General features: G+C 46.9%; 1 protein-coding gene across 1 annotated transcript; it reads left to right on the top strand.

The window, feature by feature from the left end:
* Positions 1-90,258: 90,258 nt before the first annotated feature.
* Positions 90,259-227,468, top strand: TALDO1 (transaldolase 1). The gene is made up of 8 exons (XM_086957766.1): positions 90,259-90,535; positions 106,268-106,391; positions 132,864-132,971; positions 148,958-149,089; positions 149,528-149,703; positions 173,485-173,682; positions 196,154-196,299; positions 227,197-227,468. The coding sequence occupies exons 1-8, from the start codon at positions 90,442-90,444 to the stop codon at positions 227,233-227,235; spliced, it is 1,017 nt and encodes a 338-aa protein (XP_086813892.1). The 5' UTR covers positions 90,259-90,441; the 3' UTR covers positions 227,236-227,468.
* The last annotated feature ends 60,890 nt before the right edge of the window (positions 227,469-288,358 follow it).

The following is a 288,358-nucleotide window of genomic DNA, read 5'->3' as shown; positions in this document are numbered from 1 at the left end:
CTATTCTAGAATGATTTAACTGCACTAAAGTATAAAATGAGTAATCCCTTCAATATGGAAATTTTAAGGGCCAAATGTCACCTAGGCACCATCCCTCCAACCAAGTTCAGCAAGGCTGGGGACCAGAGCCGAGTGAATTTTGTAACATTTGTGTGGGGAATTCACTGCTCTGACATTCCATGCCACCAACTTATACTAAATTGCAAATGATGCGGTGTCAAGCCTGATAGCTTTAGGGTGGTCTTCCCCCCCAAAGTGTTTGCCTTCCTTCTTCCATTTCTGCTAATCTCGTTTTACTGCGTTTAGGACTCTGTACACTTTACCACTGCTAACTAGTGCTAAAGTGCTTGTGCTCAGCGACAGTACAGCACTGGGGTGGGGCGAGACAGGAGAGGGGGAAGTCGACAGACGACGGAATAGGGAAAATAAAATAAATAAATCCTATTCCGTCATCTGTTGACATCCCCCCGCCCGCCCCACCGCCCCATGGCGCTTACCTGCACAGACCGCTGCTGCTTGCGCTCTCTCCTTTAAACATGATAAATTGGCTATCACCCAATTGGCACATTTAATTTACCTGTAAGTCCCTGGTAAAGTGATAATACATGTATCCAGGGCCTGCAAATTAAATGCTACTAGTGGGCCTGCAACAATGGCTGTGCCCCCACTTAAGTAGCCCTTTGAACCTGCCTCAGGCATGCCATTGCAGCCTTTGTGTGCAGTTTTAAAACTCCCATTTCGACCTGGAAATATAAACATTTTGCCAGGCCTAAACCTTCCTTTTTAGTATATATAAGTCGACATAGGGTAAGCCCTAAACCACCCATATGGCAGGAGGCAGTGTATTTAAAAAGTAGGACATGTGCTTTTAGGTTTTACATGTCCTAGTAGTGACAAACTCTTAACTACTGCAAGGCACAGCTCTCCCTTAGGATAACATTCAGCTAACATGTTACATGTAATAAGTGATGAATTTCAATTGGAAGCAGGTCTGAATATCAAGTTTGGTCTCTAAAGAATCAGAAGTATAAGCCCTCTTTAATGGTCAAATCAGATTTTAAGAAACAATTCTGAAAATGCCACTTTTGGAAAGTTGGCATTTTTTTGTCCTAACCATTTGGTGCCTTCAACCTGTTTCTGGGTCACAAGAATAGATTTAGTTGGCAGTCTGTCTTTGTGTATTGCTCCCAGAAGGTGAGACAAAGGTAAGCTAGGAGTTGGAAGGATTTTTGGAAGTTGGAAGGATGTTGAAAAAACCTCTAAAAGTTTCCTCCACTTCAAATTGGACACCAAGTATAAATATTGGACCCCTAGACCCAACTCTTCAGTATAATTCTGGTTGTGTGGACTCTGACAGGAAAAAGGCTGATGTGTTGCTGAAAGGACTGCATTCTACTGGATTGCTGCCCTGAAAGACTGATGCTCTGCTGTGCTGACCTGCTGCTCTGCCGCCCTTTTGCATGGGTGAGAAGGACTGGGCCTGCATCTGCATTTCTAAGCCCAAGACTCCAGAGCGACTCTAAGGGCTAGTTGGCTGGCCTCCTTATCAGAAGCCTCAGGGGCAGAACAGGCTTCCAACAAACTTGAACCCAGCCCCTGGATTCTGCCATCGGTGATACCTGACTTCCCAAGCTGTGCCATTCCAGTCCTGGACCCTTGGAGGTGGGCCTGAATATGCTCTGCCACCCCATCTGTGGATTCAGCTGAACTGGTGAAACTCGTCCGCGGTGCATCTCATGCAGACCTGCTGCTCACCACATCGCCCTTGGAACTGAAGCATTGCCTCTGCTGTGCGAACTCCCTGATGCAAGCACTTTGCATTGCACATCGCCATCTCAGCCCATCAGAACTGCTGCTGTGCGACACAACTCCACGCAAGGACATTTCCTTGCCCAAAGCAATTCATCACGGCTGCTGCTGCCCGGTACATCCCCACGCAAGGACATTGCATCGCACTTCGAGCTCCCAGGAACCAGTTCTACACATTGTATCTCTTCTCCCAGACCTCACATCTCATCTGCTGTGCAATGCCTCCTCAATACAGATCTCCACATCCCTCCAAAACCAGGATTAGGGTACTGTAATCCTCAGACCTAGGTGGGTTCCTGTAGCTGGCCAATGCTCCATTGTAGTCAGCCTGAACTTGTGACTTTGTCCTTTTTTGAGCTATTTTCATTGACTATCTCCAGTTCTTATGGTTGGATTTTTTTGTTTTCTTCTTGATTTATTTATTTAAATTCACTTTCTTTTTCTACATTTCTAACTTGGTGTGGGGGTTTTCATGTGTTGTGTTTTCACGTTATTACTGTTTCAAGTGTTGCACAAATACTTTACACATTGCCTCTAAGTTAAGCTTAACTGCTCTGTGCCCAGCTACCAGATGGTTGATCACAGGCTAATTTGGGGGATGCTTGTGACTTCACCCTGGCAAGGATGTGGGGTTGTTGCTTGAGTAGGGTTTCACCTCCCCCCCTCCCCCCAACCAGTAACCCAGTTTCTTACAGTAACCTAATACACAAGGAAAGTGTGTAACAGCATAGAATTACCTTGCCACCCATTGCCTTTCTGCCAGTGACAGTGGCTTGGCAATAAACTGGTGCACTCTGCTAGTGATGTATGTCAGTACCTGGTACAAGCTACGATATTGTCTGTGTGATACCTACATTGTCAGACATTATCTTCTGCAAAGGCCCAGCTGCCATGCAAAAGAGTGGAGCCATTAGTTTGACATGAGCAGGGATAGCCTGGGAATGCTCTATACAATAATCTAGGTTCTGCTCTCAACCAGCAACCATGTCACGGATCACTCAGGGGAGAAGCAGTATCTTGCAATGGCTCCTTACCTGGACATACAAGAAATGTTGGTCCATTACCTGAAAGCCTCTCTTTCCTCCTCAAAAAGTTTGTTCCTCAAAATGATAGGCAATGATAATAAGATGTTCACCAACATAGTGAATCCCAAAAACTTCTTTGGTGGTGGATCTCATTTTTTATTTAGCCATCCTGAATGTGATTGGTTGGTGTTCTAATGAGTTTCACTTGCAGATTGGTGGTGAAGGAATGAGTTATTAGTCTATCGCGGTGGTGGAGTCCTGAGTTATTAGTCAATCCCACCTTTGCGTTAAAGGTACACATTGTGATAAAGATTCTTTGGTGAAATAAAGGATATTTAGCATATTATTTGAAAAAATTGGTAAAGCTGTAAACATATTTTACTTTATTTTTTTAAGTTGTCCTTTGCATTATTTGCTGCCTTTTTTTGTCTTCAATGAGATTGTGCTCTAGTATCATTGATTGCCCATGTGTGGGGCTTGACTTACTCCAAGGTTTGGCTGGAGTACACTTGAGCCTCTTTGCCTCTATTAGTGCAGTTGGTTTGGATGTGTTTTTATTATTGGCATGTCTCCAGGGCCGGACTGGCCGTAGCGGGCTGGACATTTCCCCGGTGGGCCGCGAACATTGGGGACTGGTTTTGGGACACTGGGGATTCACTTTTGTTACCGGGGCCAGTTTTCCAGCATTGCAGCAATATCGGCCGGGGTAACAAAAGCTACAGCGGTGAGACAGGAGTGGTGCTTTCCACTAGCACCACCCCTCCTACCACTCCCCTGGCTATTTGCCGGGGCGGTTTCGATTTCCAGTCCGGCCCTGCATGTCTCTCCCTAAACCCTTCCTTTAATTACAAAAACCCTCCTGATATTGTAGCAATTATTTCCCCTTTTCCACACTCCCCATTTTCCCTCCCACAATTACTACAAAAAAGTATATATTTATGTGTTTTATAGCTCCGTGTGGAGGTATCACACGGTACATGTGACTGAGATCTCCATACAGAAAAGATAGGAGAGGAGGAGGTGAAGATGTCCAGCCAGAGGTTTCGGAATTGCATTTTGGAGTAAGTAAACAGTATTACTGGAGTACTACTTTATGTATACCGAAATGCAGTTTGTATATCGTTTTGTTCCCTCATGGGTTTATGATACAGATCATCAAAAATAAGGTGCTGTGAACAACCATCACTTCAGTAGAATAAAAATTTACAAAAAAGTCACTTCTTATTTCTTTTGATGCTCTTTGATAGAACCATGTGCTTTGGCTGGAAGGTTAAAATCCAAATACTCTTCTCTGAGTGTTAGATAACTGCAATCGACACAACAGTCATTCAATTTTTTGGAGTAGAAGAGTGGAAGAAAAACTATCTGATGGCAAATTGCCTAGTCTTGGATGTTTTAGTATTGATAATGGGCGGAGAAAGGATCTCTATAATTAGCAAATTAGAAAGGTATTCATGCTCCTCCACTTTAGACTAGCTTAAGCTGCTTAAAGTATTTACAATCCCTCTTATACATGCTCTAAATTCATCCTAAACTATAAACAGGGTGGTGTCTATATTATTCAGAAGGCATGTTGATTTTACTTTAAACAAAAGGAAGTGGACAACATTCCAACGTTTACAGTCAAAGGTGGATCTGTACAATTTTAATTGAGCATCCTGTGATATTAATGCTCTCATTTCAAAAAGGACTTGAGCCCTCAGGCATATTGATCTAATAGTTTACTAAACAGCCTTCAGTTTTACTAATTATGTCCGGATTACATCAATTCGTGAATCCTGTGTATAGGAATGAGAATACAATTAAAGCTAAATCGCTGTCTCATGAAGTTACCATTGCGTACCTCTGAGATGAAATGTGTACATCCTCCACTGGAAACCTAAAATGTATTAATTGCCTATTTAATTAGTCGCAATTATTAGTTGCAATTACCAAAATAGCGTGAGGTATGCAAATTGCTATAAATTAGACTAATGAATTCTGTTGTGGAGCAGAGAGGTGGAGATGACTGCCTCAAAATTAAGAATGTCTTGTATTTGTATTTTATGAACTCATCAACATACATTTGAGGAGGATTGACTATACTACGAGACATGGCGCTAAGAAGCATGCATGAAGTAACGCATAGCAATGGGACCATTGAAGTGCCCAAATGCAGGACATCATGCCCCAGTATTGAAAAGTCCACTTGTTAAGTTTGACCAGTAAATGCAGCTTACTTCTGAGTGCTCTACTCCAGAGTGTCTTTCACCAACATAGTTATTGCACTAGTTATCTTCCTTTTATATCTGGGCAGCACACTCTCAACATATCCCTTTTACAAGGCAGATTTGTACAGTGGCTGGTGCTTAAACAATGATGAGCTTCTATGCAGAGGCGGGTCCTCCGTAGGGGCAGAGGAGCGTCACCACACTTAAAAGCCCCCCACAGCCCCAGAAATTAAAAATGGTAATTATTGCCATTTTATTTTTCAAGCCCCTATCGAACAGAGCATCAGGATGGGGGGGGGGGGGGGGGGGGGCAGCTGCTGAGGGCCAGCAGCAAGGAGGAGGGTGAAATGGCTGTGCACTGTTTAAAATGTGCATGTCTTTTTTGGGCAGCCATCTTCTGACAGCCAGCCGCACATGCGCACTTCATACATCTCTAACCCAGCAGTCTTAAGACAGCTTGGTTAGAGCAAGCCTAAGCCTCCAGATCACAGAGCGAGGCAACTCCGACGAATTCTAGCGCTGCTCTCATCCTGGTGAGAGCAGCTCCAGGATTGGCCAAGAGAGTTGCTGCATCCGGTTCCAATTCCTGCAAAAGGAGAGGTCCAGACCAGAGGACGTCGTATTTGTGTAAGGTAAGTGTTTTTGTTTATATAATATTTGCAAACGCGATTTTGATTCAATGCTAGATTTCCTTTGTATATAACTTCTATCTTAGGATGTCTGATCGTTCTCATGATCTGATGTGAAGGGAGGAGCATGGTTTGGAAAATACCTAGATTCAAAAATGTCCAAAATAGTTGTTTGCCCATTCTCAAAGGACTTTAAATTCCTGGAAAATGCTCCCTCTTTTATTATGAAGCAAGTAGTTCTGTTTTACCTTAAATCCACAGAAATCTGGCTATATAACAAGTATAAAAAAAAGGCTCACTTTGTCTTTTTTAATTTCTCTTAAAAGATTTGTTTTGAAAAGCATTTTGTAAAAGAACATAATAGTTTTCTCTTCTAAAGCACTTGAACTCACTTCATGCGCATGTTCATGCAGAATATTAACGAAATTAAATTCTGACAAGCAGGTCAAACACTCATCTTGATTTTGGTTTTATGTATTGACCATTTTAATGCATATGCACCAACCTTTCAAAGGTGTAACAATTTACTATTTTTTTAAAGTGATCACAAAAACACATTTATTGAAAAGCTATGATCAATAAGTACTGGCGGAGCTAATAGGTGTGACTTGTTGTTTTTGTAAGTGACTAAAACTGCAGGGCTGGCAAAGGATATCAAACATGACATGAGACCACTTACTAGGAATGCATCCTGGTCAGGCTTATAGGCAGCCCTGTATGTAAAGTGTTTTTTATAATCTGAACACGATGATATGTAGGCTAAAGGCTATTATTCTTTCAAATTTTCCATCTGAGAAATGGAGTGCCTCTATACATGGTATTGATGGATTGCTATCCTTCCTTAAAGTTGCCAAAGGGGAGGCAGAATGGGATGTTTGATTTCACTCCAGTGATTCCTTTGAAATGATGTCTGCATAAGTCCTAAATGCATTTTTTTTTTTAAAAAGTTGAAAGTTATTTTAAGTAACTTTAAGCTTTTTGCGGAGCTCTTCTCCACCAGATATCACTATAGAAAGTGATAAGGAATTTTAAGAAAATTAATAGCAAATTAAAAAATATTACTACATTTTTTATAGAAGACACATCTCCCTAGCTCCTAATTACCATAGACTACTAGCGTAACAAGGGACAACACAACTACAATAAAACGTAACATAGTAATACATTTTAATGTATTCTATTATTCAATTATTTTTTAGTTAAATAAAATGTATTAAAATGTTAATCTTTCCCCCTCCTTTCATCATACTATCATTTGTGTTGAATGTGTCACAGTTGTGGATGCAACTTATGTATTATTGTAGTTATGATTTATTATTTAATAATACATTTCCATTTGCAATGTAGCATATTAAAATGTTTTTATAAATATTCAAAGTCAGCATTTACAGATGTATAATTTAAATGAAGCATTTAATAATAAAACTAAGATTAATTTAAATCAAGCTGTATTTAAACTGTTAGTTCATTTAGTTTCTTTTATTTGTTTTGTTACATGTTAGTGTATACTTTTGTAAAAATGCTGCGATTTTTACAAAAGTGCCCGCGAAATTGGACTGACAGACTGACAGACTGCTTTTTTTTTATCCCACTTAAAGCCCTGCATGTGAGCTCTCAGCAGCAGGGGCCCAACCACGCGGGCCTCTGTACCTGCCTAGATGGCACAATAATGAACTAAGTGAAAAAGCGCTCCAGCGCTCATAATGCAAAGAAAAATAAGAAGTGGTCCAGATCATGGAACACTAAACAATCAAAAGCACTCCAGCGCGGGTAAAATAAAACAAAATGTAAAGCACTCCAGCCCTAATTGCCTACAAAGCACTCCAGCATGAAGTACTAAATACTCAGGAAGCATTCCAGGCGAGAGGTACAATCCACATGGCTTTGAAAGCGAGAGAGTTACTCACTGCACGTGTAACCAGCTATCAAGAAACGATACTGGCAAATGTTTCCAGGGATGCAGCGAGCAGGTCACTCAGGGCTTCAGGAATATACGAAGCAGCATCAGGGTGGAAGTCGAGGTTTGAAATACCTGAATCCCGGAAGTCCACGCTGTTTAACCCATAGACAAACCGGAAACCGAAGGAAGCTAAACTGCAAACTCCTTTCGTTCCGTCATACGCTCAGTGCTGTGAGTGCAGCTCAAATACATTGTGTGCAGGCTAGAACCATGACAGTCTCCTGGGCCGGTCTGCTTTCTGTTCTTGCGGTTCCCTCACTGCCCCGTCCGTATTCAGTTGCGGTTTTGGACGTTTTGGAAGGGATCTCACTTTGCTTTTTGACTCGGCTCTGTCTTTCACTTTCAATTGAATTTTTTTTTGTTGCAAGAGTTTTGTTTCATTGTATATATTTTCCACTATTTACACGATTCTGTTGCAGTGATCCAGTGCAGATATTGTGAGAGCGTCTTGTTAATATTTTCTTTATTTCTCTCGTTACCTTTTTGCCTTTTGACAACTCGTCATGAAAAAGCTTTGGTTACTATTCAACAACTGAATATGCTTCAATTTTGTATTGGATACTCTCAGATTATCATGGGAGTTAGAAATTAAAATCTCATAGCATATAATAGTGCACTTTTTAACCAGTTCGATGACCCTATATGCCTTTATGTTCGGCCTCCAGTTGTAGATTCAGCTGCAACACCTACACCTACCCATCCACAGTGATAATCTGAACTATATATTTTGGAGCAGGGAAGATGCTAGACCTCACCAAAGAAGAAAATGCTATTCTGGTCTAGCAAAGGAAGACATGAGTGATGTTCCTGTGCCAAAATACTGAGAGCCCTGCGGAAAAACACTTGGACTAGGCACTATTGAAGAATATTTTTGCAAAAGCAACTGCCAGAACCCCTTTCAGAGGGCCAAAGGGCAAGCAGGTGTTATTGGGCCCATATTGGGAGAATGTCCAAGACACAGAATTCTTCCACTTGCTGTCAGATTTGGGTACAGTTGAAGGGACACAGATGGTGTGTGGTCCGACACATGTGCCAGGTCACGCGCTAGATCTAATATTTAAAGAGACCCTACATTCTTCACTCCAGGCGGCTCCAGGTGATTCCACTCAGAGTGTCACTTAATTTACCTTCTTAAATTTAAAATCCTACTGAGACCATAAGACGTGCGTGCCCAGTGTGTAGCGGGCCCTGGGGGGCATTGCTTTTGGGGCCTTTATTCATTAACATGTTTATGTCCTATATGTAGCCTTGAAGCCAAACAAAGTGTCTAAATTGTAAATAAACCAAATATACATAGCTTCATGTTGTTAAATAACTAAAAAAACTAAGATATTGGTGTTTGTTGTAGGAAAAATGGCCAAATAAAATGCTGCAAAATTGCCGCTAAATTTCCATATTTGTGCCGCTAAATTTCCATTTTTGTGCCGCTAAATTTGCTAATCCATGCCGCTATATCCTGGGGGGTCTGTTTATAGAACATAAACAATGACGGCCTGGCTGGGGTAATGGCTCAGGGCAAGGAAGCTGTTTGTTATAAATAAAAAAGTATTTTGGGGGTTAGACATTGCAAGGTCACCACATGCTGAAACCTCAGCCCAGCTGCCTGCTGATCCCTATGAGAGGAAGGATGTCCAATCTTTGACCAATATGAGGACCTATATACTTTCCCTTCAGGTAACAGGGTTTGGATCATTCAATAGGGGATTCTAGGCAGAACACACATACACTCCACAGACACTTAGGTTAGGGAATGCATAGTAGGAGTACGCTATCTAGATTCTGTTTTATATGCTCACTTATATGCATTGTTTAGCAAGATGATGGAACTGTTCATTGTGTACACAGTCAGTATACTGCTAATTACTCTTATTTGCTTCTGTCTATTGATCATTGCAGCACATATTTTCTATACAAGAATCAGGATGGTTCGATAAATATTGAAAACACCTTACTTTGTATTGTTTGTATATTTGTAAGAGAGAGAAAGCCAGAGTGACTGAGCGAAAGGGTTCTAGATCTGTTACCACAATTCCTGGGGGATCAGGGTTGTCATGTTCTGTGGGTGCCAAAACCAGTCACTGCCTGTCTAGGTTTAGGGGTGCTTATGGCAGCACTGTGAGCTAGCTGGCCTATAGGACAAGGTATCCTAAGGGGGTGCACGGAATCGGCCCGGCACCAACCCAACGTTTATATTGCTTAACACACGCATAGTTTGTACTGGAAAGTGGAAACTGTACGATATCCCTGTTATCCTTCCAAAATTTGCAACTAAATTATATACTTACGTGTGTGATGAGTGCAGAGAGGCGGAGGCGGAAATCTCCAGGTAGAAATTTGGAATTTCATTTTTGAAAAAGACTCACCCCCTTCATCTCATCTTTAGCTCAATTGAATTGCTTCATTTGTAAATGTGAGAGATGTTTTTAAGCTTTACCGTTTCTGATGCTTTTTCTTGTTAGACATGTTATACTTAGGGTAATCTTCCCCCAAACTTTGTGCCTGCTTGCCTCCTCTTTTTGCTGTATCTTTTTATTGGCCTCTGGACTCTGAACCCTTTACCAATGCTAACTAGTGCATTTGGTTCTCCCTTAAATATGGTGACATTGGTGCATACATGATTGTCATATTTAGTTTACTGATGAGGCCCTTGTAAAGTGGTATACCATATTCCCAGGGCCTGTAAAATAAATGCTACCTGTGGGCCTGAGCACTGGTTGCACTGCCCACAAATGTAGCCTTTCAAACCCGTCTCAGGTCTGTCCTTCCAAGGCCTGTGTGTGCAGTTTTCTGTCACTTCGGCTTGGCATTTAAAACCAATTGCCAAGCCTTAAACTCCTATTTTATTACACATAAGTCACCCCTAAGGTAGGTCCTAGGTAGCCCTAAGGGCAGGGTGCTGTGTAACTTAAAGGGAGGACATGTACTTTTAAGAGTTACATGTCCTTATAGTGACAAACAGCTAAATTAGTTTTTCACTACTGTGAGGCCTACTCTTCTCATAGGCTAGCATTGGGAATTCCCTAAAAAACATTTAAGCTGTAGTTCCTGATTAAAAAGGAGTAGCTGCATCATGTTTCATATCTTTGGAATGGTAATGATAAATCCTCTTTACTGGTGAAGTTGGATTAAACATTACTGTTTTAGACATGCCACTTTTAGAAAGTGGACATTTCTCTGATCTATGTACCTTGCAGCCTGCCTCCAATACATGTCTGGGGTGGGTGACAGATAAACGTTGTGCATTCCCTCTAGACAGCCACAAACACAGGAAGGGGGAGTGTGGCAGATAATTCATTTGCATTCATCTACATCCTGATAGCTCTTCCTGGACAGGAAGAGGAAGGAGGAGCTGACATTTACACCTGAATAGGCAGTGTCTTGTTTCCCACACAAATGGCTGATTACCCCCAACACATAGCCTGGCAGACAGGGCTGGCTTTAAAAGGGACCTGTGCACTTCAAGGGCCTGCTTTGAAGTCATCTCCATTTCAAAGGCACAACTGGGTATAAGGACTGGGGCTCTGACCCTACCAAGACAGTACATCTCTGGACCTGTGAAGAACTCTGCCAAGAGTAAAGACTGCTGTGCTACAAGGACTGACCCTTTGCCTGACTGCTACTGTGAAGGAACTGCTGTCTGCTTTGCTGAGCTGCCCTGCTGCTTGCTAATCTCTGCCCTACTGAAAACAAGGAATGGTAAGCCAATCTCACTTGAACCCACAGTGACTCCGAGGGCTTGATAACTTGCCCCCTGTTCTGTCTCAGGACCATCAAACACTTCCTTCAACTTTTGTACAGCATCTGGACTCTGCCATCTGTGATTCCTGCCCTGCCAATTGATGCCAGTCCAGTCCTGGGCCCTTGAAAGGTAATTTCTGCTGTCCAGAACCATTACAACGACACAGTGATGACTTTGGGCCGATCAGAAACAGCGCATTACCCTTCGACCCAGACACAGAAGCATATCAAAGACATCACCACGATGGACTGTGCGGTTTGACTCCAACGGACAGCACAGCTCGACATTGACACAGGGCCTGCACCGTAAAGGGGTTCAACCCTAAGCCTTCATCAACTGCATGGATCAGCGCCAACACTTCGCCTCCATCCACAGGGTTGGCGAAGATGCGGAACCCTCTTGACTCCCGGCATTGAGTCTTTGACATCGACGCTTGCTCCATCCAAGGTACTTTGTCAGCGGGACCTGTAGCCGGCCTGTCGTCCATCACGGTTGGCCTGAACTTTAGATTTGTCCCGGTCCAGCATGACCTCAAGTACCTCTTGGCGTTCTTGACATCTAAGCACTAGTTTTTGATTTATTCTTTAAAAATTCATACCTCTAGTCCCACTTATTAGATGTTTGTAATTTTGATCTTGTTTTACTCATATAATTATTTTGTATCTTTCTAAACCTGTGTGGAGTATGTTTGTGTTTCCATTGTGTTACTGTGAGTTTGTGTGTTTTGCACAAAAACCTTATACATTGCCTCTTTCGATAGGCCGGACTTTTTGGTGCCAAGCTACCAGAGGGTGAGCACATGTTATCTTTTAGTGTGTATCTGGATAACCCTGACTAGGATTGTGGCCCCTACTTGGAAACGGTGAATACCTCTGCCAAATAGAGACCCAATTTCTAACACCTCTTATGACTGATTTATCATTTACAAGAGTGTAAACCCTAAAGGAGTGGAGGATGACCCACTGACATCCTCTGTGCTATCTCTGCAGTGTGGAAAACATTAATGGGTTGTCCTCCTGGTGCTAAGAGGAAACGTCTATTCCTCCCACCAAGGCTTCCCCCCATGTGGGCAACTTTAGGGGGCTAACAAGGAATTGCTTCCGCTAGAGCCCCACCCCTCACCCGCACATCAGTAATATCAGCGCGCTGAACAACACACTGACGTTACAGATCCTACCAGACGTTGCCAGTAGACAGGTGAGTGCAACTCCATGCGTATCTGGTAGGATATCTTCCACTAGCCACCACCTCTACGTTTGAGGAAGTTAATGCTGGAAAGAGGCAGGTTTCATTGTTCCAGTAAAGCATTTTTCAAACTAATCCCTGCGTGCAGATTGCGGTTCCACTGAGATCTGTGAGAAAGGATCCCACTAGGGACCAGGAATTTCTGTTTTGTGGATGGGGTGGGGTCGGTTCTCCTAGCCTTGGCAAAAATACATATTGATTTTTGGCCATTTATACTTTTTACTTCGGCTGTCTGTGGCTTTTCTGTCACCCCATCCCCCTCAGGCAGCACAGTAAAAGAAGGATGGTGGCATTGCCCCCAAGGTATATGCTGAGGTGGATGGAAGTAAAAAAAATAAAAAATGTCACAATAGTGGGCTGGCAAATTGCCCTGTGAATGGTTGGCTAAAGATCAGTGGACGGAGTGTGTTCAACCATTGAGCCATATTGTATAACATGCTGCGTAGAAGTAACATGTGAATGGCACAAGAACTATCAATGGCTGAAGTGTGCTCACTTTTTACCCCAACATCATATGCAATGCTGGGTGGAAGTAAAATGTGTTTGGCACAATAACTGACCAATGGCTGAAGTGGACTGACACATTGCTCTATGCTGTTGTAGGTGGAAACAATATGTTAATTACTGAATAGGTGATCAGTGGCTGAAGTGGGTTAAGGCAATGATGCATGATGTATGAAATGCTGGGTAGAAGTAATATGTGAATGGCACAATAACTGAGCAATGGCTGACTTGTGCTCACCAATTTCCCCAATAATATAAGCTGTGCTGGGTGGAAGTATACTGATCAATAGTTGAACTGGCCACATCTATTTCTACATGATGTATTTTGCAGTGGGTGGAAGCAAAATGTGAATGGTACAATAGCTGGTCAATGGCTGAAATGGGCTGACGCATAGCCCTAAGCAGTGGTGGGTGGAAGCTAAATGCCCATGGCTAAATAACTGATCAGTGATTGAAGGGGGGTTTCCCAATTGCCCAGTGACGCAAACCATGTTGGGTCAAAGTAAAACATGAATGGTACAATTACTGTTCAGTGGCTGAAACATTGCCCCCTGCTGTGGTGGGCAAAAGCAGACATACATGGCTAACTTCATTGCAAGTCCCCCACATTCTGCTCTTTCATAAGGAGCATGTCCCACAAAGAGGTTTCTCTTGACATCTGGGACAAATCAGGCACAATATGCTTTTACCATATTGCATGTATTGCAGCTTGAACTAATTTTTTCAGTTACTTTTACTTTAACTTTTTAGGAGGAGTTGTTTGCAGCGTTAATCTGTTTTAGAGACGTTTTTTGCAGCCAAAGCAAAAAATGAACAGGACAGTGAGCCATGAAAACCACACTTACTCCTTGTCCACAGAGTATATCCAAGAGATCTTATTAGTTACTAGTGTGTTTGCACTCACTAAAAACAACCGCTGCCCAAAGATTCGACCATACGGTCAAATATAGTGAAAACACAACTAGTGGTGCACCACAAGAGATATGAGTCTCAATCAAATTTCAAAAACAATATTCTCAATTCTTCTTTTTATTTTCACTTTTAAAAGCATCCAATTGTCACAGCACAAAACAGCCAATGCGTTTCGTCCAAAGACTGGACTTTTTCAGGGCTGTAACATGATTAAACAGACAATACATAAATGCAATATCATTGCTGAGTTAAGTGTAACATTAAATAAAAACAATATATATTACATGACAATATAAATTTCACATAATGAGAAAACATACTTCAGACCTAAGGACAAAAACATATAACACCCACAGCCAGTTTTCAAGGTACACTAAACTCCCCTCGAAAGTAATGCACATATAATACATTAAAATAAACCAATCATATATATATATATATATATATATATATATATATATATATATATATATATATATATATATATATATATATATATATCACCTCCTTATGGCTCTCTCCTTCCCCTGTTAAGGCGCTGCAGTCGTGGTCGCGTCGCTCCCGCAGTTGAGCCCAACTGCTATTTATTTACACAATATCTCTCCCTCGTGGGGCGAGAAAACGGAGTCGCTTTGAAAAACAATTCCAGCACTTCGCTGCGTTTAAAGTTCCATCTTGGTTTATTTATCCATGGGGTCAAAAAAACAACAAACACCAACGCGTTTCGACAACGTCCGTTGTCTTGCTCACGGTCAGTTTGTGTGTGTGGCTCACACTGTTATGAAACCTTTTCCAACATTACAGGTACCGCCCACAAGGGGTGTATTTACAAGCATTCTGGGACTTGTGGTTCGAAGTGTGATTATGGTTTACATAAGACATCAATTCTTTTGCGGGTAGGCCGACCCGGCCCGGGAGGCGCACCACCGCGTTATCGAGCGGATCCACTGCTGGTGAAAATATCGGCGGTATGGAACATTCTGGCTCAGAACTTGAACGGAGAGACAATGTAAGAGTGTTCCCTTGAGAAATGTTGGGGATTTTACTGAATTGACTGCCTTCCAGCCCACTGGGGCATTATTTGAGACTACCGGCCCCACAATGCATTTGGTATAACATTACTCACCGGAGTGTGGTTGTGAATAAATACAGGGTAATTTACCGGATGTCTCCTTGGTGGCAGTTATTCAGCAGCAGAGAGTCTTTGAGGAAGGGCGTAGCCCGAAACGCGTCAGACTCTGCTGGCGCAGGTTGCACTTGATTTCTCCCCTACCTGGAGTGAGCTGTCTGGGAGTGCGCCTTGCACTGGGGTGCTTTGTGGAACTTAATTTGTACGGCCGACCCGGCCGGGAGGCGCACCACCGCGTTATCGAGCGGATCCACTGCTGGTGAAAATATCGGCGGTATGGAACATTCTGGCTCAGAACTTGAACGGAGAGACAATGTAAGAGTGTTCCCTTGAGAAATGTTGGGGATTTTACTGAATTGACTGCCTTCCAGCCCACTGGGGCATTATTTGAGACTACCGGCCCCACAATGCATTTTGTATAACATTACTCACCGGAGTGTGGTTGTGAATAAATACAGGGTAATTTACCGGATGTCTCCTTGGTGGCAGTTATTCAGCAGCAGAGAGTCTTTAAGGAAGGGCGTAGCCCGAAACGCGTCAGACTCTGCTGGCGCAGGTTGCACTTGATTTCTCCCCTACCTGGAGTGAGCTGTCTGGGAGTGCGCCTTGCACTGGGGTGCTTTGTGGAACTTAATTTGTACGGCCGACCCGGCCGGGAGGCGCACCACCGCGTTATCGAGCGGATCCACTGCTGGTGAAAATATCGGCGGTATGGAACATTCTGCTCAGAACTTGAACGGAGAGACAATGTAAGAGTGTTCCCTTGAGAAATGTTGGGGATTTTACTGAATTGACTGCCTTCCAGCCCACTGGGGCATTATTTGAGACTACCGGCCCCACAATGCATTTGGTATAACATTACTCACCGGAGTGTGGTTGTGAATAAATACAGGGTAATTTACCGGATGTCTCCTTGGTGGCAGTTATTCAGCAGCAGAGAGTCTTTGAGGAAGGGCGTAGCCCGAAACGCGTCAGACTCTGCTGGCGCAGGTTGCACTTGATTTCTCCCCTACCTGGAGTGAGCTGTCTGGGAGTGCGCCTTGCACTGGGGTGCTTTGTGGAACTTAATTTGTACGGCCGACCCGGCCGGGAGGCGCACCACCGCGTTATCGAGCGGATCCACTGCTGGTGAAAATATCGGCGGTATGGAACATTCTGGCTCAGAACTTGAACGGAGAGACAATGTAAGAGTGTTCCCTTGAGAAATGTTGGGGATTTTACTGAATTGACTGCCTTCCAGCCCACTGGGGCATTATTTGAGACTACCGGCCCCACAATGCATTTGGTATAACATTACTCACCGGAGTGTGGTTGTGAATAAATACAGGGTAATTTACCGGATGTCTCCTTGGTGGCAGTTATTCAGCAGCAGAGAGTCTTTGAGGAAGGGCGTAGCCCGAAACGCGTCAGACTCTGCTGGCGCAGGTTGCACTTGATTTCTCCCCTACCTGGAGTGAGCTGTCTGGGAGTGCGCCTTGCACTGGGGTGCTTTGTGGAACTTAATTTGTACGGCCGACCCGGCCGGGAGGCGCACCACCGCGTTATCGAGCGGATCCACTGCTGGTGAAAATATCGGCGGTATGGAACATTCTGGCTCAGAACTTGAACGGAGAGACAATGTAAGAGTGTTCCCTTGAGAAATGTTGGGGATTTTACTGAATTGACTGCCTTCCAGCCCACTGGGGCATTATTTGAGACTACCGGCCCCACAATGCATTTGGTATAACATTACTCACCGGAGTGTGGTTGTGAATAAATACAGGGTAATTTACCGGATGTCTCCTTGGTGGCAGTTATTCAGCAGCAGAGAGTCTTTGAGGAAGGGCGTAGCCCGAAACGCGTCAGACTCTGCTGGCGCAGGTTGCACTTGATTTCTCCCCTACCTGGAGTGAGCTGTCTGGGAGTGCGCCTTGCACTGGGGTGCTTTGTGGAACTTAATTTGTACGGCCGACCCGGCCGGGAGGCGCACCACCGCGTTATCGAGCGGATCCACTGCTGGTGAAAATATCGGCGGTATGGAACATTCTGGCTCAGAACTTGAACGGAGAGACAATGTAAGAGTGTTCCCTTGAGAAATGTTGGGGATTTTACTGAATTGACTGCCTTCCAGCCCACTGGGGCATTATTTGAGACTACCGGCCCCACAATGCATTTGGTATAACATTACTCACCGGAGTGTGGTTGTGAATAAATACAGGGTAATTTACCGGATGTCTCCTTGGTGGCAGTTATTCAGCAGCAGAGAGTCTTTGAGGAAGGGCGTAGCCCGAAACGCGTCAGACTCTGCTGGCGCAGGTTGCACTTGATTTCTCCCCTACCTGGAGTGAGCTGTCTGGGAGTGCGCCTTGCACTGGGGTGCTTTGTGGAACTTAATATATATATATATATATATATTTTCAGTGGATGCTCCGAGGAACAAACTTGAGCCGCACTCTGTGTGGAGCATGAAAGCTTTATTTTGCCGGCATTGTCCTTATATATTTCGGTCAATCCAGACCTTCCTCAGAGGACCGCCGCTTCATCTCGGGACCCCAAAACGTGATCACATCCAGCTGTAGGCATTTTCAGCCCTGTTCCTGGTGCCCCCTGGTGGATTCATGGTGGAAGGGAAAACTCGCAAGCTGGTATTTGTGGTTGGTTAGGGTGACGATATTCCTCCCCTTTAGTAGATTATGCTGCCATCTCCACACACCCTGTGCATACAGCCTTTTGTGTAGCGAGGGAATCGGGCCAAAGTCCAGTCCTTGGCGGCTGCCAGCTGCCTGGGTTGCTTGCACAGTCAAATGCGGCCCCCGGGGGAATGCAGGTCGACAGACTAGTCTTCCCCCGGGGTGTTCGCGCGAGGACACGGCAGGCGGAAGTTAGGTAAGGGGTTTAGGTCAGGGGTGGGAGGGGTTAGGTAGGAGGCTACTTAAGGGGGGACAGGAGAGGAACAACTTCCTTTTCCTGTCCCCGGTGCCTCAGGGAAGAGTTAGGTTTTTGTCGGAGCGTAGGCGGAGTGTGACTTAGGTAGGCGGTGTGTAATTAGTGTGGGTCGTCGTTTTGGTGTCCCAGGACGACGAGTAGGCTAGTGTGTACGGCGCATTTAGGCGGGTTGTGATTTAGTCTAATTTTTATTATATCGGAGCGGGTGCTCCGGGCGGCGCGTGTAGGGTGCCAAACATCACGCATCTCGCGGACGTTCAGAGCGGGTTGCCGATCCTCACGCATCTCGCGGAGGGTAATTTGCCGGTTTTGTTCAATGGCTGTCCCTGATGCTGAGGCAGTTAGGGCTGCTTTGCTTGTGCTTGGCCGGGCTGGGAGGGCAGATCTCCTCCAGCCAGGTGTCCTGGATCAGGCCTGGGTCGGCATGTCCCGCCCGACCAGGTCTGCGTCAGCGGGAGTGGCAGCTGTGGTGGCTGCCTGTAAGGAGGAGCCTGCTGGGTCGAGGGATGGGGGGCCCAGGAGGGGGAAGGCCAGGAAGGTGCAGGAGCCCCCAAAGAAGGGAGGGAGGAGATTGAGTCTCCCAGCTAAGGTCGGGGCTAAGGGGGAGGTGGTCCCGGAGGGGGGTGGGGGGGCCGAGGGCCCCGAGCTGGAGGCTGATGGGCACGTGCAGGGACAGGACTTGCTGGCGTCTCGGGCCGGACTGTCCAGGAGTTTGAGCCAGTTGGCGGGGTACGGGGGGAGCAGTGATGGCAGTGGGGGGGAGGACTCTGATGAGTGGGAGGTGGCGGCTGGGGAAGAATTCGCCCTCTTGCTGTCGGGGGAGGAATCTGGGGGGAGGCTAGTTTCGCGGCGGTTGAGCAGCCGGTTGACCTGTCTAAGGGCCGGAAGGGGGTGGTGAAGTCCCAGGGATCCAAGGGGAAGGGCCCCGTCAGGGGGCAGCAGGGGGGTTGGGCTGGGCACGGGGCGGGTGGTGCTGTGGCACCCTTGCCCGGGAATGGAGGGCCGGGGCAGACGTCTATGTTTGACCGGTGGGCCCAGATGACTGAGGAGGAGAGGGCGAGGGATCAGCAGCGGGTCATCGAAGAGTATGAACGGGAATGGCAGCGCCTATGTGCTGCCCGGGAGGAGAAGGTGGGAGGGGTGCCCGTGGGCGATGGGGCCCCGGCACCAGGGCAAGGCAGGTCGTCGGCCGTTGGCCGTGGTAGGGGGGCCCCTGGGTCGCACGGTCAGTGGGTCTGGGTGGAGAATGCAGGGACTGCCTTGACGGATCAGAGACCTGGTGGCACCGGGGCCTCCCCAATCGCATACGGCTCGGGGGGGGGTCAGGCCAGCAGGGTCGGCTGGCAGAGGCCGGGGTGGGCCGGCGGGGCGCAAAACGGCCTCCAAACGCCGGGACGAAGATGCAGGGGGGTCCGCGGCGGCCTGCCCTCCACCGAGGGAGCGGGCACCGACCATGTTGGAGTGTGAATTTACGCCTGGTGTGAAAGGGAAGGGTGCTAAAAGAGTCGTGACTGAGGTGGTGCCGCTGGATGTTCAGGATGAATGGTTGGATTACGAGGATGAAGAGGATGAGTTGGAAGAGGGTGAGTTGCGTGAGCCTGGGCGTGTGTACAGGGCTAAGGGGGCAGCTACCAAGGTTGGTGCTTCTCAGGAGGCACAAGATGGCGCCGGTCGGGCCACCAGCGGGATGTCAAGGCCGGCGGACGCACGGCGACAGGAGCGGGAGGCTCCTGCAACTTTGTCAGGTGAGGGCTCTTGGTGGGACGCCTGGCTGGATGGGGGGAGCGGGGGGAGGAAGAAGCCCTGCCGGTCGGTGGGGGGTGGGGGAAGGTTCTGTGCGGGTTGGAGCCCAAGGCGGTGGGGAGCCTGTGAAGGCTGCTGGGGGCAAGCAGGTCGCGACGGCCAGCGCGCAGACGGACAAGGTGGAAGACCTGGAAGGGAAGGAGAAGGGTGTGAGTGGGGTGGAGAAACTGAGGAAGAAGTTGCCGTACATGGGGCTGGGTGAGCCCCTGGGGTCGCATTTGTCGGAGAAGACTAGGGCAAGGATTTGGAGGCACGAGTATGTGGATGTGTTCAAGCTTTTGCACAGGGAGGTTCAGGCGAAGGAGGGGTCTAAGGAGGAGGAATGGGAACTGACCAGGCGGCCGAGGGTGCCGGTTACTATGGAGAATTGGACTTCTGCCTTTCTGATTTATGCGAGTATATATTATGAGAAGCATGGGGATCGGGCTATCGCTTTGTTTAAATACATGGACGTGATAAGGAAGGCGCAGATGCATTTCGGGGGTTTCGCGTGGTTGAGCTATGACGAAGAGTTCAGGGCTCGGGTCAGTGTTAACCCGGATAAGCCGTGGGGGGATGTGGATCAGGAGCTTTGGCTCCAGTGGATGTCCTCGACGCAGGCGGCGGCGTCTACTCATACAGCCAGCAGTCTTCCGGCCACGTATCGGTCCTTTCAGCCGCGTCCCGCCCAATCTGGGGCGGGTAGCCAGGGTACCCCAAGTGGTCATGGGAGCCAGCCTGTGTGGTCCGGCTCAGCGGGTCAGCAATACAAGCCGGTCGCTTCAGGAGCATGCTGGGGGTTTAACAGAGGTTTCTGCAACCGCCCCTCCTGTAAATTCAAGCATGAGTGTTCTAAGTGTGGGGGACGCCACCCGGTCACGCAGTGCCTCACCCTGGCTACGCCGTCAGAACAGTGGAAATTTGCCAAGGGTAGGGGGCAGCCTGGGCCGAAGGGCCCGTACTCCGGTGAAGGTGGAGGCCATGGGTCCATGGCTCTCCCGGTACCCTGATAGGGAGGCAGCGTTGCGCTTGTACTGGGGGTTTGTGGAAGGTTTTCGGATTGGCTATCAGGGGCCCAGGGAGAGGCGTTGGGCTGAGAATTTGCGGTCTGCTAAAGAGTTGCCGGGGGTAGTGGCGTGTAAATTGGAGAAGGAGGTGTCGGAGGGCAGGATTGCGGGTCCATTCTTGGAGTGGCCCTTGGCGGATCTCATCGTGTCACCGTTGGGGGTGGTGCCCAAGAAGGAGCGAGGGGAGTACCGGTTGATCCGTCACTTGTCCTGGCCGGAGGGCGGGTCGGTGAATGATTTCATTGCTGAGGAGGACTCGAGGGTGTTGTACGCTTCGGTGGATGATGCCATTGGGTTGGTGCGTGTGGGAGGGGGGCGGAGATGGCCAAGTGTGACATCAAGTCGGCCTTTCGGCTTCTTCCCATTCATCCGGCGGATTTCGCTCTCTTTGGTATGCAGTTTGATGGGGACATTTTTGTGGACATGGTGCTGCCAATGGGCTGTGCGATTTCTTGCGCGCTCTTCGAGACTTTCAGCTCCTTTTTGCAGTGGGCCTTTGTGGACCGCTGTGGGCACCGGCTGGTGTCCCACTACTTGGATGATTTTCTGTTTGTGGGTTCTGGACGTTCGGGTGACTGTGGTCAGGCGCTGCGGCAGTTTCAGTTGTTGGCTCAGGATTTTGGGGTGCCTTTGGCGCCAGAGAAGACGGAAGGGCCCAGTTGTTGTCTGACGTTCCTCGGAATTGAATTGGATTCGGTGGCCTGGCAGGCACGCTTGCCGGTGGCGAAGGTGGCTGAGATGCAGGATGCTTTGAAGAGTGCGATTGCGGTTCAGAAGCTGGATTTGAGGTCTGTGCAGCGCTTGCTGGGTTTGCTGAACTTTGCCTGTAGAGTGGTGAGGGCGGGGAGGACTTTCTGTAGGCGGCTCGGCATGGCCATGTCGGGCGTGGCCCTCCCACATCACAGGGTCAGGATCACGCTGGGGGTCCGGTCGGACTTGCGAGTGTGGCTGGTCTTTCTTGAGGATTTCAATGGAGTGTTGTTGGACTTTGTGCGGGACAGGATGGTGTGGCAGGTTCAGCTTTACTCAGATGCAGCGGGGGCGGCTGGTTTCGGAATTTTCTGGGACGGTCGCTGGTGCGCGGAGAGGTGGCCGGATCATTGGCTGCGTCAGGGCAGGAGCATCGCTTTCTTGGAGTTCTTTCCCTTGTTGGTGGCGTTGCTGGTGTGGGGCCCGGAGTTCAAGAACAGGTCTGTGTTGTTCCACGTAGACAATATGACGGTGGTGGACTTGGTCAACAATCAGAAAGCAAGAGATCTGAGGGTGCTGCGCTTGCTGCGAAGTTTCATGCTGCTATGTCTGCGTTACAATGTGCTGTTTCGCGCGCAACATGTGCCTGGCGCAAGTAACGAAATTGCGGATGCGTTGTCTCGTTCGCAGTGGCTGCGCTTCAGGGAGCTGGCGCCGGGAGCAGAGGCTTGCAAGACCAAGGTGCCGGAGGGTATCTGGGCGTGGGGGGAGTGAGAGTTGTGGGTTTGGTGGAACGGTCGCTGGCGGAGTCTACACGGCGGGCGTATAGATTGGCTTGGAATGAGTTTGGGAAGTTTGTGGGCCTGGGAGCGGGGGTGCTGGGTTTGCCAAAGGAGGAGTGCGAAAGGTGGGTTGTGCGCTTTGTGCTGGATTGCATGGATAAGGGACTGTCACAGACAACGATTGCTGGCAAGTTGGCGGGTGTGTCGTTTTACTGCATGTTGTATTTGGGTTTTGATCCGGCTACTTCGGATCTGCTGAGCCGAATGTTGAAAGGTTGGGGGCGGGTGCGGGCTGAGTTGGGGGGCGGGGAGTTGCCCAGGGAGGCGGTCACGTTTGACTTGTTGAAGTTGATTTTGCAGGAATTGGTTTTTTGTTGCTATGATGGGGGGGAGGTGGCGCTCTTTCGCCTATGCATGATCTGGATGTTTTTTGGAGCGTTTCGGGTATCGGAGCTGCTGGGTGCGCGGGGGGCGCCGGGTAGGCTGTTTGCTGATGTGCGGGTGGACGGGCTTCGTCTGGGCATTTGGCTGGGGCGGTCCAAGACTGACCAGTTGGGTCGGGGTAAATGGGTGTGGTTGTCGGTGAGTGGGTGTGCAGGTGTGTGTCCGGTGCGGGAATGGCTGTGTTTTAGGCAGAGAGTGCAGCGGACGGTGGGGGAGATATTTGTGCATGTATCGCTGAAGCGTTTGACGTCGGGTCAGTTGTTGGCAGTGCTACGGATGGCTTTGCGGAGGCTGGGTAGGGACCCGGCTCGGTTTGGCACGCATTCCTTTCGGATTGGGGCGGCTACGGCGGCGGCGGGTTTGGGTTGGTCATGGGAGGAGATCAGAAGGATCGGTCGCTGGAGGTCGCAGTGCTGCGAGCGCTATGTGCGCAAGTGAGGGCGGGAGCGCAGCGCTTGGACGGCGACGCTGCTTGGCGTAGTTACTTGTCTGCCTTGGTACTAATATCTTTTTCTTCGTAGGTTGTGTTCGTGGACCAGGGGCCAAGACGGTCACTTGGGTCGTGGGGCACTCGTTTGTGCATTAGGCTTCGAAGTATGCTGCCAGACAGGTGTACGGTTGTAGCCTGGGCTTGAGGAGCAGCCATCATGAAGTGCAATGGTGGGGTAAGAGCGGAATGAGATGGGGTGAACTGTTACCATGGCTGACAAAGAAAGTGTCGCAGCTGGGCTGCCCGGATTTGATCATCATTCACCTGGGGGGAAATGACTTAGTGAAACAATCGGGGGTGTCACTGTCGCACTTGATGCAGAGGGACTTGGAGGTAATGAAGAACAATCTGGCTGGCGCCTGCATTGTATGGACTGAGTTTGTGCCGAAGAGGATTTGGAGGGGTGCACTTAAGGCTGCGGCTGTGGAAAGGGCCCGCAGGAAACTGAATAGGGCTATGAGACTCTTTTGCGCAGATCGGGGGATTAAAGTGCTGGCTCATGACGGGCTCCAGCTGGAACGACCTCTTCTTTTCAGGGACGACGGCGTGCACCTTTCTCACATGGGAAATGCATTCTACCTCATGGAGCTGCGGGACTTGATTAGTTGTCTGTGGAACGAGTCAATTTGGTGTAGGAGAGTCTGAGTTCGAAAGGTGCACGCTTGGTGGGGCAGGTAACCGCCCTCCGGGGGTTCCCTGGGTGGCGGGAACTGGGAGGGGTGGGGAGTCCATGACGGGCAGAATCACCCTTACAGGGAGGGGGTTACAGGCGAGAGAGTGGTAGACGGGAGTGCGATGGACGGAAATGACCGAGGAGTGGGGAAGTGAATGGGATGCAAAGAGGTTGTGGTGTGATTTGGGAATGGATGGTGGAGCACGTGAGTGGATGACGGTTGAAAGGCAGAATGTTGGGGGGATTGTTAAAGTTGATAATGTTATGTTTTGTAATCTGTCATGCCTGTCCTAATAAATGGCCTTTTACGCAAAACTGATGCGTGGAGTGGTTCATTGCGCGATGCGGCCCCCGGGGGAATGCAGGTCGACAGACTAGTCTTCCCCCGGGGTGTTCGCGCGAGGACACGGCAGGCGGAAGTTAGGTAAGGGGTTTAGGTCAGGGGTGGGAGGGGTTAGGTAGGAGGCTACTTAAGGGGGGACAGGAGAGGAACAACTTCCTTTTCCTGTCCCCGGTGCCTCAGGGAAGAGTTAGGTTTTTGCCACCCGCCCACCCTACAAGTAAAAGGGTTTTTGGTGCGGTATTGTTATGGATGCCATGTTGGGCAACGTGCCAGTTTAGGACAGGATGGCAAGGGGGGAGACGTTCCAGGAACTGGGAGGGGTGGGGAGTCCATGACGGGCAGAATCACCCTTACAGGGAGGGGGTTACAGGCGAGAGAGTGGTAGACGGGAGTGCGATGGACGGAAATGACCGAGGAGTGGGGAAGTGAATGGGATGCAAAGAGGTTGTGGTGTGATTTGGGAATGGATGGTGGAGCACGTGAGTGGATGACGGTTGAAAGGCAGAATGTTGGGGGGATTGTTAAAGTTGATAATGTTATGTTTTGTAATCTGTCATGCCTGTCCTAATAAATGGCCTTTTACGCAAAACTGATGCGTGGAGTGGTTCATTGCGCGAAGGTCTTGGTCCAATTTAGGCAGTGTGCTGGGCGGCGCTCTTGTCGACGGTGCGGAGGTCTAGGCAGAACCACGCCTATTTGTATGTTCAGTGGATGCTCCGAGGAACAAACTTGAGCCGCACTCTCTGTGGAGCATGAAAGCTTTATTTTGCCGGCATTGTCCTTATATATTTCGGTCTATCCAGACCTTCCTCAGAGGACCGCCGCTTCATCTCGGGACCCCAAAACGTGATCACATCCAGCTGTAGGCATTTTCAGCCCTGTTCCTGGTGCCCCCTGGTGGATTCATGGTGGAAGGGAAAACGCGCATGCTGGTATTTGTGGTCCGTTAGGGTGACGATATTCCTCCCCTTTAGTGGGTGATGATTATGCTGCTATCTCCACATACCATGTGCATACAGCCTTTTGTGTAGCGAGGGAATCGGGCCAAAATATATATTTTGTTTCCCAAAGTGCCTTTGCGCAACGAGAGGGCACTCGACAAGTATCCCACCATCCGGTTTAGTTTGCAGGCTGCCTTTCATATCCATCCATTATTTTTATTTTGCCAATGCGTTTCAAGACACTCGGTCTCTTCTTCCAGGGCTAATTACAAAACACGTCTGACAGCGAGCAATGATGCAAATTAACTTCCATTTAATTTCCATTTTCGTGACGCCCCCAGTGGCCGTGTGCTAAGTGCAAGCATTATGGAACATGAAGTCTTCGAGTACGCGCAACATCTAAAAATATAGGAAAAATATTACAGGAGTCAAGTATTGACACCGCCAGTCAAGACACCATTTGGCCACTTCCGAAATCACTTACCACAGCCTTGTGTATCAATTAAAATTCAATGGCAAAAAAGTGCCAGTAACAGAGTCGCCAAGCTCATCCTTCCCCCCTTATATAGCCTCAACATCAAGATCCGTGGCCCACATTTTCATATTGCCTTTCCACAAAACACTGCTTTGGCGATGTTTTATTAAAAAGAAGGCAGGGGGGTCTCTGACAGAGGCATGTTTCTTAACTTTACTTAGATTTTTAAAAAATGCATGGAATAGTTCACACTGGTGGAACACACCTAAAAACAAGTGAGGCCACTTGTGCTCAGTCCCCCTGCCCCAGCTCAATCTGCATATATTAATGAGCCGGTCCACCGAGAGAAAGGGAGTGACACCTCTGCCCGTCAATAAAAGGGAGGTAATGGACAACCATATGCCTCCAGAAAGGCCACTTAGGCACCCACTGGGCCACTAGGGACATCCGAACAACACAGACACCGCCTAAATCTGCCCAAAAAAGCAGCCCACAGCTGGAACTTCGATACCAGCCCCTCAGCTATTGCTCGAGTGCCCGCCTTACAAATCCAACCCTGGTGACAAGCTTGTCTACTGTTATGCATATAATCCTCATATGTTTCAATCAACATCAATGTATTATGGCACGTAAGAGGAAAACTTGCGACCAGAGGTCCCTCAGCATTGCAATTCATTCCAGTATACCAATTTAATTTAAAAACGTCTGTGACAAAATCGCCAAGCGCATTCACTTCACCTCACATAGCCTCAACATTAAGATCCATCACACTCAACTGAAAATTAACATGAATTATATGTGACGAGCTTGTCTATTGCTATACATCCAATGCGATATGTTTCAATCGGCAGCAACGCAATATGGTACGTATGATGAAAACGTTTAACAATCAATCCTGCAGTATTGCAATCTATCATCCAGGGTCCTCACAAGACTCCTTTAATCATATATTTGTGCAGCCCCCAACAGAGAATAAATAATCATACCAGTAGGAGATAACAAAATGAACAAAAGCTAAATCAAAATAAGAGTATTGCTATTCCTATAAAAACATTCCAAACGAAGTTCAGCCTACCATATTAAGGACACAGAAGCATCAATGGTCCTCCTTTCACATTACGATTTATGTTAGACTGCAAAAAAAGTTTTTGGCAGCGTTGAGTAAGATAAATGCTTTTGCACTTTTGAGGCGTTGTTGCCCGACTTTACTACACACTCACCCTCAATTTCTATGAGTATCCCTGCATTGTACCTAGCCCGAAGGTTTTATATAGAAAGCAGAGATGTCAACTCATTGGATGACTGCTTTCGAGTCCCTAATTCAATAACGGGGAGAGCTCTGAGTCAGGGCCAAACAATGGAGGAGATCTCTGAGGCCGAGTCTGATTCTGAGATAACATTTGAGGGAGAGGAGCAGAGAGCAGATTCTGGAACTGATCTTTCCTTCGAAGTTACTTCCGATGACAATTCATCTTCCAGTGACCCTCAGGAACATGCCCATGGCAGTCATGATGTCCCTTTGCAAGCAAAATCTGCACACTGGAGAAGCAGTAATAGGGTAGACAACAACAGAATGCAAGAAGGTACTTCAATGAGTACAGGCAGAGTTCTCACTTGACAGATTCCTAGTTTAGTTCAGCCACAAATTCCCTTCTGTATGAAAGGTGTCTTGAGGAAATTATTCACCAAATACATTTGCCTGCCGAACAGTTTTTGACGGATCATGGAAGCACCGTATCGCCGACGACTAGGGCATACCTATGAACTCCTACTTCAGTTGGGGAGTTGAAAGAAATGTTGGGGCTAATGCCAAGAATGAGAATAGTGCATAAAGCAACCATACTGTCCTACTGGTCTACTCATACAGTTTGGGCAACACCCAGCTTCTCTCCAATCATGACCAGAATCAGGTTTTTGATTTGACTACATATGCAAGTTCTTCACAAGGAGTCTCACTGTCCCGGGCTTGATCAATTTCTGTTGCGGGCACTAGAATCAGCCACACAAAAGAGATAACCTATTTATCGTAACATGTGCAGGAATGATGGGTGGTAAGAAATTTGTGGATCCTGAAAGTTTTCCTCTCAGAAATGTGAGGAAAATGCTTGATTTTAGGCAAATGCTAAGGTTTGGAAGGGCTTCTGGGTAAAAAAAAACTTTGTGAGATCTCCTCAAGTAAAACTAAACACACAGTACTCAACTCCCAAGGAGGGAGAGAGGGGGGGTCCTAGGGAGAATGTTTAAAGACCCAACAGTTTTAATCCCCAAACCTACTAATACAAAACACAAGAAAACTGATGGTCTAAGTGCAAAACAACAGAAGGTATATGTAACCATAGACACAGAACAGAAGTAAGCCAAACAACCCACATTGAATGTTTCATCAAACTAGCTGTGAGTGAAAATGAAAGGTTAATAGAGTCTTTACGACTTCATGTCAGGAGAAACCCTGAGGAGGGCAGAAGAAAAAGGATTTCCATCAACTGCCCTTGGTGGCCAGTGTCATCATTTGGAAAACCAAAGTCGAGAAGGAGGCACCGCCCTCACCGTCGGTACCCCGGGTATGTCCTCAGGACATACCCGGGGTACCGACGGTGAGGGCGGTGCCTCCTTCTCGACCTGAGTCAGAGCCAGGTGAGGTGAGGCTTTCTATCTCATACAGGATAGGTATGAAGTTTCAACCATCCTGTATGGAGGTATTGTGATTGGTCACATACATTTAACACTGTGATATTTGTTCGTTTTTTTATTATCACCATACTTAATGCAGTAGCAAAATTGATTAGGTCCTGAAGAAAGCCGGAGTTCTTAGATCCATAGCGGCTGAAACTAGTAGACCACTTTCGGTAGATTTGTTCAAAACCGACACTGTATTTTTTAATAAGTCCACCAGTGGTCATCAATAAAGGGTTTTGGGCCACTGTTGCGACTTTTTTAATTCACTCACATTTATATTCTTTGCACTGCACTTGTCTCCTTGGTTACTATACGCCTAGTCTACCAACATTTGGCTCATTGCCAGAAGAGCTGAGGTGACATAGGGCGCCTTTGGTTTTCCAAATGATGACACTGGCCACCAAGGGCAGTTGATGGAAATCCTTTTTCTTCTGCCCTCCTCAGGGTTTCTCCTGACATGAAGTCGTAAAGACTCTATTAACCTTTCATTTTCACTCACAGCTAGTTTGATGAAACATTCAATGTGGGTTGTTTGGCTTACTTCTGTTCTGTGTCTATGGTTACATATACCTTCTGTTGTTTTGCACTTAGACCATCAGATCTCCTCAAGTCACATCCCCCTCGGCTCTCAGGTTGGCTAGTTTTCAGAAATGTCGGAGTTTGATGAGTTTCTCTGGCTGGTGGCTGAGCCGAAGCCCAAAATCCACCACTATGCTCACTGGAAAAAATAGTTTGGTTTTGAGTGGAAAAATATGATCTATTCATGTTGCCTCTAGGGGCCGTTCCTGTTGCAGGTACTAGGCCCGCTCACACAAGTGGGGGTAACATTTTTATTGAGATATGTGTGGATACTGTTTTGTAGGAATTTTGTGGATCCTGGCACATACCAGAACTTTTCCTTACAGAAATATGAGGATAATGTGTGTTTTTAGCCAAATAATGAGATATTCTGGGTAAAAAAGTGTTGTGTGATCCACACATGTCACACCGCTCAGAAATCCCCTGTGTGTCTAGTTTTCCAAAATGTCTGGGTTTGGTAGATTTCTCTGTGTAGCGAGGCAGGGTCCAAAATCCCCAGTTACCCACATCACAAAGCTGAGAGATTTTCTCTCACACATTTATTCATGTTCTATGTATGGGAGTTTTCCATTGCATGCACTAGGCCTAGCTACACAAGTGAGGCACAATTTATATCAAGAGAAGTGTGGGGATGCTGGGTGGTAGAAATTTCTGCAGCTCCTTGAACTTTTTCTCACATAAATGTGAGGTAATATGTGTCTGGGGCCATGTTTGAGGTTTGTAATATCTTCTGGGTAAAATAAATTATTGCGATCGGCAAAAAGCACACAACCCTGGATTTCCCCGAGTTAGTTTTTGGAAATGTCTGAATTCGACAGGTGGCAGCAGAGCTAGGGTCCAAATTCTGCAACTATGCACGTTGAAATAAAGCATTAATTTTGTAGGGTGACATGTGATGTCGCCAAGTCACGCATTGAAGCATTTTGTGCTAGGTCCAGCCACACAAATGGGGTACCATTTTCTATCTTGAGATATATGGGAACACAGAATAGTAGTACATTAGCTATTACCAATTGGATTTCTCTGCATGTTTGGCTTCCAAATGTAAGCCAGTGTGCAAGAAGGAAAACAGAACATTCTGAACAATGCCCTCTAAATGAGAAGATTGTATGGGTACTCCATATTGGAAGGTGTACAATAAAACTCAGTGTCTTGAGTACATTTCAGAAATGCATAGAATTCCTGCATACCTATTTTTCATTCATTATGTTTTTTACCATTTGAATTGCTCTGTTGTCTGTACAGAAAACTCATTTCAAACTGTAGTGCAGTTGTTAGTTTAAGGTATCGTCATTTTAGGGAACATACAACCCTTATATATCTATGCGACCATAAGGGCATATCACACTTAACAGTATATTGCTTTTGTAAATTGGCCCTCGTGACAAAGATATACAGATTAACTCTTCACCAGTATTTGTTTTTCTACTTATATTTTTTTTAACAATTAGTTTCTTTGAAAAAACCCTTGAGGGATGTGCACAAACAACCCCTTGCTGAATTCAGAACTATGTCTTCTTTTACAAATGTATAGCTTTCCATGATCATCCATGGGTTTCACACTTCGTCATCATCATTATACTTTATTCGGTTTTTACAGTTAAATCAATAAAAGTCAAGCAAGCAGCAATAAAAACTCCAACAAATATACAAACAACAGTCAAATAAGACCATTATGGACCCATCAACACAGAGTTAAAAAGGTAGACCCCACTGTCAGGGTTAATCACAACTGGACCTAAGCCTGATAGCGGCCCTTATTAAACTAAGCATGTACAGTACTGAATCACTTGAAAGAAGTTGTAAAAAGATAAAAGCAGGTCTGACCCTCTTAAAACATGTTTTTTTAAGAATAGGAATAATAAAAGACTTCCTGGGAACTTCATAAAAACTACAAAACTGTAAAAAGTGTGACATATCCTGTGGACACTGTCTGTCTCGGCCACAGGGTGTGAGACAGTGCCCTCTTTGGGCGCAGCTTCATTGGGCCAAAAGGTAATGAAAGAGATCAAGCCGAAATCTGGTCAGTAAAAAGCAATCATGATTGCTTTTAACCCATAAAAGATATGGTTCATTAGTTGGTAGTTTTTAATACAATGTACCTGCGCACGCTGGGCTTTCTCAACTCAATTTACTCTCTATCCCAAGTACGCCTTTTAAAGAAACACTCAGCCTCGTTAGATCCCTCCTACCAATCGCTTGTGGATTGTCAAACAGGTCTGCCCTTCCTAAGCTGCTAAGACATTCTCTTACATACTTTAGCCAACAAATACGATTAACAAAATCAAGGGAAAGAGAATCACTTAGAATGCCCTTGCTAAGGGCATTTTCTTTCTTAATCCAAATCTTTATCCACAAAGCTAGGGCTCAGAAAGTCAGCTTTTCTGACAGAAAAGCAGCCCCCAATTCTTCATGCACTACATACGAGGGGATACTCTGCAGTAGGGAGAGTACAAGTCTCAAGAAAGAATTTTCAACAATTTGCAATTCTCTTGACCAGTAAAATCCCATATCTTGCTCCTGTAGATGACCTTCGAGATATATTTGGCTCTGTAGATCTGCAAAAGAGCCCTGATCAGTTTGCCGTCTATTATAGAAGCAAAATTGAAAACAGCAGCAGTCACTCTATCCAGGTCCGCATTCTTACGACTGATCAAGGGGCACCAGCTCAGGGCATCATCAAACACGAATCCCAGGTATGAAAAAACATTTGACTCAGGAATTGGCGTGGTTCCTACCTTAAAAGTATAGGGCTTAGCTGTAAATGGTCCTACCTGCATTACAAACAATTTTCTGTGGTTAACCAACAGGTCCAGCTCCTCCATATAATGCCCCTAGCTGTCCTCGCCATGAGGACAGCATCATCGGTGTACAGGAGGACCGACAGACCACGCTTACCCACCTGGGGGCAATCAGCTTTTGAATTCAAACGGACCTTCTCCAGGGAGTTATTATATAAGTTAACAAGCATTTGCAATGCAGTCAGTCTCGCCTTTGGTACCTTATATGTATTTAGCTATGCAGCACATTAGCCTGGGTGCTGAAATATCTACTGTTCTTTAACATAGAGAGAAACTAAGCACCAAACTGCGTGACACACCAGGAATGGGAACACATGGAGAGAAATATTGTCTTTCAGCGGGAAATGGTACAGTCCAAAGCTCTGTTTTTTATATAAAAATAGGGCCTTCTGTGGTCATATCACTGAAAATACAAGATTTGAAAAAATATATTCTTTTCTATGGGTGCTCGTGAAAGACAATTTCTGTGGACTGGAATCTAGAGAATGCTAAAGTGATTCTGGTATTTTACTGACCACTGCTGGTCATTTTCTGGTCATTTTCTATCAAGAAAGTTAAATAGAGGCAGTTGCCAGAAAAATTATAAAAACAAAGTCCCTGTGCAGAAAGCAATTCTGGTATTTTACTGACCTCGACTGGTCGTTTCCAAACAGGATACTTAAATAGAGGCAGTTGAACAAGCAGAAAGCAATTCTGGTATTTTACTGATCTCTACAGTTTTTTTCTATCAAGACAGTTAAATAGAGGCAGTTGAACAGGAAAAAGTCCCTATGCGGAAGCAGACAAGTCCTAGGGCTGATCTACAGAGCCCACAAAGTACATGCACATATAAGTATATACTGAAGTATATACAAGAGGTCTCAAACTTTCTAAAAAAGGAAAGGTGCCAAAATACACCCCTGACGCACCCCTCTCCTGGTGGAAAACATGCGGCTCACTTTGAGATCTTTTGAGTAACGGACGACCGCGTTTGAGTCTCTGTGGAGGTCCCTTAAAAACGCAACAATGTCATTGTCAATACCAATGGATAGCATCATCGGCCATAGCTTTGATGGGTTTCACACTTGTTTCCACCATAACCTGCAGATAGGTTGAAACCACAAACAAATAGGAAAAATAGACTATCTTTCAAAAAAATGCAAAAACTGATAAATAAATTGGGGTTTTGGTACACTGTGTTTGTTCCTGAAAGCCATGTCGACGAGCCTAGCATAGCAAACCTTTTGTTGATGCTATTTTAAGGAAAAAAACATGCACTTTCTTGCTCAGCCCTTTTCCCCATTTTTCTCAAAGAACCAAAATGTTCCTATATTTTGTCTATTTTCTCATGTTCCTTCCACTGTGCCTTTATAATTCTAAGGATGTTGGTAAAAAAGGTTGCAACTTTAGTGTGGCTCCTTTATGTGGAAAAAAGATAAGCCCGAAGTATTCTAAATTAAAAAAAAATGGGCTCAGCACTGGGGATGTAAAGGCAGTAGCACGACAATAAGAAAGGATGCTCTGAGTGTGTTCTGCCTGGCCAGCAGAAAACTGCTCAGTCATGCTGGGCATGCAGATGCCTGTCATACCATGAAAGTAGCAATGGGTGTGGGAGCTTTCAGGATTAGTAACTGACAAAGGGAATGCTTTCCCAGTGCTTAGTGTACAGTGATTTCTTCCATTGGCAACAACAAGTTGTAAATCAAGTTTATTTGATGAGCGCTGTGACTATAGACAACAGTTGGTGCATAGCGTGCTTCGTGTGTGGTTTTTCATAGATCCACCTGTGAAGTTAGACTTGAATGCTAGAACATTCATCAATACAATAATCTACATGAAATTTCTTGGCAGCATAAGGGGCAAAATATCCTAATGTCCCCTATTATGATGATAAGTACAAAGCACCCAGACACCATTATAGAGTTCTCTTACTGTGCCACCTCAGGATTTCCGAACTGTGCTTCCTTCAACTCTATCAAAACCTACTTGGTTGACGGATACGTTTTTTTAAAAAAATTATAAAACTTTATCATTTGTTATATTATATTGTCTTTAGTTTCTGTGCAGGATTTTCACTTATTTTCTTTTATTAAAATTACACTGAAAGAAATATATTTCTTTTTGAGACTTCAACAGTTTTATGCTCTTTGTTGAACCCTGACACAGCAGTTGCTGTAGTTGCCTTGTGATTCAGAAAAAGGGGGGTGGTGATGGACAGAGCATCTGAATTAAGCAGAATACTCATACCCAGTCAACAGATCAGGGCTTGATCCATCACCGTTTTCTAGCTCACTGCACCATCCCAGCTCAGAACCTGGCTACATGCAAATTAGTCTGTCCCTGGCACAGTGCATCATGGGAACAGGGCAGACCAAACTACCAAGCCAATTCTTTTACTGGAAAGGAAACAAGCTTCCGGGGACCGGTTTCTGGCATTACAGCCGTCTTCGGCCCGGCTTGCTTGAATCCTGATGGTGCAGTGAGCAAGGGACTCATGTCTGAGCATACCCTACCACGCTTATGGTGGACAAAACGATTCAGAAAAAGGGGGGTGGTGATGGACAGAGCATCTGAATTAAGCAGAATACTCGTACCCAGTCAACAGATCAGGGCTTGATCCATCACCGTTTTCTAGCTCACTGCACCATTTCAGCTCAGAACCTGGCTACATGCAAATTAGTCTGTCCCTGGCCCAGTGCATCATGGGAACAGGGCAGACCAAACTACCAAGCCAATTCTTTTACTGGAAAGGAAACAAGCTTCCGGGGACTGGATTCTGGCATTACAGTCGTCTTCGGCCCAGCTTGCTTGAATCCTGATGGTGCAGTGAGCAAGGGACTCATGTCTGAGTATTCCCTACCACGCTTATGGTGGACAAAATAATGTTGCCTTGTAACATTCTCCTAAGCAGGTAAGCAGGGGGGATTTTCTGGTACTCTACCTGATCCTAAAATAGGAGCTGTTTATTTACTAAACAAAATAGCTTTGTTATAGATGGGAGGTGCAATAGCTACAATTTGAAACTAAATAGAATGATACCGTTCAAAGTTGTCAAGCGAAATGGGAATTTAAACATTACTGGGGTAGTAGGTTTTTGTGTCTATTGTGGCAAATGTAACCCAACTGGCCAATGTTCTCTTTATTTTATAAACACTACTGATCAATTGTTCTTTTTTATTTTTTAAAGTCATATTATAATTCAGATTTCACAATGAAACACTAACTAAAGGGTTTATTTACAAACCGCTTGTGCTGCCCATGCATCATTTTTAATATGGGAAAAATTGAGGTACCGTCAGCAGGATTGGGAAATAAGTGTTCTTTGGGGATTATCATGGGATGTTTTTTTCAAGCATCAATTTTGATTTGGAATAAATGGGAAGCTCCATGGTACTTTAAAAGCAAATGAATTAAAGAAAGGCTGTAAATGAATTCTTTCTAAAACATATTTGGTCGAATAGCGGTCATTATGACAAATTGGTTTTAGGTGGATGCTTTGACATAGCAGGACAGAGATTTAGCAACTTTTATGAATAATACTTTATGCAGTGCTGATTTTGAATTATTTTCTACAAATAATTACTGTAAAGTGAATACGAAGGTGATTTCACCTGTCGTAGGACTTATCTTTCGTGCTTTTTGGATTTTTATTGATGAATAGACTCAATGGGCTTTGGGGGGCAGACAACCACAGGGAGATCTGCCCCAGGGAGTTTGGGGTATCTTTTGACTCTTTTTGAGCTGGGCTGGGCTGTGTTGGGCTTTATGGCCCTGCTTATATATGGTCATTTTTATAATTTCTGTCAACATTTTGTGGGGATGCAGTGGCCGTCAGTAGCAGTTATTACAATTTTATAATTTTTGGTAAATCAGGGTAAGCAGCTTTAGGTTATATAATCTGAGTTTAGCGTCCAAGGGCCTGCTGACACTGGGCGCGCGGGGTTTGGCGTGTCCGGCAAGGAGTGTAGCGGGCAGTGTGGCGGCAGCAACCCTTGATGCTCGCCCATGCATACACTCTACAGCACGCAGGTAAGGGGAAGGGGCCGCTTCGTGAGTAAGGGAGCAGCCCTAAGAGGAGCACGTGGCTCGCGTGCTGAAAAAGTCCCAGCGCGTTGGGCTAGTGCTGTCCTTTATAGACGGGGAGAGGGGTAGGGCCAAGGCCCAAATGTGACATCAGGGGAAGACCCAGGGCGCTTTCAGAACCACAGCCCTGTGGCCAGTGTCAGCGTGGGAGAAGGGGGAGTCCACGGAAGGGAGGGGAGAGAAAATATTTTAACAGAGTTGAGGGAAGAGGGTGGGGAGAAGGCGAGATATGAGCTGTTTACCTCAGAGCAACAGACTCGGGGTATAGTTTGAAGGTAAGCCTGCTGCCATCAATGTTGTGGTGATGGAGGGAGCAGGAGGGGTCGGGGGAAGATGACGGGGGCTGATGGCACCAGGGTGGTGTGGCCCCCGGTGTCTCTGGCTTCAGGGGGTGTCCCGAGAGGGCACAATAAGCAAGGCAATTGGGTCTCAAGTGAAGAAGAGGGGTGGGGACAGAATATATATAGTGGCCGTTTGGGTCAAGTAGATTGTGGGGTGCTCTGGCCAGGGTAGGGAGCCCAGCAATACATAGAGGGTGTGGCTTCAGCCTCAATTGTGGTGGCTTTGGAGCAGGGTAGGGATGTTAGTTGGGACATAACACGGGGGGAGTTCAATAAATAATTTATGAGTGCCAGATCAAGGTGAAGGACAGGGAGTGAGGAACCCAAACGATGGCACGCAGGATCTGCATTTTCTGTTTCAAGGACAGCGCCACCAGGACATGCAGACTCGGGAGAGTCTCATGGGGTTCACAAACCCTGAGGAGAAGAAATGGCAGGGTTTCGGGTGGCCAGCTGGACAGCAACGTGGGATGGCTACAACACTGCCACATAAGGTCTGGGACGGATCAAACGTCATCAGTCGAGGATCGAAGCAGGAGGATTTACTATGGCTCCCTGTCCACCCTCAGAGAGGAGCATCTGTGTGCCAAAAAGGTGGACAATAGGTTTGCTGACAAGGCCACAGTGTCATCTGGGGCGGACAAGAGGAACATCTGTATAACTAGAAAGGTGGATGGCAGGTTTGTTGACAAGGCTACGGTGCCAGCAGGGACGGACAAGAGGAACATCTGTGTGACAAGAAAGGTGGACAACAGGCTTGCTGATAAGGCCACGGTGCCATCAGGGATGGATGAGGGGAATGTCTGTATAATAGGAAAGTTGGATGACTGGTTTACTGACAAGGCCACGGTGCCAGTAGGAATGGATGATTTTGGCAGGGGGCAGGACCAGTTATATTATGATGAAATTCGGGTGGAAGAGGGGAAAATAGATGAGGAGCCACAGGGGAATGAGGAGAGCTGGTGAGTGGAGGGACGCAGGGGGGCTCCCATAACGCCCTTGTTCATAGCTCATGGCAGGATTCTCATAACGAAACAGGGATACATCAGAAAGAAGCAGCTGTTGGAGCTTCTTCACAACTGGTTGGGTGGCTAGTTCCACGGAGGAGGCGACCTTGATGCCAGGTAAGGGTGCTGGTAACAAATGGCAAGATACACAGCAGCCCTGGGGGTGATGGCGGGGTTGTCAAAGAAGGGGTGACGTACGTTTACGTAAAGGACGATAAGTAGAGGACGCAGGGATAACCTCGGATGCACAGGTTGCTGATGCCAAAGCAGGGGTAGGTAAGGTATTCCCGGGGGCGACAAAAAGCAAAAGTGGTGGACACAGTGGCAGGGGTAGAAGAGGAGACACCGCAGGGAAAAGCTGAAGGGTCAGATAATCAAGAGAAGGCAAAGGGGGAGGAAACAAAGACGAAAGAAGGTAACAGGACAAAGATTCAGTGATTGCCATTTATGGGGGTGACCAAGCCACTGGGTACGCAGTTAATACTAGCAACAAAAGTACTGGATAGTGGACGACATAGGGGGACATAGGGGGACGTAGGGGTGACATAGTGGAAATGCAAAGGGGATGTCCTGGGACTTTAATAAAGGCGCATATACTAGGGACTACTGCAAGTTCAAACATGAACAAAGTGTGTGGGTCGACATTTACTGGTCCAATGCTATGGGGCAGGAGGAACCACACAGGGTAAGCAGGCAGGACAGTGGAACCAGTATCACAGGGGTACAATGGTCAGCAGGGTTCCCCAGCGGCGAAAACAGAGGAGGACGGGGGCACACGGCAATATGGGCAAAGGCTCATACGCCAGTTAAGGGTGACTGGCTTAAATAGTAGTTGATGGGCTAACCGAAAAGACAGGCTGCAAAGTTGTTGAGCGGCAGCTTCAGGGAGGGGTTTTGTTTGGGGTACAGGGGCCTCAGAGTCACTAGATGGGCTGTCAATTTGAAATCGGTGGCTACCCAGAAGCAATTCTTAAGGGAGAAACTGGCAAAAGAGGTGCAGGAGGTCAGTGTGGCAGGACCGCTTGGCCAATGGTGTATGCCCAACTTGATTGTATTCCCAATCGCGGTGATGCCGGGAAAAAGAGTAGGGACAATTTCCGGCTTATACAGCACTTTTTACGGCTGGTGGAGAATTCAGACAATGACTTTATGCCAGGTGAGGTGACCTTAGTGTTATATTCCTCAGTAGATTTGGCTATGGCATTGGCTGAACAGATCGAAAGGGGGGCACTCATGTCGAAGTGCGACATTAAGTTTGCCTGTCGGCTGTTGCCAGTTTATATGGAGGGTTGTCAGTTGCTAGGCATACAGTTTGATGGCCAGTGGTTCGTGGATAAGGCCTTACCCAGGGGCTGTGGAATATCTTGAGCCTTGTTTGAGTGATTCAGCTTTTTCGTAAAGTGGGTTTTTATGTTATATACAGGGAGGAAGACAGCAATGCACTTATAGGATGACTTTTTTTGTGGGACTACCCGGTTCTGCAGCCTGTCAGCTCCAGTTGACAAGTTTTAAAGAGCTCACGGGTGACATCAGGATACCACTGGCTCTGGGAAAAACTATGGGGCCAGCAATGGTGCTTTAATTTCTGGGCATTTAGCTGGATTCTATATCTATGGAAGCCCGCCTCCTGGTGGACAAGAGGGTGCAAAGTCAAAGAGATGCAAGTCTTGCTTGGACATTTCAACTTTGCGTGTGGAGTAGTCAGGATGAGTAGGACATTCTGAAGGAACTTGGGCATGTCTTTGGCAGGGCAGACCTTGCCTAAACATCACATGTGTTTATCTGTGGGTATGAGGGAGGACCTGTGCATGTAGGGCAGTTTCCTGAATGATTTTAATGGAATTCTCAGGGTTAGTACACAGGTATGGGAGTGGGATGTGCAGATATACTAGGATGCCTCTGGGGGATAGGATTTGGGCTCTACTGGTAGTGCAGGTGGTGCGCAAAAGAATGTCTGGTGGTAAGGAAGCAGAGGGTAGGAGTATAGCTTTCCTGGAGTTTTTTCCTTTAATTATTGCTACGTTATTAGTGACGTTGTGGGGACAGGAACTGGAGCACAGAAAGGTATTATTCAGAGTGGATAACATGTCAGCCGTGCATGAGGTAAATAGGGAGGCCTGATGGGATGAACAGGTACTTAAGCTGCTGCGAGTATTCATGATGTGTTGTTTAGAGCACAATGTTGCCTTCAGAGCAGTGGCAGCTCGTAGAGGGAGTGCTTTGGGGTGGTGGGGTGGGGGAGGGGCAGGGCAGGGGGTAGTGGAGTCTGACGTATGATGACCAGGAGTAAAGTAAGTAAATAAATAAAACTATTTACCTTGTACCCGCTGCATTGCCAACTTGGTGGACAATGACATTGAGGACGCTTTGTCGAGTTCACAGTGGGGAGCGCTCCATAGGTTGGCCCCAGAGGCAAGCCAACCCAGACTAATTCGGGACACAATCTTTTAAGACTGGGAAGCCATAGAAGCAGCCCAAAGGGACTGGGGGAATAAAAGAAATATGACATTGGACCAATGGTCGTCCGGCTGCTTCTAGCAATCTGTGCAGGGGAACAGATGGGGGTTTGTGATGCCGCCAATTCCGTATCTCACATTTGTGTTCTTTTCAGGTGTGGTAGCTGGGCCGGAAGCAAGTGATTAGTCAATTTGGATCGTGGGATGTTATTTTTTAAATGGGGGAACATCATGAACTACAAAAAGGCAGAGGCGGAAACTTTGGGCTGAATGGACAGCTTTTACAGTCAAATGCATCGAAAAAGTGGTATGTGTTGACACAAATTTTTAATTTGCTTGAATCAGCTATTCAGGAGACACAGGTGTCCTGGCATTTTGGTGTGCATTGAGGAGAAAATGGTTTAGTGGGATGGAAAGGACTTGCACTGTTGAAAGAGATGAAAGGGGACATGATGGAAATTAGCAGGCAGTTTTCCGCAGCAGCATTAGAGAGGGGGAACCAGGCCAGCTGCCATTGACAAGGCCCAGCATAAGTCTACCAGGGATAAGAGGATGTTTTGCAAGGAAGAGAGGTGTGTCAGGGTAGGCCATCCGGAGCTGAAGTTTGAGGTCACATATTTTCTTCAGTAGGGATGGAGTGCATCTATAACTGTACAGATTACAGTTGTATTTGATGCACATTAGAGAGGCCTTAGACAAGGTCCTGACATGGAGCAGAGATAGGAAGGGTTGCTGGGGTGGGGTGCAGAAAAGGGGAAGAGGGAGGCTAGACCTTTTCTGAGTGGCGGTAGGCATTTTGGTTACCATGGTTATACATTAAGTTGATGCTTGTGAACATAGGGGAAGCAGAACAATGGGGGGGTCATAAAGAAAAACCTAAAGAAAAGAAAAATTAAGAGTTTGGATACTTAGATAGTCAGATGATAATAGATGTAGGTCAAATTGTTTATCGTTGTAAGGGTTCACAGTTCAATGCCAGGGTAGGAGTTGCAGTTTCAAGATAAGAATGTTAAAGGGGGTGGTAAATTTAGGGGTAGGGGTAATAGGTGAAGTAATGTATAGGGAGGTCTAGTTTTGTGAAGAAAAGTCTAGGGTTAAATGTTTGTAATGTGCGCCTGTATTCAATAAAACGGTCTTTTTCACACAAGAAGCAAGTATATGGTCTGTGTTGCTTCTAATAGCCAACTGAGCTTTGGGGGCCAGCCGACCGCAGGGAGGTCTGCCTCCCGCGGAGTTTGGTACATGGTGCAGCCCTGGCTGCATTGGGCTTCTTTTGGGCTCTTTTTGGGCTGGGCTGTGTTAGGCTTTACCGCCCAAGTTATAAAAGGCCATATTATAACTTATGTCACCATTTTGTGGTGACACGGTGGCCGTCAGTAGCAGTAGGGAAACTTTTCCACTCACCCATCCCCATATGAAAGAGTTTCCATGTTTATGGTTAAATGAAAGAGGGGTGTCTTTTTGCATTAGAAAGATTGCTGGCGGTTTTCGTGGCGCACAGGTGCACAAAAAGTTTTTTTTATTTCATTGTCACTTGAAGTAGGCACGATGGTAAGCATTTCAGTCGCAATGGTTATACATTAAGATGATGGTTGTGAGCATAGAGTAAGCAGGACAATGAAGGGTGGTGATAAAAATAAACCTGGAGGAAAGAAAAATTAAGAGTTAGGATACTTAGATAGTATAATGCACATGATACCTGCTCAAGTGGCACAATACCTGGGACAAATCCTTAATAACATGTTTGCTAGAGGGATTTTACCCTTCCACTAGAAACTTGCCTTAATCCTCCCACTCTTAAAGAAAGACAATCTGAACACCATGGAACCCAACAACTATCGCCCTATCTCAAGACTCCCTTTTGCCGCCAAGTTGGCTGAGAAAATTATGAATCAACAAATCTCAGACCTCTCTCAACTTGTACAGTCACCGCAACACTGGATGTGGTGAAGTCTTCTGACTTTAGGTTTCTCTGAAATACTTTCCCCCTTGCCGATTGGCTTTCCAATCCCCTTTTTACTTCTCCCCCTCTACCTTCTATGCCCCTTCAGACGTTTTGTCTTTGTTATGTTTTACTTTTCAAACTCATGTTACTGTGTAACACTGCCTTTTCCTATTGGTATTTTAGGCTCCAGTAACAAATGTAATTTTGTAACTCGTGATTCCTCATGTAAAGCACTCTAATACCTCCGGTTCTAGCCAGCGCTATATAAAACTCTTTAAATAAATAAATAAAATCTCAGTATATATAGAGGAAAGCTCTTTGCTGGATGACACACAACATGGTTTTAGAAAAAATCATAGCACAGAGTCAGCCCTTGTGGTAGCGACTGAAGATATATGAGAAGCTCTTGACAGAGGGGACATGGCGGCACTGATCTTGTTGGATCTCTCCACTGCTTTTGATACGGTCAGCCATGAGATCCTAGTTGAGGGTATGCAAGTCCTGGGAATTGGGCGCATCGCATTGAAACTCCTGAAATCATTTTATGGCAAATAGACAACATAATGTGTCAAGGGGCAATTTTGTCTCCAGGCAGTTTTCATTGCCCTGCAGAGTCCCCCAGGGATCAGGATTAAGTCCAAATCTGTTAAACCTTTATGTTACGCCACTTGCGTTAATTATCAAAGACTCCGGTTTTACCTTAGCGTCTTATGCGGACGACACCCAAATTATGGTGTCGCGAGCAAACTGTGACAATAACCTGGGGAGGCTTTCGCTTACGCAAGAGCAAGGTGAGCAACTGGATGGATTGCAACTGCCTGAAATTAAATGCCTCAAAACTGATGTTATCATTTACGGCAAAAACTCCCCTCTTTGGACACTGTCCTGGTGGCCTCCAGAGTTGGACACACTGCCTACACCTTCAACTAAAGTAAAGAGCCTAGGATTCTTGGTAGACAGCGAACTGAAATTCAAGGACCAAGTTAACAAAATTACCTCTGCCTTTTTCAGCTCCCTAAGGCTTATAAAAAAAATTTTAAAAGTCTGACTCCCGAACTTTTAAAAACAGTAACCATGGCTAGAGGATTGACTACTGCAACAGTCTCAACCTTACTCTTGCATCAGGTCTTTTGAAAAGACTACAGATCTTGCAAAACATTGCTGCTCGTTTTATCTTCAAAATTCCCAAATATGAATTGGCCAGAGATGCCATTAGGAAACTGCATTGGTTGCCAGTTAGACAACAAAGTAAGTTCAAAGCCCTCTGCCTGGCATATGAATTCCTGCACGGATTCGGCACAGACCATTTCAAGAGGAAACTTAAGTGGTATGTACCAGCCAGAGCACTGCACTCAGGCTCTGACAGGATCATGACAGTTCCCCCATTTAGGAAGGCCACTTTGGGGTGGGGGGGCGGGGGGGTGGGAAGAGTTTTTTCAGAACTACTGCGATACTCTGGAATGGTCTGCCACTGACTCTGAAAATAGCCCGCTCCCTACTTAGTTTTAGAAAAATCTTTAAAACCTGGCTCTTCACTCGCCTAACCCACCGCAGACACTGTCACTGCCTTAGTCGGATCTCAATAGCCCCAAGATGCCCCTGGGGCATGAGCTCCGCTCTATTAATTACATTTACATGTAGGTTAGAGTGTTTATCATTGTAAAGATTGACAATTCAATGCTGGGGTAGGAGTTACAGTTATAAGATAAGGATGTTAAAGGGGGCAGTACATTTAAGGTTGGGGGTAGGGGGAATTAGGAGAAGTAACGTATTATGAGGTCTAGTTTTGTGAGGCGAAGGCCTAGGGTAAAAGGTTTGCGATGGGCACCTACCTTCAATAGCGGCATTTTTCACTCAAAAGCAAGTATGTGGGCTGTGCTGCTCGTAATGGTCCAATATGAACTTATATTATTTTACTACAAACAACCAAATATTGTGGATTTCCATGCTGAGAAATCTATACAAGGATTAATTCCAAATCTGATTTGTTTCATGACATAAAAGTACTAGAATGATTCTTCCCTTGAAAGAGGATTCACCTTAATTACTCAGGGCTCAGCTATGGAGCACAGTGTATTATCGAAGGACATTTACACTTGCTTGCACATAAAAGTTGCTGCCTGAATATTTATTGTGCTACCGTCCCAGAGTAGGTACAAGGTCCACATTGTCAGGAAGGGAGGAGGTTTCCTATCTGAGCAGGGAAGTGAAGGGGCATTACATCAGAGAGAGAGAGTAGGAGTGTGTATTTATATGATTTACAATTGAGTGTGGATCTACCAAGCATTCTAGGGGGTCATGGTTTTATATTGTTATCTTTTTCCTTGCTGCAAAAGACGCATTGTGTGATTCTGTCTGAGACACAGAGGGGCATATTCTCAAGGACTTATCACTGATTTATCAGCACTTTAGCGCCGCAAAATTGGAGATAGATTTATTACTCCATTCTCAAGCTGGTGCAAACTGCCAATATCGCCAGTTTATCAGCGATAGCTGCCGCAAAAAACATCGCCACAAATGAGAGCGACAACAAACTCTAATGATATGCAGAGTAGGCATTCCCATTCAAAAACACATGAAAACACAACTTCTCGATATTCTCAATGACTAGCCAGATCTGTGATGCAATCCAAAAACAGGCGATAAGGCACGTTAGCAACAGAGATTTAACACCTGCCTTTTACTGGTGTTAAGCAGAATGGCAACCTGCAGTATGAAAGGGAGCCCAGCCCAGAGCCACATCTGAAGACCAACTCGTCATGGAGCAACCGATCTTGCAGCTTGGAGACCCAAGAGGGCCTCAACACCCACCGCCACCACCCCCAGGACTCCCATTCCCCTTGGACCACCTCTCCTGGACTACCACAGAGGCAGTGCAGAACAAGACAGTCGGCCTTCCAAAATCGCACCAGCCTCAGAGACTTATCGCCAGAGGATGTCATTGCCCACTACAGGCTCAAAAGGTCAACCATCCTCCGCATCCTGACCCACATTGAATACAGGCTGACGGTACCAACACAACAGACAACCAACATCCCTCCGCAGACAAAGTTGCTGGCTGTGCTGCACCTGTTGCCCTTTGGTGCCTTCCAACCAACAACTGCCAGAGTCAGAGGAGTCTCACAGCCAGCCCTATCAAGGTTCTTCACACATGTCTTGGATGCCATCATCAGCTTGGTACCCCAGCACCTTCACTTCCCCCACACTGCGCCGGACATCCTAGAGACCCAGCAAAGGCTTCTACGTCATAGCTGGCTTCCCGCACGTGTTGGGGGCAATTGACTGCACACATGTCCTACTTGTGCCCCCAGCCGACACTGCATACAATTACCGCAACAGAAAGCACAAGCATTCCATCAATGTGCAGGCAATAGTGTATCACTGGAGACTCTTCACCAAAGTCGTCCCCAACTACCCAGGCTGTGTGCATGATACCTACATCTTCCAACAGTCCATCATTTATTTATTTTAAATGTTTTGTATAGCGCGAAGAAGACCCTTACGGGCATCAGAGCGCTTCACAAGTGAGGTAGTTAGACAAACGAAGCATTGTACAAAAGAAACATAGTATTTTGAGATAAAGACATATGTTACAGCTAGATTGTTCCAGGTATCCGAAATAATGGTCACGTGAATTTCGTCATGAGTAGAGATTTAACTTCTGTTTTGAAGGATGCAGATGATGGGTTGCGTCTGGTTTCTGGGGGTAGTGCATTCCAAATCCTTGGAGCAATTCCAGAGAAGGCGCAATTATATGTTTTCTTCTTAGCTAATCTTTTGAGGCGTCGGAAGAAGGTTGTTGTCGCTCTAGAGGATCTGTTTCCACATGAGAGCTCCAGTTTCTGGGCCAGGTAACTCGGGGTGTTGTGGTGTAGAGCTTTGTGTGTCATGCAAGCGATTTTTATTTGGATTCTTGCTTCAAAGGGTAGCCAGTTGAGCGTTTTGAAGTCGGGGGAAATGTGGCAATGTCTTTTGAAAGCTGTGATGAGTCTGGCCGCTGAGTTAAGTGATGCTCTTAGCGGGGCAGTTGTCGATCTAGGGAGTCCACTAAGTGTTGCACTACCATATTCTAGTCTGGGAAGTACTCGTGCATGGACTGCCAGTTTGAAGTCATTTGCTGGGAGGAAGGGTTTTAGTTTTCTCAGTGTGTGCATCTGAAAGTTTGCTTCTTTTGCTGCAGCACCGAAATGTTTTTGCACGTTTAGTTTGCTGTCCAGAGTTACTCCCAGTGAATTTGCTGAATCGAATAAAAGAGGTTGGCAATTGAGCGCTGAAAGTTGTTTAAGCCATTCTTCAATGATGTCTGTTTGGTTGGGGGGCGATTATTAGGAATTTGGTTTTGAAGGAATTTAGTGTGAGGTGGTTATCAGTCAACCAAGACTGAGTTTTTTGTAGAGTTGAATTGAGAGCCTTTATGTCGCCCGGTGAGTTTCTCTTTAAATAAAGTTGTGTGTCGTCAGCGTACATGTGAAAGTGGATATTAGATTAATTGAGGATTTCAGTAAGAGGTTTCATGAATAAGTTGAACAGTGTAGGTAAAAGGGAGGAGCCCTGCGGGACTCCTAATGTGACTGGGACGGTCCTGGACAAGGATTGGTTGACCTTCAACCTTTGAGATCTATTGCGGATGAAAGAGGTAAACCAGTTTAGAACTGATCCTGATAAGCCAATTCTTTGTTGGAGGAGGTCAAGAAGATTTTCATGCTTGACAGTGTCGAAAGCTGATGGTAAGTCAGGTAGGATAAGAAGGCAGGCTTAGTTCTGATTTAGTATTTCGAATGCGTCATCTACTATGTGAGTCATGGCAGACTCCGTTCTATGCCCTGCACGGAGCCAGATTGAAATTTATTGAGCAGGTGGAAGTTGGTGATGTGGCTGAGAACACTTTTTTCAAGGAGTTTCGCTAGATTTGGGATGTTGGAAATTGGTCTGTAGTTATTCAGGTCTATGGGGTCAGCCGCCATTTTTTTCAGGATGGGGGAAACTTTTCCCAATTTGAGAATATCCGGAATAACCCCTTGGAGTAAGGAAGCATTGATGGTCTTTGTCCAAAGTGGCACTAGCATTGGTATGAGATCTTTGAGGTAGTTAGCAGGGAGGGGGTCAGAGAAGTGGTTGGAGGGGTTCAAGGACGTGTGCGCTTTGAGGATTGTTTCTTCGCTGTAGGTTGTAAAGGAGGCCCAGGAGACGCTGTTTTTGAGGGCGAGCTTGGTTGTGCAGGTGCTTGGGGTTACTGGTGTGTCAGAATGGGTGATCTTCTGCATGTCGATCTGAGTTAATGAGGCCTTAAGTAGATCTGTTTTCAGGAGTTCGGTCTTTCTTGTGAAGAAGGAAGAAAATTCTTCGCAGCTGGTTGGGGAGCATTGACCATCTTGGGGAGGGTGAGCTACGCCATGAGATTGAGTTTCAACTAGTTCAAAGAGCTTCTTGGGTCGGTTCTTGGCTTGATCTAGCTGATTCTTGAAAAAGTTTGCTTTTGAGTGTCTGATCTTACTGTAGTAGGAGTTTCTAGAGGATCTGAGCAGTTTAAGGTGGTTAATAAATGGTGATGACCTCCATCTCCGTTCAACTAATCTTAAGGCTTGTCTCTCCTGGTTGAGTCTACCGTCATACCAAGGTTTAGAGTCTTATGTAGAGAGCCTCTTCAGTTGTAGAGGCACGGTAGTATCTAAGATCGTGGTCATGGAGTTAAAGTAGTGCTGTGTCAAAGCTTGAACCTCCGTTAGCTCTTCCGGGGGAAGCAGGAGGCAGACATTGGTGGATGAGGATAAATCTGTGAGGGGGCTTTTTAGGTTTCTCTTCCATTCTTTGGGTCTTGTTGGTTGTGCTGAGCATAGTGTAACTGGTACCTTGATGGAGAAGGAGATGGAGTGGTGATCAGACCAATCACAGGGAAGGATTGCGTTAAGCTGAATGGCCTCTGGGTTGGCAATCACCAAGTCGAGGGCTGAGCCTTTGACATGTGTGGGGGTATTGCAGATTTGGGTACGGTCAAGGTCCGACAGGAATGTTTTGAGGCTATTAACTGCCGGGTCCTTAGGATCGTTCCAATGGAGATTGAAATCACCAAGGAATATTTGGATATTTCGATGATCCGAATGTGTGGTCAGAATATCCATGAATTGCTTGATGAAGGTGAGGTTATCGCCTGGTCGGTGGTAAAATGTGTGCAGTGAACAAATTGGTATTTTATTACTACTGATATCTAAGCAAAGATATTTACATGAGGAAAGATCCAGTGAGGGTGAGCGGTTCACTGTGAGGTTGTTCCGGTAGATGCCGGCAATACCGCCACCTGATCTAATGGGTATGTCTAGTCTAGTGATGTCGTAATTAGGGGGGACCAGTATGTCAATGATCGGGTTGGACGATTCATTTAGCCATGTTTCGTTAATGATTAGGAGGTCAGGTTTGTGAGTGAGAATAAGGTCAGCAATGTCAGCAGTATGTGCTGAGGCTGATCTGCAGTTTCGTAGAATGCATTTGAGACACTGCTTGGAGGTCGTTGGGGGTTCCAATGCACTGCTCATTGGTAAGTACCAAACAAACACACTACACACCTCAACTCCACATTCATGCAACTCACAACTGTGGGAATGCACACTTTACAAAATCACCTACAATATGCCAAACAACATGCCCACCTACAAGACACGACAACACAAGTAACTGTGGTAACCGTGGCCAGCCATGTAGACAAACCATCCACATCATGGCACCTCTGCCACACAGTTGCTGAATGTGGGGAGAGGTGGGAACCAAGTCTGTGCGAAGGAGGCAAGTGACGCATGAATAAGAATGTGCAATATGCCAAGTGTGGCGGTGATTTGCTGGTCAGACTTCAGTATGCAGAGCACAGACATGTCCATGTGGACATATACTGCTGGTGTTTGTAGTGTTGTGGACAGTGGACGAAACCATGTTACCTCAGGCAGTAGGGAAGACCTTGGACATGTAGCTGTGTCATCCCCCCCTCTAGGCGTAAGCGGAGTGGGCTGAGCCGGCGTATGCCAGTCCAGCGTAGGAGTGGGAATAAATAGCCAGGGGCTCTGGGCATGGTTCGCTTCCTGGATGGCCACCAAAGTAAATACTGTGTGTGTCTCTGTGTCCGCCATATCCTGACCATAGGACTACACACACCGACCACCTTCAACGGCCAATATCACAGTGTCATTGTCAGGCTGGTGGACATGCGCAGACAGTCCTGACAATGGTGTGACTTAGGAGTGCAAGTGATGCAACCACGCAGCGCACAAAAGTAAATAGGCTCAGGGGGAGTGAGGAGCAGCTGTGAGGCAACTTAATTCACCTGGATGCTGCTCATTTGCCACAAGGAATACATGTCAAACATGAAACACAAAGTCGCACACATCATACACCACTAAACAAATAACCCTGCCAACACAGAATGCAGAGCCACCGATTGATACATATCTCTCTCCCCTATCACAGGTGATCAAGGATATGCACTCTGCCTGTGGATGATGACACCCCTCAGAGACACGAACACCCAGGCCGAGAAGCAGAACAATGCGGCCCACAAACACACCAGGGGCATTGTGGAGCACTCATTTGGCATGTTAAAGTCAAGTTTCAGGTACCTGGACATCACAGGTGGAAGACTCCTGTACAGCCCGGAAATAGTGTGCAAGATAATCATTGCATTTTGTGTGTTGCACAACATATGTGTACGCACCAAAGCCCCATGGATCCAGGTGCCAGATGCACCGGACGATGATGAGGAAGATAAGCAGGTGGACCACACCCCACTGCAGCTGCAGCAGGAATAGCCCGAAGAAACACAGAGCCATATGTATCAACACCCTCATTTGCGATTCTCAAATAGCGATTTTTTAGAAATCGCTTTTTGAGAATTGCAAAAAGGGATGTATGTAAAAAATCAATTTTTTTTGCGATTTCTTAATATTCCTTAATAGCGATTAGCAAATTGCGAATTCGCAATTAAGGAATACTTTACTATTCATTTCTATGGGCCAGGAGGCCCATAGGAATGAATGGGAAGTTATTCTCAATTTGCGATTCACAATTTGAGAATCGCAAATTGAGGAATATTAAGAAATCGCAAAAAAAATTGATTTTTTACGGGTGACACCCTGATGCACCCCAGAAATTTACATGTGTACGTATATGGTGCACATACATGCCCTGAGGTCATGTATGTGCGCCACATGACACCTTCACAAATGGCAAAAAGTGCATTTGTGAAAGAAATCGCAAATTACCACCAACTTCAAGTTGGTGGTAATTTGCAAACTCTTAATGAGAAATCGCATAACTTGGATGCTTCATAAAAAGCGTTTAAGAAATCGGAATTTGCGATTCCTTAAATGCAGTTTAACATTGTGTTCACATGTATGTTGACTCATTGTACAAGTTTAAATACAGACTGCATGACAATGTACTGTTGTATAGCGTTTTAGGACCTAGTGTAATTTTCTCGATTCATGCCCTTATATAGGTATTAAATACCGCATCCTTATATAGGCATAGAAATCATAACCATATTAAGACATAGCTCAAAGAGTCCTAATACGGCTTGGCTACTTCCACTAGTTCCGAAAATCTACAACGATTTCTTGGAAAAACCCGCCTTCAGCAGTCAGGGACTTCCCCCTGCATGAATATTAAGTTATCCAAGAAATCATGGAGTTCTCAGAGAATTAAGTCTCTTATGACGTTATAATGTCCAATCTTACGTCAAGCTCGGCACCTTCAAGATATAAATATGCCCACACTTGTCCAAACAAACACACAGTGGTTTGGAGCAGTTCGACTATCTACTTGCTCGACGCACCCTGCTGCAGCAAGTGCCAAAGGAAGCCAACCCTCCAGCTGACGCACTGAGAGACGCTGTTCTTCCTCCTGCCGAGAAATCCAGCTCCGGTGTTTCCAGGCTACCCTTGCGGGTTGCTGGGAAATCGAGTCATGAGAGAGAGATACAAGACCTCCTACATTCTAAAACCAAGGTACGGAGCTGATTAGACCCTAAGAGATTTCTGGGATTAGATTCTTGGCAAAGAATACTAAAAACTAAGCTACACCTCACTTACTTCTTCCCTCGTACTAGACCTAGGTTATGTAGGCGTATTTTTGAAGCACCAGTTGAGTACTTTTAGTCATTATTTATCACTGTATGTATTTTATGCATTTTAGGTATCTTATGGCTTAGAAACCATATCATGCTTTTACAATATTATTTTATAATACTCTTCGTGCTGTACGCTTTGTACTTTACAGCAAGTATTACAATTGCAGCAGTTCATTTCTTATGCTTGAGAAAGAAGACTGATCAATAAATACCCTTTTATTGAAAACGCCTGTCTCTCTTTTTCTCTGCACCTCTGGTGAAACGAAGCATGCACGATTGACTGAGTGAAATAACTATCTATTGTTTCCACGACTCTAGAGATAGATTTCTTATTCTTGGGAAACAAAGTTGTCATATTTTAAGCGGTTTTCAGAAACTAATCCCTTCTTGTTTATTCGAGACAGTTTCTAGTGACCTCTGAGCTAGCTGGCACACACGCAATTAAGTTTAGTATATTCGATAGAGACCTAGTAGACCTCAGTCCTACATCAAATCTATAGGATATATTATTCCAATGCGCAGAGCCTATTGGGAATATGGGAACTGCACTACATGGCGCCCAACGTTTGGTAAGGCGATAATTTAATGCTAGATACTAGAGTAACTCAGTTGTGCTTTTCACACAGACCCCTTTTTCCCGTAAAATACTCCAATAGACGTCTGGAGTAGGTTAAAGGATAAAATATCTGCTTTAAACTGAGTAGGACGGAAAAATCCTATGTATTAGTTTTTAGTTTGTTCAACGTTGAGGATACAGTGTTCCAAAATATTGTGCACCTAATCTTTGTTTCCTTGAAACTGGTTCTGCACACTTTCGGTCAACAAAATGACGGATAGTGACGACGAGAGAGCTGCTGCACTAGCAGCTCAGGCAGTTTTGGATGACACAAATCTCCAACAAAATGACCGGGATGCTATACTAATTCCGGCAAATATAAGGAAAACCATTACTATAAAACTTATAGAAAATGGGATATCACCAAGAGGTGGTAAAGTAATATTTGTTATAGAGGCACATGAATATCGGTAGACAGAGGTATTCTATTCATGGATTGTATTTCCTGTAGCAAATGCAGCAACACACGAGTTCCACTACTATAAATTAGAGTAACCACCAGTTGAATATGTTCCTTTCGAGGACATTGAAATTCCACTCACTTACCAGGAGCATCAGCATTGGCTGAATGGCATCCTACAACATCAAAATCACATTACCAGGCTCGGTCCACTAGGTAGACCAGGAGCCACATGGCCGGTACTAGCCAGCTATACACCACATCCTGACATTGAAGGAATGGCAGTTCCTGAACTATTAGCTAAGCTAAAACAGCTGATTAAAATACACAGGCAGTTGGTTCAATATGTCATGCGGACTTTAACAGTCCAACCAGCTGTAAGAATTCCACAGCACATCCCTCATCAAGGGAACACAAACAAAATTACACCACCGACTATACAGTCAGTCATTAGTAAATTGCCCGCAAAACGGGAACAAATTCCGTTCCGGTTAGCCCAAAAAATTACTCAAATACAGGAAGTATTCCCTGATAGTACACCTCATGAGAAACACAGGATTCTGACAATCTGTTTACCAATGGGGGTTGCACCACACGTAGAGGACTGCGACACTTGGGGCACTATCTTTGCTTCAATCTACACAAAAACACATGGTGTCACGTCTATGGCGGTAATACCAGACGTTCTGAGACAGATTCAAAATGAATACGGTCCAGAACCGGCCTTAAATCTTTGTATGAAATTACTGAAGGATTTCAAACAGGTCTCAGCTTTTCTATTAGCCAACATAAAAGGGGAAGCAGCATCCGTGGCGATTCGCCAAAAACTAAAAGAAACAGATATTACTGAGCCACTGTATGAGCTTGCCAGAATTATTGAAAAATCTTATGAAGAACTAGGTAGAGATAGTTTGGGTGGGAAACCAGTAAAACCCCAACTAACTGAAAATCCTGAAAATGTTTTTATTAAAAATAATCTCACTACTTCTAAAAAGAAGTGGGAAAACACCAAACAGACACTTCCTAAAGAGAAGCGTTCCCAGTCCAGAGGAAGGTCTCCTCAACAGGAGCCCTCTGAAAAAAGATACAACCTTAGAAATAGGGATAATTTGAGAAAACCTGATAGATATCAAGATAATGATACACGTTCGTCTCGTACCTTTCAGACTTCCTCGCAGAAATCCGAAAGAAGAGGACGTTCAGAACAAAAAGAAGAATGCGTGAAGTCCAAAGACGAACAACACGTTCCGAAAAACAAGAAAACTCAATTCACGAAAAAGAAGGTAGCAAGTCTAAAGATCAGACATGATGAGGATCTTGAGGACACAGCTCAAGAATGGGGAGTGGGCCCAAACATTGCTAGACAGCGCAGCAGAGGTAGCCATAGCTCGCAAGATTCTGATGGATCATCTGGAGACAGTGGACTTGAATGAAAGTATCCTAGTTGAAACTGCAGATACCAGGGTTAGTGTACCACATAAGTTATATGAAGTAACACTCTGGAAGGAGGGGGAAAAACCAAGAAAAATTAGAGCACTCTTTTGGGAGAAGCTCTCTAAGGGTTATGACATCCTACTAGCTGAACAAGACTGGCCACTTGAATTTGTCAGGGAGTGCCCACATGGCGAAGAGATAATTATGCTGGCCTGCTCAAATCACATTCCAATTCATAAAAAATACACATATGCTAGGAAATGGGCTGTAGCCCAGGCCCCAGCATTATACAAAAATCATGTAGGATATGATGAGGATTCCCCTCACCATAAAATCCATCTCAAAACTCAACCAACAATGCAAAGGCAATATCCTGTAAAACAGGAAGCTAATAAATAGGCCAGGGAGATTTTAAATCAACTTGAATACCAAGGGGTGATTGAAACATGCACCTCATCAACGAACAATCCTTTGTTTCCTGTCTCCAAACCAGACAATTCATATTGTCTAGTTTTGGATTACAGACATCTAAACTCTTGTTGCAAAACTTTTGCAGTACAACATGCACATAGTGCGGCACTGATGAATAACATTGTGCACAAAAAATATAAAACTACATTGGATATCTCAAATGGTTTCTTTTGTCAAAACATTGCACCTGAAAGCAGATATTTGACCGCTTTCTCAACAATGGGGACACAGTGACAATTTTGCCGTCTCCCCCAGGGATTCAAGAATAGTCCAGGGTTATTTTCAGCCAGAGTAATGGAGTTACTACAAATGTACAATGATGAGGCATTATCTTATGTCGATGACATCTATCTTACAGACTATGATTTGGACGTGCACTTGAAAAGTGTGAACACCATAATACTTGGGTTCGCTTCTGAAGGGTACAAATTCAATTTTAAGAAATCACGAATTGCCCACCTTACCGTCCTATTTTTGGGATATGAGTTATCAAGTGAAAGCAAAAGCCTGGCAGCAAACTTTTTAGAAAAATGTGCGCTGCTCCAACCTCCAAAGACACTGAAAAACTTACAGTCAATTCTAGGTTTCCTGAATTTTGGAAGAACTTATGTTCTGAATTACGCAGAAAGGGTTAAACCTCTCTACGAACTCATCAAACCTGATTTCAAACATACTAATTGGACACAAAAACACACAGAAATTTTGGTTCAGTGCAAACAGACATGTTAGCAAAAACACAGTTGCAAACATGCGACAACGTACGCATCCTAGTAATCCGAATCCTTTAACGAAGGTGAGACGGTACCAATAGCATACAAATCATACTTGTACACACAAGCTGAAATGAAATTCACTTCAACAGAAAAGATTCTGACAGCAGCTCAGACTGCTGTAGCAAAAGAAAGAGCCTTTGCACAGGGTAAACGCATTAAAATCGTTACACCTGTACCTGTCTTAGAGGCAGTGACAAAAGCAAGCATTCCAAATGCAAAAGCTCTACATCTGAGATGATACAATGGGTTAATTCTCTTGCTGCAACAGACGTTGAATACGTTTTTGACCCGTATTTAAAAACACAAGAATTCCTGCAATACGAATTAGAATGTCCTCCGCCGCCTGAAATTCTGCCACTTGAACATTACAGCTGTATAATATATACAGATGGTTCAGTACAACCAGCAATTGGGCGCAAACAGGCCTATAGTGCTGCGTGCGCGAAGGTAAATTTAGACCTATGGTCACTAAAACTCAATCACTCGGGGACTGTACAGCTCAGCGAGCTGAACTACAGGCTTTCAAGATGGCGCTTGAAAATACAGATCGTAAATTCCCCACACTCATAGTGTGTGATTCGTATTACTGCGTCCAGTCTTACAATGAATATTTGCAGAACTGGGTTCAGAACGGATTCAAAGACACTAAAGGTGGCACGATTAAACATAAACCATTATGGGAACAAGTAGTTCTTTAGCAAAAAAAACTACAAAAGACTCACGTGATTCATACACTGAGACATCAGCGGGATGGCGTTCACGTTGAAGGGAATTCATTGGCTGACGAAGCCGCAAAGGCAGCTGTGCAAACGGCTTCCGTAGCTGCAATCACTTGTTCAAAAACGAAAATAGACGGTGAAACAATGCTAGCAGTCAAAGCCTCAATGGAAGGTGGCTATGCAGCGTTGCCTCTAAGCTATCCACTCATGTATACATACATAATTGATGCAAACTCCGTTCCTTTTCCTCGAATCCCTGGAGTGGGGGACTGAGTAATACCAAACAGGAACAAGAGAGGTGCTTTGGTTCACAAATCACATATGGGAGAGGGTCTGAGACATCAAGGGATCAAAGGGATCAAAGGGAGAACAGAACAGTATCAATTGATCTGGTAAAACCACATCATGTGGCCGATAATAAGTAGTAGGCCCAGTGGACTCCCAAGAAGTAGCAAACAACCAAATCTGGCTACTATTCGAGAGGTTCAAACTGAAAGACTTATCACCTTTGATAAACCTGCAGTGAGAAAAGAAGGACTTTGCAACACAGCAATGGAACTCGTCCCTCTTGATACCCAAATAGCAGTTCGTCAAGGGATCTTAGAATCTCTAATAGAATTAGAAGAGATGTACTGGTGGCCAGGAATGAGTGTCGAAGTTTACAAATTCGGAATTAACTGTGACACCTGTTACAAAGAGCATAGCTTCGAAAACCACCATGTACCTGACTACAGTATAGCCAGCCCAGTCCAGACACCATTGTTAGACAGCATCAGGCTTTCTACATGCAGACATCGCCATAGACATACGCGGTCCCATAAATATTAAGACAAGATTCATTTGGATGTGGCTCCAGCGCTCGGCTGACGCCAAAACTGTTATAAAAGATTTGGGAGTCTTCATCTGCACATACGCAATCGGCACGCTTCATTCTGACCAGGGTACTGCATTTAGCTCTTGAGCTTACAAGGAGGCCATGTCCAGCTTGGGTGTTGCATTGCGGTTTTCGAGTCCCTTCCATCCTGAGGGAAATGCGGTAGTGGAAAGAAAAAACTGTGACATAAAGCAAACTATAACAGCTAGGGTATTAGGTTCGGGTGACGGGTGGGTCAAGCATCTAAATGGTTTCCAAAGAAGTCTTAATAATCTGCCAAGAAATTCTCTGGGGGAATCACTCCATATGAATTATTATTTGGTACTAGAATGCTTATCCAGGACCTTGATTGTCGCACTTCAATGGTGGAAGAGAAAGCCTTTGATATCAAAGACTGTTTGGCTGTTTTACAGGACTTAAATGAAACAAGAAGAAGTCTGAATAACACAACACAAAAGCCGACGACCACTGAAGAAAATCCACTTGTCTGGATTTCAAAGATTGGGGATCTAGTCAGGGAAAAGATCGAGTTGAAGAAGGAATTTGGGCCTTCTTATAGAAAAGCAGTACCTGTCTTAGCAATTCTTGGAACAAGATCAGTGTTACTACCGCCGCTTTCAGGAAATAGGGAAATTCACTTCAACAGAAAAGATTCTGACAGCAGTTTAGACTGCTGTAGCAAAAGAAAGAGCCCTCGCACTGGGTAAACTCATTAAAATCGCAGACGACCAAATCTGGCTACTATTCAAGAGGTTCAAACTGAAAGACTTATCACCTTTGATAAACCTGCAGTGAGTGTCTTGTCTTAGCTAAGATAAAAGAAATAAACAAACCGTCCATACCTAAAGCCACACCTGACAGTAATGACACTACAGATGAGGAGGTAGACGAGTTTAAAACACAACAGAACCAATCCTGATTGGAAACAATGGCTAATCTGGCCCATAGACACGAATAACTGTCAAGATGGTTTCCTGAACAAAAAACAGGGGTTCAAAATGAACAGGCCAGATCCAAGGTACTCCCAGAGACAACATCCAGGGATAGTAACCACATACAGTGTAGGAAAACTATGCCTTCACTAGCTACTGAAATCCACACTTCCAGAAATTAAACAACACTTAACTTTACTTAAAGAAGATGTTGACTTGTGAGACTTCTTACTCGGGCCTCGCAAACAAGAACAAAAACGTATATACGCCAGTATATACGCTGCGTACAATGAAGCTTGGAGAATAGCGGAAATGGAAACTGCAGAAAAAATACGAGAAATTGATCGTATTAATTTAGAGAAAGCACTCTCTGTAGTGGACAATGGGTAACGACTCTGTCCTCCAGAATTTATTCTTTGGACAGCATTGTATCATCTGCTATTGACATAATAGAACAGGATTTGCTAATGTTACAACATGGCCAGTCTCAATTGCGTTCTATAATGCTACTAGGCTGGACGTTGCAAAATCTCCGTTCAGGCTATGTGCTATGGCGTCTAATCAATACCACGTCATTGTTTACTGTCTTTAACCTTACAGATAAACAAATATCTTTGGCACATAGAGGAGCAGACTATATGGTGCTGAGCATTGAAAAACTGGAAAGATTACCATTGACAGTTTCTGGGAAACCTGTCGTTGAATGGATAATACATGGCACCATCACGATATCAGTGACGATTTTCCAATTTCAGTATTGTCTACAGCATATGCCAGCAGGCCTGTATGAAAGGTTGGGTAAAGGATACATTAAGTCAACCTGGTCTTTACCATACACACACAAATGTTGGAGTGGGGGAAAGGAAGTATTTCTTAGTACAAAGAATTGTAAAAACTCACTAAGCGGTACACTTTTATGTGAAGGTATTAACCTACATGGAGCCTGCAAAGCTTCCTTATATAACCTTTCTTGCCACATGCACGGTACTCCTGCAGCCGTGACAGAACCAATTTTTAGGCAGCTTTCCAATGGGAGCTATGTTATGCTCAACGGTCACAGCTGTTGTGGCATGCGGCCAGGGAGAGCCTATCTGGTTAGTGTGTTGGCCAGGGTCACTTGTTGTATGCAAGTATTGTATCCAAAGAGTACTACAGACAGGGAGACGGAGTTATGGCCTTCACTGAATATCTCTTCTATACGAATTGATACTTTAAGTAGAATGAAAGCCATTCTTTTACAAAAAACTGTGCCACTGACCTCGTCTAGAGAAACGTATGATCTGCAAATTGCAAGGACTTCTGCAGAGATACATGCATTATTATCAACAAACTGCCCAGTACATTTCGCAGAAATGTTAGGTCAAATCTTAAACATGTCTGATACCAGTGGCATCGCACATGTGTTTAAGACAATCTTTTCGGGACTGTTAACACCATTCGAAGCAGTCCTCGGCATTTTTCCAAATTTCGTGCACTCTGTGTTCGGTGGTCTACCTCTCATTTTGGGACTCGTAGTAGGAATTCTATTTTTATTTCTCCTGCTCCGATATGGCAAGTCCAGTCAACAACGATACCCAGACTACCATGGAACAAGCTCTCCTTGCCATGCGGTATCGTGACAGAATTACACAGATTCTTGGCTTGGCTCGTTTAAGAGATCTAAATACCACTTGGTTCCTTTCATTCAGACCAATCTGGCAAGATTGCATCTTACCTTTTCTACGATGCCTGCTTTGCGGAGAAGAATGCGTGTTAGACATCTGTCTTACACTTCCATCAGTCCTGCCAACGGATGTTGACGCCTTGCTAGGTCCGGTAACGACTCATGCATCGTGTTGCCCCCAACGGCTGCCAATCCTGATGATGGCATTCATTAAGATCTCACCGGCGAATTTAGCTCTTGGTGAGGTACGTGAAACAACAGGCACACAGGTACCATCTACATCGAACAATGCTAATGCGTCTGACGCTGACGGCGATGCTTCACATCGTTGCACATTTGATCTCCTTGATGAAGTAGTTCCACTTTCATCAACTATGGTAGACGGTTTCTTTGCCAGCTTAGATGATTTGATGTTTTCTCCCGACACGAGAATAACTTTTGAAAGTGCACACAGCGTTCCATGAACTCTGAAATTCGGCCTTCGGTTTTTCTAACTTGGGAACTGTATGTTTCGGCAATCTACATTTGAATTTTTTTTTCTCCCTTTCCAGTATAGACCTTTTTTCACTTGGCACAAAGTAATCTGCTTAAAGTAGAACTATTCTTAGAGAACAAGAGATTTATTTGACACTTCCTATAGACAAATATTTGGCATTATCTTATGAAGACGTTAACTGTTTATATATTATGCTATGGAATGGTCTCGACTTTTTTCTTCTGCCAATTTAGAACTATTTCATAACTGTCATTTCATGTTTCAATGAGATTTCATTTTTAATGACAGCTATCACTTGTAAAATGCGTGAAAGACAAATACTCATGTATGTGTATAAACCATGTTTAATGCATCTTATGATTTGGGGGGATTATGAACACATGCTTTAGTTATGTTTTTTATGCTTATAGATTTAGTAATATTAGACATAATACGTGGAGTGGGTGTTGAATAGCGTTTTAGGACCCCAGTGTAATTTTCCCGATTCATGCCCTTATATAGGTATTAAATACTGCATCCTTATATAGGCATAGAAATCATAACCATATTAAGACATAGCTCAAGTAGTCCTAATACGGCTTGGCTACTTCCACTAGTTCCGAAAATCTACAACGATTTCTTTAAAAAACCCGCCTTCAGCAGTCAGGGACTTCTCCCTGCATGAATATTAGGTTATCCAAGAAATCATGGAGTTTTCAGAGAATTAAGTCTCTGATGACGTTATTATGTCCAATCTTACGTCAAGCTTGGCACCTTCAAGGTATAAATATGCCCACACTTGTCCAAACAAACACACGGTGGTTTGGAGCAGTTTGACTATCTACTTGCTCGACACGTCCTGCTGCTGCAAGTGCCGAAGGAAGCCGACCCTCCAGCTGACGCACTGAGAGACGCTGTACTTTCTCCTGCCGAGAAATCCAGCTCCGGTGTTACCAGGCTACCCTTGCGGGTTGCTGGGAAATCGAGTCCTGGGAGAGAGATACAAGACCTCCTACATTCTAAAACCAAGGTACGGAGCTGATTAGACGCTAAGAGAATTCTTGGATTAGATTCTTGACAAAGAATACTAAAAACTAAGCTACACCTCACTTACTTCTTCCCTCGTACTAGAACTAGGTTAGGTACACCGGGGTAGGCGTATTTTAGAAGCACCAGTTGAGTACTTTTAGTCATTATTTATCACTGTATGTATTTTATGCATTTTAGGTATCTTAGGGCTTAGAAACCATACCATGCTTTTACAATATTATTTTATAATAGTCTTCGTACTGTACGCTTTGTACTTTACCGCAAGTATTACAATTGCAGCAGTTAATTTCTTATGCTTGAGAAAGAAGACTGTTCAATAAATACGCTTTTATTGAAAATGCCCGTCTCTCTTTTTCTCTGCACCTCTGGTGAAACGAAGCATGCACGATCGACTGAGTGAAATACCTATCTATTGTTCCAACGACTCTAGAGTTAGATTTCTTATTCTTGGGAAAAAAGCGGTTGTCAGAAACGAATCCCTTCTTGTTTATTCGAGAAAGTTTTAAGTGACCTCTGAGCTAGCTGGCACACACACACAATTAAGTTTAGTATATTAGGTAGAGACCTAGTAGACCTCAGTCCTACATCAAATCTATAGGATATATTATTCTAATGTGCAGAGCCTATTGGGAATATAGGAACTACACTACAGTACATTTTGACTGTTTGGGAGGAGCTGCCTATTTGATGCAGGACAATGGACGGATGTGTGTTTGTACTTGGACATTATCAACTGACATTGCCCTGCTATGCCAAATGTGATTGGCCAGTTTCTACATACAAGCGGCAGCAGTTGTGTCCTCTTTTTTGTTGTGCACATGTTGCAGTTTGTAGAATATTGTTGTCAATGTTGATGTGCTCTGAATGTTATGTGTGTGTGCTGCATTTTGGGAGAGTTGCTTCTGTAGCTCTGATTTTGCGGGGCCTTATCCTTTTCAGCCGGTGTGCCTTTGACTTCTGTGCTTATACAGTGCCGATATGTTGCATACTTGGGCAAATTGGTTCTTAGTGGAAGTTGGGGCATGGTTTGTCTGTAGATGTATTGTTGACATCAGGGGTTGTTTGTGCACATGGATGTGTGAGAGTGACCTGCACCTTTACGGATGTGTGGTCCACACTCAGCCACTTTAGTGTCGTGGCATGCAACATGTCATGATATATTGATAGGCTGACCATAATTTGAAAGCCAAAAACCGGGGAGATTTCTCAAAAATAGGAGAAGGCCTACAATTTTACTTCAACCCAGCGCACAGAGAATTACAGAAGAGGCAGTCAGAACATACATAAAATGCCATTTTCAAAGCCAGTAGCATGCCTGTTAATTGAATTGCTTTCTTATATCAGCTGCTAACTATCCCTGCTTTGCAAAACATAAAAAGATACCTCCCACCGTTTTCAGCCGACCCTCTCTAAAAACCGTGACATAAGCTTAAATTCCTGAAATCTGCATGGACAGCTGGTGAATACCCGGGACTGTCCAGGCTAATCGCGGACGCCTCGTCACCCTATATATTGACTGCAGCCATGCTATTCGTCATGCAGTGTCACTTGCATTGTCAGTGTGGCTCTCAGACACGCTGCTTTGCTGGTTTTGGCACATGTTCATGGGTTGGTTGTGAGATTGGTGATGTGTGGGAAGGGCCCCCTCTGGGCACATAGTCAACGGGGCCTACTTTCTGTTTCTAGGTATGTTGCAGTGTGCGAGGGGCATCAGGGACATTATCCATAATCATAGTGGGTGCGCATTGTACTATACTTAATTGTGCATGTGTGCCATCGTGCCCATATGTGTGCCATTGTGCCCATCTCCCCCGTCCCTCCAGTCCCTGGTCGTTACTCAACCTGTTGCTGTTGTGTCAGGTCATGTTGAGCAGTGTCTGGTCCCCCAACTCCTGCCACCGTCTCTCCACTGATGACTGTGGACACCATTTCCTCTATCTCATCCAGCTCACCTCCAGTCCGCATTGCTGCATTCTGGTTCTTGCCAAGTTTTTCCTTGGTTTTGCGCTTCACATCATTCCAGCGCCTCTTGACCTCTTTCATTGTCCTCCTCAGCACTCCGACTGCATTCACCTTGTCCACGATGGACTGCCATATTTCATTTTTTATTGCCAATGACACAGTGGAGGTGATGAACAATAGTTGATGGTGTTCTATCACCTCAGTTAATAGGATCCTGTTTTCCTGCGGACTGAACCGCATCTTCCTCTTCTTCTTCATCTTGCTCTTCCCTGACCCAGAGGTCCCAGGCTGATCCTCCGTGGAGCTTGTGGGGTTCTGGTTGTCCTCTGTACTTGCTCCGGCTACTTCCATTGTGCTTTGCAGTTATTTTGGTTTCGTTTTTGTTTTTTTTCTGCTTTTATACTGATTTTTCCCGCCTGACGTGTGTGAATTGCAGCCCTGGCGCAGCTTATTGCTGATTTTCCTATTACGGTTGGGCCCATTGCCACTTTTTTCACGTTCGGCTTCAGATTTTTATCGCCGTCACAGTGATTTTATCGGGGTTATTTGACGCGTTATCGGAAGACTGTTGCATGTTACCACCATGTTGTGAATAGGACGTTAACAAAGAGTTATTTTCACACGATAGACGGCGATATGATAAATTGCGTTAACCGATTTTGGCAATGATTATAGCACGTTCTTGAGATTATCCTCCAGAGAGTTTCCTAAACCTTCTTCCACGATGGAGATGTTATGACTGGTCAGATATGAAATAGTGTATGGTTCTGCAGAACATGTGCCCACCAGACCAAGATATTCTCCTGCTCCTATATAGTCTAGCTCTGAATTAGCCCCCAGATAGAGCAATAGCTCCTGAATAAGGTACATACTGTGTATGTGTTTACAATTATAATGAGGATCAAAATATTACCCATTATGCTTCCAAACTGATTCTCCCACATCTCCTTCTTCAAACTCCTATGGTACTGCTGAATGTGTTTCTAATGATTCAGAATCTGCGCCACCCTGATTCCTCTCTAGATGCTCCACTCTTGCTGGCATCACTAGATGCCTTCCTGCCTATGGCAGCTTGTGCCTTCTCTACCCCTCTTATATCATGTCTGTGGGCGTTAGGGACCCCAAAACCTTTGAAACCACAAATATTGGTCTCAGTATAAATCCCACAATTTGATGATTTCGTAGACAGTGTTAAATCTTCAATTTCATGTGGCAATGTGTCCCCAAGTTACGGTACTTCCCAACACATTCTAAATTCATTTAAGTAAAGGGCCCACTGAATAACCAAGCTGTAAATCAGTGGAATAGTTAATGGGTTTTATTACAAAAAAATCTAAATATACGGTACAGAGTCAAAGCCATAAAAGCTCTTCAGCAAATAGAGAAATGCAAAATCAAGACTTATTATAATTTCCAAATGAGCAGCAAATGAAAGAAAAATGGACAGCATCCCTAGCAGCATCTAAGTCTTCAGGTAAGTCTTTTGGCTCACTCTCAGATTTGAGGGTTTTTATACATTATTTTCACACATGAAATTAACATAACAAATAAACCTTGCTGCACAATTATCAAGCATATCTCTTCCGACAGGTACATAGAACATAGGTTCACTGTGCGCATTTTAACTACACACAGTGAGCCCAGATCTTTTGATGCTTATCAGGGCAGCCACAGGACATATATATTGTTTTTTGTGCCACAGCACAATAGTTCAGTCCATGTGTCCATTCAGTTATTGGCAGTGATTGTGTAGAGTGCCAATGCTATGCATTGTCCCTCTTTGCAATAAGAAAGGCTGGGGCGACAAAAAGCCTTATGTGACGAATCTCCCCTATTCGTCCATTAACCAAAGCAGGATCAACTTTGGGTCTGGGGTTACTGGCCTGCCCACTACCCTTGATAGTGTGGGACAGACTGTCTGCCAGTACAACTGTATGACAGGACAGTCCCATATGTTGTGGAAAAGGTGCCTAAGGAACAGTGGCATCTCATACACTGTGGGTCTAGGTTGTTCTTTATTTTATGGAGACTTGTGGGGCTATACTAGAAACGGTGCAGATATTTTAACTGGATCAAACAGAATTTCCAAGTACTCACAGCCTCTTAGGGGCCATTCTAGCCTTCACCCAATCTCCTCATCTAGGGGTCCCAGGTCAAATTCTCACCTTCCTTCAAAGTCCTCATAGGGTCTGGGGTATTATTCAACAGCATTTGGTATAAAATGGAAATGCTTTTCCTGCCCATTTGTGAGTCTGTGAAATGTGTCTTTAGGGGGTTGCATTGCAGGAGAGTTTGTGTAGGATTGAGGGAGGTCTCAAATCCATGACACAGTTGTAGATATCAAAATGGTGACATTTAATAAATGTCTTCAAGATATTTAAATATTCACATGGTGGTGCCCTACTAGACATCTCCAATCCTGGATACACCAAGATTATCCCAGGCTTGTAGCCTTCCAGCAAGACTGCATGCTTGAGTCAGTTGCTGGCCGATAAGGATGTTTCCACCATCAATACTTCATGCCACAGGATCTGTGTTGCAGGTGTAAGGGTTGTGGGTATTTTCTATTTTGGTACCATCAGACTTGCAGGTGGTAACTGTTTGGGAGGGGTGATGTGCAGGAGCAAGATGAACAGAACACCAAAAACTGCCTCCATTTTAATTAAATGTTGTCTCATACTAAAATGTGGCATACCTATACTACATTATTTATTACACTTCTAAATGAAATAATTATATCGTTTTTAAGCGCAAAATCATTAGTTTGTCGGTTACAGTCATATACACCATTAAAATTAGTAATCCATGCAAATAATTTGTCACCTAAAAATTGCACATCAAACAATTAATTTTTTATAGGAATTTTGTCTCTATTTCATTTAAAATCATTTAGTAGTAATCTATGCAGCATTTACATTCTTTTTAAGTGTTTTTTTTTTAATCCTCATTAGCCTCCTAGCCACCCATATACCAAAATGAAATTCAAAACGATACCGTCCATGGGCTTTTATCTCATACGCCGACTTTAACATCAAAGGCTTGTGCTGCCGGCCAGTAGATATTAGGCCTCTAACTTCATACTAGCCGAAACGCCCCGAGGCTTCAATCTTCCGGCAGCTGCTACCTTATCTGTATAGCCTCCAAAAAGGCCGCCAGCGAGATAGGCCAAGACCTTAATCATCGGATTTTCATTGTTTCCCCCCTTAACCAAAGTGTTGTAAAAAAGGTAACCAAAATCTATGCTTTCTCCTTTTCTGACCCAAAGAATCTAATTTAGCAAAGTATCTCATAGCTTTTACCCAATCTAATTTACAGATTTCCCTACGGGCAAGCAAAACTCCATAGAACACCAATTTGACCTTGTCTGTAATATTCTTACTTTGCAAATCATATCTTCCAGTAATAATAAGTTCAGAGCTTACCTCCATGTTTACATCAAGCACCTTTGACAAGCTTTTACTTACATCCTCCCAAACATTTCTGTTATTTGGACATTGGACAAACATATGCAGATCGTCTACGTTGATACTTCTGCATTTAGGGCATTCCACCAGACCTCCAGCCTTGAACTTCGAAAGCCTTCGAGGAGTCCAGTAAGCTCTGTGAATAGTGAACAAAAGATTTCTCCTTAAATTCGCAGATTTGACTATTTTATACAACATAGCCATCGTTACTTGCCATTGTTCTTCTGTAGCGATGTCTGGCAAGCAGTCTCCCCACAGAGCCTCTGGAAGCTGGAACGCGCCATCTTCAGTTTCCAACATTGCCCAATACCATAAAGCAACTTCTTTCTTGTATGCTTGACTAGAGAAAAGTTTATCTTCCAAATCGTTTTGCCGGCCAATATCAACTTCCAGTTTACTTGCCCAACTTTGTATCTGGAGGTACTTGAATTTTGAAAATCCCTTCCCCCATGTAGCCTCGCCCTGGCCCCATTCGATCAACTTTCCGCCCGGAAATAGATCTTCCCAACAGACTAGCCCCGCTGCTCTAAGCGGTGTAGCCAAGGCATCCTGAGACCAGAGTGGAGAGCCTGGGGCTTCCCATATTGGTGCCCTATGTCCATAATAGGAGATCCTCATCGTCCTCCTGACCTTATACCACAATTCCGCTGCTTCCCGCAACATATTCAACCTTACTTTCTTAAAGAATTTGGGGTCAGAAAATTTACACATAAAGCCCTCCTTGTTATAGTTACTTTTTTCAAGCATGACATAAAACATGATTCCAACATCTGTATCCTTTGGAACTCATAATAAGATCCTAAAGTTCTTTCACTGAAAAGCCCATGAATATAACATAAAATCCGGGGCCGGCAATCCACCTTTACATAGTCTCCTCCTGAGTTTTTTCCAGGACAAGCGAGACCCTTTCATTGCCCAAATAAACGAACAAACTTCAATTTGGAGCCTCTTGATACAGACTGTGTTAAATAGCAAAGGTATTGTCTCAAACAAGAAGGTCATCTTTGGAAGAATCATCCTCTTTACCAAATTGGTACGTCCGTATATAGTAGGTGGCAGATGACCCCAGCAACGCAAAGTGGAGCTTATTTCTTTTTGTATCTTCTTAAAGTTGGTTTTAGTCAGATCTGCTATGTCATGGGTGATCCTTACCCCCAAGTAGCGCATATTTTTTTTTAATATTATGTCTTCTGTATCCAAATTCCAAGACATAATTTCAGTCTTATCCTGATTAAGTTCATATCCAGACACCTGACCAAACTCCTTAGTTATTCTGTATAAGCTCGGCAGTAAATAATGCAGGTTGGGGGTATAAATAATAATGTCGTCTGCATACAGACCTATTTTTTTCTCCCAGCCTTCTACTACAAATGGTGATATGATGTCTGAATTCCTGATCCTAGAAGCAAGAGGCTCGATATATAAATTAAATAGTAGTGGGGATAGGGGACACTCTTGCCGTGTACCACGCTGTACCTTAATAGATTTTGTTAAAGTACCATTTACCAGGACCTTGGATGTGGGGGAACAGTAGAAAGATAATATAGTGTTGGTAAAACTTGTGCCTAAATCAAGGTGCCCCAAAAGAACCTTCAAAAAAGACCAGTTAACATGATCAAAGGCTTTGGCAGCATCAAGAGCGATTACTGCCAAAGTGAGCCTATAGGTTGTTGCAATGTCTATAGCACCAATCAATTGAAATGTGAGATCTTTTAAAAATCTTCCCCTGATAAAACCCTTCTGGTCCTCATGAACTATCTGTTTTATGACTAAACTTAGCCTATCCGCCAATATCTTAGCAAAGAGTTTATAATCACAGTTGAGCAGTGATATCGGTCTATATGATTCTAAATTTTTAGGGGATTTACCGGGTTTAGGAATCAAGACTATAACCACCTCCTTCCAAGAATCTGGCATTGTTGATTTTCCTTGAAAAATATTGTTAAATAGCTGATGCAATATTGGAGCAATTAACCTTGTCAATGATTTATATACTTCCGATGGAAGGCCGTCCGGGCCAGGCGCTTTCCCTGTCTTGCAGAGCCTTAAAAATCTCTCAACCTCCGTCAAAGATATCTCAGAGTTCAAAATCTCTTTACAATGGGGTGGAAGTGGGTCTACCAGTTGCACCCACTCTCTAGCAACCCGGAGGTCCGGTTCTAGATCTTCTTGATAGACCTTTGAAAAATACTCAAAAAAAGCCTCTGTAATCCTTGTGCTATCTGAAATTGTAGTATCTAGATCACCTTTTTTTATTTCCTTAATAAAGTTGCGGACTAGATTCTTTTTGCCTTCCAAGACAGTAATTTGCTGCATCCCTCCCCATAACTAAAGTGTGCCAAATTACTAGCATCCCATTTCTCTTTGATTCTATGTGCCAGCACAGCCACCAAATCAGATTTCAAAACAGCGAATTCCTGTACCTCCTGCTCTCTTTTCATGAAATCTCTCTCCTCCAGGACCTTCCCTTCTATTTGCCGAATCTTCTCTTCCAAGTCTGCCACCTTATTGTAGTACTGTCTACGGTTTCCTGCACCCAGGGCACCTAACCTACCCCTTAAAAAGGCCTTACAGGCTTCCCAAACTATCTCAGGCTTAGCCGATCCCTTATTTGCTTCCAAAAAGACTTCTAATTCCTCCATTATAACCTTCAAATACCCCTCATCTAGAAGAAGAGTTCGGTCAAGCCTCCAAACTGTGTCCACCCTGTCTTTTTTAAATCCCAAAGTTAATGTTATAGCCGAATGGTCCGAAATATGGACTCCTACGTGGTTGATGTTTATTAACTGATCGATTAATCTCAGGTCCAAGAGAAAGTAATCTATTCGAGATTTATGTTTATATTTTTGATTGTAATATGTATAACCAAGCTGTTGACCAAATTTTTTGCGCCATATATCACACAAACCAAACTGGGACAGCAACAGCCTAACCCTATTTGACATCTTCACATTACCCTGTCCTCTCTTCCCAGAACGGTCCAAATTACCATCCATTACTGTATTGAAATCCCCCGCTATAATAATCTTCCCTGAAAAATGTAATAATTCACAAGCCAGAGTATCCAAAGGTCCGACATCATCCTATTTTGGTCTATAGTATCCAATAATAGTCAAATTTTCTCCTGCCAGTTTGGCCTGCAAAATCAACCACCTTCCTCTAGAATCAGCAACCATAGATTCAAAACAAAAATTTACACCTTGCCTTACCAAAATCTCCACTCCCTTAGTTACAATTGATTGGGATGTATAGAAAGAGTAGGCAACCCAACGTTGTTTTCAAATATGTCTTTAGACTCGGTGGCAGTTAAATGTGTCTCCTGTAAGATAATTATATGGGCCAATGAATCTTCTAAATATTTCAAAATTAACGGTCTCCTAGAGTTTACACGTAATCCATTGACGTTCCATGACAAGACTTTTATTTCCAATATACTAGCTCACCAAATACAAAAATCAACCAGGCGACTATTTGGCTTTTGAGGATCATTTTCATTTTTTCCACCCTCCCCTCCCTCCCCCAACCAAACCCATTCCCACCACCCCATATCCCACTGTGCCCCCCCCCAACCCTCCCTTGGAAAACCCCACCATCCTACCCATGGCCTAGGCCCTTCGAGTGTGGTTGGCGGTGGCGACCACCTTTCTTATCATCAGATTATTTACATACTTTTATGCAGGTCTATTTGCTAGCCTAGATTAAGTTTGGAGCTACGGATTAAACAGCTGCCTCTTTCGATAACTCTCGACATTGCTCAATAAATATGTCAGCCTCCTCAACAGTGCGAATAGAGTACATTTTATTTCTCCACATTATTTTCAGAAATGCCGGAAATTTAAGTTGGACAGTTGCTCCCAGTTCTCTAAGTGGGTCTATCCGCTTCCCTAGCTCCCACTGCCTATTAGCTGTTATGGGGGACAGGTCAGACCTTACTTCAACTTTTATTCCATCAATAGTTACGCTTTTCTTCCTTAAAGCAGCTGACAGGATTTTCTCCTTTAAGTTATATGTAAGAAAATTAATTAATATTTTCCTAGGCTTGGTTCTATTTACATTTAGCCTGAAGGGATCCTGATGCACCCGCTGAATATCTATAAAGATCTGCTCCTCCTCCTCTTTCAATTCTAACCCTGTCTTCAATAGATGAGCCACATATTTTTTGATATCAGCACCCTCTTTACCTTCGAGCAATTTCAACATTTTTATGTTATTCTGTCTCTGCATGTTTTCCAATCTCTCCACTCTATCTTCCTGGAGCCTCTCTCTGAATTTAATTTCCTCGGTCTCTTTACGATTTTCTGTTACCGTCTCTCTGAGCTGTTTTGTCTCGACTTCTGTGCGAGAGCTTAGCTCACTAAACTTAGCCTCTAACATGTTACAAGAAGCGCGAATGCTCTCTTGGTTTGCCCGTAATATCTCAAAACCTTCATGCATGTCTCTATCAAGTTTCTGCAGTAATGCTATTATAGGTAGGTCCGGGTTGCCATGCTCTGATTCGTCATGATCATCTAAAATGTCCTGCTTATCTACAGCCTCCTCCTTTTTTCCTAGATCCTCCACATAGTTTACGAGCGCCTCCCCTACCTTATCTAGTATGTTCACTAAGGTGTTGTCTGAGGTGTCCTGGTCCGTCTTGTCTGCTGGCTCTAGAGTATCTGAAGTATCCACGCCTTCCATTTCGATATCTGTCCCCGTCGCTAATATTTGAACCCTATTAGGGCTCAAATGAGGAGACCAATCTTGCCAGCCTTCTAAATCTGGACCTTGCTCCTTAGTGTCCGATCTTAAAATTAATGTTTTAGGAATGGGCGTAAAATATGCGTTAAGAGAGGGAATTGGTTTTGTTTTATGCACCACCGAATGTTTCAGCAGTTTACCCTTTTGTTTGCTGGCAGTTTTATTTTTAAGAACCTTCTTCAATGAACTAGCCACGTCAATATCAGGTACTTTCTCCACCACTCCTTTCAAGCCTTTTGCTGCACTCCTCAAAATATACGTCTGTTTAATTTGTTCCGTTTGTTTTGCTTGTCCTCCCGAGGTCTCTTCTCCTATTTCCCCTATTTGAGTCTCGGACTGAGCCTCTAGCCTGGACTGATTGTTTTTACTTTTTACAGTCTCTTAGCATGAAAGTCCCAAAGCTACCCCTGCCCCTCTTCCGCACCCTCCTGCCGGTCTCAGGGGAATCCTAGCAGCTGCTCGCCGCCCCCTTCCTACCTACTTTGCAGCCCTTCCCCAGCCGACTGAATCTGCCCGAACTTCCGCAGCTGTTGCCGCTTCGATCTCCTGCAAGGTTTCCACGGCTGGATTCGCGCTCCCCAGCGCCTCCGGCGTCTCTGGCGTTTCCAGCGTCTCCGGCGTCCCCGGAGCCTCGCTAGCAGCGCATGTAAGCTCTCCGTCGCCTGGCTCCATACAGAAGCGCAAATGCCGGTTGGTAAGTCACGGAAGGACCGTGAACCACACTAGACTGTGTAATGGTAAACCCTGAGAACCGCAATCCTGTCCCTCCGCTAAACAACAATTAAGTCACCTGCAGTAACAAACGTGCACCACCGCCACTCCTCACACACGCGACCCGCTACTAGCCGGCCGCCATGTTTTCCTCCTCCCCCGCTTCCCATTCTTTTGAGTGTTGTCATCTTGAATTTGTTGCTTTTTTATAAATCAAAGGGGAAAAATACTGGATCTTAATGATTTGCATCTCCTTTACTTACCTACCTTATCTTAAAAACATCAAGACGGGGAATGGCGCCCCGTCACCCCTGCAGGCCGCCTCCCCGGGGCTGCACCCCGTGCCCAAGATCGAGAGCCCGGACATAAGCACCAGCATGTCAAGCAGCAGCCCCTCGGGCCGCTCCCTCAGCCTGGAGAGCCCGACCCCCACCAGCAGCAGCAGCACCCGCAGCACCACAGCCAGGGCTTCAGCGTGGATAACATCATGACCTCGCTTCGGGGCTCCCCGCAAGGCGCGGGGAGCGATCTCCTCGCCGCACCCAGGACTGGCATCCCTCCCTCCTTGTCCCTCAACTACTCGCCCAGCCAGGGCTCCCTCTACAGCTCGCTCTGCAGCCAGAACAGCAGCTCCAGCGCCAGGAGCTACCATTGCAACATGGAGGCCATGAACCTGTACTCGGGAGAGCGCTTCCCGACTTTGATTTCTGAACTATGTACCCCCCGGACTTCTCCTGGCACTCTAATCCATACTCACTGGGTCACTCTCATTGACTTCTTTACATTTTTTTTTCTTTTGTCCTGGCCGCCATTTTGCTGCTGTTCACGACCTCTTTTCTCTGGACCCTGACCTGCCATCTTGTCCATCCCTTCACCCTTACCCCTTTTCCCTCATGTCCCCCTTGACGATCCTTAAATGTTTTTTCCTTTTTCTGATTTGCCTTTTCTCCATACCCTTGTATCCCTCCCACCCTCCCTTGGTGTTGTGACTGCGTCCCCCTTCCAACCTCACTTAATGGAACTCTGCTCTTCTGTTTCTGTGGGTCTTGACCTGAGAAAATCTATTTGTATATCTATGTATATAGAGATAACTCTAATCACTAGTATATGCAGTAGACCTTTGTACTATCTACCTATGTGACTCTTGGAGTATATCCATTCGTATCCCTTCCTTATGTATATAGAGATAACTCTAATCATTAGTATATGCAGTAGACCTTTGTACTCTCTACCATTCGTATGTGACTCTTAGAGTATATCCATTCGTATCACTTCCCTATGTATATAGAGATAACTCTAATCACTAGTATATGCAGTAGACCTTTGTACTATCTACCATTCCTATGTGACACTTAGAGTATATCCAATTGTATCCCTTCCTTGAATGACTTTACTACCTTTACATTTGCACATTTTTTTTTCTGTTTGTGTCTCCTCCTTGTGTGATTCTATAACTTGTACATTTGCATTTTTTTTCTGTTTGTATCTTGTATGCAAGGCCTGTAATCCTAAATCTTTATGTATTGCAACTGGTTCTTAAGTAAAGCGCTCTGACACCTTCGGGTAATGTTTGCGCTATATAAATTTGCATTAAATAAATTTGCATTTAATAAATAAGAAGAATTCACTTTAAAATGTGTTCCACAGATACCTTAATGATCCCTGACTGAAAATTAAAGTAATTATACCAGAGAGGGGCCCACTCAACCAGAGGGAACAGGGAACTACTAAGCAGTAGAGGTAAAGAGTTTTCCCCTTGGATTCGAAATTTAAAACACACTCATTCACAAACTCACTCAGAATAGCAAAATACCATGCATAAAATGTACATATGGAATGAGACCCCGCCACCTCCCCCCCCCCCCTCACACACACCCACCACAGACTGATGTACCAACAAATCTGACATTTTACATCAGAGGCATTAGTTACATAGGAAGATAATCATATCATGTTTGCATCCTTAAAAAACATTCGATAATCTAAAATTCACACACAACATACAATATACAGTTTAAAAAGCAATGTGTACCATGTTAGAAAACCCTGCATCAAAATACAAAACAGTGTTTACAATATTAAATAACCTTCACTTCAAAATATAGAAAATAGTAACCAAGGACAGAAAAGCCAAGCTGATAATTAATACAGACCATTTTTATATAAAGTTCAAATTAAGTATCATGTCAAAGCCTTTGTGGAATCTTAAAACGTTAACAAGTGGCTGATATTTTTCTCTGGCAAAGGTGGCAACTCTATTAGTGCATTCCCACAATCTGGAACACAGCAATAAAACTTTTGTTAGATTAATACATACATACATGGAATCATTTGGGAACAGAGAATATGAAGATTTAGAACCCTGGAACGAGTTACCCACGATATCTGTATGTTATATGTTTATACGTGTATGTTTATATGTGTGCAAAAAAATTAAAAAAAAGAACATCAGGGAAAATAATTTCCTCATGGACTTGGATTTGTGTAAAGGCCTTTCTGGCCTACAGACAGGTAAAAGGGCCATTTGTTTTTTTTAAAAAAGGTATCCTCTACTACGTGTTTACATCAATAATCCTCGTAAGCATAGAACATTTCTCTGTAAGTGTAATTTAATTATAACAGCAACTATATTTTTATTCATCGATACAGGGAGCAAAGGTGTTCAAAATCAAACTTTTTGTGTAGCTGTAAGAAATCAGTCATGAAGGAAGCTTGAAGTCAATCATTTATTAGTAAGCGGCACAGCAACAGATGAGGACAGCCAGCGCAGAGCAGGAAATCCAATTAACTGACTCTGATGGCTTGCAGCACTCAAAGATTCCAATAGAACAGTAAGCATCTAAAACATAACAAGGCATTTAAAGGTACAGGAATAAAAATACAATGTCATAAAGAATGTTACACATCTCCCTCAATAAGAAAGGAAAAGTGAAAAGGTACAGGTATTAAAAATAAAAAAAACAGAGAACGGAGAGAAAAACAGAGAGAAAAAGAAAGAAGAAGAAATAACATAGTGAGAGAAAGATGCATTAAGAAACAAAATCAGCAAATCTCCTTGGCACAGATTTTGGACGTGAAGAGGACTTAATCCTAGAGGCAATAGAATCTGTACACTTCCGTTGTGGAACAGTAACGTTATTATTATGAATATCAGGACATTTAGCAACACGCGTGATGTTCCACAATTTGCCATCTTGTGTGATAACACTGTTAGTGAAGAGTTTAACGACTTTCATAGGCTTACCAAATTTTCCTGTAAGAAAACCTGGTCTCCTAATTCTAATCCAATCACCCACAGATAAATTTGAATTTTTAGTATTCCACTTACTATCATACCACTCTTTAGATTTGGCTAGTTTACTTGCAACTTTATGAGCAACATCATTAATGACTACTTCTAAGAAAAATTTACTAGAACATTTTTCCTTAATCCACCAAGGACAAATATTAGAGGCAGGATCACGCCCTTTAAGAAGACGAAAAGGACTAACCTCAGTAGTTGAGTGTGGAGTTATGCGATACAACCAGAGTTTTTCCCTCAAAACATTTTTCCAGTCAGATCCTGACTTAATAACATCAGAAATGAAACCCTTCAACACCCTGTTGAAACGCTCAACTAAACCATTTTCATGAAGTTCATAAACAGAAACAGTGTGATGTAAAATGTTCTGTCGTTTGAGGAAATCCCCCATTTCTAAAGAAGTCAACTGAACTCCATTATCAGAGACAAGGGTCGAAGGACAACCTTCTCTTGAAAAGACTTCTTTAAAGAATTCAATTACATTACACGTTGAAGCAGCAGACACAAATTTGACCTCAGGCCATTTAGAGTGGTAGTCAATGAGGACAAAAGCATAACGGGAATCTGAGGGTAGACACATAAAAGGACCAGAAATATCAAATGCTATTTTTTTCCAAGGATCAGTGGGCCAGGGTGTAGTCTTCAACGGGGGAACATTAACTTTTAACATTTTCTCACTACCCATACAAACCAAACACTCTCTTACCTTCCGATCAACCATGCGATCCAAACCTGGCCACCAAAAATAATTCCTTATTAAACGTTTCATTGCAGACATACCTGGATGCATTCTGTGAGCCACTTCTAAAATAACATTTTGCATGGCAAATGGTGGAACACATTTTCCAGACTTGAAAACAAAATTGTTTTCCAATTCCAACTCATCATAAACTTTAAACATAGGCATGAAATCTTCTGTTAAGTTTTTCTTGTCAGGCCAACCCTCCAAAATATATTTTTTTATAGACTGTAAAGAAAGATCTTGATTATCTGCAAGTGCCTAAGATTCTTCAGAGATATCTTCAAACGTACCCAACAAAACATCTTGTAAACATGTGACAACATCAGTGTCATCAGAAATATAATTTGAAGAAACTTGGCAAGGAAGACGAGACAGGAAATCAGCAATGACATTTTTTTTTCCAGGAACATATTCAGGTGTGAAACAGTACTCTTGTAACCTAGAGGTCAATCTGGCAATACGTGCAGTTGAATTCCACCCCCACCTGGACCTGGAGAAAGAATATTCACAAGAGGTTTGTGATCTGTTTTCAAAACAAATTTGCTACCCCAAATATAGTTCCTGAAATGTTCAATCGCCCAAACACACGCTAACAGCTCTTTCTCTATGACAGCATATCTGCGTTCACTTTCATTTAAAGTTTGTGAAGCAAAACAAACATTTCATTCTTCTTTCCCAGATTTCTGAGACAAAACTGAACCAATACCATACATGCTTGCATCCACAGTAATAATACATGTCTTGTTTAAGCAGAAAGGCTTAAGTGTGGGAGCATGCAAAATCTCCGATTTAATATTATCAAAAGCAAACTGCTGTTCACTACCCCATTCAAACACATTACCCTGTCTGAGAAGCTTCCTAAGTGGTTCCATTTTTGCTGCAAAATTGTTAACAAATTTGCTATAATATTCGCACATACCTGCGAAAGAAAGCAACTGTTCCTTGTTGGACGGAGGAGGAGCATTGCTAATACCTTCAACATTGGATTTTTTAGGTATTACACCATTAACAGATAACGTGTGACCGAGATATTCAATGGAGTCTTGAAACAGATTACACTTACTAGACTTTAAAGTCAAACCACTTTTCCTCAGTTTCTCACACACAGAACGCAAATGTAAAACATGTTCTTCAGTGGTAGCAGAATAAATAAGAATGTCATCTTGGAAACACTTGACGAATTGATCTATGTCCCTGAAAATGTTAAACATAACCCTTTGAAAAACAGAGGCTGCAGATGCCAAACCGAACGGCATCCTAGTATATTGATACAGCCCTTGAGGAGTGATGAATGTCGTGAGGCACTTAGAATCCTCAGTCAGGGGAATTTGATGATAGGCAGACCTTATGTCGAGGGTGGAGAAAACTTTAGCTCCCTCCAACATAGAAACAACTTCATTTATGTTGGGAAGAGGATGATAATCCACAATAATTGCGGTGTTTAAAGCTCTTAGATCGACACACATCCTCAAACTTTTATCAGGTTTTCTCACCAAAACAATGGGAGAAAGCCACTCTGCCGACTCAATGGGTTCAATGATACCTTCTGAAACTAACTCATCCAAATTTTTTTTATGTTCTTCTCTAAGATTTATTGGAACCCCCCTTAACCTCTGTTTGACGGGAGTAACATCCATTTTAAGTTTTATTTGATGGGAAAAATCTTGTATCAAATCAAATCAAATGAGACTTTATTTCGGTTAATATTTCAAACCATAAAAAGTACATACATTGATTACATTTCCAAATTGCGCATCAATACATTATTGAAAAACATTATACACAAATATCATTAAAAATCATCATGATTGTTAGTTAGCAAAAAGTGTCCTTCTGGTCCTGACATAGTGCAGTATTGCTTAAAAAAGAAAGATCATAGGTCTAAGCAAGTTCTTATTCTCAGTGCAAGTTTTAAAAACGACAAAATATGGAGTACACAATCCTGGTGCAGGAGCTGCAAATAAATAAGGGCAGGTCTAATTTGTTTAAAATCCAATGTTCTCAGCAAATCAACAAGAAAGTAGCGTCTAGGATAATCATAAAACCTGCATAAAAATATAAAATGTAGCATGTCCTGAGGAGACCTCCCGTCGCAGCCACAGGGAGCTACATGTTTGCTAAAAATGTCTGATTTGGGTCTTATTAAGAGCTGCTGAAAAGTGTTAAATCTGAACCTAGTCAGCAAGAACTTTTCATGTGAGCTGAAGGCGCATGCCAGGTATGGCTCCATTCCACCACACGACTTTAGCATGATAAACTTTCTGACACTTGGTTTCAGCACTTCCACACTTTCTCTGTCCGCCAATTTAAACTTGAGATAGGCTCTTTTAACCGCTGTTATGTCCCCCTTCACAATGCCACTCGGATGGGAGAACAGTTTGGGGCACCCCAGCATTTCAAAGCAAGATTTCAAGTATTTTAGCCAGGGGATGCGCATACAGCTATCCCGAGATGTTACATCCCGTACAATCTGGTGAGTGAGTGGTATCTCCTTGTTAAGCCACAGCGAAACCCAGCAGATCAGTGGCTTCAGTGCTAGGTTATCGCATAAAAACGGTGTCCCTAGCTCCTCATGCACAACAAGGTTCGGGGTACTCGCAGGGACACATAGTAACCGTTTAAAGAAAGTGTTTTCGATAACCTGTAATTGAGTATTGGACACATAGCCCCACAGTTCACTGCCGTATACCGCCGTGGCTACAGACTTGGCATTATATAACTTAATCATTGCAGTTATTGGTTTCTTTCCTATCTTTTTCGCAAGATTAAGGATGGTTCCATTAACCCTCAACATATCATTCTTCTTCTTCACCAGATGAGGGGCCCAACTTAACTTCGAGTCAAATAGCACACCCAGATAGGAAAAAGTCTCTGTGACCGGAATGGGACTATCATCAAGCTTGAATACAAAGTTCTTTCTTGGGTGTTGGCCAACCTGCATTACATAGGACTTGGAATTATTGACCATTAGGTCCCTATCAGACATGAAAACATTAAAAGCAGTTAAAAGTGCCTGGAGCCCCTTCTCCGTGCGCGAGATTAAAACCGCGTCATCCGCGTATAACAGCACGGGGATGCCCCTTCTGCCTACTCTGGGGCAGTCAGCCTGTATAGATTGTAGTGCTGCATCCAAATCATTAATATAGAAATTAAAAAGAAAAGGGGCAAGAATACATCCCTGACGTACTCCTTTATTTATCATAAACTTATCAGTGGTGTCCCCATTAGATGAATATCTTACATTGGCACTGGTTTGATGGTGCATATGTAGAAAATAAGAAGTATTGATGTACATAAGCAACGTTCATTTCCCTTTTCCCCCTCCCCTCCCTGCACGCACCATGAATATTGTAAAGCATTGACTGCATCCCTCCGCCCGCAAAGGCCTGTACCCATGTGTACATGACAGCCATTCCAGGCACCATGGCCTTTCTACCCATTGGAATCCCCAGCTTCCCTCCTGCGCGAATCTTGCACCCCCTCTCTCATGTATAGACCATGAAACCCTTTTCCTTTGCGCGACCCTGATGTGAAAAGGTAACCCTCCTGCTCGACCCAGGCCTTCCTCATTTCCCTCTCGAAGAAGCATCCTTCGCCTCAGCTGACATAGCCCCCCCCCCCCCCAGTTGTAGCTGACTGCCCCTGTTCTCTCATGTACAGGTCATAAGATCTCTCTCTCTCTCTCTCTGCGCGACTCTAGCCCTGCATGCACCCTGACCCCCCCCTCCTTCTCCTCATATGAGCAAGTCATAAACCCTCTTCTTCCACAAAGCCCTGTCCTTGAGAGTCTCTGCCGCGCCTGACCAGCACCCCCTTCCCTTCCATGAAATGCCCCTCTATTGACGAGCCCTCCCTCCGCGCTCGATTGTCCACGTAGGCATGAATACCACTCCTTTGATGACCCCTTCCCCCGAGTTCGGCTGACCACACATGTCCGAGGCCATCGCCTAAGCCAGGAGATACCATTTACTGCCCTTATTGTATGCCTAGCCACCCCACCTCCTGGGCCATGATCAGGCGCTCACATCCTATGACACACTCAGCTGCACGATCGCCCTCCCCTCTTATCAGCAGGTCAAGGGTCCACATTGTGAACGTATGTGGAGTAGGATCATCACGAGGATTATAGGAATGTTTTCCTTTTGCGACATACTGACCTGATTGTATCATCAAATGTTCTGCAATGTATAAAAGCAAGAGTCTCAAGCTCATTTGTTAGAGCACCTCCCGAAAGACACTGTGTTTCGTGTCCGAAATGACTGGCTCTCCTCATGAGAAATAAACTCTGCTCTCGATTCCTGCTTCCAGCGCCCGTCTCTTTATTTTGGTAACTATTCAGAATGGGCACTAAGAGGCGGTTTGCGCCAGCAGCCTGGGCATCGATAGAATTATGGGCTCACTTTCAACAATTGGCGTCCCAACGCGGGGTCCATCAGTGACATAGGGTTCGGTAAGAGAGATCCAGACGAAGAAGTGAACGTCTAAAATGATCGGAGTATACCTGCCTTGAGAGGGCCCTAGCCCGGCTGCCGATCGACAGAACTTCACCAATTCTGAACGGACCTCTCTTGAGTGACCTATTGTCCTGACTGGAATCCCACAGGAATGCTACATGGAGTAAGAGAACGATCGGGCGCTGGAGGAAGGAGTCGAAGAACTGTCCGTATGGTCCGGTCCGGGTAAGATTAAGTAGGGTGTTTTTACGCCTGATTGGTAGGGTGGCTCTGTCCACCTGATTGATTGATTGTTTGTATTGAAAACCGGTATTTGTATACTGGCATTGTTGGTATTGGTTCAGTTAGCTTTGAGGGCTACTTGACATATTGGTTCTCTTTTGAGAACGAGACATTCTCTGTTTGCAAACAGCGGCGAATAGGAACGTCGTCCCTCTTTGCAGATAGAGAAGGGTAGGTAATGCAGACTTTTGTCCCCGTTGTAATCCGTCATGCCTACTTTTCTCCCCACTGATTGTTTGAAGTCGATTAATAATCGATTGTTGCTCTTTGAGATCTTCCCTGTCTACAAACTGAGACGAGTAGAAATATTCTGTCTTCCTTTTTGGATAGCGAAGGGCAGGTAATGCAGACATTTGTCCCCGTTGTAATCCGTCATGCCTGTTTTTCTCCCCACTGATTGGTTGGTTGCCTGGACATTGTTGTTCCAGGAATTGTTTCGTTTGAGGTATTTTCTATTTGCAAACAACGTAAAATAGAAACACTCTGTCTAGTCTTTGCAAGTAGAAAAGGGTAGGTTATGCCCCTTTGTGAATTCGTCAGTCCTACCCACTCCCCACTGGTTGGTTATTGTGGGGTAGCTCGCATGGTCCGCCCAGGAGACTACTCTTATGGAGGACATATGCTCTCTACTCATGGGCCATTTAATAGAAATAGACCGACTGGTCTGTCCAGGAGGCTACCCTAGTAAGTGGAAGTACATCGCTCGGTCTGTCCAGGATGATACCCTAATGAAGGAATATATGTTCCCCTTTTTGATCGATAATCTCGTTCCACCCCGGACCATTTATTGGAGGGGACTCGTCTGGTCCGTCCAGATGTACCCCCCTAGTGAAAAGGACACATAAAAATATGAAGTGATCACCGTTCCCTACTAACAGAAAGCTTTAGCTCGAAACACGCTAAGGAAGAGAAAGAAAAATAAAAAGAAATCAGGCTAAGTCAGTAACCCCCTGATGAGCTTTTGACTTCACCAAAAATAAGAAACATTAGAAGTAGTTCGTAATAAGAAATGTAAAATGGCGAAAAGATTCGATAGCAGAGCATAGCCACGAGGTAGCTAGGCTTCACTGCCTGTTCCTGTTCCCAACATGTCTGCCTCATTGCCCGCCCCGCCCAAATAACGGTCACATGAAATAGAAACAACTCAATAGGTACCTACCCCTGTTCCGGAAGCTCCCGAAGTGCAACAGGTCCGCGGTTACGCCCATCCGGAAGGCGAGGCCTGGAGGCACGAGGGACTCGCCTGGCCACGGTCAGGAGGAGATGACGTTGGGCAGGCGGTCCAAAGGATGACAAGGACCTCTCCGTCTTCTCCCTTCTGCCGCCCTGCAGGCCGCGGGGAGAGAGGGGGCTGTCTTGCCTCGGCCACCGACCACCCCTCTCTCTCACCCGATCCGGCTTTTGCCGAAGGCCGACGCCAAGGCGAGAACGGCGGCGAATCAAGTAGTCCCGCCACATTTCAAATTCGCCGCATGCCATCGCCTGCTGGTCCAGAGCCGAAGCCAAGGCAAGAACGGCGGCAAATCAAGTAGTCCCGCCAGATGCCAAATTCGCCGCCTGCCGCCGCCCTCATAGGTACAGGCAGTCCTGCCGCATTTCGGGCTCCCTGGAGAATCAGGTAGTCCCGCCACATGTCAAAAAGGGAGGGGGGGGGGCTGTCTTGCCTCAGCCGCCGACCACCCCCCCCCCATCATCAATGGCTGGCACGGCCAATGTCGAAAACGATGGAGCCGGAGAACGGCGCGGGGTCGCTGGAAGGGGGAGGTGTCGCGAACGACCCTCCCCCACCTCCCTCCAGGTGGAGGCTTCCAGCGACACCCCAACACTCTTCGCTTAAAGAGGGTCAACATCAAAAAGAGGTCTTCTGCCCAGGACGGGCACCTGCTCCATATCGCCTCTCCTCGACCTTGAAGATTCTATAAGAGCCGGGGGGCCCCCGACCCTCTGCATGGGTGCCCCCACCCCCTTCGCTGGGAACCACGACATCGGTGCTACTCCTGCCGGCACCAGACTCGGATCGGAAATGGCTAAGATGCCGCCACGGCACAGGCTTGTTCAGTTCCGGAGGAACACCAGAATGACCCGGTAGGAAAATTGTTGCCGCCCTTCCCACTCTTTGACTCATGGTCCATATTTGTTAGATTGTTAACCACATTGCACGAGACTTTCTGAACTGCCAATGGAAAGTTCTGGGCCAACCCTGCGAGACTAGAGACACTCTGACTGTGCTAGAACTTGCCTGACCCCACCCAAAATGGCGCCGACCCAAAATGAGACGTTTTTAATGAACTTTGTTGCACCCTGATTGCGCAAGCTTTTTACCCCGAGATATATATAACGATTGGATAATGAAAGTAGATATGAAGGATATTGAGTATGTGCTTGGACAATGAATTGACTTAAGGGTGGGTACCGATTATGAGTTGAAAATGAATTGGTGTAATTTAAGGTAATGAATGAACATTGGATAATGTAATTATGAATCTATTTAAGATGAATTACTGACATGCATCATGCTTGCTCTGTAGGGGAGTTTAATATGATTTTATTGCACTGCCGCACTTTATGCAATGAACTGCCACCAGCTTCGTTCTTCCCATGTACAGTTCCAATCTGCTCCGTGGCTAACCCACCGGGTTGTAGGCCTGTATTTATGTGTCAACACTTTTTATTAAAAGTATTTTGAAAACGAAAGCATAGTTGTAGCGGTTGCATTAATGAGTTTTGAATGTATTACTCCTATGAGCAACGAGAAAGTATGATGAAGGTAAGGGGTTAAAAGGACCCGATATTCAGCAGCCACACTATGTGTCACAGGCAGCCGGAAAGGTGCTTTGGAAGCCCTAAAACGACACCACAGAAATGCCACCTGACCGCCACCCTTGTACCCGGTCGAAAGGGGTTACGACCAAGTAACTCATGTAGATACACAGATCATCAATGATTATCTGCCTGACCTTCCTGGTCCATTAGGGCTTAAACGCCGTGATGGTAGGGAAATGCACTACGTGGAAATAGGTCGAGTATGTGGTAGGTAAAGCATTTCCGGATTACTGCACGTTGATGAGGTTTTGAATGTTGCCCCCCCACCCCTTCTTTCTCCTCCCTTCTGCAGGTCACGTCGGAACACTGGCTGATGTATGGATGGACGACGACCGAACCGCCGATGAGAGGGGGAAAAAGGGAATATGAGCATGGTCCTTAGGACAAATAAAAGTTTTTAAAAGACGTAGGCTTAAACATGACTGTTCCTCCTTAGAGCATAGCAACGGGAGGATGGACTGACATAGAGACTGGACAAGTACTGAATGACGGCAAAGATAAAATTGACTAGACACGACGCGTTAAATGAAATGACTGGACGTTTTGACTAGGTAGGGAAAGGACAAAGAAAAATTGTACGGGTAAGGGTCGCCACGGCACCGCCCGCCTAGGAAGTTAGAAAATGTTGCCGATGTTCAAAATGCACTGCCCCCTTTCTCACACTCTTGCAGATACAGCCAAGCTGTCCGACTGTTTTCTCGATCAATACTTGCCGTTACCTCAGCCTGGAGAACTTTCCACCAAAGGAAGGAACTGAAAAATGGTTTAAGATCCAACCATGGGTAACTAGCGCAACCAGGTTAATTTCTGATCGACCAACCGAGGTGTGAGTATTGGTAATTGGGAACGCTCGCAGGCATGACACGCGAGAGGGGAAAGGGGGGAAGGGCAGAAAGAGCTAAGCACGTAGATAAATAGGATAGTAACGATATGTAGAAAATATAAAAACAGATCTTGTAGACTAACACTTGTTTCCTGTCTTGTCGTGAATGTCTCGTACCTTCGTAATATATGTGCTGTCTTCCCTGTCTGAGTTCGTGTGTATGTAACGTACGAATTTATGTCTCCTCTCTGTCTGTATCCATAGGTCACCTGACCTTTGCCGTTCTGTGTTGTGAGCGCACTAAATGACCTATTTTCGTACACGTCTCTCTCTCTCTCTCCGCTCCTTTTTATTTCTTTCTCTATCTCTCTCTGTCTCTCCTTACATGTCATACGTGTACCAAATGGCTCGTTTAGGTTGTGGACGACTCTCGCTCTCTATGAGAGTCTCCCTATTTGTTTCTCCCTCTTTTGGTAAAATTGTGCCCCACCGGCACCAGTCTGATTCGATACATATTTGAACGCAAAGGTGTTCAGCGAAATTGACCGAAACTAAAATGAACATCTCTCGCCATGTTACTGCCTCTCCTTTCTGTAAAATGAATGAACTTGAATTGGCCGAGATAGAAAGGACAGGTAAGACGACTAAAGTCCCCCAAATCTGACCATTTATAGGGGAACTGTATGTCAATGGCATCCTATGTCTGTTCTTCAGAAACGAGCGCCAACGTCTAGGCTGACACCCAATACCCAGATTGTCCCACCCCCTTTGCACCCAAGCGCAAGCGCCCGAAGCATCCCTGCCCCATTTTTTATAGAACCACTTCTGCTGTCCCGGGTATAAACGTAATGACCATGGGTAGCTGTTGACCCTTGAGGAAATCCTGTTTTGCCCGACTCTCGATGATAGCACCCCCGCCCTGTCTGAAAATATGATTGTTCCTGAAAGGAAATGATTTGTAATATTGAATATGATGTGACGCACAGTTGATGGAAATGTCATTTATCCTCATGTGAGTTATAAATAGGACAATGAATAAACCTGCCATAAACTCAGTAGGAATGCTGATACATGCACTACTTGGTAATAGACCTCTGACTGTGACCGATGAGCATAAGAACTCAAATGCGGAGGGTTGAGGGAGGAATTCATATGCGTAGATGTCTTCTTCTGCCATTTCTCTAAAACGTTGTCTTGTACCCATTCAAAGATTCACGATAACCGGAGGAGATGGGTCAGATGTGACGTCCAGCCTGACTGCAGACCTTGGGACACGTATGACATCGACCAGAAGTGGAGCTGCAGAGCGACAAGGCACGGGACGAGACCGTAATTTCAACGTGGAAAATGAAAAATGACGGGCCGCCTTGAAGCCCTCCGACTGCTAACCCACGTGTGCCTGGAGTCTCCGTCTGCCTTCTTTGGGCCCGATTGATGGGCCTGCCTGCTTGTTAGCCTTTGCTCCCTTGGTCCCTTTTGTGTGTCCCAGGAACTCTGACCCAACTCCGCTTGCTCTTTCTCCTATCGACTATTTGAACCACATCCACCCACCTTCCCACGTGACTTTCTGCCAAAGGAAAAAGCTGCAATCATATGGGAAGAGGGTGTTGCCACAGAACTATAGGTGCCGAGCATAAGGCGCCGCCAACGGACTGTTTAGGGAACAGGACTGTGGTCTAACAGCAGAGGACTGACCGCACCCTGCAACGCGTAAGGATCGAACCGAGCTGGACCTATAGCTCCACCGCCGGTGCTCAACAATGCCAACGAAAGTGCCCGGATTAGAGCCTACCAGTGATGGCTCGCTGATAAAAGACACTGTGACGAAGAGATCTTGTGTATTGAACTGAATTCCGCTTTCAACTATCTGGTCAAAAATGTTCATTGGTCACCTTTTTAAGTCAGAAACATTTATGCTATGTAGTGATTTGAAATGGTAGGAACTCGACAAATGCCATCCCCTATGTGCTGCGTTCTGCCAAACACATCAACTGTCCATGATTATATGCCATATGTTAGTATTGACAAATGCAAATTCTTCGATCGCACCTGTTTATATGTACCTTCATCAACCGCAAAAATGAACTTTGCTATGTAAAAAGGGGCGACTGTAGAAAATAAGAAGTATTGATGTACATAAGCAACGTTCATTTCCCTTTTCCCCCTCCCCTCCCTGCACGCACCATGAATATTGTAAAGCATTGACTGCATCCCTCCGCCCGCAAAGGCCTGTACCCATGTGTACATGACAGCCATTCCAGGCACCATGGCCTTTCTACCCATTGGAATCCCCAGCTTCCCTCCTGCGCGAATCTTGCACCCCCTCTCTCATGTATAGACCATGAAACCCTTTTCCTTTGCGCGACCCTGATGTGAAAAGGTAACCCTCCTGCTCGACCCAGGCCTTCCTCATTTCCCTCTCGAAGAAGCATCCTTCGCCTCAGCTGACATAGCCCCCCCCCCAGTTGTAGCTGACTGCCCCTGTTCTCTCATGTACAGGTCATAAGATCTCTCTCTCTCTCTCTCTGCGCGACTCTAGCCCTGCATGCACCCTGACCCCCCCCCTCCTTCTCCTCATATGAGCAAGTCATAAACCCTCTTCTTCCACAAAGCCCTGTCCTTGAGAGTCTCTGCCGCGCCTGACCAGCACCCCCTTCCCTTCCATGAAATGCCCCTCTATTGACGAGCCCTCCCTCCGCGCTCGATTGTCCACGTAGGCATGAATACCACTCCTTTGATGACCCCTTCCCCCGAGTTCGGCTGACCACACATGTCCGAGGCCATCGCCTAAGCCAGGAGATACCATTTACTGCCCTTATTGTATGCCTAGCCACCCCACCTCCTGGGCCATGATCAGGCGCTCACATCCTATGACACACTCAGCTGCACGATCGCCCTCCCCTCTTATCAGCAGGTCAAGGGTCCCCATTGTGAACGTATGTGGAGTAGGATCATCACGAGGATTATAGGAATGTTTTCCTTTTGCGACATACTGACCTGATTGTATCATCAAATGTTCTGCAATGTATAAAAGCAAGAGTCTCAAGCTCATTTGTTAGAGCACCTCCCGAAAGACACTGTGTTTCGTGTCCGAAATGACTGGCTCTCCTCATGAGAAATAAACTCTGCTCTCGATTCCTGCTTCCAGCGCCCGTCTCTTTATTTTGGTAACTATTCAGAATGGGCACTAAGAGGCGGTTTGCGCCAGCAGCCTGGGCATCGATAGAATTATGGGCTCACTTTCAACACATATCCACCAGGAAGTTGACAATCCCAATGTCGACTCCCCTCGCCCTCATGTGCTGCCACAGCCTCCCCCTGTTGACACAGTCGAAGGCTGACGACAGGTCCATGAAGGCGAGGTGGATCGTACCCTTCTGGGCCACCGTGTATTTGCTGAGTATGAGGAATAAATTAAGACACTGAGTTATCGTGGATCTGCCCTCACAGAATCCATATTGAGATATAGACATGACATTATTTGCGGTTGCCCAACTAGTGATTCTCCTCAACAGAACTCTCCCGATAACTTTAACCTTTGAGTCAAAAGGGAGATTGGACGGTAGCCCAATGGGCTACCCCTATCTCCCTTTTTGAAAACCGGGACAATGGTTGACACCCCCCAGGTCACTGGACATCCTACCCCTGTAGCAGCATTGAAAACCGCCAGCAAGATAGGAGCCCAGAAGTGTGGTCTGGACTTAAATAAATCAGGGGGGATGCCATCTGGGCCGGGAGCTTTGTTTGATGTTAAACCTTCTATGGCTTCAAACACTTCCCAACCTGTCCGAAAAAACATCCTCAAATTCTGATTTAACCATGTCAGCCTTTCTTTGAGATACAATTAAAGACACTTTGTCACACTCAAACGTATTATCTAAAGACACAGGATCTTTAGAGCGGGGATTGAGTATAATTCCAAATTTCCACTGGTCTTTCCAACCTACAACATTAACACCCTTAACTGCCACATATAATTTTACATTAACACACCTAGATCTAAAAGTAAGATCAACCAGAAAGAAACCTAACATGTCAATTCTCGTACCATTAAAACTCAGAGGACAAACATCAGGTGGCAGAATGTTGTTTAAATCCAAAACAGAACCTAAACGTTCCTCAAAGTATTCCTTAGTAATTATAGTCCACGGGGAACCTGAATCTGCCATAAGGTCAATTTTTAAACCCAAAACAAACATTTCACAGACAGGTTTTTTTATAGAACCATCCTCCAAACATGCATTAATGCTATACACATCTTCAGAAAGATAAACAACAAATCTTTTTTTCTCCTCAGAACAAGACGATCCAGTAGCACAAGTGCAATTACATGTTTTTGTACTATCTTCAGAAACATAAGCTATTTTGTTCCTGGCATTTTGAACAAATTTCCTGACATCTCTACACACAGTAGAAATGTGACCTAATCTCCCACATTTCCTGCACTCCTTGTTAATAGCAGGACACCCAGCATATGAAGCAACATGTCCCTTACTACCACACTTATAACATGTAACATTTTTGTCAAATCTTTTAAACTGCCCTGAATTATTAGCTTTGGAATAATTTTGCGAAGAGTGTGAATTTTCAGTAAGTTGACCATCTGTTTGTTTAACCAAACAAACTTCATCAAGTGAGTTAGATTTCTGCTCAGTATGTTTTTTAACAGTTAACATCCATTTTTCTGATTGTTCTAGCGATTTAGCTATAGCAATGGCTTCTGACAATTTTGGATCCCCCAACTCCCACAAGCGTTCCTGGGTTTTCTTATTCTTGACATGAACAATGATTTGGTCTCTCAACATTTCATCACACATATTACCGAAGTTACAGTGTATTGATAATGATCTTAGTGCAGTGATGAAATCGTCAAAAGATTCTAAATCATGTTGTGCACGTGCATAAAACTTATACCTATTTAAGGCAATATTTGATACAGGTTGGAATCTTTTCTCTATTCTAAGTAACGCTTCCTTATACACATTTGAACCATCACCCTCACCCTCTGCAGGTGCAATGGGTGGTAACGCTCTAAAAACCATTTGTCCTTCTGAACCTAAGCAATGTAGCAAAATACTCTTCCTTTCTGACCCCATACGTTCACCATCGATGGCCTTCATATAATTGAAGAATACCTCCTTCCATCGTGTCCAAGGAATGGGAGCATCGCCTTTATTTTGAAGAAACTTTTCTGGTGGATCGAATTGCATGTTCAACAAAGTAATAAAATAACAATGAGTGCAAAGCTAGAGAAAATAACTAAACTCTCAGCCGTGTTTCTTTGTAATGTAAAAACAAATACATAAATAAATAAATGAATGAGTACATAAAACTGTCACATAAAACTGTCACAAATATTAAGTAGGTTTCAAAAGAATAAAAGAAATGGTGCAGAAAATATCAATGTTCCAGACGATTTCTGTTGAAAGTTAAATCCAAATGTCACAAAAAAAAATAGAGCGTTGTTCTCCAAGATGGACAACACTTACTTTGTGTTTCCGCTGTTTAAGATTAAGGTTAATGTCACTTCAAACCTTAAAATGTACTTTCCGTAACTGTAGCCTTTATTTCCGACGAGAATCGGCACTTGCGATTACTTGTGCATCCATGGAAACCAAAATACACAAAATGGCTGCCACGTAACGCGATGACGTAATGCACGTTTGCGTGAGATGCGTGATGATTCAATACGCGTTTCTTCCTTCCTCCGTCACGTCACTTGGAATACACAGTGCGAGGAATGAAATGCTCACGCTCCGGATGGAAATAGGCTAATCGCGCTCAATGTGAAGAATGTCCACGAGTCTTCACAGGTCCCAGCGGTCGGTAAAGTAGAATCAAATATAAACAAAGTCTGGATATATTCTAAAAATGTATAAAATTGCTTCACTCACTGTTGGTTGGGACTTTCAATGACCGGTAGGAATTAAGGTGGTGAAAACGAATTTCAAGTCCGTTTCTATCCTTTTTGTAAAATTAAACATGCAGCCGCAGAAATTTAGTTAAAAAAATTGTAGGTTCCACACCTGTGCCGCTTAATTGGTTCTTCACCTCGTCGCCAAAATTTGTAAGAAATCAGTCATGAAGGAAGCTTGAAGTCAATCATTTATTAGTAAGCGGCACAGCAACAGATGAGGACAGCCAGCGCAGAGCAGGAAATCCAATTAACTGACTCTGATGGCTTGCAGCACTCAAAGATTCCAATAGAACAGTAAGCATCTAAAACATAACAAGGCATTTAAAGGTACCGGAATAAAAATACAATGTCATAAAGAATGTAACAGTAGCTTTTAAAGGAAGTTCATTGTGGGAGAAACGTTTTATCATTGCATACTTAAGGCAGAATCACACAGGCCGTATTCGTTTGCTAAACGACAATACTAAGGGTAGCCAGAATGTTGTTTTTTTTTTTGCACTTTTATACAGTGCGACCTTGGCCCAAGGGCAATTATAACTCTTTACACTAGCAATAAATTACATTACACAAACTGAGTTTTTTTCTGCTTTTGGCAAAGAGAGATTAAATGGTTTGCCCAGAATAACAGGCTATTGAGCATTCGCCGATTTCATTCTAGGTCCCTCGTTTTAAAATGGGCACCGCCGGCCGTAAATGATCCATATGATCATTTCCCTTTTAATACATGATCCATATGATTATTTCCCTTTTAAAAACGGTTACTGTATGATGATAATCTATGAATGCAGCCAAATTGCTCTGAATTTCGTGCAAGACACACCCTCAACCCGCAAGACATGCTTGCACAAGGGTCTTTCTTGTTCCGCCCCACTCCAATGACGAAATTGCCTGATCCTGGCATGGCTACCGCCCAGGACTTGGCCACACCTTTGCACATGCGGACTCGCGCAGCAAAAGCAGTGCCTGATCTGTCCTAACGCACGCTTCTTTCGAACGTCGCTCTTCCGCAGTGTGTCTTTGCGTCTGTCACGTCGGGTATTTATAGTCTCGCGGACCCCTCAACTCGTTATGTCCACTGGGAAGCGGCAGAAGATGGAGGAGTCCGCGCTCGATCAGCTTAAGAAGTACACCGTAGTGGTTGCTGACACTGGTGACTTCAACGGTAAGGGTTGGTTGAAAGAGCCACCTTTTACTTCTCCCTATGTTGATCTCAATCTCAACGAGCCTACTGCATCTATTTTCCTGAATGTCCAACTCCTGAAACGCGGACTGTACTTTTTCGAAGCGTTCCAGTATACAAGGAAGTGGCAGCAGTTTCCGCCTGGCCGTTTCTCTTGGGTACAAGCCATCCACGCGGGAGATAGTCTTAACTGTTCGCCTCCGTGTTCAGCTCTGGAGTGGGGTGTTTTTTAATAATGTTTTTTAGTTATTGTCTAGCACGCCTCTCTTTATTGTATAGAGTAAATGGGGCCTCGGGTTTTATGCTTTACTCGCCACCTGCTGGATAAGTGGTAGCGTAGTTCATACAGAACGGGGAAGAGGTGTTGGTTAAAAGGATGACCGATGGGTGTGGGGAGGGGGTGTCTTTATTTTTGTTCTTATTATACATGGCAGCGGTTACCGCTGTGAGGACTTCTTCCCACGTGGACTATCGTAGACTTCTCGTGTCCCATTACTGCAAGCCCTCTCTCTGTCTTGTAGTATTTTATGAATTGAGGTTTCTTTTCGTAAATGGCATGTCAGTTTATTTATTTTTTTCTTCTGTAGTACAGACATTAACCTATGGAATGTTAGTGCTGTAATTAGGATAACGTAGGGGAGACAAAGTATATTTGAGCATAAAAACATGAGTGAATACAATAGTACATCTTAACATTTAAAGCACTGGTTAAAGGAGATCATTGATAGCTATTTTATTGATTACATATACTGGGTTCTACGTTCTCAGTGCTATGTACCGTCGGAGAGTGTTCAGCTTGGTTAATAGCAGGCGTTTGTTGAACATCCGTTGTAAGATGTGGAGTCTTGTATCTGAGAAGGTGTTCTACTAATTTTTAGGGACAAAATCTGTGCGCGATCATGTATACGTGGTGGTTATTTGTTGCCCGGAACATGCTTCTAACTTTCACATATGACCAGTATCTAAGCTTTTGAGCTGTGATATTTCCGCAACTGTAAATTTAAACTCCTGGTCTCCCTAATCTGCTGTACATACCGATCCACCTACATCATCATGTTGGCGACATCAAAAAGAAAATGAGCTGGACTGAATTTACCACAGCTGCTCTGCCCACTACAGAAGACATCTGAGCTAATTACAAATAAACACTTAGCTGCTACAGTTTATCTCCAGAATTGTATCCGTGAGTCGTCAGTCCACTCTGACCCATGGTTTGTGCTGATTTAAACCCGCTCTGACCCACCCCCAAAAAACTATATTTTGGGTTGCGTGGTATTCTACATTGCCATTTAATGTTGGCTAATGGATGTGTATAACACGTGTGTACTTTGTCGAATAGTAAGCATATATTACTTTTAGGTTCATCGTAGATAGAATTAATTCCCAAACTGGATTGTTGTTGCATTTCCTCCTCCGACCCACATTACTGTCATGTTGTGTTTCCACACCTTTTGATTCAATTTTTTTTTTTTTTTGTCTGCTTGCAAAGGATTGCTGGTATATTATTGCTAGTAACTTGGGACCATCTAGTACGGTACAAGTGTAGGCACCTAGTGCTTCCATTGGCAAAGAAGGATTCACTTGTTGGCTGCAAAATGCAAACAGAATTATTAATTTTAATAAAGGACTGGTGGCACTTAAGTACTGTAGATTGGAAACTCCTTGATGTGATGCTGCCTATTTTCTGAGTCATATTGACATACATCCCCGCTGTTCATACACCTTTCGAGATGCATTTACATTTAATATCAAAGATTATGATCAATGTCTCTTGTGTGAAGTTGCCAAGGCACGTGACTTGAAAACAGTATTTCTAGACAGTCAAGATTCAGCTAAGTGCTCAGGAAAGGAGATTTGTTAACATTTTAATTGATCTGAAGATTGCTACATTTTGATTTTTTTGAAAGGTCGTAACTACTGTTGTGACTTGATTGTCGCCCCCCTCTCTTTTGCACTTCTTACCTACTGCTCAGCCAGCATGAGTTTTGGAAAGTGTGGTGATGTCATGGAATGCCTGGATTATGATTGTAAGTTGGTGAATGCAGGTTGAGCAGTAGGGAGGCTGCTCCTGATCTACCTTACATCTTATTTACCATCTTATCTACCATCTACTTCATCAGGAACTGGACTTAATAAACAACCTTCTTGTAACTTACTACCTGGCTACATTTAGACTTCTTTTACCTACTAAATTTTGGCGACAATTTGAAACGTGCATGTTTTTATAAGAGGAACTGTTTTTGGAATTGATTTGGACAATTTGAATACTTGTACAAAGAGAACTGGATGCTCTACAAATTCTACTTCTGGAAACTACTAAAGAAATTCCTGCTCGTAATCTTGGCAATAGAACGCTCTTACCAGCCCCACCAGTGACTTTTACCATCTGGACAACCTGCTTAGAGTGTTTCTTGACCTTCTTCTTCACAGCTACATGAACATTAGAAGTTTACTTGCATTCTCATAGAGTAGCGACCTACAGTGTCTGTCAGAGTGTGAATTTATTATTTATAGTGTCTGACAAGACTTTATATTTCTCATCTACATTCTCCGGCAAATCTCTGCCACCGCATGAAGAGCCACACTTCAACTAGTGCTCGTGATTTTATGATTTTACTGATTTGATGTGATTTCAGCAGTGAGTGACTCTTTAACATTTTCGGGGAAGTGCTGGCCGCTGTTATACGTGACATTTGAATGGGCTACGTGCTGCGAGACCACTGGTTTTGCCAGTGCGCGCTCACCTTACCATTCTCCCTGGTGTCGTGTGATGCCTTCTAGCTCTTCAGTGACGTCGCACCGCTCTGTGGTGTTATGAGAGCACACACCCACCATGAGAAACCGATCCTCGGAAGCTTGTTTCCGGTCCAGGGAAGACCTGGCTTGGCAGTTCGGGCTGAACTGTTCCCATGAGGCACAGGGTCAGACTGATTTGCATATAGCCATGTCTGAACTGAGGTGGCAGAGTGGGCTAAGGAACGGTGATGTATTAAACCCAGATCTTTTGACTGGGTGTGAGTGTTTGATTCAGATGCTCCGTCCATCACCACCCCCTTTTGTACCGCTTTTGGCCGCCAAGTGTGGCATGGTATGCTCAGACGTGAGTCCCTTGCTCACTTTGCCACTGGATTCAAGCAAGCCAGGGGCTGAAGATGGTTGGAATGCCAGAAACAGGTCCTCGGAAGCTTGTTTCCGGTCCAGGGAAGACATGGCTTGGCAGTTCGGGCTGGACTGTTCCCATGAGTAAATTACGAAAAAGTGATGCCAAGGGGATTTCTTCAAGAAACTTAATTATGAAGACAAAAACAATTAATTATCTGTCTCGTCACACCATAAATTGTATGGTATATATCTATCATCTAATTAACGTTCATCCAATGGTTACGATCAGCAATTGCACAAAAAAAAAATATATATATATATATATATATATATATATGACACAACACAACAAAACAAAAATTCGATTTGTCAATTATTTTTTTTAAAAAAGTTCCTTTTTCATTTTATGCATTATTAATACAAATCAGTCAACAACACAATATTCAATCTTGTGAGGAATGACATGTTCGAATCCAAAAAACAGGGTCAGACTGATTTGCATATAGCCATGTCTGAACTGGGGTGGCAGAGTGGGCTAAAGAACGGTGATGGATTAAACCCAGATCTTTTGACTGGCTGTGAGTGTTTGATTCAGATGCTCCGTCCATCACCACCCCCTTTTGTACCGATATTTTAATTTAGTCAGACTAATTTGTACTGTGAAATCTAGTGAAGAGATTATTTACTTTTAGTTCACTTGTATGGTACTGCATTGTTTAGCTGTGCTCCTTTTCTTGATTTACTGTTTATGGGTGAGGTTATGCTCTAGATTTTCGTCCGATTTTTATTTGTTTTCAAATGTTCTGATATTCTGACTAGGTTTGGTGCAGATTTTCTTTTGTGGTAAGGGGTTTTCCCCTTGTTTCTACACTGTATTGTGTGCTTGATCCTGAGTTTTAGGGTTCTTTACCCTTTTGCTGTGTGAAGAGTTTTCCTACGTCCTGTGGTTTTGCCAGAGACATTTCGTCTTGTCAGGTTTACAGCGCAATTTTTGTGGTATACGGTTAGTTGTCCTAGACTTTATTGTTTAGTGTGTGTTTTGCCTGAGGCTCGTTGTCTTGTCAGGTGTACAGCGCAGTTTTTTTTTTTTTTGTTGCCTTATACGATTGATTGCTTTACGTACAGTTGTTTTGCCTAGACATTGTGCCTTGTCTGGTGTACAGCGAATTTTGTTGCACTATAGGATTGATTATTTTACTGTTTATGATGTAGTTTATGCATTGCCTGAGACTGGAGGTCATTTCAGGTGCATAGTATGCGTGTTTTTTGTAAGTTTGATTTACAGTACAGTGAATACATTATAGGTTTGCCCACCTTAAAGTTTACTGGGGACTGCGTTTTACTTGAAACTTTATTCCTTCTTAGGTGTACAGTAGTGCGTATGTGGGCTGCTTGCAGTGGTATTTCATGGTATACGTACAACATTGTGTGCGGTGTGCTTGCTTCTCCCTTTGTGAGAAGAGGGAATGGGTGATGGTGTGAAAGTGCATTAACTCAAGTGAAATACTTTTTATCATTTTAATTCTTATTATCACTTCAGGTTTGTTCTACCTGTTTAATGTTTTATTTCATTTAGGACATTTGAATGTTATGTGAATGCTTGATAATATTTTAGCTACCATTTAACTTTGCTGTATTCTAGCTACTATTCAACTTTGCTGTAATCTATCTGATTTACGTTTTTGCATTTTTACATGGTTATAAGCTTCATCTTTGTTCATGCTTTATTCTTGTCTTTTGTTGGTGTAAAGAAAAAGGCTATATTGCGACTTGATTTAAAAAAATATATATATGTGTGTGTTTTTGAGTAGGCAGTGGTCCATGGAACCACTGACTACTCTAAAAAAAAAAAAAAAAAAAAAGCAAATGCTTTTACAAACCTTCACAATGGGGAAGGGCCCCTTGCAGTACCCTTATCTGTAAATGGGTTACCACCAATTTGAAATTTGGGGACATATTGTGAATTTTGTTACAAACTCATTTCGGTTACAAAACATTAACACAACACTGTTTCAGTATTAGGAAGGTATGCCCTAAACATGCCCGTTCCTGATACAGAATCACAAACCTGAATCGGTAGTAGGTTACTAAATCACTAATGAGGCTTTCTACAGCCGCAAAAGCCTTTGTGCGTTTGAAGTCCGTTTGCAGCCAGTAAAATGGTTTTTACATGTGGCCCCTACTGATTAGAATCCTCTACTCCGATCTGTGTTTTAATTTGCAGTTGGATTCTTACCAAACTGGCTTATATCCCAAAACTTTCCGCTAGGGAATACAGCTATTTTGTTTGTTTAGTTTGAGATCAGTGTGGAGGAAATATGTCAATGTGGATATTGTTTCTCAAGAAGTGTGCACAGCCTGCTTGCTCAATTCTCTATTGCAGAATGCTGACTTGTGGTGACTTTGCAGAGTAGGTTGGCCTTAGAGTGGGCGGCGTTGTTTAAATAAGTATCTAATAGCTAATAATTGGAAGCTGGCTGTCGGCCATCCATGGCTACATTTGGCATGCCTTTGGTAAATGGTCTTAGGTCGGTGTAAATTAAGTGTAATATTGAGATTGTTTCAATAGATGTGTTCCAGTCTTGCTCAATCCTCTGTTCCAGAATATTGATTGAATTGCAATGCATTTGCAGAGTAGGAAAGACTGGGCGTGCAGTCTTATAACGCAACTCCATTCTGTTATCGAATAGATTTAATTTAAAGTTTACCAAGCTTCAGTTCCTGGATTTTAAGTGCATACCTTTTTAATGTGTCTTGTTACGTTTAACCTTTTTATAAGGTAATCTTACAATGCTTACAGCTTAAAGTTGTGGTTCTCTGAGTGAAATTCTTGCTTTCTCTCAATATTGGTCTCCTTTGGAAGGCTCCAGTTGGGAGTGCACACCCCTCTCACTACAGTGCTTCGCTAGCAGTATAGACGTTAGGCTGTAAAAGCTTAGCTTTTGGCAGCCTGTGCGATGAACCATTAACTTCCTCACGAGAAAATGGAAATACAAAGGTTAATGCTGTGAGTTGCATCAGGCGGTGCCTCCTGTTCAGTGGTCTGTCTTGTTGATCCCTTTGACATCACATTATTGAGTGGCCTGTGGTAGAGACTAGAGTTTGTGGAAGAGAGATTTTGAATAATTTTTCGTGTTTGCCTTAAGCTGAGGATAAAGCAATACAAATGACTGTCCACTAAAGCCCTTTCTGTTCTGTTTTTTTTGGTTGAGCCTAGAGTCTGCACGCATGCACTGCTCTGCGAGGCATGCTGTATTGCAGTATGTACTTGTAGCCCTGCCTACTCTCTGCCCATATTTGTCTTTGGCTTGCATTGTCCGTCGTAAATGCTAGTTTCTGATTGGTTAATAGGCTTGTTAACCCCCCTTTACTACCGCCTTGTCTTAACTTGTAACCTAAAAGAACAAATGGAGGAGTATTACCCGATGAGGGTAATGAAGGCTTTTGTCCAAACTAAGGAAACACTGTTCCTTTGTTAGTAAACCCCTCACTCACCACCTGGTGGTGACTTGCTTCATCATCGGGGCCCACCCAAGTGGCCTAGCGTCACTTGGGTGTGCTTCAACACCTGAGTTTACAGTGGAGCAGGTAGTGAAGTGTGGGATGCGAACAAAAAAGTGTGAGTGTTAAAATTGTCCTGGTTAATGCTTTTATACAATTTTTAATAAAAAAGTAACTGGACAATATTAAAAATTTGGGTGAGATAGTAGTAGGGAAGTTACGACCTACATATCTCAGTTTATGTGTTGGTCGACATGTTTCTACCATATGGGGAAATCCCCGGTATTCCTCAGGACCAAAACAAGGAAGTGGGTGGTGTGCGCCCCCTAAAAGACGCACCCAGTCCTAATTCCTTGGTCATCCAGAAGAAAAATGTACTTCTGGGTAAGCACTCCTAAGATTTAGGGTGCAGCTAAAAACCTGTGGGAAAGAGAGTAAATAAAATAATTACTATCCTGTAACGTAGTGCAGAATTAGGGTGCAGAGTACGTGCAGTTATTCTTGCTATCCACAGTGGTGAATGACAGTGCCTTCATCAGTACAGAGCGTGTCTACAAGTGGTGTGTAAACGTGCTCATTAACGTGGGAGTAATAAATCTATAGAGTAAGGTATATCTGGCTAAGGGCTCTTGATTTTCGTCCTTGGTGCGTGCCTAGAGGTACATGCTTGCGCCGTTTGTCAGGGTGCACTAAACTGGAGTGCTCATACTGGTACCGTTGTGGTTCAAATTGTGCCAGCTGGGTAGTTGTTGTTTAAATTATAAATGTTCGAGTATGTCCTAATCAGGATTTGTGGTCAACATATAAGGACAGACTAGACTAACATACACATAAAATATAGAGCTTTTCACGAGGTGTCACATGGCTGGAAAGAAAAGGGCTTACTGGAGTGGAGCTCTAGTTGAGCTGCATCAAGCAGGAGGTGGGCGCTTCGCCGGTTACAACATGTTCTAATAGGAAAGGCATATGTTGTAAAAAGAGGATTGACCTATGTAGCGGATTAATCCTACATAGCGGTTCTGTTGTTCAGCCCAATTATTGGTCCTGCGTGGGGAGGAAAAATAAAACTTACAGTTGGATGTGGCGAGCAAAGGCGGATCACCTACGTCTCCCTGTACGCTGCTTGGTTGCAACGAGCAAGTGAGGGCGTTGGGAGTATATGCGCCTGGCTGCTTCCGGGGGGTGTCACGTGTCAGCTACGGCGGCCCGTGGGGAGGGGTGGTTGACATGGTAACCTCTGGACGCTGCGCCTGCGCCGTAGTAATGGTGTTGTAGTGATCACTACGAGGTTTAAAGGGTGAGCGCACGTTGGTAAAGACTAGAGTCGCGCTTGTGCTGTTGTTAACGGAATGGGGCAGAGAAGGCATAGCAGAAGCCCGGGGGTTTTTTATTAAGAGGCTTCGTGGTTTATGATACCGGCAAAGTGAGGGATGAGGTGCATCCATAAGTCGGGACTAACTGTGTGGACCTGATTGGGCTAGATATGATATAATTTATCAAACTGGGAGCTGATACAGTTAAGCGAAGGGAAATGTCTGTGGTGTCAGACCGGCTCAACATTAGGAGTTTATATGAGAGGGCAACGTATCAAAAGGGGGGGTATTGATGGGTCCTAAGACAGAGTAATGGAAATGTTGTTATTTTAGTACAGAGTTCCACGGGATATTGTCGTTGAGCCCATGGATATGAGTGGAAAGTCTATATATCCATCTCTGTTCTTTTTCAAATAAACGAGCCTGGATGTTAGGGCCCGCTTGTAACTGTTCAATGACCGTCCACCTCATGTCATTGGTGGTGTGATGGGCAGTGAGGAAATGGTCTGTGAGTTTTGTCATGTTCTTCTTGCATCTTATCGTGCTCCTGTGTTCGCAAATGCGTTGCTTTATTTTGCGTGTCGTCATACCCACGTAGGGTTTTCCGCAGGTGCAGGTGATCAAGTAAATTACATTATTGCTATTGCAATTCGTGTGGGATCTCTGTTCCCATGTTTTTCCAGGTTTCAAGGTGATGGTCTTGGTGTTTTCTGTCAGTTGACATACACTACAGTCCCCACACCGAGAATGTCCAGTGACTGGTGGTAGACCCCATATCTGTGTTAATGTCGGGTCGCTAGTGTTGATGTTGCTTTTGGGTCTAGTGTTGACCAAGGTGTTTTTCAGACTGTTCGCTTTCCTGTATGAGAAAAGAGGTTTCTCCCAATTGAATGATCCAGAATTGATTATTGACCAGTGCTTTCTGATGCTTTTGCTCACTTCATTGGAAATCACATTATAGGTCGTCACACAGGTCAGTGGTATGTTTTCACTGTCTTTTATGGTTTCTTCCAAAAGCGCTTGACGTGGTTGGTTTCTAGCTCGTTGTTGGCACTTCTTGGTGATCTTGGTTGGGTATCCACGTTGTGATAGTTTAGTAGTGAGGTCCTCGGCTTGTTCTTTGAAGTCCTTGAGATAACTGCAATTCCTCCGTAGTCTTAAGTATTGGCCATAGGGAAGATTCTCCCGTAATGGTCGGGGATGAAAACTTTCAAACCTAAGAAGGTTATTTTTTGCCGTGGGCTTGAAATGTGTTTTGGTGGTCAGGGCTTCTTGATTCTTTTGAATCTCAATGTCTAGGAAGACCATTTTGTCTTTATCTATACTGTGGGTGAAGTGAAGATGTTGATCACGTGTGTTGACCCAAGCGATAAAGGCTGTAAGAATTTCATGCGGGCCCTTCCAGATTGCTAGCACGTCGTCAATATAACGGCGCCAGAAAACTATGTTTTCAAAGTATGTGTTGGTAGGTGAGAGTATGTGTTTTTTCTCAAATTCAAAGACATAGAGTCCCGCTATGCTAGGCGCAAAAACACTGCCCATAGATGTGCCCCCTATTTGTAAATACAGGGATCCTTCGAATTCAAAGAAATTCCTTTTGAGGGCCAAGGTTGCACAATCAATGATGAAACTCTTGGGTGTTCTGTATTCCCACGTGGTGTGCTCCAAGGTTTCTTTTAGTACAGTGATGGTAGCGTCCTGGGGGATGTTGGTATAGAGGCTTTCTATATCGAAGCTGACCAAGATCATGTCATCCTCCATTCTGATGGTTTCCAGGAGTGTTAGGAGGCTTTTTGTATCTTTCAGGTAGGTTGAGGTCCCCTGTACAATCGGTTTCAGGAAGTAGTCACAGAATCTGGACAGTGGTTCGAGGAGTGAGCCTATTCTGGATACTATTGGTCTTCCAAGTGGTGGTGTTCTGTTTTTGTGCATCTTTGGGACCACATAGAAATATGGAATTTTAGCCTCTGTTTTGGTTAAATAATCTGCTTCCTGTTTTGAAATGTCACCTTTGTGTTCCGCTTCTGCCAAATAAAAGCCACCATTACAGGATATAAAAAGAAATTGGACGAAATAAATAAGGAGATCAATGAGTACAGGGAAAACCTCACACAACAAAAAGCCTCTATACCAACATCCCCCAGGACGCCACCATCACTGTACTAAAAGAAACCTTGGAGCACACCACGTGGGAATACAGAACACCCAAGAGTTTCATCATTGATTGTGCAACCTTGGCCCTCAAAAGGAATATCTTTGAATTCGAAGGATCCCTGTATTTACAAATAGGGGGCACATCTATGGGCAGTGTTTTTGCGCCTAGCATAGCGGGACTCTATGTCTTTGAATTTGAGAAAAAACACATACTCTCACCTACCAACCCATACTTTGAAAACATAGTTTTCTGTCGCCGTTATATTGACGACGTGCTAGCAATCTGGAAGAGCCCGCATGAAATTCTTACAGCCTTTATCGCTTGGGTCAACACACGTGATCAACATCTTCACTTCACCCACAGTATAGATAAAGACAAAATGGTCTTCCTAGACATTGAGATTCAAAAGAATCAAGAAGCCCTGACCGCCAAAACACATTTCAAGCCCACGGCAAAAAATAACCTTCTTAGGTTTGAAAGTTTTCATCCCCGACCATTACGGGAGAATCTTCCCTATGGCCAATACTTAAGACTACGGAGGAATTGCAGTAATCTCAAGGACTTCAAAGAACAAGCTGAGGACCTCACTACTAAACTATCACAACGTGGATACCCAACCAAGATCACCAAGAAGTGCCAACGAGCTAGAAACCAACCACGTCAAGCGCTTTTGGAAGAAACCATAAAAGACAGTGAAAACATACCACTGACCTGTGTGACGACCTATAATGTGATTTCCAATGAAGTGAGCAAAAGCATCAGAAAGCACTGGTCAATCAATTCTGGATCATTCAATTGGGAGAAACCTCTTTTCTCATACAGGAAAGCGAACAGTCTGAAAAACACCTTGGTCAACACTAGACCCAAAAGCAACATCAAAATTAGCGACCCGACATTCACACAGATATGGGGTCTACCACCAGTCACTGGACATTCTCGGTGTGGGGACTGTAGTGTATGTCACCTGACAGAAAACACCAAGACCATCACCTTGGAACCTGGAATAACATGGGAACAGAGATCCCACACGAATTGCAATAGCAATAATGTAATTTACTTGATCACCTGCACCTGCGGAAAACCCTACATGGGTATGACGACACGCAAAATAAAGCAACGCATTTGCGAACACAGGAGCACGATAAGATGCAAGAAGAACATGACAACTCACAGACCATTTCCTCACTGCCCATCACACCACCAATGGCCTGAGGTGGACGGTCATTGAACAGTTACAAGCGGGCCCTAACATCCAGGCTCGTTTATTTGGAAAAGAACAGAGATGGATATATAGACTTTCCACTCATATCCATGGGCTCAACGACAATATCCCGTGGAACTCTGTACTAAAATAACAACATTTCCATTACTCTGTCTTAGGACCCATCAATACCCCCCCTTTTGATACGTTGCCCTCTCATATAAACTCCTAATGTTGAGCCGGTCTGACACCACAGACATTTCCCTTCGCTTAACTGTATCAGCTCCCAGTTTAATAAATTATATCATATCTAGCCCAATCGGGTCCACACAGTTAGTCCCGACTTATGGATGCACCTCATCCCTCACTTTGCCGGTATCATAAACCACGAAGCCTCTTAATAAAAAACCCCCGGGCTTCTGCTATGCCTTCTCTGCCCCATTCCGTTAACAACAGCACAAGCGCGACTGTAGTCTTTACCAACGTGCGCTCACCCTTTAAACCTCGTAGTGATCACTACAACGCCATTACTACGGCGCAGGCGCAGCGTCCAGAGGTTACCATGTCAACCACCCCTCCCCACGGGCCGCCGTAGCTGACACGTGACACCCCCCGGAAGCAGCCAGGCGCATATACGCCCAACGCCCTCACTTGCTCGTTGCAACCAAGCAGCGTACAGGGAGACGTAGGTGATCCACCTTTGCTCGCCACATCCAACTGTAAGTTTTATTTTTCCTCCCCACGCAGGACCAATAATTGGGCTGAACAACAGAACCGCTATGTAGGATTAATCCGCTACGTAGGTCTATCCTCTTTTTACAACATATGCCTTTCCTATTAGAACATGTTGTAACCGGCGAAGCGCCCACCTCCTGCTTGATGCAGCTCAACTAGAGCTCCACTCCAGTAAGCCCTTTTCTTTCCAGCCATGTGACACCTCGTGAAAAGCTCTATATTTTATGTGTATGTTAGTCTAGTCTGTCCATATGTTGACCACAAATCCTGATTAGGACATACTCGAACACTTATAATTTAAATAACAACTACCCAGCTGGCACAATTTGAACCACGACGGTACCAGTATGAGCACTCCAGTTTAGTGCACCCTGACAAACGGCGCAAGCATGTACCTCTAGGCACGCACCAAGGACGAAAATCAAGAGCCCTTAGCCAGATATACCTTACTCTATAGATTTATTACTCCCACGTTAATGAGCACGTTTACACACCACTTGTAGACACGCTCTGTACTGATGAAGGCACTGTCATTCACCACTGTGGATAGCAAGAATAACTGCACGTACTCTGCACCCTAATTCTGCACTACGTTACAGGATAGTAATTATTTTATTTACTCTCTTTCTTGCCCACAGGTTTTTATCTGCACCCTAAATCTTAGGAGTGCTTACCCAGAAGTACATTTTTCTTCTGGATGACCAAGGAATTAGGACTGGGTGCGTCTTTTAGGGGGCGCACACCACCCACTTCCTTGTTTTGGTCCTGAGGAATACCGGGGATTTCCCCATATGGTAGAAACATGTCGACCAACACAAACTGAGATATGTAGGCTGTAACTTCCCTACTACTATCTCACCCAAATTTTTAATATTGTCCAGTTACTTTTTTATTAAAAATTGTATAAAAGCATTAACCAGGACAATTTTAACACTCTCACTTTTTTGTTCGCATCCCACACTTCACTACCTGCTCCACTGTAAATTCAGGTGTTGAAGCACACCCAAGTGACGCTAGGCCACTTGGGTGGGCCCCGATGATGAAGCAAGTCACCACCAGGTGGTGAGTGAGGGGTTTACTAACAAAGGAACAGTGTTTCCTTAGTTTGGACAAAAGCCTTCATTACCCTCATCGGGTAATACTCCTCCATTTGTTCTTTTGTATACCTTGACCAGGGAATCGGGAGTATTCCCCGTCCGGCCACCACGGACGCAACTCCTTTCTCTCTCTCTTTGTTTCCAAGATTAACTTGTAACCTCCCATGTGGACTGGCCCTTTTACTTTGGTCATATACATATGCTTTAATTAGAGCCTGGGAGCACTATTTTCTTAATTGCCTTTCTTCTGCCTGCTATTGCAGGCAGGACCTGCTTGCCCTCGATGCTTTTTAAAATGTAAGCAGCACGGCCGCCTCAGATGGGATAATGGCGGATGTGCTTTTCTTTTACCTGAACATGGGCATGCTTGTTTTGTTATAGTGGTTCTCAGCTGTCCACTGATGTCACCACAGCTGTATGACTAAACATATAATTGCTCCTATTTCAAGCAGCTGTGTACTGCTTCGCTTGGGTAGTTACAACTAGGAGCCGCTTGCGGTACTGCACCTAGACAAGCAGTTCTGGTGCCTTGGTCACTAGAGACCTCCAAGAGCAGCTTGTGGTACTGCACTGAGACATAAACAGCTGGTTCCTGGCTCACTACACACATTTGCAATGCACTAGGTCTTACATTACTGAAAGTATGAGCTATTGGTTTTGCGTTATTTGCAACACCAATACCTTAAACTATCAGTAATGCAAGACCTATTGCATTGCAAATGCTTGTTGTACTAGACAGTGGCGACAGACATGACCTTTTTTTTGGGCAACAAAGTGCTTTCAGAAATACTACTGTGGTTGTTATATTGAGTACACCATTTCATTGGGCAGAAATTGTACTTCCACTGAGTGCTTTTTTTTATTTTCTTGTGGGAAAGCTTATGTTCAATTGACAGTAGTGAGTTGGTTATGGTGACCTAGCCAGTATGACTTACTGTAATTTTGTACATATTTTGGTTTTATTACAATATACCTAATGGTTGCCATGTGGGAAAGTGTGTTCAATACAGTAGGTTGTATGAATTGATTATGGGGACTACCCAATTTACCGATCAGCATTTATCATTGGCTTTTATCATTGGCTTAAGTTATTTCAAAAGCCTTAGGGATAAATAGTTTGCGAAGTTGCAAGAGACTGTAGGCCAGATCTAGTTACTATGAAACTTCTATTTTAAAGCCAATAGGCCTGGGGTGGGGGGGTTATTACTGCACTGTTAAAGCATGCAGACCTGTATCTTGATACATGAAATGTCACTTTCTTTTGGGCAAGGAATTTGATGGCAATTACCTCATGATATAGCCTTTGGCTTGCAGATTTTCACTACAATAAGTCTTACTCCAATCTCTACAGAAGACCCGAAAAGCTTGGTTGCCTGCCAGTATCTTGTAATCTGAACAAATTGTGTGAGATTGTGATAATCCTAGTACCATCCTACATCTAAATTCAGTTTTCGATGGTTCCTGTACTCAACACAATCAGACGGAATTTTGGTAAAGTAAAAACTGAGCTTTCAGCAATCAGACAGTGTTTTTTAGTATTCTGATACCTCCTTTTGAAGTGTACCCAATTGTTATATGTATTGCCCAAGCCAAATTTTGAAGCAGGGGGTGACCTTCATGCAGGATTTTAACACGAATGTCAGAGGAGGATCCCAGCCCCACCATGGTGGTAACTCTAAACCAGCTATGGGGCCGCTCACCCTCCCACTGGGACTTGGGCCTGTGTGCTTAGGACAAAAAAAGGCAGGCCTATGTGAGCTACATCGGCTTGTGATTGGGGAGGCATCTTTGAAGGCCACCTAGGGTTTGGGCACAGCCCTTGGGCCATCCTGTCGAGGGGAAGACAACACCTCCCCACACCCAAGGCCCATTGACCCTGTTCTGGGAGCAGTTCACACCTCCCCAATTGCGCCAATAAGCTGCCAGATGACCGTTGAATACTTACAGAAAACTTCCAGAGGCTTAAGGCAGGTATAAAGTAAACGTTTGTAACATACCCTCTCCTGCAAAGTTAGACAATTTTTGACCTTATCATTAAATTGGATTTTGTTTAGCTATTAAAGTGTCCTTGAAATAACATCTGTAGCTGGTACAATCCAAAATTAGCATAATATCCAGTGTTGTCTTATGGCAGCAGCCAGCCTTGCTACAGTAAAACGTAGCTGGTATAATTTTTCTCTGTAATGGCATGTGAAATATTAAACTTCCATATGTCCCACTCTTGAATACCATACAGCCTACCCTGTGGGCAATTGGGCCTACATTAGGGATAACTTAATCCTTAAAAGAGGTTTACCTGTCAAAAGGGGTTGACTAGGCGGTTGAAAACTACAGTCATGTTACTGATGTATTCCCTGCAGCCATGTTTGCATTGTCATTGCAATGGGCGGCACAAGGAGCATATACCAGGGCTTTATCTGGAATCCAGAGTATTGTGCAAGTACCTGTATGGTTACCATTCTCCGAGGTTCTCAGAATCTGGATTCTGCTTTTTCTTGTTTTGCTTTTCAGTGTCCACTTATGGAAACACCTCATTAGCATGTTTAGTTGTGGCAGTACAACATGGCCGCAACTGACCAGTAACATGTACTCCTGTCTTTCTTTTTTTAGCTATCGATGAATATAAGCCGCAGGATGCTACAACAAACCCATCCCTCATATTGGCTGCTGCCCAGATGAAGGACTACCAGAAGCTTGTGGATGATGCTATAGAATATGGCAAGATGAAAGGAGGGTAAGTACATCTGAATTCGCAGCAGGGGTTGTACACTGTTATTGTGGTCAGTGTAGCTGCAGTCAATTGATCATTGAGATGGTGTTCTGTGGTTTACTTCACGTAAATTTCCTGCGCGCTTAACTGTTGGGTTCTGTATTTTAATTGTTCTATGGTATGTAGAATGGAATTTATGTTCACTCTGGGTAGAATGTATTAATAGACTGCTGACCTGGCTTCAGAAACCTATCTTTAGACCCAAGAACTCCAGGTTATTTGCTAAGGCACCTGCTGTTGTGATACTTTTATGATTAACCTTTCACTTAAGAAATTGGTGTTGCATTCTCATTAAAAACCAAAAACTCTTGCATACTGTCAGTTCTTGTTAGGGGTGTGTTCGGGCGTTGACAGTAAAAATTTTTTTTTATTACTTATGAATCCAAGAAGAACCAGCATGGTCAAAGCTATTAGGTTTGGCTTTAGATAGCCGTGCACCCACTCATCCAGGCATAAATGAACATTCATGCACATTTGGAGAAAAAAACGCCTATCAAAGGAATTTATGCATACAAACCACAAGACTTGGAGGTACCCTTGTACATAAACCCATACAGACGGTATATACCACATCCTACATGCAGTTAGACAACATGCAATCTGAGGCGTGTAGACATGTGAACCAGTGATTTACGACTTGATTTCACTTAAATGTTTATCACCTCTATTGAGTAAATCAACTATGAGGTGGTGCAATAGTGGAATGTCTATGCTCCAGCAGTCCTTTTGTTCGACCTGGAGAAGAGGCTGCTGTGATGTAGTAGTAGTAGTAGTAGTAGTATTATTAAAATGTGAATTAATTTTATTATTGGAATCCTTATTCTCATGCCCGTCCCGGAGTCCAAGTGGTAAAATCAAATACAACTCTGGTTGGGGATGTAATCCAGGTTGCTATTACTTCATATTTACTGCATGTTCTGGCCCTAGTCAATTCTTAGTTCATAAATACTCTGCTGCTATCAAGTAAGGAGACCAGTCTGACTATGTCCTGATACATAGTCTTGGGAATGAGATGACTTGTTCGATGGAGTCCACATTTGGGCATCCACTGATCCACCTGATTGCAAGAGTTTAGGAAGTTGCACTATTACTACTAATGGAACTATGCTCTTGAAACCTGGCAGAACACTATCGTTGAATACTGTTGCGGGGATTCTGCGCATATACAGAACTGTGCACAGAGACCCAGGATCTCGGTGAATTGTGGTGGACCAAAAAACTCACCTCAGTACCTAGAACCCCTAACTGACTAGCATCAGTGTCTCATTAGCTCTTCATCCTATAACGAAGTTACCAATGATTAGACAACCAAGAACATGCGACTTGGGGTACTCTCAGGAATGGTGGCAATCAAGAACTCTTTCTATTTATTCTCATACCAGTCCACAACGTGAGTAATCTGAGACACAAAAAAGTTTAACATGTTTGTTTTAATGACTTGCTCGAAAATACAGTATTTTTGCTAAGATAAGCAGGCATGAGTAAAAATAATACGATCAGCATTGTTACAATTCTATAAAACACAAAGGGAGAAATCCTAATATACTAGAGGAAACGGGTCCTATAGTTCCTTGTGAACCACCCTCCTCAGCTAGGAACTAGGTTTTCAAATAATAGGTCCCTTAGGCTTGAATGGGGAACCCCATACCTTCAAGATAAGCAGAAGTGAATCCCATCAGGGTGAATCCCATCAGGATCAGCAAAGCTCTCTCTGGAAAAGGATTTTCTCCAAGTGCCAAAATCATGCATGCAGTGCAATATTAAAGGCGCTAGAATTTCAGTTAGCTGCAGCTGTGTTCGTGTTATGTCTAGAGCTGGGGCCGATCAACCTGAACAGCCTACATTGTTATGGTGACCTTGAAGGCTTCTGCACACGCTGTACATACAGAAGTCGCGATGTGAGTCTAGGGATGTTAAACTAGCTGTTCTCATGCGTGGAAAAATCCAGCAGCCTAACTTACAACAACAGTTACATGTGGTGTCCTGTGCAAAAGGCTGCAGAATGGCGTTTAACTTCTAATAAGCTTATGCTAACATAGCAATGTGTGCAAGCAAGGCCTTGGCCATATTACACCCTACCCTGATCGGAACACATACAAGCAGGGAGACCATTTGGGAACGCAGAGTTCAAGTTCAATTGAGATAGAATAAAGTAAAAAATTTGCCAAAATGTATACTTGGAAGTTGAAATTCAAGTAGCAAGGAAAAAGCCATAAAGGGGCTGTATCTTGCCCATGATGTAAATGGAAAAAACATCGTAGTTTTTTTTTTTTTTTAGTACAGTATGCATTGAAGCTGGACACATGCCAATTCAATCCAACAGCATATAGGCACTTAGTTGCAACAGCCTCCAAGAAGAAGTCCTTGTTATCAGAAAACATTTCAGCCATCCAATTCAATAACATGAAGTAACATAAATGTTCTTCGAGAACCGGAGCCTCTGGCACCATCAGAGGACAACTCTAGTGTTCTTAGATATAACTGCGTGCCAGAAAGTCTCGTGCAGCCCCACATACCTTCCAAGTGCCCAGGATTCCATGTGCCGCTGCACAGGCCATACTCCCGCTCATAGAACATTCTAACTCATGAGCTACTAAGACTCATTAGTTGATCAAAATCCGGGTTAGGAGATAGCTTATTGCAGAGACACAAATCCAGAGCCCATTCAAAAGCACAATCCAGGCAATGGAAAACGGGCTGAACGCATGTAAAGTAGGAAAACTGGAAGGATAATCCATATGCTACACAAGGTGGCCAGAGGTAGGCTTCCATAGTATTCAAGCATCCGGTTGCGAAGCTGTAGCAGTTGCGACATGTTGTCTAACACCGACTGTGCAGCCATTTTTGAGCAAGCAAATCAACAGCAGTACACCGGCAGCTAAGGAATTAATGGCAAACCACCAAAGATGCTGGAAAAAATAGTGAAAATGCCGGTTTCACACCAAATATAGTTTGGAATGATGTCACAAGGCAAAACTCACTACTTTAAAAAAAAAAAAAAAAAAAATATGTGCCAAGCCTGTGGTCGACTCATTGAATATAGTGTGAATCAAAGCACTGAAATACAGGGGGATAACCGTATTCAAAAGGGCCTGCACCTCTGTGCGCGTGTTTGCCACGTGAAGAACAAACGTTTCACGGGAAGAAGTCAGGGGAACTTCTTTCTAGGACAATGGAGCCCATATTAGACTCATCTTGTTGAACTCTGCTTTCAAGGTCTGAATGAAAGGCCAGATGGACACATCAAGCTTCCCATGCGGAGGCGGGAAAAGCAGTTTTACAGCAGACTACACGTTGGGAGACTGTCACAATGTACAGAATCCATGCCAACATACCGCAAAAAGCTTCATTATTTAAAAGTAAATAGCTACTGTTAGCCAGCAATGTGAATGTCGGTGTAATAGTTGGGACATGATTACCCTTTAAAATACATGCTAAATTCGGAGCTCGCGTGTTACAATAGCCACGCAATTGGATGTTCTTGCAAACCAGTGAGTGATCAGGTGTAGAAGTGCACTCTTCTCCCTTTAAATAAACTTCTTTACCCTCCCTCCGGCACCTATAGGTAAGTGGTAGAGACCAAACTTCATGGAGCTGTGCACTTACCAATGGTTCCTATCTGCCTATAGCATAGCGTTTCATGCATTAACTGAATTTGAACAGGGGAAAAGGCAGTTATTAACCCATGAGCGAGCCATACAGCTGAATTAAATTCGGCTACAGAAAAAGGTAAAGGTTCCAACTTTTCAATATGCAAAAGTGAATACGCAGCATCCTTCATTGACAAATTGTTGTTTTTCAGTCAAATTAAACTGTAAAAATAAAGAGGACGTGTTCATGTAATCCCAAGGAACTTATCCAACTTTTAGAGTTTGTAAAGTCCAAGCAAACTGCATAATGGAACGCAATTTATTTTGACCATGGTACAAAACAAACTTCATCTTGCACAATATCAACAACAGATGAAACAATATTATCTAATGTGTAAATTCGGGAAGAAAGGGTATTCATGCTATTATCAACAACTGCAAGCACTTTTTCTAAATTAGCCTGATCAATTGCTCAAATCGTGAAGCTGCTTCAATTTGAGACTGTTGCCAAAGCACGTTGTAAATGGCATGTATCCATCTTTTTGACCTGCCTTCTACAGGGCCTTTAACAAAGTGTCAACATCGTCAATTTTAACAAATGAAGTTTGACTACCGTTAAAGTGGAACTTTTTTGCCATAGTAACCAACCTTCGGGATCCAGACTGGAAATGTTAAAGGAGGAATTGAATAACAGGGACTGTAATTCATCAAGGGACCCATCTGTGTGATTGTACCATGTAGGGTATTCTCCCAAATCAGGAAGAGAAGTATCTAATTTTTTAGACTTAGCCAATCCAAAGCAAGTAGTTTGTAATTGTTACATTCAAAAACATTTGGTTCAGGATGAGACCTGCACGATGCAAAGCCTCAGTGCCATGCACTTGCCAGCTTTTAGAACCCCAAACCGATTTAAGATCAATAGTATCTATACACAGCTCATAGCCCCCTGTTGCAAATTGGTTGATAAAGTACTTCGAATACAGTAATTTAGTGTGGGTGAGTCTAACTTTGGAAGAGGACTTAACAGTCCTCTTAAAATAAAATGCGTCCGGATTAGATTAATTAAAATAAGTAAACTTCAAAAGAGTTTTCGAGCTGCCTTCAACGGGATCTGGACAATGCTCCCATTGTGTGTATTTAACCAAATTTCTAAATGCATTTGCTTTATGCAGAAAATGATTGCCATAGTGTTGGTAGCAGAATAAGTCTGCATAATTGGCTGAGTCTGTACAAATCTTCCGCATCAAAAGCAGCATATTTCAAAACCGAGCCTCTATGGCTTGGTCATCCCGATCATCAGAGTGTATGTTTTGTTTTACAACATCCCCCATTGAAACACAAAGTACATTGGGGACATTAATAATCTCCTGTAGGGTAGTGAATTTTGAAATTTAACTGCATCCCACACAATTCCATCTAATACAGGCCAAGCTGTGATGTTGAGAAGTCAGATTCCTCTTCATGATGTGGGACGAAGAGTGGGGTGCCAAAGTTCCGTCAATTAACCTAATTGTAGATCTTTCACATAATGTACATTTACTAGACAAAAAATTCAACTACAAATCCAATTGAAATGAATTAAAAAAAAAAAAATCAAAAATAGCACGAGCCAAATGTAGGTCCATGGGGGTATCAAATTGTTTCTTAAACCAAACCGCGAAAATAGAAACTTTTGATGGGTCTTTTGATGTAGTGGAGTCAGTCAAATGAAAGGCGGGACTGATCAAAAGCAGTAGTCTGTACTTCAGGCTCAGACACATCTCTGTGATGAGAATAGTCCATGTCGTCATGGGGATCACTAGCCGGTGAACTCCATAAAGGATTAGTAGCTGTATGCATCTCAATGGCTATGTCAGCCCTGTTATTCGCCGGAGCCAAAACAGAATTTCTCCGCATCGTTCAACAAGAGACCGCTGGTGTCCTAAGAAGAATCAGCCTTTCGTTGTAGTTTGACATTGTCAATGGAGATGTACCTGTTATCCTTGCGACCACGAAGTGGAGGTAAAATTACTGTTGTGCCCTGCACTCCAAGCTCAGAAACTGGTGCACGATATGAGGGGCCGAACTCCTTGTTCTCCACCTTCTCACGGACCAGGTCACCGACTGCGTAGCCAGCCAACTACCTGAATCTGAAGCACACCATCATTTGTGGAGGGCGTGTTCCTTTGCAAGACTGCCACGAGTCTTTTGTAGGTTCTGTAATACAGCAGAATGATCATCTACCTCAAAGGGTGCGGCAGACGCCGCCATGTCTAGACCCTCAAGGTCCAGAACAAACCTTCTGATGCCAAAGAGCATTTCGCCCACCCAGAGACCTTCTAGGGAGATTATATATTATATCTTAGATAAGCCTGCCAGTTCCTTAAACCATAGCTGTCAAGGATTGCTTTAAGTCACGGTTCTTTCGCTCCACAATGCTATTACCCTCAGGTCTGTATGGAGACAAAAATTTGGACTCCCAATGAACTCATGGCATCTTTGTACGCCTTGGAGGGGAACGCTGGACCCTGGTCCGAATGAAGGGTGCCACATAAGTAAAATTCCCACAAAGACACGCAGATCCGTGGGGCATGGCCAAGCCGCAGACTAAGATGGTCGCGCGGCTCTGAAGCTCCTCCGGCCGTATGGGCGAACCGACATCGTCCCATCCTCCAGCACTACCCCAACATGCAGCTTTCATGGACAGGAGATGAGGAGGGCTCACTGATAAATCTGAGCTTTCAATCGCTCGAATCGGCACACAAATGAGGAAGATCCGGTGAAGAATGAACCCCCGCTCGTAAATGCAACCTTGCGGCTCGGGAGAGGAACAGAGGAGCTACACGGGCTGTGGCGCGTTTGGCGGGGGCTCACCTCAAATATGTGCAGTGAGTGAGCGATGGTGGGCACTAGCACCGATTAGCTGTTTGCCGCCACTATACTGTGGTCCGTAGGCACCCGCGGACAAGCCATAGTGCGGTCCCCGTGTGGAAATACCCACACACGTGGCAGCTCGTAGGGACAGGGCCTGCAAACACATTTCCTATTGTTGGGCTGCTGTGTGCCTCCAGTAGCGGGTGCCCACGGGGATGCGCTGTCTGCATGTATATCGGCGCCTGACTTTGCCTTCCTCTCCCCATTGGGCACGCCTGCACTGCTCCCCCCGCTATGGTGGGAGCTACGGCCAGTAATCAACATTCGCCTACACTTGCTGTGCACCTGTCTGTGGTAGTAACCTGCTGACTTTGTGCCACCTTACAGCTCAAATCGCTCGAGCCAACACCTGAACCAGCCATAACCGGACCGGTGTGTTGGTGGTTCCCTGAAACTTGTCCCTGCTGCCTGCACTCCACCTTGGCATTTATACACTACCCATATAATTTGCCACACTGCTAAGTGAAAGACTGTTATTGTTTCCAGCCTTGGCGTGCCTGGCACTCCCTGCTTACAAAACCTGCAACTGCGCCTCAAGTCCAGTGTTGTATGTTAATTTGCGGCATGGGCTGTAAAGATCCGAAACCGCGCCTACTTCTTTTGAGTGTCTCGGATACAATACAGACTCAACCTGGAGATATGGCGGAAGGAGGGCAGAAAACGCCTGCTTCTGATGAATCCTCCACCCAAATTGGCTCTCTTCGTCAGGAGATGCGTGCAGGCTTTCAGGCCCTGGATGTCCGTTTTGACTCCCTAGAGAAACACATCGCAGACAAGGGGGTTAAGATTCAGGCATATGATCACCTGGATGTTGTGGAATCGCGCACTTTGGATCTCTAAGATGGCACAGCGCAGTCATTGAAGAGACTCGAACACGTCTAACGTATCCTCAAGGAAGTCTCAATTAAAAATGAGGACCTGGAATCGCGCAGTCGCCGCAACAACGTGCACATTCTTGGTGTGCTGGAAACAACTGCTACTGGCCTCATGGACCCCTTCGTGGAAACTATTCTAATTGACCTATTTGGCAGAGATGCATTCATGACTGGCTTTGTGGTAGAACGCGTACACCGGTCCTTGGGACCTAGGCTTAATCCAGGTTGCCCTCCCTGGCCAATTATAGCCCGTATTATGAACTTCAGGTACTGCGACCCTGCGCTCCGTATGGCACGTTAACTAGGCGAAACAATATGGCTGGGCTTCACATTGTCGCTGTTCCCTGACGTCACCATCATGGTGCAAGAGGCCAGACCGAAATATAATGGCGTGAAGGCCACTCTGAGAAATCTTGGGTTGAAATAGGGTATGCTGTACCCAGCGCGACTCAGTTGAATTCAACGGAAAAAAACGCATATTTGACAGTCCCACAGAAGCGCAGGAATTCTGCCATAAGTACAAAGCCAACAATGCTCGCTATAATGAGCACAGACTTTCCCCATCAAAGGACTGATCTGACTCCAGTATTGACTTGTTCTCGGGTTCTGGACATGGTTGAAGCCTCATGTAGACTCTGCTGTCGGCTGGTGTTTAAAACTTATGGGACATGCTACATTATAGTTAATTTCCCAATGGCGGATAGAGCGTTGCCTCTCCCCCCCTGGTGATCAGTCTAAATGTTTCTCTGATCTGTTATTGCATCTTTTCTTAGATCTGTTCTTGGTAGTATTCTGCCTGGAACACTGTTACAATTCGTTAATCGGGAGATTGCCTCTTGGTAGGAAATTAGAGGCTGGTTGTTGGGAGTTTTTTTTTTGAGGGGGTGAGGGGGGCGTTTATTTTTATCGTAAAAGACACACCATCTAATGCAGTCAGGAATACTAGGCATCTTCGATTGTTGCAGGATAGATTGACTAGGTCAGTATTTGTATGGCTCAAATAGGACCTCGCGCTGCCCCCTCAGAGCTGTCTGTGGTTACATTCGCGGACTAAGTGACACCCTTAGAACGTCAAATTCTTCATTACCTACTTTGGCACGGTATAGCCATTGCCTTCCTACAAGAGACCCACATGGCCAAAACGGACCAAAACCGCTTTGCATCAAGTTGGGGCACGAACCTATATTTCGATAATTATTGCAATTATGCAAGAGGCACGGCCAGCCTTAGACACAAGGGTCCCCTTTTGCTTCCAATCTGAACATAAAGACAATGAGGGCAGATGCATGGTGGTGCAGGGCACGTTGATGGGACACAAAGTGGCATTGGTCTGCATTTATGGCCCTAACGTCGACTCCCCTGATTTTTATTACTCCTCTTTGCATTCTTATGCAGCTTGGTCTGACATTTCTATTACTAGGTGGTGACTTTAATATCGCGCCTGATCAGTCTTGGACAGTACCTCTAGTGCTCCAGATCCCAAACCCCGCGCTCGCAGGGTCCTGAAGTCCTTAAAGGAACAATTCTCTTTAATTGATATAGGTCGTGCCCACAACAGATTACACACACTACACCGGCTCCCATGACACGTGAACAGACTACTGGTTGGTTACCCCTGGTGTGCATGTGTAATTGGTTTTCTATACAAACGTGTAATTGGTTTTCTATACAAACGTTCCCATGAACATATTCTGACCATTCTCCAATTCTGCTGTAGAAAAACTGGACGGTTGTCATTATTAGTCTTCGCCTTCTGAGTTTGCTGCTGTGCCGGTGTTTTAGCAAAAGGTTTAACACCCAAACACTTGCGGCCAATGGTCTTATAAGCCTCCACAATGATTTTCGGTGACTGCCGGGCTTATCGCATCAGGGACATCGCGTAAAGCATTCGACACCTGGAAGTTCACCGCATCCCCCTTAACATTAGCCAGGACGAGATCAGAAAGTAACTGTCTCCCTATCAATTCAACAGCTTCCTCCGAACCATGTTGATCCTGAACACTTTGATCAAGGAGGGCAGGACAGACCTTGACGGCGTGCCAAAGCACTTTGCATAGACTGTCGCAAATTTACCCCAGGTCTCACAATCTGCTTCCTCTGGCACAAAGTCTTTCTGCAAACTAATCGTTAGAATCCTGTGTTTCTCAACAGGAGTCGTGTTGGGAAATACTGCTTCCAGTTGGTCAAATTTCTCGGCAAGCAAAAGGGCATATCGTCCTTATCTTGGGGGGGGTGCTTGCCCATAACCGAATTGTCTATGATGGGACTAATTTTAATCCCGGCAAATCCAACTGGTTGCGCCACAGTACCAGGTGGTCCCACCTGGACATTGCGGGAAACGTATTGCTCTAAAGCCCTTAGCACTCCTACAACAGAGGCATAAAGGACTCTTAAGTCCACAACAGGGACTGTAAGGTAACGTGGGTATAAAGTAAACCTGCCCAAGTGGCCCCAGGGATGGACAAAGGACCCAACCGAACCGCCGTTACAGAGTGGGGAAGGGCGCCATTAAACCAAACTGGATGCTGCCAAGCAGAAATTGGAATTTCCTGTGTCCTATATGGAGTATACACCGAAAGCATGGCAGTGTGAGTGTATGATTGGTACATACCATCCTCCACATTTACAGCAGGAAAGGTAACCCATGAATACAACAACTCAAACGGGTGAGCTGCGTCCGCACTCTCCACAAAAAGGACTGCCAAGCCTTCACCAGGCACCCCAAATGCACGCAAATGATTGCGATGGGGCACCCTGCTATGCTGGGAGATATCAACCGCACCCATCAGGACACGGAAAAAAGACAATGCAAATGAAATGTAGCACAAATAGGTAGTAGTTCAAAGTACGAACCTTTTTAAAAATATCAAGCTTGAATAAACCTATACTTAATCCATATAGGTAGGTTTAGCCTTCACTACTGTTATCCGGAAACCGGAGTGAGGGTGTTGTGGACTGTTATAAGCACTACTCGAGTCTCAAATATAAGACCACATTGTTAGGGGCGCCATGTTGCGGGGATTCTGCTCATACACAGAACTGTGCACTGAGACCCAGGACCTCAGTGAATTGTGGTGTACCGTGAAACTCACCTCAGTACTTAAAACCCCTAACTGACTAGCATTGGTGTCTCATTGGCTCTTCGTCCTATAGCAAAGTTAACAATGATTAGACAACCCAGAAACATGCAACTTGGGTTACTCGGGAATGGTGGGAATCAAGAACACTCTTTGGTTTTATTCTCATACCAGTCCACAACGTGAGTAATCTGAGACGCAAAGTTTAAAATGTTTATTATAACGACTTGCTCGAAGATGCAGTATTTTTTTTGATAACCTAAGCAGGCATATGATTAAAAATAACACAATCAGCATTGTTACAATTCCATAAAACACAAATCCTATTATGATAGTGGAAACCGGTCCTATAGTGCCTTGTGAACCACCCTTCCCTGCTAGGAACTAGGATTTATAATAGAAGGCCTCTTAGGCTTGAATGGGTAACCCCATACCTCCAAGATCAGCAGAAAGGAATCTCATCAGGATCAGCAAAGCTCTCTGGAAAAGGATTTTCTCCAAGTGCCAAAATCGTGCATGCAGTGCAATATTAAAGGCACTAGAATGTCAGTTAGTTGCAGCTGTGTTCGTGTTATGTCTAGAGCGGGGGCTGATCAACCTGAATAACAGCCTACATTGTTATGGTGACCTTGAAGGCTTCTGCATGGTGTACAGACGGGTCACAATGCAAGTCTGGGGATGTTAAAAACAAGCCATTCTCATGCGCAGAATAATCCAGCAGCCTAATTTACAACAACAGTTACATGTGGTGTTGTGTGCAAAAAGCTGCAAAATGGCGTTTAACTTCAAATAAGCTTATGCTAACATAGCAATGTGTGTGAGCAAGGCCCTGGCCACACTACAATACCTGGAACTTGCTTTCTCTGAATCGCGGCAACAGTATGTTAAAAAGAGGAGTGTTTGTATACAAAATGACTGCATAATGAAATCTAGTAAAAATTGTTCTTAAACAGCAGGTGAGTCCTCATAGGCTTGTTAAAGGATCATGGCAGATGGCACTAGTGGAATTTCTATTTTAAACCTTCTGAAGACCCCTGAATACAGTTGTCCTCTGCCAACCAATCTTATGCCCCCCCCTCCCACTGGAGGGTGGTATAATAGGGGGTATACCGACCCCCAAGAAAACCGTTTCATGAGAGAAGAATTTGAAAATAAATTGGAGAATTTAACTAGTTTTTTTTTAGGCTATCATAGATTTCTTTGGTTTGTCAAAAATAACTAATTGATCAGTATTGGCGTTGGTTGGTTTAGTGTGTGATATCTAGGCATATCACAATGATTAGCAAAAGTAGCTTACAGTAATCCTAGAAGTAACGTGTACTGTAATCTACAAAGTAACTGATAAATAATTCTGATTGACTTGCCTGTTAACCAACCACATGCATCCAACTGTAATTTACAGCAAAAATATTGCAAAGTATTTATTTCACTTGCCTGCACCAGGCCTGGTTTGGTTCTAGATGTACAATAACTAATAGGTTTATACAAACCAAATTGGTCTGAGTCTTTGAGTGACATTTCTTGCCTGAGTGTACAATAAATGCTTAACACTACCCTTTGATAAAGCCTTACTGCTCGCCCACACTACCACAAATAGGGTATTATCTACTTTTACCTCTGCCTACTTTTGAGGTTTCACTTGACTCTTTGTATATACTATAGCATAGTATGGCATAGTGTGCAGAGCCAGCTTCCTACAGTAGCAGATTCACATCTCCTTTCCAAAGAAGGAAAAAAACCGCTTTATACTATACTTGCCATTGGGTGTTTCTTTTGCTAAAACCTTTTGAAAACTTACTCTGATACCATAATGTACACGTGTGGTGTGTGTGTTTTTAATGGGCTTTAGGCAACATCATTCCGGTTCAATGATAAGCTACTGTTTGGTTTCCCTAGCTGATAAATATATATTTTAAAACATTTTTATCAGGCAAAAGAGTACAAGGAACAATAGTCCGGTCCACAATACAGTGACACATATTACAGCACTAATGTCGAGGCACCATGTATTTCCTAAAAATGAACTAGGATGACGGAGTGCCATCTGTACAGTAGGCAGCAAGGGCCGGGGGACAAAAGTATGCAACACAGCAAGCGGAGCAGGTGGCGGCCCACAAACTGATTAAGTGACAACAGGGGTTAGAGCGTGGTTTCCGCATTACACACTGGCTGGTCCAGCAATAAGCATCTTTTGCTTTGCAGTTCAATGAAAGGGGGGGTGTGTAGACATATCACTTCTGTATTTGTGTCATTTTCCCCACTTATGATCCCATTTCCTGGGGCACCCTCTGTTAGAACATATATTTTTTGGGCAATCATTGCCCTATCCATATCAATAGCCCAATCTCTCCAACACTTGGTCTCCCAGGTTATCTATATTTGCGGGATGATAGAACGCCGATCACGCTCCAATTACCAATAAGGATTACGGAAGGAGTGGCTAGGTTACTCACGAATGGAGATAACCTAAATACCTTTTACCTAAGACCGATTGGCTGGTATGAGAAACTGTTGCCGATAAAGGTAATTTGAAACCCTGGTGTCCAATGCAGTGGCATAAAAAGTTGTTGCCCTGAAGAAATTGCCTGACTATCACCATGGCAATGAAACATGTTGGCAAGGAGAACATGGCTCTATAGGTAGTAGCCATCTTCACTTTTTTAATATTCGCAAATAGCATAATAGAACAAGAATAAAGTTACCTGTTCGTGCTTTTTGCAGGGTTTTTTGTATATATTTGGTTTATGGTGTGTGAGATCACTGTTTTTGTATTTTTCCACTGCACTTATCACTGGTAACACAGTTGGTTTTCATTTGGACACGTTTCTTTAAGTTCCACAACACGATGATAACAGGGCCGTCCTGGTGAGTCCCTACCAGGAGTCCCATTGGTGGTGCGCCCGTGAGGTGTTAGCACGATATCACACATTTTTTTTTCATCACATCTGGGTGAGGTTTTCGCATCTGTCTGGATAGGGAGCGGGCTTGTTTTTAAAACGGGCCAATGACTGGTGTATTCCCCTACCTCTTACTGTTAAGAAATGGTTGATGGATCTGTCGAAGAAAATTATGATAAACTGTACGCCAGCTCTCGTAAAATTGAATGCCCTAAACTGACCTAGGTCATTTGTATATTGATGACTTTCTGAGTGGAGGGCGACCTAGGTCTGGTTTTCCCTCTTTGCTCCGTGTTTGATGTGCGCAGTGGTTGAGAGAACATTTGGTACACCAAAGCCAAGGACCATGCAGAATTGGGTCCACAGGGTCTCTAATGTATTGGAACCCATGTATATGGTGGGGCACCCCAGATGCAGTAACCGCTACCAGACATTCTCTGGTAGTCCATGTCTAAGAGGACAGTCACCTTTACTTGCCGATCTTCCACGCTCATCCCGTCCGGCTTGTTGCCACCAAGTTGCTATAAGGTGGGTACCTCACCCACTGGGGTCAGTCGGTAGCATTACCAGCATCGCCTGCAGGTTTGTATGGGCGCTTACCAACTGTTCGCCAGTCGTCAAGCCAATCCCATGCATCTTCGGGCCTCGTGAAGAACCATAGTTCATCTTCTGACTTGGAGCTTTGCCAGGAACAACCTGGAGCAATTCACAGCCCTCCAGGGGCAGGCCATGCCCCTGCTATCCCCGCCGAGGAGCAGCCCAGACCCACCATTCTCACAACGCACCGAGGCAGCTAAAGGAGCGTCGGTTCAGGGCCTTTGATGCCCCCACAGTTCTGGATGCAGATTTCAGGTAGGGGGGGTGATAACTCACCGCTCCCGCAGGATTTATTGTACAGTTGCCGGGCTAGAGCACTCCCAGGGCCCCACTGATGGAGAATCTGGATGATCAAGGCACGGTCGTACCTTCCAGGAGGCCTGATGCAAGGGCTGGGCACAGACTATATCTCGAACGGCCCACAGGTGGTCCAGCAGATAGTAGAATAAGTAGTGGGGCAGTGCAAAGTTGAGCACTCTGCCTGGCCCCCCCTGCCTTGGGTGTCGTCCCAGCCTCCAGTAGGCCGCAGCTGCGGTGTCAATTAGTGCTCTAGCCTGAGGGTGCTGGTGGGGTGCCTTCAGCGTCGACTGGGCCGTCGCAGGACTGTGCATGCCCCCCACTCTGCGCACAGCTTATGCAGTGAAATGTGTCGATGTGGGCGCAGGTAATCCGCCTCCCGCTTGTCTGGAGATCTCAGCGCTCGTGAACATAGGCCACACATTATCCACGGGAAGTAGTGATGTCTGCTCTGCAGAGGCGCTCCAGAATAACATGGAAGAAGTCGCACGGGAGGCGCACTCGCCGCCAGCACTGTTGGTGTCGAAGGTGAGGTGCGGTGCGGTGACCTGTGTTAGGGCCAGCTCATCAATTAGGCCGCAGCTGTGGTGTTGGGCAGATCGCCTTCCCCGGAAATCAGCGGGGCACTCCGATGTCGTCACAGCCACCAGAACACACAAGGATCGAGGTTGCCTCTCGTCTGCTTGTAGGGCACAACGTCGGTGCCTGGTAGTCAGTGACTTGAAAATCCAGCCGGGGTATAATGGTGTATTTCGGATTAATTGGGAGTGGCACAGCAGAGCGCAGCTACCGTGCAGCACCGTGCAGCCATTCCCTTTGGCTGTTGATAACACCACCTCCAGATGTGTTCCTTTTTGTTTCAAGTCTGTTTTATTTTGGAACAAAACCCCTGAGCGGGGCACAGTAACACAGCGTTAAGCCTACAACCTCTATCCGAGGCAGGCCGCGAAGAATGCGCAATAGATTTCGCGTAGTCCAAGTATTTAACACAGCGCCTTGCCTACAACCCCAAGGGGGCCGGCAGCGTAGCTTAGGATAAGCTGTTGTTCAGCATTGGTAGAGCCCCGAAGACTGATCGGGGAGACTAGGTGGGAAGTCAACAAACCCAGCACTTACGAACGACCCAACAGAGGTCCGTGAACACAGAGTAGCTACAGAGGAGGGAGGAAAGAGGCCAGAGACAAAAGATAGAGGAGATAGCGCGCTAGCAGGTTGGGTGGGTTGGTCTGTGGATGAGGAGTGGCATTAGGCAACGAGGGTCTGCCTCTAGAGCTCAGTTATGGAAGTCGTCTACGGAAGCAACCTAGTGGAATCTGTAGGGGCGACAGCATCCCCAAAGATGTAGGGTCCGGAGCCTAGTGGGCATGTCATGCGTGCTCCATTGAGCACAGGTAGCGCACCAAGGGCTTCCAAACTGACTCAAAGCGGGTGTGACGCAACTGGAGCCACACCGTGAGGAGCTACATTGCCAAGACGTGCCACAGCCGCACAAACTGTAGAGATGACTAATGTAGAATGATAATGGTTGCCTAGCAGCTTAGAATGTTATCTCTTGAGAGATGAAACTGAGCTGTGAAGCAGGCTGTGGATGAGCTGGAGGTTCCTGTACTTACTCTTCAATAAAGACTACAATTATAATATTTCTTGGACTCATCTTTACACAAACCAGGAAGCTATGGGAGGTGCTTCACTCTTCCTCCCATACAAGGCTATGAGCTGCTTGGCCGCACCTAGCATTTGTAGCGTTACAATCCAGTCACTACCGGTTAGGGACTTAAGGTTTAATGGTCTGACACCCAACAGGATCGTACCTATGGCTTCAGGCAAGGGGAACCCCAACACCCCCCTGATGTGGCTAAGGATCTCCTTCCAAAAGACAGTAAGGAGCGGGCATGCCCACCATATGTGCACAAAGTCCCCCGTCTCAGCCAGACCCCTCCAGCACAGTGGCGAAACATTGGGGAACATCTTATGAGGCAGCAGGGGAGTGTAATGCCATTGAGTTAAAAGTTTATAAGCATTTTCCCTCTGCGGGATGCTCCGATATACCTTGGATGTCTCTCCAAACCGCGTCCCACTGCGAGGGCGTAATGTCGGTATCTACCGCTATCTGCCATTGGTGCTGATACGGGTGGATGGGTATGAGTGGTGGATGCTGTAGTATGTGGTAGACCAACCGTTTTAAGCCCCCTAGGGTGCGCACCAGGCATTCGAAAGGGGTGAAGGCATGTGTGGCAGCTCTGTACATACTGCCTTCAGAGGCCCAATGTCGCAATTGGGCATATTGCAGCTGTGCGGTGGGCTGCAAGAGGAACTCCTCACGACATTGATCGAACGATTTAAATGAGCCCCGTCAAACAAGTCGCAGAGCACCCTGCAGTCCCCCTGCACCCAGTTCTCAAATGCCCGAGTTTGATAGGCCAGCGGGAAGTGAGGGTTTGCCGCTATGGGGGTATGTGGGGACAGGAACGTAGTAAGACCCCTGGAGACAGCAGTGGCATCCCAGATGTCCAGCACCGTTTTCGCGGGTACTGCAAGGTACGCACCTCTGGAGCGAGCCGCTCAATGAAGCCATGGCAGGTCCCAAATGGTGAGCCCTGTCCATGTGTAGCCACCCTTTTTCACTCTCACCCCCCACTCTATCTAACACCCGTTCGGTCCACAGGCACGCCATTGACCTATGGAATCTACTTGACACCATTTCTCCAGACATCGCCTTCCTAACGGAAACATGGATGAATGCTTCCTCCGCACCAGACATCACCATTGCCATCCCTGAAGACTATGATCACTCTCAAAGACCGTACCAGCCACACAGGAGGAGGAATCGCTATCGTCCATAAGAAATCACTCCGCATCTCAACCAGCTCTGACACCAACCTCGCCAACTCCGAACACCTTCACTTCCAGATCCACATCGACCCCAAAACCACACTCGGAGGCACCCTCCTCTACAGACCACCAGGACCCCGCGCAAAATTCAGTGAAGACATCACGGACTTCATCACTCCACACGCGCTCCCCTCCAAAGAATACATCCTTCTGGGAGACCTCAACTTTCACCTTGAAAAGATCAACGACCGCAACACCACCACCCTCTTGGACAACCTCGCCAACCTCTGACTTAAACAACTGGTCACTTCCCCCACCCACATCGCAGGTCACACACTCGACCCCATCTTCACCTCCAGCAATCATGTCTCCTTCAGCCACACTACGGATCGCCTCTGGACTGACCACAGCTGCGTTCACTTCACCTACAACAAGCCCAAACCCACCAACCACCTCCAACCAACTCTGCAAAGAAACTGGAACAAAATCACCACCGACCAGATCTCCTCATCGCTCCTTCTAAACACCCCAGCCCACTCCTCGGACCCAAACCTAGCCGCCGCCAACTTCACCCTATGGTTATCCAACACTGCCGACACCTTAGCACCACTGAAAAAACGTCAAAGCAAACCTGGCAACAAGAAGGCCTCATGGTTCAACGATGATCTTAAGAAGTCGAAGAAACTCTGCCGCACCCTTGAAAAAGCTTGGAAAAAAGACCCAACCACCAGCACCAAGGACGCCTTCAAAAACACCACCCGCACTCACCACCAACTAATCCGAAAGGCCAAGAAAACAGCTTTCAAGGATCGACTTGACGACAACGCCCACAACAGCAAGGAACTTTTCAACATTGTCAAGGAGTTTTCCAATCCCTCGGCCAACTCCAACGACATCACCCCCTCTCAAGCCCTCTGCGACTCCCTAGCCTCTTTCTTCCACAACAAGATTGCAGACATCCACAACAGCTTCGACAACCAACCCGGAGCCCAACCCACCCAACCACACGTTGAACACTCTCCCCCCCGCGATCACCCTTAACGACTGGAACCCAATCTCCACTGAGGACACCACCCGCCTGATGAACTCCATCCACTCAGGATCCCCCACAGACCCATGCCCCCACCACATCTTCAACAAAGCAGACTCCGTCATAGCACCGCACCTCCGAGACGTCATCAACTGCTCCTTCAACTCCGCCACCTTTCCGGAAAACTGGAAACACGCTGAACTCACCGCCCTTCTGAAAAAACCCACAGCGGACCCCACCGAACTCAAAAATTACCGCCCCATCTCGCTCCTTCCATTCCCGGCCAAAGTAATCGAGAAAGCTGTCAACAACTAGCTCGCCGCTTTCCTCGAAGCCAACAAATCCCTCGACTCCTCACAATCCGGCTTCCGAGCCAAGCACAGCACTGAAACCGCCCTCATCGCAGCAACAGACGACATCCGATCTCTACTGGACAATGGAGATAGTCGCCCTCATCCTCCTCGACCTCTCTGCAGCATTCGACAGTCTGCCACAGCACCCTTTTACAACGCCTCAGCAACATCGGAATTCATGGAAAAGCACTTGAATGGATCACCTCGTTCCTCACCGGAAGAACCCAGAGAGTCCGCCTTTCACCATTCAAGTCCGATGCCACCGAAGTCATCTGTGGCGTACCACAAGGATCCTCTCTCAGCCCCACCCTCTTCAACGTATACATGAGCCCCCTCGCGACCATCGCCCGCCAACACAACCTCAACATCATCTCTTACGCGGATGACACTCAACTGATCCTTTCTCTCACCAAGGACCCCAGCACCGCCAAAACTAACCTACACGAAGGAATGAAAGAAGTTGCTGAATGGATGAAACACAGCCGTCTGAAACTGAACTCAGACAAAACAGAAGTCCTCATCCTAGATACATCCCCCTCTGCATGGGACGACTCTTGGTGGCCGGAAGCCCTTGGAAAAGCACCCATCCCGACAGACCACGCACGGAACCTAGGCGTTATCCTGGATTCTTCACTTTCAATGAACAGACAAGTCAGCGCCGTATCCTCATCCTGCTTTAACATCCTTCGCATGCTCAAAAAAAACATTTCGTTGGATCCCCACCGAAACCAGGAAAACAGTCACTCATGCTCTGGTCACGAGCCGACTGGACTACGGAAACACCCTCTACGCAGGCACTACCGCTAAACTCCAAAAGAAACTCCAACGAATCCAAAACGCCTCAGCCAGAATCATATTAGACATCCCACGCAACGAACACATCTCTGGTCACCTGAAAGACCTCCACTGGCTACCCGTCAACAAGAGAATCACTTTCCGACTGCTAACCCACGCACACAAATCACTCCGACATCGGACCAGAATGCCTCAACTCAAGACTGTCCTTCTACACCCCCTCCCGCCAACTACGTTCCTCCAGCCAAGCCCTCGCCACTGTACCTCGCATCAACAAGACCACCATGGGAGGCAGATCCTTCTCTTACCTGGCTGCTAAAACATGGAACTCACTCCCCACTTACCTTCGCCTCACCCAGAACCACCTAGCTTTCAGAAAGTAACTTAAAACGTGGATATTTGACAAGTAATCCTCCTCCCCCTCCTTAGCGCCTTGAGACCCTCTGGGTATGTATTGCGCTATATAAATTATCTGACTTGACTTGACTATCACAAATCGGAGGTGTGCGGCCCAGTAGTAGTGGACCAAGTTAGGGCAAGCTAGTCCCCCCCCCCCCCCCTTTCTCGCGGAACCATGAGAATTTTCTGGGAAAAACGGGAACGCTTACCACCCCAGATAAAGGATGTGAGCTCGCGTTGTAGGCTTTGTATGCAGTGCAGCGGGATTGGAGTGGGGAGGCATTGAAATACGTATAGGATTTTGGGGAGGATCGACATTTTGACTGCGCAGAGGCGGCCTAACCAGGACAATATTAAGGGTTTCCACCGCCGCAGGTCCTCGAAGATCTCCTTTCGGCAGGCGCGCCAATTAACAGAGCTCCAGTCATCCAGGGAGGGGGTCAAGGTGAGGCCCAGGTATCTGATATGGCGCTCAGCCCACTGGTAGAGCACAATCCTCTTCAGGGCGGAGAGATCTTCTGCCCAGGACTTGTTGTGGTTGATCTTGAGGCTGGAAGCTCTTTCGAAGAGACGGAGCGCCCTATGGACAGCCGTCAGGGAGCCCCGCAGGCGCGTGAGTAAGGATCGGGTAATCTGCAAACCGCGCCACCTTGTTGTCCCGCCCACTGTGCGCTATCCCGTCTATGTCCGAGTCGCGCCGTATCTGCTCCTACGAGAGGTTCCACTGCAGGGGCAAGAGGGGGCACCCCTGTGAAGCGCTAGTGGCAGTGTTAAGTCTCCATTGACTCTCATTCGAGCTTGGGGCCCTATATATGGAGCCATGATCCTTGCAATCATCTTCTGACCCAGCCTGAGTTTACGAAGTACCGCCCTGAGGAAGGCCCAGTCCACCCGATTGAACGCCTTCTCTGCGTTCAGGGAGAGAAGGCAGGCCGGGATTTTCCAATACCGCACTTTCTCTACAAGGTGCGCAAGTGTGCGAACATTGTCTGCCCCCTGGCGATCGTGGATAAATCCAACCTGATCGGGGTCCACAAGCCATTGCATATACGGGTCTAGGTGTTGGGCGAGGAGCTTAGTGTATATTTTGAGATCCGTATTAAGCAAGGCGGTAGGACGCACACAGTGCCGGGTCTTTCCCGGGTTTCGGTATTAACACTATCTCAGCCATGCCCATGTCAGGGGATGGACCCACCTCTTCAGAGAAAGTTAGCCAGAGGAGGTGAGGCCGAAGCTGGGTCTGAAATGTGCGATAGAAAGATAGCGGCAGGCCATCCGGACCCGGCGTTTTCCCCAAAGGGAGGTCCTTAATTGCCGCTGTGACCTCATCCTCCGTAATGGAGCCTTCCAGCTCCGTCGCGTCACCAGCCGGTATCGTCGGTCCCCCGTAGTCATCCAGGACGGCCGCTATCGCATCCACAGACAGGTTCTCTCCTGTACAAAGATGTATAGTAGTCCATAAATGCAGCCTGCTTGGATTTCTCCGACTACTTTCGATCCGTCCTGCATTTGGATACTAGTTATGTGGGCCTTGGCAGCGCGTGCTCTCAGCCTTCCCGCCAGCAGTCTGCCTACCTTGTCGCCACCTTCAAAGTACTTTTGCTTCAGGGCCAACAGGGCACCTTCCGCCTTGGTGCGCAATTTTCTGAGTTGCTCTCTGAGTGGCCAATCTCCTCCTTGTGTCTCGCGACGACCGCTCCCGATCCTGCATCTCGGCTTTCTTAATGTCCACTGCCAACTCAACCTCCAGTTTGCAGGCAGTGCGCCTCCGTACAATCGCCAGGGAGGTGACGTGTCCCCGAATCGTGGCCTTGAAGGCGTCCCAAAACACCGGGAAAGGCATGTCCGGGGTGTCATTAGAGGCAAAGTTGTAGTCTATGGCCTCCCGGATGCTATCCACATCGTCAGTGTCCCGAAGGACGCTCGGTGGGAAAGACCAACGGGCGACACGCATGGGATGCGCCGCCGGGTCCTGGAGACTCATTTCCACATGGGCGTGGTCCGACAGAGAAATGTCCGAGATGGAGGCTCCCAACATGTCTCGGAGCAACTCCAGCGATGCAAAGAGGAAATCGATACAAGAGTAGGACCTATGGGTGTGTGACTAGAATGAATAATCTCTAAGATCCGGGTTGTTATAGCGCCACAAATCTAGTAGTCCTAAGTCTGCAATCTGCTTGCGCAGTGTAGCGGACATCACCCCGGAAGCGTTAGAGGCAGCACCACAGCGATCCAAGTCAGATTCCCACACTAGATTGAAGTCCCCTCCCAGTATCATGTGCGGGTCTCTACAGGGTATCTGTTCCCTCAGGAGTGTCTGGAGGTAACGGTCTTGTACCTGGTTAGGAGCATACACGTTGCACAAAGTGAACCTGCGCCGTCCCGCATATACCGTAACCTTGAGGAAGCGCCCATCCCCACTCTTATAGGGTCTAGAGTCTCCCCGCCTGAAGCCAGCTCTGCATAGTATGGCCACCCCGCAGTTTTAGTGTCCGCTGCCGACCAGAACTGGAGAGGGTACTTGGGGTGGGCCATGAGGTGTGTCCCCCTGCAGTAGGTGGGTTTCCTGAAGATAAAGCATGTCTGGATGCTGTTGAAGGAGATAGCAAACCTGCTTGCGCTTATTAGGGGAGTTCAGGCCCTTAACGTTAAGTGACAAAACCTTCAGGGTATTGGGTATAGTTGCAGCTGTTAAATGTTGAGCAGGATCCGCCCACGTACCCCGCTCCCACCAGCGTAGGAAAAGGTGACATAGGAGTCTGCCAAAGGATCCGCCGTTCTCCCACCCCACCCAGGTGACTGCCTCCACCCCAACCCCACCCCCTGCCAGACCGGAGGAAAGGGACCGAGTAAGGCCAAAGAAAGGAAAGCAAAAAGGATGAGAAGAAGAGAGAGAGAGGAAACGGCAGGAGGCCAAACACGCCTCAGATGTACCAAGGACAACAAAGGCCAACCGGGCCATTTCAGACTACACCAGGCATCCTCTACCCAAGGGTTTGGACGCACTCAGGAATGTCATGCCCTATGGGGCAGCACAGGGGGTACCCACAGGCAGGATAGGAAACTTCGGCCCGGTAGCCCAGCTGCTCGAACCAGGATCAGGGGCACCGCATAGATGGGCGGAGCAGTTGGGCATATAAACGGCCATCACTCAGCCCCTCATGGCGAACCAGTCATTGTAGTTAGAGTAGAGCCCCATAGGTCCAGGCCCGCCACATGAGCAGCACGGGGGGGGGGTGTTCCGGCCAGCGACACAATCAAAGTGCGGTATCCAGGCATCACATGGGGCGTCTGTGCAGGCAGCATGCCAAGACCGTATCGCGAGGTGCTAGGCAAAGGAGCGCCCCATAGCGCCAGGAGAAGCCACGGAAGAGTATGCCTCAACATGGCCCAGGTCATGGGGTGGGCGGATGGGAGGACTGGCCATCGCGGTCGTCCTCAAGGGAGCGGATGTGCGCTATGATATCCTGCTTGGCCTGCGATGCATATTTATCACCTACTGGAGGGGATCGACGGTGTCGTCGAACCCTGGTCCAGTCCGGGCGAGCAGGGACTCTCTCTTGATGACATGATCTTGAAGGGCTGTGGGCCGGCGATTCCGGCATCTTGAGAAGTTGTGCTACCTCCTGGTAGGACCGGAGGACCCTGCGCTTGTCCTCCCAGCGAAAGATGAGGGCAAAGGGATGGCCCCACTGGTAAGCAATGTTGAGAGCCCTCAACTTCTACGTCACCGGCCGAAAAGTTATTCGCTGACGCAGGGTGTTAGGAGCCAGGTCCTAAAAAATATGTATTTTATGGCCTCTGTAGATGAGGTTGGGATTGTCCCGGGCCGCTTTCAAGATGGCTTCCTTCTCTGTAAAGTAATGCACGTGCGTCAGGATATCTGGGAGGAGGCCCGCCCTACCCGCCGGTCTGTACACCGATGGGCACAATCCAAAATCGGGGGGAGGTGTCCTCGTCCCCCCCACTCGTGTAGGAGCTGCGCCACGTAGGTCAGAATGTCCGTCCCTTCCTCATCAAGCGGTACACCATGGATTCTGAGGTTATTCCGGTGGCTTCTGTTCTCAAGGTCCTCCTGCTTAATCTGCAGTTCAATGTTTTGCTCTTCCAGGGCCGCTACTCTCTGCCACAGCTGTTCCTGGTCTTCCGTACGCGCGTCGACTAGCTTCTCCAAGCCATCCACTCTGTCGCCCAGCTCAGTGACCTCCTTGCGCATCTCCTTAACGCATGTTTGCACTTCCGTGCGCAAGGCGCCTATCTCCGTCTTAAGATCAGACATGAAGGAGGCCATAAAGGCCTGAGTCATCGGTGGCGAGTCCGCAGCCATCGACTAGGGGTCGTCGGTTGGTGCCGCTGCCCCGGTCTTGCCCACATAGCCATCACCGATGTGCCATTAGCCGTCGCCGCCGGTTCCTGCTTGCCTCCTTTGGACCTTGTCATCGTCGGGCTTGCAGTTGAGAGCTAGGTGCTCGTGCCCCCAGGCGGCAGCAGTTCAGTGACCAGGGCCCCCGTCCACCACAGGCCCAGGTGTAAGGCCCGCCAAGGGCGCCCCCGGGCAATGCAGGCAGAAGACAGGGCCCAGCAGTATAGAGCGGTGGTCCTGGCGCCGCATTCAGGGTAGAGGCAGGAAGCAGGGAGACAAGATGCGAGAGCACACACAGTTCAAAAAAAGCAATGCCCCAGGTGATGCAACGTCCCCAATACCGCAATAAGAAGTTGCAGCCCGCTCTAGTAGGCCGAAGGAGGGACCTCCCCACCCTCGAGGGCCCGGGTCTATTGGCGCCGGCAGTCTCCCCGGCCAGCCCCCCACCCAGGCAGTCAAAGGTCACCGCACCAAGGGCAAGGTCTCAAAGTGGCAAGGTGTAGGGCAACTCCCAACGGCAGGCAGCACCTCCCTCCACCGTCAGATAGCACCCAGCAACAGTTGAAAGTGTCTGCAGGGCCCCTGCACCCTCTGTCAATTTTACGCCACCAGTCGGGGAGGGCAGACTGCAACTAGGTGAGGCCCAGCTGGATGTGACGGTGCACCGCCGCTGCTTTCAGGATGGGGCACACCAGCCGGGGGACCAGCACAAACTCCAGGGGCCCCGGACAGATTCGCACCTCCCTCGGAGGGCTTGCAGTACCCCACTGCTTCTCACCCTACAGGTTTCTCAAGGCCCCAGCCGAGACAGTCCGCCACGATCCCCCGCCTCTAGGACTCACAGGAGGGTGGCCAGTAGACAGCAAGGGCTCGGGGACTCAGCGTTCCCCGCTCCAGAGGATCGCAGGGTTCCAACTCTCCCTCGCCGGGCGCAGCTTCCAGACCAGGCCCCAGTTCGCAAGGGGGGAGGGGCGCAAGGCGACAGGCCGAAGCCCGCCAGGGACACCAGGAGCGAGGGGGTCTGGCATCGCCTAGTGGTTGCGGAGCCCTGAGGCACTGGCGCTAAAGCAGAGGTGAGGTGCATCCGCTGGGGGCTGCGGGAGGTGTGGCTGCCCTCACGTGCAGCCGCAGCCCCCAGCGGATGCACCTCACCTCTGCTTTAGCGCCAGTGCCTCAGGGCTTCGCAACTACTCGGCGATGCCACCGCCAGTCGCGTCTTCCACGGCAGGCAGGAATCTAAGATTGCGCTCCTGTAACGGCGCTCCTGTCTCGTCGCTGCAGTGCCGCGATCCTCCCCCCCCCCCCCCCCCCCCACCCCCGGCAATCCAGAGCCTAGGGCCTCTGCTCCTTTGGGCCTCTCTGTCTGCCACTGGGAGTGTCCGGCTGTGGGCTCAATGTGCAGCTGTGCCGCGATCCCCCCCGGCAGGTCGGCACCAAGATTCTCCGCTCCAGCAGGCCTCTCCGCCGCTCACAGGTGGAGCCCGCCTCCAAGTCTGGTGCCCGCTCCAGCCACGGGACTGCAAGGCCTCCTCCGGCTGGGACCACCGTCCGCTGCACCAGGCTTCGGCGTTGCAGCGCAAGAGTATAGCCCACGCCAGGGCTGCTTTGTACAGCCCACCGGGTCGCTGCCGAGTGTAGTCCAGGCTTGGGAGGAAGGGTCTGCCGCCGGCCCCTTAGTCAAGATGGCGGGAGCGACTGCCCGCCAGAGCCCCGCCGTCACACCACCGCTTCACTGGCAGCTCTCACGGGTCCTGTCACCGCTCACACTGAGCCCCACGCAGCCAGGGATCTCTCTTAGCCCCGGAGAGGGCGAGCAGCCCTCAAACTCAGCTCAAAATAGCTAATGTAGGCAGCGGGGCACCGGAGCTCATTGGAGTCACAGCCTACTCCATTGCCGCTGAAGCCACGCCCCTGATGTGTTCCTTTTGGCCTGGTTTGAATAAGGAACAATTCTTTCTACCATTGTGGCCAATGGCAAGCAAGTTATCCTGTTTAAGAACTCCATTCCTGAAGTGACTGTCGCATCTTTGTTGCACATACAATGGCAAAACCACCAATTTCTTTTCACTATGTGCCACAGACCCTGTAAAATATTCTCTCTAAGGGTTTGGCAGGATTGAATAGCTGAATTTGTCTCAATTAAGTAATTCAACATAGTTTTATTTCAAACCAAAAACCTACAAGCCTGATGTAAAAAAATTTAGAATAAAAAGCCAGCCTTTGCCGTTGAGTAAGGGATTTAATCAAATTATTGCAGGCCTCTGGTATGGTTTGCCTGTTCAGTCTTTGCAATGATTTGACTTGCTTACCTTAGCCTGAAGTTGCATTTAAGCGGAGTTTACTAACTGGAGAAACTGCATGAGAGCTTTGCCTCTCAAAGATGACACTTGCTAAAAGTAACACCATTTTTCTCAACAGGTCAGATAATGAGAAAATGACTAATACTGTGGACAAGCTGTTTGTTTTATTTGGTGTGGAAATCCTGAAGAAGATTCCAGGTCGGGTGTCAACTGAAGTAGATGCTCGGTAAGTGTTTTGCCTCTTGGGTAAAGTGGTGAGATTGAGTGATTAAAACCACACATCTGGCAATTACTACTCACAAGTGTATCCCACAGACATGCTCACAACAGTGGTCCTAAGTCCATCTACTTACTTCTATTGTACTTGGTCTTTGTCTAGTCACATAGAATTGTGCTTCAAACGGGCTCCTCAAATGCATACATCCTGTTAATCACTGGACTTTAATCTGTCTTCTCAGTCTCTCACATAGTGAGATTGCAACCTCGCAAGCAGACACCCAGATGCAATTTTGGAATTAGATGCCCTTAAGATGGACTTCTTGACAGTTTATTTAATTCTTTACATGAATGGTGTGAATTTGGGTTTGCTAGTGTAGTGTGAATAACATTTCCATGCAAGTGCATGCACACAATGCTGCTATAATTCTGTTATATGGAGAAACTGTATTAAGCAAGACCCTTTTCATGCTTGATTGTTTAACCCCAAATATTAGGTAATGCAAAATACACCACTTTACTTCCCAAACAATTAGTTTCAACCTAGCTTATTTTTTACCTCTGCACTTTTCTAATTAATGAAAAAGACCACTGCCTGTTTGGGTGGGGAAGGGGGTTGGCATTTCTAAGGGACTTAATCCAATGGCATAAGGGGTGGGAGTTCTCGTTTTCTGGAGACCCACAGAATCACATATGTTCTAAAAATAACTCGCTAAACATTTCTACAGTTCCCTCAACACCCACACCCAGGGCAATTACCAAGCCTAGGTTTTCAAACACCTCCTGCTGAAGATCTTCACTCTCTGAACCCCTGCTTCATAGATAGTATGGTCCAGAGTGCCATGCCTCTGCCACAGCTGCCCATTGTTCTTGAAATACAAAATCTCTGCCAGAGACTCCTCAAGCTCCAGAGGTTGAGCTTTGGCACTGATGGGATCAGAAATGTGTCCATAGTCTACTTGCGTAAAGGCTCCAGTTTGAATCCAAATTGCCTGCTGAAAAGCAGGGCAAAAAGCCTGACTCACAATAAATTGACTTGTATTGACCAAGGGTTTGGCCACATCCTCTCAAGTCTCCTCTGGCCAACCCCACACCAAGGTCTCCTCTCCACCCCACCTAAGAGGATCAGGGAATCCACACCCACAATCCCCTTCACTGTCCCTGCTCAATTCATTCACACATACTCCAACAAAGCCATCTCTGAAGACCAGTCTGAATGATACTATGATCTACTGCCCATGAATGATGGAAGCAATCCTTGGCATTGCGATGCAGACCCTCCAGATTACCAATCTTGTGGCCCAACAGCCTGACACTTTGGGCCTGGCGTCACAACTGCCTATGGTGCTTTCATACTATGCCCGTGCTACAGCAAACAAATGATGGACGGAATGCTGACCATGCAAACATTTTCCCCCAGTCAAAAGATCTGGGTTAAATCCAGCGTTCTTTTGTAATGTATTGGCATTTATATAGCGCACTACTTACCCGTAGGGTCCCAAGGCGCTTCGACCGCTGCGAAACCCTTCCTGGCTTCCCTGAGAGATGGTCCCTTAATGGGTATCTCCAGGGTGAGACCAGGCATCCCCGGCGGTCTGGTGGGGCCGTTAGTGAAGATGAGGCAAGCTAATGCCCAGAGTTGCCGAGTGTGATCGCTGATCAGAGTGGGCACCGAGGCGAGAGAATTATCGAGTCCGCTGACCCTGGTCCAGAAACCTGCCGCGCCGGGAATCGAACCCTGGTCCCGGGCCGTCCTCTGCTCTCGGGTCTGCCGCCTCTAACCAGTGAGCCACACTTGCCCACTATGCCACCCCCATTTGGACTCCGCCATATGCAAATCGGTCTTTTCCCTGTGCCCCATGGGAACAGTTCAGACCGAAGTGCCAGGCCAGGTCCTCCCTGGATCCCAAACTAGCATCCTGGGACCGGTTTCAGGGTATGTCACCCTTCAACCAGGCTAGCTTGTATCCAGTGGCACAGTGATCAAGGGACCCACGTCTGTCTGGCCATACCCATCCCACTTAGGGCAGACTTGGAGTCTGACTGATTTGCATATAGCCATGTTTGAACTGGGGTGGCGAAGTGAGCTAAAGAAAGATGATGGATAACACCCAGATCAGTTGACTGGGGGTGAGTGCTTGCAATGTTCAACACTCAGTGCATCATCCCCTTTGGTTCTGCTTCATACTATGCCCAGCAGACCACCAGTGTGAAACTCCATGGAAAGGAAGATGGTTTGTTTGTCAAAACTCTCTAAAACTGAGTCTTAAGCTGAAGTATGCTCCACCGATCATTTCAAATAAATGAGTGGTCCTATCTCAATGGTGAGAAATATATGCCACATCTTAATTTGTTTACTTGTTCCTTCTGATTCTCTTGTCAGTCATCCACATGGCATGGATAAAAGGGTATCCATATAGGGTATGGGGGCTCCACCTGATCAAGTTAAAAGATGTGGGTGGGTGGGGTCACAAATAACTAGAGGGTGGTGCCATGTAAGCAATAGGTGTGTGACAGGGGGAGTGAGGGCGAAGGGGAGGAAGCAACACTGGGGAAGGGCATGGCGACATGGATGCAACACTGTGTGTGGGAGAACAGCATGGAGGCTAGAGGTGTCCAAATTGAGAATACCTCTGCCTCCAAACAATTACTTGCTTATTCTGCTGTGCCGGTCCCTTGCACCACCTTTCTCCAAGCAGCAGATTTCAGCTTTTTAGCCCCATAAACCCCACGCTCCTCAACTTAGTTCATTGCATCAGTAGGAGCTAGAAATCCAGTTGGACTGACCTGTACACAGCCCATTGAGCAGCACTGCAGGAAGTGTGTTCTGGTCAAGATCAGTCCCACTAGATGAGTTTAGGGACCCAGTGGAACACCAAACACTTTGTAAAAACACTCCAAATTGCACTAAACAGGGAATGAACTTAAATGTTTTTCTAAAACGCAAGTCTAGTGCATAAACTATTTAAGGTAACCACGCTGGATGAGAAAATAAAAGCAGCAATGCATGTTATGTGCATTTTTGTAAACTGCAGTATCGCCTGTGAGTATCCTGGTCCTGAGCAGTTGTCTTCAATTAGCCAACCTGCCATAATCTGGGCTAAACCAAGCCAGATCATGTTTTTTTTTTTTTCCATTGGTTTTCTAACTTTACATATCTTGTACCTTGAGGATATACAGGAATGACAGTGTACACAAACCTAGTACTTAATTTCATAATAATTAGTAATCTCTTAGCAGAGAAATATAAAAAATGTCTGGTATAAAAATTCACAAAAAAACTCCTATATGGGAGTCAGTAACGTGGACGCAAGACATAAAGGTGTTGTCCCTATCGCATGGGCGTGTCAAATGCCAGGGATCTAGCAGTGTCTGGTTACCAGATTTATCAGGTGTGGGTCAAGGGGTAGATTCCATTCACCCCATCAAAATCTTGGTTTTGAAAGAGAATGGAGGAGTCTGGATAGGGTTGTGAAGAGATTTCCCACTGGTGCCTATATGAAGCAGATAATGAGTGTCTCAATCAGTATCTTAGGTTTTGCGTAAAATACTTCCAGGGATTTATGTTAGAGAATAGCGACTACACTCTTTCTATTCTGCAGAGAAGTTGTGTTCTACTAGCATATATCACTGTGCCCACCCATTCCATTCTCAGTTTTTCATGTGTCCATAAAGCAATTTCTTGAACAAATTCCTCATACAGGTGTTGAGATTTGAGAATTTACAGTATTTCTTTTATACTATCTCTCAGGCCGTTCACATTGAGAGATACTCCCTGCGAAGGTTGCGGCGTATTGAGGGGGAATAGGCTTTAAGCCAATATAGCAAGGGGGTGGGGTTCCGGAGGATGAGAGGGTCTATGGCAGGCAAAGGTGCAGAAAACAGATGTAGGTCTGCTGCTATCCTTGTGATAGCTTTGTTCCTTATCAGGACATTAACACCGTCTCAAGTTTTTTTTTTTAACTCCGAGAGTATCGTAACTGTGGGTCTGAGGCGATGCCAAGTCTGCCTACCACTGGCTGTTGGGCCCCAGTCATTGAGCTGCTGGAGTGTGAACCTAAACACACACAAATGAAACTAATTTCCTGTTAGTTTCCAATGTGCCCTGAGGTTATGTTATTCAGCATTCGCTGCTCAACCATCTTAGTAGGCAATAATGCACAAGATGCGTAAAGAGTCATTACAAGCAAAAGCAGGTTATCTTCCAGGCTTTGGCACTCCTCAGTAGCTGGAACTCTGGGTGCCTTCTCTTGGCTCTTAGAGTCTGACATGCACCTTCTACATTGCATGCTTAGGTTATTTCCCCACCCACTCTTGGGGGAAGATGGGGAGGGTGGCGTAACATCCCACTGAACCAATTTGTCCATAAATTCAATTGCAAAACTATTTAACAAGTGAATCAGGACTAGGAGTGGTCATGGTCACGGTCACCTTTCGTTTTCATCTAAGAGTAGTGTCTGTGTACCATGACTTTTTGTTTGGAATTTTTCATTTCCAACAACCACCTTTGAGTGGCCCTTTCCAGTCTTTGACGTTTGCTGTGGCTGTTGGCAGTTCGTGCCTCTCGCGTGCTGGTTGATGCGACGCCTTACGGTTTTCCTATAGATTTATATTGGACATCCAGTGCATCCAAGAATTTCCTCAATTTCTCTGACTCGTCCTATTTCCTTGGGCTGCCATTAATGGTTTTCAACCTCACCACCAGCCTTAGAAAGCCATAGCATATGTCCTGTTTTTACAGGCGGAGTAGCAAAGCCCAGAAGTGTTTTGTTTAATATTAATTTGTTCGATTTTATCATGCGAGAGGCTCAATGTTTCTTAGCTACAGTGATTATCTATCTGCTGTGCCTGCTTATGCCGTAGAAGAAATGCCAAAATAGGCCGGGGTACCTCTGATTTAGAGGCAGCATGAAATATGACCATGTAAGCCCTCTTTACAGCTGTGGGGCTAATGTCAGTTTAAGGAGTTACACTGAGTATTGCAATCCACGTTAAATCAGTCTATATTTTGTGTTTGAAGTCTCCAGTGATTCTCACTTAATCGTGCCTGCTACAGATATGTCTTTTGTTGCTTCAGGGCCCATATCTTTGGGAAAACCATTCTGGTAAATAAAGTCTGGATTTGATGTATTTCCGTTTGGTGTCTGTATTATCCACCCTATGGTTGAAGTAGGCGGTGTTGTACCTTGGGGATTGGACTTTACACCCTCTCTTGGACATGGCTTAATTTATGGAGCCCATTGAATGATTTATGTTAGATAGCTTGCATAGTAAGGCTTCCATTGCAGTAGAAGATGTGTACGATGGGTTGTTTAATATGTCACCCCAGTTTGCAGCAGCAGGCACCTTGGTATTGGTGACTGCTTGCAAGAAGAGTAGTTGTCAGGTGGCCTTCACTTTGACGTGCAACAGAGCCCATGAGATCCTATGAAGAGATGAAAGAAGTGCCAGGTAGGGATTAGGCTATGGTCCAGCAGGACAGGCAATCTGGATGCCTCGCACAGAGCAATTATAGGTACTGTATTCAGAGGTGAATGTCAACCCACTTCCTTCCAGCCCCTTCTGACCCCCCCACCCCCCCCCCTGTGACAGATGTTGGAAGAGTGTAGCGTCCCAGCGCGTACTGTGCGTTTGGCATGTGCCAGCAGTGGTTATGCAGCTCCTACAGCCAGGGCTCCAGGCCAGCTAGCAGGGAAACTAGCTAAAAATTACTGACTGCTATGTGCAGCCCCTCAATCTGGGGGCAGACTAATGCATGTTTCCAGAGTAGCTGCACAGTTATTTGTCGGGCAGGGCCACCTTGGTTCCTCAGCATTCTCCAGGTGTTACACCAAAACTACATAAGCAGATTCTTGACAGTTAGCCGGCTTTGGGCACTTCCAAGTGATGACCAAGGCTCAATGAGCAGCAGAACTCTAGCAGGATGTTTCCAATGTTTCCAGCTTTGCTCCAATTGTTTTTGAGGAATCCAAGAAGGGCGACAGAGGCACTGATGTGAAGGGGGAGGCTGTTATATTTCTTTTGAATAGTTTAGTGCACCAATCACCTGGGGTATCCAAGTGCTTGTATAGGTGTGTGAGCCTGAGGTGCTTATACGAAGAGCCAGGTATTCAGCTTCTTGCTGAAGAAGTGGGTTTGTTACATGTCTTGGGTGCAATGTAGAAGAATGAGCGACCTTCAGTTTTGCTTTTGCGGATGCAGGAAATGTGTGCGAGAGGTAGAGCTTGAGTGTCTGGTGGGTTGGTGAAGGGTATGCAGGTTGCAGGTCCTGTACCGTGTAAGGCTTTCTATGCATGCGTAAAAGGCTTTCTTTCTTTAATTGGCTGCGCTTGTGAATGTGGAGACAATGAAGCTTCTTGAAGTGCGGTATGAGTCATGCAGCTGTGTTCGGACGGTCTGGAGTCTGCGCCAAAATCTCTTCACTCTTAGTGTTGCCATACTCCAGCCTGCTGGTAAGGAGTGATTGCCTCAGAATATCATGGGAACAACGATTTCAAGATCTTTCCTAACCTGCTTAGGATATGGTAGCATGAGGGGCATCCTGAGTTTACTTGAGCCATCAAGTTGTGCTTATTGTTTAGGATGATTCCCTAGGTTTCTTGCTTAGCCTGTGGGTCTTGGTTCTAGCTCAGATGGACACAAGGTGGAGTCCCATGGGGATGTCTTGTTGCCAAAGACCAGTACTTCTGTCTTGTCGGAGTTAAGCTGCAGGCAGTTGATTTGTATCTAGTCTGCTTCCATGGTCATGCAGTTGATTAAGTTGTCCCTGGTGGTTACCTTTTTCCATTGGGGGAAAAGTGGAGTTTGGTGTAATCGGTGTAGGAAACTTTGCACTTTGAGCTATATAAGCACTCCTGTCCTAACTTGGTTGTGTGTATGCATGCACGTAAGAGTCCAGCGGCATGGAGGGGTGTGTTTGGTAGGAGGAAATGGGACTGTTCAGGTAAGTGAAGTTTAAGGTGTCTGTCTGTCGTATTAAGTAAGTTCTGTGTAGGAGGTTGAGGATGAACCTGGTTGCTGCGTTCTGGGTGGTTTGCACTCTTCTAGTGAGTTGCGCTGTGGTCCTGACGGAGTGTTCCCAAAGTCCTATTTGCTGGTGACTAGGGCATGAATGATGGGTTTTTTTAGGTCTCCCCTTACAGACCTGCTGCATTCAAGGTGTGCATAAAGCTCCGCCTACTTCCTGCGCATATTTTTTATTGGCCTCTGTCCTTTGTAAATGCTGGCTTTTCATTGGTCAGAAGGCCCCCTCCCAGCGCCTTGAGACCCCCACGGGTGAGTAGCGCGCTCTATTAATTTCTTGATTGATTGTAGTCCCTCCTTAGTATCGCCCTGTCTCTTTTTGGAACCTCTGATCACACACCCCCTTTACATGTTACGCCCTAGGTTTTAATTACAGCCTCAAGGCACTATTTTCTTAAAGGCCTTCAGACAGGACAGTCACTTGGTCCTAAACGAGGTTGTCAATGGTTACTTTACTCACTAGTACATCTCACAATTATATTAGACCTTCTATAAATTTCCCTTCATCAGCGCCACATAGAGTACAAACTAATCAGTAGTAATATAAGTTTTGTCATATTTCAAAGCTATTAATTGTATATATGGACATAGCTATTTGAATGTACTTGTGATACTGTCTTGCATGCAGTGCATTATGGGAGTACTATATGTGACCAAAAGTTTGACGCTCACTAGGGACCTTTAGGAGAAGCTTGCAGTACTACACCTACCACATCTCACTTATATTAGACCTTCTATAAATTTCCTTTCATCAGCTCCACATACCTAATCCGGAATTAATATAAATTTTTTTTGTCAGATTTAAAAGCTACTAATTGTATGTATGGACATAGCTATTTGAACATACTTGTGATACTGTCTTGCATGCGATGAATTATGGGTAGTGTCATACTAATATATATATATATATTCGTTTTTTTTCCTCTTGTTATGGCGTCGTTTCTGGTTCAGATGTATCAATCTTCACCTTCACAACACCCTATTTATTAGTCGGTCGTTGGTAACCATCTCTGCAACAAGTGCGCAAGCTATCCTACTGATATTTTACCTGTGAAGGGAGAAGGTCACGTTAGTCAAATGTATAGAGTAAATAACTACATTTACTCCCATCTTAATCCGCCTTCTCTCCTGTCTCCAACCAGTTCCTGGGTTAAAGAAAAGGACAAAATAGGTTAGTGGCCCCCTCCAGGGCCCCCCGTGCTAGGTTACAAAGGGACCCCTTTGGGTCCTCATCTGTATCGTCCAGGGCGGGGTAGTCACACCGGAGGCTGTGGATCATCTTATGGCCCACCAGGGTTGATGTCTCCTGCTTCCCTACTACCAGGCTGTTACTGGGAAAAATAACCTCTTTAAAACAGCACAGAAGCCTCCAACAGCCCTGGAGGTCACCTAATGCATCTGTCCCTGGTAACCAACCATATTTCAGAGTCCGTGATGCATGAAGTAGGAATCCATGCCCTAAGCTCCGTGCCTGGGGCCTTCAGTAGGTCCTGTGCATTCCCAGAAGAGATGGTATGTCGTCTCGTCTGTGGTGCACCCTCTCAGGCAGGTCTTATATTGGTTGAGTCCTCTTGCATGCATGAAGGATCTCATGGTAAGTTCTCCTTGGATGGCCAGCCAGGCAATGTCTTTTTGCTGGTTTGTCAGGCGCTTGAATGCAATGTTTCCCCACACGTGGTCTGCTGTGGCACAGGGGAGGGTGCCGATCGGCTCACTGATATGGGTAGGGTGGATTTGCCATATCTGCAAAGTTTATGATGCGTACTAGGGACCTCCTAGGAGCAGCTTGCGGTGCAGTACCTAGACCAGCAGTTCTGGTGCCTTGCTCACTAGGAGAAGCTTCCAGTACTGCACCAAGACATCCAGTGCTGGTTCACTATGAGCTATTGGTGTTGCATTATGATGTGCAACGTCAATACCTTAAACTATCAGAAATGCGAGACCTATTGCATTGCAAATGCTTGTTTTTCCAATGTTGCTTGGGAGCCATTGGACTATCTTCCACATCTTCAGGCTTTGGGAGCAGGATTCAGAGACTGCATTGGCTTGTGCAGTCCTGTCCACTTACTGAATATTCAGTGTTTCCTGGCATTGGTGTCTGTCTGGTCACCAGTTGGAGTCCCATGGTGAGGTCTTCTTGCTGAAGATTGCTACTACGTCTTCTTGGTGTTGAACTTGAGACAGTTTGCTTCATCTAGTTAGTATTTCGGTCATGCAGGCAGTGAACTTGTTTCTTTTTTGGGGGCGGGGTCTTGCCTTGGAAGGTGATGTGTGTTGTCCGCATAGAACATTTTATGTTGTGTGCATGGATGACTTTGGCCAGAGGGTAACCTGTATTAGTTGAAGAGGGTGGGGCTGAGCGATGAAACGTTTGACACTCGAGATTAGTTTGTGGCATTTAGACTAAAGTTCCAGGCTCACGGCTCGCTCACGGCTCATTTCGTATCTGTTAAGGAGTAGATCCAGTGGAGAGCGGGTCGGTCCTTGGGTGCCAATCTTATGCAGGTGTATGATAAAGCTGGGGAGTGAGACCATGCCGAAGCTTGCAGTAAGGTCCAGGTCAAAGGGGGCCATTGTGTATTCTGTCAAGGATCACATATCTCTCTGTGGCATCGATTAGCACGGTTTCTCTATTGTGGCTGGGCCTTAATCCGGACTGAATGGCGTCATGGAGCTGGTGGTTGCTGAGGTGGTCGGTGAGGCATCTGTATTTCTTTCTTTAAGCCCTTTGCTGGGTATGGTACGATGGAGATGGTTCTGTCATTTGAAAGGATGGCTGGGTCAGCAGATGGCTTCTTGAGCAGGGGTGTGATGGTGACATGTTGCCAGGCGTCCGGAAATGTGACTCAATTAATGGAAGCTTTGAGGATGGGTGTTAATGCTGCTCTGATAATTAGTCCTGTGGTGTGGCGTCTGATGGGCTTCCAGAGTGGGTGGTCTGCATGGTAGCAGCAATTTGTTCAGGCAAGCTGTGACCTTGCCTGAACAAATGGCATAGCAAGTTCTAAGCGTCTTCACACCCTATCAATAAAATGCAGAACTATAAACTGAGTTTTTTGTATTTTTTTTTTTTGATGGAGTGCCTAGCATATTTCTCTCAGACAAATAGTGGTTTAGCTATATTCTAGATCAAATTGCTTATAATTCCCAGGCAACAGCTGTAAGGCTGAATGCTAAATCTCTGCACCACTCCTGGAGTCTCCACTGACTTGGCTATTTGTTGCTGAGAGCCCTAGCGCAAAGCCCTCTAATGGTCAGATACCTGTGTAAATATCTGATATCCAATTTATTTTAGCTCATTTATTATAATTCGACCACACTTGCTGACAGTAAAGTCTTAACAAGACTAAACAAATGTGGCTTTAACGGCTTCCATGTGTCGGACATCCCCTGCTGTCCTACGTCACAATGGGCATGGGCGTCAGATGTCCGGGGGCCATTCCCCAGCGGCGAAGTGGTTAAATGTGTCCTTTATTTACATGCAGATAACGTGTCTGTAGGAGAGAAAAAAACATCAACTTCCACAGTAATTGTCCACCATGTTCTGTCAGGGTCTATAACAGTAAATTATGGCCGTGTATTTCGGAGTCAGACATGATAGTAACACTTCTGCACATATCTAAAATGTTACACTTTCTACGAAGTTATAAAAGAATGTGCAAACAAGCATATGATGAAAATGGAGGTCTAAACAAGACTTGTCCCATCACCAACATGCATCCCGCTTAATTGGCATAATGCTTTTATGATGCGTTTCATGTTCTCAAATTTTGATCCTTTATTGCTTGCAATATGAAAAGATTAAATTCAATCCCATCTTATTGCATTTCTTCTTGCTATTTTATGTAATCGCACTTTTATGAAGTTATGTTTATGTAAACTGCAGTCATACATATGACATACAGTTTGAGATTAGTTATCTATAGAATTCCCAAATGAATATGCAATAGCTCTCTGCCCATATGATGTCCCACTTTAGACATACAAGCTGGGGATGACTTAAAAGATCGCAAGGTCTGATTCAATTTTGGGCAGGCCAAGACTGCACTTTTCCCTTGACTCTGTCTGTCCTTATCTTGCCAAGAACCAGTGAGTGTCAAGGTACTCGGTGACCTTGAAAAGACACCTAATGTGACATCAGTCTTCAACAAGTGCCTTATCTTATTTCAAGGTCCAACAAGAATAGCCAAAACAGTGTAGTCTGAATTGTTGTATTTTTACCTTTATGGGAATGTCTTGTACTGCAAGGGTCGGATGTGCCCCCAGAGTTATGCAAGACGTTCCTAAGGTGATGTGGAAAATCTTAAATAGGATATGGCATAAAAGGTCCGACATTTCCACCACTTGACAAGAGGTCCTGCATTACACTTAAATTATTATTATATTGAGTGCAGATGGTGTTGCTACTACATTGCATGTCATAAGCCTCATTCCCCTTCCTTCGCCAACACCTTTCTTGTGTCCCAATTTCAGTGCATGGGATCTTGGGTATATGTCAGGGGTTGCTGTGCGTGTACTGCCCATGCTCCACTTCTGAAATGGTGGCCATCGGGGCGGGGGGGGTGGGGGGGGGGGTGTAACTCTAGCTATTGTGAGGTACCCTCAGTTTGCTCTTGTGCCCTGCTTGTCGCTTGGGATACCCCCTGTGTCTTCAAGTGTTCTTACCATGTGCCTCGGAGGTCTGAGTATTGTATCTCACACTACGGCTGTCTTGCGCATGCCAGTGGTATCTTCTCGCCAGAGCACCACGCTTTCCGCTTGCACCCAGCATATCATGGAGTGATACCATGTCTTCTCTGACGGTGGGTCAGGGAACTTCCGCCGTTTAGTAATGAGGCACTTTCCCACTGAGTCCCAGGTCTATAAAGTGGGTTGTCGCCTTATGTTTCTTAGTCCTCTGGTATAGCCCCAGTAAGCACACCTCCCAGTTCCACTCCATTGTGCGGTCAGTGCAACTCGCTAATTGTGTTGTGATAGTCTCCCAATATGCAGCCAGCTTGTTGCATGCCTCCAGCATGTGTATGAGATCTCCTCCAACCAGTCTGCAGTGAGTGCACCGTGCATCCTCACGTTTGACAATTCGATTGAGGCCGGTGTCATGTAAGCTCTTTGTGTTATGTAATATTGTATGAGCCGAAGCCTGGCCTTCCTTGGTATGCAGGGAAGGCTTTCTAATAGTTTAGCCCACTCCCGGTCCGTGCTTTGTCTCTGCAGATCTGTATCCCAATGCTCTTTTACTTTTACTAGTTTACTAAAGGGGCCGCCGCATGTGCCTGTAATGACTCTGCAAACCATCTAATGAGCTGTCCGCCTGCACCCCTTATGTGCAGATACTGGAGTGTTGAGTGGGTTTTTGGTTTTTCTGCTATGTCACCCCAATTTAACCACCACATTCTAATGAGCGCTGCAAGCAGTAAAAACGGGCCCTGCGGGAGATCATATTTGTTCACAAACAGGAACACTATCTGCGTTTGGGTATAGCCCGGTTGCTGTGTAGCTGTGTCAGCGAGCTGCCTCTCACTAAGCCAGTGGGCCACCCATAGCAGCTGTGCTGCCAGATAATAGTGCTCCATGTTGGGGACTGCCACTCCACCACCATCTACTGGCAGGTACAGCTTGGTTAACTATATTCTATTTTGGCTGCCGTGAATTGCTAATATCTACTTCAAAAGAACTGAACACTGCTGGCTTAATGTATACCGGCAGGTTTGCACAGTGGTACGATAGCTGTGGGAGGGCCACCATTTTCAATGGCGCCACTCTCCCCATTGTGGGAATAGGAAGCGTGCGCCAAAATGCCATTTGCAATCCGATTGCTGTTATTGCTCTGGTGTAATTACTCTCTAAAAGATCCAGCTGTTTTCGATCTATTGGAATTCCCATTAGTGTGTCTTTCTTAGTGCAGTTTGTGTGGTATTGAAGAACGAAATAGGTTTGTTTCCAATCACCACAGCGTGTCTGGATTCCCATTTAAACCGTTAATGACCCGAAAGCATGGGCACCACTTCAACTATGTATTGGGTGTAGGTTCTGTGGGGCTATAAAAACCTGTCTTTCACCTTCGTGTTGGAGCATTCCACTACGTTTACTCATAGAGCTGAGCCAAAGACTTAGTTTATGAAATAGTTTGACACTGTTTCTCACCCTCCTTTGATCAGGAGTTTCCCACAACTCCACTTTCTTTTCTCTTGGGGGGGGGGGGGGGGGGGGGGGAGAAGGAGATGAAAGTTTACTTTTTAATGTTTTTTGTTTTGAGTACTCTTCACCCGACGTCTCTCTTCACTGACTGAACTCTGTTAAACTGCAGGAGTGAACTGGGAAGGCATGTGATGAACAGGCACTTGAAGCAACAAACTATCCTAACTCTGCAATGCTCTTGTTGCCAGTCTGTAATTGATTCTTAGATGGAGGTGGCTTGCAGAAATGTCAGCCCTTCTAAAGCTAGGACTTGCAGCTGAAAAAATCATTCTTAAGCATAGTGGCTGTTTTTGTAAAGGATGCCGTTGACCGATTTCACCACTGTTGGAGGCTTTTTTATAGGTCTCGCCTGGCGTTAGCAACGCACATGCGCTGCTCTCGCCATGCGAGCGTTTCTTGGAATCCATATGATTCCAGAAGCCCTTTATGCTCTGCCCGTGTTTTGCATTGGTGCCTGTCATTTTGCGTCACCAATTATGCAAAACCGGGTGTTTCTGATTGTCCAGGAGTGTTTTTAGTCCCTCCTGGTTACCACCCTGTCCGCTTTTCGCACGCCCACTGGGATCACATCTTTTACTGGCAGCGGGCGTCGGTGTCTCCTACTTAGCCGTTACACACTTTTTTTTGTTTTAACAAGCTCTCGGCTTTGGTAAAGGCAGCCGCATGTTCACTTTTGCATTGCGCTTTCACTTTTGCATTGCGCTTTCACTTAAAGTGAAAGCGCAATGCAACTATAAACAAGCGGCCTTTGTGCAATGCCGAGCTTGCGTTTTCTTTTTACTGCACTTTATAGCTGCACACAAGGACAGTTTACCTTGCATGTAAGCAGCAGGCAGCGCAACTAGCTCAGTGTTGCTTCTGTGTATGCATACATGGCGTGCAGCCTGACACTCCACTGACCGTAGTCTCCCTTTGCAAATATATTTCAGCGTGCTGCTTGTTTCCACATTGCTTCTGGTCCCGCCCTCCAAACAGTCCTGTGCTCGCCCACTTCCTAACTGTCTGGGATCGAATGTAGGAATACAGGCGCTACTTCACATCACTGTGGAAGCCGCTTGTCCCAATCTCTCTTTAGCTCTTATGTTTTCACCCCTCTTTCCCAGGGCCATCTCTCCCAGAGCGCCCTCCCATGGGTTCTCCATTTTTCCCCATGGCTCCACCACCTGCTCCGGATGCTCCTACTTGGCTGTAGATACTGAGCCCCGCAACGCCTCTGCATGGAACGGGCTCTGAAGAATAACCTTGCTGCAGCTGCGAAAAATGAAATACGATTCTGTATGGGGTAGGGAGTAGACTAGGAGCAGCAGCCAGTAGTCTGGAGAGCAGGTTTAAAACATTGATTCGGGGTTACAGTGAGCTGGGAGGGGAACTGGGGCCGCTACTCTGTATAGCTCCTGAATGTTCCCATGCCCTGTGTGCACCTTCAAATAGTTATAACTTTGTAGCCAGCTATGTGTATGTGTATTTTTTTTAGATTTCTCTATTGCGTGAACTTGAGGCAAAGGTATTGGAACGCTTTGAGCACCTTTTACACAAGAACACATTCGTTTTTTGTAGCCACAGGAGATAAAGTGAGTTGCCCAGAATCGCAGGACATAGAGCCGAGACCCAAACGTGGTTCCCCAATTACAATCTCTGTAGAGTGGGCAGCTCTGGGGTTACGCCACACTCTGTCCCTAATAGAATGTGCCTTGCTGAGCTGCTACATGTGGAGTGAGGGATTTCGAGTGTGGGGTGGAGTACTTGGTAGCAAGGAGCTGAATTTGCCCTTCTCTCTCAGCCTAATCCGCCCCACTCCCACCCTGCTTTGTTCACTTCACATGTCTATTGTCCACTCGAGCTCCTCCAGGCAGCAAAGGCCTCTTCCTTAAAGGCCTCAGTGAATGGCGTAAACATGGCATTTGGGTATTTAGGAGACTTGATTAATCCGTGATGGACTTTAATACAGCGCATGACGTTGCAGTCCTGATGTGCTTTAATAGTGCTCATCTGACACTTGTAGTTTGGTGATTAGGTGTATTTATTGTTGTACGGGATGCGTATTTCTAAGTTGCTGTTTTTTGTCAGGGGCAATGAACACCTTTACTTATACCCTTCTGAGTTTCGGTGTACAGCTGGACATGAGTACTCTTGTGTGACATAGTTTTATCTAAAGAGTTCTGAGGAGCATTGAAAATGCAGTAGGTCTCGCCTTTGATTAAGTTTAATGCTTCGTTTTTGTATTTTTGTTTTGTATTTTTTGTAGATTATAGATTTAATCTGTTGTGCCAGATTTACATGACTAGTTACATTTGTATGATCTTGTTCCTCTACTGATCAGTCAATTTTCCTGATAACCTGGCTGCTGGAGCCACTAAATATAATATTCCCAGATTCTAAAATTGCAACCCTGACTACCCGTTGACGTTTTTATGGAGTTTAAAGTGGGTTGACGAGTGAACAATGCATGGATTCTGAGGGAGCTTTAATCTGGCTTCTTTTTAGTTCTTAGTTCACTTGCCATCCTCTTAAGCTCAATCGTTTTGAATGTTCTGCGTAAGTGGGCAGAAGTGAGATTAAAGCTAGTTTCTCTTCCCTGTGTCAAGATACTTTGTACAGAAATCTGTGAATTTCTGTTGTCTGCTAAAATGGCACACTCGACAATCTGTGGATTAGAAAAAAGGTAAGTAAACAGTTAATCTAAAATGTGCTAATTTCAAATTGTCTTTATATTTGGGTTTACAACAGGTTTGTCTAGTGTGTAATTTCATAATTTGCCTTGGTCTCCCATCTTAGGTTGTCGTTTGATACAGAGGGAATGATACAGAGAGCCAGGGCTCTAATAAAACTATACAAAGAAGCTGGTATTGACAAGGAACGTATCCTCATCAAGCTCTCATCAACCTGGGAGGGAATCCAGGCAGGAAAGTAAGCAGTGATCTTTCTAAAACGTGCCCCTCTGAACGCTTGCTTTGGAGCCTTTCGAAAGACTGTATGTATCTGAATATAAGAATAACACCTTCTACTCTATTAATGCTACCATTTGTGTGCAGAACCTCTACTTGGATTTTAACATTCCCTTCTAGACTAATGTGAGTGCCTTACTAAATTAGTGTATAGTTGAAAACCAATCCAAGGAAGAACTTTTTTTTAACATTTTAAGTTCACTGCTACACCATAATGTTCCTTGAGCTGCAGACCTTTCTTCTGATGGCTCCCATACTGTGCTTTCTCTATTAACATTAAACTGTCCTAGTGTTAGTTGGTTTACTTTCTCTGGTTGTAGCGTTTGCTTTTCATTCTCTTTGGGAATAGTTTAAGAGGTGTCCATAACTCATAGTACGCTTTATCTTTAAACTGTTTCAGAATTCTGGAGAAGGAGCACGGCATCCACTGCAACATGACCTTGCTCTTCTCCTTTGCCCAGGCTGTGGCTTGTGCGGAGGCTGGCGTAACCCTGATCTCTCCTTTTGTGGGTCGTATCCTGGATTGGCATGTGGCAAACTCTGGAAAGGCCACATATGAGCCTTCTGAGGATCCAGGTAGGTCAGCTGTTTGCACATAGTTGTATGTTTTTTTTTATATCTGTAAAATTAAATTGCTTCATACTTTGAGGCATCTTGCAAGAGTACCAGTGAAATCTTGTTTGTAATATACCAGTAGAAAAATATGGTTAGGTTTCGTAAAGTTTGTATTCAATAATATATTTGCACCTCGCAGTACATGTGCAGAATGAATGGTCTCGCGCAGTGAGGTTTGGACAGTGGGTAAAAAATAAATCTACACACGAAGCCCTTTTATTAGTCGCAATTCCCTCTCCTGACTGGCATTCTGTAGAGCTTGTAGAAAATAAACTATTTACTAAGTGGCATTCCTCCTCCTGTGAAATTTGTCTTTGAAATGCTTCTAAAAAATCTATTTACCTTACTTGGAATGTAGTAGGGACAATACTTTCCTACGGTCTGTAAACACAACGCCAGTCTGAAGCTGGCATACGTCCCCCCACATGCAGGAAAATAGAGGTATCTGGTGGGGGTGTTCATTAGTAAACCAAACACATTTGTAGAGCTGCTTGACCCACAAGGATATTGGCTCTGAGATCAGTGCGATTGGAGAATCGCATCCTCCCCCTCAACTCCCACTGCAATGGGTTTAGGGCAATTTGAAAAGCCCGTTGGCGTTTTGATAGCATGTAATAGTATTGGAGGCTGTTCATCTAGCTGCAGTTTGCTTGGACGATGGCATACCCGTACAGGCAATACCATAGTAAGCCACTAACTGTTATGATTGCCTGATAGCCTTTCCTTGTCTAGGAAGGATCAGAGTCCTCATTTTCATCCATTGTGTGAAGCAAACGGTCTGCTGTAGTAGAATGGTCCTGAAATGTTGGAAGGACAAGTCTTTAATTATGTGGAAATCTGAAATTACTTTGGGAAAGGACGACTGATCCACCTTATTAGTTTATAGGGTTCCCCAGTGTAGAGTTTGAAGCTGACTGCCTTGTGGCGATAATTAAGCCAGAAGGGTTAATCTACTTCCTCTGCCAAGTGTTGTCAACCTGGTTCATAAACTCTTTCAATACGGACATTTTATATCTGAAGTAAGATTTCATGACCATGGTGGAGAGGTGTGGTGCAACGGCCAGGACAGCTGACTTCAGAGCATAGGTTTCATGGTTCTGTCCCCGGCTCTGGCAGCAGCTCAGCGCCATGTGACTCTGGGCAATAGCTCACTTCATTTCCATGACAGCCTCCCGTGCCTTGAGACCCGTAAGGGTGAGTAGTTCGCGCTTTACAAATACGGATTTACATTTACCATATTTAGGAGGTCCTTAAACTTGAATGTTTTTTTTATTCAAACGGAAGAAGTATTGCATTTGGTGCTGCAAAACATCCAGTGGGCTTATGTCTGGTTCAGTGCTTTTGGGCTATAATGAAGATTCCCTTGAAGAACCAGGGTTTCATGTAAAACTATGAATTCTGTTTTTTCTTTTAATCTATTGTTTGAGCGCAAGAACCATGAATTCGTAAACCTTGTTGGAAAATAGTTAATCTCTCTGCAGTGTATTTTTGCCAATGCGGGTTACAGTATCTTTTTGACTGTCATAAAGATATTAAAACCTTCCTGACACTTGGTTTTAAAATGCACTGTGGCCGTGAGTTATGGGCAGTGGCATCTGGCATTTCTTCGTTCCAGGCTGATGCTTAATGAATCTCTACAGCTTTGGAATAAAAATAACTTACGTTTTTCATTTATTTATTTTTAGCATGAAGCTGAAAACTCCTGCTCTGATTTAAGAGTATATAATGCTTCTGAAAAATAGTATGTGAAGCCTGTTTTTCTGCCACTGCTCTTGCCACTTATGTCGACCACCAGTTCCTTCAGGCTTTATCCCTTGATAGTACAATGAATTAATGCTTGAAGAGTTCCTTTTAGGTCTAGCCTGGGCAGCGCTTGCACTGTTCTGTGAGGCATGTTGTAATGTAGACTATTGCTACAGCAGATCCCATCTTTTCAATTCGATTGTGCCCTACACACTTGCTTTTGATTGTCTGGCATGCTTAATCCTGCCTTTTTGCATTTCGGACCCTCCCAGCAGACTGCCCCTGCTGCAGGTGATCTTGCACATTTTCTATTTTCCGGCGCTTGTATTTGGTTGGCGGGCTTGTGTACCAGCACGGTGCCCACTTCAGACAGTGCCTGCATTTTCCAAGGTATAGTTTTCTTATTGCACGACTGCCGCTGCACTGAGTTATGGTAGTGTTTTTGTTGGCCACCCTCTCCCTGGTCGCTGCTTTCCCATTTGTATCCCAGCCTCCCAGACATCGTTCTATTTTGAAGCTTCCTTTTCATCCAACCTTTGTTTGAACCTTACACAAAGAAGTACTTTGGAAGATTGTTGGCAATTGTGGCAGAATTTCTTTACAATTTCGAAGCCTCTAGAATTTCTGTTCCTTTGGCCCCTCTTGCTTACAGGCATGCAAGTCTCCACCCAACTCCCCCTTTACTGAAGAACACCTTTATCACATGGGAGTGATGCGTGTTTACTCTGTGTAAATTGTCCGTGCTGTTCACTTAATCACTATGCATTACAGGCAGCTAGTCTCCTCCACATTAATAGCTTAAGTGTCTTTTCCCATAAATTGCAGTTTTATTTTACAATCTTGTTTTTTGAGCTTTTTTTTCTGTATGAAACCAAAGTAACAGCTAATCGGCACTCACCTCTCACCTGCCACTCTTCAATCACTCATGCTCCCTTTGTGGAGGGAGATTCGGCAGTTAAGCAAAAATCGCTTTTAAAATGGCCATCCTATTTACTGCACTGAACACAAAGGTATACGCACAGCTTTACTTTCACTTCTGACATCTGCGCTCACCACTTGTCGCTGGGACCTTTCAAGCGTTTCTTAAGCTTCTGTAAAAATAGTAAATACATTTAAACGATTCAGCTGGACTCCTACATTCTTGTGTCCCAAATGCCATGTGTACTTGTGCGCTCTCTGGGCTTCTATAAAAGCCGCTGTAAACGTGTGTAGAGAAAAGCTGCAGTTGAGTCTCTGATGACGGTGTGATCGCACACCCAATGTAATCATGTCTCGAACGCTTTGGAGTTACATTTTCCTAATATTTAGATTTTGCAGTACTCTTCGAATTGTTAACTTCACTGCAAATTAAACTTAAAGGAACTGTAACTTTAGAATGAAGGCCTGCTATTGCGCAGGGTTGGGAGTTTTTTAGCTTTTTTTTGCAAACTACCTCCCCATAACAGTTTGTCACAAAAATGGTTTTTAAGATGTCTCGGCACCCCACTACCAAAAGCCTCTACCTGTCTGCCTCCTTCATTTTTTAGGTTTCGCCTGGGGCACGGAGCTTTAGCTCCGCCCCCAGGAGAAATCTTTAGTTTTCAGTATGGGGGGACTTGAATACGCCCTGTTCCATTGGCTAGCTCCATAAATGGAGGCTAGCCATTGGAACAGATCTGTGCGCCATGGCCGGACCAGATTCGTGGGCGTTCCCGCGATTTTTTTTCCCTGGGCGTTCTCTCTGTAGTCATGCGGCGGTGGGCGGAGTTGTTTTTTTTTTTTTTTGTCTCGGCATCCAGCTCATTCCGTGGCTGACCGCCGCCACCGGAGGAAGTCCAGTTCCAGGTGAGTGCTTTTGATTCGGCCCTTCCCCCCCCTTCCCGCTGTCCATTTGCCCGAAACCCCCCCCCCCCTGTCTGTCAATGCTTGTTTTCTGCTGTTTGTGAACGTTGCTCGTGTTACTGAAAGCAGAGCGCCCCTGACCCCTGGACAAACTCGCAGATTACGTGTCAACATCTGAAGTCCAAGCTGCAGAGACATGTGGGTGCGCCTCGCGCAATCCGCAGCCGGGCAGACCTGACTCAACCAGGGACATGCTGCTGGAAGAGGCATGCAGTTCCGACAGGAGTCTGGGCATCGGGCCCCTTCTCAGTGGCAGGTTGGCACCCCTGGGCAGCCTTGCTGTGGAGGGCAGCCTGGCGCATGCAGCCCTGGAGGGCACACACTCAGAATCCGGAAGTGAGCGCCAGGGAGGCGGCCGTGCACACCCGGGTGTGCAGCTGCGCGGCCTCTCAGCACAGATCACATTGCGTCGAAGCACGAAAGGCTGATTGCTTTTTGAGTGTGCTCACTTCTCTCACCGCCTGTTTTCATAGCCCAGGGGGCTGGAACGAGGAGGCTGGAATCTGGTGGCAAGTGCAAAGAAAGACAGAGGAATTCTTCTTTAGCAATCAATCTGAATGCAGTGGCATTTTTCTAGTGAGGGCGCAAAAAGTCCTACCTTGGGGCTATGAGCAAATTTCCAATTTGCACTGCCCTTTTTAAAATGTCCCGGGGAGCTCCAGAAATTCTAATGCGGAGTTGTCACCCATGGAACTGTCTCAAGAAGGGACATATATGGTCTTGAAAGCTAGCTAACAAAACTATTGCATGGCCTAATAAAAGAATATTGTCAGCAGAATTCTTCTTTGTGCTTAGAACCCACTTTTCTTCTATCGGGTGTCTGTGGGATAATTGTATTGTACAGATTGCTAATATACAGATTTGCTGTACAGTTTCAAGGATCACACATGTGCACGGGCGATACTGTGAGTCCCAAATACTTCCCTTCTCTGCCCACAAAACCGTGCAACTTGTTCAACTGTGATGACTCTGTAGGAACTGCAATACATACTATGTTTTTTCGCAGCTGATTTGCTAATACCCGCACAATGCAGTAACTGCTACATGATTTTCCAATTGAAATTCTACACTTCTTCCACTTTTTCCATAGAAAGCTAGCAATTTATTTAATAACTTGGGCAGTTCTTATAAGGTGCAGCTTCCAGGCACTAGGGATTATCTCAAGGTTGAATTGGAGAGGTAGTGCTTCAGATCTCGAGTTTTTAGGAAGATGGCTTCCACCTGGTGATATTTAGTTTTGGAATATTTCCTAGATTATGCAGTCTCTCCTGCTGGTATGAGTGCATTTGGTGATTTCACAATGGGCTGCCAAGCAGTGAACAATAATTCAATGTCTATTAGAAACACAAATGGCTGCGGTTGTATCTGCACAACCATTGGTTATAAAGCACAAACACGCTGCAAACTGGATATTTTCCAGGTTTCTGAATAATAGGCGTTAATGCTACCCAGTTAACTGGTACTCATTTATCAAGGATAGAAGTCTTGGATGCTTTGCTGTAATTTTCATCCTTGACTTGCAGGTTTACATCTGGCGATCTAATGATATATTTTAGACCCCCTGTAGCTCAATGGTTATACATGACTTATATTGCATGTGTTTTTTTAATCAACTGATATAGTTTATTTATTTAATTGACATTTATATAGCGCAGCGAATCATCCCCGGGGATTTCTCGGCTTACGCAGCACACTGGCAGAGCCCTCACCCCGGCGAGCACCCTAGAACAACCAGGTTTTTGAACTTTTCTTAAATTGTCAGAGGAACAGCAGCGTAGTCTGTTCCAATGGAAGGGGGCATGATACGAGAAGGCACGCCCTCCCATTTATTAATACTATATATCAAATTCCGACATGTCATTTAGATTTTGTCTTTTGATATGGTCATAAATGCGGGAATTCCTTAGAGCTACTTGTCCACAGCAATCAAAAACAAAACTTTGGAAGTGAACCAAACTCTGAAGGGGGAGGAATGACCAACATACTGTCCCGCTGCTGTAACTGCTGACATTTCACAAGTGTTTCCCTAGACAAAAAGCAGAATGGATTGGCAAGGAACATTATACTGTTTAATGTACTTATTTTTAAGGATAAGACAGAAATGTTGTAGAAGAGATGTGATGTAGTGGGTAAATGCTAGGCTTTGAAGGTGAAGCCATAGTTTCGAATCCTTGCTTAGTCCCTTGACCAAATTCATCTTGTGAACCTGGGCACATCACTACCACTACACTCCACCCTGTTTGATATTGTGAATATGAGTAATGTTAAAGTGATACATTCGCAACCCCATGTTCCCAGCACGTCCTAGTTCAAGTGATACGTTCTCTGCTGGACCCCACACCCATGATGATGCTCTGTGGCCTGTCCTCCAATCTGAGGCTAGCCACTTAGTGGGAATATGTTCTCTAAAGCGCACTTTTTGGGCGATCACTCCATCCACACAGCTGATTTCACTTATCTGGGGCCTGGGGATCGGGATGAGAACCTCCTGAGAAGCTTGGAGGGGTGTTGCGGGGGCTTAAAGTGAGCTTGTCGAGGTCAGGCAGAAAGCCCTCATTGATACCAGATTAGTCTCGGCGGAGATGGCCCCCGTCACACGGCCCTTCAGACTGACTCAAAGGCAGCTTGCTTTCCCAGATGGTAACAGCCCCTTTTCGGTTCATTGACGTGCATTCCGCACTTTCTGAATACCAGCGCATCCTGGGCGCGGATTTCGCCCTTCCTTCTCAGTTGTATGGTCGATTAAAACACGATTTGCATTTCCTTGACCGATGGGAAGGATTTGCCAGTTTAGAACTTGGGAACATCGTGCTACAATTATGTATTATGAAATTACCTGATAGTCAGCCCATGGTTAAAGTCATATCTTTTGTTCGATAGCAAAACATTGCTTGAAAATTAAATTAGGCAAAGAATTAAAAAAGAAAAGTTACCTAACAAGGTAGTGAATCATTAGACACACACAAGGCAGACCGTGCATGCATTTATTAGGTTTCCTATTATGGGTGCAGTGAATTGGCTTTGTTGTATTAAGGCCCACTGAACATCATGGCGGCTCTGATGGAAGAAGGGAAAATGTTGGCCATTTGAATGTGTTTGGGCTGACCGAAGTGGCACAGCAAGGATGCCCTTGTACCCAATAGAATCTGGAAAATGGGCATACTCTCCTGATTTGGTAGTAAAAAGGCAGTAGTGTTTGAGGTGCAGTAGGCCCTGCAGACCCCTGTGCCTCCATGCCAGCACACCTGCTGTTCTATTGATGTGGGGGTGGGCTCGCAGTGTGTGGGGGGGGGCTCTGTGTGGGGGGGGCTCTGTGTGGGGGGGGGCTCTGTGTGGGGGGGGGGGGGGGCTCGCTGTGTGTGGGGGGGGCTCGCTGTGTGTGTGGGGGGGGCTCGCTGTGTGTGTGGGGGGGGCTCGCTGTGTGGGGGGGGGGCTCGCTGTGTGTGTCGGGGGGGCTCGCTGTGTGTGTCGGGGGGGCTCGCTGTGTGTGCGGGGGCTCTGTGGGTGGGTATGGGGGGCTGTGTGTGGGGAGGTATGGGGGGGGCTCTTTGTGTGTGTGTGGGGGGGCTCTGTGTGTGTGGCATTTGAGAGAGATTAAGCTATTGGCATTGTAAATGACAATGCCATTTATTTATCCGTTTTCAAAACCAACACCTAAATAAAAATGTTGTCATTTACAATGCCAATAGCTCTAACTTTTGCAAAGGCGAAACTGTTGCATTGTAAATGCTTGTTGTTTTTATGGCTCTGGTGCAGTCATTTAGACATTTAATGATGGAATGGAGAATGTGGTACAGAGGTTGCGATGAATTGCCCTCCTATTCTGTTAGGCTGGGGACATATGTGTTAATTTTTATTCAAGTTTTTTTGTTATACAGACGGATTATCATTTGCTTTTTATTGCATGCTTTACTTTTTAGGTTTCGACTGCAAAAAAGCTGCGCAAGCAGCTTTTGCGCAGGAGAAATCTAATGAGTTACAGTATGTTGCTTGGGAATCCGCCCTTTGTTCCATTGGCTAGCTCCATAAATGGAGGCTAGCCATTGGAACAGAGGCATCCGTCATGGCCGGACCAGATTCGGGGGCGTTCCCGAGAATTTTTGGCTTTTGGCTATGTCATGCTACGTCAGCCAAAAGCCGGGAACGCCCCCGAATCTGGTCCGGCCGGGCCGCAAGCATATCTGCTTTGCCAATGCCTGGTTGCTTAAGATGTGGTTTCCATAACGGAGCCAACTATTATAGTAAGTAATAACGTATTTAAAACAGTTAAAAGCAATTCAATCACCATAACGAATTTTTTTTTATGCGACCAATCAAAGTAATCTTTTGGCACTTCGCCTTCCCTCCTCCTCCTCTCGTATCTCCACCCCTCCTGCCCCCTCCCTCTCCGCGTTTCTTGCTGGTGGCGGCGGGGGAGGCTGGGGCGCGGGCTGCGCATGGGGCCGGGAGGGCTGTGAGAGCAGGGCAGCTGCGAGCGCTGGCCGAGGGACTGGAGATGCGGGAGCTGCTGCTGAAAGTGGGCGTCCAAACCCTGCTCTTCAGTTCTTCGTGTGAGTACCGGGCGGGAGGGACTCACTGCTGTGGGGAGAGGGAATACTGCGGGTATGAGTGAGTGAATGAATACGTCTGAAGTCGCTTCTCAACAGCTGGATTCACTCAAGGAGCGAATGAGACTAGAGAGGGGTAGTGCGACGAAGGTGAGACTGGGGGCCACTGCTGTGGTAAGTAGAGAGTGCAGACACCTAAATGACAGAGGTAGGCAGTGAAAGTGAGACTCGGTTCCTGGTGGGCAGTGAGAGTGCGACTCAGGGCACTCGTGGGCAGTGAGAGACTCTGGGACTGGTGGGCAGGGGGAATGAGACTCGTGGGCTGTGAGAGTGAGACTCTGGCACTCGTGGGCAGTGAGTGCGACTCGGGGCACTCGTGGGCAGTGAGAGTAAGACTCCACCCCCTCCCGCCCGCTGTCCGTGTCTTTGCCCCCTCCCGCCCGCTGTCCGTGCCTTTGCCCCCTCCCGCCCGCTGTCCGTGCCTTTGCCCCCTCCCGCCCGCTGTCCGTGCCTTTGCCCCCTCCCGCCCGCTGTCCGTGCCTTTGCCCCCTCCCGCCCGCTGTCCGTGCCTTTGCCCCCTCCTGCCCGCTGTCCGTGCCTTTGCCCCCTCCCGCCCGCTGTCCGTGTCTTTGCCCCCTCCTGCCTGCGCGGGCTGCGCATGGGGCCGGGAGGGCTGTGAGAGCAGGGCAGCTGCGAGCGCTGGCCGAGGGACCAGAGATGCGGGAGCTGCTGCTGAAAGTGGGCGTCCGAGCCCTGCTCTTCAGGTCTTCGTGTGAGTACCGGGCGTGAGGGACTCACTGCTGTGGGGAGAGGGAATACTACGGGTATGAGTGAGTGAATGAATACGTCTGAAGTCGCTGCTCAACAGCTGGATTCACTCAAGGAGCGAGTGAGACTAGAGAGGGGCAGTGCGACGAAGGTGAGACTGGGGCCACTGCTGTGGTAGAGAGCGCAGACACCTAAATGAGACCGAGGTAGGCAGTGGGAGTGAGACTCGGTTCCTGGCGGGCAGTGAGAGTGCGACTCAGGGCACTCGTGGGCAGTGAGTGAGACTCTTAGACTGGTGGGCAGGGGGAATGAGACTCGTGGGCTGTGAGTGAGACTCAGGGCTCTCGTGGGCAGTGAGAGTGAGACTCCACCCCCCTCCTGCCTGCTGTCCGTGCCTTTGCCCCCTCCCGCCCGCTGTCCGTGCCTTTGCCCCCTCCCGCCCGCTGTCCGTGCCTTTGCCCCCTCCCGCCCGCTGTCCGTGCCTTTGCCCCCGCCCGCCCGCTGTCCGTGCCTTTGCCCCCGCCCGCCCGCTGTCCGTGTCTTTGCCCCCGCCCGCCCGCTGTCTGTGTCTTTGTCTTTGCCCCCTCCTGCCTGCGCGGGCTGCGCATGGGGCCGGGAGGGCTGTGAGAGCAGGGCAGCTGCGAGCGCTGGCCGAGGGACCAGAGATGCGGGAGCTGCTGCTGAAAGTGGGCGTCCGAGCCCTGCTCTTCAGGTCTTCGTGTGAGTACCGGGCGTGAGGGACTCACTGCTGTGGGGAGAGGGAATACTACGGGTATGAGTGAGTGAATGAATACGTCTGAAGTCGCTGCTCAACAGCTGGATTCACTCAAGGAGCGAGTGAGACTAGAGAGGGGCAGTGCGACTAAGGTGAGACTGGGGCCACTGCTGTGGTAGAGAGCGCAGACACCTAAATGAGACCGAGGTAGGCAGTGGGAGTGAGACTCGGTTCCTGGCGGGCAGTGAGTGCGACTCAGGGCACTCGTGGGCTGTGAGTGAGACTCGGGGCTCTCGTGGGCAGTGAGAGTGAGACTCCACCCCCCTCCTGCCTGCTGTCCGTGTCTTTGCCCCCTCCTGCCCGCTGTCCGTGTCTTTGCCCCCTCCTGCCCGCTGTCCGTGTCTTTGCCCCCTCCTGCCCGCTGTCCGTGTCTTTGCCCCCTCCTGCCCGCTGTCCGTGTCTTTGCCCCCTCCTGCCCGCTGTCCGTGTCTTTGCCCCCTCCCGCCCGCTGTCCGTGTCTTTGCCCCCTCCCGCCCGCTGTCCGTGTCTTTGCCCCCGCCCGCTGTCCGTGTCTTTGCCCCCGCCCGCTGTTCGTGTCTTTGCCCCCTCCCTCCCGCCCGCTGTCCGTGTCTTTGCCCCCTCCCGCCCGCTGTCCGTGGCTTTGTTTTCGCCTGTACCTCTGGTGATGCAAAGGAGGAGTGTACTAACATGGGTAGCACTACACAAGAACATGGGAAATGACAAACTAATGGTAACTTCCAATCTAAGAAATGTGTTTGTAATTGGTGACTCTTGTTAATTAAGACCATCTTTAGTTTGTAGGTTTAGTTTGGGTGGAAGTCTTAAAGCAGCACATGCGGTTTATGTGCGGAGAACTGGTTGCACCTATTCAATGGACAGTTTTTCACCCACGGGCAGTTGTTGCTGGACACTTACAAAACAGTGGTCTCCAGTCTGATTCACGTTTATGGAGAGTTGCTCGGAGCTGTCTAAAACTGCCTTACCTTTTGTGCGTTTTGCTTTCTAATGTAAGAAGTTGATTCGGTGTTCGGATGTGTGGGCAGTGCAAAATGTTTTGTTTGTTCGTTTTTTCCCCGCAAAGCACATTTCTGTAACGGGGAGGCTAGTGTTGGTAGCAGGTTTAAGGGAAATTCTGGTGCTCAGAAAATGCACGACAGGAACTTTTTAGTATCCGTTTTCAAATGACTTGAAAACATAGCGTCTGAATTTGTCCTCACTTTTTTTTTTTTTTACTCCAGAGGCTGCCTCCCCCAGTGGGAGTGTTGCATGCTTCCCGCGCTGCTGTGCTGTTTTCATCCTCCTTTGAAGCAGGTCTCTCTGGGGATTTCTCGGGTGACTGTCTTTTGGCAAGTCTTAGATGGTAAAGCTATTGGAACTTGTGCATTCTGTTTTTATTCACGTTTAACATGCCTGTTTTTCAGATCTCCTGGTCCCCTCGTTGTTTTCCGAGTCTTACTGAAACGTTATTTTTATGTGTAGCACTTAGATGCGTTTGTAATCAAACCAGACTTTTAAAATACCCATGCGTGGGCATTTTCTTGCCTTACTTGTATGGAATTGTATACAGAAACATGCAAGAAACTGGTATGAATTTAAAGGCCCGGTGTCCCTTATTCTGGCGTTTTTGAAGTGTGCACTGCCTAGGTTTAATACTATGTGCTGCCCTGTGTTTTCACCGTAGCACGAGCCTCGGGGTGTAAACAGGCGGTCACAGGAGGAAGAAATACTGCTGGGTAGGTGCTCCGGACTCCTTTAAATAGAAATGAATCCCCCCCCCCCAACCCTGGTGTCCGGTGTAAATACGTTCTCTTAAAGTGCCTGGTAGGTTCACGAGATTCATGTGGATGAGCCAAAACTTGGGGATACATGTAACATGGAATGAAAAAAATGTATCGTGATATTCTATCAATGCAAGTAGGAGGGCGGAGGTGGTACTGTTTATCAAGTAATGAGCATGGGCGGGAGTTTTTAGGTTTCACGTGTGTGTGTGACTGCTCCTGGGTGTGTGTGTGACTGCTCCTGGGTGTGTGTGTGACTGCTCCTGGGTGTGTGTGTGACTGCTCCTGGGTGTGTGTGTGTGTCTGCTCCTGGGTGTGTGTGTGTGACTGCTCCTGGGTGTGTGTGTGTGTGTGTGTGACTGCTCCTGGGTGTGTGTGTGTGTGTGACTGCTCCTGGGTGTGTGTGTGTGTGTGTGACTGCTCCTGGGTGTGTGTGTGTGTGTGTGTGTGACTGCTCCTGGGTGTGTGTGTGTGTGACTGCTCCTGGGTGTGTGTGTGTGTGACTGCTCCTGGGTGTGTGTGTGTGTGTGACTGCTCCTGGGTGTGTGTGTGTGTGTGACTGCTCCTGGGTGTGTGTGTGTGTGTGACTGCTCCTGGGTGTGTGTGTGTGTGTGTGTCTGCTCCTGGGTGGGTGTGTGTGTGTGTCTGCTCCTGGGTGGGTGTGGGTGGGTGTGTGTGACTGCTCCTGTGTGGGTGGGTGTGTGTGTGACTGCTCCTGTGTGGGTGTGTGTGTGTGTGTGTGTGTGTCTGCTCCTGGGTGGGTGTGACTGCTCCTGTGTGGGTGGGTGTGTGTGACTGCTCCTGTGTGTGTGTGTGTGTGTCTGCTCCTGGGTGGGTGTGTGTGTGTGTGTCTGCTCCTGGGTGGGTGTGTCTGCTCCTGGGTGGGTGTGTCTGCTCCTGGGTGGGTGTGTGTGTGTGACTGCTCCTGGGTGTGTGTGTGTGACTGCTCCTGTGTGTGTGTGTGTGTGACTGCTCCTGGGTGTGTGTGTGTGTGTGTGTGACTGCTCCTGGGGGTGTGTGTGTGACTGCTCCTGGGTGTGTGTGTGTGTGTGACTGCTCCTGGGTGTGTGTGTGTATGTGTGTGACTGCTCCTGGGGGTGTGTGTGTGTGTGTGTGACTGCTCCTGGGTGGGTGTGTGTGTGACTGCTCCTGGGTGTGTGTGTGTGTGACTGTGTGACTGCTCCTGTGTGTGTGTGTGTGACTGCTCCTGTGTGGGTGTGTGTGGGTGTGTGACTGCTCCTGTGTGTGTGTGTGACTGCTCCTGGGTGTGTGTGTGTGTGTGTGTGTGTCTGCTCCTGGGTGTGTGTGTGTCTGCTCCTGGGTGTGTGTGTGTCTGCTCCTGGGTGTGTGTGTGTCTGCTCCTGGGTGTGTGTGTCTGCTCCTGGGTGTGTGTGTGTCTGCTCCTGGGTGTGTGTGTGTCTGCTCCTGTGTGTGTGTGTCTGCTCCTGGGTGTGTGTGTGTCTGCTCCTGGGTGTGTGTGTGTCTGCTCCTGTGTGTGTGTGTGTCTGCTCCTGGGTGTGTGTGTGTGTGACTGCTCCTGGGTGTGTGTGTGTGTGTGTGACTGCTCCTGGGGGTGTGTGTGTGTGTGTGTGACTGCTCCTGGGTGGGTGTGTGTGTGACTGCTCCTGGGTGTGTGTGTGTGTGACTGTGTGACTGCTCCTGTGTGTGTGGGTGTGTGACTGCTCCTGTGTGTGTGTGTGACTGCTCCTGGGTGTGTGTGTGTGTGTGTGTGTCTGCTCCTGGGTGGGTGGGTGTGTGTGTGTGTCTGCTCCTGGGTGTGTGTGTGTCTGCTCCTGGGCGTGTGTGTGTCTGCTCCTGGGCGTGTGTGTGTCTGCTCCTGGGTGTGTGTGTGTCTGCTCCTGTGTGTGTGTGTGTCTGCTCCTGGGTGTGTGTGTGTCTGCTCCTGGGTGTGTGTGTGTGTGTGTGTGTCTGCTCCTGGGTGTGTGTGTGTGTCTGCTCCTGGGTGTGTGTGTGTCTGCTCCTGGGTGTGTGTGTGTGTCTGCTCCTGGGTGTGTGTGTGTGTCTGCTCCTGGGTGTGTGTGTGTCTGCTCCTGGGTGTGTGTGTGTCTGCTCCTGGGTGTGTGTGTGTCTGCTCCTGTGTGTGTGTGTGTCTGCTCCTGGGTGTGTGTCTGCTCCTGGGTGTGTGTGTGTCTGCTCCTGGGTGTGTGTGTATGTGTGTGTCTGCTCCTGGGTGTGTGTGTGTGTGTGTGTGTGACTGCTCCTGGGTGTGTGTGTGTGTCTGCTCCTGGGTGTGTGTGTGTCTGCTCCTGGGTGTGTGTGTGTCTGCTCCTGGGTGTGTGTGTGTGTCTGCTCCTGGGTGTGTGTGACTGCTCCTGGGTGTGGGTGTGTGTGTGTGACTGCTCCTGGGTGTGTGTGTGTGTGTGACTGCTCCTGGGTGTGTGTGTGTGTGTGTGTGACTGCTCCTGGGTGTGTGTGTGTGTGACTGCTCCTGGGTGTGTGTGTGTGTGTGACTGCTCCTGGGTGTGTGTGTGTGTGTGTGTGTGTGTGACTGCTCCTGGGTGTGTGTGTGTGTGTGTGTGTGTGTGTGTGTGACTGCTCCTGGGTGTGTGTGTGTGTGTGTGTGACTGCTCCTGTGTGTGTGTGTGTGTGTGTGACTGCTCCTGGGTGTGTGTGTGTGTGTGTGTGTGACTGCGTGTGTGACTGCTCGTGTGTGTGTGTGTGACTGCGTGTGTGACTGCTCGTGTGTGTGTGTGTGACTGCGTGTGTGACTGCTCCTGTGTGTGTGTGTGTGTGTGTGTGTCTGCTCCTGGGTGGGTGGGTGTGTGTGTGTGTCTGCTCCTGGGTGTGTGTGTCTGCTCCTGGGTGTGTGTGTGTCTGCTCCTGGGTGTGTGTGTGTCTGCTCCTGGGTGTGCGTGTGTCTGCTCCTGTGTGTGTGTCTGCTCCTGGGGTGTGTGTGTGTGTGACTGCTCCGGGGTGTGTGTGTCTGCTCCTGTGTGTGTGTGTGTGACTGCTCCTGGGTGTGTGTGTGTGTGTGTGTGTGACTGCTCCTGGGTGTGTGTGTGTGTGTGTGTCTGCTCCTGGGTGGGTGTGTCTGCTCCTGGGTGGGTGTGTCTGCTCCTGGGTGGGTGTGTCTGCTCCTGGGTGGGTGTGTCTGCTCCTGGGTGGGTGTGTCTGCTCCTGGGTGGGTGTGTCTGCTCCTGGGTGGGTGTGTCTGCTCCTGGGGTGGGTGTGACTGCTCCTGGGGTGGGTGTGACTGCTCCTGGGGTGGGTGTGTGTGACTGCTCCTGGGGTGGGTGTGTGTGACTGCTCCTGGGGTGGGTGTGTCTGTGACTGGGTGTGTGTGTGTGTGACTGCTCCTGGGGTGGGTGTGTGTGTGTGACTGCTCCTGGGTGTGTGTGTGTGTGTGACTGCTCCTGGGTGTGTGTGTGTGTGACTGCTCCTGGGTGTGTGTGTGTGTGTGACTGCTCCTGGGTGTGTGTGTGTGTGTGTGTGTGTGTGTGTGTCTGCTCCTGGGGGTGTGTGTGTGTGTGTGTGACTGCTCCTGGGGGTGTGTGTGTGTGTGTGACTGCGTGTGTGACTGCTCCTGTGTGTGTGTGTGTGTGACTGCTCCTGTGTGTGTGTGTGTGTGACTGCTCCTGGGGTGGGTGTGTGTGACTGCTCCTGGGGTGGGTGTGTCTGTGACTGGGTGTGTGTGTGTGTGACTGCTCCTGGGGTGGGTGTGTGTGTGTGTGACTGCTCCTGGGTGTGTGTGTGTGTGTGACTGCTCCTGGGTGTGTGTGTGTGTGACTGCTCCTGGGTGTGTGTGTGTGTGTGACTGCTCCTGGGTGTGTGTGTGTGTGTGTGTGTGTGTGTCTGCTCCTGGGGGTGTGTGTGTGTGTGTGTGACTGCTCCTGGGGGTGTGTGTGTGTGTGTGACTGCGTGTGTGACTGCTCCTGTGTGTGTGTGTGTGTGACTGCTCCTGTGTGTGTGTGTGTGTGACTGCTCCTGTGTGTGTGTGTGTGTGACTGCTCCTGTGTGTGTGTGACTGCTCCTGTGTGTGTGTGTCTGCTCCTGGGGGTGTGTGTGTGTCTGCTCCTGGGTGTGTGTGACTGCTCCTGGGGGTGTGTGTGTGTGACTGCTCCTGGGGGTGTGTGTGTGTGTGACTGCGTGTGTGACTGCTCCTGTGTGTGTGTGTGACTGCTCCTGGGTGTGTGTGTGACTGCTCCTGGGTGTGTGTGTGACTGCTCCTGGGTGTGTGTGTGTGACTGCTCCTGGGGGTGTGTGTGTGTGACTGCTCCTGGGGGTGTGTGTGTGTGTGACTGCTCCTGGGGGTGTGTGTGTGTGTGACTGCTCCTGGGGGTGTGTGTGTGTGTGTGACTGCTCCTGGGGGTGTGTGTGTGTGTGTGACTGCTCCTGGGTGTGTGTGTGTGTGTGACTGCTCCTGGGTGTGTGTGTGTGTGTGTGTGTGACTGCTCCTGGGGGTGTGTGTGTGTGTGACTGCTCCTGGGGGTGTGTGTGTGTGTGACTGCTCCTGGGGGGGTGTGTGTGTGTGACTGCTCCTGGGGGTGTGTGTGTGTGTGTGTGACTGCTCCAGTGTGTGTGTGTGTGTGTGACTGCTCCAGTGTGTGTGTGTGTGTGACTGCTCCAGTGTGTGTGGGGGGGGGGGCTTTGGGTGTGGCTGGCTCTGGGTGTCTGGGTCTGGGTCTGGGTCTGTGTGTGTGTGTGTGTGTGTGTGTGTGTGGTAGTAATTGCTGTCTGCTGAGGTCGTCAGTAGGGTACAAAAGTTCTCACATTTTCGAGAGGTTAAACTATTGGCAATGTAAATGACAATGCCATTTATTTGTTTTCAAAACCAACACATAAATACAAATTTTGTCATTTACAATGCCAATAGCTCTAACTTCTCCAAAGGCGAAACCGTTGCATTGTAAATGCTTGTTACTCTTTCCTCTTGTCTTTTGTTCTCCTTTTTAGGTCGAGCCTAGACGAAAGCAAAAGCGAAGCTTTTGCTGTCTCTAGGGCTCGACAACTTATGTAATCACTCTGGGGGGAATGTGGACAGCAGACTGACACGCGCTTCTCCGGAGATTTTACCTCGTGGGCGCGCACAGCGCCGTGTCTCTCTCGTGCCTCATATTCCCGTGGCGCAAACTCACACAGCCACACTCACGCATGCGCACATACACAGCCACACGCATACTCAGACACACACTGCATACACACCCCCCCCTTAAACAGACCCACGCGCACACAGACACACGCACAGACACACTCGAACACCCCCCCCCCCCCCCCCCCCCCCCCAAACCACCACTCACCGGGCTCTTTTGGCGTGTTCCGTGTCGCCTCCACAGCGCTGGTCTTCACCCGGGCCCCTCCTGGGACCCGGGACTTCAGATGCCGCACTCCGCTTTGGCGCCAGGGCTCGGAGCGCGCATGCGCGGGCAGCCCCTGCCCTCTCAGTCAGCCCGGGCTGCTTTCTGTTTCTGTTCTGTGTTGCTAGTTTTCCAAGGTTCTGCTCCTCGGTCTCTCAGCAGAGGTAGCGCGGAAAACAATCTTAACTTCCGAAAGCAGCAGGCAATCTGTTACTGCGGGTTGTGCTCAGTAATACACTTTTTTTATTAGCATCTTCATCGTACACGGTGCAGTTGTGCTGCTGTATTCCTCTTATCAGGCACTTCAAATATGCGCAACCATAGATTATTCATTCTGAATAAACACAAACGCTTTTCATGACGTGGTGCGTACCAGAACCTCTGATATGAGCTACTGTTTCTTGTAGTATATGAAGCTTTTGACTAACTGCTTGACTGCCTATTGTTAGCGTATGTCTATCTTGTCAACGGCATGTCCAAATTACAATATTTCACACTGGAGAGACATAAAATAATTTGTGCTAACTGTTAGTACATGTAACATCCTAATCTCTAACCATTCCAACAAGTCCCTGCCCTTCACCCCACCCCACCATGGCCTCCTACCAACCGGATACAGCATACACCATTATATCGTCAGTCTGGCATAGCAACAGAGATTCCAATTTCCTTAACCAGCTGCCAGACAGACGCAGCTGTTGCCTGACCTCCGTATCCGTTAATAATGAAATTCTCCTGCAAGGCTTTAGGAAACTGCGAGTATATCCACAAATTCATGTTCTCTGAACCCTTACTGGAAAAATTTTCTATCCAGATGGCAAAATGAGTCTGACCAGTATCTGGCAAAAGCAGTGTAATCCATTCTATTCCAGGCCCCCAAAAATAAATTAACTTGAAAGCTGTTTCCGTCTAGTCGACTGTTGTCTACTGTGGCCAGACTGGGTATGAGATCTTGCGGGTGTCGTTGTGTGGTTGACCGTGTGTGTGACTGTACGTGTGATTGTGTATGCTTTTCTGTCTGCCTTGTTGTGTGCCTGTCTGCGGCAGTGCCTTCTATCTGTGTGTCCCCGTTTGTTTGTGTGTGCATTTGTGTATATTCACCACCGAGGATGTTATCCAGAGTCTTTCCTCTCAGCCTGGCGCTGACTCACGGTTTCCTTCTCCTATTCGTCGGTCCCGTCTCCACAGTACTCTCTCTGGTTGATGCAGCCCTTTAATGTGTAGCGCTTTGGAGCCCCTTGAGGCGCTGCACAAAGACCACGTAAAGATAAGATGCGCCAAGTATTCCTGCTTTCACTGCTCCAAGTTTGCTGCGCTGCTTTGTGCAAGTGCCCCGAAGCATCTGCGACAGCTATATGCCATGCCATAAACCTAGCAACCTTTAATACGATGCAGGGCATTACCTCCTCGTTACAACCCTTCCCCCCCCCCCCCTCCCCCTTCAAGTAATCACTTAATGAGGCCGCCGCGCCTCCCAGACCCACTCACTTCCCTTTTTAAAAAGTTGAAAAGTGCCCCCCATCACACCGCCTGTTTTAGTTAATGGGCAGATACTGACCAGCACTGAATACCAGAGCTTCTATAGTTTGAATGGGAGAGTACCTGCACCTCTTAACACTGCTGCAATACATACAACAAGCATTTGCAGTGCAATAGGTCTCGCATTTGGGAGAGTTTAAGCTATTGGCATGGTAAATAAACCTTTTATATAGGTTTTTAAAACCAAATCATAAATAAAAGGCATCGTCATTTACAATGCCAATAGCTCAAACTCTCGCAAATGTGAGACCTATTGCATTGCAAATGCTTGTTTCTGTTACTCGCTGCCTATCTGATGCTGTGTTGTGAAACTGTGCATGAGGTCAACCATCTTGGCTTTAAATGGTTCAGGATACGAAGAAAAGGTGTTTGCCTTCTCCCCACTGCACTGCCTCGCTGCTTTTGTCTTCAATCTTGTGTCCAATGTCCTGTTGCTTAGCTGCAGTGCCATCTCCCTTAACATCACTTTCCTTTTGCAGCTGCTGGTTATTCTGTAATGTGCCTAGGCTCGCAGTTTGACTTCACTTAAGTAGCCCAAGACCTGGCCATAAAAAATATTCAGGAGATTTCTTAATGTGCTGATGGCAGGCGTCTTACCTTAACTGTTATAAATATTAAAATTGGCATAGCCAATGGGTCTCGCTTTTAGCCCTTATAAGTATTTACCTATCCCGCACAATATCCTTGGTGCAGCAACTATTGCATGGCTAAGCACTTAAAAGTTCCCAAAGGCGAAACCCATTGGCAAAGCCAATGCTTGTTGTTTTTTCTTTTGTTCATGAAAAATATTTATTTTCCTCTTTGTATGCCACCATTCAGTGACGTCTTTCAGAAGCAACATAGAGCACCCACAAAAATAAATTTATAACATTGGTAAATCCATGAAAATGTGAGGCTGCGTTTCTCAGACTGTGGATACTGGAAGTGGGGTGGTATGTCTGCTTTGGTACTTCCTGTCTGGAGCGCCAAACACAGCAAATGTACTGGGCAGGAAAAAATACAGCAATGTTCCCTATGCGCTGTATTTTATCTCCTAGCACCAGCTACAATGATTTTTCATTTTCCAAAGACCATCCTCTGCTTCGAGGGTTTGGCAATGGATAATTTTAAAAACCGTGCCGGGTCCATCTTGCTGCAATGGTATAGTGGACCAGCCGGCACTCTGTTATTGCCGAAAATGCTCCTGTCATGTCAGCAAACAGTTTTGAGGAAAAAAGTTTGCCTGGTCCACTGCCATTACTAGAGTTTGTGTGGCTGGACCAGAGTCAGTGTAGATGTTATCTCTGCCTTCACAGCCGCTGGGGGACCGCGTGAAAACTGTAAACAGTGAGCAGAGTAAAAGGAAGGTGCCAGCAATCAGGTTGAACTTAACTATTAAACTATCACAAGGGTAAAGTTAAATCGGAGTCTGTATTCTATGCACAAAGCGTTGAAGCTAAAAAATAAAACTGAGCAGTTGTTAGTTTGAGAAGTACTTTCCGAGGCAGCAGTTTTGAGTTTGTAACTTGGCAGCAAGACCATATCTTTTAATTTGGTGTTCTTTGAAGAACTAGAAGTCTGAATTGAGAAACAAACCATGCCTTTGTGAAGAAGCCAGAGAAAGGTTGTGAAGGTGCTGTAAACATTTTCCGCTACCCCTCCTGAAACTTCTGCATAAGTATTTGTGAAAGCAAGCCGCGCACAGCACACAGGGCGCCTTTATTCAGAATATCAAACAAATTTTTCAATTCATTTGAGAGGAACAGGCTCATGTGCTGTGTACTGCAATGCCAGAGCAAGAAGTACTTTCAAGTGAGTGCCAGCAGTTTTACACGTTGCCGCAGCCATTTTAATGGGCCAGTACTAGCTGTCAAGAAGGAGGCATGCGCTTTGTGTAAGCGTCCTTGTGCATTTCTTTTTGTGCCCCATTTGAAGCACTGAGTTGGGCTTGAAACACAGGCACAAAATAAATGAAAACCAGCAAAAAGACACAGGGCTGCGAGGCATGCTCTGTGTTGGGGGAGGAGCGTTGAAGCCCAAAGCAAGCAAAATGGAGAGGCGGGGCGCACGCTTGTAACCGCACACTCTGCCTCACAAAAAGCCGTGGTCAGCTTTTTGAAGCCCACTAACTAAAAATCTCGCCAGAGCAGCGCATGCATTGACTGCTTGTGAAAGACCTATTTTGAAAATACAGTGGGCTTCCTGCCCATCCATGGTTTAACTGTCACACATTAACTTGTGTCCTCCTCTGGTGCATAGCCTCTTTACTTGTGTCCTTGCATTGATCACTTTTTGGAAATAACAATTTTTTTTTGTTTTTTTACCACTCCAGAACGGTGCATATATTTTCCAGCTATCTCACTTGTGTACTTCTTTCCTCTTTAACAGCCTGGACTGCATCATTTTCAGTTTTCATAACACTTATAATGTGCAAAAATGGGGAGAGCCAATTTTGGTAATTCAAAATATATTCTCTATAAAGTGTTATAGCACGTTAGCTATTTACAATAGCCTAAAGTTTCCCAAATGCGAGAACAATTGAATTGCAAATGTTTGTTTTCTAATTGCACAAAATAGCCTGGTCATACTGCAGAATTGAAGTTAGTTTCTGCTGCTAAGGCTCCTGAGTGGCTGTAACGCAGGCCTTCAGATTTCAAGGAAAATCATACATTTAAAATGCATACTCCTCAGGAGTGACTGGGTTGGTCACCATATTCTATCTTCTCATTCTCTAACACTGCAGATTCTGAGATGTTTGTTTTCTATACATGTTTAAGCCACATTAAATTGTGCTATGGGTTCTGTGCCGTATTAACTGCATCCTGAACATATAAACGGTGGTAAATATCAAACTATAGATTTAACATGCATTGGCATAGACAATAGGTCTCGCCTTTGGGGCCTTATAAGTGTTTAGCCATGCAACACTTGATGTTGTTGCACCAAGGATATTGTCCTGGATAACTAAACCCTTATAAGGTCCCAAAGGCGAGACCTATTGGCTATGCCAATCCTGGTTTTCTATCTCAATTACTTTTTCAACATTGGAGTATTCCCCTCCCCGCTAACGTGGTGCCTTAAGGTTCTCCTTAATGTGGAGATGCTGAGATCCTTGAATGTCGTCGCCCGTGCCATGGTGTAATGTCAATAGACTGGGATACTTGCGCAGAAGCAGAATGGCAGCCGACGCCACCCTTATTTTGATGCAGTAGAAATTAGCAAGAAAAGTGGCAAGATAAAGGAGTAGAATGGAACTCCAGCGAGTAAAACCTGCAAATGTAGACACCATTACACCAAGAATTGGCAGATGGGAACAGTACTTGAAATGAGGGTAAGTAAATTCTCATACCTCATATCCAGCAACATGCGTTGTAAAGACTTGTAAATGAGATAAATAAAAGCCAGTCAACATCCCTGAACCTGTGGAGTTACTTAGAGATAATTAGAACTTAAATCTCCTCACTTTCAGGAAACGCCACAAGAAACTTTGCAAAGGTGCATTCCAAAAGATTCTTCACGGAGGGGGCGAGAGGCCTGCAGCAAGCACTGCAAACAAGTAAACCGAAATCAGAGCTACCGAAGGCAGCTTCTGGGTTTGCTGCTTGTCTGAATTTTCTTTCGCCGCACGCAACCTGGTTTGTACAAAAAAGGCTGGGTAAGAGGGTTGGATAAACAAGCCTTGCACTTGTTAAAGGACTGCACAGGCCGGGGTCTACCCAGGACCCTTCGTGGATTCCTGCTATTTACATACGCTTGGCATACCCCCTGAGTTAATGGCCCATGGCACCGAGCCAGAGCACATTATTAATTTCTGAAGGGAGCTGACCATCCAAACCCACAGCGTAGCCAAGGGAAGTGGTGGGAAAGCCATCTGCTGGCTTCAGCAGGACAGTAGGAATCAAACTATGTAGACTGCTGGAGAAAAGCAGATTATTGATCCACCAAACTGAAACAATGGCTAAAGTTATCCGCAGGGCACATAAAGCAGCCACTAGGGTTGCAGCTGGACAGGAAATTGCTGGATTCGCTTGCAAATCCCCTAATTTGAACTGCAGAAGCGCACAGGATGCCAGGGGCTTACTGCCTCCAGTGCTGGATTAGCAAAAATCAAGTTTAGCTGAAGCCGCCTTCCGTAGTTTACACTGCACGCCATTACACAAGTGGAAAGGCTTTATCTGGGTCCTGATAATACTTTGGTGGTTCACTTTTCAAGATGCTAAGTGTACAACGTGTGTTTTGCTAATCAGTGACCTCTCTGCCTCAGTGTTTCCAAGCACAGAGTGCCCTTAAAGGGGGGACCGGGAAGTGACCTTCAAAACTACTGTGCAGTGGACTACAAGTTAATAAACGTTTACAAGTATGCCAGACAAGCACTTCCTTCATATCAACAGCAAATGCCTTAAGTAGAGCCCTGGTGGTTACTGCGTGTTTCAGAGGGGTCGGGTGTAATCTGGGTAGCATTCAACATTGGGAAAAAAATAAACAAACTCCGCGCGGCTGTGAAAGCAAAAGTCCTCCCGATCGTGGTGAAGGCGAAAGTGATCGCAATGACATGCTCAGCACTCGAGGAATGCGCGTGCAGCAGCGTTGAGAGTCGGAGCGAGGCGCGCGCGCTTTGCGCGTAACCGAAAGCTGGTGGCCGGCAACAGCCTTTGGAAGCATTTCCAAAAGCCACTGACTAAATGTCTCGCAGGACAGCGCATGCGCGTACTCAGCGAGACCTAAAGTGTAAACATTTCAGTGCTGCGTATCATACTTCCATTTAGTAGCCATTATTTGGAAACTTTCACTTCCAAATCTGTTTTATTCTTGGTTATTAAAGAAGGCAGTGGTGTTTCTTGAATTGGACCCACTGTTTGTAAAGAGTTTTAATCATTGCATCTAGTAATTTTTGAAGGCTCGAGTCTACATCTTACTCATCTTAAGCTTCCGTATGTACCACTCAGATTAATGTATCTAGTCTGTTGGAAATAGGACCATGACACTATTGGGAATGCACTTTTTACTGCCATTAACAGTAGTGAGCCAACTGTAGCACTCAGTGAAAAGGTATAGCCTGCTAACAACTTGCATGCTCACATTCTTCTGTGAGCAAGCCTCTAAACTTCAATGAAAGACCATGCCTAACCTTGTTTTTGTCTAAGGTGCTGATATCCCTACATAAAGAGGGCTCTAGCATGCCTACACCAGTGTCTGTCTGTACCATAACACTTGCCCTGCATTATCTGAACTCCCTGAATTAGTGTTTTTCTTGATTGTGGCGTTTGTCTGTTAATTTTAGTTTAAAATTGCAGTGTTGAAATTACCAGAGTTTCTGCATTTGTAATGCAACTATCTTAGACAGAAGGAAACTTACACCTAGTCTGCCAAACCTCTCAATGTAGTTGTAGGCACATTGTGCAAATGAAGTGACAAAAGGCGTGGGATTTTAATTTTTTTTCTTCTGAATTTTACAGGAGTTCAAAGTGTAACTGCTATTTACAATTATTACAAGAAATATGGGTATAAAACAATTGTGATGGGCGCTTCATTCCGAAACATTGGAGAAATCAAAGCACTGGCTGGGTGTGATTACCTAACTATCTCACCCAAACTTCTTGGAGAACTTAGCAAGGATGACAGCAAGCTTACTCCAAGGCTCTCCGTAGAAGAAGGTAAGCTTTATATTTGCCGGTCTTAAGTACGTCAGACCATAGTGTGTGAAATGGGTTATTTCGATTTTCCTTATTTTTTGACTGCCTGGCTGTAAACTGTTAGGCTACTTAATACTCGTATGAATTCTGGAGGAACTCTAGAGGTAGAGAAGGATAAACAGTTGATTGCTAAAGCTGTACAGAACTTGGTTCTAGAATTGAATACCTTCTCCCAGCCACCAATAGTAAACTGCTACAGCTAATTTTGTCTTGTCTGCACTGTATGGAGCTTATTAAGTTTGGTTACCTAGGAGGGTATACCCTGAGGCACATTGAAGGAATAAATCACCCTGCCTAATCTGCCCTTTGGTTCTAATCTAAATTTTATGATCCATGTCGGGGCTAATTTACTTTGGCTAGACTACAGGATCCAAGGCTCTGGGATTCATGGGAGAAGGCTCCAGTCTCTGCCTCTGGATGTAATGTCCAGTCCCTTTAGAAATCCAGCTGTCTTTCTGTGTGTAGGGAGGGAGAAATGGGCTGAGTTGAGATTCAGCACCAGTTCATCAACCTTACTAGTAAGGGTAGTTTTAGGGAACGGGGAAACTAGAGCAGACTGGGTACAAATGTGGTGTTACTGTGTTAGGGGTGTATTAATTACAAATGAAGGTATCTAATTATTTTTTTGTCCATTTCGTATCTACTCACTATACTGCAGTGACCAGGCTAATCGGAGGTGGGGAGAATATACTGCAATTAGGATCAGACCTGCGCATGGGGGTGGGACCAAAGGATCATGAAACTGAGTAGTTAAAGAAGATAATGGTTGTGACCAGGTCTAAGTTAAGAGGAAACCAATGAGGGAGAAAAAGCTACTCAATGTGGTGTGTTTTTTTTTTTTTTTTTTTTTTTTTTATTTTTTTTTTTTTTTTTTTTGCTACCCTACAATTAGGCTTTCCTGTTTTCAGTTTCTATTTTTGGTAAATTCTGGTGGTGTTTTTTCAGTGTTTTCCAGTGATTTCCATACCTCAAAAAAACAGTGCTTTTCAGTGTTTACTCATTTTCGCGCCATAAAAAACACCTGAAACGGTGTTTTGCCGGTGTTTATGGAACGCTTTGCTTTATGATTGCTTTTTCAATTTTTCCTCAAACTGTATATTGCTCTACATTTCAGAAGCTTAATAAAGTCATGAAATACTTTCCATTGTCCTTTGATTCTGTAGCTCAGATTTAACAAGTGTTTGCAATGCAATAGGTCTCGCATTTATGTGAGTTTAAGCCATTGGCATTGTAAATGACAAAGCCTTTTATGTTTTAAAAACGAAAACAAAAATAAAAGGCATTATTTTCAATGTGAATAGCTCAAACTTGTGTAAATGCAAGACCTATTGCATTGTAAATGTTTGTTTAAAATGAAAGCGTGCATTGGTCACTCAACAAGTGTTTACCACATATACGTAGAGAACTTTTTTAAATGCTATTATAAAATTGCAATGTGGCCAACGTGGTGTGCTGTTGATGGCTGCCTTCTATTGTACAGAGACGCCTATGAATAATATTTATAAAATTACATAATACATGATGATGTAAACAGCTAAACATTATTGCACTTAGTAAAGATATACCCTCCCCACCTTCATAAAACAAAGAACTCTTCCCACTGTAATAAAACAAAGAACTATGTTGGATGTCTTTTTTTGTAGAACTTTGCACAGAAGGCCTATTACTTAGCGAGTCACATAGCGCCACTGGAAAGGAAGTTCCCTGTATCAGTTCAGCACTTTAAAAACAATGTTTTGTAGTGTAACGCCATACTCAGTACCAATGTACTGCACTTTGAGATCTTACATGTGCCACCAGTTAGACGTGTTATAGGTGCCATTGCGCACTGCACTCTGATATGTCACATGAACAGCCAGTGCACTGCAGTCAGATGTTATAGGCAACACTGTGCAGATTGTTTTGCTTTTATAACTATCACACGCAGCAACAACCAGAGATAATGTGACTGCTGCACTAATTGTAGTTAATGTGACCCCCTCCTTCTGTCCTACAATCTCAGGTATTCCAGTGCAACCCTACGCTACGTACAAGTGCAGCTGGGGAGATGCGCCCAAATGTTAGTGCAGTTACTGCCTCTAAGTGCTGATTCACTAGAATGGCTGCCCTTCAGACATTCCCAGTACTGTCTGTATCAATACTTCCCACTTGCTGGCACCGGTAACACTGGCCTGTGTTTGAAGGACTGCATGCATTCCCTAAGAACGAATTCAGAAATTTTTGGGAGGGTGGGCCTGCATGTTTGACCTCTGGGGCTACTCCTTGCTCGGGTAATAAGCGGTGTGCCCCCTGCCGTCCTTGGGGGACTTATCTGGCTTCAAAATGATTCAGGTGGAAATATGTTGTTGTTTTCTGCACGTATCGGCTTTTATTCTGGTAAAACATTTGAATAGATTAAAATAAAAGTGTGCTCGTGTCGCCTGGACATTTTAAACCCCTGCCGTGTAAGCAGCCTTTCCCCCAAAAAATGTGAAGGCATCATTATGTCAAAGTCCTAGAAATGATGAATTTCCTATTTTCTCTGGCAATCCTGCCAAACACTGAGCTATGGGTCTGGAACGATGGCAGGGAACTTTACTATGGCAGATACTAGGAAAACAACAAGCAAAAATTCAAAGGGTCCCTCACTTCCCCATAAAAGTGCAGCTGAGATAAAGCTGGCACCAAACGAGAATAGCACTTTTTGGCTGGGGTTTTGATGAATCACAGGCTTGGCACTCGGCACGCAGCTGAAATAATCACAAGGCCAGTGATACTTTGACGCACAATCGGGCACTCTTCACACATATGCATAGCGTCTGACATTCTGTCACTGACACAATTAAACATAGACTTGTGTAGAGTGCCTGACACCACATGCACATTTGTCAAAGTGTCCACGTATAAGCAATCTGACTCACTTTGCAAATACAGGATGACAAATGCCAATTCAATCATACATGCATGCACCAAACAATCACACAAAAAGTGACAAGCACACTGAAAACATGGTACACTTGCACAATCTGGCACTCTCACGCACACGACTTCACCTACACAATTATCACACACACATCACATAATACACAAGCACAGGCTTGTACTTCTACAGGTGTATGACCCTCAATTACCATGGTGAGTAAACAGCAACGGAGCTGGGGAGAGTTCCAGAGACTCGGCGGCTGTGACCTCCGCACTGGCTCGGGTCACCTCTAGGGGTGAAGGAGAGGACTGGCACTGGCAGGACGAGAGAGTGACTCGATGATTCTTTCATACTGACAACAGTCCTGGGAGTAGAAAAGTACAATTCTTGCTTAAGCTGCCAATCAATATCACATTAGTGAAGCAGAAAAAAGCTGTAGGCGGAGAGGGAGGAAGCTGCAGTGTGCGCCAGACAGCCTTAGCGCTGCCTCCTCGCGATTGTTGACACACAAATTCTGGGGAAGGCTTCTCCCCCATCTGATGAGAAGGGGGCCGAATATTCCCCAGAAGATCTGGTCCACTGCATGGCCGCTCCAGTAGCAGCACAAGGACCTCCTGGTCGACAAGAACCCTTTAAAGGAGGCACAGCTTTGCCTCTGACACCATTAAAAAGTCTGCTCGCTCTTCACGCCCCCGGCTGCTGGCTGCGAAAAGAGAAGTTGCTGTCTCTGTAGCTCCTTTGTCACAATCTACCCGCACTGAATGAGGGTCAGTATTTTCAAACATACCTGACTCCACTGCGAACACACAACTCCCATACTTTATTTGTTCTTTCTTATTTTTAAATTAAATTGTACCTTTCAATATACTCTTTCTTTTCTGGCTCCCGTTTTCTTTTCTCCATTTTGAAATACTTCTAACTACACACTGTCTTTTTTTCATGCCTCTTTCCAAGCCATGGTGAGGCATCTTTTTTTTTTTTACTCTCATAAAGGAAAAAAAAACACAAAGTCGTGGCATTGCGGACATACAGCCTCGCCCTGCAGCAGGGCTAGCTCCAGCGCCCCTGCACTTCTGAGCCGAACACTGTCTCTTTGAAGTGGCTGCAAATGTTACCTCTCCTTTCCAATCAAAAACACAGCAGGGCGGACCATCTGCTCTGCACAGACTCCCCCGGTGCCACTCTCGGCTGTTGGTTTGTACAGCTACAGGCCACACGCAGAATCCTTGCGCTCACAGCCCTTTGCTACAGATTCCACAGTGAAGAGATTTGTCTGATGAGTGATAACAATTGTAAAGTGAAGTGTGAAAAGGTCACAGTCTTCCCAAACTGAAATGTTTCAACACTTTCATTAGCATATATTTGCAATGAAAGTGAGCTTTATATGATGCTGATGGGGTTGAAACTTTATATAACAATTGAAATCCGCGAAGGAAGAGGGTGTGGTCCTGACAAAGATCATGTGTATATATATATAGCTGCACCATCTTCCACCTCAGCAGCTGGCCATGCGTCTCCCAGGGATCTCTGAGGTTGCCATGATTTTTTCAGGTGTTGATGTCACGAAATAACCAATCCCAGTCCTTCCAACGGTGTATTACAACATGGGCGGCATCCCAACTAACTACAGAGGTCAAGTATTAATCTATGAAGGCAGGCAGCATCAGGTGATGCCCCGATTTTTTTCAGAATTTATCAGGGACGGCATTCACTTTCTCCTCTCGTCTGTCCCACGCTCTGACCTCGTGACTGGGACTGCAGCAGCCCCCTGCTCTATCCTGTCACTGTTCTCGAGGATGCCGGGCCCCTCCCTGGGCTGTCGGGGAGCTAGCGGCTGCAGCGTCCCCCTCGCCTGCCTTTCTCTGGCTGTCAGTGAGCACGGGATAGCTGAAATACTGCTATTCCCACCTGTTAGCCCCCCCTCCCCCCAACCCTCGGCTCCAGGGCTCCTTGTCCTGCACTTTGTCACGCTCCCTGGATATTTTACAAAGATGATCGTGCGCTCCTGGAAACTGAGAGCGATTCTTTCCTTAAAGCAACAGGAGCATTCCTAACGTCACCGGCCAGGAGTGAGGGTGGGGGGTCTTCTGCACTGAGCCCCCCCCCAGCACATTGGGCTCTGCCTGCCCCCCTGCACCAAACTGAAGATGAGGGGCAGACAGGGTGGGCCCTTTGCGCGTGGACCTGGGTACCCAGGCAAAGCAATCTGCCGATCCAGGGTGGATTATTTATTCTTAACCTCCTTGAAGTCCTGTATTAAAATAGAGAAAAATATATATTTAAAGCCTAAAGTCTGCCCTGGCTCACAATGCGGGTGGGGTCCATCCCAGTAGGACAGTTTGTTGTGTTGTGTGGCACAGATCTAGACTTCCCTTGCTAGTGAAGTGTGCATCCGAGGCCTCTCACCTCCGCGCCCGGACTACCCTTGTGGAATCCGAAGCCTTCTCCTGTCGTTCCCGGGCTACCCTTGATTACAATGTGCGGTGCCCGCCCCCACCAAACCCATCGCGCACTGCTCTATTACCAGAGTCGTTAGGTAAATGGTCTTTTGAAAGACCTGTGAAGCACTCGGCCGCTGCAGTAAAACAGCAGACCACAACAGCTCCTCTTCCCCCACGTGAGCCAGGCAGGCGGCCTGGTGTTACTCTGGCCCTTGGGCCATTCACACCTCGGCTTCCCATTTGCATAAGCAGTGTTTTTTCCCCTGACACCTCCGTGCCAGACGCCCCAGACAGGCCAATGGTTTCTATTACTTTGGCTCCATCAAGTGGACAAGAGACGCAACAACAATGAAAATCAGTCAGACTCGGTTTAAACCGGTCAGCTGATTTTTCATTCGGTAGTGTATTGTCCAGCATAGTCGGTTAAAACCGAATTCCGAACAGCCTACCTACAATCTAGCGCCCTCCCTTTACGATTAAATTAATGAGGCGCCCATTCCAATCCTTTCACACTGCCTCCACTTAGTTTGTTGGTGCAGGCGATTCTCCTGGCATTGAGGGCCTTCCTCCTACCCATAAAGGGTGGACTAGTGCAGGTCTTCAATGACCACACCATCGCTTTGTGGTATGGTACTGGAAGCCAGTGGAGGTCATTCAGTGCCGAGGTAGCTGAGTGAAATTTGGGTAAATCTTTAAGCATTCTAGCTGCAGAATTTTGTCCAGTTTGTAATTTCCACATAATATTCACTTGGAGTATGAGATGAAGACCATTGTAATAGTCCGGAGGGGCAGCGACCCATGACCCTTCCAGGTAGGTCGCTACCCCTCAGCACAGCACCGCCTGCGTCCCTGCCGGATCTGCTGCTGCTGAGTAAGTTCGAGGCCCTCCTCCACCTGCAGGCTACCACCTGCGCCTCATCCCTGGTGGCCAGTGGTAGGCCGTAGGTTTGCTCATCCTCCATTGTATTGCCTGTAGTTTCTTTCAGTGCTCCCGTTGTAATGAGTGCATTTTCATTGTTGTGTATGTGACTGCTGTTGTCTGTCTCCCCCGCTGCCTGTACATGTTCTGTGCCAGTTGTCTCCCTCTGCTCCCCTTCCGGCCCCCGTGTCTATGCCCGTTTTTAGGTCTCGGCTAGCGTAGGCTGTGCACATGCGCAGTCTCGCTGGCGAGATTTAATGTCTTAGTAGCGAGGGTAAACCTTGCCCTTCTTCTCCATTGGCTGGCCTCCTAAACGGCGGGCAGCCATTGGAGAAGAGGTCTCGGTGACATCATTCTTTCCATTTAAGCCCCGTCTTTTTCGGATTGAGGGGTGTGTTTTTTTCGTTTCTTGCTCTCCTCTTTCCATTGGCTGGAATATAAACCAGTTAAAAACACGCCCGTTTTATTACATTCCAGCCAATGGAGAAGAGGAGAAACAAACGCGCCCCCCAGTCTGAAAATGACGGGACGTTTCTCAGTCTTTTGTGCTTGGCCTTGTAGAAACAGTAGTGTTCATGGCGTGGTCCAACCGGTGTCCGTGTAGGCCAGGGTCAGGGATTACTAAAATCAGTAATCTCGCTGCATACCCGGCCATCCACCCCTAATTTTACAAACAAACGAACTCCACCAACATCAGACTACTATTGAAGTTTTTTACCGTCTGAGACGACCCCTCATGACCCGACACTCCTTCGCCGCGCTGGCCTCGCCGCTCCGCGCCAGGACTGGGCCCCCTCCGAGCTGTCATGCGACAGGACACTCCTGCCTCTTCGCTCCAGAAGGGACTCCTTCTTCGCTCCAGAAGGGACTCCTTCACCACCAGATGCTCGGAGACGAGGTGCTCCCAGCGTCTGTCACGCCACCCCATCGCTGGTTCTTTTCCTTGTTCCCCTGTCCTTTCACTTCCGTGTCCTTCGTTTTCCTCTCTTCTTCCTTCTCTTTTATAGTGCAGGTTGCATTATTAGTTTCCACATCCATCTTCAAGTTGTGATTACTATTGTGAATAATTTACATTTCTCCAAATAGTTAGGCAGTCCGGCACTTTTGCCACTAAGCGCTTTCCAATCTGTAGCCCCTCTCCCCCAGCCCATCTCTAATCGTCCTTCTGTGTGATGGGCTCTTGCGTGAGCGCCTGGCTGGGAGTGGTTTATTTCGTTTGTATGGCTGCTCTGGTTCGAAGCTGATGGTTCAGAGAGGATGGAGTGAGGGGTTGGGGAGGGGAGGTGAGGGGGAGGGGGGTTGCCGGGGAGAGCCCACTCCTGCCCCACAGCTGAGCCTGGGGCAGCTGGTAAACAGCTTCTCTCTCTCCAGCAGCAGGGAGCGCCCTGCACCCGCATTACCCATCGAATGACGACTGACCCTCCAGATGCAGGACCGGGTCGAAATGCTGTTGGATACCGGAAGCGGATCTGAGATTATCTGACGCAGTGCTGTAGAGGAGCTCGGTGCTCATATCTGCAGCAGTCCTCGCCCACAGCTGCAGCAGAGGGATGCCACTACAGGACGAGGCATCACTCTGGCAAAACGGTGTGCTTGACTACCGTCTGTCTAGTGTGAAACACGCACTGCTTTATGCATAACCAAACACCTCCGAGATGACTTAACATTTTACCTGAGATGCACGAGACTACACAGCTGATTGCCCACTGAGCTACCAGGAAGAGTTATCATCTGATGCAGGCATTTTTGAGGTTTGCGCCATACCTCGAAGCCATGGTCCAGGAAATATACCCCCACCCCTGCAGCATGAACCTATACTGGCCCGGACTCAGTTGCTCAGAATGCTCAGGTGGTTGATTGGCAGCTGTGGTTACTTACACACGCATGAACGTGAAGCCCCAAGTGTGACTTGGCTAACTGTAGACATTACCCAATGTCAGCCTCCCAGAACCAAAACAATGTCCTGGTAAACGGTTTTTTAATTGCTCCTCTAGCCCCCCCTGCCCCCTTACACCCCTATAAAAATTAATTTGTATTAGCACATTGGAAAGCTGGGAGCTTATTTGAAACCTTGGTTTGGGAGAGGATGACTGCCTGTAGGCAGAAGCCATGGGCTGTAGTAATCTTGCTCTTTTCAATGTAAAACCTTGTGCTCACAATGGGTGGCGTGTTCTTGTAACCTTGCTGACACTGGCTATACGTGTCCTTTAAGCCTTCTCACTCATTACAGGCCTTGGCCTGTGGCTTGAGCCTGTAACTCGGACAGCATGCATTTGACATCTGTTTTGTTGTTGGCTGTGAGCTACGCTATATAGTTGTGTGTGTGTGTGTCGCTCTGTGTGGGTGGAAATGAAATAGGTGTTGCATTTGCGAGAGATTGAGCTATTTGCATTGTAAATGACCATGCCATTTAGTTATCTGTTTTCAAAACCAAAACTTAAATAAAAGTCATTTACAATGCCAATCGCCCAACTTTTGCAAAGGCGAGACCGTTGCATTGTAAATGCTTGTTGCCTTGTGTATGCTTGTTGCCTTGCTTAGCTGCCCCTGCATTTCTGTGACTTTTCTGCCCTTTCTTGTGACCATTGTGCCACTTTCTCCCCTCCCCCCCTGTTTAGGTCTCGCCTATTCTATCCCGCAGGAATAAATAGGCGATTATAATAAACTGAAAAGAAAAGTCTACCTAGCTGCGGATCGCGTACAGTTCATGTGAGCTATGCACGTGCACATCAGTGTTTTGTTCGGTGTTCTCTGCACCCCTTTTTAGGTCGCGTTTACTCTAACCTTTTACTGCTAAACCAGAAAATTCCTAACAGGCGGATTTCAAACAGTTAACGAGAATAGAATCGCGTGACCAGCTCCTCCTGCACGAGCTTGCCTGAGCCTTCCCCCGGCATTTCTCCTGCACTCTGCCCACCCCCTCCCTCTCCATATGGTGCGCTCTGCCTCAGGCCAGCATCTCTCCTCCCATAATTATTCACTGCAGGGCCTGCGTCTCGTCACCCTTCCTCCCAGTCCCCACAAGCAGGCAGCAGCTTCAAAGGTATCTGCTTCCCCGCCCACTGCTTCACACTTCACGGCCTGGCGGCCGTGACTCTCATTTCTCTTTCCCCCTTCCCACAGCAATGCCAAGAGCTTGTTTTTTTAGTTTGGTCTATAGCAGCAGTTTCCCTCTGCCCCACTTGTTTCAGTTTTCAGCAGTGCCAAGACGCCCTCAGTCTTGCATTTGAAGCGTCGTGGCAAGCTGCATAATTTTGTCTCGCATGCCATTCTGTGCGCATAATTTTGAAGCCACATTTATAGTTGTATTTTTTTTACTGTTTGTACTGTGCTTCTAAGGTATATACCTTTAAACTGCTTTGGGCTTCTGCTTCCTTTAAAAAATCTTTGTTTATAATGCACATGTTGTTACATTTAATTTATTACACGCAGGACTACATTTATTTCTTTAACCTACAATTACTTCATGCAAAAATGTGGTGTTGCAGCTTTTTTTCCTTTTTTTTTTTGGAAAACCTTTATTGTTACTTCAAACAGTTAGAAATATGAGCCTACAACCACCAGGGCCGGCCGCTAATCAGTTTCATCACAGCAAGTCAGTTAGGACACGACTCGGCAGCCCGTGAATCGAAGGTACCATAAATTCAGTTACAACTTGCTATTGAGCATACAAAGCAAATTACAGGATTCTAAAGGCTCCATTTTATAATATAAAAATGAAAGGATCAGGTGCCATACAATAAGTCGCATAAAGGGCAGGGAAAATAGTAGGACATCCACCGTTAAAACTATCTCATTTAGAACAGTGGCGCTAAGGCATACAATTCAGGATAAACAAGCATACAATCACAGTTCGCACCAGTTAAGCGCCCGCCCATTGATACTGATTATACTGTAGAAAGTATAGGCACAGATAAGGAAAAATCGATAATAGACACAAGTGGACCCACTACGCTGACCCGAAAAATGAAGAAACTAAAAAAGGCAAAAGAAACGAAAGAGAAAAAAAGGCCATAGAAACAATAAAGGCAAAACAAAAAATCCCCCACCCTGCACCCCTGCAGATGACTACGGCCTACCCCCCTAGCAGCGTGCCTGTCGCCCCAAATAACTGAAACCCGAAATATAGGAAGAACGACGAGATATAAGAGGAACTAAACCCCTACACTAAAAGTAGAAATGGAGGAGGGCATTGCCGTACACATTCCCGGTCTCCCCCACCACCTTGACAAAGAATCCCCCACAAAGCTGACTCAATCGAGCAGAACACAATAGAAGATTACACCGGAGGAAACTATAAACCCCGCCCGGTCTCCGTTAACCTAATAGAGCAAATCCCGTTACCGATGAAACCACAATAGTAAACCGAAAACAACAGTCTCAGCCTTGACCCAGTCTATCAAACTTGCTGACTCCCTCTGGTAAGTAGAGCTCCATCCACAAATTGTCAAAATATACATAGAAGTTGCTGAAATATAGTCTGCCAGATGGAGAAAAGATGGCAAACCCCAAAGTACATGGCCGGTTCCAACGGTGCCCCTCCCCGACTCCAAGGCCAGACACGGTCTCCTCCACCATCTTGATGAACCAGCTGGGAAGGGAGTGCGACACAATCCAACGCAGTTCAGTCTCAACCAAAAGTTTCCAGAGTGGGAACAGCAGTTAAACGTTCCACTGGTAGCAAAACCAAGGAATTCGACCATACAGTCGATACACCGATCGCAGCATGTTCAATCAGTTCCCCTTCTGTAGGGGCAGGCATAGCTCCATGCACCAGGTCTGAATGCACCGCTGAGGGTCTATCAGGAGTTGAGCTGCCGCCGAGTCCCGAGCGACGAATCAGGGTCCGGTCCCAATCGCCTAATTCCATCTGCTGCCGACATCAGTTTACAAACCTGGGCCTCCATAGTCACCTGAAGTGCCTCGAGGGCTGCCAGCACTAACCGCAGTGACGGGCCGCATTCAGCCCGCTCTGCCGGGTCTCGCATGACATCAGGCATAGTGATCCCCTCGAAGCCGCTCTCCCCGGGGGAAGATTAGGCGGAGCAGGGATGAACCGGGAGGGACAGATCGTCAACATGCGTTCGTGCGCGCCAAGTCCCCAACCCAAAGGCACCGGCGATGCGAACACTAGGCCTCCGGGTCAGGGACCACCGCCTCGGGCGTCACACGTCTCCTCACCTTCGATACAAAACCAGGCAGCAGATCGGCAGCAAAGCAGTCCAAAAGAGGTCGAAAGTTCCATGGACTGTACCCTGCTGCCCTCACCAGTCCGCTGTTCAACTGGGACCCGGCTGGACCAGCACTCGAGACCCCGGCTTCCAGACTGGGTTAGGCCTCGAGTCAAACCTCAACATTACTCCACTCCACAATGTTGGAAAAGTCCCGATTGCTCCATCGGACTGCAGATTAGTTTATAGACACGGATATGTGGCGGAAAATCAGGATAGATGACAGGATCTTCAAGCGAAAGACGGAGGTCGGCGGAGCCGGGAGACTAAGCGACCATCTTGTTTGCTGTCGTAGCTCCTTAGTTATTGCAGCTTTTAAAGCGTGCTGGCAAGCTGCATAAATTTGCCTGAAAACAACATGATTGATTTTTTTTCTGTGCGCATAAATTTGAAGGATGAATGATTATTTTATTAAGGGGGATCAGGATCACACATGCATCAACGGCTAGTGCCTAGATTTACTATGGGTTGCACGGTTGAGCATGTGGCTTTTTGCAACATTGACCTCTAGCGATTCACCATTTCAATGGTAAGTAAATTGAAACAATGATTTTTGTAGCTTTACTACACACGAGTGCCTACAAAATACTTCTTAAATAACCCCCAAGTCTGCAGTCTGGAGGCTGCTGCACACAGGCGCTAATTAACACAGCTGGCAAGATAGCTCTGAGTTAAGTGATTGCTGCAGAGCTATGAGTTGTTCTGCAGCTCATACTCAGTTTACAGCCTTCTGCTCCCTCCAAGCAGGTCCAACGGAGGAGCTGTTATAAAACGGCAGGAGCGTGGTACAAAGCGCTATACAGTAAACACTTTAATTGTAGTATTCCCACAGGTAAATACCAATTAAACAAGCATTTGCAATGCAATTGGTCTTGCATTAGTGAAAGTTAGTTATTGGCGTTGCAACTGACACTGTATCTTAGTTATGTTTTTAGGTCTCGTGAGCCAACTCGCATGCGTTGTCTGCGAGACTTAAGTGAAGAGGCTTTTAAAAATGCTCCCAAAGTCTGCAGGCGGATCGGGCAGTGTGTGGGCCAGGCACGCGCACCATTTGTCCGCCTGCAGCCTTTGGGAGCAATTTTGCGTCCGTTTTGATGTTCTAAGTGAGCCGCGTGGCCACTGAGGACATCAAAGCGGCCGCGAAATTGCTCACAATTTGCCACCCCCTCCCTGTCCACGGTGGTCATTTAACTCCCTATCCACTGAAGTCCATAATCTACGAACTGCTGTCTAATGTCAGATGCTGCATGTTATTGTTTGCTGTGACCACATGCAGAGTGAGGAACTGCAGAAAACAGACCCTGATTAAATAGACCACAACAGAGTGACCTAGTAGAAGTAGAGATTGTGAGTCACTATCTTTTGCACCGCCCTGCTAACAAACCAAATTCAAGACACCAGGGACTTCTTCTACAAAGGTAGGGCCACAAACCAGGCAGTGTTTTTTGTACACAACAATTTTGCAAACCCACCTTCATTTTTCAGTGCGACTGATGTACTAATGAGTCGAATCACAAAATGCCCATTTGCATTAAGCTCAAAAACTCCAGTCTTGTTAATATTCATGAGGCTGGGGCTCTTTTACGCGTCCCTCTGAATGTCTGTGAATGCAGGCAATGAAGCCTGCAAGCCACACCAGACCAGCCCTCCATCCCTGCATTCAAATTCACTGCACATCAACTTTTTTTTTAAAAAGCACCCCACTTGATTTAAAGGTACTGGGGCTGCTTTCAAAATATACCCTATGCTCCGTAGACCACTGTTTGCGCCCCGATACTTACAGCTGTGATTTAGATGTTCAAAGATGTTCATAAGGGAGAGCTCCCACTTTGCAAATCTGTTACCAGTCCCTTTTGGGTCTCAGTAACCGATCAGTGGTTTGTGATCTCAATTTAAACATTGATACATTGTGTATTGGCTCACAAAGGAACCAAAACAGCCCCCATTGTGATTAGGTCTGGGTTCAAAGAGTATTTTTCAAGTCCTAAAGACATTTATGACTCAAAGTATCTGGGTACATTGCAATGCACGGTTTTGCGCCATTATGTATGTGATTTTGTAGATCGCAAGCTCTGCCACAAAATAGCTTCATACATCTGGCACCTCTCAGTGCCACATAGTTACACGCCACATAATTACACTCTATCTCATCACCACAGCATCACTCGGGGGCACCACAACATCACTCGGGGGCACCACAACATCACTCGGGGGCACCACAACATCACTCGGGGGCACCACAACATCACTCGGGGGCACCACAACATCACTCGGGGGCACCACAACATCACTCGGGGGCACCACAACATCACTCGGGGGCACCACAACATCACTCGGGGGCACCACAACATCACTCGGGGGCACCACAACATCACTCGGGGGCACCACAACATCACTCGGGGGCACCACAACATCACTCGGGGGCACCACAACATCACTCGGGGGCACCACAACATCACTCGGGGGCACCACCACAGAATCACTGAACGCTACAGCAATACTAAACTCAACCACAACATCACTCAGCGCCACCACAGCATCAATCTGTGCAACCATTCAACAACTGGTTTTATTATGTTCTCTCAATGTTTCAAGCTTTATTACAAATGTCACAAAAAGAGGTTAATATTTCACTTCTGTTCTTGGATTTTTGTCACAATAAAATACACTGAAGATAATCTTCACAAAAGGTATTTACAAAAGTTTAAGCTATTGCCATTATAAATTACAATAACTTTTATTTAACTATTAATTATTAAAAAGAAAAAAAAGCAAATAGTTGTAATATCAATGCATCGAAGTCCAGTAAATACAACACATTGCATTACAAATGCTAAAGGTGTCACATTTGCGAAAGTTAAAAGTATTGGCATTGTAAATGACAAAACTATTAATTTTGCTATTGTCAAAACCAACACATAAATAAAAAATGTGTCACTTACAATACCAATAGCTCAAACTTTCCTAATGCGAGACCTATTGCATTGCAAATGCTTGTTTTTTTTCTGGACGTAAGTGAAAGCCTACCGTGCTTGTTTACAGTAGCCTTGCTCCTCAAATGCTGTTGCTTTGTTGCCATCTCTAGGGACACTCGGCTTGAACACTCCTTGCTAGCTGCAATGCTATATCCGCTATGCTTTGCCTCTAGACATGTTGATCCCTCGCAGACTATGCTGACACTGCCCCTCCTGATTCTGAAACTGAAACTGACCCACGCAGCTCTGTCTTAATGTCTGCCCTGCCACCATTTACTTCGGACACACGCCCCCTCTCTCTCGCCCCCTCTCTCTCGCCCCCGATTTGAAACATTGAAAAAATGAATGGAATGTTAATGTCTATTGTCATTTGGATGTACTTTGGCTTTGTGTATTTTTTTTGTAAAGTATCTTTTTGTAAAGTTTTCCTTGTTTGACATGTAATGGTGATATGTGTAAATATGTTATATATGCACTCCTTCTTTTGCCAAAGAAAGTTAAAAATGTCCAAAAAAAGTGTTACTAAAAACACAAGAGATGGGAATAAATAAAAGTACCTGACCAGATTTAATGAATTTTTGCATTTGGTCTATGGAATTATTGCATTGTGCGGGCACCTGTGTGTTTTTTTTTTTGTTTTTTTTTGTTCTATTGTCCACAAGAACAGCATCGGGGTCTCGACTAGCACCGACGACGCGCTCAGCCCCGCCTAACACATGCATTTCCAGATCCACACTGACCCCCCCCCACACACACTCCACCCTCAGAGGCACAGACTACCCCGCCCCAGTTTAGCGACTCCATCGCCGAGTTCATCAGCACGCACGCCCTGACCTCCACCGACTACAGCCTCCTCGGAGACCTGAACTCTCACCTTGAGAACAACAGCAACTCCATCACGCTGATCGACAACCTCGCCAACCTTGGACTGAGGCAACTCGTCACAACGTCCACCCATCCGCCGGCCACACGCTTGCCCCAGTCTTCTCCTCAAGCCCGCACGTCTCAGTCAACCACACCACCAAACTCCTCTGGACCAACCACCGCTGCATCCACTTCACCTTCCAGACACCCACCACCTCACATAACAGATCCGCCGCTGGAGCACAATCACTGAAGACCAACTACATGCAAACCTCGCTCTCAGCCCACCCACCGAACCCTCCCAACAGACGTCGCTGCCTGCAACCTCAGATGCTGGATCGAGGACTGCGCCAACCCTTCGCCATACTGAATAAACCCCCCCCTGCCCTAGAAACCAGCAAGAGGGCCAGCTGGTTCACCCCAGAACTCCTAGATGCCAAGCAAGCCTGCCGGAAACCAAAGAAGAAATGGCACAGTGAACAAACTCCAGACAGCCACACAGCACACAGGGACGCCACCACCACCTCCACTTCTTCATCAGGGCTGCCAAGAAGACCTCCTTCAAAGACCGCCTCGACAACGCACATGACAGCAAGGAGCTCTTCAACATCATGAAGGAACTCTCCAACCCCAGCTCCAACAACAGTAACATCCTGCCGTTGCAAGCCCTGTGCGTCTCCCTCGCCACCTTCTTCCACTGCAAGATAGCAGACGTCCACGACCGCTTTAACACCCAGACAGCCACAACAGACAGCAACACAACAGACCCCTCCCCACCATCGACCACGTCCCCTTGCTAGCCTGGACCAGCGTGTGCGTCTGACACCATCAAGACCATGAGCACAATCCACTTCAGCTCTCCGTCCGACCCATTCCCGCACCACGTCTTCAACAAAGCAAGCAGCTCCATCGCACCCCACCTACGCAACGTTCTCAATCTCTCCATTGAGACCGGGACCTTCCCAGAGAGCTGGAAACACGCTGATCAACTCCCTACTCAAAAACCCCACGGTAGACCTGTTAGAAATGGGATTTCTGGATGGCTGAGGCTTGCGCCAAAGCCAGGCAGAAACCACCACTCTAGTTAGGGCAAGGAAGTTACCCTCCAAAGATAACCCCCTGCTCACCCCCTTGGCAACGTGATACAGCAGTAAGGCTGATCCCCGGGGCTATGTCAGTTTAGTATTTGCACACGCACCCACCAGCAGCAACACCCCAGGCCGACCACAAAAGGAACTCCACACAAGGTTATATAAAAAAAATAGCCTTTGTATTATCAGAACACATCAGAATCATGATCACAGGATGTACATTGTGCCAACTGGCACGGGCAATATTTACAAGGGATTATATACATGGGACAGGGCCACATGGACCACTGTCAAGAATAAGCACTTTTAGAACTAGCCGTTGGTAGAATTAGCACTTTGTATAAGTAACACTTTTAAAACATAGAATACCTAATAATTGGCGCCGGATACGGACTGTAACTTCCGTTCCGGTTGCACGGGATAATGCGAGTGATCTCCTTAGTGGGCGGGGGCAGCCGGCGCGCTACAGGCGTTTGACTGGGGCAACCAAGGTGTGTGGCTCTGAGGGGGCATGGTGCGGGCGGCCCAGCGAAGCGGACGCGGCTCAGAGGAGAGCAGCGCGACCTTAAGGCATGAGGGCGGCCAGGCACGAGCTGCCGAGGTGCAGGATGCGGGCGGCCCAGGCAGAGCACGGCTTCATAAGGAGCGGTGCGGCGACCATGCACGAGCTGCAGAGGGGAGTGAGCGAGGCACACTTCAGGCGAGGCCCCAGCAGCCCAGGGAGATCAGACAAGTCCCAGCAATTTGTCAGGGAAGGCACAATGGAGTCCACTGGTCCTGGGACTCTGGTCAGGGGCAAGCTCAGTATCCAGCCCTTGGAGATAGTTTTAAGCACCAAATAGCAAATGTAGCACTCAACCAGTAACCACTAGTAAAAGGTAAGTACCACCTGTGCAACCCTAACCACCTCAGGAAAATATTACGCAAGGAACCATGAACTCACTAGCCTAACTAGACTAGGAAACACAACCACCAAAGCATAAAAATACATTTAGGGTTATAGGTCAGGAGCATTACACATGATGTATAAAACTCATTCAGCGGTGTAGGAAAACAACTTTGTACATGATAAACACATTCAGAGGTACCAGAACACAGGGTGCGCAAAACATACAACACAGTACATTTCCTAGCACCCTAAGAAGCCCTTAACTCACAACAATGTCTAGGTTGCGCCACTGAGCCAAAACCCTAAACGTAGCAGCTGCCCACTACTTGCTGGGCAGCTGAGGACAGGGACAGAACAGGGCCTAAACGCTGCAGCTGGCACTTAAGTGCTGCGCAGCTGGGGAAGGCCAAGGTAGGGATGAAGGAGTGCGACTCACTCATAACACATGTCCCTAGAGAGAACCTAAACGGTGCAGCTACCTACTAATTGCTGGGCAGCTGAGGACAAGACTGCGACAGGGGCCCTCACTGGCCCTTCAGAACATTGCACCCAAAACGTTGGAGCCCTCTGGCTCTAAGAATAACGAGGCAGAAGTGTGGGCAAGAACATGGGCCTTTAAAAGAAATATAGTCCCCTCTGGGGCCATCTAGTCTCAGGAACTAACGCTGTGCCCATTGGACCCCCCCTGGCTCTGAAAATAAACATGCCCATCGTTGGAGCCCGCAGGCTCTACAAATAACTTTGCCACCAGGGAGCACACTGGCTCCTAAAATAACGGTTCAACAGGACCTCGGGCTCGCTCATTAAATACTGCAACGGGGGAGCCTCCGGGGCTCTTGCCACCACTATGCCCCTTAATCAATGAGTACTGGGCACCACACTGGGGAAGAGCACTGCCCCCCAGGCCCTTTAAGCAATGAGGTGCCCCCCTTGTTGGAGCGGCCCGTGACGGCGGGTACGCTCATGAAGTCAGGACAGGGAATAAGGTTGAGCCCTCTGACCGGGCTCCGCTCATGTCCTCTGGGGGCACCAGTACTGTGGGGCGTTCAGCCCCCTCCTCTCTCTTGGGTAGGGGGAGGTGAGGGGGCGCGCCAGCAGATTTCTTGGGGCCCCCCCCGTGGGTGGGGGCAGGCACCTCGGCACTTTTCCCACCCCTGCTCACCTTCTCGGCAGCCTCTGTTTGGTCAGTGTCATAGGATCTTGGACTTCTTCTCTCCTGAGCCAACGCGGGGCTTCCTCCAGCCGCTACTCTGCCTGGCGACATGTTTAGGAGACCGGCGAGGCGCTGCACGGCTTCCCCCAGGCCGGGGGAAGCGGAAGAAGAATGCGCTAGGCCCTGCCCATGTCCGGGCGACTCTTGCCTGGCTTCCGGCGGCGGTTGGCATCTCCCCACACGGGAGACAGGAAGGGCAGACAGTGCTTCCCCCCGGCAGGGGGAAGTGGAAACAACGTCCTCCCGGCCCCGCCCACACCCAGGCGGCGGGCCAGACATCTTCCGGCGTTTCCCCTGGGCTGCGGCGGTTTTTGGGCATAACGAGGGGTAGGCTCCCTTGGTGGATAATTAAAATGTAGAAGCGAGGTGGGCACTCGCTAAGGAGCACATAAAGTGGGTGGGCTCTCGTATAATAAAGACGCAGGGTGGTCACCTATGCACTCGGGGGCATAAAAGGGGCAGGAGCGCTTCCCTCCTAGGGAAAACGACAGCGCTCTGCCCCTCAAGGAAAATAAAGCGCTCTCGGCGCTGGGGGCGTAGATCGCACCAACAGGTCCCCAGAGATGACCCCCTGTAGCAAGAAGGGTCCCAGAAACACAGGGCAAGGTTTCCAGGGTAAAGCAAAGTCTCCAATCATCCCAGGAAAGGCAGAGGGGTCCAAAAGAATTCCTCCAGCAATCCAGGGGCTGGGTAGGGCCCAGGGGAGACGAGACTTCCCCTGAGCCCCAGCAGCAGCACGTCCCTAGTAGATTAAAGTCTGCAAACAAGAACATTTTACAAGAGGTCACAGCCTCTTTTTATACACACAATTCCCTTGTCTAAAGGTGCAGGCAAGGGGCGAACCAGATACAACTGGTTCCTGAGCACTTTGTTTTTGCTCAGCCCCTCTGCCTAATCACAGGATGGGTCAGGGACATCCGACACACCACAGGGGGTGGAGCCAGCATTGTGAGGGGAAAGCCCAGCCCTATTCAGGTCCCAGGTGTACTCCACTGGGTCAGACCCATCCTGACTCCTGGAGCCTGGCACACCATCCAGCTCCAGCCAATCACAAGCCAGCACATTCACTGCACAGACACCAACTTCTAGAAGTGGCACTTCCACACCAGACCCCATAAAGCCGCACACATTGCGCAGCATTTAATCACATTGCACCCCACACGCATCGAACTACCAGGGACACGCGCATTCCTATGGGAGGGAAGGCCAATCTCACACACGCACTCAGAGCGCATGCACTTTACACTGCGCCACAGTGCTAAAGTGCGCAAAGACCAGAAATCATTATAATTAGCTAACACTAAAAGGCAAAAAGTTCAGGGTTGAACCTGCCGGAAGGGCCAAGTCCAACAAGACCCAAGAGACCTCAAGAACTTCAGACCCATCTTTCTGCTCCCATTCCCGGCCAAGGTCATCGAGAAAATCGGTAACAGACCTCTAACCCGATACCGAATCCTGGACCCTTCCCAGTCAGGGTTCCGCAGCAACCACAGCACCGAGACCACCCTCATCGCCGCCACAGACTACATCAGAACCCTCCTAGACCACTGGGAGATTGCAGCACTCCTCCTAGACCTCTCCGCTGCCTTCGACACCGTCTGCCACCGCACACTACGCGCAGACAAGGCTCTGGAATGGACCACCTACTTCCTCTCTGGCAGAACCCAGAGCATCCGCCTCCCATCCCCCACCCCCGCTCCGAAGCCTCAGAACATCTGCAGCGTACCCCCAGGGATCCTCCCTCAGCCAGACACTGTTCAACATTTACATGGTTTGAGGGTTGGCGTGCCAAAATTTTAAATTTATATAGTTTAGAACTTAGTTTGTATTTGGCAAAGGAGGCAAGGAAACACAAAATTGGTATGTGTATTTGGGGGATTTTATGATTATATGAATGTATGAAATCTTGCAGTAATGTCTTTTTGATACTTTGGAGCAATAAAATAAACATCACAGGACATGAGGATGCAAGAAGATATAAGCAACGACAGAATTGTGTACAGTGAGGGGAGAAAGACGCAGGTGGTTGAAACAGACAGATAACCCCATCCTGGAGGTTCAAGTGAGGTGGGTGTGTGTGTGTGTGTGTGTAGATATAGATATAGATATAGATAGATATATATCTATGTTGCAAAAGGTTACCCCTAAATGGCTGGCACACCCAGGACTGCTCCTTTGCTCAATCAGGCTGGTAGATACTCTCCCCATATTCATAGCCGACGCGTTTCGGATTAAGAATCCTTCTTCTGAGGCAGTTGGAAATAACGGCAAACACTTGCGCTGGTGTAATCCCTCTTTTATTTCGCTTGTCTCCCAAGGTGTTCTGGGACCAGTAGTGCAAGTGAACACCAATGTGCGCCGTCAAACATTTCTATTTCCTTTAAAAACAATCATTGGGGGAGAACTCTGCCAGTCAATTACAATCAAAAAGGGCGTCTCCTGCTCCACTCAAACTGTCCAATCTTGACAGCAAGTGAACCCACATTGCTGCGGCGGCGGGATTCCCCACAGCAAGGCAGCGATGAAATCACCATACCGTCTCCCAGTCCATCCACAGGTATATGGACCCCCGCTGCTCCCGTGGTGATGCCTGCCGTGACCAAGGGCGGGCCACTATGTTTGTTGCAAAAGGTTTCCCCTAAATGGCTGGCACACCCAGAACTGCTCCTTTGCTCAATCAGGCTGGTAGATACTCTCCCCATATTCATAGCCGACGTGTTTCGGATTAAGAATCCTTCTTCTGTATGTGTGTGTATATATATATATATATATAACACACACACACCTGTCCATCCCTGTCCCAAAATAAATTTTGATGAGAACTTAGATACTTTTTGAAATGGGTAAGAAAAATAGCAAAATGTAATTCTATGCCGGGGCAAAATCATTTTTATCAGATTCCTGCTTACTTTTATCAGATTCCTGCTAGCATGGAACAAATGAGATACATTAAAAAGAGAAATACTGATGCATCACTTGACCTAGAGCTAGAAGTGTCAGACAAGGCACCAGAGTTACTTTAAGATTTTTTTTAAAGTGATTGTGCTACAATAGAGCCTAGTATTTATGAATGTAAAATTGTGGTCTACTTTCTAGACGTTGCGACATATGCGGTCATGGACGGATATTGCTGGATTTTTCAACCATTTTGTGATGCTATTAAAATTAGGTATTGAGTTGGCACTAGAATGCTGCATGAAGAGGCTGCATATTATGCAAAACATATTATTGGCTCTGAAGTAGGCTGGTCCATTGTGTCTTAGTACTTTGAATGGAGAAATTAACTCATGACATAGTTTGTATTGCCATTGGCTACCTTTTTTCCTGATTATGGTTTTGTTTAGGTATATTAAGAGATAAGCAGCCACTGTGAACTACTAGTTTTCTCCTGTGTGGTCAATCAATACTTTCAAATAGGCTTGTAGCTTGCGGTTGCTCTAATTTTTCTTGCTATCTGTTAATATGCATTTCAGTGTAGCTAATCTTGAATTGTTTTTGTTAACTTTCTAATTAATTGGAATGACTTTGCTTTAACAAAGTTACTCTAGTCACTCAATTGTTGCCCTTTCATTACTTAAATCTGTACAGTTTGTAAAATAAAATGAATATCAGATATGTTAAGGACTCTTGACTTAAGCTCTTTGACAAAATTATTAATGGACTAGCGTTTCATTTTTGCTTGTGGAACATATGCCCAACTTCCACGAGGATAATTGGATAGCCTTGCTCAATAGATAAATGAGACCATAGCAATTGCATCCAAAGCATGTGGTTCAGTCACTTACATTTGAGATTTGTTTTCAGTGCCCACCACCAACACTAAAGGAAAAACATTTGTTTTCAAGAACTCCTGTTGATGATTGATGGCTTGGTCTTTTATTTAGGTTCCTTTGGTTTTCTCTTACAGCTCAGAAAAAAGACTTGGCAAAAATCCATCTGGATGAGAAGTTCTTCCGCTGGCTGCACAACGAGGACCAAATGGCAGTGGAAAAGTTGTCAGATGGTATTAGAAAGTTTGCTGCTGATTCAGTCAAGCTTGAAAACATGATCGCGGTAAGGAAAGCTTGCTTTGCCCAACCACAAATCTGCACTGTGCTCACAAAGCAGAATGGTGCAATTTCTCTGGTAAAGTGCTGCAGGCATGTTTCCAAGAGACTACCATGTTTCTTATAGAGTAGTTTACCCTTCGTAAAACAAATGTTATCTGCCCAAAACCCATACTTCTAAATTAACATTCAGAGATCTTAGCCCCTCCAAGTACCTTATATGGACCTCTTTAGCCTTAAACACCAACTCTAAATGCTAGAAGAAACTACTGCACTCATTTTGAGTAGTCCATAGAAATGTTTCCACATTTCCAAAAAAGTCAGCACAGTCTTAAAAGATTTGGGGGTGTGGTGGTTTTATTTAGTCTTTTGGTCCAAGTACAGGATTTAGACCAACTCGATTTGTCTCAAAATGGAGACATTTTGAATGCTGCCATTCCATCAAAGAATTGGTCATTAAAAAATGGAATGTTGAGGAGGTCTCCGCGGATCTAAAGCAGGTCAGAATGGACATTAGCGATCTGGGGGACTGTTAGACCAGGCACCATTGGCGTGGGTCTCCCTTTTTTTGCTTTTGTCTCCTCTGTGTTTGATGGAGTTAGATGTTCTGGGTGCTGTTCTACTGCCATTCAGTGCCACAGCGCGAATGCTCGCTATTGTAAATTAACTGTATGAACTGGTATAATCCTAGTTGACTCAAGAAACATGATGGGAAAGTCTAATTTAGTATGCCTGACCTCCAAATATTAAAGTGCATCTTTTAGTGACTATTATTTTTATATTCTGTGTTTAAAACTACCGCTTTTGGGAAGTAGATATTTTCTTGGCTAAGCCATCCCGTGTGCTCTGCTGGTATGTGTATTGGCTGTTTGTTTTCGGAGGGTCAAGGCCGGCTGAGACCGACCTGGATTAAATAGGGAGATCGGCAGTTGGATTATGGGGAGGGGTGACCCTTTGATCTGAGCAGGGCGTTGCCTGGCAAGGTGAATGATGGCTCCACCTCCCGCTGTGCGTCAGATGGCAGACCCCTCTCCCTCAAAGGCAGGATGCAGCCTTGTAAGTAAAGTGCTCCAGGTAGACACCAAACTGGTTCTGGCTGGGTTCAGTGATTTGTGACTTTAAGAACAGACATTTGGGGTATAAAGATCTGTGCTAAAACCCCTACATGGTTACTTCTGGATATCAAGACTAACCTTGGTCTTTGTAACTAGAGCGAAAGGCCTTGGAAACTTTCATCCATCTTGTTGAAGCAACTACCCAAGGGCCTGATTTAAGCTTGCCTCCTGTTGAAATCTCATGACCCTTAGACTTCACCCATCTGCCATCTGGATTCCTATTTGAGAGGAATTCCACTCGCAGGTGAGGCCTCTGAGTTCCAGAGCCTCTAGTTCTACTGCGTGGAACGTGGGCTGAAAGTCATCGCATCGCTATTGTGGACCGCCGCAGCTAAGGAGCTGTTGCCGCTGAGAGCCCGCATTGGCCTGTGTCACCAAAGTCATCGTGATCGCTATTGTAGAAAATAGGTCCTGGTGCTCTAATATACTCATCAAAGGAGTTCCCCCATCATGCATATGCAGGGAAATTGAAGGACTTTGTGACCTGGCTTTTCAGTATGTTGCCCCGGCGTTAGAGGGCCAGGAGATCGTTTTGGATCGCACACACAGAGCGGGTCACCCGGTACAGAATCCAGGCCAACCCCAGGACATCGTCACGTGCTTTCATTCATATTGGCAAAAAGAAATTATGGCGGCAACCCGGGTTAAGGCTTTATACAGTTTGAGGGCCTGCAGGTGGGCATATACCAGGACCTCTTCCAGCTAACGCTCTGTTGCAGGACCCTGCGACCTATCACTACATTCCTGTGGGATATTGAGATCCGCTGCAGGTGGGGACTCCCCTTTAAACTACTGTGTGGAATAAAGAAACTCATGCAGTAATGTCCCTTCAGGAGGCGCCGACCGCCCTAAGGGGTTTTCGTGGCTGGTGATTTTGAGGACCAACACATGAGCGATGAGGGAGCTGAGCAAGCATCAAAGCAGAGAAGAGTGCACCGCATCGGGAAGGGCTCACGTAAACGACCCCCAGAAAAGGTATGTCAGAAGGAGCGAGAGGCCCATATTAAGCAGCTGCAGGCCAGAGGAGGCGGAGGGGATCAAGCAACAGACTGAGATGGTCCAAGTACGTCTGCCAGACCATAGAACCATGTTGGCTGCTGGCAGATCTGGGACAAGATATAAGAATGGCAATCGCTGGCGGATCCCGCTTCACACCCATTGTACGACTGGATGGTGCTGCATTGCCTCCTGCCAGATGGAACCACGCGCCAAGGCGTTATTGGTGCCCAAAGACAGGCAGTCGCTGATGTTACTTTCGAAGTTCACTTTTCGTAGAAATTTCTTACTCTTTTTCTCTAGACTTTGACAAAACCTCCCCCCACAGATAGGAACTGAACGCACGGGTACCTCATGGCTGTGCACGCTGCAAGAGCATGAGATCCAGTGACACTAAACTGGTATCTTTTGATGCATAATACACCAGGCTTTCCTACCAATCACAGATGGTTCATGAACGGGTGGAACAGGGTGAGGGAGGGTTATCCTGCCAATGATGGGCTACTACAACTAGGGACTGTGTCCTATCACTCCCCATGCAACACGACAGAAGGGACAGACACTTCCTTGGACTAAAGCTGGTAATCCCCCAACCGGAGGACCCGGGTAGCACCCACCACCAAGGAGACATCAAGCGGAAAAGTCCTCCGAATGTTGGGAGGGAGGGGGAACCATAGCCTGATGCACATACACCCACAATATCCCAATTGCACCCCTTACTACTTTAATAGTAAGCCTCAAGTATGCTGCCTTTAACTCTCCGTCAAAACAAAGGACACTCTCGACGTACCTCAAAGAAATTAACTGCAATATTTGCTTCCTGCGGGAAACTAGTTTTGAAACTCAGACTGGACGCCACTCCAGTCTCGCTAGTTTGACCACCAATTATTTTCATCCATGCCAGGGAAGAAGGTGGGTGTAGCGGTGTTATTTGCGACACTTCTCTAGGAAGATCCTAAATGTGCAGATAAAAATACAGAGTAAGCTGCTGGCACTTAGTGTGGTTGTGTGAGGCCACAATTACACACTGGTATCATTATACGGGCCCAATGAGGGGCGTGAAGCGTCTCAGGGACGCATTATGCTCTGTCTGGAAACCTCAGGTGAGCATCTTATAGTGGGGGGGCACTACAATATAGTACCCGACCCTGCCCTTGACAGAACCACGCAATGGAAGGGTCCCCAGGGAGCGCTATCTGCGTCCATGCAGCAGTGGCTGGCAGAGGTGGAACTTGTGGATGCCTGGCTGCAACGTAACCCTACGACCCGTAACTACACCTTCAAGGTGGCACATTAGTCTTGCGCTCGCCCAGATGACTTCTTAACCTCACCATGAATTACCCTAGGGATATTAGACATTACCATGGGCACTGTTACGCTCAGATCACGCATCCATTAGCTCAGGGAAGCGGTCAGTTGTTTCTTCCTGTGCTGAACGCAGCGAGGCTCGCTGTATCCCACACTCCTGCTAAGAGCTGGGGAACACTTGGTTTTACTCTCGCCTGATTTTTAAACCTTGTACATTGCCCCCTGCCCCCCTACCTGCGTTTTTGCTTAGCGCACTAAGCTTGCCAACTCAGGACTTTGACCTCAGCCCAGGTCCACCGCAGCATGAGCCATTTGAGTGGCAGGAGAGGGAAATATGGCCTCACCCTCCAATCAGACCACTCGATGGGGGGAGAGGAAGGGGAGGGTCGGATTCTGGACACTCCCTATATCAAGAACAGAGGTTGGAGGACGCGCAGCGGGCATGCCGCTGGCGCACCAAAGAGGCACGTCTGCGACTTTCCGGGACCAGTGGTGAGGAACCCTGCCCCCCAACCTGCACTCCCGAGAAGAGTCCTCACCTATACCAGATCAGAGCTTCTGACGGGAAAGGATACTGTCTCTCAGCAGTGCCAGCACCTGTTAAACATAGAACAAGTGCTGTACTGTCCTGTATGTGGTTTGAAGGGAGATACGAGGAACTATAACAGGCTTGAAACAGATGCAGAAACAACTAAATGGAAAATAGTCAAAATGGGACTAATTAACCGCAGATCCCTACCCAAACACTCGCTGGAAATCAAGCTACTACTGGAAGAAGAGCGCCTAGAGGCTCCATCACTGAAAGCTGGCTTAGAGATATCTCAGCCCCAGACATAGCAGAAGCATTAACCCCTGGCTATAAAATTGCCCGCCTTGACAGCGTAGGAGCGCTGGGAGGACTGGCTATTATACACAAAGCACAACTTGAATGTTCAATATCCCCCTTAATAGCAACCACTCTGAAACCTGCGGCTTCAGATTATCCTTCTCTGCAACAAGCTTCTTCACAGGAGGGCTGATCTATAGGCCCCCGGGATCCTCCACCGGGTTCCTGGACTGAGCCCCAGACCAACTGGCCAGTTTTTTCATAGAGAAAAACTTCATAAGTGTTAGGTGATTTCAACCTCCACTTGGATGATCTCCATGACTCCTGTGCTAAGAGGTGCCTAACCGACATGGAAGCCTTACAGCTCCCACAGTTAGTCACCTCCTCCACACATGGGAAAGGACACCTCTTAGACCCCATTTTTTCAAATGACCAAAGACTAAAAGTATTGGACCCAGTCTGGATGCCATGGACAGATCATGCCTTGATTCCATTTCAACTCCAAATCCCTATTACAGTACCAAACAAAACACATATAGTATAGGACGGAAATGGCTCAAAAGTGTACCGGAGGCCTCGATCTGGAATCCTCTACACCCCTCAAACCAAAGATCTGTATGAGGCACACAGGAACTGGCATACATGGATAAACGGCTCCTTTTACCGAAACTTCAGGAAGCCAGGCCCCTTATCTCCGAAAAACACCAACCGATCCTCCTGGTTCTCTCCTACACTAGTTCAGCAGAAAATGGACTGTAAAAAAACAAGAACGAGAGTGGAGGAAGTCCTATGACCCCGAATTAAAAACAACTTGGAGCCACCATACGGTGCTATCAAACAAGCGTCCGGAAAGCACAGGCCGTCTTCTACAAAGAAATAATTGCCAAATCCTCTGATTCTTCAAGGGAACTCTTCAAGATTGTAAAAACCCTCACTAGCTCAGTTCAGAGCCCAACAGCCCAGAACACTCCAAAGAGGTGCAATGGGTTGGCAACCTTTTTTACAAACAAAATTGAAACTATATTTACAATACTTTCCAGCCCAAATCCCCAGGGCCGTTGGGGACCCCCCACCTCCCCTTCCTTTCCTTATCTTATCTTAAGAGGGACTTGTATAGCGCTCTGTCACCATAGGTTTCCTGGCGCTGGGTGGTACTGAGAGATGTAGAGAGGGGGAGCTAGCCAGACTGTGTAAAAAGATCGGTTTTAAGAAGTTTTCTGAATTCCAGCAGAGACCTGGAGGATTTGAAAGATAACAGCAACTGGTTCCAGAGTTTGGGAGCCAGATGAGTAAATCTGCAACTCAGACCTCCGCCCCGTGGGACGGACTGGTCCTCAAGACTATCCCCCCTATAAATTCAGATCAGGTATCCGCACTACTAAAAAAAAAAAAAATCAAATCAGGCTCTCCTTTAGACCCAGCACCTCCCAACATTCTCACCCAAGGTGGTGAATCCGTCACTCCTCAATTGAGGAACCTTATCAATCTCTCGTTTGAACAGGGCGTAGTTCCAAAGGAATGGAAGCACGCCATTTTCAAACCTCTGCTGCAAAAGCCACACCTGGATTCAGCTGAACTATCTAACTATCGTCCAATATCTCTCCTGCCAATAGTGGGCAAAATGGCGGGAAAACACGTGAACTCTGCAATCTCCACCTTCCTCGAACAATAAAGTCCTCCACCAAACACGAATGGGGTTCAGACCCAAGCATAGTACCGAGCCAGCACTGTTAGTGGTCACTGAAACTTAAAGCCATCTTAGATCAGGGAAAAATGGCCGCTGTGATGCTCCTCTATCTTAGATTTGATACGGTTGACCACAGTGTTAATACAGAGGATGGAATAGGTGGGCATAATAGGGACAGCAAAAGAATTTGTGGCCTCCTTTCTAAGTGATAGATCATTCCAATGTGTGGAGGGTGGGTTCAAGTCCGATTCCTTCCCAGCACCTTGGAGTGCCTCAGGGCTCATCCCGGAGCCCTACCCTTTTCAACATTTACCTCAGTCCACTAGCCCTGATCATTCACGAATTTGGTATCTCCGTCGTGTCATACGCGGATGATACACAATTTGTTTTTTTCAATCTCAGACTGCCTGCACTCTGTCCTCCGACAGCTTGTCCCTTGCCTCGAGAAAATCGGATCCTGGATGGCAGACTAAAGTTAAACGGTGATAAAACGGAGCTAATGATTCTGGGTAACAACCCTAATCCCCACATGGACATCCCATGGCCTGCCAGCTGGGGATCACCTCCTTCACCCAAACCGGCCATAAAAAAATCTTGGCATGTGGCTAGATAAAAATCTCACAATGGCGATACATGACAAAAAGCTATCCTGCACTTGTTTTGGGATACTACGTCTGCTGAGAAAGATCATGCCTCTACTCCCAGAAGATGGTAAGAAAACACTGGTCCAGGCCTTGGTGGTCTCAAGGCTGGACTATGGTAACTCCCTCTTTATGGGTTCCCCGAAATATGTATTCAACCGTCTTCAAGTCGTCAAACGCTGCAGCACGGCTACTATTAAACATACCCAGACGTCAGTCAGTTAAACCCAGACTGAAGGAACTGCACTGGCTTCCCGTTCAAGACCAAATTAAATTCAAATCCCTCAACCTGGCTCATCGTGCTATGCACGGAAAGGGTCCGGCACTCATTCAAAACCTGGTCACCCACTACACACCCAAACGACAACTCAGGTCAAGCTCTAAGTTCCTCATGAAGAGTACTGTAATCAAAAGAGCCAGGTGGGGGTGGGGGAGGGGGGGTGGGTATTTTTCCCATCTGGTACCTATACTCGAACAGTCTAGATCCCAACATTCGATCTATCCAAGAAGAAACTCAGTTTAGAAAAAAAACTTAAGACCTGGCTCTTTCCACTGTACTAGTCCCCTTTTCCTGTTATTTTGCTCCCTCAGCACGGAGATGCCCAAGGGTAGTCACGCGCTCTACAAATCACATAAACAAACATTAACCTTTCCTGGCACTTGGTGGGGGATTATCAGAGACATAGGGTATGGAGACTTAACCATAAACAGCTTACATATAATGCTTGCATTCAAGAAGTCCAAGAAGCCATAAAAACCTTTCTGGACAACAACTATGATGGTCACACGCATGTACATCTACTGTGGGACACTCTTAAGGCGGTCATCCGGGGACAGTTTCTCGCAATCGCAGCCAAATTTGAACTGGGACAGGAGGGGAAAAAAGGGGCCAACTGGAGGGGCAGGTCAAAACTGGAAATGGTGCACAGCAGTACGGGGGCTGTCCAGACACACCTCCAGCTTACCAATTTCCACAAGCAGCTGAAAGCACTTGACTTCGATAGGGCTGAATACTCATTTGTCTGCACCAAGCAGCGCTTTTATGATTGCGGTGAATGGTGGTAGTAAGGCTGGGAAGATATTGGCGTGCCAGATAGACTCTCAAATAATCCAACGCCGCATAGTAGAGATAGAAACCCCACATGGTAACGCAGTGCACAGAGATGACCTAATAGCTCTTGAATTCGGAAACTTATACACAGTGCTCTATACGGCAGATTCCTTAGATGAAGCAGCAGCAGATGTCGCTCTGGCACAGGTCGCCTGTCTCCCAGCCACAGCAGTAGACAAATTAGATGCGAACATCAAGCAAGGCAAGGTGCTGAGGGCGATCCATGGCCTGGTGTTCGACAAGACTCCAGGGGAAAGATGGGTTTTACTCTGAATTTTACTAGATCTTTGCCTTGAGTTTGGTCCTGCTACTCTCGCAAGTCTAACTCCTTCTGCACTGAAGGAACTATACCCACTTTGATGCGCATGGCCAGTGGTGGTCTTGCCAAAGCTGGGCAAGGAGCTGAAGAAATGCGCTTCATACCACCCCATCTCGCTATTGAATGTAGATGTTAACCCCTTCCATGCTGGTGACGAACCCCAGCCGTCATGCACTACGGTGCTCGTGTGCTGATGACGGCTGGGGTTCGTCATGGCCCGCCCGTGTTCGGCCGGCGGCCGCACACGGGAAAAATCGCGGCCGCATCGAAGGGGTTAAAATCTTCAACAGCATACTGGCCGCTCGCTTAGTACCACACATGCAGGGGTTTTTGGACCCAGACCAGTCTGGATTCATACACGAAAGGTTGTAGTGATGGCACCAGACTATTATGTCACCTCATCGACAAGACCCAACGCGCTTCAATACCAACCATGCTCCTGTCAGTAGATGCCGAGAAGGCTTTTGATCGGGTCCAGTGGCCATATCTGCGCCTGGTCTTGGTGAGATTTGGCCTGGGACCACGGTTCTTGCAGTGGGTCAACAGCACATATAAAGCACCTGAGGCAAGAATTAATGTGAATGGGTTCAGGTCTCAACTCTTTAAAATCTGGAGAGGCACCAGACGGGGGTGTGGAGCGTTCGAGGCATGTGGGCTGCTGAATTCATATCTGTGCATAGATCGCCACCTAGTGTTGGGTCCGGATGATTGCACATTGTTGTCCTGGAAGAGTCTTCGAAGTATCACGAGATAGGTGGCTCCTCCCCTGGACTACAGTGCGCATGGGCATCGCCTCCATCCCCAGATTGTTTTTTTCCGCCATTGGGTTCGGATGTGTTTCGGTTCCCTCTTTCTGATAGATACATCTGCCGTGTGGATTCCTCACCTTGTGAATATCCCCCTTGCGCCAGCAACATTCGGAAATTCTTTTTCGTAGCCTCGCGCCGACGTGGATAGGACGTCCGAGACACGGCTCCGCTCGCGACTCCGCTGATGTCACCGACGCCCATAACAGGCCCACGCCGGCGTGATGACATCAGTTCCCTTTTTTCCGCGTCGTCGACGCTAACGGTTATCGGGAATCTCTGTAGCCTTCTGGTACATTGTTGCCATTTTGTTGGTTAATTCTGCTTCTCTGTATCCAGTTTCTTCGAAAATGTCATCTAAGACCGGCTTCAAGCCCTGCAGGGAGTGCGGTAAAATGATGTCCATTACCGACCCCCATGAAGACTGCATCTGGTGCTTAAGTTCCGACCATGATGTGGAGGATTGTTCTTCATGTCGGAAGATGAATCCGAAGGCCCTGAGGGAGAGAGAAGCCAAACTTCTGGTTGAGAAGGTGAAAGCTGGAAAGGAGAAGTCGTCGAGGTCTCGTTCACGAAGGGCGAGGTCGAAGTCCAGGGCGAGGTCGAGATCTGCTTCTCGAGAGAGGTCGTCTTCGAAGTCGGCGTCGGATCATGTTTCGAAGTCGAAGAAAAAGCACAAGAAGAGGAGACATGAGTCCCGACGCCGGTCTGGTAAGGAGTCGGGCTCGAGGTCGAGGTCACCGAAGAAGGTACGTTCGAAGGTGGTTACCCTCGAAGTCTCCGAGCATGAAGGTGAGGCCTCGCCATCTGAGTCGCGTGGGCGATCTCCTTCTCCGGTTCCGAGTCCGTCTCCGGCGCCGTCCCCGGCCCGTGAAGAGGAAGAGGCCCGGGAGGATGTGGATTCCGCGCCTGTCGTAGAGCCGAATCCGATCCCTCTTCAGGACCGGCCTGATGGTTTTCAGCCGCCCTTTCCTGCTCCAGGCCAGGACCCTTCTGCGTTTCTTAACGCAATGTATGGTGTCTTCTCAAGGGCATGGTACCCCTCTGGTGCGCCTTCGGGCCCCACGGGTCCATTGGCATTCAGCCTGGGAGTTCCTCACTCCTATCCTCCGGCTCAGTTTATGCCCTACATGCCGGCTCCGGCGCCGCATTGGCATTTCCCGGCTCCGCCGAAGTCGTCGACGCCGATTCCGGCGTCGCCTGCTCCTGATCATCCTCGAGGGCATTCTTCTGTGCCGTCGGATTCGATACCGGCCCCGAATCCGTCGAAGCCGCTGGTGGATCCGGTTGCGAGGCGTTAAGGAGAGATCCAGAAGAGAAGCACAACGCCTTCTGGAGGAGCAGAGTTATATGGGCTCTCAGTCTGACGTTGAAGAAGGTGAGCTAGTGGAGAGCTGTTTTGAGGAATTGGCGGATTCTGGTACCCTTGATTTCTCTCCAGAGTGGGAGTTGCCCTCAGGCGCTCCATCTAAGGATATTCAGCCTTACCATCTAGTAATGAGAAAAGCTGCTGAGCTTCTTCAATTGACTCTGCCTACAGTGGAGTTCAAGTCTAACCTCCTCACAGAAGTCTTGCATTCTCCTAATTCGGTGGTTGAGCCTTTACTTCCATTCAATGATGCCTTGACTGATCCTATTATGGAAGTCTGGAAGAAACCCTTGTCTGCTCCTGCGGTATCAAAGAGTGTTGCAAGGAGGTACAGGGCCGCTCCTGAGGACCCGGCTTTTCTCTCTTCACATCCTTCGCCGGAGAGCCTGGTCATTCAGGCTGCCTGTTCGAAGAAGAGTCTTAGTGCCTTTCCGCAGGTTCCTTGTGAGAAGGAGGCTAAGAAACAGGACCAGGTGGCAAAGAAGACCTTTTCATCGGCTAGTATGGCCTTAAAGTCAACTAATGCCACATGCCTAATGGGGAGGTATGTTCATGCCCTGATGGACTCCTTACGTATCCTGGCCCCTAAAATTCCTGACGCAAACCGAAAGGATTTTGAGGAGGTGATTAATGACACTCAGGCGGCTGCCCGCCAGGTAATTCAAAGTGGTCTGGACACTGCTGACTCTGTGGCTCGAATTATGGGCACCGCTGTTGCAACAAGGAGATCTGCCTGGTTGAAGTCATCGGACTTTTCGGCTGATGTTCAGGCGACTCTGCTTGATCTCCCCTTTGATGGCTCAGGTCTCTTTGGGAAAAAGGCGGATGCTGCTCTTGAGCGGTTCAAGGATTGCAGGGCAACAGCGAAGTCTTTGGGCCTCCAGATCAGGGGCGCTTCTTCCGGCAGAAGGTTCAGGGGCTTTGGTCGCTCCTTTCGGAATTTCCGGCAAGGCCAACAGCAGCAGCAGCAGCAGCAGCAGCAGCAAAATTCAATGTACAGATCGTACAGGGGAAAGCAAAGAGCGCGTCCTCGTGGATGTCAGCCCTCCTCTTCCTCCACCTCTTCCAACCCCCCTGCCGCAGAAAAGCAGCCCTAGATCCGCTATTCAGGATCATGTGGGTCCGGTTGGGGGTCGGCTTACCCATTTTCTACAGGATTGGGAATCGGTTACGTCAGATCTTTGGGTTCTCAATCTTGTAGAAAATGGGTATGCCCTTCCCTTTCGGGAATTCCCCCCTGTTTACCCTCCTTGTCAAGGTTTTTGCACCCAGGAACATCTGTCTCTTCTGCAGGAGGAGGTTCTAACTCTGTTACGAAAGGGTGCGATAGAGGTGGTCCCAGAGCAGGAAAGGGGTCAGGGATGCTACTCCCGGTATTTCCTGATCCCCAAGAAGGATGGCAGGCTTCGTCCTATCCTGGACCTCAGGATCTTGAATCTCTATCTGAAGCAGGAGAAATTCAAGATGCTCACCCTTGTTCAGGTTCTTCAAGCGTTGATGGAAGGAGACTGGATGGTGTCGCTCGACTTGCAGGATGCGTATTTCCACATCCCAATTCTGAAGTCGCACAGGAAGTATCTCCGTTTCACGGTTGGGTCACAGCACTACCAGTTTGCGGTCCTTCCGTTTGGTCTTACTACTGCGCCTCGAGTCTTCACCAAGGTGATGGCGGTGGTGGCAGCTCATCTCAGGAGATCGGGGATACCTGTGTTTCCGTATCTAGACGACTGGCTGATCAAAGCGTTTTCGTCGGAGAAGGTGCTCCATCATCTGCAGGAGACAACGCAGCGCAACCTGTTCATAGGTGCCGTACTGGACACTACTGTTTGTCGTGCATTCCCTCCTCCTCAAAGGATTCGCGACATACAGGAAATGATTCCTTTGTTTTACCCTGGAGCGGTCGTTCCAGTCCTGAAGGTCCTTCGCCTGCTCGGTCTGATGGCTTCTTGCATTCTCCTGGTCAACCATGCACGCTGGCACATGAGGGCACTCCAGTGGTGTCTCCGCAGGCAGTGGTATCAGCACAACGGAGATCTCGGGGAGTCGGTGAAGATCTCCAGAGAAACTGCAGCGGATCTGTCTTGGTGGAGCGTGGAAGGCAACCTGTCGCAAGGGAAGCCTTTCCATCTACCTCCATCGGTGGCCACGGTGATTACGGATGCATCCTCTCTAGGGTGGGGTCTCATCTGGGGGATCTGGAGGTCAAGGGTCTTTGGTCTCCAGAGGAAAGGTTGCTTCACATCAACCTTCTAGAGTTGCGGGCGATACGTTTGGCGCTCAAGGCCTTCCTCCCTTCCCTTCGCGGTCAGTCGATCCAAGTCCTGACGGACAACACGACCGCGATGTGGTACATCAACAAGCAGGGAGGAGTGGGGGCTCTGCGTCTCTGCAGAGAGGCTCTGCGTCTCTGGTCCTGGGTTCAGGACCACCAGATTTGCCTGATGGCAAATCATCTGGCCGGAGTTCTGTACGTGCGGACAGTCTCAGCCGGCAGTTCTCTGCCGACCACGAGTGGAGGCTTCATCCAGAGGTGGTTCGTCACGTCTTTCGGACGTGGGGGACCCCTCGGGTGGACCTGTTTGCCACTCGCGAGAATGCTCACTGCCCGTCATTCTGCAGTCTCCAGTATCCGATGCAAGGAGCTTTGGGGGACGCGTTTCAGTTGTGTTGGGGAAGTCAACTCCTTTACGCGTTTCCTCCCATACCCTTGATTCCTCGGGTTCTGAGGAAAATTCGCCAAGACCGGGCCCAAGTTATATTGGTCGCCCCGGATTGGCCAAGAAGGGTGTGGTATACAGATCTACTCCACCTCTCCTCTCACCCGCCGCTCCGTCTCCCTCTCAGGGTAGACCTCCTCTCTCAGATGGAGGGGCAGGTTCTACACCCCCACCTCCAGACATTGCACCTTCATGCCTGGAGATTGAACGGGGCAACCTGATTTCCTATTCTCTCACACCTGATGTGGTGGATGTCATTTTGTCTGCTAGACGTGACTCCACTAAGACTGTCTATTCTTATAGATGGTCTAGGTTTGTTGTTTGGTGTGGTGAGAATGATATTGACCCGTTGAGAGCCCATTTATCAGATGTGCTCCGGTTTGCTCTCTCTTTGGCTCAACAGGGGCTGGCAGTTGCCACAGTTAAGGGCTATCTTTCGGCACTGTCAGCTTTTATTTGTTTGCCTGATCAGCCCTCTCTTTTTAAGTCACCTGTTGTCTTGAGATTTTTGAAGGGTCTTGTAAATATGTTTCCTCCTACCCCTTTTATTGTACCTCAGTGGGACTTGAATCTTGTTCTGACTTTTCTGATGGGCTCTCCCTTTGAGCCTCTTCATAAATGTCCTATGAGGCTTTTAACCTTTAAGGCAGTTTTCCTAGTTGCAATTACCTCGGCAAGGAGGGTGAGTGAGCTTCAAGCTCTTAGTTCCAAGCCCCCGTTCCTGACCATACATGCTGATCGGATGGTTCTAAGGACCAGGGCTGCTTTTCTTCCTAAGGTGGTGACTCCTTTCCACCTTGGTCAATCCATTACCCTCCCTACCTTTTATCCTCCCCCACACCCTTCCAAGGAGGAGGAGAGGTTGCACCGTCTGGACCCTAAGAGGGCGGTGTCTTTTTATTTGGACAGAACTAGTGACTGTCGCTTGGACGATCAACTCTTCATTGGCTTTGCTGGCTGCAAGAAGGGAAGAGCGGTCCATAAAAGGACTTTATCAAGATGGATCGTTCTGTGCATAAAGATCTGCTACTCTTTGGCCGGTAAGGAGCCTCCGGAGGGTATTAGAGCTCATTCCACTAGAGCTAAGTCATCTACCTCTGCTTTAGCTAGAGGTGTTCCTGTGGAGGACATTTGTAGGGCGGCAACCTGGTCTTCCCTCCATACTTTCGCGAAGCATTACTGCTTGGATACGGAAGTCAGGAGGGACGGCCACTTTGCGCGCTCTGTCCTTCAGGATTTCCTGGTTTAGATGAGTGGACACCCTCCTCCGGGAGTGGGGACTGCTGTGCGACTCTATTCACAAGGTGAGGAATCCACACGGCAGATGTATCTATCAGAAGAACAAGTTACTTACCTTCGGTAGCGCTTTTTCTGGTAGATACTATATCTGCCTGTGGATTCCTCACTGACCCACCCGCCTCCCCGTTGTCCACTCTTCTATGCCAGGGTTATTGTACTGTAATGTATATTTGTTTTGATGTCAAGGAAATGTTTCATTTGCTTCCTGCATTTGCTTTACACTGTGTGTTTTGCCTTGACTATTGTATACTGTGTATGCTTTGTATATATCTACTGTCATTGGTCCGTCCGTGTGCCTCGATGGCACGGAAAACAGGCGGAACTGATGTCATCACGCCGGCGTGGGCCTGTTATGGGCGTCGGTGACGTCAGCGGAGTCGCGAGCAGAGCCGTGTCTCTGTGACGTCCTATCCACGTCGGCGCGAGGCTACGAAAAAGAATTTCCGAATGTTGCTGGCGCAAGGGGGATATTCACAAGGTGAGGAATCCACAGGCAGATATAGTATCTACCAGAAAAAGCGTTACCGAAGGTAAGTAACTTGTTCTTCGGGACCGATAGTTGTTCAACTTCTACTCGAGACCAAAAGGTCTTTAGGCTGGGCGTCGGTATAGTTGCGTTCGGGTTTCTTTCTGACTCTCAGCCCCGATCTCTTGCTGCCCTTCCACGTGCTTTCGGCGCGGACGGGCCTACACTACACTCTTGCTATGGAGCGGACTCAGTTTAAGAAGTGCCCGGTGTGTAACTCTAAATACTCACACCTCGATGTGCACCCTGTGTGCAATACCTGCTTGTCACCGGATCACCGCGAAGACACCTGCATGGCGTGTTCGAAGTTCCGGAGCAAGAAGACTTTGAAGATTCGTCGAGCCCATAGGCTCCAGGCTAAGTTATCGGCTACGGCGCCCCCACCAGATGACATTTTTCAAGAATCTGTCGAGGAAGAAGACGTGCAAGGTTCGGACTCTAATCCCGCATCCGAGGGGGAGACCTACGACGCGGGTGAGGAGAACTTTGACGAAGTCACCGACGAGGTAGGGGACGACGATCAGGCTTTTGCCACGATGGGAGATAGCTCGGAAGAGGAGCATCCCCAACCAGACTCAGGGGTTAGTCCCCTTCATACGGCCCAGGTCGAGGGATCGCCTTCGGGCCTTAGCCAAGATCTAACTATGAGTCCTACGTCCCCGCCTTCGGGCCCGGTCACGGACATTTGTGAACCATCACTTACGTCAAAGAAAACGAAAGTGAAGCCGACTGGTCCCGCACCCTCGGATGCGAAACCGAAAGCGAAAGTTGAGCTGGTCAAGAAGGTTCTGGAGGCGTCAACTTCCAAGAAAGTCAAAATGTCCGACTCTAAGAGCCACGCCAAGATGGCCGACCCGAAGCCCTCTGGGTCGGTGCCGAAGGCGAAATCGTCCGACGCGGCTGCGTCGGTTCCGAAAGGGGTCGCGGACCCGAAAAAGGCTCCAAGGAAGCGTCAGGGCGACGACGCTCATAGCCATGGGGCGTCGGCTCCGAAGAAGGTGGCTGCCGGCGATCAGGCTCTCGACGACGGGGGGTCGCTCGGACCGGTCAAGCCCTCTCCGGCCTTGACAATGAAGGTAGCGGAATCCCTGCAGCGGATCCGAAAGGACAGTGTGGTTCCCGCTCAGGACGCTGTGACGCCTAAGCTCCCGCCTAAGCCTGCGAAGGGGCAAACGCCTATCCGTTTCACCCTACCACCCAAGTCGGCACCGAAGGCCTTCGCGTCGAAACAGGGCAGACCCTCGAAGGAGGTATTGACGCCGAAAGCTACCTTGGTGGCGTCGAAGCTTCGGCTCCAGCCACTTGCTGAAGAGGAACGTCGTGAGGTAATCATCGACGCCAACACCGGAAAACTGTCTCTCCTCAAGAGGAAGATCACGACGGAGCCGGCGTTGGAGCATTTCAAAATCCCTCTCAAAAACAAAAGGGACTCTGCAGACTCTTCGACTCTGGTGGAACCTGTGTCCCCACAAGCCCTGGGACACTTGCCGACGCATTCCCCCGCAGGCGATGCGGACGAAGACGATGCCGAGTACACCTATCCGGCGTACTCAGATCCGGAGGAGGAGCGGGAACCTTGGTCCGCCGGAGGCGACACGGAGGACCCGCAATCGGGTCAGGACACGCAACTCTTTGCGGCCAAGACTTCCCCGACGGAGGACTCGGCAGCCTTTAATGCTCTGATCGAGCGAGCTGCGGCTAACCACGACGTCGAGCTGCACTCGGACCCCGTGGATGTGGACTTCTTATTCGACACCTTCTCTGTAGCTGAAAAGACAGTCAAAGACGCTGCCGATGCTCAAAGGTGTGCTTAAACATGCAACGGAGGTGTTCAAGGAGCCCACACGGGCGCGTGTGGTCAACCCTCGCATCGACAGGAAATATAAGGCAGCGCCCACGGATCCTACATATATCAGGGGACACTTGCCATTGGACTCCTTGGTTGTTTCCAACGCTAGGAAGAGGGCGAACTCTCAAACTACTGGTGACGCTCCTCCCCCAGACAAAGAGTCCAAGATCTTCGAGGCCTCTGGCAAGCGGATTGCTGCACAGGCAGCTAATATCTGGAGAATCTCTAACACCCAAGCCCTGCTTGCACGTTATGATAGGGCCCATTATGACACCTTAGAAGCCATACTGCAACACTTGCCTGACCAATACAAGGAGGCAGGAGAGATGCTAATTCAGGAAGGAAAACTCATTACAAATGCATCCATCAAATGTGCCCTGGATGTGGCTGAAACAGCCTCCAGGGCTATCAATACCAGTGTGTTGCTTAGACGCCATGCCTGGCTTCGAATTTCAGGGTTCAAACCCGACATCCAAACTACAATACTGAATCAAACGGTGAATCCTGACCACCTGTTTGGACCTGAGGTGGATGCCACCCTGGAGAAAATGAAAAAAGATACGGAAACTGCCAAATCAATGGGGGCTTTACAAAGTCAGCAGTTTCGGAGTGGTTCCTTTCGCCGCTCAAACTCCAGAGGCACCTCAAGGGGGCAGGCAACCCAATCCACACAGTATTACAAAAGTAACACCCAGACCCCGTACAACAACCAGGGTAGAGGTGGTTACAGAGGCAATAATGTCAAGGGCAGGGGACGTGGAAACAATAGCTCCAGGTCCACCACCACCAACAAGCAGTGACGTCTTGTCACTGCCCCCCGACCATACAACACCGGTTGGGGGGAGACTCCAGCAGTTCCTGCCGGCGTGGAAGACCATCACCACGGACAGGTGGGTGAGGTCCCTTATCCAGTACGGGTATTGTCTGGAGCTTACTTCCATTCCACCGGACATACCCCCAAGAAGCCGTCCTATGTCAGGCGAGCATTTGACCTTGTTGCAGCAGGAAGTTCTAGTCACGCTGCAAAAAGGGGCAATAGAGCTCGTTCCATTGCGAGAGCGGGGAACAGGGGTTTACTCCCTGTATTTCCTGATTCCCAAGAAGGACGGATCCCTCAGGCCTATCCTGGACCTCAGGCCCCTAAACTGGTACATACTCTCGGAGCACTTCCATATGCTCACGTTGCAGCAAGTGCTTCCCCTGCTTCAGCAGGGGGATTTTCTGGCTACGCTGGATCTGAAAGATGCCTATTTTCATATCCCCCTACATCCTTCCCACAGAAAGTATCTCAGATTCACGATCTTAGACCAGCATTACCAGTTCAAGGTCCTGCCGTTCGGGGTCACCACGGCACCAAGGGTATTTACGAAGTGCCTAGCGACTGTGGCGGCGCATCTCCGTCGCCAAAACGTCCACGTCTTTCCTTACCTGGACGACTGGCTCATTCAGGCAAGGACGGAAAGACAGTGCGTAGACCATGTGTCACGCACCATTCATCTCCTGCACGATCTGGGTTTCTCTCTGAACTACCCCAAGTCCCATCTCCAGCCCGCCCACGTGCGACAGTATCTGGGCGCGACAATCAACACTCTGGCAGCCACTGCGCAGCCAAATTCAGTGAGAATCGCCAGTATCCAGGCGCTGATCCAACGATTCAGACCCCAGCACTCGCTTCCAGCGAAGGTGTTCATGCAGTTGATAGGCATGATGGCCTCCTGCATCTCCATTGTCCCGCACGCGAGACTACATATGCGTCCGCTTCAGGAGTGCCTAGCACGTCAGTGGACTCAGGCTCATGGGCAACTGACAGACCTAGTGTTGGTGAGCGGTCGGGCATACAACTCTCTGCATTGGTGGAATCCACAAAACCTTTGCAAAGGCCGACCATTCCAAGAGCCTGTCCCACAGATTGTCCTGACGACGGACGCTTCTCTCCAGGGTTGGGGAGCGCATGTACTCCACTACACGGTGCAGGGACTATGGACACTACAGCAAAGGAAGATGCACATCAATGTGTTGGAACTGATGGCAATCTTCATGGCCTTAAAGGCGTTCAAAGTACATCTGTGCAACAAGGTCGTGTTGATCCGGACGGACAACATGACGGCCATGTACTACATCCAGAAGCAGGGAGGCACACACTCTCCACAGCTGTCTCATCTGGCTCAGAGCATGTGGAAGTGGGCCATTCAGAGGAACATCTTCCTCATGGCAGAGCATCTCCCGGGCAAGGACAATCAAATGGCGGATCTGCTCAGCAGGCACAGCCATCAGATGCACGAGTGGGAGATACATCCATCAGTACTCCAACCGTACTTCCAAAGGTGGGGTCATCCAGAGATAGACCTATTTGCCACAAAGGAGAACGCAAAATGCCAAAGCTTCGCCGCCAGGTTCCCACACCCGCAATCACAGGGCAATGCGATGTGGATGAACTGGTCAGGCAGATTTGCGTACGCTTTTCCCCCAGCACCTCTGATACCGCTGGTGGCACGCAAGCTCAGGCAGCACTCGATGACGCTCATCCTGGTTGCTCCAACGTGGGCTCGCCAACCATAGTACACCACGTTTCTGGAACTCTCCGTGGTACCGCATCAGAGGCTTCATCTCACTCCCAGCCTTCTGACGCAGAGCCATGGCGACATTCAGCACCCAGATCCGCAACAGCTCAACCTGGCGATCTGGCTCCTGAAGTCCTAGAGTTTGGCTACCTCAATCTACCTCCCGATTGCATGGACATCATTCGGGAGGCAAGGAAGCCCACTACTAGAGCTTGTTATGCGGCTAAATGGAAGAGGTTTGTCATCTACTGTGCTAACCACAATATTGACCCGCTAGATGCTTCCATTCAGAATATCATCTGTTACCTTTTCCACCTGTATCAATGCAATCTAGCGTACTCTTCCATCCGTATTCACCTGTCTGCTATGGCAGCATACCTCCAGAATAGGCAGCACCTGTCACTCTTTAAGGTCCCTGCTATCAAGGCCTTTCTGGAAGGGCTCAAGAGGGTCATTCCACCAAGGACCCCACCAGCTCCAGAATGGAACCTCCATGTGGTTCTTACAAGGCTGATGGGTCCTCCCTTTGAGCCACTGCACTCTTGTGAGCTTCAGTTTCTGACTTGGAAGGTTGCGTTCTTAGTAGCGATTACATCGCTTAGGAGGGTTAGCGAGCTGCAGGCGCTCACCATCCAAGAACCTTTCTTCCAGGTACATGCTAACAGGGTGGTGCTCCGCACTAACCCTAAATTCCTACCCAAGGTGGTATCACAATTCCACATTAACCAGACGATCGAATTGCCGGTGTTTTTCCAAAACCCAGAGACGCTGGCGGAGCGCATGCTCCACACCCTTGATGTTAAGAGGGCCTTGATGTATTACGTAGACAGGACGAAAGATTTCCGCAAAACCAAACCACTTTTTGTTGCTTTTGCTACTCACCACAAGGGAAACGCAATCTCCAAAGCGGGGATTGCTAGGTGGATAGTAAAGTGCATTCAGATCTGTTACGCTAAAGCTAAGCGCACTCTCACTATCCCACCAAGGGCCCACTCCACCAGGAAGTTGGGGGCCTCTATGGCTTTCCTAGGTAACATTCCCTTAGAAGATATCTGTAGAGCAGCCACATGGTCTACCACACATACTTTCACTAAACACTACTGTGTAGACGTACATTCCAAACAGCAGGCAGCTGTTGGTCAGGCTGTTCTAAAAACGCTTTTTCAGACTGCTGCAGCTGGCACGGGCGGCCGCCGTTAATGGAGGGACTGCTATGTATTCTATGCACAGATATGAATTCAGCAGCCCACATGCCTCGAACTGCAAATGCTACTTACCAGTATGCATCTGTTCTTGGCATGTAGGGCTGCTGACATTCATATCGCCCACCCTCCTCCCCGGCGCCTGTAGCAGCTGCAGAATTATATCATATACATACATATGCTCATAGCATGGTCATCACTCACATTCTTCACTCCATCTCTGCCAATGGCTAAAAACAATCTGGGGATGGAGGCGATGCCCATGCGCACTGTAGTCCAGGGGAGGAGCCACCTATCTCGTGATACTTCGAAGACTCTTCCAGGACAACAATGTGCAATCATCCGGACCCAACACTAGGTGGCGATCTATGCACAGATATGAATGTCAGCAGCCCTACATGCCAAGAACAGATGCATACTGGTAAGTAGCATTTGCAGTATCCGACAATATGTTGCAATCTCTGCAACTTACATAGGGGCTAGGGTATACAAAAATGTCCCTCTACGCTGATGTGGTGCCATTTCACACTAAACCACTCCCCTCCATACCTCCAGTCATGCAGGAATTTGCTGAATTTGTCTGGGTCTCATGCTTTAAGATTAATAATCAAACCGCACAAGCTCTTAGGCTCGCCATTCTTAGTGTCGACCTAATTAATTAATTGCAGGTTTATATAGCGCTAGGATCGACTCCCGGAGGAGTATCTCCGCGCTTCGACCGCTGCAAAACCCTTCCTGGCTTCCCTGAGAGATGGTCCCTTAGTGGGTATCTCCAGGGTGAGACCAGGCATCCCCGGCGGTCTGGTGGGGCCGTTAGTGAAGATGAGGCAAGCTAATGCCCAGAGTTGCCGAGTGTGATCGCTGATCAGAGTGGGCACCGAGGCGAGAGAATTATCGAGTCCGCTGACCCTAGTCCAGAAACCTGCCGCGTCGGGAATCGAACCCTGGTCCCGGGCCGTCCTCTGCTCTCAGGTCTGCCGCCTCTAACCAGTGAGCCACACTACTTCACCTAGGGTGATTAAAATCTGACTTTCCCTTTGGGTGCTGAATTCCTCGCTTTGATAAAACCTGGAAATCCACATTGGATTTCTTAACTGAATTTAATGAACGTACATGCCCCATGTACGAGAGTGCTCGGACTTACTAGGGATCTATTCCTCCTATTTTGTTTCCCCATCGGCCTGTAGGATGTAGGTTATGGTTTTTGTTCTGAAAATAGAATAAAAAGATGTAAATCATAAAACTGAATGTTAATGTTTGCTCTATTTTAGACTCCTACTTCTGTTTTTCCAATACAATCCTGTCCCGGGAACTTTGAGGTTGATGTAGTAGCTCATCAGCATTATCAATCTAGTCCTCTCCTTTGGCCTACATGTGGCTACTCCAGTATTTTAGACCTGCATGACAGTAGCAGCTCCTCTAAGAAAATGTATGTTTTATCCTTCTCTGGGTGATTGGTTTCCCAATGCAAGCACCCAACACCAGGTGAGGCAAGATCTGACAATTTAACGGTTTGCAAATTGGAGAAGTGACATAAGACCAAAGTTACTGTTTCCAGATCAGACCAAAGTTACTGTTTCCATATTAGCATCCAAATAGGTCACAGAAAAAGCGCATCCTTCAGTACCCTTTGTTTCGGTGTATTAGATTAACTTTAAATTGAGAAGTAATTCTCCAGTTGCCTGCAAGAGAACACTTCTCCTATGCTCTGCAGTGTTTCGAATTGTCCTTAATGACTAGCAGTGACTACACATGAGCCTGCTCTAGCAGTGTCTAGAGGGTAAGTTAAGTCTGAAAACCACAACTGGAAACAACAATTGCAGTAAAACCGTCTCTACGGTGGTGGTGTTAAACAAGCTAATCCCGGGTGTTAAATGGAACAAACGGTGGCCACAGGTGCTTCTCTTCTTGTCGGTTGATAGAATCCACCCTGAGCCATCCAAGGTTGATGGACGAAAAAGGAACTCCATTATCTCTAGAATTGAGAAGTTTATTGCTCAAATCTTTTTTAGTCTCTGAAAACCGATGCTACTATCAAGATTCAAACTGACCTTTACCAGCATGTTTTGCATATACAAGCGGGGAAGTATAGGAAGCTGGCTCTGTATAGGCTATACCAAAGTAAGTTTTAGTGTGAACAGTCCAGTGGATCCCAAGAAGTATAGCAGATGTTAAAGTAGTTAATACCTTACTCTCTCTTGTGGGAGTGTGGTTGAGCAGTAAGGCTTATCAGGAGGGTAGTGTTAAACATTAGTTGTACACCCTCTGGCAAGAAAAGATGTCATACACACAAACTGAATCCAGACAAATAGTTGGTATATAAAGTTCTCTTCCAGGGGATCCTCATCAATAGTAATAAGCAGTAGAATATTCCCACCCATGCGCGGGACCCCGGAAACACTATATTATGTTATTTATTTATATCTATATCTATATCCTACTGGCGGTCGCCAGTAGGTATATATATAGTTAGGACCTAGTTTCCATAGGAAATCCGCAACATTCTATTGGGAATAACTTTGGCGCCGGTTGATCAATCTATGTGAATTTCTCAAAGAAGATGGCGCGTTGCGCTCCGCTCCTTCCCTGAAAGTTTCGGGGGGGATTCGTGAAGCGGGGGCCGAGGGGAAAAAAAGGGGGTCCCAAAACGTGTTTTCCCATGCAATTTTCCATAGGACCTTTAGACACGGCTACAGCCCAAACGGCTGAACGGAATTGCAAGGAATTTGGCAAAATGGTAGTCTGATTCGCAGATCACGCTTTTGCTTAAATGGTGTAAATCCCTCCAGTAGTTGCTGAGAAAATTCAAGTTGAAATCAATTATATATCTATAAGCGCGCACCGTGCGAGCACCCCGCGATTTTTCAAAAAAAATAAAATAATTTTTAGGGGTCCTTGTGGGACCCCCTGAGCAGGCCTAGAGGGTCAGGGTGCTTCTACCCTGCCCCCTTTTTGAGTTCTACACATTTATTTTCCTGCTTTCCTGTGCCTTAGTCGACTGAGGCACAAGATGGCTGCCAACTGTTTCTGTTTTGGAGTGTTGATAGAGAGTAGCAGCCAATCAGCATGCCTTCCAGAAAAAGTTGCATGCTCATTGGCTGTAGACACTACAAACCAGGAAATGTTGGCATCCGTCTTGTGCTTGGGAGACCGAGGCACAAAAGAAGCAGAGCTCACAGCTCTCACAGCCCACACAGCCCACACCCGACAAACGGCACAATTAGTGGGCAGAAGGCAAGAAAAACGGCCCAATTAGTGGGCAGAAGGCAAAAAATACGGCACAATTAGTGGGCAGAAGGCAAAAAATACGGCACAATTAGTGTGCAGAAGGCAAAAAATACGGCACAATCAGGGAGCATGAGGCAGGAAATACGGCACAATCAGGGGGGCAGAAGGCAAGAAATACGGCCCAATCAGAGCATCTTGCTCCGGTCCAAAAATCTGATCCCTAGGGCTGCTCAGGTGGTCCCACAAGGATATTAACATATTTAAACGTTATCCGCTAATAGAATTTGCATTTTCAAAACCTTGCAAATTCACTGAAAAAACCATAGGTTTCTGGCCCTATATAGTTAGGAATTAACATATAAAAAACCACTGAAATTGCTCCTATATAGTTAGTTGAACTAACTATATATTTCGCGCATTCGCAATCCACTGCTGATGTCACATATTACATCATTCATGACATGGACAGTGACATCACTGATGACATCTCAAATGACATCACTGACATCATCCAGTGTCTGTGTTTTCGTAAAGTTTAAATATGGTTTACATATTGAAGAATGAGTGGATGTATAAGAGTATGGATGAAGGATTTGATTGTATAAGTGAGTAAGTATGTGTTAGTATATCTGTGAAAATGTAAGCTGTTCTGTGTCGTACCTGTTCTTCTTTCACGGCGAGCCCGCCGTCGATGTTATTTTTGAAGACAAACAATCCACCGGTGGTTCTTTCCTCAGCGCCAAGCCGGACGCTGAAGCTGAAGGGTTGAAAGACCTGTCTTTTGAAGATGTTTTTTTCTTCTTGGAACCCTTCTTCCCCGGAGATCTTCCTCTGGATGACCTGTGAGCCAGGCCATAGATGCGAATTCTCTCCCTGTCTTTGAGAGTTCTTCCGGACAGGTGCTCGCAGTGAGGACAGGTGCCTGGATCATCTTCAGGCAGACACAGGATACAAACGTCGTGGTTGTCTGATTTTCCTTTCTTGTTGCCACAAGAAGGACATTTATCAAAAAGTGAAGGCATTCTCAGCTGAAAAATGCTCACTAAACTGACTTAAAAAGCAGTTTCTTACTTGACTAGATGTAAAATGTCAAAGTAAGTAAAAAAGTTGTTTAAAGTGAAGTAATTTTCTGTCGGAAAACAGAAATTAGTGGAGCTGTGTAACCAGGATCCTTCCTGAAGGAGCTGGAAAGAACTGACCTAACATCACTGAGGCATGATGGGATACCGGGGGTCATGGGTGCCTTAAAGGCAAGGTGTCGTTTTTTGTATACAGCTACAGGTTAGCTTTTCATTCTTTTTAGACTGTTTGCAATGCAGCCTGGGAGGTTTCTATGCTTTCAGTGAGTTATAAGAATTTCTACTGCTGCCTAGCATTAAAACAATTTCTAAACAATCTTTGGTGTTTCTAATGCATATTATCCATGTATGGGGGAAATTCTTCACAGCATAATTCAGCTCTGTCATTTGGCTGCTATTGCATGTGTTGTTTGTATGTATGTATGTGTGTGTGTGTGTGTGTGTGTGTGTGTGTATATATGTATATATGTAGGGCACATATAATAGTGTTTCCGGGATTACAGGTAAGTAACTAATCCTTACTTTATTTTATTCTTAGAGCCAAGATAGTCTTAGTAGCAGGTAAGGTAAAATCTTCGTACAATGTCCTTTTTCAAAATGCAGTGAACACTGGCTTTGTAGGAACCTTCAGATTACTTTTGCAGTTGAGAAAACAGACTTCCTAAGCAGTGTGAAGAGTCACAAATGGGTTCTAAACATTCTCTTCAAGTGGAGCACACCTTAACGCCATCAAGTAGTTACAATTTGCATCTAAACGGCCAGAGCATTGTTTATTTTGAAGGCATTTCACTTTTGATTAATTGGTCACAGGTGTGGATGTGTGTTTTATTTAAAAAAAGTTATGCAGTTTCTTTTCTAATCGTTGGCTATCCTGAAATCCATTGCATCTCCAGGGAAGATGATCTGATGGCTCCAGAAAGACCAAGACAGTGGTGGTTTATGAATCTTCTAATGTCAAACCACCCCGATTTCCACTTTAACCAAACCTATTGTGACTTCTGAGCCTGGTTCTACATCCATACCTGGTCTCTATGAATTTGTTAGCATGGCTTCAAAAGTGAGACCGTGCAGTAAGCTAGGTTTAACTCCTGCCTTCATGCACGTTTTAAAAAAAAACAAACAAAAAAAGCAAAATGTCGGTCTCCCAAACAATGTTATTGCATGAAGTAAAAATGCTTTTGCATATGGAGTAGAGGCTAGAATCCAGTTACATATTGGGACTTTACTTCTGGCCTTAATTTGGTGCAGCCAAAATTACAATTCGCTTCAATAAAGGTCTTCTTAGCAGACATCCCAGCGTAGTAAAAATATTTTTGGGAAGGTCTCAAAGTATTTCCTCCAATCTGATGTCCACACTACAGCAGGCGATCATTCAAACCCTTATGACTTCAATGGATGCAGTATCAGTACTACAAGTAAGTCTTGCTGTAATGTGGGTCCTATCCAGATTACAGCAAGACTGGGGCTTAGTTTTACACCATTTACAGTCTATAACAAAAGTCTCATATCTGTCCTCTGCAAATGCAACCCTTTTTAGAAGCCGTTCAGTCTCTAATGGTGGAATAAGGAGAGCTTGTTACCAGGCATATAAATTCTGAACCCCCAGGCCCAAGTGATCATTACCACAGACTGCTCACATACAGGGTGTGGAGCACAACTAAATGATATAGCTGTTTAGGGTACTTGGACGTAGGAACGAGATTCATATGCACTGTCTTGAGCAGTCATAAATCCAATTGGTACTCAAGGCGGTTTATGCACTTATTCAAAACAACACTGGTCTAGTGAGTGTAGGAGAGTATGATCTGCTTACTATGGTTACCCCACTTTTTTGCTGTGTTTCACTGGTTTATCGACTTTAGTCTGGCTGTGGCCCTGCTAATCAGGACCACAGCCTAGCTGTTATCTCTCTAAATTGATTACATGTATATTAGGTACACTCCAGATTGGTTACTGGGTTACCCTTGTGAGTCCCTAGTATATGGTACCAAGGGAATAGGTACCCCAGAGGACGACCGGGGGCTAAAGCATGTATTATGCCACCCATGGGAAGCCTTCCAAAATGGCACCACAGGTCTGCCCTTGCAGCCTGGGTAAGGTGGTGTAAGCACCCCTTACTTAGATATAGTATACCTATATCTACCTTTTAAAACTGACATATATAAACCTATAAGTCAGTCCTATGGCAGGCCTTGACAATCCTGAAGGCAGAGTGCTTGGGTTTGTGAGTGTGCCCTAGCATGAGCTGAGCACCTCTGCAGCTTTCGGAATCCCTTCCTTATAGCTGTTCTGTGATATGCGAAACATACAAGATGGACGGAATGATGCACAATGGCAAAACATTCACCCCCAGTCACAAATCTGGGTTTAATCAATCGTTATTTTGCTCACCAAGCCAACCCAGTTCAGACATGGCCATATGCAAATCAGTCTTGAGCCTGTGCCTCATGGGAACAGTCCAGAACGAACTGCCAAGCCATGTCTTCCCTGGACCGGAATAAAGCATCCTAAGACCGGTTTCTGGCTATCAGCCGTCTTCAGCCAGGATAGCTTGACTCCAGTCAAACCAATGGATTTAGGCCCAGATCTCTGTAATGGGGTGAATGTATGACATTATTCTGCATTCTGTCCATCACCTGTTTTTGCAATTGTCACCCAGAGTGGGACGGGTATGCTCAAACGTGAGTCCTGTGCTCTCCATGCCACTGGACTCAAACTATCCAGGCTGATGAGGGCTGAAAGCCGGAAACCCGCCCTTGGATGCTTGTTTCCAGTCCAGGGAGGACCTGGCTTGGCAGTTCGGGCTGGACTGTTCCCATGGGGCACAGGGTCAAGACTGATTTGCCTATGGCTGGGTTCAAACTGGAATGGCATGGTGAGCAAAAAACGATGGATTTAGGCCCAGATCTCTGTACTGGGTTGAATGTATGACCTTGTTCTGCATTCTGTCCATCACCTGTTTTTCCAATGTTCTGTGATATGGCCATACCATTTACTCTTAAGTGCATTATAATCCTCGCGGTTAATGCTAACTTTGGAATGGCTTTATCAAAACATGTTGTGTTTGGTGTCAAACACTTTGGAATACTACCCCTCGCCATTTCTAGCGGCGGGGGTAGCATTCCACTCTTCTAGAGGGAGAAGACATGTACACACTGGTCTAACCGGTAGAAGTTTAAAAGCCTCAGCATCACAAAATGGATGCTGCCACACACAAGTCTGACCTCCTGCTGCTGGACGAAACCCTTGCTGGAACATAACCACCCCCTCCCCAGGTCCTCCCATAGGTGGGACCCTAGAGTTAGTCCAACCCCTAAACTTGGTATAAGTATAGGGACCCAGTCATTAAGACTTTAGATTACCCTGGACGAAACTCTGAAGCAGAAATCTTGGACCTTCGACATGCCATATCGACAGGAAGACTGAAGAAATCTCCCTTGGGGTCAAGGAGTGACTCCCCCGTTCAAACGGGTACCAAAGAAGCATTTTGCCGGTCTTCATTTTCCGAGGCGCCTGCCGGTTCCCGAAGAATCTGCGACACAGGACAAAGACTTCCCGACATCTTCAAGGCTGACACGAATCCCCAGCAAAGCTGAGACCTGTAGCTATCACGAGAGACTTGTGACCGGACTCCTGGACATCCTGCACATTTGCTAGTGCATCCACTTTCCAAGCTTTCCCGAAGTTGTGCATTGGGCTACATGTAGTCCAAGCCCTGAGCTCCTTTTACATCAAAGATTGTGGGCCTAAACTCCACGAGTGTTCCGCGGGCCCACTTCAGCATTTCAGCTCGAGGCTCCTTCGCGATCCCTAGTCAGTAGACTGGTGGGTCCCCACGCTTCCCTGGTTGCTCCAAACGTGCCCTGTCTCCCCTCCAAAGGGTGGGTCCCTCAGACCTTGCTAGTCTATTCCGAAGCAAATCTTGTAATCTTGCGTGGGTTGCTGTTGCCAAGGTTTGTTGGGTCCAATCTGGATACAGACGCTGCAACACTCTACATCCTTCATGGGACAGCTAGAGTACAGCTCCTGGTCATCGTCAACGCCTCCTGGTCCTCGTGGCTGAAGAGTAAAGTTTCACCTACATCACTTGAAAGCACACGACATCAGCTGGCATCTTGTTGCCATTCTGGTCACTGGCTAGTGGCCCAGACTCTGTCCCCTCTGCTTTCAGGTTCTTCAGATCTCCAATTCCCCCCCCATGGATCCATCCGGACACTTCTCCTGGTCGCCTGCAGCACTTTGCAGCTCGCCATTGGAAACAATAAAGAAACCAGACACAAAGACACCTATGCACCCTGCTTACCTGGGTGAGGTAACACAAGTACTTCGGTGCTCCCCTGGGTCTGGACTCTCGCAGTGTTCAGTACTGAAGGGGTTTTACCGTACTCCTAAGTAAACTCTAAACTTGTAATTTTAACTTTCTCCATAGAAGTCAATAGTGGTTTGCGGCTGTGTTTAGACACTGCACGCGTCACCCGTGGGTCTCCTGCGTCCCTACCTTGTGAGGTTCCTGGTTGCCCCAGCGGTTCTACAGTACCTAGGCCTTTGTCTCTATGCTTAAAGCAGTACTTATACCACTTTTTTGTGTATTGTTTGTGAGGCCCCTAGGGCAAAACGTATACTGAGCTAATTTACTGTGTGCCATTTAGGTTCTTGTATTGTACTTTTACTTCTAGCCTCATAAAGAGACTAGAGGGGTTGTGTTTAGAATAAATACATATATATTTGATATATACCTGGTGTGGTTCTGCTTTCATTTGATCATTCAAGAGATTAGACTGGTAAAACAAGCTGCTTTACATTCCTTCAAGACTTAGCCTGAAGGCTGCTCTCCACAGCTACCACTAGGATAGCTTTCTATAAAGGTTGTCTAAACCTACCATCCGTAAGGGTCGTTTGGACTGTTGCAAGGTGCCACTGGAATAGTAGACATCATATGCCAGGCCAACTTCTCACAGTGAAGATCAATATAACCACTATTTACTACATCCAAACTCTCACTGTCCCCTATTCTCACCAGCTGTCTGCTTAAGCACAATCTATTTGGCACTGGACCATCCAACCTTAGATCCAACTACTAGTGGAACATGTGCCAGAGATTAACACAGACTTTGCTTACTTGTTAAGTAGGGTGCAGCAAACCAATACATGAGTTGGAGATAAAATAACCCAAATTCTTCAACAGTAATGAGTATGCCCACACTATCTAAACGCCACCACAGAAAAATATGCTCCAGTTTCACCTCCAGGCAACACCAACAGTCCATGGGCAATGCGCTATGGATGACCTGGTAGACGTTTGCCTTCCCCATCTCATTGCATAATTGGTCAGAAGTAGTTGAGGAAAAGAGCAAGCAGGCATCCACCACTCCTTGTTGCTTTGATTCATTAATCTGTGTTTCTGGAAAATTCTATCCACCCCAAATTGTCAGAGCAGACCTAACTCTACATAAGGGTCAATTACAGCGTCCAGTTCTCAGGGAAATTAACCTTGTGATTTGGCAGCTGAGGTCTGAGTGTGGCTGCTCTTATTTATGGTTACTGGAGGAGTGCATGATTATTCTGCACAAAGCTTACAAGCGAACCATGGGAGCTTGTTGTGCAGCGAAATGGAAGCATCTTGGCCCTTACCACGTACACAAACCCCTGGAAGTGTCAGTTCAGGACTTTGTATGCCATTTGTTACACCTCCAAAAGGCTGGGCTGGCAAACTCAGCCATTAAGCTTTAGTTGGCAGCAGTGGCTTCTTGCATACAGTGCTGGCAAACTACACCCTTAACTAAAATCCCAGCAATTAATGCTTTCATTAAAGGCCTGAAGAGACATTCCTTCAAGGACCCCTCTGGTTCAAATGAGGGACCTCTATGCAGTCCTCGCTTCACTTGTGGATACCCCTTTTGAGATAGGCATTGCATTTCACATGAATGTAACGTCTTGGTATGAATCACTTTCTTGTGCAGGGGTAAGCGAGTTGCACTCTTTACAGTATGGGAGCCTTTATTCCAGTTCACCTGCATTGGGTGGAGTTGAGGGAAGAATAACAGTCTTAAGTGGAGTATTTGCTCTAGTGCATTGTTGGTTTTGGGAAGCTATAATGTGTTAACTTGGAAACAAAACATTTACTCAAAGTAGATTTTGAAGAGAAACAACTTGTAAATGTCTGCACCTAACACTGTCAGAAGTGTGCAGAGCTTTTGAATCTACAGCACTACGAGCTATAAACTGATAGTTGCATGGCAAATAACCTTTTTCTTTCTTTTCTTAGGAGCGGTCGGAGATCTGCATTTCTAAAAATGGAAACTAATGAACATTCCTACCAGACTGATTACAGATTGTCAGCAGTTTGTATGATCACTGTTTTTTCAATAAAATGCGACCTGCAGTGTAAACTATGTTCAAACCTCATACATGAAGTCTTGCAGTTGAAATCTAAATCCACTGCTTGCAGTCTTTTTAGCCAATTTGTAGACCAAATAAGATTCCATCTTTTGTACATGTTCATCTTGCACTATTAAACAATAATAGCACGGACTTGAATCTGTCTTTGGTGGTTTGTTTCTTATATAAGCAATTTGACTTTGGGTAATTATTGCAAGCTACATAAATTCAGTCCTCAAAGTCAGTTTTTTTTTTCTTCAAAATCCAGGAGCAAAATCTTGGTGAACTGAGAATATTAGATCTTTCATCCAGGTTTTTGTAAAAAGCTACTTTTCTTTATAGATCAAACAAGTTGTACTAGGCCTAATCCTGCTGCACTGCACCTCATTTTTAGGTGTACAGTCCTAACTGAATTTGGAAATCTTAATTGCATCAGTTTTCTCTGCTGCAGTTCAACTACCATACATTTCAGCCTAATCTCCTGCACTCGAACATACATTTAAGTCCCTTCTTGACATTTTTTTGAATACTTCTAACCGCAGATTCCTCGCCTAGTGAATATTCCCCAAGTATCTGACTGCATTCAGACACTTCAAAGCAGTACTTCTGGCACCAGTAGGGGGTGGTGTGCAGATTCACGCTGCCAAAGTTTCACTCTGGAAGTGGCAAACCCCGACACTACTTCACTCCACTCATGGGAATGTGAGGTTAGAGGAGCCTCGTGGACAGTAGTCTTACTTTGCTGTCTCAATGCTTATCCTCCGATTCCTGTAACTGCTGTTACTTTTTGCTTGTAATCGCCCTTACAGCTTTTTATCGCCCTTATATCCTCTGTATCTTCGAATGCGTGTTTGCACTTTTGAGGCAGATATTTGCACATTTGTTGAATAATTTTGCATTTATCCTTTTGGACTCACCTCTGTGTTTCATCAATATTGTTGGTGCTTGTCTCCACTCCCAAGTCTGACGCGGCGATTGCGGTTTGTTCAGAGGGAAGTGGACACACCCCCTTACTTGGCCTGCCTGACTTTTAGCCGAGAAGGCGGAATCGCAGGTTTTCCTGCGCCGGCAAGCTACTTAATTCAATGTTGAACCGGACTCGCCAAAGGCAAGCTGGTCTGTGCCCGTCCAAGCCCAAACTGGGCCGGGGGCCGCTCGTTATCCCCATTTTTTCCGTTACTCAGCCAGTGATGTTTTACAAGAAAACTCCATCTTACTTCAAAGACACACCTTCTCTGAAATTGATACAAATTCACCTCTTACCCGCTCCATATCCCCATCTGTCTCTGTTTACCCTAAAATCCAGGTGTTAGATAGTTTTAAAGTCCATTATCTTAACACCAGTTCTATGGTAAGACACCAACTAGACATTTTTCAGCTCCTGGACTCCGAAAAGCTTGACATTCTCCTGCTCACCGAAACGTGGCTCGAGGAATCTGCTCCCGATATACTAGCCACACTACCAGATAATTTTTACATCTTGCAGGCCAATCTTCCCTCAGGGAAAGCTGGTGGCGGGGTTGCAGCTATCCTCCGCTTGGGTCTTCAGTTCACTTTTCTAATGGTGACAGGCCCACCTTAAGTTGACAGCTTAATCCTGAAATTCGAATCCCCTTCCTCATCTCTTATTTGCTCCCTGTTAAATAGACTACTACCCCCCCCTCCTCAGCACATGCCTATGTTCCCCCAGGCGTTGGGCGAAATGATATCCCACCTCGTTATCGAATATGCCGGAATGTTGATAGTTGGGGATTTTAACTATTGGCCTGATGTTGGGGTAAGTTTTAGCTCGGTGGAACTGACAGAACTCTTAACAGGGATGAATTGCACCCTACATGTTAGGACTGCCACACACGTAAAAGGGAACATCCTAGACCAAATCAATTCAATAATCTTTCTTCAGACATACAAGATCCATAAAAGCACAAACCCTTCTCACAAAATTAATAATTTCACACATTTACACAAGAACATAGTCTGGGTTTGAAAACTTACATCAAGCTTTGGCTATGTAAGAACAATTCAATAAATTAACATGGAATTGTCGAAGATATAGCGAATTATAAATATAGCAGCATCGAATGATAAAATGCCAAAGTGCAGAATAAAGGTAGTTTTAAGAAAAAATAGCAGCAGGGATGTTTCAAGTTTTGTGTGTGCGTGTGTAGTCGCATCGTATAATAAAGTGACTAAGTGCAACGTGCAGATAGAAATAGCTGCAGAAAGGAATAGGCTATTAAATAAAAACATACAATCCAAGACCATTATCAGGGGTTCATTGAGGCACGCAAATGAATGGCCATTTTCAAGAAAGTACAAACTCGAAATGTTAAGTCTTCCCCATTAATTTGGAGGATAGATAGTCCCATAGGCAACCTTAAAATCCGTTTTGCCATTGGCTCTAAAAATTGGCATAGAGATGTTTACTGTACCTTTGATAACAAGCATTTGCAATGCAATAGGTCTCGCATTATTAAAGTTAGAGCTATAGCCATTGTAAATGGCAATGCCTTTTATTTATGTTTTTGTTTTTAAACATTTACAATGCTAATAGCTTAGCCCCTTCGCTGCGGGGGTGCTTCCCCCGCTGTGCTGGGGAAGAGGGGGGCGCGCACAGCGCTCCCATGCTCATGACGAGCTGAGCTCGTCATGAGCTACAGTGCTCATGACGAGTTCAGCTCGTCACAGGTGCATTGGTTCCTGTGGAACGCTAAGCACAGCAGGGGAATTCTCCCTCGCACCTGAGCGTTACATGGCCCATGACTAGCTGAGCTCGTCATGAGCACCGTGCCTCATGACAAGCTCAGCTCGTCATGAGCATGGAAAAGGTTAAACTCTCGGAGACCTATTGCATTGCAAATGCTTGTTTAAAGGACGCCCCAGACACTACTTCCCCAACCTACCAACCTTCAGCTATAGGACAAAACTGCAAGCTTATCTTAACAAGTCCATACTTGAATACATCGTGCTTCGAAGAGCAGCACATGAGCTGCTCAGGAACGACCTTAAAAGTCTGTTTTAATAGCATTATACAATATGGTCGGGTCTACAGGGAAGAGCCGATTCTGCAGCTAGGATGGCTAGAATGTTCAGGCAGTGTTGGATAGTTGTCAGGGGCTATTCATTCGTTGTCTTATAGAGGATAAAGAACATTCTTTTCTGCTCCAAAAAAATGTAATAGGTGTCAGTTATAAAGGGCTTTTATGTTAAGCGCTACACATGGAACATTGTTTAATGTAATTGATACCTAGTGTTAAGTGGTCCTTTTTTCAGTGACTTTGTGTGCATGCGTGTGTATGTATGTATGTGTGCGTGCGTGTTTATGTTTGTGTGTGTGTGTGGGTGTGTTTGTATGTGTGTGTGTGTATTTATTTATGTATTTGTGTGGGTGTGTTTTTCTCTGCAGATTATAGGTTCACATCTCTGCTGGGCAGCCTCTGCCTTTCATCCTTTAGTATCATTGTCCCTCTGACACGTCATTGGGTTTACACGAGGAGGGACTTAATACCACTCAATATTTAAAATCATTTCAATTGATGACTAATCGTCATGGTTACTTATTTGCTAGGGAATCACATTAAAATATAATGGCCTAAATCTGCCAAATGATGAGAAATGGCACTGTACCATTAAAAGTACTGCGTTCTTGTTAAGAAATGTTAGTACTGTTAATCAAAAGTATACCAGGCTTCTTGAAATGAGCCGACTGCAAGATGGCTGTGCTATGATAGCTTCTTAAACTTAACTGTACCTGTCAAACTGCCTCATATCACGTAGCCCCATCACCTATCCTCTCACAATGTCAGTGAAGTGCACCACCATTTTATTAGTACTGATAGCGCAGGACATATTCCTGGGCATACTTGAAACTCCTAAATTACAAAAATATAGGAAGTAACTTGCCCCTCTAACCCTTAAAGCCAGAATTAGATCAAATCCCTGTGCAGTTTCTTGCTTTCCATTCCACAGTATTGTGACAGGAAAGGCATCGCCAAGAATGTGAAATGTCTTTGTTTGTGTTTTGGTGACACAAACCCGTATGTCTCGGGTTTGCAGTGCTCCAATAGGGCTCCCAGGGGGGGCATGTTCGCCCTCTTTCCAGGCACTGTCACTTTAAATTAAAAATGAATAATGGCCAAATCAGCACGTGGCTGTAAGGGATGGATTGACTGGTCGATTTGAAGGTTTCGAGGCCACGCTGCGGGCCCACACAACTCGCCCTTTCACTTACTACTCAGAAACTAACAAAGGGATTAGTGAGGAAGTCGCAACTGCCACACAGAATGCCAGAAAAATGACAAGAGAATGTGATAGCCATTTTCTGGGTTGTGGGATATATGCGTTTCCGTGGTAACTCCTGTTTGTTTACAATAACACCACTCAAAGCCCCTTCGCATACAAGCAATGGTGGATTTGCTCCCACCTCCTTAAGATGGTTAAATGTCTTTATTAGAACACCAGAAAACATGGTTACAAAAAGAAACAAGCCATTTACTGTATACAACAGTGCCTCGCAAGAGAGACGCATGGTCTCGCTGACTCGAACCTAAAAATAAGTGACCTATACTGAAAAAAGTGACTACTATCGAAAAAGATAGTGACTCGAAATCAGTATTTCAACTCAAGGAAACTCCTTTTACAAGAAGCATTAGTTCGGAAAGTTATTCAATCCTTGCACTGTGAACACAAATGCTACAGGTAGTCAAACTATTTACTTGACTGGTAAAAGAGACTATGCAATGGCCGAACAATGCAGAAGCTTAGAAGCAACTCTGATGCCCTTATAGGCAGCAGTAACACTCAGACTACAAAGCGCATGCAGCTGAATAATGCAAAAGGGTGTGTTCTGATGTCCTTGTTTGTTTTGGAATGCACCCGTTATTGTTATGTTCGCATGTGATTTGTAACACACCCATCCCACAGCACGAATCAGAGTATAGATTATTAGTGACTGACAACAGATCTGCAGAGATTTGAATGGCTCGGCCCACATATGCCCCTGCATACTAATAATGTTCGGGAAGAGAAGCTTCGAGGTATGCATACCGCCTGATGTATGTACACTCATGTCCCAGTCACATTCCCTGATGACATTCCACAGAGCCAACTCCCTCCTTCACTTAGGTCGGTCGCCCTTCGCTGTCTGCCCCTAGCCCGCCCCCTATCCGAGAGACCTGCAGAACAATCAACTTAGGCTGAGCCTCGTAGCCCCACAATGAGGGGGTCTTTACCTGGTCTATGGGCAGCTGCACGGCGTTGCTGATGGGCTGCAGGAGCGTGAACCCGGTGGTGGTCGTCACCATGGTGGTGATCCCTCCGGTGCAGGAGGTGGCTGAAAAATGCAGGGAAAGACGACGAAGAGCTGTGCTGGAGGTGACATTAGAGGGCAACGTGCTCACTTCATGCTGGTCCCTGAATGGAACGGTCGGATCGCCCGTGCAGAGCGCTCCCGGGAGCTGGCGAGTCCCTGCTCTGCCGAACTCTTGTGAATCAAAAGGCAGGCAGCCAGGGAAGGCGGAGCAGGGGGCGGGTGTGAGCTGCGGCTACAGGAGCTCGCGAGGCACATTTCCAGGAAAGACAATTCGCGAAATCCCTCTATCTTTTTAGCATATATCTGAGATATTCAGCGTTTGCTTTGTTGTTTATCCAAGACTCGCAAAAACAGCCATAACAAGTTTCGTATGGGCCAGGTGCGAGGAGGCGCAGAGCTGCTTTGGCTGGAGCGTCTGGTCACTGCGCATGCGTGTTTGAGCCAGTTCCTTTGGGCGGGACTTCCGTCTTCGGAAGTCTCGCACACGCGCCCACGGAGTGCCTGAGAGTGGGGCTCCCATGCCCGAGGGAGAGCCCCGGCTACCGAAGTCCCGAATGGCGGTAAGTGGGGCTTAGTTCTAGGGGGGAGGGGGGTGCGCGCGATGGTGGCGGGGGAGGGGGGGGTCTTTGAATGTGTGCGTTTGTGTAGGTGCGCTGGTGTGTGTGGGGGTCTCTGTGTGTGCGTGTAGGTGCGCTAGTGTGTGTAGGTGCGACGGGGGTGTGTATGCGTGTGGCTGTGTATGCGTGTGGCTGTGTATGCGTGTGGATGCGTGTGTATGCGTGTGTATGCGTGTGGATGCGTGTGGCTGTGTATGCGTGTGGATGCGTGTGTATGCGTGTGTATGCGTGTGGATGCGTGTGGCTGTGGATGCGTGTGGCTGTGTATGCGTGTGGCTGTGTATGCGTGTGGCTGTGTATGCGTGTGGCTGTGTATGCGTGTGGCTGTGTATGTGCGCATGCGTGAGTGTGGGTGCATGTGCACGCAGTCAAATCCAGCATAACAGAAGCGCGTGGCACCCTTTTGTCCCTCATTCCCCCGAGACAGGCAGCATTAAGTCTCCAGCCTGGACGCGTCATTCGGATGCTAATTCCAGTCGAGACCTAAAAATGACAAAAGAACAGGAAATGCAACAAGGGCAAACAAATTCCTCAATATTAGGTTGGTAGCCTAAGGGAAAATACAACAAAAATTTTAATGTGCCAGACCTAAGGCGAAAGAGCAAACTACGTTCCCAGTGAGTAATGTCCCTTCCAGCTGGTAAATAAGTGGGAGGGGCCCCATCATCTACCAATGATATATAACGTGTGACTGAGTTTATAGAAAGCTCTTGTGCGTATCTTCTGTCCTATAATTTATATATGGCATCCCAGTCTTTTTATTGATACCATCTAACTGGTCTCTGTTCTGAAAAATATACCCCAGGTTTACTCTAGTTAGACTAGCCTTTACTTCTGCGAGCCAAGGTATGGCTCTGCCCTTGTCGCATTTTAAGCAGTTGACTATAATTTCCCTAGTCAAAGAGGCTGCAGGGTTTAAACCAACTAAAACCAACTAAAAACATGGCAGGGCGCGACCTGATCTAGTCCTCTAGGTAAAGTAGTTTTAGTTCATTATGACAAAGGATGAAGAAGAGATCGGTTTCCCCAATATTCTCTTACAAAATCATTTTCTTCGACCTGACGGCTTTGATGTGTGTGTGTGTGTATATAGCCCCAGATTTCTACCCCCTATGTTATAGTGGGTATACATTGAGTTCGGTAGATTTTCAGTAGGGACACTACCTCTATTCTTTTTGGTTGGGGGGGGGGGGGGGGGAGAGAGACTTAAAACGGAGTTAACTGCCTTTAAAAATTTTCTCCAACCGTATACCAAGTGGGGTGCCCAGGATCCATTGTCTGAAAATTGCAGGCCCAGATATGGAAAAGTGCGTGTGCCTTACAAGGTTTCAGACCCGAGGTAATAGCATTAATAACACATTTTTAGGACCACAAAACATTAAAAAAGATTTCTTAAAATGTGTGCCCAAATTCAGACTATTCATAAAATTAACAAACCCCCCTAACTAATGTGCGCAGAGCGTTGGGTGTTCTGCCCATTAAAACAGCATGGTCTGCGTATAAAATGGCGGGCAGCTTGTTGCCATTAATTGTAGGGACATCTGTGGTCGGGTTAGACAGTATGTTATGTAACTCATTAATATACAAAATAAACAAGAGGGGCTAGAACGCACCCTTGCCTTACGCCTCTTCCGACCACTATGTCCCCAGAAACTGCCCCGTCCGCGCTCATTCTCACATGAGCCCTTAGATACCCATGTAAATATGCTAAAAAGTGTACCATGTAGTCATCCAACCCATAGTCTAAAAGGCATTTCCAGAGCCGAGCTCTATTAACAAAATCAAAGGCCGAGGTGAGGTCCATGAATGTTCGGTAAATGGGGGTGTGTCGAGCTATAGTGTATTTGCCTATAATCAAGTTAAAGTTGAGACACTGTTCCACCGTTCCAAGCTTACTTCTAAAACCTAGCTGACATCTATTTAAAATATTATCCTCCTCTGCCCAAGTTCTGATTTTGTTTAATACCCTCCCCAATATTTTAAGGGTAATATCAATTAAAAAAATTGGTCTGTAACAGGTTTGATCGGTCTCCTTTTTTAAAAATTGGGACAATGACCGATGTGGACCAGTTGTTAGATCTTAGTTAAGGCCAGGTTCTTAAAAACATTAAGTAAAAGAGGGGCCCAAAACTCTGGCCTAAATTTTATAAGATCGATAGTCTGTGCCGGGGCCTTGGTACCCTGACGACGTGATTGTCAATGGTATCTTCACGCTGGGGACTAGCAGCATATATTTTAGAAAAATGGGTTACCCAGGCTTCACTAGTTATGTTGCAGCCTAACTGAGTGAGCGTATTGCCCAATGATCTCAAGGACTTGGCAGCTGTCCAAAAACCGTATGAATTGTTAAATCTAGCGGCACAGGCCAAGTTATTCCATTGTTCTTTTATGATCTCGGCTTTACTCTGCTTAGTTACTCTTTTGTAGGCATGCCTCAAAGATCTAATGAGGTTAGGGTCCCTGGGAGAAGTTGAGAGAGCGACTCTAAGCTCTATTTGCCCGGGAACAGGCACAATTAAACCACCTAGGGTTGGTATTGGATGCAAATGCTGGTCTTGAGAGATTATTTTGTGCCTGCACATAAGTCGACAAAAGCAGGGACTACCTCTAGATTAGTGTTGATGGGTGAAAGACCAATCTCACAGTGATCGGTGGGTTTTTCAAATTTTTTCGAACACACTACTGCTATCCATTCCTATCCATTTTGACCCTTAGGGGCTGGAAACCTTGAACCATCAACAAATAATGTATCTCCTTTCTAAGGTCGGGTCTTTATACAACCTTAAAAAAAACTGAGATTGGATTGTGATCCCCAAAAGTAGATTACATAACCTCTGCTTTGACCATGTAATCTTCTAGTGTGGCCGTTATAAAGACTCAATCTATTGTAGAAGCTCAGCCATAGCCCCTATAAGTTGGTATTGGGCTACCCGCGTTGTTTGTGGCTGCGATGTCCATTACATTAGAGAGGTTACGTTTTAATTAATGTTCCAATAACTCGGACCCCCTTTTACATATATTGCACATAGGGTGATAATGGGGAGTTAGTGTTCCCCCTGCCATCTTTGCATTGAATGCAAAAACAGTTGATGGACAGAATACAGAACAATGTCATACATTCACCCCAGTACCCAATACAGAGATCTGGGCCTAAATCCATTGTTTATTTGCTCACCACACCACCCCAGTTCAGACATGGCCGTATGCAAATCAGCCTTGACCCTGTGCATCATGTGGACTGTCCAGCCCGAACTGCCAAGCAATGTCTTCCCTGGACCGGAATCAAGCATCCTATGACTGGTTTATGGCTATCAGCCGTCATCAGCCAGGATAGCTTGACTCCAGTGGCGTGGAGAGCACGGGACTCACGTTTGAGGATACCCGTCTCACTCGGGGTGACCAATGCAAAAACAGTTGATGGACAGAATGCAGAACAATGTCATACATTCACCCCAGTACAGAGATCTGGGCCTAAATCCATCGTTATGACATTGTTCTGCATTCTGTCCAACTGTTTTTGCATTTATCACCCGGAGTGGGACGGGTATGCTCAGACGTGAGTCCCGTGCTCTCCACGCCACTGGAGTCAAGCTATCCTGGCTGATGACGGCTGATAGCCAGAAACCGGTCATAGGATGCTTGATTCCGGTCCACTGGATTCAAGCTATCCAGGCGGAGGGCTGAAAGCCTGAAACCGGTCCTTGGGTGCTTGTTTCCAGTCCAGGGAAGACCAGGCTTGGCAGTTCGGGCTGGGCTGTTCCCATGAGGCACTGGGTCAAGACTGATTTGCATATGGCTGGGTTCAAACTGGAATGGCATGGTGAGCAAAACAACGATGGATTTAGGGCCAGATCTCTGTACTGGGGTGAATGTATGACCTTGTTCTGCATTCTGTCTATCTGTTTTTGCATTTATCTTTGCATTGAAGTCACCTCTCAGCTAAATCCCTGCAAGTTTTTGGTTTCCTATAAAATTAGGTATGTCCGAAATAAAGTTAAAAATGTTCACAAAATTCATGTTGGGCGTAGTAAATATTGTTATTATAGAAGTTAATAAAACCAAATGAGACCACCCCCCCCCCCCCCCCTTTAAATCAAGGCTTGAAAATGTGCGTTTTTGATGGAGATTGTTTTTATACTACCACCTGACGCAATGGTCACCCAGGTGGATAAGCCAGCCGAAGGTCTGCCTTGTTTTGGGTGGGGTGAGGTAATAAGACATTCATACCCTTCGAGATATAACGCAGATGTGGCCCGTGTCTCTTGGAACATGAGAATATCATATTTATTTACCATCTTGACCCATTCATCAATATTTAATTTCGATGCCAAACCAGCGACATTCCAGCTTGGCACATATAATGTATGGTCATTCGGCCCAAGACTATCATTTTCTATGTCCGCTTCGGGGTCAAACTCTGAGCCATCATTTACTGGGATGACTAACATAGATGTTAATTGGGCGGTTTTATTTATTTATAACACTTGTAGAGCGCACAAATACCAACCGGTGTCCTGGCGCTGAAGTGGTACCTCCCGGAGATTGAGGTTACCCGGCTAGAGGGTAAAGAGCCATGTTTTGAGGTTTTTTCTGAATGCTAACAGATTGGTGTTTAATTTAAGGGTCAGGGGGAGGGAGTTCCATGCCTTTGCTGCTCCCCCAACAAAGCTCCTACCCCCCCCCCCCCATCGTGCTTTCCTGATCCGACCTGTTTTAATCAGTCCAATGCTGGCAGACCTCAATTGTCTCCCTGGTCTGTACCATTGAAAATGGTCCTGAAGAAACACTGGGCCCAGACCATGCAGTGCCTTGAAGACCATGTAGAGGGCTTTAAACATGATCCTCTTCCGTATCGGGAGCCAATGCAATTTCTCCAGTTCCTTAGTGACTGAGAAACTTGGGCAAGCCCCCGATGAGGCGGGCTGCCTCATTTTGTAGGACCTGAAGTTTGTTCAACACCCCCTGTTGGGCCTTCGAAAGAGGCTTACAGTAGTCCAGGCGCAATAGAATGAGTGCCGTCAGCACCGTCTTTCCTTCCCTCCGGTAAGAAGGGGAGAACTTTCCTGATAGTTTTCAGAATCCAATGTATGGAGGAGGTCAGCGCCTTGACTTGGGGTTTGAAGTAAAGTTGGTTGTCTATAATGACTCCCAGATTCTTCACCTTTTGAGCTGGAGATGGTGTAACTCCCATATCTGACGGCCACCATCTGGGGCTCCAAAGGTTTGAATTGGACCCAAAGACAACCACCTCAGTCTTGGAGGATTTTAATTTTAAACAGCTTTTTGCCATCCAGGAGCTGACTGCAGACATACAATCCTGATACCTGGCTGCCACCCCCAGCTCTTTCCCGGGAAGCACCGAGACCACAATCTGGGTGTTGTCTGCATCGGATCACCAGGGCAAGAGAGGATACATAAATATTAAATAAAGTGGGGCCAGTGTAGTTTGGTATCGTTGACTGTCAATCTAAGGTATCAAGCTCCGATAGGGCAGCAAACCTGTTTATAGATGGATAAAAGGGAGTAGCTGAGAATTGCTGCTGGGAGTTTGGTCTATAAAAGAAAGCAAGAGGTAGTGCCCAAATATTTGTAGGCACGGAGCAATTAATCCCCTTTGCCCTCAGTATTGTTCTGACAAGCATTGGTTGCCGAAAATTAATAACAATGCAGTCGCCCGCCGTTGTTTTTTCTGATGGTCCAACCCTACGTACCATGATGTCATTTATGTTGAACCTCCTATACCCTTTGTTTGGCCAACCAATCAATACTTTTGTTCCGTAATTGGTCCCAAGACTCTGGCTTATTCTTCTCTAACGGTGGAACTCCTGCGAGGACCACAATGTACGGGCAGGCTGCTGGGGGTAAACTTAAAACCTCTTTATTTGGCACAGCATGCCCACCACTGCTATTACTAACCATGTTGACCGTAGCTGTGGGGGTAGCTTGATCTCCAATACAGCTCGGTGGATGGAGTCTAGTAATAGGATATAAATTTTGGGTATTAACGGAGTCAGGATGGGGTTTAAGAGATGCAATTTTTTTTTTTTTTAAAGAGATGCAATCTTTTACTGTGCTACAGGTGGCACAAGGGGCTGGGGTATGAGTGAGTGGAAATTTTTATTCCCTCTTGCGGGTTACACAGTGTCTGTTTTTTATTAGTGCTATCCTGTGCAGATACCTGCTTAGGTACCTTGCTAGACTAGTTTAATTTGTCAAAGATTCTAAACGGTCTAAACGCTTCCCAAGGCTAGCAAAATTCTTGTCTAGGAGTACCTTACCATGCGCAAACATTGTATCTTTAATGATATCGATAGCGGTATCCCCAAGTGTAAAATTAGGAAAAGGTGTCCATGTAGATTCAGTCTGTGTATATACAGAGTTGTTTAGTGTCTCTAAAGATGTTAAGTCAACTGGGGCACTAACAGGCACAGGGTCGACTGGAGTTGCTGGGCCCTGAATCCACGTAGTTAAAGTAGTGTGGAGAGTTCAAACGTGGAGGTTGTTTCCATTTGGAGCCAACCAGTTTAGTTGTTTTCCTTTTTGCTCCAGAGACTTCTGCGATCGGGGTACATTTACAATAACAGGTGCAGGGATGTCCCTCAAGCAACCCGTAGAAATAGTGTCCTCCAGGTTCCCAGTATCTCCAATATCCACAACTCTCTCTGCACTCAGTGCGCTTTCCCGACCAGGTGGGGTCTAAGTTTTGATCAACTGGTTTGGGCAGTGTTTTGGGGTCGCTGGTATCAATGTCTTCAGTTTGTATAAGCGGATGTGATTTAGTTAGACCCACGGACAAACGCCTATTGGTTAATTCAATTTTGGTACTGACTATATTAACTGCTCTCTCCAGCATGCTGTCTTATCGATGTGGTGTTACGCAGTGCTGGGGAAATATTACGTTTGCCCAAGATGTTTGCTGCCCCAGACATCAAGCTAATGTAATACCCCACTCACCACAGCGGGGCTCGGTTGATTAAAAATGTCAGATGGGATTAAAAAGGTCATATGGGTGGCCCGGCCTGTCGGGTACAGACGGGCCCACCCTTGGTCCGGGCTTCGTCCTGGCTGCATCCCACGCTGCGGTGGAAGAGGCTGCGCTATGAGCACGTTGGCCCCGCCTCCCCCTCACTCGCGGCAGCTGCGAGGAGTGTTGAAAAGCAGCAATGCACTCTGGGGGTTGAAGTCCACCCTAGAGTGTAAGAACCAACACGAAGCAGCGATGGAACGTTGCCCCTGGGACCCCTGTCCCACCAGGGGTACTGGTCAGGTGATTAAAGCTGTGGCGGGCAGCAGGAAACCACACCAAGAAGGCACAGACTCCCACGCCGCGGGGGGAGAGGCTGCGCTATGAGCACGTTGGCCTCGCCTCCCCTTCACTCGCGGCAGCTGCGGGGAGAGACGAAAAGCCGCGATGCACTCTGGGGGATGAAGTCCACCCCAGAGTGTAAGAACTAGCGTGGAGCGGTGATTGGCGATGGAACGCTGCCCCTGGGATCCCTGTCCCACCAGGGGTACTAGTCAGGTGGTTATAGCTGTGGCAGCCGACTGGAAACTACAACAAGAAGGCACAGACTCCTTGGCCTCGGAGCAACTCTTCTAATACGTCCTATTGGTGCGTCTGCTTCTGATTGGTTCATTTCCGCTTATGCTGACATGGAAAGGGCTTCTCCGGGAGACAAACGTGGCACGCACTCCAGGCGCCCTTTTCCACTGCCTGCTCTGTTTGGAAATCTGGGCACCCTACTGTAGGCCTGTATCTCGCTGGGTGTATCTGCTGGATTTGTGTGACAAAAATAGACCAAATATGGACATCTAACCTTAAGATATCCCCTCCCTCAATCTCTCCTTGTATTTGGTCTGATCATATTATAGCCTTTTCCCCTCTCTACTGCTCCCTCCTCTCAACCTCAACCCAAAGCGAACTTAATGTTACAAAATTGGAGGCATGCAAACATGGATCTCTTTGGCTCACTATTCACTGCCTCGTCTCCACCCGTTAAGGAGGGCTTTCAAATTTAGGGAGAAAGCATCAAATTGTTGCTTGAGCAGGCAAGCAACTGTGTCGCTGCTCGAAAATCAAGATCTTGAGACTCCATGATGCGCATCGTTGGTTTTCGGACAACTTAAACAATAAACTTGCTTTAAGATGGGCTTAACGCAGCTGGAGACGTCACTATCCTATTGACAAGAAGGCCTTGTACTCAACCCTCCTGAAAGAATATAAAAAAGATATTCTCCATTCCAAGGAAGAATATTTCTCTCATACAATTCTCAACTCTTAGAATAAATCTAGAGATATTCTCCATAGGTAATGAGCTTTCTAACCCAGACACGATCATGCCGAAGCTAGCCCAGTCACAGCTCCTATGTGACTCTCCTAATTCATATTTCACGGACAAAATTGCTGTCATTAAAGCCAGCATCCCTTCTTCTACTCCCACATCTGTCTCGAACATTTGCCAGAATCCAGATCCGCTGGATCAAATCCTTCCGATCTCAGAGACCTTCCTTGATTTACTCAAAAAGGTTGGCTCCGGTTCGCCAACTGATTGCTGTCCCCCTCATGTACTCCAAGAAGCTTTCACAATCTGCCCTGATCCCTGCCCACCCTCATTTCTTAATAAATCATTTTACCTCTGTATTGTACCGGATGTATTCAAAAGCGCAGAAATTCTTCTTATCTTGAAGAAACCGGGCACGGATCCGTTGGTTCTTATTAACTAGCACTCTATTTCCCTGCTGCCTTACCTGGGTAAAGTCCTGGAGCCTCATGTTGCAAACTGACTTTGCTCATTTATTGAATACTGCCAAGGTTTAGATTCCCATCGGGCAGGTTTTAGACCTGCCAACTCTATAGAATCTGTCATTTTGACCGTTCTGGATGAACTTGGGCAAGGAGCTGACCGGAGCCCTGATCCTTCTGGACCGGTTAGACTGTCAAATGCAGCTATCACAATATTCTGGTCGACCGTGTCAGAAATGCCGGGATACAGGGTTTGGCGTTGAATTGGCTCTCCTTTTCTTAGCAACTGGTCTCGAGTGGTGTGGCTCGGCAATTTCTCCTCCAGAAAAAGGGAATTGGCTTGTGGCGTTCACCAGGGCTCTTCTCTGGTCCCCCCCCCCTTTTCAATTTGTACCTCTGTGCCCTAATCCGCTCTCTGAGGGTAAGAAAGATTGGAACGTATAACTATGCTGATGATCTTCAATTGTTGTTTGACATCAACTCATCAGCATCTTCAGTTCTTAACTTTCAAGCCAGCATGAGCTTCATAAGAAGTTGGTTGGAGTTCATCCAATCAAAGTTGAACCCAGACAAAACTGAGCTGATTCTTGCAGGTGGACCCTCGAACCTGTGGCACTCCAACTTTTGGCCACCCTTTTTGGGTAACTCCCCAGTGCCAGCCAGTTCTGCCAAAAGTTTGAGTATAGTGATCTCCAACGACTTGTCACTTAACGTCCAGGGCAGAGGCCTTAGTCCTATTTTGGATATAGCTTTGCGTCCCCCAGTGCCTTCATGTGAAGACAAATTAAAGATGCTCAAGCTAGCCCAGGTCTTGTTTGCCCTAAACAAAGACAATGGTTGTTTTTAAACTGCAGGACACATGCTTATACCCTTGACTTGCGGATCAACAGGTGCTACCTGCAGTTGTTAGCCAGGAGCATTTTCAGTTCATGGTGCTTCGTTTTTGGCCTCGGTGCCTCTCATAGTGATGAAGATGGTCTGAGGTTTGGTGTAGCAGTCTTCCAGCACCTGGCTACTGGTTGAAGACTGGCTCGCCCCAGGAGTTGAAGACCACCTCAGATGGCAAACGTCCTTACATTGTTGGGATTCACTGTCTGTGTGCTAAAGTTACACCTGACTCCGCAGACGCTCCGTTATTTGAGCATTCTGGATTCTGTGTGGTTTCGGGCATCTTCCCAGAGCGGAGTGTCCAGGACATTCTGATTTTGATCAACCTTTCTCCTGGATCTCTGTGTGGATTACTCTGAGGCTGCTTGAATTGCTGGCCTCCTGCATCTTGTTGGTGAACCCCGCTGGACTGCATATGTGGGCTCTGTATTGGAACTAAAGTCCCAATGGGCACAGCACCAATGAAATTTGTTGGATTGTAGCCAGATTTCAGCGGAGACTGCATAAGATCTGCGGTATTGGCTGCTGAACCACAACCAAGTCAGTGGCTGACAACTCTCCTCCCTCCCCACCCACCCAGATTTACAGTGGTGACAGATGCATTCCTTCTGGGTTGAGGAGGTGATCTGGGAGAGGTGGAGATTGGAGGCCTCTAATCTCCAGCAGAAGCTCAACTCAACATCAATTGCTGGAGTAGCTGGTGATTTGCTTGGTGTTTAATGCCCTCCTGCTCACCATGAGATTTAGGCTGGTGCAGGTGCTCATGGTCAACACCACATGTGGTACCACAATAAGTTGTGTATGGTGGGGCTTTGGGTCCACCTGGTGGGATTTCTAAACAGCAGGGTAAATTAATTCCACTGCCAATGTGTGGCAGACCATGAATGGCCGATGCACCCGTTGGTGGTACAGATCATCTTCAGTCATTGGGGCAAAACCTGGCTCTATCTTTTCGCTACTGCTGAGAATGAGCAATATCTACACTTTTGCGCGTTGGCGGTCCTAGGAGGCTGTCTCTCTGAGATGTATTCCATTGAAAGTGGAGCTTTGGACTCCTGTATGTGTTTGTACCGCTGCTGCTCCTGCTTGGAGTTCTGAAGATTGGGATTGGCTAGGCTCAAGTCATCCTATTGGACCAGGAGAGCGTGGTAGCTGGAATGCCTGGTTGAGCATCTGTCCTCCAATCAAGCTGCTGCTTGAGGAGGATCTTATATTGCAGTAGCAAAGCAGGCCTACGTAATTTACTTTGCAATGCTTGGACATTGTGCAATGCCAGATGACCTTATCTGAATTTCCCTCGGAAGTCTTTGATGTAATCTTTGCAGCAAGATGTCACTCTAAACAAATCTCTGTACTCCAGTCATTGGGACAAATTTAGGATTTGGTACAGCACCCATCAGATTGACCAGTTGCAAGCCAAGTTGTCTTATGTGGTGGTGGTTTTGCCACTGGCCCAACTACTTGCTTTGGGCACTACTAAAGTCAAAAGATTTATATAGCGCGCTACATACCCGGAGGGTCTCAAGACGCTTGAAGGGTGGGGAATTACTTGTCGAATATCCAAGTTTTAAGTTGCTTTCTGAATGCTAGGTGGTTCTGAGTGAGACGAAGGTGAGTGAGTTCCAGGTTTTAGCTGCGAGGTAGGAGAAGGATCTACCTCCTATGGTGGTTTTATTGATGCGAGGTACGGTAGCAAGGGCTTGGTTGGAGGATCGTAGCTGGCGGGAGGGGGTGTAGAAGGAAAGTCGTGTGTTGAGGCATTCGGGTCCAAGTTTGTAAAGTGCTTTGTGTGCGTGGGTTAGGAGGCGGAAAGTAATCCTCTTATTGACGGGGAGCCAGTGGAGGTTTTTCAGGTGACTAGAGATGTGGTCTTTACGCGGGATGTCTAGTATGAGTCTGGCTGATGCGTTCTGGATGCATTGGAGTTTTTTCTGGAGTTTTGCGGTGATACCGGCGTATAGGGTGTTTCCGTAGTCCAGGCGGCTTGTAACCAGTGCATGGGTGACTGTTTTTCTGGTTTTCGGTGGGGATCCAGCGAAATGTTTTTTTGAGCATGCGAAGAGTGTTGAAGCAAGATGATGAAACGGCGTTGACTTGTCTGTTCATAGAGAGTGAGGAGTCCAAGGGACTATGGCCACCAAGAGTCCTCCCGGGCGGAGGGGGAGGTACCTAAGATAAGGACTTCTGTTTTGTCTGAGTTCAGTTTCAGACGGCTGTGCTTCATCCACTCGGCTACTTCTTTCATTCCTTCATGTAGGTTGGTTTTGGCGGTGTTGGGGTCTTTGGTGAGTGATAGGATCAGTTGAGTGTCATCCGCGTAGGAGATGATGTTGAGGTTGTGTTGGCGTGCGATGGCCGCGAGGGGGCTCATGTATACGTTGAAGAGGGTGGGACTGAGTGAGGACCCTTGGGGTACGCCGCAGATGACTTCAGTGGCCTCTGAGTTGAATGGTGGGAGGCGGACTCTCTGGGTTCTTCCGGTGAGGAACGAGGTGATCCAGTCCAGTGTTTTTCCTTGGATTCCGATGTTTCTGAGGCGCTGTAGAAGGGTGCTATGGCAGACTGTGTCAAAGGCTGCAGAGAGGTCGAGGAGGATGAGGGCGACTGTGTCTCCATTGTCCAGTAGAGTTCGAGTGTCGTCTGTTGCTGCGATGAGGGCGGTCTCCGTGCTATGTTTGGCTCGGAAGCCGGATTTTTTCTGCGCGGTCTTCATTGTTTAAATCACCTGTCGTGTTGAGATTTACTTTTTAAAGGTTTGAAAAATATATTTTCACCAAAGCCTTTTGTGATGCCATAATGGGATCTAATTTTATATTACTTTTTTATTGCTTGAATCCAGTGGCAAAGTGAGCAAGGGACTCGCGTCTGAGCATACCCTGCCACACTTATGGCGGTCAAAAGCGGACCCAGATCTTTTGACTGGGTGTGAGTGTTTGATTGATTCAGATGCTCCGTCCATCACCACCCCCTTTTGTACCGCTTTTGGCTGCCATAAGTGTGGCGGGGTATGCTCAGACGTGAGGCCCTTGCTCACTTTGCCACTGGATTCAAGCAAGCCGGGCTGAAGACTGCTGGAATGCCAGAAACCGGTCCTCGGAAGCTTGTTTCCGATCCAGTGAAGACATGGCTTGGCAGTTCGGGCTGGACTGTTCCCATGAGGCACAGGGTCAGACTGATTTGCATATAGCCATGTCTGAACTGGGGTGGCAGAGTGGGCTAAAGAACGGTGATGGATTGGACCCAGATCTTTTGACTGGGTGTGAGTGTTTGATTGATTCAGATGCTCCGTCCATCACCACCCCCTTTTGTACCGCTGAATGCAAAGAGGCAGGACTTGCCTGCGTTCGCCTGGAGCGCTCCGCATAGCGGCCCAGCAGACGATCCAGTTGCTCTGGGATGTGGCTCACATCCCTAACTAACACTAGCAGGTCATCTGCATAGAGGGACACCTGGTGGGCGCCGTCCCCCAGTGGGATGCAATCACCCAGTGTCTGTCTAATGGCTGCAGCCAGGGGTTCCATGGCCAGTGTGAAGAGCACTGGGGACAGGGGACACCCCTGTTGAGTGCCCCTTCCTACCGCCACTGCCTCAGACGTAGGGTCCCAGCCTCACTCGAACCACTGGGTTATGGTACAAGAGGTCCACCATCTTCAGGAAGACTACATCTAGTTCATATTTCTCCAACACTGACTTCAGGTAGCCCCACTCTAGGCAGTCAAAGGCCTTTTCCAGATCTAACACCAGGCACCCTGCACGAGGCCAGGCACCCGTTGCTACTGCTGCCAACCTAAAATATCTCCTGAGGTTCAGTGAGGTGGATCGTGCCGGCACAAAGCCATTTTGATCCGAGTGAACTAAGTGTGGGACCACCGGCGCCATGCGAGGATTTTGGCATAGACTTTGTAATCCACATTAAGCATTGCCAGTGGGCGATATGAGCCCAGTGCCGTAGTGTCTGTCTGGCTTGGGCAGCGATACCAGAAATGCCTCCCGTAGGGACGGTGGAAACAAACCTGCGTCTAGTGCTGCATTGTAAAGCTGGAGGAGCCGGGGTGCTAGGACCTCCCTATTCGCTTTGTAGGATTCGGCTGGCAGGCCGTCGGGTCCCAGGGATTTTCCAGTCGCCAAAGCCTGAATCGCTTCTCCCACTTCCTCTAGCGTAGGAGGGGCATTGAGCGCGTCTTTCTGATCATCAGTGACAACAGGTAGAGTAATTGAGTCTAAGAACTCCACCATTACAGCCTAGGGCCAATGCATCGGGCCATATATAGCTGTCTAGTGTTCTGTCAGTGCCCGGTAAATTTTGCGCTGCGTATAGACCATCTCCCCTCCCCCTGTGTGGATGGCGCCCATCGGTGCGCCGTGGCCTGTCTTTTGTATCAGCCAGCCCTATCCGCCTTGGCGTGGGTCCTGGCCGTGTGTGCCGCATAATTAAGGCACCTCAGCTTTTCCATGAGGACGCGTGCTCACCCCTAAGGTCGCTAACCTTGGCCGAGTGTCTACCAGTCCCCTCGCCTTCCCTCTCGTAGCGCAGGAGCTCGGATTCTAATTGAGTCAGGGAATCGGACACTGTTTTGCGGATGTTCCATGCGGCACCCATAGAGTGACTGCGTATGGTCACTTTATGTGCATCCCATTCCACCAAGGGGTCGCTCGCCGTCTCCGCGTTCTCCTCGAAGTAAGTTAGGATGGAAGTCCCCAAAGAAGAGCGAAACTCCGCATCCTCAAGCGCGTGTCACCCATGTGGGCCCCTCTGTGTGCGCCCAAAAGTCAGTGTTACTTAGCCGCAGGTCTAAAAGCTCCCCCGCGTGGCTCAAGTGGTATACATGCTAGAGATAGCTCCAGCTATGGGGATCTAGTGGCACCCTTTGGCAGCATGCCAGTCCGTCCAAGAACTGCAGCCCGTGGTGCAGTCATGCCTCAGCACTCAGTCAGCTTCCGGGTTTCACAAAGCACCACGTCGCAGTCACGATAGTTGAGGAGCTTGAAGAGGAACGGGCGAGGTAGAGTCCCAGGTCGCTGAGCTTGTGCCGGTACCCTGTGTGCCCTCTCCACCACAAAGTGGGGGGAAAATGTCCCAGGTGGTAAGCGCGACCGCAGCCATGCCTCCGTATAGTGCTCGGGGTTCTTCCCCTCCTCTACCTCCGGCAGACCAACCACCCGTACGTTGTTGCGACGAGAGAGTCCTTCAGTGTCCTCCGCGCGGTCTTCCAGCGCGTGAACCCTGTCAATCAGATCTTGCAGTGCTGAGGCATGACTGCACCATGGGCTGCAGTTCTTGGACGGACTGGTGTTGGGTGGCTACTGCCTCCAACAGTTTGCGATGATCCGCATGCAACAGAGTGAAGTCTGATGTCACCGGGTCTATCCGTGCTTCGAGGGAGGTTTTGGTTTGCGCCAGGGTGGTTCCAATGCGCTCCACCGCCGCCAAGACAGTGTCCATCTTAGCCGCCAATGTTGCTGGGAGCTCCAGGTCGTCTTGGCTCCGCTCCTGTGCAGGGCCCGTGTCGTCCACTGCCTGTTGCTGTTGACGTGATTTGTCCCGTAGTTACCCCATCACCAACTGTTGCGCCGTTGGCATCAATGCAGTTTCGGCGCCCCACCATCTCAATGTCACTGCATCAAGTGTCAGGAGAGAATTGTCAGGGGAGGGCTGCCACCTCCTAGACGGATATGAGCGAACTTCCTCTCAGTCCAAGTCAGGGGCGCTAACTCGTGTGCCCCCCGCTGTAGGAGCAATCCTCCGCCTTGGTGACTACGGCAACTCCAGAGACTGGTCTAGTCCAGCCAACACAGTCCCAAGGCCCAGCGACCAGGCGTGTTGCCCAAGCTGTTCCGGCGGTGTAGCCTGCCCAGTGGCACCTTGTCCAAAATGGCAGCCGCTGCAGTGGACGCCTCAGCCCAGGTGAACCCTGCCGCAGTCAATCCGTGTGCGGCCACAATGCCCGCCTCTGTGCCCCGTGCCTCCAGTGTCGACACAGCAGTCCACCACTCCAGTGCCAGACGTCTCCGACTAATACCTGCGGCTGTGTAGCGATGTTACAGCGCCATTCAGTAGGTGCTCCCGTGGGAGTGGTCAGTGCGAGGTGTTGAGTCCGCACTTAGAACGATGTCTGAGGACCCCCCGCTCGCTGGTATCACCGATCGTGGGCAGTAGTGTGGCCGCAAGGATTGGCTCATGGGCATGTTTTAGCGCAAGGCAGCGCAGATCAAAGTGTCTTGCATGTCACCATTTTGAGGGCAAGTGGGGGCGGAAGTCGGAGGGAGAAGACCACTGCAGTGAGAGGCACCCACCGTCCAGGACTGACTGGCTCCTCGGTTGCTCAACCGACTCTGGCCGGGAATGACTCGTTGATAGTGGAGGCACGCAGGTATTGAAGCAACAGCCGGAGCCCAGACACCGCTACGCCGCCATGTTAGGTACTCCCATGAAGTATGACAGGTTGTGAGTGTCCGCACGCATGCAGGGTGGTAGTTGAGGGACCTTCCGCTCGCTGGCGGCACTGATTGCGAGCTGGGTATCCCGATGGGTGACGATAGGTGTTAGAAGGCTGTGTTATCAGGCCGTGCAGATCAGAGTTTCCCGGGAGCCGCCATGTTGGGGCCAGGCGTGGTGGAGATCGCAGCGCGAGGGCCGTCTCATGGAGAAACACCCACCTTAAGAATTGCCTGTGGGTAGGTTGCAGCAACAGTCAGCCGATCACGGTGGGCCCAGGAGGTTCAGAGCTTCTGCGCCAGGCTCAGCACAATCACAGGTTCGGCCTCAGACTGGTCTGATACCCGGCGCCATTTTATGGTGCTCGCGTTGGACACGCGGGCGCCGAGAAGGACCCAGACTGCAGGCGACACCAGGGCATTCCAATTGCAATTCGCCACTCAGCCAGAGCAGCACGAGCAGACAGGTCAGTCCCTGGTACGTTGAATGTGTTATCCCAGTATGGCACTCGTTCCAAGCAGAAGTCACCTAGGGCACCGCTTGCTGCAGGGCTGCCGGCCGCTGCCCTGCCCTGCAGCGCCTTCTATGTGCCGGTAGCCTCAGGATTCGCAGGCGATCATGCAGGGTGCCGCAGTGGGCTGCCGCAGCCCCTCCCCCCCCCCCCCCCCCCCCCCCCCCGGCCGCTCCACTTAGGCCTCTGCTTCGCCTACGGGCTGACCTCTCTGGACGCCCCCAGGCGCTCGCCACACGGCGCCCATTGTAGGTTCACTCATCCCCACGTGATGGCTGCTCACGCCCGGCCTCTGATGTGCTGGAGCCCTGGACAGGCTTTATCACCGCTCAGCACGGTCTCCGCTGTATCGCCGAAGGCTCTCGGGGGCGCCGAGTCCACGGGCGCCTTTCGTGCCTCCGTCAGTCCTGCAGCAGTGCCCAGGCCTTGCCTCGCTGTTGCCGAGATTCAGGCCGCTCCGTGTCTCGATGACCTTGGTAATCTTTCACACACCAGCTCTGCGTGGTCCGACTTTTAAGAGCGCACCTCAACAGGATAATTTCAGGATATTAGGGGCCCCGTGGACGGAGCTCTACCAAGTTGTGTCCACCATGTTGGGCTGCAAGCCACGTCCCCCCCCCACCCCCCCCCTACCTGGGGACATCTTACTATGGTATCTAATCACAAGGTGATGAATTTGTAGTGAAAACGGTCTATGGACAACAAATTACTTGCTTTTGCTATCTTTCTGGTGGATACACTATCCAACTGCAGATTCCTCACTGACCCCTCCCTCGGACCTTGTTCTGTGAACTTTTGTTTTATCTCGACCCCCCCCCCCTCTCTAAAAAGGTCCCATCCTAGAGATCTGCTCACTGGTCAGGTCAGTTTTACAGATGAGCTCTGCTTCTAGAGGCAAAGACAGCCCAAGAAAACAACTTGGAATGATGTCGGAACCGCACAATGCAACATACCAGCATGCACCATGTTTACTTAAGAAATCCTACATAGTCTTTATCTGAGCTCTCAATGGCTAGTAAGCTGGATGAATGCACATTATTTTCAACTGAATCAGTTAAAAACTGAGTTGATACTTTTTTGGCACAATGTACAGTTTAAGAAGCTGGTGGCCACTTGCGCAGCTTTTTGGGGGTTGGAATTTATTCTTCATCATCCTTTCTCCCTTTTCTTGCTTTTACTCTTGCTGTGGGACAAAAGGGTGGGAGGAAAATGAACAATGGCTGCAAAGGAGAAACCTAGAATGAAAAAGAACCTGCAAGAGTTAGACAGGTAGTGCAGAGCAGCAGAAAGAGGCGTGAGTTGGAATTGAGAGAACTCTGCTTTGACAGCACAACTGACAGGCTCCTAAGGAAAATTGGGACCTTCAGAGCTCCGTTTTTTCTAAAGCCAGTACTGGGTTTCAAATGTTATACCTCGGGGTTGAAACTGTCTGTTAAGACAAATTTGGGTAAGCTGTTTGATACGACTGCCTTTTTAAGTCTGAAGTGAATTTCTTTCTGATGGATACTGGAGAGCCTCCACCTTTTGAATTCCTCCAAGTGCCAGACTGGATTTGCAACTTTTCATAGCCGCGCTCACATGTGTGGTTAAGTGGTGCCATTGGCGTCCCTGTGCTGACCCTTGCGGCGCAACCTGACATGTCTGCTGCGCTGGAACCAGCTGCCTTGAAGGTGCTAGCTCAGGTGGGGATTTCTCACCATGGGAATCTCTATAAACCGGGCCAGTTCATGGCACTTTCTGAGCTGCAGAGTCGCCACGGTGCGGGTCTGATGCTCTGCGTCACCTTGGTGCGGCAAGCAATCCAAGACATCTACCCTGGGTACCCGGCTGTGCCGCGCACCCTGCTGACAGTGCAGGTGGTGCTAGCGGGGGAGGAGAGTGGAGGCTTGATAACCAAATTATATAACTCATCCCCCAGGGAGAACGATCTCGAGGAATCCCCCTCCTATACTAAGTGGGTGACTGTGCTGGGCACCACGCTGACGCTGGATGACTGGAAATTCTGTGTGCTAACGGGGCGGCTGATGGGTAAACTTCAATCTTCGCATCATTCAATTCAAATACTTACATAAACTCTATTACACCCGGATGCAACTGCGTCGATTCGGCCTCAGGGAAAGTTTGTGCTGTGCGCGTTGAGGACCGGCAGATGTTGATTTCTTGCACTTAGCATGGATGTGTGCTGGTATATACAACTTTTGGATGTACGTTACGCAATCAATCAAAGACATTTATATTGCACACTACTCACCCAGAGGGTCTCAAGGCGCTTGGGGAGGAGGGGGTCCGCTACTGCTCGAACAGCCAGGTCTTGAGCAGCTTCCTGAAGGCGAGGTGGTCTTGGGTCAGGCGGAGGGGGGTCGGGAGGGAGTTCCAGGTCTTGGCGGCCAGGTAGGAGAAGGACCTTCCTCCTGTTGTGGCTCTTCGGATGTGGGGGACGGTGGTGAGGGCGTGGCTGGTCGATCTGAGCTGGCGTGTGGGAGTGTAGAAATTGATGCGGTTGTTGAGGTATCTCGGGCCTTGGTTGTGTAGGGCTTTGTGTGCGTGGGTGAGGAGACTGAAGGTGATTCTCTTGAGCAAGTGCTCACAGATGTTGTGATGGGACCGGTGGAGTGTTTGCCTGCTATCTGTCTGGCTGGGTGCAAAAATTCAAACCATGCAATGGGCTGCTGGTGGCCATTTCCACTTTATTTGCTAAGTGGGCAGTGGTGCAGAATTGGGGGGGCCAGGACTGTCCCGATGGTGAGGAGATGGATCCGAGGTTTACTTTATTGTAGGGACTAATTGGAATTCTCTGTGGAGGAATTACCGGTGGCATCTCGTCCTAAAGATATTTGGGCTCCACTCACTGGGCATCTCCTTGGGAAGCCAGACCGGAGATTATCTTCTGTAATACAGTGCTATTACACATGCGGGGAGTTCTGGGACGATAATTGTGAACTGACGCATTACATTCTGTAGGACTAACCAGGTATAGAAGACTGCTATGCACAGTGCTGGGAATGGGGTGTGGATGGGTGTAGGGCTTGTTCAGGGTGGGCTGTTTTTCTTTTAAACTAGAAAAAAGGCTTGTATTGATATCCTTATTCAAATGTGCCTGTGGGAACCCATGTTGGGGTGATATACACTCACTTGTCTGCAAGCTGTCCAATAAAGGTATTATAAAAAAAGTGATGCCATTGTGGAGAGGATGTAGCTTTATGGCTAGAGGGGTTGACCTCGAAGCTGTGGAACCAGGTTCGAGTCTCCGCAACAATGCTCCACTTCCTGTGATTCTGGGCAAATTACTCAATCTCCCCGTGCCTAACAAAAATGAATGTGTAACAAAACTGGTGCTCCTGTAAAGCGCTCTGATACCCAATGTCTCTGGTCTAGTTTGCCTCATTTAAAACTCTAAAAAAAATTGTCTCTGAAGTGAGCTTGTGCCCTCTGCCACCTCCTACCCTCTAAAAGTAACCAGGATTAGCATAGTCGCCATCCCTGCATGCTGAGGTCAGTTTCCGTTTCTTTATTTCCCCGTCAATCCAGAGCTTTGTGCTCCAAATTGACCATTATAGATTCCAAAACTGTCTTTCCTGATTCAGCATCCTGAGCTTGGTGTTTCAAGCTGCCAATAGAAGGGTAATTCCCTTGTGTGCCCCTGCACATAGTCTACGTGCATGGAAGCATTTTGCAAGATTCTTCCCTTTCTAGTTTGTTAGGGAGGTCATGGAATTCAGTCTGCCTTCTGGGACGCTACAAAGGCCTCGTGGGATATGATCAGCAATTTTAATGGCCATCTGTCAAATTCAGAAATGCCTTTGCCCCAACCTATCAAGGCTGAATGTCTTGAGGTCCATCCAGCATATGATGGACTGCATTGGTCCCATCATGAGCATCTGTGTTGTGATCATGCGTTAAGCCAAGATGCACCCCACGAGATTTTTGTGATGTGCAGGCATCTATTAAGGACTTGCAGTTTGGTTCCAAGCTTTCTGGTGAAAAGGCTGATTCTGGAGGCAGTGAAAAGCAGGGAGTCTTAATCCCGGATTTCACAATAGAAAATGCAACTGCTAGCGGGCATACCCACTCCGCTGTTTTCTGTCTAACTACCCTTTAGTGACTTAGTCCATCCTTCCTTAGAATCCGCTGATATAGTTCCTTTTCTGAGGTTCCCAACCCTTCCCCTTAATGCGAGGAGTCTCATCCCCCTCCCACCCCTCCCCCCCCCCCCCCCCGGTCCCTCCCCCAGGTAAGTACTTCCACCGCTCCTTTATTACAATTATGCAACCACCTGTGTTTTTTCCTCCCCTTCAGCGGTAGCCTACTTCAGTTTCTGGAATCTGAAGAGTCTTGCGAGTTCTTGGATATGTGAGGTGTCTGCATTCATACAAAATGTCCTTTCCATTTATACCATGTGACATTTTCGTGTGCCTATATATTTTTTACCCCCAGTATACGGCATAACTAGCATGCCATTCATGTATGTTTCAACTGCATTGTGTTGTGCACTGAGTTACCAAGTTGATTAAGCAGTAAAGTCCTTTTCGCCAACCCAGTTTAATTCTGATATTACATACAGCGAATGCTACTGAGTCTCTGGGATTTATACCTCATCTTATTTGCAATAGCTGTACAGTTCCCCCCTCACCCCCCAAGAGGCGAATCTGGCGGCAGCCCCACCAGTATGAATTATTGTGTCCACTTGAAAACCTTGCATCCAGAATGATTTAGCCCTCACACAATTGATCAAGTACAGGCGCTAAGGCATAGACTTCCATTGGAGAAGTTTTTTTTTGCCTTTTTCTTCTACCCAAGAATGGTATCCTATATATTGTAAACAATTGTGTCCTGTTATGAAACTGTGATCCTACATCCCTCTCTAATTTAAGTCGATAACCTTTCTGATACTAAGAATCATTGCTCAGGATACAGAACTCCACGGCACAGACTACACTCACAGACCCACTACTGATACAGAAGGAATTTTTAACTTATTTTAAGGCACTATACACCTCTAGACTAGGGCAAGACCGTTCCGGGCAAGAGTTGTACCTATCCGAGATAGCATTGGTATGTTTGGAGAAATGTATGCAAGATTTTTTTAGCAGAACCCATTACAGCGGACCGCATAAATGAAGCCATTGCAGCCCTAAAATCATCCACAGCCCCCGGGTTGGATGGATTTACAAGCAAATTCCACAAATCTTACAAAGACCTTTTGATCCCCCGACTTTTAGATGTTTATGCTGAAGCTCTGGAAAAGCAACCGCTCCCTCCTACCCTACGAGAGGCAGTTATTATTTTGCTCCCTAAACCCAGCAAAGATCCACTACACTGTAGCTCCTATAGACCCTTATCATTGTTAAACTTAGACTATAAAATCCTTGCCAAGGCGTTGGCATGCTGACTCTCTACTTATGGAGTCTCTAATATCCCCTGTGCAATCAAGGTTCATTCCTCACCGATCCACCGCCTTCAACCTCCGCACCCTCTTCAACACCTTACACAGAATTAACCCAGAAGTTCCTGCAGCGGCAATCCTACTTGACACTGAAAAAGCTTTCGATTCCCTAGAATGGCCCTTTTTTCTTTCCATTATGCAACACATGGGAATGCCCCTGGGATTCATTGCCACCACTGCTTTGTTATACACTCAACCTACAGCTCGGCTCTGACTGAACAGCACTTTATCGCCCCCCTTCACACTATCACGTGACACATGGCTGGGTTGCCCCCTCTCCCCTTTACTGTTTATTCTAGCAATGGACCTACTCATAAGACACTTTCAGGAACAACATTTACACAGGGGACTTAAATTCAACACGGGCCCGCTATTGGTTTCCCTATATGGAGATGACACTATCCTATACGTCCGAGATCCTCAAACAAACTTGGACCCTTTCCTCTGACAGATCCTCCGATTTGGCACCTTCTCTGGATCAGGGATAAACTGGCATAAATCAGTCATATTTCCCCTCATGGCTAGCACAACCAGATGGGTCCTGGAATTCCCTTTAGACTGGTGCGAGGATTCAGTAAAATTCTTAGGGCTACATCGCTGGGACCCCTCCGTGTGAAGTAGATGTTCACGCTTTAGAAATATCAGTATTATTCATAGCCATCTGGACACGGACCAGATTATACGCCGTAATTATAGAGTGGCCATCTCTAAATTGGAAACACAAATTGACTCCTGGCTTAATCTTCCCCTTTCCATGGCGGGACGATTTGCACTGGTAAAAATTATTGTACTCCCAACATTTTTATATCTGTTTCACAATATACCAATCCTACTCACTAACAAATTCTTCAGTACTCGGAGGTCGCACCTGATTAGATTAGTTTGGGGCGGCAGGACACCCAGAGTAAAATGGCAGGTGATGACACTACCTTATGGCCGAGGAGAGTACGGGGTTCCGGATCTTCAACTATACGTTCTGGCTGCATGTAGTTTTGCACAGACATGATACCATCCAGACGCAAGGATTACATATCTAAGCCCAGAATCTGGCTTTGTCCTGCCTAACACACTTGCCACCGTACTGCCTACTGGTATCCCTAGAGACCCCAAAGACATGCAGCCAGTTTCCACCACCAGCTGGGTATGGCTTAAACTGTGCCGTATCACACTCACACAATCATTGTATTCCTCCTCCCTTCTGCTTCCTAATGCCACTTTCCTACCTATAACTAGTGAAAAATTGGTACATAGGACCTGCATTAAATTTAACATAGCCATGATGGGGGGGGACCACTATCCGGCTGGCCACGTTTTTGATCCAGAGGATATGTATCTTTTCAGATGCCACATTCATGGACCGATTTATTCTGGCCCGATTACGCTCTGCCCTGCGAGCCTGGCATCCTGAATACCCATTATAACCTGCCTCATTTCCCCCCCCCCCCTCTCCCCCCTCACATTGGTGATAGCCAGCAACAAAGGGTTCCATATAATATCCCACTTGTATAGGGCGTGCTCTGACTTGATCCCAGTGGACGATGAAAGATTTCGTAGTGCATGGGAATTGGACTTGGGCAACCCAATCACTGATGAACAATGGGTGGCCTGCTGCAGAGTTACTAGAACAGTGTCCCTCAACAGCAGACATAAACTGATACACTTTAAATGTTTACATAGAATTTACGTTACACCGGCCCGTATGCACAGAATACACCCCACCAAACCGCACTGCTGCCAGCGTTGTCAGTCTCCACAGGCTGACTTCTCACATCTCGCGTGGACTTGCCCGCGAGTCCACACTTTTTGGGTAGCAGTACACAAACTTTTAAGTAAAATGATTCAATTCCTCTGGTGCCTTTGCCGAGATAGCTCTCCTGGGATATGTGGTCCAGATTCCCATAAAATTATGCAGGTTCGTTGCTATCTCCCTACTCCTAGCCAAAAGAGAGGTCGCAATTTATTGGGCTAGCAAAAGCGCCCTGACAACTGGTTGACTCCAAAGCCCTGCGTCCTGCTCCATGATGAGATCTGTATGCTGGCACTATCCTGCCTTCTTCCAGACCGAAAGATATATGGGGTCCCTTCCGTGCTTACCTTACGCTACAGCAGCGAGATTCCCCCTCGCAAGTGGAACAGGGTATTGTACCAACAGGGGTGGGTTAGCGGACTGAGCTGCATCCATACACGCACCTGAACACACTCCACATATGCATAACAAGTGGGCCCGTAGATAGTTCTGGTATGTGATTAGTAGGGGTTTTGGGAGGGGGCTATTAGGCCGATGCAATGTTGGACCCCTTGCTAGAGTTCATGATATGTCAAATATGATGTTATCACCACTTGATTGTCCTACCGTGCCTTAATTGACCTATCGTACTAATTGTGTTCGAAATGTACCCCAAGTATACTGCAATTGAACTCATTGTCTGCTTTACTTTTCACAAAATGCTAAATAAAGTTAAAAAAAAAAAGAATCATTGCTCAGGAGCAGCTTATAAACCCTCGAAATCAGTCCAGGCTCACAGTCCACCTATCTAAATTAGCTGTTAAAACAGTGGCTTTCTCTTATTTTAACTAGGGACGCTAGACTTATACAGCATGGCTGAGTAAATTATACGGTAAGAAAAGGCAAGTTTTGCTGCACTTTTTGTAGTAATATTCATTATTTTGTCATTTTAAGGTCTCGCCTAGCGAAGCAGCGCATGTGCTGCTTGCCTTGGCCAGACCTATTGTTGTCGGTTTGGTGGGCGAAAGGGGACAGGAGATGTCCATCTCCTCGTGTATGGCTTGTGGTTTCACAGCAGATCGTAACCGGCAGTGTACGTGCTGAGACGGGAGATGTGCACGTCTATGGTGTGTGGTCACGCCGTGCTTATGTCAGCTGCTTCCATCGCTTGCACGCATACAGCGGCCGTGAGAAGACTGCTTTGCAAGCTCCTGCTGAGTCCACACCGGAAGGTAAGGACCATGGTACTACGACTCTCCCTACCGGTCTTCCCATTTGACCTTTTATCCCTCTACTGATCAGAAGTGCATCCCCAACTACACAATAGCGGGGGGGACACAGCGCACTCACCAGGGGTGCAGCTTTGTTGGCGTGAGGGGACCACATCCAGCCTGCCAGAAGCCGCGGCGCTCTCTGCCATCGAGCACTGCCGCAGTGCAGAATCCACCAGGGGCAGCAGCAGAGACTACAACCCCCAGCATACCGAGCGGCCGGAAGCCGCATACCGCGATTTGGCGCCAGGCGGCGCATAAACACCAGCACCTCCCCCGGCAGAGCGGGGGACACAGCGCACTCACCAGGGGTGCAGCGTTGTTGGCGTGAGGGGACCGCATCCAGCCTGCCAGAAGCCGCGGCGCTCTCTGCCATCGAGCGCCGCCGCAGTGCAGAATCCACCAGGGGCAGCAGCAGAGACTACAACCCCCAGCATACCGAGCGGCCGGAAGCCGCATACCGCGATTTGGCGCCAGGCGGCGCATAAACACCAGCACCTCCCCCCGCGACGCGGGAGCTGCCCGGGAGAAGCCCGGGACAGTCTACGGCAGTCTACGGCAGTCTACGGCAGTCTACGGCAGTCCACGGCAGGACCAGGCAGGGTTGGGCCACCCACTGTACATCTCCTGAAAAAATGGGTAAGCGGAAAAATGGTGCTACTACTGACGATGGTGGGAAGAAAGCAAAAGTGGCTAAACAATCTGATTCCATCATGTCCTATCTCACCTCTGCGGTTGGGGCTTTAACTAAAGAAATCGCCACAGCACAGCAAGAACTGGGCTTATTAGCTAAGTCCCCCTCCACAAATGTACCAACCCCAGTGCAAGCTATCCCCTTAGAGCCTGATGTTATTATTATGAAACCCACTACTGCTACTGTTTCCACTTTACCTCAACCTTGCGCAACCCAAACTTTACTACCTACCGTGACTTTGGACTTACCGGGTAAACCAAAACCATCCTCGAAAAAGAGAAAGAAGGGGGAGGGACATCCACAAGCCAGTAATGGGATGGAGGAGACTTTGAAGGATCACCTTGAGGCTCGCTTCGAGGAACGAATCAAACCCCTTTTAGTGGGTTTTGCAAAGGACATAGTCGATACTATGAATACATGCCTCGAAGGTTTGCTAAAAAAAAATGTGTCTTGATAGACGATTTGGTGAGAAAATTTGATAGTATGTCTAATGGTAATAAAAAGGGCCCAGAACGCCAAAGTGAACAGCAGTCACCATCGTCACTTTTAGTGCCCACTACTGAGTCCATGGCACTAGATAGTGTAGGGCCACAAGAACCCCTACCACTTTTATCTACCACCCGACAGGAGGTCCCCTCATCTTCACGGGAGCCTATCTACTTAGAAAGTAAGATCCATCTAAACTTGCCCCCTGCGGTAGTACCTTTTGTAGCTGTATTTTTAGGGGTGCCCCCGTTAAGACAAGGCGAGGAGGAATCTACTTCCACACTCATAGGAAAAGCAAAAAAATGGTGTGATGAATTAAGCAGCGGTGAATCTAACACGTCTTCCAGTATTATTGCGGCGAGAAGGGTAGGATGGGTGGGAAAACGGGCTAAAAATGTGAAAGGCGATTGTGTGGTGATAAATTTTAATAACGCTCATTGCCCGACTAGTTTGTTCTGGGATGGATCGGATATTCAGGAGAATGACAGACTCAGGGCGGTTCCATTAGGATTTTTTTACCCCCCCACAGACCCGCTTTAACTCATATAGGAAGGTTCCCACCAACACTGAGCCAGCGGGAAGGGGGTGGCAAACCGTAACCAGGAAAGTGAGACAAAATACACCAACACACTATAATACAGGCCCAATTATGGACCTGGTAAACCGTTATAATCCCCTATCTGACCTGAATACTAATGACTGACTACCAGCCCCTATAGCACCACAAATAAAAGCAAATTCTGAGATGGTGGCTCTACCCCATGTACATTCCTGACCTGGAATGTTGCTGGGATAAGAGCTAAAAAAACAGACCCTACATGGGTAAATTACATCTCCAAACACAAGGTGATAGCACTTCAAGAAACCTGGGATACCTCACCATCCTTTTTCCTAGATGGTTTCTTAAGCTTCATAACACCAGCAAGCTCAAGTAATGCTGGGAGAGCGAAAGGGGGGCTTATTATATTCTTCTCTCTAGATTTAATAGGGACTTTTAATCAGCTGAATTCAGGTTCTCCAAACATCTTGGTAATAGAATGGACAGTCTCACCAGGTTGTATTATACTTGTAATTAATTTCTATAACGCCTGGGGTGGACAAACTGAAACTGAACATTTGGATTATTTGGAGAATTTTATAAATAAAGTCAAAATACACATATTCCTTTTGAAGTTTTTTTAATGGGCGACTTTAACAGCCATAAATGTCAATTACCGTGCCACTCAGGTGATGCAGAGCTCCCATATGGTGCTGGCATCCCCCATTTCGAACACACCAAAACAGGGGAGGCACTTGATTTATTGTTTGCTAATTTAAACATGTATGAACCATATAAATCCGCAATGAATGAGACGGTTCCCACTTTTAAAGGCTCTATTAATGGGTCGATCATTGACTACATATTCATTTCCTTAGGCCTGACCTCTAAGGCGAGAGACTATAAAGTAACTGTCTCACCCCATAGTGATCACAATCCTCTGTCAATTGAGATATACTGGAGTGACTTATGGTGTAAACAAGTGGGCCAATCCCGGGTTTGCACCATGGTGGTGCCCAGTGATCAGGGCAGACGGCTCAAATGGGGCATGGTTGTGGAGGAAAAGTTTATGGACATCTTACTCCCCAAAATTGAGGGACCATTAGAAATTTGTTTGGATCAAACTACTTCGAAACACCAAGTTATTACAGCTTTTAACTTTATCTGTGCACAAACATCTAGGGATCTCACAAAACCTATACCACTGTACCCCACTAAGCCTCACAAATGGTTTGATAACAAATGCTCAAGGTCTCTTAGAGATCTGAAACTGGCCCTTAAGGCTGAGGTTAGAGACAAAGAACTAATTTCACACTTGAGGCGGGCCTACAAGGCTAACGTAAAGGCAAGGAAAAACGAGATTAAAAATAACGCTTGGAATGATCTTCTTAACGTAGATGTCCTCAAAAACAGTAAACAATTCTGGGACATCATTAATCATTCCTTTTTTTCGGGGGACGACAACTTGGTTACAGATTGTGTAATTCCCGACGAGAAATGGGTACAGCATTTTAGCAATATATATGGAGGCAACTTATCGGATTCCACTGGTATTACTAAGGTGGACCATCGCTTTACCACAGTAGAGTTTAAGGAAGAGGAGGTTTATAAAGCCATAATGGAAACCACAAAAAACAAGGCACCAGGCCCTGATGGAGTGCCGGCGGACTTTTTTAAATATTGCCCGACACTTTGGAGCAAAGTATTGGCCAGAGTGTTCAGAGTAGCAAACGAAGGATCTCTACCAGAAACATGGGCAACATCTATTATTGTACCCATCTTCAAGAAGGGAAACCGGGAGGACCCAGGGTGCTACCGCCCGATCTCCCTTATTGACTCTACTTTTAAAATCTTAGGTAGAGTTTTATTGGTTAAATTAAGGGAAAATTTAGAACAGCATGGGGGGCTCTCAAACATTCAATATGGTTTTCGCGAAAATAGAGGGACGTTGGAACAATGTTCCAATCTTCACCTCCTGGTTTCCAGGTATACGGTGGTCTGGGAGGGGTCAGTATATTTGGCCTTTATGGATCTCTCCTCGGCCTTCGACCTGGTGAACAGGAGTAAGCTATGGACTCTCCTCCTAGAGATAGGCATAGAAGAAGGCCTGGTAGCCTTTATGGCTAGGTTACACCAGGATCTTAATGCCAAAATAAGAGCCACTAGGGACGGAAGGTGTATGGAAAGCTTTAAATCTGAGAAGGGGGTGCGCCAGGGCTGTATCCTGGCCCCCCTTCTCTTTACCATCTACATAAATGGGCTGGGGGAAATACCTAGAAGCAGGAATGGCTGATGTACCGCGTGTAGGAGGAGATCAGATACCAGCCCTCCTTTACGCGGACGATGCCGTTCTAATTGCACGAACCGGTATCGGCCTACAGGCCCTTCTGGACCGTTTTGGCTCCTTTATGGAGAACTTAGATTTGAAAATCAATGTTTCTAAGTCCCATACCATGATCATTGGTCGTAAAATAAACACGTTGTATAAAAAATCTTTTATTTGTAAGGGTGAGATTCTCTCTAGGGTACCAGTTTTTCCTTATCTGGGGGTCCTTTTTGATCAAAGAGGGTCCTGGGTTCCCCAGATTAAAGCAAAGAGTCTTCGCTTAGCACGCTCATCCTCAGCTCTGTTGGCCTTTACAAAAAGATTAGGAGCAAAACCAATGGAGGCAGTGATTAAAATATATAATAGTAAGTGTGTACCAATCGCTATGTACGGGTCCGCAATATGGGGTTATGCAGACATGGTAACAATACAGAGGGTGGAAAATGGTATTATTAGGAATATCCTATCTGTCCCTAATTCCACACCCACCTTCTCGATCCATGAAGAAATGGGCCTGCCCCACATCACTGATAAATTAAAACTAGCCCGCTTCTTTTTTGGTCCAAAACATGGTTGAACCCCGACCTAACGCTAAATCATGCCCTTCTCAAAGATGTTATCTCAAGGGAAAATGCCATGAGAATCCCCTGGTTGAAATATATTAAATCTACTTTTTCCATGCTGGGGAGACCGGAACTCTTTAATGACCCAACCAACATCAGAAGGGAGGATGTCAGATGGATTAAGCAGGCGTTTTTGGAGAGGGCATGTATGGCAAGAGAGGAGTTGGAACTGAGGAAACCCATGGTAAGGGCACACATAGTTTTAACGACCACTCCCTCCTTGGAACCGTATTTAAAAATAGTGACTAATCCACTCCACAGACTCTTACTTACAAAATTCAGGATGAATTTAATTCATTATTCGTTAGGAAATTTCCCTGTGTGGTCAAAACCTGAAGACGGACCACCGTGTGGCTGTGACCAATTCTCAGTACAAGACACCCTCCATTTTATATTTTTTTGTGGTTTCTATAGTAGAGAGAGGGCAAGATATCTACTTCCTGTCCTAAAGGCGGTTGGCTTTACTCAAATAAGGCCAGCTTTAATTTTTCTTCAAATGATGGCAGATCCTCACACTATGTTTAGTGTTGCATGTTTTTTAACAGCTGCATTTAGATCAAGGAAGAAAAGTTTACCTAACATAGCCCTATTTTAATGCAAACTTGTTTTTTAAATGGAGAATCTTTTTAACCTTTGTAAAAAATGTGTAATTTTTGTAACAATTTGGTGAAATGAAGTTAACAAGTTGAAATTTTTGTAATGAGATCACCTGATGTTTTTAAATTGTATTTGTATATTGTCCTTTTATGATTTTAACAAAAATCGAATAAAGTGTATTTTGACTGACTGACTGACTACACAATAGCGATGCATATTGCTTTTTTTGTTTCCCTCTAGCGCTCTGAAGTGGCATCTGAGCAATATGTAGCACTATATAAACTCTGAACAAATGAATCCCCAAAACTCTCACTTAAATGCTTGATTCATCTCCACTGCTACAGTCTGCTCCGCTGAACACAGGAAAGCCCTGAACTAAGGGTTCAGACAACAGAAGCTCACATCAGTAACACCAAGCAAAGACCGAGCCGAAGCAAGAACAAATATTACCAACACAAAAATTCTGAAGTCCTAATATCGAAGAGGTACCCAAACACTTGCACCCGAGCGAATGTTAGAACACAAATAGTTACACCCAGGACCACTGGAATAATGTCAAAAGTGAGCTCCAAATTATGTGGCAGGGTTTGCCTAATTATGCGGAACGAACATTATGCTGCACATTTTGCGGTAGTATCAGTTTAATATTTTTTTCATGTTTAAACATATTAAAACTGTCTGGACAAAGGTTTCACTTTGAGTACCAGTTTAAGACCGAAATATGGCAATATGCAACAAAGTTGAACAGTCAACCTTTGCAAAGGGCCTTCCATGTTTAATACATTTTTTATCTGTTTGAACTAGAATAATTTTTTTGTTCAAATCTGCAAATTGTGCAGCAGATAATGGATAATGTGGCAAATGCAGCAAACCCATAAATATGTGAAAAACAATATTTCTGCAGAATCCTAGTGACCCGGACTATACCATAATAGTTTGTTCTCTTTTAAAGAAGTTGAGAATGTTGGTTTTTGTTGGGGCATTGTGGATGGGCTTCTTTCAGGATAAGAGCTGAGGTAGCAAGGAGAGGCTTAAAAGACTGTCCGCATTGATAGATGACTGCCGCAAACACTGTGCTGAACGCCTTCCTCAGGCAATCTCAAACTGTTCAGAGCCTCACTGGGACCCAGGGAAAGATGCAATTTGAAGTCAACAGGCACAGGCTGGGAATTTAAAAAAAATTACCCTTGTCGGAGAATGAGAGCGACAGCACAAAAACCCATGGGCACGAAGTTTGTCACCTCCCCACAGAATACAGTGTGCAGCTGAGCTAACAAAGGGCCTGATTTAAATCTTGGTGGACGGGTTAGTCCGTCACAATGGTGACGGATATCCTGTCCGCCAAAATATAAATCCAATGGGATATAATGGGATTTATTTTCGGTGGACGGAATCCCCGTCACCGTTGTGACAGACTAACCCATCCACCAAGATCTAAATGCGGCCCAAAGGCTGGACTGGTGTTTGGGTTTATCTATGCAGCATATTGCAGCACAACACCAATATGTTGCGTAGGTACGAATAACAAAACAGCAAGCACAGTATCCTAGAGGTGGGTGGGTCACAAACTCAAGCCTGGTGCCTGGCTCTGCTCCATGTCCTTTTGGAACCTCAATCCCAAAATTAGCAGAGCTTTTGCTGGAGGGGATGTGGCCCAGCGGTTACAGCTGCTGACCCAGCCATGTTGGTAACCAGGTTCAAAACCCAGCCCTGCTCAACTAACATCCTGTGAATCAAAGGAAAATCACTTGGAGCCCGATTACGATCTTGACCGATGGTATACCCTGTCACAAATCGGACGAGTATCCGGGCCGCCGTATTACAAGTTTCATAGGATATAATGGAATTGTAATTTGCTGGGTGAGAGATCTTTCACGTTTGTGACGCAGTAACCCTATCATTGCTGAAAATGAAGTAGTTTGGGTCACGTGTGAATTGCTCATATGTCCTCGGGACAAGCCCCGGCTACGAATAACTGCAAAAGACACATGTTGCTTCTGTCTGCCACATACGCTTAAACCTCATATATCAATATTTAAACCCAACCATTAACCTTTGATATAAGAAATAGATACTCACCTAGTGGCTGAATTGCACAGTTTGAAACTTGAAAATCTGTGATCAATTCTGGCTACCCCACTTGTCCAAATTGTGTGATCCTAAACAAATACTTTATTTCACAGAACCACATTTTTCTTCAATATCACATATGCGAACAATTTATAATAACTGATTGCAGGATGTGCGCTGCATAAAGACCTGCCTTCTGCTTCATTTAATAGCTGATAATGTTTCTCTGTCTGCTTTTTAGCTCACTGATTAGCATGGTCACCAGGGCGGGGAGGCTGCTATGTTTCGAATTTCATGTTTAAAAACTCACTTTTAATAAATTCATCTCCACGCAGTGATATAATGCTATGCCTCAGGATGAAATGCTACAGCACGTTAAAGAAATACACTTTATTGAATGTTGAAGTCATTCGTGTGATGTGTGATTTACATGGTTTTACTGCTCTGCTTGTGCATCAGCGAGCACAGCCAGGCCAGTTCACTAGCTCAGCTCTCCCGGCTCAGTTGTCGACTCTCCCACCTCTGGGGTGTCCTACAGGTTCCCTTAGATTTTTGGTTCTGTTCTAACAGCACAGGCGAAGTGGTGGAGAAGCAGGGCCAGGCCTTCTAGCAGAGTCAAACGATGGTGATGGATGTGGTGTAAATTTGTGAAACAGCACACACGTGTTTAGAGGTAGGATGCTGTGTGCTGTTGCAGAATCACGGAGCGCAACAGGGCACGTCACTGGGGCTGCTGCTTTATATTGTGAAGAACATGGATGGATGAGTGACAATGCGGGACGGTGTTGTGGCCTGGAGACTAGTGCTGCAGACTCTGGCACTTAGAGAGCCAGGTGCCCATCTTGGCTCGACACCCTGTGATCCTGGGTAGAGGACTTCATATCCCGCTAATTCCTGTGGCGTGCTCTGGCTCTGCTGTTCGGTACTTTCACGCTGCCGGCCAGGTTAGTGCTGAAGAAAGGGAGGGATGGAAGAAAACCACAGCAACACTTTAATAAATGGGGATATTCGTGGACGTCTCTGATGCCGCTGCAGAGTACCAAGCGGCTGCTCTGGAGTCCAATGTGTGAGAGCTGTTCTTTCACCACCCTAGTTTCCTTTCTCACACCTGTGCAGGTCCTTCATGCCTCTTCCACCCCTGTATAATCCTACAATCTAGTGTTGGGCCCTAATAGTTGCAATTTGTTTTTCTTTGAAGTCTTTTGAGTCACAAGATGTGGTGTGACTAGACCTTTAGTCTACAATACGCATAGGTGCCGACTCCATCTTTGATTATTTTCTCCCACCATCTGCTACAGGCTTACACTGAGGGTATATAGTTTGTCTTTTTTCTTACACATTATTGTAGACCCACATTCTTCATTTCAGCATAGAAGTTTTGGAAGAACATTTTGTGGTTTGGCTATCACCTCTACTTTGCTTGACACCTTCAGAGGACCACAGACTAGCACTCTAGGGTCTCCCCGCACCCTTCATGGAGTTCATGTCCTCCTTAAACTGTCAACATGGGAGAATGGAGACTAGAAAGAATGTGATGTAACAAGTACCTATTCAACAATGCCCCCTGTGCAATTCAAAGTATCTATGGTCTGATCACCCCTTATCTGCAGTCAGTGCTTCTCCCCTAACCATGCCACCTGCGAGCCCAGCCTCCTTGCTCGACGAGCAGCCTACAGTAACAGATACGCTGAATCCACTGCAAAATGCGCCAACAAGGCGATCCATCTGAAATCCCAGCAGCCTAGCTTAGAGCCTGTGTCTTCGAGTGAGTCTGACCGCTAACCAGTCCTGAGACCGCTGGCCTTTGAACCATAAGGTACACACAGTTGTATGCCCCATGTGGAGGAACCTTTCTTACTCCTATAATCCTAGCTCCTCTTTCAAGTGCTCACATTTTATTGCTCCTTTGTCAGATTGCACATGTTACATCGAACCAAGAAGACATCCATGGCCATTAGTACTACACCAGTCTCCAACTAAAACAGGGTTGCATAAAGTCCCACACAGTGAACACTGCTCCTGCAGGTGTCTGACAGATGAGTACCAACGCCACTCCAACCTTTCTCTCTGTACTAACTGAAGTCCAACTAAATCTCTGCCGAATGGTGTCCAGAAGCGCCAGTCGTAGAGACCCTACTCAGTCCAAGGGCATCCCTGCTTCCATCCAAGTAGATGCTAAAGGCACTACTCAAGCTAGTGCTGAAAATACCATTGATGTAGAAAGATTCAGTTAGCAGCTGCTTCTGAAGAGTCTGAGGTACTGATACTACATAGACGTCCGCAACAGTTCAACATCGGGCACAAGCTTCACTTAACCCACCTAGTCACTGGGAAAATGTATGCAAAACCACCACCTCCAAATCCCTCACAAGAAAAGGCTTGCCTTCGAGAGCTTCCCTCTAAGACCCCTTTGGAACCAGTGCCAAAGAAACACAGGGGCCATTCCAGCGCCTGCTCTTTCAACCCAGGCATCCACTCAAGGTCAGAACCACAGCCCAGCTCTTAGGGATGATGGCGTCATGCATCCCCATCATATCCCATGCGTCTCCTAAAAGAATGATTTGAGAGGGAAGCAGTGGTTACAGCAGGTCACTGGGAAGTAGCCCCACATTCTTCATTTCACCTTCGGGTCATTTCATTTCACCTTCGGGTCCCTGGGCACGGCGCGACGCCGCAGGAGATCGAGCGGTACCTCATGGCCATGAGGTCCCTCTCACCTCAGTCTGGTTCCGCAGCGCCTTCGGGCCCGACTGTTCTGTCTGGAGGCCCTAGCGGGTCGGGTGCTTCGGCCCCGGCGCCGTCGGGTGCCTCGGCCCCGACGCCGCCGGCGACGTCGGTCCCGGCGCCGCAGGACCTCACTGGATCCGCTTCCGGATCCGGGTCGTCGCCGGTCGACCTCACGACCTCACTGATGCCGGCCCCGAAGGTGTCGCCCCCGGCGCCCACTGTGGACGCTGTCCCCAGTCCTCCCATCGGTCCAACTCTGGCGCCGGAATGGCGCCGCCGGACGCCGCTTCCGACGGCCTTTGAAGATTTTTATTTCCATGAGGATGCCCCGTCTGTTGAACCGGTTTTACAGGAGACGTTACAGGAGACGTGTGGCGAAGGTGACTGGGAGGGGTCTGAGGACCCTCTGGCACTGGAGTGCTAGTCTCAAGAGGACTGGACATATGAGCTTGGGGAGGCCAGTGGTCTTGACGCTTCGCCAGACACTGGATTGGTCTCCCCTCCCACTGTGGCTACGGAGGAGGGGGCTGCTTATAGCATAGTGTTGACGGGGGCGGCCAAGGCCTTAAACCTTGAGCTCCCCGTCGCGGCCGTGAGGACTAACCTCCTCACTGAGGTACTCAAACCGCAGGCATGCTCCAATGAGCCTCTACTGCCGTTCAATGAGGCCTTGTGTGACGTTCTTGTGGGCACTTGGCCCAAGCCCGCCACAGGTCCGCCTGTGGATAGGAACGTGGCCAGACGCTACCGCCCAGCCCCGGACGACCCTTACTTTTTGTCTACCCACCCCACCCCGAGAGCCTGGTTATCCAGGCCTCTACTTCCCAGACCGCATTCCCGACGGCTCCCCCCGATCGGGAATCCAAGAGATATGAACAATTTGGGAAGAAGGTGTTCTCGTCCCTGAGTTTGGGGCTACGGTCTGTCAATAACGCCTGTCTCTTGGGCTGCTACACCCACACTCTGTGGGACATGTCGCGGAGGTGCTGCCACAATGTCCGGGCTAAACTCGGCCAAGCCCTTATGGAGGGCCGTGATGCAGCGTGATATTCCATCCGGTGGGGGCTGGATACCACGGACTCACTGGGCAGGGCGATGGCAACGACAGTGGCGGTTCGACGCCACGCCTGGTTGAGGTCTGCCAACTTTTCGGCCGATGTCCAGGCCACTTTGCTGGACATGCCGTTTGATGGCCGTCGCCTCTTTGGCGTCAAGGCAGACCATGCGCTTGAGCGTTTTAAGGACTCTAGGGCTACGGCCAAGTCCTTAGGCCTCTCGGCCACACGCCAGCAATCTGGTGCCTTTCGCTCCTTTCGTGGCCAAGGAAGGGGTGCCCCCACACATGCTGCCATCCACGCGCCGCAGAATGTTCAACAGCGCGGTGGTGGCCGTGGAAACCGCCGTGGCGGCGGTCGGGACAACGGAGTGGAGTGGAGTGGAGTGGTGTGGCTCACTGGTTAGAGGCGGCAGACCCGTAAGCGAGAACGGCCCGGGACCAGGGTTCAATTCCCGACGCGGCAGGGTCGTGGACCAGGGTCAAAAACGGACTCGATAATTCTTGCCTCGGTGCCTACTCTAACCAGGGAACACACTCGGCAACTCTGGGCATTAAGCTTGCCTCATTTCTACAACGGTCCCCCACAGACGCGGGGGATGCCTGGTTTCACCTTGGAGATACCCAGAAAGGGACCATCTCACAGGGGAAACCAGGACGGGTTCCCCAGCGGTCTTCTGCGCCAGGATACTCCATGGAGTCGCAGTGCGCTGTACAAGTACACCCACATTTACATTTACCCCACCCGGAGCACGTTGTTGTGACGGACGCGTCCCTCCAGGGCTGGGGAGGTCACATGGGAGAGGCGGAGATCAGAGTCCTCTGGTCTCCGGCAGAGTCCCGGCTCCATATCAACCTTTTGGAGCTGCGGGCGATTCGTCTAGCACTGAAGGCATTCCTCCCCTCTGTCCGGGGGAGTGTAGTGCAGGTGTTCACGGACAACACCACCACCATGTGGTACTGCAACAAACTGGGCAGGGTGGGGTCGTGGACCCTATGCCAGGAGGCTCTGCGCCTCTGGCAGTGGCTGGAACATCAGGGTGTGACCCTGGTGGTTCAACACCTGGCCGGCTCTAGTCTGAATGCCAAGGCGGACGAACTCAGCAGTCGGTGCATGATGGATCACGAATGGCGTCTGAACTCGGGTGTGGCACAAGGCCTCTTTCAGCAATGGGGAGAGCCTTGGTTAGATCTATTCGCCACAGAAGAGAACGCGCAATGTCATCAGTTCTGCGCGTTGGAAGTTCCAAGGCGGCAGTCGCTCGGAGACGCTTTTCGTCGCGAGTGGAGTTGCGGTCTATTGTACGCCTTTCCGCCTATACCACTTCTGCCCAGAGTGCTGAAGATCAGGCGCGACTGGGCTCAGGTGATCCTTGTGGCTCCGGACTGGGCACGAAGGTACTGGTATCCCGAGCTACTCAGCATGTCAGTCGATCCCCCGATTCGTCTGCCTCTTCGGGAGGACCTTCTGTCGCAGCAGCAGGGACGGTTCTGCACCCGAACCTGTCTAGTCTCCACCTACAAGCTTGGAGATTGAGCGGCGGCAGTTGAGGCCATTTGACTTGCCTCCCCAAAGTCTGTGATATCATTCTGGCAGCCAGGCGTCCCTCCACAAAGTTGGTATACGCCTGCAGGTGGAACAGATTTGTGGCATGGTGCACAGCAAAGGCTGTGGACCCACTCTCTGCACCCCTTTCTGAGGTTCTCCTCTTTCTTCTTTCTCTTGCCCAGCAGGGCTCTGCTCTGGGCACTCTCAAGAGGTACCTTTCTGCCCTTTCCGCCTTCTTACGGCTACCTGATCAGCCTTCCTTGTTCAAGTCCCCCATTGTAAATAGGTTTTTGAAGGGCATCACACACATGTTCCCTCCTGTTCCCTTCGTGATGCCCCAGTGGGACTTGAATCTTGTGCTTACTTACCTCATGTGTGCTCCCTTTGAGCCGCTCCATAACTGTCCTCTCCGTCTTCTTACTCTGAAGACTGCTTTCCTGGTTGCCATCACCTCTGCCAGGAGAGTAAGTGAGCTCCAGGCTCTTTCTTCTACACTTCCTTTCCTCTCTGTTCATCCGGACAAGGTTGTGTTACAAACAAGACCTTCCTTCTTGCCCAAGGTTGTCACGGCCTTCCACATCAGGCAGTCCACTACTTTGCCCACCTTCTTTCCGCCTCCGCATCCCTCGAAAGAGGAAGAGAGGCTCCACTGTCTGGACCCAAAACGTGCGCTCTCTTATTATCTAGATCGCACACGCCAGTTCCGGGTGGATGACCAACTCTTCGTTGGTTACGTGGGCGCTAAGAAGGGAAAGGCGGTGCACAAGAGGATCATCTCGCGGTGGATCATCTTGTGTATCCAGGCATGTTACTCCATGGCCAAAAAGGAGCCCCCTGCTGGATTGCGGGCTCATTCTACTCTGGCCACGGCGACTACAACTGCTCTGGGCCGAGGAGTGCCCTTGCAGGACATTTGCCAGGCAGCTACGTGGGCCTCGCTGCACACGTTTGCAAGACACTACTGCCTGGACAGCCAAGTCCGGAGGGATGTCTTCTTTGGCCGTTCCGTCCTCCAGGACTTTCTGGTGTGATTATTGGTTCGCAGACCCACCACCGGGGTTGGTATTGCTTGGGTATCTATTCTAAGGTAAGGAATCTATCACTAACGTGTCTCTTTCAGATGCACAAGTTACTACTTGTGTAACGATATATGTGTAAGAGACATTAGTTAGTGATAGATTCCTTACCGACCCACCCATCCTCCCCGTTCTGCGAACCGATATCTAGGGTTAAGGTCATCCCCTTTCAGGGCCTTAGTTTCATGTCACCAGTGTTGGTTCTATCATGGCTCTGCGTATCTGGCGCGGAAAATCTGTGTATCAGAACTGAAGTCAGCGTGCATGGGCGGCATCTAAGTACTCCGACGTCATTCCGGCGCTAACAACGCCGACGACGGACGCGGAGCTGCGGACGACGCCTACCGACGCGCAGGGGTATTGCTATGCAAAAATTTCCGGATCCAGTCTGACGCCTGGGGATATTCTAAGGTATGGAATCTATCACTAACTAATGTCTCTTACAGATATATCGTTACACAAGTAGTAACTTGTGCATTTATTTGAGAAGTTTGTTTATAGTGGTAGTAAAGTGTAATGTAAATAACCACCATAGTATCTGTCTCTTGCTCCATGGATCCCTCAGTCTGAATCACTGAGCCATGTGGGTGATCAGCTCCGCCTTGTACAGTCAAGGTCCATTTCTAAATGTCAAGCCTGGTTTCATATGTCAGCTGCCTAACTACCAACTTCTGATAATTAACCTCTTAATCTTTGAAGTGTGTGTATATGCGCCTACGGTCTGGGACTACCGACCACCCCATCCCTGCCACGCAACCACCACAACAATACATTTAGTAACTTAGGCAGGCGAAGAGTTTCTTTGGAAGGCGGGGGGTCTCGGGACCCCCCGACCGTATTTATTAAAATATAAAAACAAATTAAAATTGTTAAAATAAACATTATTTACACAATCATTAATATGCAAAATTCTGACATTAGATTACATCAATGTAGACCGGTATGAAGGGTTAACCTTAACAAATGTCTAATACAGCGTGTTCCTAACCGAATTCAACATCCTACGTATGAATTTTGCATCCTAACAATTTTGGGCCTTCGGCAAGGTCGTTGACCGGTGTCCGATCCTTATTACCAGCTACGCCCTCATGTACGAGTGCGCTTGTGCAACAGGGCCCGGTTACTGGGAGAGTACGTCCCTTTCCTGGTTACCCCGTACGCTCCGTGAACTCCATTAAACCAAAAGAGGAGGGCGCTTTCACTCGCGCCACTTTGACGTCATAGTGTATGTGCGGGGTGGCTATCAGCCCAAGGAAAGTGTTACTCCCTCCCCCGCAGCCTTCTGACCAAGCGGATATCCTGCCCCTGAAGTTCTAGGAGAGACCATTGGCCCCTCCCCATGGGCGACCCCATTCGAGAATAGTGCCCCGTAAGGACCTTACCACCACAGGCCAGCATAGTTGACTATCTGGCCCCCCCCAACCTCCTACACTGAAAGGTCATACCTACCTCGCGAAACCCTCTAACCATGCTAGTATGTTCCTTGTGAATAAGTGATTGCCCTCCTCAAATGGACCCCATTCTGTAAGTAAAAGTGATCACCCCCCAAATGCAACCATGCGGAATACTCTGTAAGTGTGGTGTCCTGAACAGTCTCTCAATCTTGTTGTTGACCCTCTTTACTGAGTGATTCAACGCCCTAACTGACTCAGCACCTCTCCACTGCAGCCTAGGTATTAACTGAGACCACACTATGGTGCAACCCGGTAGCACCCTCGCCAGCCAACCTGCCGCTGCGATAATCTCTTCTAGTAGGACCCTTCTGCCAAGTGTCACTAAGTCATTCCCCCCAAGATGCAAGATGACAATTGAGGGTGGCGGGGTGTGTCTGTCAAGCAAGTCTGAAATGAAGCCCCTCAGTTGATTTAGGCAGAGCCCCCCCTACCATGAAATGAGACCTGACAACCCCTGCTCTCTGCCCTTGGTACACAATCACCTGCAAAGAAAATTGGCTTAGCGCGTCTTACATATGAGTGACCAACAACCCATACTACATGCGTCCTCTTCCTGTCGCCTTGATGTTGCCACGTTGCTGTTGATCTTATTCGTTGAGGTAACCGTTTCTGCCCTGCGTCACAGGTCCCAGAAACTGAAAGGAAACAGACCACAAGGCAGGCGTCAGGTTGGTTTGACCGAACTTACAACATGTGCAGCCGCACATAGCGCTTATAAGCGTTGGAAGACCATCTCCCAATCCTGTTTACACTGGTGGCATGCAAACCTCTCGCTGTTGCCTCAGTGGCTGCACCTATTCGGAAAGAATTCGTCCCAAACTCCTTGGGATCAAGACCTGCCTTGGCGATTGCCATTGTTAAAACTCTTTGGAACTGAAACCTGGTCAATGGGGTACCATCCGTGTGCATTAACAATGACCCCATTGCCCCGGCCACCCGCTGCCTGAGGTATGCCTCCACATGTGCCACCGGGCAGCACGGGTTATTTGGTGCCCGGTGCAGTATCAAGCTATCGCCCCTGGCCTCCTGATCAGTTTTTAATTTCCTTATCGTTAACCAGATAGAATCACTCCTTAACGTGAGGTCCTCCCGCTTCAGCCCACCCAATCTGTCCAGTTTGTTGTTGGCCACCAGTTCACTTACCCGCAATGCCCCATAAAAGGCCAAAGCAAATGCAGCTCTAAATAAGAGTACTTCCCCTGGGGAGCTACATGTGTCAGATAAGGCATCCAACACCCGGGACAACCGTTCCAAACCTATTGGTCGTCTGTAATCAGCGGGGCTTGCCTGTAGGCATCGCCACCCCTTTAATGCTTTCCGCATCAAAAAACTGTTTGTGGGGTCCCTGACACCTTTCAACTGTGCAAAGAAAGAGACGGCCCCTTTGTGTCTGTTAGCTGTCGCCACCGAGCAGCCCTCTCCGCGCAGTGCATTCATGTAGGAGTTAAAATGCACTTCCTGGCCCCACTTTACTTCCCATGCTTGTCCCAAAAAATTTAAATAAGACACGAACGCCCCTTCATAAGTTGTCCTGGTCCTGGGTGCTAAACTGGCTGCCACGAGGTTCTGTAGTTGGGGGCACCAATCTGCCAAAGTGCTGCTGGGAAGTGTGCTGGTGAAGCTTGTGCCGCAGGTAAGTGTTCCCTGAATAGCTGCATCTTAAAGCGAGAAAGGGCATCAGCCACGTTATTCAAGACCCCTGGGACATGTCTGGCCTTAAATTGCACATTCAATTTCAAGCATCTTAACACAATTTCTTTTATGAGGCTGAGTATAAACTTACAACGCGCTGCCTGTTGGTTGATGCATTCGACTACCGACATGTTGTCAGACCAGAATATCACTGATTGGTTGGACAACTGCTCAGGCCAGACCGTTAATGCGACCCATATGGGGAAGAGCTCGAGAAAACCAATGTTTGCTGTCAAACCGCCTTCTTCCCACCACTCCAGCCATCTTTGTGCTACCCATTTGTTGCCAAGTATGGCGCCAAACCCCACAATGCCAGCAGCATCGGTCCATAGACCTAATTCCGCCGACGTGGTGGGGGGGCCGCACCACACCACCCTGCCATTGAAATCCTCCAGGAATGCCATCCATATTCGCATGTCCTGGCGCACCTCAACTGACAGCCTGGTTCGATGATGCTTGTCTCGCAGGCCCTTCATGGCCTGGGTGATTGAGCGGGAAAATGGGCGTGCCATAGGTATCACTCTCAATGCAAAATTCAGTTGACCAACTGTCTGTTGTAACTGTTGCAATGTGACCTCCTCTTTCGCTAAACATTGCTGCAAGGCTGTCCTGAATTTCACAATCTTTTCTTTGGGTAACCTGAAACAACCCTCCACAGAATCCAGTTCGATGCCTAAGAATTCCAAACCTGTAAACGGACCCACTGTTTTTCCTGGTGCCTGCGGGACCCCAAAAGCACGCATAAGCACGCAAAATTCCTGCAATGCCCACGCACACTCCCTAGAGCCCGCTGCCCCCAGCAAAAGGAAGTCATCCAGGTAATGCATTACATGCTGATGCCCTGTTGCCTGTCTCGTCACCCATTCTAGGAATGAACTGAAAGTCAAAATATACACATGGCACTGAGCAACCCATGGGCATGCACATATCCATATAGTATTTGTCCTCAAAGGAAAAACCTAGCAGGTGTTGGTCCAAAGGATGTACTGGCAGTAATTGGAAAGCTGATTCAATATCTGATTTTGCCATCAGTGCCCCGGGACCCAAAACTCTCAACATCTCCACCGCCTGGTCAAAGGATGCATACTTGACGCTGCAGATGCCCTCGTCGATTGCATCATTCAAAGATGCTCCCCTAGGTGCTGAGAGGTTGTGTATGAATCTGAATTCACCCTTCTCTTTCTTCGGGACCACCCCCAGGGGTGAGCAAACAAAATCAGGTACTGGGATCTCCATGAAAGGACCCACTACCCTACCTAGACGTAGCTCCTTCAAGATTTTGGACGCCACCCCCCCCCCCCCCCCCCAGGGTTGTGTCTAACTGACAACTGATTCCTACACTCTGGAGTCCCGGTGTATCCCCCCGCTGGAATCCAAAAACCATGCGTGAAACCTTCTTGCAGCATCCTTGCAGAGGCATGATCTGGGTACCTGTTCAGCCAAGGGATCATAGCCAGGACATCAATGGGTGAGTGTGCTACCTGTAGGCCTCCCCCACTAATCCTGTTTCCTCTTTCCCCTGTTGCCTGAAGTACTACCCTTTGAGTGCCATGCTGTCTCTGGGTGGGATGAGTGGCCGCATATGTAGCATGCATGTCTGAATTTGCAGGTGCCCGATGCCCTGGTGCATGTGAGCCTATTAAAGTCCCAACACACGCCCTTTCCACCTCCACTACCCCTGGCCTTATTGAACCCATCCCCCCCCCTCCGCTGGCCGAAAGGGCTGTTGGGGCTTGGGTAAATATCCCTTGTACCAACTTGTGGCAACACCTGTGGACTGACCACCTGAAAACTGACCATGCCAGGAGATGGAGTCTACCTTATCCCATGCTAATGAGCGGTTGAACTCCCTAGATTTCCTGAAAGAAATGTCATATTCTTTCCATCCGTCCCCACCATGCTTCTCACTGAACATTGCAATTCTACTTTGGTAAAACGCCCTTTCTCCCTGCAGGTTGGGTGAACATTCAGCGGTAACAGCTGTAAATACAGAAAAGGCTCTGATCCAATTAATCAGTGTCTCCTCCACCCTGAATTTAGACAACTGAGACTGCCATTCGATAGGCAACATAAAATCTTTTTGTGACCTAGCATACTCCACCTCCTTGTTATCAATCAGCAATGAGAATATATTCACATATTTGTCCGCCCAAATCAGTTCTTTCACTGCTTGTGACGCATGTTGCGCCAGGTTCTCACCCCGGGAGGGTATAGCACCTTCGCCCAATACCGGCAAAGCCACCTCCTTACCACTCTCAGTGACTCCCGTAGGTTCTAAGGTCTTGTCTCTCCCCACATCGCTGGCAGAACCTGTCAGGGGAGAAATTGGTGCAACTTGGCATTCCACCATCACCCCTAGCCAACATGATCTTAGCCACCAGTCTTTGCGCTTCCGCCAAGGGATCCGTTGCTGAGGGTAAAACATCCCCAACCAAGGGAGTACTGCCGCTATTTGAGCTGCCAACTCTGGGGGTACTTGACCAGCCACAGGGGATTCACTGACCGGGGAAGGTGCTGGCGTGGTGGGCACCAAGGGTACTACTGGTGGGGCTAGGTCCCTGGGTACACCTATCTGGGATGGCAAGGTTGGTGCGGGAGCCTCAGGTTCTGTCGGTACCAGGTCAGGGACTGCCCCTGGGGATCCCCCCCCCCCCCACATGACTTAGGCTGCCGACCATAAGTCCTCTTGGCCCACACACGCTTAGGTAAGGCGTCTAATTCACCCCTTGGTTTCGGGGGCACTACTACACGCTTGGGTCTCCCTGATGGCCTAGCCTGAGCCTCAAGCCTCTCGCCCATTTCCGCCACAGTCCTCTCCAACTGATCCACTTTCCCTAATTTCCTGTCCATCACTGACATTCTGCGCATCATGGCCTGGAACATGAGCTCCATTCGGGAACCCCTTGCGCCCCGTCTACCCTACATACTTTCACAGTAGATCACAACCTACACTGCACAACACGTTACTTATGAGCACTGTGTGCCTTGTACCTGCACCAAGTTGGAGGCTCACAGGCTGGCCGTACGCACCACGCAACTGTGACCGCACTCTAACCCAGTAGCCCGCCAGAAGCAGTGAAATGTTATGTTATGTACCAGCTCTTCTATAGCGCTCGGCTAACCCAAAGGGCGCTTTGGCAAAGAGTCCTGAAACCGAACAAACACCACACGGCAGCTCGCAGTGGTCCGCGAAATCAAGCAGTAAAGATCAAGGTCTTCAGCTCCCTTCTGAAGGCGAGGAGACTGTTGGCTTTCTGAAGGGTAACCGGGAGTTCATTCCAGTGACGAGCCGCCAGATATTGGAAGGACCGTCCTCCCATCCGGGCACGTCTAATAGGCGGGACAGCGACCGTCCTTGGCGCATAGAAAGCCACGCGCTTCCTGATGTAGTTCGGTCCGACAAAATGAAGGGCCTTGAACGCCAGAGTAAGAATCTTAAATACGATTCTTTTCGAGATGGGCAGCCAGTGCAACTTTTTGAGCAGATCAGAGGCTCTTGCTCTACGTGGAAGGCCAAAGATGGCTCTTGCCGCCGAGTTCTGCACTATTTGCAGCCTGGCAAGCAAGTATTTAGGCAATCCCAGATAGAGGGCATTAGCGTAATCGAGTCGCGATCCGATTAACGCCTGAACAATAGTTTTTTTGTATTGTAAGGATAACCACGGGAGAAATTTCCTAAGCATCTTCAGGATGCCGTAGCATTTCCCCTCCAGCCCAATAATCTGGGATCTGAAAGAGAGGTCATCATCGCATACCACACCAAGGTTCTTGGCTTGCGTCGACACCTTCTCCGGAGGGAACATGTCCTGGGGCCACCACGATTTCCAGCACGGGTCAGGTGCACACCCAAAAAAAAGCAGCTCAGACTTGTCTGAGTTGCATTTTAGGCTGTGTCGTTGAAACCAAGCGAAGACCGCGCTCAGGCAGTCTTTGATTCTGGCGCCATCAAAAGCCTCTCCCTTCCTGCAAGTGAACAGGAGCTGGGTGTCATCAGCGTAGCATATGATCTGGGCACCAAAAGCCTCCGCTACCGCCGCCAGAGGGGCCATGTAGATATTAAAAAGGGTGAGGCTCAGAATAGACCCTTGAGGAACCCCCACCTCTAGCGGCGGCATTTCAGCGGAGAACGGAGGTGCCCAGATCACCTGTCGGCGACCCGATAGAAAGGATTTAAACCAATCCAACACCGTCCCACGAAACCCGATCTCCCGGAGTCTTAAAAGGAGACCGTCATGTGGGACGGTGTCGAAGGCCGCCGACAGATCCAGCATGACTAACATAGCCTTTCCCCCTAGATCGAGAGTTTCCCTGTAGCTTCGGTGACCTCAAGAAGGGCTGTCTCCGTGCTATAATTAGCACGGAAACCAGACTGTGAATCATGGAGGATGTTGTTGCTCTCGATGAAGTTGGTGATCGAGAGCTGCACATGTTTTTTAGCCACCTTCGCTAGAGCAGGGAGCAGGGAGATCGGCCTATAATTAGCATGCACCAGGGGATCTAAAGTAGGCTTTTTTATTAGCGGCAGAATCAGCGCGTATTTCCATGCCGGAGGAACCACTCCTGTAGACAGGGAGAGATTCAGCAGAGGGTTTAGCAAGATGTTAATAGCTGAGACCACTCGACCCAGACATTTCGCTGGGCATGGATCCAGAGGAGAGCCAGACTGAAGCCGGGACAAGAGATCATGGGAGGTGGCACAGGACATAGGTGGGAAGACCGAAAGTGTGGGCCCGTTGTCTTCAACCAATGAAGGTGGAGAGATTGATTTATGTGCTGACACTTTGGGGTCCAAAATGGGAAAAGATTCCTGAATAGCGGTAATTTTGTGTGCAAAGAAGACTGCAAGTTGCTTAATCCACGCTTCTGTATTTGAGTGAGAAGGTGAACAGGCAACAGGAGAAACAAACTCCTTTACAATTCTGAAGAGTTCCTTACTCAAATTATCCGCTTCGTCTATTCTGCGCTCAAGATATTCTTTCTTGCCTTCCGAAATGTGTTTGTGATAGAGCTTAATAGTATCACGATATTTTAGTTTATCCACCGGCTCATATTTTCGCCGCCATACTCTTTCGGCCTTTTTACACTCTTGGCACATTTTCCTTAGTGAAGGGGTGAACCAAGGGGCAGAAACGTGACTATGGGCTGATTTAGCTGACTTGGCTGGAGCTAGCTCCACAAATCTAGCATTCAACCACTCGTGAACCACCTCCAAGTTAGATTCCAAATTGTCAGTAAGCTCACAAGGATGAAGACTCAGAGCATCTGCCAACATTTCCGCTGTAACTCTATGAAAAGGTCTTGATTGACGGGTCTCGCCCTTTGCACTCTCTGACCAACCGTGGTCTTATAAGGAATACCAAAATTTATTAGAAAATGGTCCGACCGTAGCACTGGAAGTGGCAAAGACACGACTATGTGCCTGGTAGAAAAAATTTGATCTATGGTATGGCCTTTATTATGGGTGGGGCTATCAATATAAGGAACAAGCCCAAGCAGCGCCGTAACATCCTGCAATTTTGAAGCATCTGGATCCGCTATCAGATCCATATGCAGGTTTAGGTCCCCCAGCAGAAAACAGTGCGCTGATCGCATACAAGGAACAGAAAGTGCTGCCTGTAAGTCGTCAAAAAACGTACCAATTGGCCCTGGCGGTCTATAAACAAGGAGGCCCGTACACGTCTGACGAGACGAAAGGCCAAGAGTGAAGCCCAAGGCTTCGCATCCCGAGATATTTTCGACAGGAAACGAAGAACACATTAAATCCTTATCCACAATGAGGGCCACTCCCCCTCCCCTCCCCCCCACTCTGTCCTTTCTTAAGATGGTGTAATTCGGGGGTATTGCACTGGCCAAATCAGGGCCTGAGCCATCCCCGAGCCATGTCTCAGTTGAAAACAGGCAGGAAATTTTTGAGTCGGAGAGTAGATTCCAGATGTCCGTGGAATGTCTGCCAAGCGATCTGTTGTTTAGGAGAGCGCATTGACCTGCCCGTCCAGGCCTGCCCGTGTCCTCGGTTCTCGACGTCCACCGCGTGTCGCCCCGGCAGTCCGGTCCGCTGTACCCGCGAATGCAGACCTAAGATGAGAGGAAAGTTACACGAAATCCTGGCTAAAAGGAGTGACACCCTGTAACCATGGGCTCCCAACAAAACTGCGTCGCAATAATACATTTGTAATGTTTAAAATTCAACTCCTTGTGGCCGACTTAATAAACCTCAAAGAATTGCGACCATTCAGCGTACAAATGCAGAAAATTCAACAGTCCCCTTGGCCCCGCAAACAAAAAGGGCTTTAAAAATGCCTGAAATGCCAAAATACTGATTTAAACTTGTGCCACCTTAATAGCAAGCTTGATGTTCGTATACAAGGGACTACTAGGTCTCCCCTCCAGTTACTACCCCGGCCGACCCTGCTTCGCCTGTTTCTTTTCCAAACCCGGATTGAACACAAAATTAATACAGCTTCCACTTTGAAGGAGGAAACAAATGCCCCCTTTGAGGAACGAACTCAGGACCTTCCACTTATGAGATTGACGTGCCGGCTCCTGTGCTCACACAATTAGTACTGAGAGTGCCCGTTAGCCCTTGCTTATATAGCTTGCAGGACCACTACCAAGGAAACACAATGCGGGTTTTGAAGAACCGAGTTTTTAGAACCCAGCGGCGCCAGGGGAAACGCCCAAAGTCTTCGGGTCCACCTGTCCTAGAGTACAGAGACACGGGATACTTCTTGGTGATGTCAAAGACCACATTTATTGGCTGCAACCAGGGACAGAGGTCTACGAAGCACAACAAGGGTGGTTCGCTAGAGACTGCACAAATTCATAGTGAGACATCGTCTTTTATGCCAAAAATCACATTCCTGGCTAGCATCAATTACTTACAAACTGGCCAATCAAAGGATGACATTTCAAACATATCGAATGACGACAATCCCACTTTCCGTTGTCCAGCCCACCAGAAATGACCAAGCAAAATTCCACATTCTTGCTCGAACATGCCGGACAAACCCATCGTAAAGACCTCAACCCAAATCAATAATTAAGCCATAAAGGAAGGAGCAGAAGCAGATGACAAGCAAGATAGAAGGGTGTGTGCGTGTACTATAAACTCAGCAATGTCTTGCTCTTTGATCTCTATCTGACCAGCTGCCTAACGAGGAACTGGCTCAGCAAGTTTAGCCTCAAGCAAGAGAATCGGTTCGGCCAGGTCACAAAGAAGTCAGCACAAACTCAAGCTAAGGTGTACGTGTCCTCGAGACTCGTTCGGCCACAGTTACCAGCCTATGTGAGGGCAACCACACAAAATGGCTGCCGCACACAAAATGGAACCTGAGGGTTCGAAACGAAATCCCTGAATACGTAGTGTTCTCATTGATCGATTATGATGGAAACACTTGTACATACAGCACTCGTGATTTGCGGTCCGCTGACACCAAAATCGTCACGATACGACGACCTTTATTAAACGGGTTCAGAATTCATGGAACCTCAGTTTGATCGCGTGTTCAGCGGTCTCCCATCCGCCTACTATATGCTCTGTTATCACAATAACTAAATGTCCCTGATGCAGGGATGATCTTGTATTACAAATGCTTAATGGGGGAATTAATCCCATTTGCCAAGACTCCATCATATCCTGTATCTTCTCAGTTAAACTATTCAGTGACTGACTGTGATTTAAAGTTTGGCGCAGAGTACCCTCAATCAGTCAGCTAAATTAGGAGTCGAGCTGACATCTCTTTTCCAGTGGTGTGACCCCCGCTGGCTCCACTGTCAGAAAACGTACTCTGATGGCCCAACAGAGTAGGGGGGCATCATTTAAGGGCACCAGACTGGCCACCCTGTTAAGAGTGGATCGTCTAATGTTTTTCCCCCCCACCCGTCTGTCACCACCTTGTAAAGTCTGGTGGTTCTGAAGAGAAATGTATTGACCCCCACACCCTGGGAGGAAACTCCCAGGTTTCGAGGACTATTATTTTTTTCATTTCTCCGAAATAATAAACTCCTGCTTTGAGAATTTGTTTTTGGAAAAACCAAAAAAGTTGGTGCGGGGCAGTCCGAAATATGTTGAATGCATAACAAACATTTCTGTGCATAAGATCACCACAGGGCCAGCATTCTGCTCTTAAACTGATGAGTAGCAGTCAAGCTGGTGCAGAAAAACCTCCCTCCAAGGTCTAAATAGGGCCCTTGGGTGCCATCTTAGAAAAGAGGAGCAGGAGCCTCGTAGCCGCACCGGGACGGTGTGCTGCAGCCAGCAGAGGGGAAAACCCTCACGCCTCCTGCTCTGTGCACCCAGAGAGGCTTTGCTGCAAGTTGCCAGCTCGTCCAGATGGGGACAGTTCGAGTGCCCTCACCCCACCTCTTTCTTGAAGCCTCTGCGCCGCCTTGCAGCTGTGATTTTCACTAGGCCTGGGCGGTGAACTGTTTGCGGAGTTTTCTGAACTCTGCACTTGCGGAATGCAGAAAACACAGCTTTGCGTAGTGCAGCTGATTTGTTTTCCCAGCTCACACTAGTGAGCGGTAAGTTCGCGAAGGCGAGTTGCCGCTCTGGTAGAATTTCTACCCGAGCTTCAGGAAGACCAGTGCGAACAGCAGTTAGCACTGCACTCTGCACCTTACAGAGCTTCGCTGAGTTTTTTGGCACTTTGACGAGTTCCGTGTAGCAAAACTCCTCGAACTACGCCCAGGCCTAATTTTTACCTACTGTGGGGAGGCAACTCTTGTAAGTCTTGCCACACTACTGGTGGTAGCATGCAGTCCTGGGCTACCTTACGAAATGTATTTGCTTACCGTCAATGTCTGCATTTTTAAGATCAATCCAATTCTTAACATTTTATGACCTGGAAGACCTATGAGGGTTCATGCAATCTAGAAACTTGGTTACTGTCTTGACTTAAATGTCAAGACAGTTGATGTTGATGCCAGTTACCTAGTGGTAAAGTGTTTTATGTTTTTGTGGTCTGTTTTATATAGAATATATGGGATTTTAACCCCTTCTATGCTGACGACGGCCCCCAGCCGTCATGCACTACGGTGCTCGTGTGCTGATGATGGCTGGGGGCCGTCATGAACCCGCCCACTCACGATTCTGCCGCACAGGCGCAGAATCGCGGCCGCATGGAAGGGGTTAAATAACCTTGTGTGGAGTCTTTTGTGATATATTTTGTGTCACTGGTGTGTGTGCATATGTTGTGCAGACGCTCTGCACATTGCCTCTGGGATAGGCCCGACTGTTCTGCCAAGGGTGTGAGCGGGGTTGTCTTGGGTGTGTGGCTCCCCTATCCACTCTGGAGTGGTGGGTTCTGCCTGGCTAAGGTGCAGACCCTAGCCAAATAGAAACCAATTTTTAACTTTGCAAACCCTGCAGAACTCCAGTGTGGATTGAGTCTGTCTGCCTCTAAGGAGATACTGAATTGAAGAGGAACTCAGCCTCCTGAGCATTCTGATTGGCTCTCTAGCTCCCAAGCAATCCTGAGTCCTCCTTTCACACATGCCCAGACCACTTGAGGTTTGTTGGGTGAAACCTAAGACTTTTACCTCTATTTTGTGAGCTTCAGCCTCCATGTGCCCAATATTGCAGTGAACCAAGGGCTAGAAGGTGGTAGGTAGACCGACTTTGTGCTATTTCTTGAAACTTTAAAATCTATTTTCCTCTAGCCGTGACTTCCTCATTTTCACCGGTTTTGTTTTTGGGCTTTATTTAGAAATTGAGGTTTTACCTGCCGGTGACTGCCTCCATATACCTGTTGCATTGTGGGCTTTGTAGTTCAAAATCTGCTTTCCACCTGCCTGTGACTACCTGATTTTCCCTCCAAGCTTCTCCCCTAGTCTGTGCTCAAACATGTGGCAGCAATCCACCTCCAATCCCTTTTGTTTTAGCAAGTGAGTGAAACCTGATTATCCCCCCCACCCACCAAAGAAAAACAGACCAATTATACGTCAAGCTAAGCAGGCTATTCCCTGAGACTGCAGTCCTCTGCTCTTAGTGTTTAAACTGTTTGAAAAGTCATTGTAGCACTCATTTGTTGGCTAGAAGAGTGAGTTTGTGTTGAAAAGCATTATTGTTAGAGACCTAGTTTAGGCCCTTACCTGCAGAACGCCAAAGTGTGGATTGAGCCTCTTTGTCTCCAAGGAGATTCTGAATTGAGGAGCAGCTCCCAGCCATCAGCCTGTGCTTGAGGTTACAACACCTTGTATAAGCTGCTATTGGATGTTACATCTGTGCACTGATTGGTGGCATAATCTGGTGTTTGTATTGGGCTTAGTGTTCTGATTGGTACCTGGGTCAATAGGGCTTAGGGTTAGAGGTGTGAATGGTGAATAGATAGGTTTAGAGTTTTTTGTTCGGTTTCTGGGGCTGTTCCTTCTATTGGACCAAGGGCATAGGGTTTGATTTCTGAATGGCTGTTAGGAGTAACGTATTTATTGGCTGTAAGGGCCGGTCTCCTATTGATTCTAGGGCTAGTGGTGTGATTGGTTAGGGCTAGGGTTCCCATTGGCCTAAGGGATCACCTGACCACTAGAGCTATTTAAGATCAGGGCATCTCAGCCCAGGCGTCAAGGTTAGGGGTGGAGAGGACCAAGGCAGCTTCTTGTTCAGGCCTAGGGCCAGAGATGCTGCCCATTTATACATTCACCAGCACCCCATCCCATCCACAACCAGGTTAACACCCTCAAAGCAAATGAACTCTACTCATTTACTACAAACTAACTCTACACAAATTTCTGCACCCACTACAAAATCCCACAACCCACGCCTTTACACCTATCTACCCAAACTCACACATTTGCACCTTCACACAAAACACCACTCTATCCTATACCACTAACCAATCAAGAACACAACTTAAATCCACACCGCACCTAGCTATATCCCATCTAGACACAAATGTCTTACTCTAATTACGCCTAACAGACCCTTTTTTCTCCAGCAAACCTAAACGCAGCCTTCCGTCTTTTCATCTACCAACACCCTCCGCTTTTTACCTGAATAACGCAATCACACAACGCTTACACTTGTGCACCACACCTTATCTCTTTTAGCAATCGGATCTAACCCAAACACTCTTAACTCTTGGTCATCCCCTCACACAATACATGCACTCCCCATTAATCCTTTTTGGGTTCCAGAGTAGTATGCTACCTGTCAAAGTGCTTCACCACCTCATCAGGTGTAGCAAGCGCCATATAAATGCAAATCTTTCCCTCTTCTATCCCTCCACTATCCTTTTTTTAATACAAATAACAAACTCGCATGTCCACATCTCAAATTAATTTCATATTTCCTTTCAATCCTGTTTGGGGTCCGGAGTATCGTCTTAAATGTCTAAAAGCGCTTCAACATCTCATCAGGGGATAGCAAGCACTCTATAAATGCAAACCCTTCCCTTTTCTATCCCTCAACTATACATTTCAATCCATATAACAGACTAAAATGTCAACTGCACAAATTATTTTCATATTACGCTATACTAATTCGCCACTAATTAATTTTGGGTTCTGGAGTAGCGTGCTTCTCACCGATAAAACGCTTTGCCTCGTGTGGAGTAGTAAGTGCTATATAAATGCATTTACAATTTATTGAACACCCTGTTCCCCTCCTTGCTGCGGTTTGTGGCGATATTTTGTATCCATGCTAAATAGTATTTTTAACAAGCCATCTGAACCTGAAGATTCCAATATCGTAAAACATTATACAAGGGTGCCACAACAAGCTAGGCTGTTCACCACACGCTCCGGCAGAAGATTGGGGATAGCTTCTGCTTGCTTTGATGGACCATACATATGCTTGACCTGATCCTTGAGATTATAATATAATGAAAGAACTAGTCTAACCTAGGAACCAAAGGGAATAGAGACCCCCTGTTCTGCCCTAAGGGGAGGGTCATGGTATTGCGGAGCTCACCAGGGACTAGAAAGGCCCATGTTGGTTAAACCATAGTATTTTCTAATATAGACAGGGTGGAGATTTTACTGGACCCTAGAGCACTGCATCTGTGATCATGGAATGTTACTGGTCTAAAGAAAAAGTTAGATCCTGAATGTCATGCTTTTATTAATCAATTAGACCTCTGCGTATTGCAAGAAACCTGACATTGGAACTGTTGAACACATTAAGTTATTTAAAATGTTCAATCCCTGCACTTTCATCTAAGCCAGAAAGAGTTGTGGTGGATTATTTGGATCAAAATATCATTGAATTATAATGTGGAAAGATTAGATATTGATACACCAGGTATTTAGGTTTAATCTTGAGGGTAAAGGAGGGCTGTGCGTAGAATGTGTAACATCTAAAACTGCTCCTTATTCCGAAATAGTCCCCTTTAAGATCTTTGAACCTACATTTGAATAATTTTACTGAAAGGCCCCTGCTCGTTTTTTGGCAAGTGAGTAGTATTACTTATAAACCGATCGCCTGCTTATAGTTTCTTATACAGCTGAAGCGGGAGTATTCGTGGTCTGGCTATAGAATCCTTTCACCCAAGCTCTTTAGGGCTATACTAATGACCTTGAATCTTTCTCATGGCTTGAGCTTGCAATGGTTGCTCGCTGTTGGATAAGGGAGGACTTTGCAACTATGAAACGAGTGGATACGCTGGTAGTATTGATTATACTCTGCTGAATGTTAGATATTGGAGTACTATGGTTGACTTTATTATTAAAAGCATAAACCATAGCAGTCACAATGGGTTGCACTTCATTCTAAGGAATCCATTTGCGTGTGACACTTCAGGTAGTTTGGAAGGCTATTCTTTTGAGCCCATTATAGGGAGTAGGCATAGGATAGTAAACTGGCCTACTGTGTTAGGCAATGAAGAGCTTCTTACAAGGATCTATATTCTGTTTGGTTCTGCTCAAGCTTTTTATGCTGACTTAAAAGGTAGGGATTTCTCCCTAGGTGGAATCTACACACCACTATTTGTTTTTTAAAAAAAGATGCTTTCTACAACCCTCAACTAATCGGTTGGGAAGTAAGTGGAAGTCTACACTGTGGTATAGAAGGCGGTAAAGCAAAAAGGCAATTGTCCAAAGTTGCTAGAGCTTGCAATACTAATCTGATGAGACAAGCTAGAAGTAATTACAACCAAGTACTAGTGGCTAGTAAGAAGGCATGAGAAGAAGCATAGTGGTCCGAAGTACTCCTGGCCTCTAAAAGGGGATAGATCAGGCTTTTGGTGCACCTTATCCCAGGGCAGCCACCAGGGAAACGTTGA

Source organism: Lissotriton vulgaris, chromosome 2_1, assembly GCF_964263255.1.
Source record: "Lissotriton vulgaris chromosome 2_1, aLisVul1.2, whole genome shotgun sequence".
NCBI classification, from domain to species: domain Eukaryota; kingdom Metazoa; phylum Chordata; class Amphibia; order Caudata; family Salamandridae; genus Lissotriton; species Lissotriton vulgaris.
This window is presented reverse-complemented; position numbering and strand designations above follow the sequence as displayed.

Excerpts from the sequence above, each read along its gene's own strand:
- TALDO1 (XM_086957766.1), top strand. The coding sequence starts at position 90,442 with ATGTCCACTGGGAAGCGGCAGAAGATGGAGGAGTCCGCGCTCGATCAG. Across the intron at positions 90,536-106,267 it reads TGACACTGGTGACTTCAACG|CTATCGATGAATATAAGCCG; the intron begins GTAAGGGTTGGT and ends TTCTTTTTTTAG. Across the intron at positions 106,392-132,863 it reads TATGGCAAGATGAAAGGAGG|GTCAGATAATGAGAAAATGA; the intron begins GTAAGTACATCT and ends TTTTCTCAACAG.